This window comes from Chroicocephalus ridibundus, chromosome 5 (assembly GCF_963924245.1).
Source record: "Chroicocephalus ridibundus chromosome 5, bChrRid1.1, whole genome shotgun sequence".
NCBI classification, from domain to species: domain Eukaryota; kingdom Metazoa; phylum Chordata; class Aves; order Charadriiformes; family Laridae; genus Chroicocephalus; species Chroicocephalus ridibundus.
In genome coordinates, this window is record NC_086288.1 from 41,496,958 (window position 1) to 41,783,703 (window position 286,746).

General features: G+C 38.4%; 4 protein-coding genes and 1 long non-coding RNA gene across 14 annotated transcripts; 2 read left to right on the forward strand and 3 right to left on the reverse strand.

Annotated features, from left to right (window-relative positions):
- Window positions 1-533: 533 nt before the first annotated feature.
- SH3RF1 (SH3 domain containing ring finger 1) lies at window positions 534-92,827 on the reverse strand. Of its 3 annotated transcripts, none has more exons than XM_063336687.1 (12): window positions 92,692-92,827; window positions 90,699-91,188; window positions 37,447-37,722; window positions 35,964-36,059; window positions 28,480-28,782; window positions 27,447-27,557; window positions 19,215-19,369; window positions 16,773-16,943; window positions 16,360-16,619; window positions 12,502-12,860; window positions 10,096-10,430; window positions 534-3,469 (listed from the first exon to the last, which is right to left on the reverse strand). In XM_063336687.1, exons 2-12 carry the CDS (start codon window positions 91,083-91,085, stop codon window positions 3,301-3,303), a joined length of 2,622 nt encoding a protein of 873 aa, XP_063192757.1. In that variant the 5' UTR covers window positions 91,086-91,188; window positions 92,692-92,827; the 3' UTR covers window positions 534-3,300. The 3 variants fall into 3 exon arrangements, with proteins under 3 accessions (XP_063192757.1, XP_063192758.1, XP_063192760.1); XM_063336688.1 differs by lacking the exon at window positions 92,692-92,827 and adding an exon at window positions 92,322-92,357; XM_063336690.1 differs by lacking the exon at window positions 92,692-92,827 and adding an exon at window positions 91,788-91,992.
- Window positions 92,828-101,997: 9,170 nt separating this feature from the next.
- On the forward strand, window positions 101,998-109,451 carry LOC134516301 (uncharacterized). Its single transcript, XR_010071278.1, has 4 exons — window positions 101,998-102,085; window positions 107,762-107,872; window positions 108,453-108,605; window positions 109,315-109,451. It is a non-coding gene; the product is annotated as an uncharacterized LOC134516301 (long non-coding RNA).
- NEK1 (NIMA related kinase 1) lies at window positions 108,656-160,099 on the reverse strand. Of its 5 annotated transcripts, none has more exons than XM_063336303.1 (35): window positions 159,989-160,099; window positions 155,408-155,556; window positions 155,230-155,326; window positions 153,081-153,178; window positions 151,470-151,553; window positions 150,946-151,013; window positions 150,740-150,826; window positions 149,585-149,639; window positions 148,096-148,296; window positions 145,010-145,070; window positions 143,733-143,890; window positions 141,632-141,691; window positions 141,326-141,379; window positions 141,137-141,184; window positions 140,970-141,044; window positions 137,700-137,878; window positions 137,486-137,617; window positions 134,045-134,147; window positions 131,810-131,893; window positions 131,176-131,259; window positions 127,585-127,662; window positions 126,623-126,718; window positions 125,912-126,085; window positions 124,078-124,143; window positions 123,753-123,987; window positions 122,510-122,662; window positions 121,182-121,373; window positions 120,480-120,600; window positions 120,180-120,262; window positions 118,955-119,172; window positions 116,225-116,379; window positions 115,148-115,359; window positions 112,844-112,977; window positions 112,425-112,557; window positions 108,656-110,392 (listed from the first exon to the last, which is right to left on the reverse strand). In XM_063336303.1, exons 2-35 carry the CDS (start codon window positions 155,522-155,524, stop codon window positions 110,379-110,381), a joined length of 3,909 nt encoding a protein of 1,302 aa, XP_063192373.1. In that variant the 5' UTR covers window positions 155,525-155,556; window positions 159,989-160,099; the 3' UTR covers window positions 108,656-110,378. The 5 variants fall into 5 exon arrangements, with proteins under 5 accessions (XP_063192373.1, XP_063192375.1, XP_063192374.1 ...); XM_063336305.1 differs by lacking the exon at window positions 159,989-160,099 and adding an exon at window positions 159,334-159,436; XM_063336304.1 differs by lacking the exon at window positions 159,989-160,099 and adding an exon at window positions 157,624-157,690 and having other exon boundaries at window positions 108,657-110,392.
- CLCN3 (chloride voltage-gated channel 3) lies at window positions 159,548-232,282 on the forward strand. 4 transcript variants are annotated; one of them, XM_063336308.1, is made up of 14 exons: window positions 159,548-159,703; window positions 174,886-175,061; window positions 203,193-203,350; window positions 205,683-205,782; window positions 208,064-208,251; window positions 208,937-209,059; window positions 210,400-210,606; window positions 214,980-215,060; window positions 216,316-216,861; window positions 220,916-221,102; window positions 222,468-222,866; window positions 224,915-225,131; window positions 227,451-227,526; window positions 229,187-232,282. In XM_063336308.1, the coding sequence occupies exons 2-14, from the start codon at window positions 174,902-174,904 to the stop codon at window positions 229,343-229,345; spliced, it is 2,601 nt and encodes an 866-aa protein (XP_063192378.1). In that variant the 5' UTR covers window positions 159,548-159,703; window positions 174,886-174,901; the 3' UTR covers window positions 229,346-232,282. The 4 variants fall into 4 exon arrangements, with proteins under 4 accessions (XP_063192378.1, XP_063192380.1, XP_063192379.1 ...); XM_063336310.1 differs by lacking the exon at window positions 227,451-227,526; XM_063336309.1 differs by lacking the exons at window positions 159,548-159,703; window positions 174,886-175,061 and adding an exon at window positions 190,309-190,580.
- A 1,966-nt stretch (window positions 232,283-234,248) lies between these two features.
- LOC134516300 (histone PARylation factor 1) lies at window positions 234,249-243,111 on the reverse strand. Its single transcript, XM_063336312.1, has 8 exons — window positions 243,000-243,111; window positions 241,191-241,350; window positions 239,389-239,575; window positions 238,784-238,882; window positions 237,574-237,724; window positions 236,766-236,853; window positions 235,998-236,170; window positions 234,249-234,525 (listed from the first exon to the last, which is right to left on the reverse strand). The coding sequence occupies exons 1-8, from the start codon at window positions 243,054-243,056 to the stop codon at window positions 234,394-234,396; spliced, it is 1,047 nt and encodes a 348-aa protein (XP_063192382.1). The 5' UTR covers window positions 243,057-243,111; the 3' UTR covers window positions 234,249-234,393.
- Window positions 243,112-286,746: the final 43,635 nt, after the last annotated feature.

Sequence of the window (286,746 nt, forward strand, 5' to 3'; positions counted from 1 at the left end):
TTTCTACAAATCACGTTGCCCCCCCCCCCTTAATTAAGGAAAGTTAGACTAGATGCTCCTTCTTTACAGAGAGGACTTAACGCTGCATCACTCACTGCTAGCAGAATCTAGGTCCTGGCCACGCTTAACTAACAAGGAGTCTATTGCAGTACTTGAAACATTTACGAAGTCTAAACATTTTTGCAAGCGCTTTTAGAATTAACTTTCTACCATTTTCCCAGCAGCCACGTGTATATGGTAGACACCTGACCGCATTCAGATCAAGAAGATCTCCTAGTCTGGCAGTTACTGTCTGACTGCTGTGCACAGCAAACCTCCTCAGGACAAACGAGTCTCTTACCACCATTCTGCCCTCAGTGAAAGTTCAGGCGGATGCTTCACCCTCAGGGCTGGGGACTATCAATATACACACAGCAGACCCACTACGCTAGACACTTCATCCTCTAGGAAAAGCACTTTACAACTATTATGCGCTGATATGCTGCTGGCAAGACCAAACCAGTCAGTCATGATGAGACCGAGATGAAAGTTACCTACCTCTTCTGAAGTTACTTGCAGAAATAAGGAGATGGAAAAGATCAGCCAGATCCTCGGTTCTCACTACAAATTTTGCATTATATTCATCACTCCGAACTTCTAACGTTATGGAATTTGAAGACCTTTTCTCTAAGAGCAGAAATATCCTCCTATGAATTCTGAAATTAAGTTCTGGTAATTTTATTGTCAAATTCTTTACAAGTAATTTATGTTTAACGTTTGCATACACATTTTGATTTAGCTGTTTGCTAAGAAAATATTTATTAGGATTGAAAGTTTAACATAGTAAATCAAACACTTAACATTCACTGGACTTCAAACATAGATATAAAATACCTTACAAAATTTTTATGGAATTACACAAAGCAAATGCACAGGGTTTATCTGTTTCTACACTGAATTAATCCCAAGCCAAAACCAAAAAATAACCCCTAAAAGATCACAAAAAAAAGCATGACAAACTGTGTTTTTGTCATTGTTGCACTGCTATGTAATAAGCCCTTTGTACAAACATTTACTTAATGTTAAAAAAAAAAAATCAATTAAAAATGTATTCCATCTAACAGAACTATTGGATTAACAGCTGTTTTTTAACTGACTTTACACCATGAAATTCTATTAATAGAGGTACCTTAGTCACTTAGTTTAAAATATGGAGAGTAGAGATAGAAAAAAATTAACCTTTAGTAGTCTTTAATATAAAATGCACTAAATTTTCCAAAATAAGAATATTATGACACACTAGTGCCAATTTATGCTGACAAAAGCTGATATCAGCTTCTTTCTAACTAAAATTCATTTCACAAAACCTTTATATATTACATGAATATTCAAGTAAACTATTTAAAAATCTTTAAAAACACAAAAACTGAATTATACAGTGTTTCAGAGAGATGGTTAATTTGGGAATGCTGTCATGTCCAACTATATATATTTATAGATATATTTTTTCTTATTTTTAAGACCATCATGATACTACCTGATATTGCAAGAAATCCTTGTGATTAACATTTGATATTTTTCAATGTATAACCTCAAAAAAATTAAAATTATAAGGATTTAACACATCACTGTGTACTTTTTCATCACTGTTTCTGTGTACTGTGAGACACTGAATCACACTACTGGCTTCCCTTTTTAAAGTGCTGAGTACCAGCCAAATTACATCAGATTAAACTGGAGGTCATTGCGCTCAGTGTCTTGCAAAAAATCATCATTAAACTGCTATAACCAAACAATAAAATAATAAAAAAAAACCAAGTTCAGCTGAGTAGCGTCTGTGTTCACCAGTGTCAAATCTCTAACAAAACCCTGAAAGACTAACAACACTTTTCTTGCAGACTGCATTCTTTATATCCATCAGCTGCAAGGACATTAAAATATTTTATTAATGATTCAAACACTGGACACCTTCTCTGGCTGAAGGTGAGTTGCTCACTAGTTTTGGTCAAGTGGCTTTTGGGAAACTTTCAGAGCAAAATAACCCAGCAACAGGAAACTGGAATGGAAAATGCCAACCATGCACAGTTATATTACTGCAAGAATCGAGTAAGACATGCAAGACAAAGAAAAGGTCAGAACATACCAAAGTAGCAATGGTTAAGAAGTTAGTAAAGTTTTCACAGTGTTTCATACAGCCTTTTACTTTAACACAAGTGCATCACTCACCACCACTATTGCTCAGACATTTTAAAACATCTCTTGGCCATGCAGATCAGTTTGAGAAGAAAACATAGCAAATTACACTTCTTAGGCATGTTTAGACATTAAGTACAACTTATAATTTTATTTTTATATTCAGTCTTATCAAACAGATGTTTTCAAGAGATAATAATTCTAAGTGTTAGGCTTTAACATTCCTTCCAATTTTGTTGGATCCTGAGCGCTAAATGCCCAAAGAACTGGCCAAATATACAAAGCTAAGCTTTGTTCAAATAGCCAAGTTATTACATAAACAGAAGGTACAGGGAATTTCTTATTGGCACTCCTAAATTTCTTCCTTCCTAACCTTGAGATGATCCTAACCTTGAGATAGTTGAATTTTATTAAGTTGTTCATATGTATCTTTGCCTCCTGGAAACATTACTCTACTTGGCTGATTTATGAAGAAGTAGAACTAGACTCAAGAACACCGATGACTTTTCTTTTTTTTTCTCTGTCCAAAGAACAAAATACACATTTTTTTTCCCCCACTTGGCAAATTCTATTTGACGCCACATCACCACCACTCAACATTAACTCATAAAACAGAGACTTACTCCACTGTCAGACACAGCAGGGGAAAAATGTCCAGAGGATAAACGGGAGGCTCTTTATCAGATATAATTGCTTGCTCGTAAGGAGAGAATCCAGCTTCCCCTTAGTTATTCTTTCATAAATTAATAATTTGTTAAAATCATAGTCACAAGAATTTTAGCCATTACACAAAATTCAAGTTTAAAAAACAAGAATAAATTAGTTACAGCCTTGTAAACAATTGTTCATTTATGTAACATACTTGGGGGAAAAAAAAAAGTTCCTCTATATAATAAATCAGACAGTACAAGGCACACATCACACTTAAGAATCCAAAGTGATAAAACCAGCAGATGCCTTCATCTTCTTTGTTCGCTGGTGTAATTGTGCTATAGACACTGTAAAAATATGTAGACTCTTGTTTACATTACAGTCATTTGGAAATATTTCATGACTGTGCTTTTTCTGGTAAAATATTTGTGCTATTTTACAGTACAGTATGATTTGAAGCTCTCGGAATGAATCTTCTCAAATGTTCTCTACAAAGCTGCCAGGGAAAAGGCCGGTTTTTCCATTTCGTTGCAGAGTGCCTTTGAACCAGCCATCCTCACGTTTTTTGTGTACAAAAACAATGTCACCTTCCTTAAGTTCAAGTTCTGCTTCGCTCTGAGGAGGATAGGATACCACAACCCTGTACCTGTGTAATTAGAAAAAAACACCTTCGTTTAGTTTTTTTTTTTTTTAAACCAATGCTTTTGAAAATATTCTTGTGCATGTTAAAACTTATGAAAACAGCAAACTGCCTAGAACTGTTTGCTGAGTACGTAACAACTTAAAAGTTAAATACATCTTGAACAGAAAATTCCAATAGCAATGTAATGAATTTAAGTCAAATGTATGCATCTCCTATCAAGTTTTTTTTCACCAAGATCTGGAAAATTACATACAATGGTTAAATAATAGGAAAAAATTGTAAACATATTTTTGGATATGAATTTGCAGACTCTTCCAGTCAGCATGACTCAACAATAATCAAAGCATTCACAGTAGTAACTGGGCATAATTTTACAACTGTATGTTTAATACAATATTATCCAAGGGAAGGCTCTTAAGGAAAGGCACAGAACAAAAAGAAGCAACTAACAAAATCTGTTCATTTGCACTGTTGTTTAAGATTATTTTTGTTTATCTTAGAAACTTTTCAGGACAGAATGCATGCCATCTCATTTGGACACAGCTGCACAATTTGTGTACTACTGTACTAAAAATATACATTTTTAAAAGTGTTCAACTCAACAATTTTCTTAAGCATCTGATACCAAAAAAAAGTATATTTTTTTTCAGTTTTTCACAGCAAAATCACTTTTCATATAAGCACATTAAGAAGAGGCTACGCTCTTCTATCTCTATTTTTAAATGTGCATAACACCACTCAATCTCTTTTACCATGGTTTGAGTTCACATCAACCTAAAATTTAAGTGTTACAGCTCTGTAGACAATTGTGTCAGCTTCCTGATCAAGTTTTCTGATAGATATTATAACTCAGTTTCTAGTTACACAACCGATAATGTCTGCATATTGAAATCAAGCAGAATCCATGGCTGACTAGGATTCAAAAGCTTCTAAGGTTAAGAGCCTTAAATGCAGTGCTAGGAGATCTGCTGGACAAAATCTAACTTCCAGTTAAAATCAGAACACTTTGCACTCATGAAGATTAAATATTACTTAATCTATTAAGATAATTAGTGTTTTAATAGATTAAGATAAATTAACAATCTGATGAAAACAAAAAATAACAGGATACTTCTAGTGAAGGATGGAATACCAACTATAGCTCAATACAAGTTAATTCTAGAACACGGAAACGGAGACAGTCTATTACAGTATACATTTTGCTTAAGAACATATAAACAAAAAATAAAATCTGTCCCTATAGTTAAAAATATTCAGAAAAGAGTAGCAGCATTGTGTAAGTAATTACAGTCTCTTGGGAAATCTATGTTTAGCAAATCATATTAGGACTTAATCAGCTGTCAAATGTTATTTACTTGTGATTTATAAACTATGACTTTGTTTCAGTTATAACAATCCCCATATTTCAGAGCATTGGAATAATTCGATTCATGCTTCATAGAAATTACCAAGCCAATTACACGATTTATTAGTGTACAGCTTCAGAACGCTCCTCATCCAACCTAGGCAGCATGGCAGATGCCTGCACTAACTTCTGCTGTGGGCAACTTGGGTTTTAATGCTGACTTGGGATATAAGAAGCAAACATTTTTAATAGACTGTAAGTTTAAGTAAGACTATAAACTAGTTGAGCTAAAACAATAGCAACTACTCAGGGAGGACAAGACAGTAAAGGATAAAGAACTGCAATAAAGCTACGAAGAACTTCTACTACCATAATAAACAGGTTGCTTTCAGGCTGAAAATTAACCAGCACACTTCATAACACATACATAACACTAGTTTTACACAAAAGAAAGCCCGTTAAAATATGGGTTTCAAGAAATAATACCTATCTTACTCACCTTGCATTCTGTCAAATGCTGCCCTGTAAACACTTGCCTTGAAATATGCTTGGCTTCGGTTTCTAATGCTGCCCGTCAGTAACCTCTTGTGTTCTCCTGACGTGCTAGTCTGCTCTTTCCCTAGCTTCTGCTGCTGCCTCCAGAGTGTTAAAACCAAGACCTTTGCAAAAACACATCTTCTCTTTGCCCTCTCTAGAGGATCACTAGCTTATGCAGAAATACTGTTCTCCTGAGCTTTCCATACAGTTTTGAACTCCCCAACCCTGCAGTAATTTAGTACTTCTCATTAACTTTTAGCTTCCCAACTACTTTGATACCCATCTTGTATTCGAATCTCTAAAACAAAGCACAACAGTCCTGGTGTTAAAATGCTATTAATGAGAAGAAACCCATCAGGCTTTGCACCTTTAAATCACATCTCCTTCTTCTGTTACGACAAGCCATAAAATTTTATGCCTCATTTTCCAAATTCTATTTGCCCAAATAGAGGTGATCAGATCCAGACTCATCAGACATTCGCATAGCTGTCTATTCACATCACCTTCACTCAGCTATGGAACAAAACCTATTTTTCCATTACCTATTTCATCATCTACAACATACTGCCAAAACTACCAATTTCATGCAGAGTAAAAACCTTATGCTTCAGCTCAAAAGTTCATTGCCAGGTCCCTGGAGAAAAATAATCACATTTACTAATCGTGACCTATGGTTTGGAAAAATACATTAATTCCCACATGTTTGAATCTTCCAAAATACTTCCTTATTTATCTCCTTATTCAGTATTTGCAAATGTTTTCAAGTCTGAAGGTCAAATTCACAGATCTTTTGTGGTCACCTAATCTATAATATTTTACACACACCTAAGCTGCAGTACGTGTTTTCTTCTTTCTATTTTCTTTTACTGTCTCACGGTATTTTATGTTAATTTTCAAAACATTATCCTAATTCTTTTTCATCAGCCAGTGATAAAATATTAATGCTACAAAAATTCTATTATTAATACTGTAAAAAGAAAAGTACTTTAGCTTCCCAGAAGCAGCCACTGTATTTGCCATCAGTTCTTTCCTGATATTCCAAATGTGTTTGGCTGCATCCCACAGTGCTCTTGCTCTTTGTATTTCTGAAGTATTTATTTGGGGGGGGTGGGGTGTGGATGGGGGGGCGGGGGGGGGGGGCTGTCTTCACATTTCTCCATTCTACTTTTCATTTTTAATATTGGCATTTCTCGCACTTTTCAATAACATGAAAAAGATATCTTTCACGTGTTTCTCCCTCTCTTCATTGCTTCTGTTTCGCTAGACAGATTTTCTTCCCAGCTATTTGTAGTTGATTTTTGGACAATTATCTGTGGTTTTCCTCATCACCAAGTGGATAAAAGTATTTTCTCACACGCAGAAAATTTTATCTGAGGAGAACAAAGAAAGTTGGAATTCCTATTGTTACACAAGTTAAACTCATACTTACTATTCAACTTGCTACTTGCTGCTTTAGTTTCTTTTTCTTACACTTTGAATTTTACTTTTCAGCTCCCCTATGCCCTGCTGTTGTACAGCTCTCCTGTCTGCTGAGTAAGTGCCTTGCGTCCTACAGATAATCAACGGCCATCTAGGGCAGGCTGATTCTTAGCATTTAATTACCAGCATTAAATGCTGCCAGATGCGATAAAACCTGCTGCCCTCTAAAGCCACTGGGCTGCTCACTGGAAGCAGATGTTACACCAGTCATCTTGTGGTGGATAAAATGACTTAGGGTCACTTTAATCACAGAACAAAATTACAGCTGTCCTTCACTGTAACTGGATGAAGGATTCATATAATAGTTTAGGATATGCAGTGATGCATATTTAGGTTCAACTTCAGGTCTTTAACACCACTGTGGTATGCCGGGAAGTTTATTATTACAGTGCTGTATATCTACTGTAAAACTTAAGGCTATTTAATGAATGTTTCCCTCTGAAAGAGAAAGCTCATGAAAAGAGCTTGAAATATTATTTTACTTCTTGCCACGGAAAAAACCTAAACTTCTCAGATAACCAAATTACTGTATATTCATAGCATAACGTGGCTCCCTCTGGGAAATGCAGGGAGTTGGGTCTCTCTTTTTAACGAAAAGACAAGGACAGGGATCCGTGGCCCTGTCAGCATTGCATCAATACAAGAAATCACAACACTCCAAGACAACTTGTGTCTTGGCTGGCAAATCAGAAGATATGGCCGAACACCATTGCAAAGTCTCCGGTGACACGAATTCTCCAAACTGCTCCAAACTGAAAGGAAGGCTTGGCTGAAATTTCTAACTTCTCTGTTCCTTTTCTACAAGGAACACATGAAGGACCACGGACCACAGTGAGCAAGCAACCTAGTTCAAAGGAGAAGAGTGAATATAGGAATGGAACTAAATTACTGGTTTGCTGCAGAGAAAACCTGCAACAGTAAGATGGAATGGAGTGTCATCACCTTCCCTTCCTTTAGAGAAATGGCCACTGCTATTAAGTACACATCTGCAAATCCGTGCCACAAAGAGCTCATTTGCTATCAAACAAATCAAATGCCCACCTATTAATTCTGTATGATTCAAAACAAATTCACAATTTTTACTTCCAATTTTTTGTAGAACATACAGAAAGAGGTACTATAAGACAACTTGCAATTCTGGTGAATGGAGAAACAGCAGGATTAGAATAAGAGTTTGCTATTGCATCTTAAAGGAAGCAAGGACTTCAGGAAAAACTCCATATCCAAACCAGGAGCATTTTCAAGTGCTTTCCAGAGTTGAGACAGATACTTTTTCTCCTAATTTATGCAGGATAATCATCAAGAATAATCAGCAGAACCTGACTCCTAAATCCTCTAGTCACCTTTGAAAATTAAACTTGAATACTAATAATTATACTGCAAAGCCAGAGTCAGAACAGAAAGAATACTGTTTCTTTTTCCAAACAGATGGTAGCCTGTGATTGGAAATGTGATATGTAAGAGCAGAATAATTTCAGCAGAAAATTTCTCTGTTCTTCAGCTTTTTGTTGAGCTTATCCTCATGAGTATTTTCCTCCTCAACCCCAAATTTTTACTGAAGATACTATTGCATCATCAGTATGTTTCTTACCCACCCCTTCTTACAGACTAATGAAGATTAATTGATACTTATAAATTACTTTGAAGATATTGAGTACAATGTAAGAGGTAAGTATTATTAAGCAACACATTTTAAGCAATTCGACCCAACGAAATGGAAACATGACAAGAGCACATCAGCAGGAAAAGCATTAACTCTGCCCTGAAACGGACAAAGAGAACGCAGATGAAATTCTATTTAAATACACTGACCAAAACGTAACAATTCTGCATGACTACCAGGGAGAATGATCTTGTGGTAGCACTCCTCTGTTAGCAATTATTTAAATAACAGTAAGGATACAGAGATATATTAAAAAGAATGTTTGAGTGCATGTTATTCCTAGATCAATAAAAATATACAGCATTATTTTCTGTAAGTCATTCTGAGAAAAAACATCTCCATCCCAGAAGTGAAAAAACTACTTTTTGTGAAGATGCAAATAGCTTTACACAAATATCCACTGGTCACGTCACAATGAATTTGGTATTATTTTCACATTCAAAGTATAGAAACATACTACTGTGCCAAACAGACTTACGACAATGTGAAAATGAATTATGTTATTCTTAAAGAAAAGTCTTTTCAGTTTCTATTTTCCATCTGTAAGTGTAAATCTACTTCAGAAATTCAGTTTGAAGTAGAAATTTCCTGCAAGGAAATTGCACAGAAACAGTAATAACCTTTTAAAAAACATTAAAGGTATGACAGAAGTCAAATAAAAGACAAACTAGACCCTTAACACACTGTCTGGCTCTTAAAATATGGATGTAGCTTAAGATCAATGGGCCTCTGGAAATACAACAGTATGCCCACACACTATGAGTTAACAGTATCAGAACAAAGTCTACAATAGTCAGCATGAATCAGTTCAGTCCTAGAGCTGTTAACGTTGCAACTCCACTATTTTTTTTCTGTACACCACACAATCCTGTAGCTACTGCAAAAGAAATCCTATGACACTCCTCCTATTGCTTCTCTACTACCAGGGATAATAAAAAGAGACAGTAGTCAGAAAACTGCCACTTCCTTCACAGTCCGTGCAATCTACTGAGGACTCGGAAATTTGAAAGTAATACATGGACACAAAAGTAAAGTGACAGGACTTCAAAGCAACTGCCTATCAGTTTCAGAGTGCAGACAACTGTGTGTTTTTCAGGCTGACTTGCCAGGACACAGAGGCTGCCCTAGAGCTTGCTATGCGGAGGGCACAGTAATGGGGCATTCAGGTAGTAAAAGTGTCTTTGCAACAGCTCAAGAAAAGGACTTATGAAGTCTACTTCTAGATAAGAATCTCATTCACCAGATATTTAGGTTGGCAGTTATGCACTGCTAATAATCTTAAAGGACTAACCTGATATTCACAAATGCAATATTATAATGTGTTCATGTTTTGCAAAGTAGGAGGCCTATTTTATCTACCTCAGTTCTCATACCAGACCTGTGATCACCGTATTTGAGTGTCTATTCATTCCAAAACCTCAAAGTAACGCAGAAGGTAAACAAACATAAACATGAGTGTTGATAAGCATATAAAGCACTGTTAAAGAAGTTTAATTTTGCTGTAAAATCTCAGCATTTTGAAGCAATTCTAATATAGACTGCAAGTGTCAAGAGGGTGGATTTTTTTCTTGGTTTGCCTGAGTCTAACTGCGTAGGATAATTTACCTTTCACAGACAAGAGGCCTGGATTCATTCAGGACTGGACCCAGGGATGAGCAAGGCTGCCGAGGCGGCGGTGCTATGGGAGTAGAGGAATCCAGGGAACTTGTTTTCCGATGCAGCGTCTCCTGTGCCAGCCCAGAGACCTCGCTGTCAGTGGGGCAGGATCCAGCTTTGCTGTGACCGCCTGCTGATGGAAGCTCTGGCCCAACTGCACCTTGCAGGGCTAACTCCGCGGCTGCTTGCTCAGCCTCCAGCGTTGGTGATGCTGGAGGTGACAATCGGGGCTTGCGTTTAGTGGATGCTCCAGAAAGCAGTTTCAGCAAACCTTTTTTTTCTTTCTGCAAACCAAAAGCAGTGCCTCATTTTAGAACAGAAGTCTCCCGTGAAGAGCTGAACACTTCCTTCTAACAGATGCCATCGTGATCAGAGAGGACTCCGTAAATTATGAGGAGATATTTGAGATCGTACAAATTACAAAAGATAATTATGAAAATTATAAAAGAGAAAGATAATTATTAACATTCTAAAGAGAAAAACAGTAAGTCATTTAGACCATAAACCTGCTAAGTCCTTTCACTTAGTTAAGGCTTACCTTAAAAGCCAATGGCACTGGCCCAAAAGGTTGTCTAGAAAAAGGACTGAGGAGTTAGATTCCCACAATGGGAATCTAAGAAGTAAAACATTTCGTTAACATGGAAGTTTCTAGGAAGGCGTAAAGAGTCATTTCAACCAAGCAGGGAGAAAAGTCTGCCCTGGAGGCTGCTGTTTAGATAAGTGTCTTTTATTTATCCTCCCTCAGTAAGGGAAGACCTTCATGATTTAACAGAAATTTGCCACAAGGGGAATGTATTGTGTTTTGCTGCTCTGCTAGAGGGGGGAATTGTAAACATTCTTTTACTTGTCTGGACAGGAATCCCTGAAGACTATTACTTACCCTGAAGAGAATTATTTAAGTAGCTTTTGTGTTTCTTGTCTTTTTTTAAGGGGTGTGGCAGTGATCTTCTTACCAACCCTTTGACTAAGTGAATTTAGTGCTTATGAGAGGTGCCAGATTCTAAGCCCTGGAGACAAAAATAAGCTATTTAACCACAAAAAGAGAAAAGCATGAGCAATGTGAGATTTTTATTATAGCTTGGGATGCAGTGGAATTGGTGAACTGTGAACGAAAAATCCTCTGTCCTTCTTCCAAGTCTCCCAATGACTTAAAGCTATTTCAGCAAAGAACTGCTGTTTAACAAACGGGAAAGAAAAAGAGAAACTCAAAGAAATTAACATAGTCCAAATATGTTAGTATCTTTAACCTTAAACTACAGGTTTTCTAAAAGCCCTGCCTAAGGTCATCTCAGTCTGATTTCAGTGGCTATGGCTGAAGTAATTTTAAAACAAAGTTTTAGGTACCTCCATTCAACAATAATCAACAAAAATAATTAAAAAGTGGGTGAGATCAGTATACAGCCTATGATTTAAACCTTCATAAACTTCATTAAGTAGTGCGTGGGTGAAAAGTAGTAAGGTAAAGTCTAAAACATTTGAGAGGTAAAGAAAGTTGTCAAAAGGAGAAAAAAAAATTCTAACTACACCACAATTGTAAAACAAAAACAGTTAGAAAGCTGGAGGAATGTTTCTGCCTACGATATAACATAATCACATGGTTTGTTGGACAGTGCGAATGAATTTAGACACAGAGGAAAATACTTCAAATGGAAGGAAAGCAGAATCACTACAGACTCTACTGATCTACATTTAGAAAAGACAGAGTTACACGCTTTTTTCCCCTTTGTCCAAGAAACATTTCTGGTAGCACGGTTTTAATAATCTCTCAGTGCATCTACTTAATAAGGAAAGCAACCTAAAAGAATACTGTTTTTCACTAAATCTTACATTTCTTTTACCAGACTGTTCCCACAAGTTAATGGGTTTGGGTTTTTTTGTTTTGGGTTTGTTTTTTGGTTTGTTTGTTTTGTGTTTTTTTTACATTACAGGGTCATTAGTTTACAGATACTTACCAATAACATTTGCTAACCCTTACAACTTTCTAAAGTATTCAGGAAACTGACTGCAGGTAAAGAAAAACAAAATACTTAAAATTCCAACAGTCAATCTAATAGTTCTTCTGAACTTTACTCATTCACCTTTTGTTTTTCCTGCTTAAGGCAGGAACCTGCTACCCTATTTTAACCCTTCTCCAAGGTCTGCTCTGTATTTTATCCACCCTAAATTATTCTTGTATGGCCAAGAATAAACTTGCCCATAGCTGTAGTCACAAAATGGCTGCCCGAGTTTCAGGGTCAGTCTTAAAAACCTTACAATGCTCCTATTCAGCAAATCTAAGAAAAAAATATGGATCTCTTAAAAGCTTGCATGATGAAAAAGGGCAAATTCAAGTGATTGATTTTACTCTCTACCCACCTTGCCATCCTTATCTGCTTTACTGACAGCAGCATTTCCACCAGCTGCTAAAGCACTCTCTGGAGATGCAGGAGCTCCAGGGTGAGTGTTTACAGTTCTCCCACCAGTATCTCCCTCCAAAGACGAAGCAGCAACGTTGGGAGAATTCAAAGAAGCTGCTGCACATGCCAGTGGGATGGTTGAGCGGTTCACATTCACAGCCGTGACGTAAGCAGCAGTATTTGGAAGCTGCTGGGGCTGGAGCTGCTGGGAGGCAGAGTGGTGGGGAATGATCACAGCTGCAGGAATAAGGCATGTCGGACTCTGTGCTTGTATGGGTGTGACTGCTGCCGTAGGTCTTTCTTGACTGTGTGCAGCAACTGGAAGAAAAGAATAAAATGTGAGAGAGTTCATCTTTTCACAAGACACACAAAGTGAGGTACGATCACTGTCTTATAGCTAATCAATCATAAGAAGCTTCCCCCCAACCTTCCTAACTTCCATTTATACTACTATAATGATATCTTGCACAGTATCAAATTTATCTCACCAGAATAAAGTAGCAGCATATGCTACCCTACTTGCATCAGTATGCAACAGACGAATAACAGCACTGCAACTATTGTGGAGAAATCCAAGCTACTAAGTAAAATGCTTCACGTACAGACAGAGATGCAAAGCAAAGATTATATTTTAGTTTGTATGAGCTAGCTAAATCCTGCCTGGAACTTGTTTGTTCCTTTTAATATGCTATGTAGTTGTCAGGGCACATAAAACAAAGTAGGAAGAAACACCCCTTATAGAAGCTGCTAAAAATATAATTGGATTGTTTTCCCTAAACTATTCACAAAATCCACAACAGATTTAGTGGGTCTTTCAAACAATAAGTACAGTGGCAATTACTTCTATGAGTGGTTTCTCTGAAAACGTAAGCTATTGTCTCTTGGGATGTTTAAATATAGAAGTGGGTTTATTCATACCCCTGTGAAATAAAAGGAACATCTACACTGGAAGTTGGAGAACAGCACAGGGCTGAATATATTAACCTGAGCTGCAGCCTAGCTGCAAAGCACAGAGCTCTACATGAACTAATTTATCCTTTCCAAGAAGCAACATTGCAATTATAGTTATATGGTCAACCATATGTGCTTTTGGATCATTTCAACAGCTTGGGTATCTCTGCGCCACTGGGTGGTATGAAGTGCAGACGTCTCACCCAAATAATAAGAGGCACAATGCAGCATCCCAGCGCTGCACAGCCTCTTTCCTCAGTATCTAAGGAGGGGTCATCCCTCTAGCTTGGTCATGTACATTTCAATGTATCAATTCACTCCAATTTTTCAGATACTAATTAGAGTTTCGGGCTTGTTATAAGTGATATCCTGGAATCAAGCCTCCAGCACTTGCTCTCTTTATTCTCCTCTCTACAAATTCCCCTGGTAATTTGGTTAGATTGCATCAACAGTACATTAGAGAAGACTGACAAAGTTCACAAATTTGATATAACAATCCCACAGTATTATACCCAATTACAATCTCTATGATAAGAAATGCAAATTCTTTCTTAAAAAGAAAGCACCACTAAATGCTCTGTCTGTTTTTTGATATGTAACCTCTTCCCCTGTAGCACGCCTTCCCTAACTCCAAAAACCATGAACATTTCCAAAAAGAAGATAAGGAGAGCACATCAAGATTTTTTGTGAAAAACAATTATTAATGCTGCCATTTGTTCGTGAGACAAAGTCAGTTTCCTTACCAGTAGCTGCTATTCTTCAAGATATGTCTATATTTACATGCAATCAATGGAGTACAAGTATGGAATAGCTTTCTGGTTTTGTTTTCTTATCCCTGATGGAAACTGTAGGAAAAATGCTTCAAGTCACTCTATTTTCATACAGTTCATCCTTAAGTGAAATAGGAAGAATATACATTTTCTTCCCAGTTCCTTTTAATCAAAAAATGCATACAGCGAGGGTGAAGTCAAGCAATGTCTCGCCAAGATCATTTGAAGAAGGGTCCTTGAAGTTCTGAGCTAAAATTAAACTGAAGAACAGCACTGCAAAATGCAGCATTGATCTGTGAAGCCTCATCAAGAGAGTAACGTTGAGCAAAGGTGCTAGGGAAAGCTCAAGATGATCACGTTTCAGATGCTGCCTACAAGGTTCTCTGTAATATTTGAACGTGAAGCAGCCGTTATTGCTTCAGTTCTCAGGCTCTTATAAGGGACAGATCTGTATTTGGGACTGAATGCTACACCTTTATACCACAATCCAACGGTAAGTTCTCTGTGAAGAGAATGCAGCCCCTTTGATTTTTCTGGTTTTGACCTAAAAAGTTGGTGGGAAGTATGTTGTCATGTTTTCCAGCTGATTGAAACCGTAAGAGCTTATTCATCTTGACAGCAGTGTAGAGATGCAGGGACAGAAAGGCCTCTGGAGCCCACAGGAGCTTTCTCCTTTGTGCTGTCACTTGTAAGCTTCTTGGCAGCTCAAAAGAAGGATTTAGAGTCGAAACCTCCTATGCCTGAGAGGCAGGAAAGTACAGATGTTTGCTTAGTTTCTCTTACCAGCTGCCAATAGCACCTGGTTATTTTTATTTAAAGGCAAATAATAAAGTTGTTACAGAGGACTATCACATCTGTTCCAGCCTAAGATCAGACTGGAGGAAGATGAGGCCAATTAAGGAAACGAAATATCTGAAGACATATGTACATATCCTACATCCAAAAGCAAACCTGGTGCTGACATCTGAACATTCACAGGGTATTTTAGGAGAAGCATGACTGCAGAGGGAGTGGGCTAATTCATGGACCTTGAGACCATATGAAACAATCACCCTTAAGGAGATAACAGATAATACCATTTGCATCTTTTGCTTTCTCGTCTGCTCTGCCAATAAGAATCTCGTGATTAAAAAAACCTTTGTCATGACTCTCTCAGCCAAGAGATCTTAGGCCCCAAATTCAAAGCCGAAAGAGGGAACCACTGGGATAGTTTGAAATGGAGTATTTTTTATTTTTTTTTTTTTTTTCATTTTCTTTTGAGGCCCTAGGAGCAACTGGAACAGATCAGGCTCCAGTTGTGTGGTATTTTCCTAGCCTGGCAAATCCACAGACGAGTGCATGGATTTGGTAAACAAAAACTCTTGAAAACACCACTATCAATCTTTTTAGATCTGGGTTTAAATAACAAGGCATGTTTCGCTATGATGTGGCCTGCCTCAGACAGTAAAGTTATACCTATCAGAAACACAGATTTTTATGACAAAGATGGTATGGATCTTGAAGCCAATATAGTCTTGGTGTTTCAGAGTCAAAGCTGAAAGAAGCTGCAGTCAAGTTCACAGAACAAACTGTAATGCCTAAGGACCAACCCTGAGCCAGAAGAAGGAATGAATGCTAAAGGTCTTCAAAGATGTTAGGAGAGGATTTAAAAGTGAATCCTAAATTAGAGCAATCTGTAGCTGTTATGCAGATAACACAAAAAAATAAGCTATGACTCAGATGTTCTTATCACCTTCATTACTATATGAAATGCATATGAGTGGGGAAGCTCAAAGAATGCCCCCATCCCAGATACTGCTGGAATAAAAGAAGTTCCACCTAAAGTACTTGCATATAAATTCCCAATGGTAGGAGTCTGTATGTACACACAGTTGCTTAAAGGCGAATAGTAAAAGATTCAACAGTTCAGAGAGATATATTGTAATTTCAGAAAGCATTCAACTCTAAAAAAACTAAACTAAAAAATGCCTTAAAAAACCCCAACACATATTTACACATACCCTGACTCCAGACACTTGGACAGACAGACCCTACAGTCTGTCTACCACACATAAAAAGCTGGGGTTTTTTTTGTTTTGGGTTTGTTTTTTTTTTACCTGTTCTAACTGCGTTGCGAGCCTGGTTGACTGTCATTTGTCCTGTCACGTGCATAAGGACCTTGGTTTGTGGACTAGTTTGGATATGCGCTGCAGAAACCACAGCTGTGGGTACTGTGCTGGAGTTCACTGCCACACCATTCCCCTGGAGCTTCTGAGATGTTCCACTAGCAGTGGAAGGGCTGACCATAGTTACCACTCGTCCCGTTTGGCCAGCGGTAGACATGGGAACTTTTGTTTGTGATGCACTTGTCACTGTCCTGCCAAAATTAAAAGCAAAACATAACTGAAAAATGAGCTAGTTACTAAAACCCGCAGGTCTTCTATTATCCAATTTTAGCATTAAATATAAGAACAGAATCATTTTGGACTTGAAACTAGAAAACTATTTAGACACTTGTATAAAAATATACCTTGTAACTGGAGCCACATAATTTCCAGGAAAAACACCGATCTTGCTTGTATGCATGGAAGTTCCCTTGAACCAGCCATCTTGACAGCGTTCAAACACTAAGAACATTTCTCCCTTCCGCAGTTCCAGTTCATCTTCTTTTCGAGGAGTGTAAGGGTATATAGCAATATACCTGAAAGACAGGACAGTAGATGCAATTGATAAACCTAAAACAATTGAAAATATCACTTGTGTTTTCTGGCAGAGAGAGGTCAGTCAGAGATGGGAAGGCAATGGCAGAAAGGGTTACGTGTTAGTCAATCCATCATACTGTTAAAATATTAAAACAGATTATATTAAGGGAAACAAGGACCATTAAGAACATCCTCCTAACTGCACTTCAATGTAACGTACAATACATCTAATAAGATTGTCCATCTTCTTTATTAAGTTAGTGCACTTAATTAAACAGGTGTTTATCAGCTACAGAAGTGAAAGTAAGTATTAGAACTACTTTTCAAATTGCAAAATTGGAATCACCTTGTGCAACTGCAGTGCCAAAAAAAAGATACGTTACTAGAACTTGAAGTCTGTGGGTAATGTAGCTAGCAGTTATTCACTTGTAAAGGTTATTTCCTTTTTTTTTTTAATTCTGACCAACACTAATGCATAATAGACTGCATCTGAAACCATAGTGAGAGTTCAGAAACAGGTTTCATTTTTAATTTTTAAACAGACATTCTTCGGAAAAAAAAAAGTAGAAAAGTTGAAGGTCCCGCAGTTGCATGCTGGAATATTCCTAGAGAAGTCTTCAAATAAGATTGCACAATTTCCTATTGTCACATTAAAAAATTATACCGTTCTAACCACCACTGTTCTATTTTCTGCCACAGTTTGAACATGAGAAAAATGTTTAAATCATTGATATAAAAAACTTTTATATAATTATGGATCCAGACCTATGGGAAATAGCATTCTAATAAATAACATTTTCTCAAAAAGAATATACTTTTCACAAAAGACAGACAATTAAGGTAGGTGGGAAGAATATTCCCTTTCACGAAAAAGGATCCATGATTACTTGCAATGCTGGTCTTTCCCACTCTCCTTGTTACCCCAAGGGTAAAAAAACAGCCTTGCAAAACATTCTTGTGTCAAAATTGTCTCTTGTGCACAGTAATGACAGCACTAACTGTATGCTTCTCCTTTTTGCATCATATTGTTGATCCTTGCTGTCCACCCAGGAAACTCTGCATTAAATCTGCAAAAATGCTTTAAAGGCAATATAGGTACCTGGTAAAGCAAGTCCAAAATATGCTTTAAAGGCAACACATGACACACTGGCAACAAAAGGCTGGTACATGATTTAGGGGTGATCTACAAAGCTACATACTGAAGCTCTATGGGAAAGCAACTGATGTGCTTTAATTGGTGTTCATTAACTTCCCTTTTAGTTAAATCATTCAAAATTTCATTAGTATCCTCATATAAAGCAACCCTTTGAAGATGGAGGATGGGAATAAATGAGATGGGAACTTGATTAACTGCACTAAGCACAATAATCCATAAGAAGCAGCGTTAAAATGCTTGACACCAAAGAAACAGCCCAAATCCAGATGCACCTGCTATACAAGAAGGGCGCTCTTTAGGAGTGGGAGGAAACCTGGTGGGAAGATAAAAATAAAGACACAGAACAAAAGCCGTCCTTGCATTATTCAAATGTGTCCTATTAGATGGTTCAGCCACTCCTAAATTTTATTTTTTCTTTTATCGTTCTGATTCTCCAAGCGACACACAAAGAAGTTTCCAAGAAGAAAGATGTTGTCAGCAGCACGTTAATATACAAAATATTTTCACCCAAAAGGATGACGCACATTTGCTTGTATTACAAGTGTGAAGACATAACGCTAACTAGCAGCTTTCTGCCTTCATTCCAAATTGCCACCCTCTAATTAACTGAACTGTAGAATCTTCATTCAAATTTCAATCGCAACTTACACAAGCAGTCTGACAATGACACGCTAATAAAACAGTCTAAATGAAATACAGCGCTTTCTGTGTTTTGTCAGAAGTTATTCCATATGAGAACAGCCTTTTCATTCCATACATAACGGAAAACATTGAATAAATTCACTCCAGAGTTTGCCACTCGCGAGTTATACAGTCCGCATCGCTAACTCAAGGATTCATTAATCTTCTGCATGATAAATACTTTATATTTTCAAAGTGAGTCCTTTCTATACACAGCAGCAGCTGATTATATTTACCTAAGACATAAATAACCCTCAGTATAAAGGTTGTTTGGGGATATCACCTTTATATATGTTGTGTTGCTTTTGTTCTGAGTTGTATGCTTGGCTTTCTGGGAATTCTAGCAGAACGCAGCCAGCTGGCATGATGTACACGTGATATTATTGATCTCATTCCATTTTTCTGACTAGTGAAAATTTTCAATTTTACTTACACACTTGGACGAGTTTGCGGTCGTAAATGCGCCATTTGGTCAGTTGATCCTGATGTGGGCCTTTGGATGACACCTGCAGACTGAGGTCCAGAAGAGGCCGAGGCAATGATTGCCGCAGACAAGAGAGGTGGTGGCGGAAGTGGAGGATTCATATTCTGATTTTATGAGAACAAAAAAAAAAATAGCAACAGATGATCAATACTGTTTGATGAGTTGAATCAGCTGCAAAAAAAAAAAAAAAAAAAAAAAAAAAAAAGAAAAGAAGTATGGTGTCCTAAGGAAATGGGAAAAAAACCCAGCCAAGTTCAGTGTTCTTTTACCTACTGGTACTATAGAACTGGAGAGTTAGGTTTGTCTGTATTTCTCTTTTTCCAGTTTAAAATCTTGAAGTCTTGGCAGCTAATTAAGCAAATGACAAGCAATTTCTCAGCCCAGGAAAAACGGAAAGCATTGTTTCTAATTATAACATCTTTAGGATAGGACTCGACAAAAATTCAGAAGCCTTCCAGGAGGTAGATTTTGCATCCTACTGCTGACTGTAGTTCAAAACATGAATGTTTTTGTAACCTGAAGCTGAAACATAATATACAATTCAGCAGCAGTGCACCCAAACCCACCCCTTCTGGGGGAAATTTTCTTTTGATGTATGGGTTACAAAAGCGAGCACAATATGAGACCATAGTCACTGAGCTATTGTTACCACTTTCTCCTATTCTTCTAGTTTAAAGAGTTAGCTTTTGAAATTCAGTATTATCAAGATTGGTAATCTTTAACAAACACCCCAGTAAAAAGGCACAGTCCTTTTACAGGCAGATCGTAATGGGGGTCCTGCCTACAGCCTTCTGTGCCTTTTGAGAATCAATGGAGCAATTGTTACCTTCTGCTCTGTAAAGCCTCAGACAATTCTTTAGGACCTTGTGTACTGACACTCCTGGGAAAAGTCTCTCACAAAAGGAGAACTTTTCCTTCCCCCCTTCCAAAAATAATTGTTTGTGTTACAACGCACACAAAAAGAGTAATAAAGAACCTCCAACATTTGAAAATGTAAAACTGAATTCATTTCAAACATGATCTTCGACTTAATACAATCCTTTAATACAGGAACAAAACTCTAAACCACACCACTTCAGGTTTAAAAACCACATAACAAAAATATAAATTAAAAAAATGTGCTGGCTTTTCCACTACATCAGCATATAAATGCACAGCATTACATTATCAGTTTGGAAAATACGTAACTGAAAGTCATTTTAATTCCCCTCAAACAGTCGTCTTCTAAAGGTAGGGTTTTTTTTGTTTTTCTAAAGAAAAACGTATAAGGAAAATAAGTTTCAGTTCTATACTGTGTCATTATTACCTCGCTGCATTTGGAGGAAGTGTCTATAAAAAGACAGCTCTCTGAATTAGTCTTACGCTGTCAAAACACAGTAAAGAACTGCATGATTAAAAGCTTTCAAATCTAGAGAAAACTGATTAACTCTTACAGTTTTTCAGTCAAAATTCTTATGCTTAGTCATGATACAAATTGCACGGTATATCGTGAAATACTCCTATTTTAAGTAAAGCTTTTTTTCTGGTCGTACATTAACAATCTTTTAAGACCAAATACGCCTCCCGTATCCCACTTAAAGCAGACATGACCTGCTGGAGAAACATCGTGAGCTTTGATACTACTAGTTGAATTATTTACAAGAACTGCAATTGCATTTGCTTCACATTCTAGATCTCCATCCATCCAATCATCTTTTAAAAATATCTTGGTAATTCATACTGAAATGCCAACATTTCTCTTTCAGTTGCTTTACAGCAGAAGTAATTTCCCCCTCCCAATCAGCTTCAACAAATGTCTTAGCTGAATCCAAGCTGAACACAGTGTCTAAATTTTAGGCAACCTGTCTATAAAATATAAATTCAAATCTTCTTTTAGGCATCTAGATTCCTACACGTGGTAGAACCTGTAAATCCACATCAGGAGATTATTAGCTGGAAATCTTTAAAATTAAACCTATTCATGCACAATATCAAGGTTGTCACGATTCCACACTTCCTGCATCTCTAAAAATATAAATGCTGGGCGTTGTATTTTATTCATTTGAGCACACAACATATATTGAATTTTTAGCTGCAATAAAGGCACCTTCACGGCTCTATTTTATTCTGCTTTATTCGGGTTCTGCTCCCCTCCCCATGTCTATTACTACGGTAATGAAATCTGCAGTGAGCCACAGCCCAATTAAACTCCTAAAGTCTTGGCAAGTACTTAGAAATCTAAATAAACTACCTGGTAGGCTTTAGAGGACTAATGCTCCTCAGCGTGCACTGCTACAACTTGATAAAATAGATCTAAATGCCCTACCTAAGTTTTCAGTAAGTTTTCTGGCATGTAAGCATTTTTCTAGCTATTGAGACACATACCTACCTCCAGAGCACAAGCTAGTTTTGAGGGTTCCCATAGTCAACAATCTGTGAAAGAATATATGCAAACCCTGCATGATTTAATAAAATATGCTTATCAAAATAATTAAGAGTACTTTTATGTTAGGTAGTTGAGGGAGAAAAAATTGAAAGTTTCTGCAAGTACTTTTCAGACAAGTGCACTTTCAAGCATATAAAACAGCAAATCAGTGAGAATTTTTTTTTTAATTAGAAGATGAAACATTGCATAATTTGATACTCAATGTATGTAAAGTCTTCAAATAGTACCTATACTCATGCTCTAGAAACTCATACATATAACTAAGTTTAAATATAATTAGGCTGCATTCCCATATCAGTCAACTGAAGATCAATAATCAGCTCGCCCAAAGAATAACAAAAGGCACAGCAGTGGAAAAAACATTCATTAACTGTCTTCGTTCCCACAAGGTCTAGGAAAAAATATATGACTTGCAAAATCCCCTGAGGGCTAACAAATTAAGGCTCATGTTTAACAAAATTCCTGAACTATAAATAAATGTTATCAAGAACAGGCCTCTCATACAAAACCTCATCATTTCTTTCAGCTGCTTCCTCTTCCCAACAAAAGCTGATTTGAATTTTTGTTGGTTAAGACTCAGACAGTTCTTATTTAAGCGTCCTCCTGACTGACTTACACTATTGAATCAGCTGGAACTACAGGAAAGAGAGATGAATGTCATCAGTATACTATAACCCTCACAGCTTGTGCCTCATTAATAATAATTCAGACTACCTTATATACTTTCACATAGAGGGGTAAATTTTTTTGTGTGGGCAAGAGAATAGGACAAGAAAAAACGGGCATTTTAAAATTTTTTAAACCTTCAGCACATCAGCGAATGTAAACCATCCAAATATAGACCACCTATTTCTGCTTGTTAACTGCACATACCAAAACACCATTTCAAAGTCAATATATTCAATCTGCAGAAGTAGCAATATGGATATCTAGGTCGACTGCAGTCCAAAATACTTTTAACTTTTCAAGAGACTGTAAAGGCAGAATGAAAGGAAGGTAAGTTACCTGTTGTTGCTACATTCTGTTTTTCTTCTGATGCTTTTGCATGTAACTCTAACTTTGCTGTAGCATATTTTGTCTCTGTTTTTCCCGTATCATGGTTTAAATCACATATTTGCTTTAACAGTTTTTTCAGCAAAATCTATGGCAACTAAATCTCCTCCGTTAGATAACTACCTTATAAATTACATCCAAGAATTTCCTCCCAAGTAAATGAGCCTTACATAATTGTACGTGCATATTTTCACCCAACAACTACTGAACTTGACATCTGCTATTTATATTTTATAAAGAACTTCAAATATACTAAGCACCTACAAGGTTCAAAAATGCCAGTGGCCAAGAAAAGCAGACCAATTAATGCACCCATTAAGGGCAAAGTTGTGGTCTGAAGTCCCCGAGAACAGTGTAAATGATAATATCACAGTCAAAAGTCTCAGCTGTGAGAAGTTTATCTCAGTTCATAGCTTCTTCAATTTCAAAGAATCAAACCTCAAAACACAAAACAAGAATTAATGCTCCTGGCTAAAGAACTAGGCTAAAGAACTGCTGCTGTAAAACAAAACTTTTAAATAAATTATCACAGGTTTTCTGAATGCAAATTAAAAGTTGCTTAAGTGATGCAAGCAGCAAATAGTGTATACGGTCACTCAACAAACGCACTCTCATTCCTAAGTTTTACTTATGTCAATTTTGGCTACAAATTTGTAAATAACTTACTTCATACAACATTTGGTACCAAACAGCATCTACAAAAGACTATTATGGACAAAATAAAATTAATACAATCGGCATTTTTAGAACCACCATGACATTTCCCAAAATAACAATGTAACAAACTAAAATGTGATCCTATACGTGTACATAGATAAAAGACTCACAGGCTCCTTTGGGCTAGGAATTAATCTCAACTGCCTTAGAGAAACTTGCTACCCAACAAGACAGCTCAAAATACCTCCTCTTAACAATAAAAAAGCCGTCTTTGCTATAGAACATAAGAGAAGACCCTAGCTTTTCTTTCCTTCTAGATTCAGGACTGATAAATATAGCAATGATGCATAAATTCAGGATTCTTTGTTGATGGGGAATCATGCTTATCCTCTCTGATTTCTTCTTTTCCCCTTAATCCGAGTTTGGCATGAAGTAAAAGAAGTTGTATAAACAGCTTGCTCTCAAAGAGCAATCAACTACTTCAAATAGTATTATATACACGAAAACAACTGACAGGAAGATCCAATTAAACCATCTTCATGCTAAAGAGAAACGCCCTGTTCCAATTTAACTCCCTTGTCATTTGCTTAGTATTCAGAAATGAAAAAAAAAGCTAAAGGGAGAGCTCAGAGAAATGCAGGAGTTTATACTTACAAAAGCAAAAAATACAAAACCAAAACGACTCAAGCCAATCACTTCTGATGTATGAAATCATACAATCACAATTGTTCTGTAGCTTAAAATTAATACTCAGAATGTCAGGTATTTCCAGATGGGAAACATCTAGAGAGACAAGAACATCACCTTCTCTCTTGACCTGTCAGAACCATTTTGCACATTTCTAGAATTAAAACAAGAGTTCATGAAGCAAGAGGAAAAGTGGACGTAAGAGACACACTTCACAGTCTGTGACTATAAACTGCATCATCATTTAATCTATCACTGATAGTAAAAGAACACAGGAACGACCTGACTGTAGCCTGAGCTGCCAGCTTGTATTTTAGTCATGCTGAAAACAAGTCAAGAAGAAACAGAACATCACGTACAGAAGGTTATTGACTTTTAAAGAGGGTGGCAGAGAATAATTCAGGTTCTCAATGGGAATTATATGCCTAATTGGAAACATAACCAGGAACATGGTTATCACAAAGAGAAAGTAGCGCTCCAGGATACAGGACGATCATGTGGCAGGAGTTTCACTCCATGCTGCGTTTAGCACTGTAATTTAATTCCTGTGGGTACCATTGGTAAGATCGCTTTTGAAAAAGCTTATGCAACTAAAGCACCCAAGGTGGTTTAATGACTTTGCACCAGTACCAAAATAAAGTATTTTTCCATGTTGGCATCAAAGAAAGAACTACTGATTCTTAATAACAAACAAAAGTGTTTGTTACTGTGAGGGGGGAAAAAAAAGCAACTTCTGACAGAACTTTTGAAATTATGCTTTGAATCCTGCTTACCCCATCCTCTCCAAAACATATCTCATCCACAAATCAAATTAATTACTCAACGTTTGCAGCATATATGTTAGCTAGACTTGTATTCTGACTAACAGCACAAATGGCACCAAAATTGATTTTGTTTGCTCAGTTCTCACAGGTATTTTCTGAAGGACAGAATGAAAGAAATATAAAAGATTACGTGGATTAGTATATAAGCAGCTAATTGTTTCTAGTATTAGATGTACATCTCATACGCAAAAAAAGGACATGGGAGTCCTTCCTGGTGGACACCAAATTGAACAGGAGCCAACAATGTGCCCTTGTGGCAAAGAAGTGTAATGGTTCATTAGGAGCAGTCTTGCCAGCAGGTCAAGGGAGATGATCCTTCCTCTCTCCTCAGCACTGATGAGGCCAAACCTGGAGTACTGTGTCCAGTTCTGGGCTCTCCAGTGCAAGAGAGACACGGACATACTGGAGAGTCCAGCAAAGGGCCACTAGGTAATTAAAGGACTGGAGCATCTCTCCTACAAGGAAAGGTGAGAGAGCTGGGACTGTTCAGCCTACAGAAGGCTCAGGAGAAACTCATCAATGTTTATAAGTACCTGAAGGGAAGGTACAAAGATGACGGAGCCATGCTTTTTTCAGTGGTGCCCAGTGAAACACAAACTGAAACACAGGAGGCTCAGTCTGAGTATCAGGAAACAGTTTTTCACTGTGAGGGTGACTGAGCACTGGCACAGGTGTCCTGCAGAGGTTGTGGAATCTCCATCCTTGGAGATATTCAAAAGTCTGGACACCATCCTGGGCAAACTGGCTTTAGGTGGCCCTGCTTGAGCAGGGACATTAGACTAGATGACCTCCAGAGGTCCCTTCCAACCCCAACCACTCTGTGACTTTAAAATATGAATCTAAATATAAGGAGATTATTAATTCATTCGAGATTAATACACATTTAACAGTAGGATTGCACAGATGATCCACAGATTGAAGGAGCTCTTAAGAATAAAAGGACAACGCGTTGCTGCAGCGCAATCTGCATCACTCAGTAAGGCAGGGCAAAAGCACACTGTGCGTACAATTGTCAATAATAAGATCATCTGTCTGAAGAACAAAGAATGTGAAATACATTTCCTTGGGTGAGATAAATTATTACATCACTAGTGACAAAAATTTGTGGATATTTAGCTGAACTTAAACTTTCTGCTACACTCAGGCCAAATGAATGGATACAAATTCTCAAGATATAAACACCAGACTATCAGGGTAAAAGTATTTTCAACACTAAGAATGACTGTGCAGTACTGTACTCAGTTCTGGAATGTGCTTACCATGTGCTTGCCATGCCAGAACAAAGTATTGGAAATAATTCAGAAAGTAACAACATCATAATTTTAAGGACTGGAAAACATAACTTAAGAGCCCCGAAGAAAGCTGTCAAAATGCAACCTCTCAGCTGTGACCAAGCCACACCTAAGCATTTACGTAAACAACAACAAGTTGATAATAGAAGACAGACAATTCTGCCTTCGATTTTGCAGACAAATGTGTAAAATGATCCAAGTGCTGGAAGTTGAAAACAAAACCAGACAAATTTAGCAGCAAGGCTACTCATTATGTTTTACTGGCTTTAAAAGACTGCAAGGATAATTAGACACCTAAACAAGATCAAGCCTTGGAGTTTTTTGTTTGGCTTGTTTGTTTTGGTTTATTATTTTAAACTAAGTGGATATTTATTATTCAGCTGTCCCTCTCCCCCTAAAAGTGAGGGGTACAATTTCTGGACTTGCAACAAGAATTAAATTTAGAGAATTCCTATGATCAACATAAAGGCTTATTAAGTTCCCTTGAAGATCTCTGAAAACTGGTATCCACAATCTTTACTGCAGTTAAGGTCAGGCTCCGATAAGTGCAGTAGGACATTCCAGAGCATCTCCACCACAAGCACAGCAAAATAAAGAATTTCAGTTGGTTTTGGAATGAAATCCTGTATTTTTTGAATGCTTTGTCCAAAGGAAACAGCATTGCAATGTATTCCTTCCTTTAAAAGATGGCCATTTGCAACAGTTTTTCGTATTGATCTCCAAGAACCTAACTTAGACACGCTAGATATGTTCATCTGCCACAGGCATACGCATGACTAAAATCATTATATTTAATCAGAAAAAAGCAGAGTTTTGAAACTTATTTCAGAGAATCTTGATAATATTGAGTCAAATAAGACAGAAATATCCAGCAGCTGTGGTCTCAAGTTGATGTTTTTTTGTAAGATCTTGCTTATTTCCCCGAATATCCCCCCCCCCCAGTATAATCTCTTTCCTACTCATGCTGAAACGAAACACATTCTGGAAGGCAGCATGCTCCTTGTGTTTACTGCAGAGAAATGACAGAGGAAAGCTGGAGAAATGGATATGCATGACAGGATGCAGATATTATTGTATCAATAATGCTTTTGCTATAGTTCCAATTTATACCATTGTCTATCACATAGACAATCATCATAAACCCATCATTTCAAATCACTGTATCAGAACTGGAGGGAATTAAAAAAACAGACTGTACACACTAATGACAAATGTGAAGGCTGTTTTCTTAAATGGTACTTACACCAAGAGCAGCTTGGTAGGTAACTTCTGATGGGAAGGTAAATGAAGGCCCTGTTGTGACTGGGCTGCTAGGGGGTGGAGTCACAATTAGCCCCGTAGTACCGATATGAACCTGTCAAAGAATAAAAAAAACCGGAAGAGTCAGTTCTGAGTAGTTTAATAAGAGCTGGTTCTGACACAGCTGTAAGCTTCATGGTCAAAATCACCAGTACTCCACTATCTATAACTTTAGCCTAGAACTAATTTTGTGTTAGATACTCAAACAAACAGTATTGGATCACACTGCTTGCTTTTTTTGCCTCCAATGTTTCAGAAACTTTGGAGATCTATTGAACTAGCGACGTGAAACACACTTTGACCAATGTCAGTTTTCTTTTTTTTTCATAAAAGGCTGTCAGATCCCAAAGACATGCAAATAAAACCTATTTACCAGCTCATGTAAAATGACACCAACCCTTCTTAGCCTTCATTACTATCTCTTCTCCCAAAATGTAATCTCTGTGTGAAACAGACAACTGTTCACAAGCTACTGTAGCTTGTAACTAAAAGCTTTGACGAAACAGGAGATTAACAATTAAATAAAGCCAGATAAATATTTCTACTTATCACAATCAGATTAATATGGTACATTTCTGGAATTCATGTAATTTTCAAGTTGAATTTACCTTTTACTTGCATGCACTTTATTAACATCCAATATTACATTCAATTTAGAAAAAAACCCAAGAAATTAAATCACTCCAGTTTCTAGTTTCCACAGTTTAATAAAAATCTTCATGGCAGTTAAGAAATTAACTATTGTGAAAAAAATTAGCTTGCAAGACCAAAAATATTTACTATCATTGCATAAGAAGTGTTGTAAAATGTTTTCCTTAAATGCTCTCATGTTGGAAGATAAACTTTGTGAAAGCATACGTTAATATTAATTACATATAATTAATAACGTGAAGCAAGTAATCTGACAAGATCAGAAGCCTTTATAGTTATTTTTTTAAAAAAAATACATGGTTTATATTTGATTTGATGTAAATTACCTGAGAAGGGGCACTACAGGAAAGCCCCGTCAGCTCACTTATGCGGGCTGCTGCAGTTGGGTTGCTGGAGCTGATAAGGACAGGAGGACTGATTTCCATTGAGTGGCGATTCTGAGAAGACTGTGAAGACTTGTTGGACATAGTGAGGGAGGTAAAAGAGTGCCGTTTTTTGGTGTTTTTCTTAGTATCGGTGTGCTTTTGGGTTGAATTGTTGTGGGATGCCCCAGAGGTACCTTCTCCAGAGTCAACAGCAGAACCTGAGGGCTTATCCAATTCTATCAGCTGTTTGGCCGCCGTGTTAAACTACAAAAGATAGTCACATATTAGTATTTTTTTTATTTATAAAAAACACCATGTAACTTAAAACTATGACATACTGACCTACTCTAAAAATTAGTCATTACAGAGTGACAAGTGTTTCGCTACAAACCCAACACACTTACTGTTGGGCTGCTGTGGACTACCCACCAGAGGTAAAATTTCAATCAAGAAAGGACATTATGCTCTAGCCCAGCTATGGATTAATTCAGCAGTATCTGCTGCCTGTGCTATCTGGAAGACAGGCTAAATGACAGCAGTCCCCTTTGACTTTATAATATAAAAATCTGTATTACAAAACTTCGTGAATGTTCATTTCATTTTAAGCCTTTTTTGTTTTGTTTGTAAGCATGACATAAGCCCACACCTCTGCATGTGGGCTCTTGAAGACATTCTTCCTAGCACTCCTTGGTATTTATGCATCTATCTTTAATACTACCAGTAGTAAAAACCAGCCTTCCTAAATACAGATTTAAGAACATAGTAGGACAGACTGAAGATCCAGCTATATCCGTATACTGCCTGATAACATGTAGCTGTACAAGCATAAGACAGTATAAGCAGACAAGAAACATACATTGGCAATTCTGTGGAAATACCTTCTCAACTTCTGAATTTTCTAATGCAGAGGCAGCATCTCTGTGCTAAGAACCCTGAAATGCATTTTTCATTTTCTAGGCTTATCTAATGAATTTTGTTCACAATGAAATTTTCGATTTGTTAATTTTTTACAATAATATTATATTAAATGCAAACAAATCCTTCCTTTCCAATGAAGAAATATGGAATCCCACACATTTTCTTCTTACGATGAAATGTCAACTATGTAAGGGAAGGACGGGCAAACAAAAACCCCTACATTTTTCATAAACCCTTTATTTCCAGAAAATCTATCTATATTTTAGAGCTATTGCAAATAATAATGTCAGAACTCTCATTTATTCATGAGCTGAAGTAACATCAGCACCAGCTTTCTGAACAAGTTGACTAATGTTATTATGTACCACTAAATATGAATGCTGTTATTTGGATAAGTGTAGCCAATTATGAATAAGGGAAAAAAATATTTTCTGAAGAACATAAGGATGAAAGAATGAACTTAGTTACTGGGAAAGCACTATTTCTATTCTTCGGCATATTATTTCTTCTCTTTATTTTACCCATTTTTCCACAAGTCTTAAGATACCTACTATGCTCATAAAGAGTTTTAAAGCTTTACTAGATGAATAACACATCATTAATAATGATAGCATCAAGACTGATTTAAATGCAGCTCCCAAAAATGACAATAGCTTATACCCTGAACACCCTCCTATCTCTGAGGATAAGTAGATATGTACGAAGCAGTACAAAACAATAAAGAATATATAATTTTTTCAATACAGAAAAGGTTTTCAAAGTGCTATTTGAAAGATGAGATCTGGAAGGAAATTCCATGCATTTATAGAAGAAATAGACAAAGTTCAAAACTAGAAATACCTGGAACAATGAGGAGTTGACATAAAAACCTACTAGGATGTAACAGCAGGAAAATTAAAATTATGAAATACTTGAAGAGGAAGAACTACCTAGAACATACTGCAGTGAAAGAGGGGCAAAATGGAGTATCTGAAAAAGGATACAAAGATGAGAATGTAGAATTTTTTCCTAAATATTCTTATTGTTGGGCCTTTATAAAGCAGCTTAAGAGAACAGCAAGGACAGGAGAAGACAATGCCACAGTAGTAAACAATTCTAAGAAAAAGGTGGATGCTAGATTTTCCTTCCTGCCAATACTGGGCATGGATCACTTGGACAAAATAATTTTGTACCACTCGTGTAGTACGGATGACATAACCATACAGCTTTCTCCAATTAATTTGCAAGCCCATTATTTAGATAATTATTTTTTTTATTCATTAATTTTTAAATTTAGAGCAAACATACTTATAACAGACCATTGAATTTTATCACAGTACACTGATATGAGGCTGAAGGATATGAAACAAGTAGAAAATAAGACCGAAAAAAGCCTGCTCTGCTACACATCCTGTCAAGGTCCTATCCTTCATCATGGAAGAACATGCAGGCTATTTTACAAATTTTATTTTTTCCAACTCAGACTGAAATTCTTCCATGTCCTTTCTGAGAATCTGTGTCTTACGTATTGTCTTATACAATGGCTGCAACCTCTTCTATTCTTATCTAATCTACCCTCCTATTTAGCAAAGAGCCTGTTCACAAATTACACAGATCAGAGAAAGAAAAGCAGTACTCGTTTCTAAAACAAGATCTGCCTAACTGGAACAGTTAAGGGACCACTCAGGAGTAAAAAACAAAACCAAAAGCCACTCTGCTAAAAGCACCCCGAGGTACCTGTTACACCTAATTATGTTTGTTTACCTCCTGATGCTATTAATGCCTGCAGAATCTGGATACTTCTATATGGTGAACAACCTATTAAAGTTAAGGCTCGCCCATGGGACTGATTCAAGACTGATACAAATATAAGCAATGTAGTGAGCTTTCTTATGTAGAGAAGCAAACACAAGACAGCAGCATAAGCCTAAACATGGAAGTGAACTGATCACTGGCTTTTTCTTAGAAGCAATCTGAGGACAGCAACAGTTGCAGAATATTTTGCAGAGTGCAGTTTGCACCTTCCTTGAGAAGAGAAATGAAGACCTTGGATGCATTGTCCAAAGAAATGGCTAGCAACAATTCAAGGTCACCAGGGGAATTCATCCCACTCACGCTATGAAGTGTTTCAATACAGCGTTCCTTTCTGCAACAAATACCCCTGTATCTATTCTCACATTTTCTACATCAGTTGTTTTCCTGAACCTGTATTCGAACCAAAGCTTCTTTAACTTTTACATGCATATTTATTTGGGTTTTTTCATTCAACAAAATCTTTGCTGTAACAGGTAGCCTGAAATCCAATTCCCCTTCCTGCCAAAACCCAGGAAACAACAATTTTCCAAACAGGGCCAGACGGAGGTGGCTGAGCTGTGTCTCAGTGCTGCGGGAGGGCTGGAGGCCAGCAGAGAGGTTTTTGTCTGCTTGCAGCCATCGGGAGAAATTATCAAATAGACTCTCATGTGAGACCTATTTCCAGGTCTTTTATGGTTGTGCTTTACTGTACTTATTTTACAAATGACTTCAGGTGTTCTTCACTCACACGTAGGTAGTTAGAATTTAAATATCAACCCTTTCTGAAATTAAGTCAAAATACCATCTTCTCCCTCCAACGATCTTTCTGCTCATGTTAATTCAAAATTTTTATTTATGCAATTTTACTACATCACCATACGTCAAGGAGTTATTTTTCCACATTATCAACGCAATTATTAGTCAAATTCCAATTTCTAGACAAGATTTCACTTTCACATACATTTGTAAAGAAAGGAGGAAAGTATAAGTGGAACAAAGGTAAAACTTTGTCCTTATTTGACATTATTGTTGCTAAGCATCATCCTGGAGGAGAGGCAATAGCTTACAAACCTAAATTCAGCTTTGCAATTAAAGTTTTGGAACAAATATATTTTGTCTAAACAAGCGGAAGAATCATTTCACAGATCTTGAACAGATCACAATCATGAGCAAAGCTGCATTTATACTAATTTTTGAAACAGCTGAAATAGTTCTCTATTGCAGTTTTTGTTAGGGAAACTAATCAAAACTGTGATGCTCAGAAGTTGTCATTGGAATGCATTGGAATACATTTGAATGTCATTCAAATATAGTGGGGATTACACTATAATTTTCTACACCAAATTAACAATCTCTGTTTTCAGGCATAATACACAGCATTCACTTTTTACATACATTTTCCGGTTTAAGGTCTGGGCAGGCGAAACAGTCAAAAAGTAGAGGAAAGTTCCCATAAAAGTTTTATCTTATTATTCTCAGTATTGTTACAAAAGTTCGATTTTTTTTTTCTAAGCACTTTAAATCAGATCACATCATTTCACAGTGACAGACAAAGTTTAGCCTAGTAAGGACAATGTTAAAAAGACCATGCTAGAAATCCAGCCTAAAATCCAATCTAAAATGTATCGACCCAATAAAAAATAAAATATGTTTTGAAACACTCCTATTTGCTAGAGGAGAAGATGCTAATAAAAAACCCCAACCTGACACACTAGGTACATAAAATCTTACGTTCTCATTGATTAAAATGTCATGTTAACTGATGGATGCCATAGTATAAAATGACAATGAACTTAAAATTCTACTACAGTGAACATTTTAGATCATTTGGGGTTTTTTTCCAATACATTTATTGGATTGTCTATAAATAAAGGTAGAGGAGCTCAATTAATACAAAGGTGTTTCCCAGTTGTTCACCACTTGGGAAAACCAAAGCTGTTGCTATTTTCTACTGATATTTTGATTGTAGTGATTGAAAAGTGATTCCTTTTCCCTGATTTTTCTTTTTCTATTCTGGGCTTTTGTGTTTTCCTAGTTGTTCTATATGAGTGCTGAATAACTTGTAAAAATTTAAATACTTTTTAGATTTGGAGTGTGTTTAACTGTTAAACCACTGTACCCAGAACTGTACTCCACATAGAAAAATTCTACTACTATCCGTTTAGTTCTGATTAATCTTTCTTTTTGGAACAGAGATAAACATAAGTGTTATGACCTTAATCATACAGTTGACTCACTGCATTTTATTTCGTCACTGTGCAAGATCTGGTTGACCTGCTTTTAATGCAAGCACTTTCAAATTCCATCAGTCAAAAGCCTAGTAATTTAGATATGTTAATCAGGCCATACTCTAGTAACACTAGAATGTTTGTTTGGTTTTAGCACTTCTTAGAAAATAGAATTTCATTTCTTGCAATGCTTTGCATTATTTATTTTTCATTTGCAGATAGAAGTAATTATTTCACAATGCTATGTGTCTACAGATAAAGATGTAATGTTTTATGACTCAGTTAACAAACTATACTTTCAATGGAATCACTATTAAAATTCCTCTCAAAATGTTTTCAGTCTTAGCTTTTATTATTACCACAAATTCATTAAGTGAAAGAGATATGAAAGAATAGAGCAGACAAGAAATCATTGAGTCATAAAATTTTCCTCCTGGTAAAAAGCTGTCCTCAAATATAATCAGAATTTTTCACAGACTTCAACATATCTAAGGTTTATCCTGTGACCTCATCTTACCAGATACATCGCAAGTATCAGACCTATACTATAGAATAAACATCACAGACTGCGCTCATTTTAAAGTCAACGACTTCAGAAAATCTCCGGTAAATGCAGCTACTTATTCACGTTTTTTTAAAAAAAAGAGAAAAAAAGGGATGTGGGCTAACATACAAAAAGCAAAGATATGTCTGTCATTATGACAAAAATAGGCAGTGATTATGGGATTGGGAAATATAACTAAAAATACCATATAAAAATACCTCAAAAATATGAATTATTTGTCATCTCCAGTGTCTTTAATAACAACATATGTAAGAATGGTTTGATATACTAGTTTGTACAAACTGTCTGCATATTTTCCAGAACAATAGTTACATAATCTCAGAAAACAGGTATTTCAAAATTCAAATTGATAGTTTTCTGCATATCTCACTGCTCTTCACCACAGCAAGCGTTTCAGTTTAGTTTAAACTGAAAAACCCCACCCATCTGATCTGAAGCATCTTTTTGGATATTATTTATTGTTCTAGATTCCCCGTATCATTTTAGTGAGGATTTGTGAGTGCGTACACAAATGCTTGTGCCTGTTTTTAAAGGGTTAATTGAAGATACATTTTCTTAGTTGAATTTGCCTGAAAACACCAACAGTGAAATACATTTTGTGTGACGAGTATCATTTTTACGTAATTTTTTTCGAGAGCGTATCTCAATTTTGCAAACTTTGTAGAGGTGGAAACAGAGGAGTTAGCTAAATAGTTAGCCCAAGTGGCAGCCCTAGGAAAGGGCTTTTTCTAAGTTGGCTAAGTCAAGTGATTTAGCTTTAAAAAGCACCACAAAAACCTTTACTGGCTGAACTGATGGGGCAGTTAATTGCAAGGAGCTAGTAATTAAGAGCCAGGGGCAATAAGTTCTTAAAATGGCTTTTAAAAACTTCTTAAACTGAAGCCAGAATTGCACTAAGCAGGTTAAAACCCCTTTGGTTTTGTTGTTGTTTTTTCAGTCACACGAAAGTTTCTATCCCCAGATACACAAATTCTTACATCAATCTATAAAAATGAATACACCTATTTTCCCTTTTTTAAAAAAAAAATTCTATGTTGGTTGAACACAGTCATTTTTTAAAAAGTACTTATCTCATCAGTGCATTCAGAAATTGAATTAATAAAATCTGACTTGATTCTTAGTATGGTTACACATTTCTTCTGTGACCTGAGGTACATATTTCTCATCCCGCAGGTAATGTGAAAATGCTTTTTTCTTTCATCATTCTGCCTCATTTATTTAAATAAAATCTCTCCAGTGGGAGAAGTGTATCTTACCAAGTATCCATAGCATACCTATCAGAAAAAGACAAACACTATTCCAAACCTCTATATCTTTCTGTAATGCAAATTTTAATAATCATTGTTGCAGTTGCACGCCCCGTTCTTAATCACCTATGGTTTTTTATATAGAAGATATAGCTTTCAACTCTTAAACCTCAAAAGGTTGGGGAAACTGTCTCACTGTAAATTGTCGCATCACATATGAGAACTGCAGAAAGATACAGAAGACTTTACATAAGGGTCTTTTGGATGTAGAACTCAATGATTTACCTGCTTAACAACAGCCTACGTTCTCTGACTTTCTAGTTGTGCTCATGTGGTTTTGAGAGACAGGTATTAGGGGTAGTGCAAAGCTTACTATCTCTCTGACTTGCTGATTGCTTTCATTTTGCGGTAGAGTGGTTTGTGATTGACTGCATGACTCCAGTATTAACAAGAAAACAGTGACGGCCTCCAAGTACTTTCATTCCAATTCCATTCAATGAAAAGAGGTATCAAATAGCTAAGTAAAAATCACTGGTTCAAATGCTGAGGTAATTAACTTTCCCAAACTAAGCACACAGATCTTAGATTAGTTTAGGTCTAAGACTATTTATATCTCAGATTATTTTAGAATCATCATCAGTACCTGTTATTTTTCCTTTTAGAAAATGAAACACACAGTGGGCACAACTTGACTGAGGGCCCAACTTTACTCACCTCAACATACGAAATTGGAAATATTCCTATCTTGTCAGCCAGCATTCCTTCTGCCCAGTTTTCATCCACGCGGCGAATTACAGTTAGAACATCATCCTGTGTGAACATGCAGTGATTATGTCTCCCAGCTCTAATTAAACTTCTAATTTAATTTCCCTCCATAACGCATGGGTAATCAGAGAAGGCGGCACATGGACAAGAACCGCAGAGAAGGCACTCCGTAACAGAACATGCCGCTTTTTGGGTTGAAGTCTGTTCCAGCCATTCCTTTTCCTATTTTGTCAGAGTTCAGCTAACTGTCCACAGCTAATCTCAGCCATCTGACTTCGTCCTTAGTGCCAGACTTCCTGCCGTGTTCAGTCTGTGGTATTCTTCAGCCTCCATTTAAGTCCTTGGCATTAATCAACAGAACAGCAATCTTTTTCCTTCTCAACTGACTCATTACCTAATCTTCCCTAGATGTTGGTTTTCTACTTACGTTCTTAAGAACACTGGTAAGTGATATGATTTCTTTCACATCTACATGGAGCATTTGGGTTAGATATGGTTTTGAGTATGTTACAGAAAAAACAGATTTATGCGCACATTAAACATCGCTGTCGCTTATACGGAGATACCTAGTTGTTTCATATGGAAGTTTAAATATTTTGAAACATATATGCTTACTCAAGTGAGACTTCAGATTTAAAAAAAACAAACAAACCACAACAGTTTGCCAAAAATTAATCAAAATATGCAAGCTAATGCAAATCACTCTCAATAGTATAGCTGTTCTGTGCTGTAATAACCATTGTCTGTCCACATGCTAATATCTTTCCTTTTTAGAATTTTAGCCATCCTTCTCATTTTTAACAGGCAAGGGGAGAAAAGTGATTAGCTCACATTTGATCTTGCAACATTTTTGTGCTATTTGATAAACTAGATAATCAGAAACTGAAAAAAAGGATCAGCTCTGATTCCTGTTAAAACTCGGTATCATTATGTGCCTTGCAAGACAGAAAATTAATTACAGTAGAGCCAAATAAGAAAAAACATCATATTTTCCAAAAGGCAATTAGTAATATTACAGAATGACAAAATTTAGTAGTGCTTTGTGTCTAGTATGTAGATCCTAAAAATGTCACTTACTAAATGCAAAGCTGAAAATAGTACCACCTTCAACAATTTCAAATGAGTGTTTCTTTAGAAGATGGAACACTTTTAATTCATAGCATAGGTTATTTCTCATAAATTAAGAACATGACTACTGCAATTATGAAAAACGCATTCTCAAAAATAAAACCTCAGAGAAATTACATGTAATTTAGAAAGAGAAGGAAGGCAAAACTAATCAACATAGGAGAAATACCTGCAGAATTACTTGCCCTTTTCATATTTGTGCAGCTCCATTAAAAAAAATGCAGACAAGACTACAGACAGTCTTATTACTTCTTACCCAAGTGAATGAAATTATTAGAAGAAAATAATTTTATTCAGTTTTTACCTTTGCAAATGGTAAACAGTCTTTATCTGCTTCCTTGTCTTTAACTTCAAAGTCATAAAGTGCTTTGCACTGAGGCGGAGGCTGAGGTAAAGGTTTAATAATCTGAACAAAATTGGTAGGAAAAAAGCCATGGATGCCATTGACTTCTCCATGATACCAATTTTCATCCACCTGTCGACGCAAAATGATGATGTCTCCTTTACTGAATTTAAGATCTCCGGGTTCTTTTCCCTCGTAGTTATACAATGCTTTGGCACATGGTAACTGAGGTACACCCTAAAGAAGAAGAAGAAAAACAATAACTAGAATTAGATAAGTATTACTAAATAGAATTTATATTACATTCTTTGGGAGACTATGAATGAAACTGCATAAAATTGCAAAGTAAAATTAAACACAATAAAATTATTTTATTGCAATGATTCTATTGATTTTAGCCAAACGTGCAGGAAGAGCTTCAGTTCTATACAGTCTGAACATTCCCCTAAATTTTATGATGATTTTCAGTAATGCTACAATGTTGTTAGACACAAGAGCGGCAAAACCCCATAATATTTTAACCCTCATGTACTAATTCACTAAGCTTAAACACTAAAAAAACCCAAACAAACTGGAAAGTATCCTGACCACTTGAGAGATGTGACAGAAAAATGCCGCAAGAAAATACAGCCCTAGAACAACAAATTTGCTATAAGACCTTTAAGGCATGTTTTCTGCCCGCCTGACTTTATTATTTTCCTCACCTTATTTATTTCATGAGCACATAATGCCAAGGATGAGGACAAAAGGGAGGTGTTTTCCAGCTTGAAAAACAAATCTCACTTTATTAAAGGTGAGATATTTCATCCTGGGACAGTCCTTTTCATTTAGTTATTTATTTAAAAACACAGCTAAAAAGAATTACTGGAAAAAAGATCTGTTGAAGGTCTGTATCTTTGGGCTTTCTTCACTTGATTCCTCTGTAATATTGGAAAACTACAGGTCATTGGTGCTGCTCTGGAACACATGTCAGAAGGATTGCAATACAATACTCTGTCATCCTCCTTTATATACACCACAGGTATTATTCTTTAAATGCCCCATCTGTGTTGCCACATTTTGCAAGAGCGAGCCATAGAACTCTACAACTCTAGTATTAGGGCTACTGCCTTCTACATTCTCTTTTCTCTCGAACTAGAGGGGAGCTCACTCCTTTAATGATGCAAACAGCAATAACCTGCATTACTAAGACAGTCTTTCCATAGCAAGGACAGCACTTATAATCAACTAGAGCACAGTATTTCACATCTTTACATGCTTCACATACTATCCCTTACAGAAAAGGCAAATTTTAATACAATTCAATTTTGGCGATATTATTCCCCACATCTACTCCATGGTATGTCTCTCTTCTCAAGTCTTCTACCAGCTCAGATTGTAAACTGGAGTTGTATTTGCAATATCTCAAGAGGTACACACAATGCAAGGAAATTGTCAGAAGGAATTACCACTTCAAGTCCATCTCATTGGTCAGAAGACAGAGTGCTTAATAATTTATCTCACATTTAACACTTAAAATTTTATCTTCCAATGTAATCCAATTTGTTTGGACATCTTTAATTTTTTGTATGATCTTATAAATAAATTAATAATTTCATGAATGGATAAACAATATCTTATTATTTAATAATTTTCTTTCTATTCCAAACAGTCAAAGGAAAACCATATGGATATACATAGGTACAGATGAGTATGATTTACATATGAATACAGGAAAATCACAGTTCATTCTGTTGCATATGGGATGAGTACTAGAACTATTACATCAGCAGGATCCATGCAATTGTTCACAAAACTGGTGATCTTCAGACTGAAGAAAATATTATTTTTCTTTATGATCAAACTTAACCGCATCAATGCGGAATGTAGACACCACTGGCATACTCTGTATAAACCTGGAGAGGGAAAAAGACTAAGACATCAACTAGGGAATTTGTGGGCCCCAACTGATTGAAGGGGATATTCATGGCCACAATAAAAGAATTTAAAAATATTGTATGTATGTGGTTTTTAGTCCTATGTGCTCTCTGCAGAGTAAACAGACAGAATGAAGAAAGCAGTCAGTGCAGATGTAGTAAGGACAAGTGCAGAGAGGGAACTGGGGAGGAGACGGCAGGTTGGAAGCAAAAGGAAAGACACCTCGACACAAGAGAGGAAACACTGCTTGCTTATCCATTTTTATCCCAATAACAAACAAACCAAAAAAATTACAGCCCTTCAGTGATGGAGAGCCAAAGAATTACTTGGTAGAAAAAGCAACCCAAGCAATTACGGCTACAAGAAGACATATGCACCTCTCTTGCACCGGAGGGAATAGCTGGAGTTCTCCCAGGAATCACCCCATTGTCCCAGGAGAAAGCTTTCTATGTCCCTGTACTGAGGATGAACTTTAAGATTAGCTGTGTGTATAAAATACAGTTGGAAAAAAATCTTTTTAAAAACAAACAAAAGCAAAAGAAACCAGGAGTGCCAGTACAGCAGATCACGTCAAAGTGATCAAACTCATCAATTAGTCATCATTTAATTGCTAGAACTCAATATTGCATCTATGTAGTTTATCACAAAGCCTCCTACAAACAAACCCTCACTCAAACATAAAAAACATCTGCTTATATTTTGTAGAAAGTTCCTTTCCCAGTGTATAGGTTGAGTTCCTACAAAGCTTCTCACGTTAAATAAAAATGGTTCGAGTCCGTAATTTCAAACAGAACAAAGTTCAACAAAACACACGCTTAGTTCTGAGTCAGACTGACAGGGATTAAAGAGAAACGGTTAAACGGCTCGGAAGAGAAATAAAGCGAATGCCGCCTTCTTCTGTCCCGGGGGAGGATGAAGCGAGGAGGAGCGGGTGCGACAGGGAGCCCCATTCTCAGGGGTACGGCATCAAGGGCCCTCGAGCACCATCTTCACATTCCTCCTCTTCCGAGCAACCTGGGAGCCACGGCTCATGGCCGGTGCCTTCCCCAGCCATTGAGGGGAGCAGCCTTTGGGTAGATTTGGCCCCCCTTCTGCCCCTCCGGCTGCTCACCAGGAGAGAAGGCCGTGCGGATACGCCGAGCCGGAGTTTACATTTCACTCCGTGTCTCTCACTTGGCTAAACATGAAAGGAAGGCTTTGGAAGAAAAACTTTGCAGCCTGCCCTTAGGTTTACAGCTGCCGTTTACCCTGCCAGCTCTTTGAGAAAGCAACAAAAAAAAAAAACAAACCAAACCTCAGAGAAAAACCATTTTAGGAAATTAAAATATAAAACCCAGAAAGACTCCACACAAAATAAATTTCTTCAAATTATTTCCTCAGTCCTTATGCAAAATCCTTATGCAAAAATAGCTGAACTTCTAATGCTACTGCTGATATACAAACTGGTTAAATTCATTTTTCGGTAAGGCATGGATATATATATACATTTCACATGCCAGATTCCTTTAAAGAAAATAATAATATATGACAACATCAAAATGGCTTAACAAGAATATGAAAAAATACATATGTAGTCACACATATATGAGGCTCAGGTCCCTCAGATTTCTTCTCCCAGACATTTTGTCTTAGAAACCTAAAGAATCAGCTTACAATTTTCCTCTTTGGATTTACACTTTGTCTTCAGACACCTTATTTCAAACTTTACTCTTATTTTTTTATCGGACAATATGCAACTGTATGTGCTTTTCACAAGCTTAAGCCAAGAGAAATTTATGCCTGCACAGAAACACGAGATCTGATTTCCTTTTAAAAAGGAGTTTCCGTGGCAGAAGCCCAAATATAAATATGCTTACACTGGCATAAAACAGCGTTCATTGTATAACTTACTGCACTTGGAGAACCATCATAAGCTAAAGTAGCAAAAATAGTAAATCCCCTCCCAAGGAAACGAATGGAACAGATACTGGGTCATCCGCATCTCTGCTTCCTTCCAAGCCTCCCTGGCTGCGGTGCTGCTGGTTGTCGCTTTTCCAAGCAAGGCATTCCCTGTTCCCTGGCTGCGAGACTGGGATGTGGCCTGGGTTTCCCCATGAACCAGTCGAAACACCGATGCAGTTTTCACCCGTTTGAGGTTCCCAGACACTGAGTGTCTTCATAGGCCAGGAAGTAATCTTTTTAGAGAAGTACTGTTTATGTTAGTAGCAGGTCAGACAAAAAAGGATTTCTGAAAACTGTCTACATGCACAACCAAAGCTCGATCAACCTCCAGAAAGTCTGGCCTGCTTGGAGACCTCATCAGCAGTTTTTATGCCTAGCTTTCCTAAATAACTTCTGCCTTTCCTTGCAGAAAGTCTAAAACTGGAAGTTACTATCATTTGGATCCATGTTATAATAGGATCTTTAATAAACACCCATCATTTGCAATTTTCTTACAAGTAAAGACAAGAAAAAATATTTTTCTTCATCTACCTTTTAGTTGCTTCCCGTGCAGTTCCTGAATCAAACCAACAGTCACATTAATAACCAGGACAAGATGAGAAACCATTACAAAAAATCTCCAATTACACAGCAACCGTAAGTTCAGTAAGTCTAGTGCTACAGACGTGCTTTTATCAATCTGACTTTTTTTTTCCCCAAAGAACCAGTATTATAAGACATACTTGGTTGCCAATAAAAGTTAGCTTTACAGAAGGAAAGGAGCTCGTTAATATGTTGCAGCCAACTTGTTTGCAAGGCAGATTTGGGTCGACTGAGTTCTTTATGTGGACATTCTTCAGTAGACACAGGTATACCCAAGTTTTCCTCTTCAGGCTCCTAATCATTCAAAACTTTTGAATGATAATATTGCTTCTTTTAATCTTCTAGCCCATTCTCTTTCACATTATTGCCTTCTTGACTCAATTCTTTCAATTGCATCCTTTTTATTACTTTTTTTTAATGTGTACCTTTGCTTTCTTGCCTTCTTTGGCCTTTACCAAGCTGGCCAGTCCTTCATGTACGAACATCCCATTTTGCACTTATAGTTTTTTCATGTTTCTTTCATCTTGCTGGTTCTGATACCTGTTTTCAAGTCTAAATTTAAAGCCATCTGATCTGCCTAGTTGCATTTTCTTTGTTTCAGTCTCCTTTGTTCTTTCTGACTGACATTTAAATTTTCACATATTTTGAGACACAGAGCTTATAAGAATACTTCATTGAAGACCTTCTTAAACTGCTTATATTAAAAGATGTGTTTCCTTCAGCAGGATTTCCTTCTAAAGGAAGGAAACATGCTCCCTATATTAAGCTGTAGGTCCAATGCTGTTGCCTGAACAAATCAAATACTCAGTTTTGCAGAACGCACCAACCAAGAGGCGATAACATTTGAAAATAAGTCTCCCGTTTCTTTTCGAGTTTCAGAACGCAGTGTGTCTCCATAATCCAAGAAGAATGTTAAAAGCTGGCTCCCTGCATTTATTTCTCTCATCTAAGGAACAATACAAACGAGGTCACATTTGCTCAAAGAAAGGCTAACTCAAGCATTATTAATCTGCATCTGACACCAAATTGTTAGTGGAATCAATTTTACATACTTCCACCATCAGAACTATCTTGAAGGACTGCAGAGGTCATCAATGCAAACAGAATGATTTCTGGTTACAGCGCCTCTGAAGTTCCTGCTATCTGAATGATAAAAATGTAAGATATTTTTATGTCAGGAGGCTGTATCAGGTTGCCAGTATGCTGTAATAACCACAAAAACAAACCTTTGGTATCATCTGATATGAATTACTATTGCTCTACTGAATACAGTGAAACAGTATTTTTTAAACGACAGTTTACTAGCTTAAGGAAGTGAGCAATGTTAATGTTGGTAAGTATATTCACTTCTAGTTTCTAACGACATAGTTGTAATAAATCTCATTGTTCTCAGCACACGTGAAATAAATAACCACACACTTGACTTAAACCAGTATTCAAATATGGTTAGCTGCAGCTTGGTACAGTTTTTGATTTTAAGTAAGAAAAGCTGTGCATCGAGAGGAAACTAGCTAGCCAGGTTACTCTGATTAAAGAGACCAGGTTTGAAACCCATCTGTGTGTAACTTAACAGTAAGCTACATAACAATAATCATTTTGAAGAAAGATTATTTTAGGAAAAAACAGAATGCAGGATAAAAAACAAAATCAAGCCAGCCTATTTGTTATAATTTTGGAAAAGCCGAACAACTGTAATCAGTAAAAAATGTAGGTTCTTGATAAATGAAGAAATGGGATCATATTTTTAAAAATATTTAATTTGACCATCAAGTTAAAATTTATTTAGTAGACCTGCAAAGCTTCTCTTCTACTAGCTGTTACAGAATGTGGTTAACAATTACAGAATATGGCGTATTTTCTCTAATGCCTATACGTGATAACTAACACCAGTACTAGCTCTAGATGTAGTAGTGTATCACATAACAGAATACTCCATTTATTAATTTCCAGGTTTCAGCCAGCTGGCGCAGGTTGAAATGCCAAGCACTCCTACAGCCCTTTTGACTGACTCTTTTGAGGACTTTATCAGTTACCTTGGCTCTTGGTAACTTGCAGAAGAACTTCACACCACAGCCTCAGAGAAACGCCGTATTTTTTAAATAGAAGGGTAGCTCCTCTCCTCATGTAAAAAATTTTTATGTGTTTTTTTGAGGTGAACTATCAATGACCTACTTAAAGTTTATGAAAGTCCTTTCTGCTTCCTCTGTCTTAACAGCTTTTAGAAGAAAACATTTTGGAATTTTTTCTTGTCTGATGTTAAGAAATAAATATAAGGTTGTTTAATCTGAGTAACTCTCTCCCACAGAGTTGTTTTGAAATTAAAAGCTGGAATACAGGAGAATGAAAGGAATTTTAAAATGTTGCCTCAAGGCCTAACCAATCAGACTAATAATATGGAAGGTTAGAATGGGACATTTAAAAAGCTTTCCAAAGGCACCTAGCCCAGTCCCTTTCTGTGCAATACCTGTGCTTTTGAAAACTTTTTTTTTTTCCAAATGAAAAAAATGAGTGTCTTCAGAATGCCACCTTCTTTCCCTTGCCTACCCAAAATGCAAAGTTCTCAGCTACTTACTTTTTCAAGGTTTGTTAAGTAAAGAAAAATCTGAACACTTTCCAGGAGCTCTCAAAATAACCAAACAAGTAAGTGAAAAATAGGAAAAATATAGAGGAGAAAATAATTACATCCTGCACACTGCATGTCCCCAAATATTTTAACTGTATGCACTTGAAAGGCTAAAGATTGCTTCTTTCCATAGGCAAAAAAAGAGAAGAGTGAGGAAACTGCTCTGCACAGGAAAAACTGAGAACGTAACTTTCAAGATGCAGAAGAGAATTTGGGTCTGTATTCCCACTGATTTCTAAAAGGAAAACCAATGCATATCAAAGAATTTTATGCCAAATCTTTAAAAACCTTTTGATTAATTGTTTACTACAAACCCATTTTGCTTTGAAAAAACCAGATCCTTGTAAGAATCTAAACAAAACTTTAAAGTGTGCATTATGTAGACCTAAGATGTTTATATAAAATAGCTCTTTCCAAAGGCAAAGATTTGCTTTAAGGATTTGCCCTTACATGCTGATATACCAAGCTCACTGGTCAGCCTGAAAATGCTACTATCCCCACTGGTTTTCTCTCGGTATGTTACAACTCACTGGTGGTGGTGTCTCCATAAAACTGTTAATTTTTCTTCTCCTAGTGCCATTATACAGCAGTGTGGATCTCCTAATCTGTTTAAGCACATCAAGTTGATACGCAGCGTAAGTTCATTCCATTCCACTTAAACTCTTCTACCAGTGTATTTTCCAGTGCATTCTGTTTTCATGTAATATCACCTATGGCTTCTAAGACCAGAATACTGCATATTCCTAGAAGGAGGAAAAAGACACCCACCCCTCTTGGCAAGCACACCTCTAGAGGAGCAGTACAATTGCAAGACTGAGTAGTGAGACTTATTAGTCCTACTCCAAACTGCCACTAACTACTTGTATAGCCCTGAAGAAGTCATAGTGTGAGGTGAGATTTTAAAATTTATCTAGTGTTCCCCAACCATATCCAATTTGTCAACATTAAAATCCCTATGGACATCCAAAGTCACAGCCGGAGGACAACACTAAGTGCTTTGGAAATCGTTGCTTTTTCCACTAGCTCTACATACACGTATAAAAGTGCAAGAAACTTACCTCACGGGTATCAACCTTATCTTTTTTAAAGAGCACGTTGGAAAATAGAAAATAGATACTGATCCACTGCTGCACTTTTATTTTTCTAGCCAGCTTGACAAAAGTGACTTCTCTTCAAAATCATAAGGCAAAGACTTTTTTTTTTCAGTACTTCTGTGTTTAGCAAGAAGCCTCATTTTGCCTAGTCACCCAGTAAATGACTTTCGTAACTATTAGCACCACATCCAAAATCTGTTATGAAGTGTGACAACTTTCCTGTGCCAATACAGATTCTTAAATATCACTTGCTTTTTTTGCTTCTTTGTTATATGAACACAAAATCACAAAACAGTAACTACGGAAGAGGCAAAAAAACCTCTCCGAAAATTACCAAGATACAGACCATACCTGAGTGTTAAAATTCTTTCCCTGAATTCATTCTTTCCGGGCTGCTGTGTAGCCTTCCCTTTTCACTCTTCATTTTAGTTTCCACATAAACTGGAAACTACGCATCTTTGGCATTCTTTTGCTGCTGCCTAAATTCACGCTTATCCTTCTCATACACTTATCAGGAAGTCACTCTCCCTGTCAAAAGCGTTACACACAATTGCTTAAAGAGCCAAATAATTAATTCCCAAGCAAGACGTGCCATTCTGAGCTCAAAGTCCAGATTAAATAGAAATTTTCACGCAAACCCAGAATACTCTTCTTTCCCACTGGCTTAATGGGAGGCAGCTAGAGATGCCCCAGGCCTTTGCATGCCCTTCCATAAACAAATAAGGCATCAATACCGCAACTGTTACAGTTTGAAATCTGAAACGACTTTCATCAGTCACCAGGAAGAAAAAAAAGAATCAATCCAACAAAACTTTCACAAAAGATCTTGCTGTAATTTCTTCAGCCAGTATGGCAGATACATTGTCCATGACAGCCCATGAGAATTTCTGCAGTACATGCAGTAGCTGATGAAGACAGAGGGGCAGAGTCAACAGCAATCTCAGAACAGAGAATCTTGCAATGCTAAGAAACAACTCCCTTCTTTTGTTTAATACAGTCTCTTTTATTTTTTTTCTAAATACTTTAACACAAAACCTCACTGCATTAGAAAGGAATAAAAGGGAGTCTACCTAACCCCACAGGGTATTGTTAGCACCTAGAGAAAATCCCATTATTAATGTGGTACGCATGGTCGTGCTACGCTACGCTGGAGAAACAAAAGTAAGAAACAAACAGAAATACCTATGTCGTCTACCAGTCTTAACAAGGATAATCGGATTACATATATTCTCTTTCATTTTTGCATTAATCATAAGCCATCAATATTGGAAAAGTAGATCTATTTTACTGCCCACATTTAAAATTCTCTCACAAATCTGCACTTTATAGCACCACTTCACAAATCACTTTACAAAACACATTCTGTTTGCTCACTTCAAAAAAAGTTAATCTACTTAGTGGAGAAGATTGGCACATTTGGTTTATCAACGAAGCACTGGAACACAAGAGGCCCTGTCCTTACTTCAGGGAGCTGATATTTTAGCACAAGTATCAAAAGCTCCAGAGGGTTTATCAACAATGTAAAAATCTAAGAGTAACGCTCTGTATTGTTCTAAAGGTTTTTACGCTTTGAAAATGAATGTAAACAAGCCTCCCTCACTGTGATGTGAAAATGAACATGTTTACTTGTTGCACCAAGAAAAGGAGAGGGAATTCCAGGTGAGAAGACAGATTGAAAAAAATTGAAAAGAATAAATGAGAAATGAGATTGCCAAGAGCAAACTCTTACTGCGCTTTGAAGGTGAGGAGTTTGAACACGATACAGAAGGAGCAAAGCCAGCAAATGACTCTGAACAAGGGAGTGACTTGGTAAGATTACTCTTGGTGAGATCAGCATGAAGAAACGTTCCTTTAATCTCTGAAATACTTTGCTGCCAAAAATTGAGCAATGGGAAAACACAGAGTTGCAAATGAAGACGTTGCTGCATTTTTTTGATGAAAACCTATCAAGGTTGACAGGCGTGACTTTTTATCTGAGCATTCTTTTCTTTCCATTACGATCAAGTGCTAATGTATTCACTGCCAAAACAGTGCAAGGTCTAAAATTAAACAGCCCCGTCAATGATATTAAAAAAAAGAGAGTAACCACACACAGCTCTCCTATTTGAATTTGATTTTAAATATCTGAGATAGCATCTGACATTCCACTACCTGCTGAGAAAGTGGTTTTAGGTTTATATTTCATCACTTCCACTATTTTGTAAATGTTCAAGTGCTTCTCCAACCTTCTGGATGAACATGACATCACTGTCACACATCCTTCTCAGGTATTCCCTGCAAACTCTTGCTGACAGGATCTGGAGGGACTTCCGCGAAGCTTGATTTGGGACTGGTACCATGTCCTCCCTCTCCTGAAAGCCTCTCACTCCCTTGAAATTCTTTTGGAATCAATTTAATTCCTTCAATATCCTGGCTTCAAACAGACCCTTGCCTACTGCGGAAAAGAAAAGGTGCTAATTTTAGCTGTCACTATAGTATACACAAACACATGTCCACTGCATGCACAGAGTAAATGACAAATTCTATTTGCTATTTATTTTCACTTATCCTTTAAATTTTACACGCCTCACAACTTCCTTGAATATCTACTTTTTTTCCAAGACGTTTTTATGGTACTCTACTTGAAGCAGCTGGTCGGCCTTTTGAAAAGGCAACTAATCCTAGCTGAAATTATGCATTTTTTTGCAAGATAAATGTTCCTGTATGCCCTTCATTACAACAAAAGAGCTGAGCGAGCCAGAAGAATGCTATGTTAACATTTATCTCTTGTGCAGTGACAAGCTGGAGTTTGCACCTCCCGGTTATTTCAGCCAGACTGTAAAAGTAGACAAACAGCCTGGCGCAAATGAGCCTTCTGCTCAGTGTAGTACTGCTCAAACAGGCCTGAACACATAATGCCTACCGAGAGCACTATGCTTCACCTTTCACATTGCTCAAATGAATGCATGTTAGTATAAAAGTATTAGTGTAGAAAACAACTGATCCAGGTCTTGAGTTTATCAGGTCTGAATTGGGTGGCAGACATTTCCTAGCCATATCTGGTATCGCCTCGCTCCCCTCTGCTGTCTCTGTACCTTTACAAGCCCTTCCCGCCAGCCTCCATAAGGTCCCCAGCCTCCGTTCTGCCTGAGCTTCGCCTTTCTTAATCCCATGTCTACATGCTCAGTCTTTCTAAATTCGTCTGGCGTCATCCATCCCCACCTTCCACCTTCCCTACACTTCCTTTCTGCAAGGCAGCTCAGTGAGGAGCTCCCCACTCGGTGGGCCTGGCCCTCCTGCAAGCCCACCCCACGGCCCCCACCTCCGCCTGTCCCTGCCCCTGAAGGTGAATTGGCTCTCCTGAGGCCCAGCATTACTCTGCTCCTTAACCCACAAACGAATTTCCAGCAATTTGTGCCTACTTCTCTGTAAAGTAGTGCAGAAAACCATATTCCACCCATTTATGTTAATCAGCCCCTTATCCCATGAAGAGTTGCCACTGATTTTAGGTGGGAGCTAATACTTAAGCAAGGTGACAAACTCAGTTACTCCAGTAGATCTTGGCCAAGTTTCCTCCCAAGTTGCCCAGCTCTAGATGGTCCTTCACTGTAAGGGAGTGCTTAATTTTTACAAAAACTATCATCTCAAATACAGCAAAATCTCTCATTATTGTAATTCCACTGTAAGAGGCAGGGAAAGTTGCATAAGGAGTCCACAAAGTAGAACTTGGTATTTCAGGATAGACAGGAAAGGATTTTCCATTTTGCTTTCAAGTGCAGTGGTTTATCCAAGATGTTTGTTCTGTTTTGTTTTGTTTTTAAGCATGACGGGTGAACAAGGGTTAGAAATGTTAGGCAATAAGAGGCTTACGTTGAAAGGATAATCTGTTCGCTACTCAGTATTTTACCCCAGAAACACTACCAGAATTTAGATCCAGGGAGGTCTAGTCAGTCTGGGCTTGCATAAAACATTTCTGCTCCTCTAGTCCACTTGCACAGGTGACATTATATTATTAATTGGTTATAGCAAACCAAACAGATTTCACTATGCCACAGAAACTAGAAGTATTTAAACTACTTAAATGAATGGTCCTTCAGCAACTGCATTTGCATTCGCCATGGATAGAAGAGGAAATTTGAAAGTAACAAGTTGATCATTACTATGCTGTCGTAACACAGATTAACTCTCCCTGTTTACAGATGATTTCATCGGGAAATCTTCCCCCATCTTTTTTGTATTTGGTAGACACTGCCTCAAAATGGTAAGCTTTGAGTATTATACGCAGAAAGCTGCTTCTTGAAAGTAGTCCTCTATTTCAAAATACACGTCCTTTCTACTTCAAACAACAATTTAATAGCAATTCTGTCCTGTTGTCATATGAGTTTTCCTAAAAGCCCTTCGCCTCTTCAAATGTTATGAGAACTTCGTAGTCATTTTGTAAAACAACATCTGAAGTATCTCTTGGACTTGTACTGCAATTTACCAGTCTCTGTATCTATGAAAAACAAGTTTATGCAAGGTTGGTTGTTATTTTTTTTACTGTCAAGTATTTGGAAAAGTTAAGGAAGGTAATTTTTTCCATTTGTCTATGATATAAACACAAAAGAAACAATCCATTCTTTCATCCAGTTCAATGAAAATGACTATTTTCTTTCCCCAACAAAGAGGTGTTACTTATATCTTTTACTATTAACTGTCTCAGATGTGCTCATAGATTTCATTTATGTATTCATGCCATAAATTAAAATATATATTTCTATATGATGATTTTAATGAAGTAGCTGTATGTATGGTGAAGTTTAATAAGTAGTATATTCTTTTACATATTTTTTTTCATTTTGGAGCAGTCTTAAAGTATATGAACTGCACTACGTTTTGATGACACTAAAATGGAAGATGTGCTCCAACAGCGATTTACTGTTCCAACATTCCCTGGAATCAGAGAAGGATCCGCTCAAAGTATTACCTCTGAAAAAATACAGGCTGTGGCCATCAAGTCCTCAGCACCTCTGTTTTTCTTCTTCTATGGATCCATTCCCACTGCAGATTACTTGCTGATATAGTTATAGCCAAAGCTTTGCTTTCCCAACCTTAAGTTTTTAGTCCTCTGGTTGTAAAATGTGATACATGCCATGACCTCAATGTTTTCTTTGAAATAATTAAAATGGTTCTCACTCCAGCCAGGTTAATCTCACTAAAAGTTTATTCCATGAAAGTTAATTCCATGATATCCAGACAGATTTTTTCCAAAACCTGCATTCTAAGTATAGTAAAACCGCTCAGATAAAAATCACTAACAAGAAGAAGGGTCTAGATATTAGAAACTCTTTTCCAGGAGATAGTAAGCTCTTCCACGGTGCTGAGACCGTGCACTTCTTGAGCAATTTTATCAAAAACTTCAAGGAGCCTGTAAGCTTCTACTGCATAAGGACCTCCTGCCTTTGAGACTCCATGGTAAGCAAATTAATAACCACCTACTTACATTAACAGGGAATGCACAGAATAATTACGTTCCACAAATAAATTCTCAAGAACAACTTACAAGAAGTACAACTTTCTCATTTAGATAAAAAGTATTTTAATTACGCAGTTCAATCGTAATGCATTAGCATGGGAAAGCACTGCTTTGGAGCCAAGAGTTAAGAATCAGATAGGCTAATGAAAGGCTGACAGCTCTTTACTTCTCTCTAACTATTCACACTACTAAACTGGTGGAGATATATTTGGAAAGCAGAATTCAGTCATGCTGCTTCAGAGTTCTCTGATTCAGACTCCAGCAGGGCCTGATGGAAGACAACTCCTCAAGCAGGATATTCAAATAAAATGAAACTCCACCACTTTTTGTCCAGTAAGACAACCTGCACCTTAAGGCCCACCGCTAATGGAGCTGGTATTTCTCAGCTCTTGTATGAGACTGTACCTTATATATATAGAATCAAATTGATTAACTACTCTTAAAAAAACCACAGATGTACAGTAAAACCCCTGCGAATCGCAACTGCATTAAAACGGCCCTGTGTTCCACTCAGCACATTTGTGTGAACTGGTGCTGACACAGAAATTCTGTCCTGAATGAAAAGCCCTGAATATATATTCATGTAGGTACAAAACTTGCATGTGGTACAACGACGTTGATGTTAGTCCAATATACATGCTGTTGTCACACACATCCAGCTTTCCTGCAAGGTAAACACTCTTCACACCACTGACTTGAGCTGAAAGCTCCAACAAATTATCTCGTAAGCAATTGTTATAGTTTGAAGAACCCACAATTTATTGTCATTTAGACAACTACTCTACCGCCTGATGACCCCTCCCCACCGAGGAAGGGAATCAGGAAAAAACAAGGAAACCTGGGGGTTGAAACATAAACAGATTTAGTAGAGTAAGACTAAATAGTTAACATTAATAACATTAAAGAACCAATATTGATCCTGATACCAATATAAAATACGCAAGGATTATACTCAGACCATTCTATTGGCAGGAAGCTGTGCACTCCCGGCAGTGGACAGCAGATGTCTGACACTTTGAGCGCTACAGTGCTGGGAGGAAGGGAAGGGCTCAGGGGGCCAGCACCAGGGCAAGAAATTCAGGATGGCAGCCATCATAGAAGAGAAAAACTCCTCAGCAAACTTTCTAATTTATATTGAATGTGACATTCATGGTATGAAATCATCCTGTTGGCCAGCTTGGGTCAAGCGCATGGCTCTCGTTCTTCCTCGTCCTGCACCTGGCAAGCTCAAAAACACTGAGACCTTGAAACCCGCACACCACAGCTGGCTATAAAGTAAGTATTTTCACAAATTCAGACACTAGAGTCTTCCAAAAATGCCGTTTTACCAAGCATTAGAAGAAACCTTACTGAAAAGTAAAATTACTGAAAGAGAAATTAATCCTGCTCAAACCAGGAGAGCAACAGAACCCCCATGTTTCTCCTAACTGTCCTTCCTGTCAAGATTTGTAGACATTCCAGTACTTCTCTTTATTCACTCAACCCTCTTCTCTCTTTGAAGGATGGCTGAGGTTTAGGATTTAATGTGACCCCAGACACAGTTTCAGAAACTATAGTATAGAAATACTGATGTATACCATGACGCATTCTGTCCAAAATTTGCTGCCCTCAACAGAGCTGGCTTGTAAGCCTGTCCCTGAAAGCCTGCACTTAAGGTTGTTTCTAAAGAGCCCATTAAGTCTGCGATGCAGAAAATCACTTTTTCCAGAAAGGCACCAAGTCTTAAACTGCAAACATCGACAGAAGAACAATTTATCCCTTCCATTAGGAAGTTTCCACTGGCTTACCATGCTACAAAGATTTAGACGCTTCTTAAAGTACTTGTGTAACTCATGGTAACTTTAGCCCATTATTTACCATTGCTCTTCTGATTACGTAAAGCTGTAATTTGTATTCCTTCTTTATGCCATTTGTTATATGGGACTATTTCTGCTAAATCTGGGGGAGTGTTCAGCTTTGGAAATGTAGCCCTTTTGTTCACAAAACATGTATCTACACATCAGGGGTCGCTTATACCGAAGATAATTTACTATTTTTTTTAAGCAACCAATACTTTGTCTTGAACTTCATTATGACAGCCCAAAATGACTGAATTCCTGGACTAGGAAATTATATTGCAATCGTATTTTATATGTTTCAATACTTTCTATAAAGTAAAATAATTTCCAATATTTTTAGAAACTAAAATTATGTTAATACAAGCTGTGTAAGATCTTCAGAATACGAATACTGTACTGAAGAATTTGAGTTTGAGACACTTCCTTTACATTACACCAAGTGCTTAAGGAGCAAATAATTATTTTATTTTTTAAAAAATTATTTAAAGAGTTGATAGCTAATTACATATGATCTCTCTTTGCTCTCTTCTTCCTTCCAATACTGTTCAAGGTCTTCTCACGTTAACTTTTCTCAAGTACAAAATCACACTGATCCTATTTCATCACCATCTATACCAGTTACGAATCCTGGAGGAGACAGAATCCAGACCATAAGAATCGATACAGAGAGGCTGTGAAGGTCTATTCCCAGATGCATCAAAAATCCTTCCAGTACAATACGCTGTTGTTCACAGCTATCTGCAGGTAACTCCAGTTAAAGAAATATATTTCCAGTATCCTCTATATTGGAAGCAAACTCTAAGAAGCTATTTTGAAATCTGGTATTTGACAAATCAGAATGGTTACATTAATGTTACCCCTAATGATGCTGCGCTACACCAAAGTAAGATCTCAATATCAAACAAGGATCAAGTCATACAAGCACAAGTTCTGCAGCTCTGCAATATTTACACAGAACTGGCATATGAATAATTACACTTATGCCAATTTTCATGTGCTTCCATAATTCAGTCACATTATTCCAGTTCCTGTGACTTTCAGTCTTCTGATTTTAGTATTTATTTCAAAACTCTAGTCTTTGCAGTTACTTAAATATACACTCTGATGTATTCACAAATAAATGTAAAACTTTACTAGAAAAAAGGCCAAAAAGGTAATGCTGCAGTTTGAAAATCTGAAAGTTAAATTAAAGTTATCTCCAAACTTGACTTTTTTCTTTTCTTTAAACGCTCCTCCCCCTACCATCCTGAATGCTTTGAGCTGCTGGTAACAAAGACTAAGTAGTCTTCAACATTATTTATGTGACCTGGAGTGCAAGACAGAAAGAAGCAAATCACATTCTGCCACGTACCTTTCAAAGCACGCTTTGTCTCCTCTACCGGCAACTCAAACCTTTCCTATGAATAGACTGGACTGAAGTTTTCTCTGGATCCCTTAACAGTCTTTTATATAATTTAGGAAGGAAAGGCCAAAGGAATAACTTTCTGTGATAATGATCGTAACAGCAATCCTTATTTACTGAAATTGTAAGACTTTCCATGTGAAACTACTTTTTTGGTTCCCTGGATTCAACTCGCAATATTTGCAGACAGAGGAGGAAATCTAAATGCAAAAAAAGAAGCCACGGATCTTCTATTTAAACACAGCTTAAGATGCAAAAGCAAGGCTACTACAGCTCTTTTTCCAAAGTATCAAATAAAATACAAAGAAACAGAAAAAAAAATTAATAGTATGTTGATTATCTATCCTAAATTCTTGACAATATTAAAAAAAATTAAGAATATATAAGGTCTGTATAGAATAAAACTAAAATAATTTCTAAAGCGTGTCTTCATTTTATATTTATGGTTTTTTTGGAACTCCAAGAAAAGTCTCTCATGGTATGTATCAGGGCACTTTCCTCGTAACATGTCTCCGCTTTGGTTAGGTATTAGCGGGATCATCCTGCAGTACAAACAAAATTCTACCCTTCAGCAAAAATGGGTATGACACCACGCTCCTTCTAAGTATTCTGCTATGCTGCGTGCACACACTTCTGCAAACCTCATTTATCATCCATGCATCAGACAAAATACGTTGCAAATTTATTGCATTGCCTAAAGGAAATCAAACCTATTATCTCATTATTCAAGTGTTCAAATTTAATTTCCTCACAGTTTTTAAGTCTACATTAGCAGCTTATATTTAGTTTAAACTTCCAGATGTAAATAATTAGCTCTACATAAAAATGGCCAACCTTGGCAAGATGGTGTCTCCAATGCTCCTTGCATCGCACTATTTTTGTGCTTCCCAAACTTGCAGTTGGGAATGCTAAGTACATGTTCCTATTTGGTTTTGCAGAGCTATACTGCTCAACAGTTTAGTATCATAAGGTTTGACAGCTGACTTTTTCCAATTAAATTATTTAGATGTTATGACAGGTCAGACATTGCCTCTCCTCTCCCCTGCTTAAAAAAAAGACATTTCTAGGAATGTACTTTAATTGTTTTGTGCGGGTAAACACAGTGCTGGCTTAAACGGCCTCTGCAAATACACCACTAACAAGTAAAAGCTTATCCAGATGTGTAAAACGTAGTACAGTTTGGTTTCCTCAACTGTCTTTGCAGCTGATGAAAGCTTCTGTGTGAAACGCTATTTAAATACAAGAAACAATTAAAATATTCTTTAGCAATTCAATCTACATCTGTAACATCGCCCCTAAAATTAACTATACACAAAAGTCTTCTGTTTAAATTCAACATGAGTCTTTGAACATTGTACAGAGGAGCTTAACATAAAACATATCAGAAGGAACTGTGTTTTACAAATCAGCATTGCCATAATTACAAACCAGCATGTATTTCAAAAGCGTGTCATTGATTTTCTTTTAAAATATTAAAGACAACAATAATAAAAGCCACACGTACTTTGGAAACTTGTTCTAAACAATAATTGTTATTGTTAACATCTGCTCTAAACATGAGCTAGAATATAAACCCTAATAACATGGATGAAAATTCCAAGATCCGACCATGACTTTATGAAAAAAATTCCAATTTGTATGAAACGTTGCATGTCTGCTATGCAGCCAAAGGCAATTTTTAGCCTGGTTACATTCGAAAAGGAATCTCTGCGGTCTTGGCCAGCTCCACTCCCCTCTCTATCAAGCCGCATTAAAACAAGCAGGCACATAAAAAGGCAGAGCACCACGTTAGTGCCATCCTCCGCTTGCTTCTCTGTGGCTGCTGGCTGCTCACTGAGGACACGTGTAATTTGCCACCAGCTACAGGCGTCCCTTTTCCAGCTGGCTGGTAGGGGACACAAGAGTGATAAGAGACACCAGCAAACCCCAAATACTGTGGAACCAATTAACACAGAGGACATGAAGAGGCATCACACACAGGTCACTGCAGTGTGGGTACAGGCTTAAAGCTTAGTCTAATGAAAACAAGCAACCTTCTTAACCAGAGAAGACTTCAAGTCGAAATGCCTTTCCAGAAAGTCACACAGGCACAAATGGGAAAAATAATGTCGATGGTCGTCTACTCTCTCCTGGCCAAAGGAGCAAAGGAAAAAAACCAGTTCTTTCTTCCACTTGGGTTCAGTGGTTTGACTGCTGCAGTTTATCGTTAGCTAATATTCAACATATTGAACAAAGACGGGTCAGCCAGTAAAGGGAAAATTGCTAGAAAGCAAATGTTCAGGCAGGGTACTAAACTAACGATTACAGCATAACCACAGCTTCAGCAACACACAAACTGCGGCAATGGTCCAGGGAAAGAAGAGACCCGTACTTCCAGATTACCCCAGCACACACTGACCACTTCACTTCATTCACTGATGAACCTCCATTACCTTATACTTGCTTTGTTGAACAAAATTATCTGCCTTGATAGGGAGTTACAAATCCAGCCTCCCTAAAAAAAGCTCCTAGCTGAGAGGGGAAGAGGACAGTAACCGGCAGACCCAACCACGTAAGACAACCATCAAAATCCAGACTGCAGCAGCCCTGGTGCTACCCAAGCAATGACTGCCTCACTTGCCTACAAAGGGTTTGGTAAAATGCGTCTCACGTCTTAACGCATAACTCGCTTGCCACACAAAAATAAAGCAAGTCTCAATTTGTGACCATTGAACGTAAGGAGTTCTGACAGGCTGCGCAGATTAGGAGACCTGCCTGGATTTCAAACCACATCCTGCACAGTGCCTCAACACTCCTGCAGGTCAGAAAAACTAGGAGCAACTCATTATTTACCTAGCTCTTCGTAAGGACCAGGACTACCCACATACTGCCATGTGCTCAACTTACAGCTTCTGGTACAAACCACATTGCGTTGGCTTGAGCTTGGTATGTGTTCTCATGCTGCATCTAAAGACTTTAAATTTGTCAGTCATTTGCCTGAAATCGTTTCCTACTTCTTCTGAATTATTACTTTCTGTTACGTCACAGGCAGTGAAGCAGGCTTATGTCCTAAAAATATCAAACAGACTGTAATGGCTGCATCTAAAACATCATGTCTTATCATGCCAATGAACTTCAGGAACAAGTGCAGAAAAACCTATGCTTAAAGTCTTCTATATAAGATGTACCTAAAGTCTTCTACAAGAACTGACTGTTTTCTCCCACTCAAAATGCCTCTTTAGAGAACAATCTTGCATCAAGGGGAGGAAGGCAAAGGATGCCTGTCTAGTTTCTCTTCAAAGAGGTCATCACCTATTGGGTCATCCACAATACAAATTTTAGATTTTCAAAAAATGCAACAGATGTTTTGGAACACAGAATGTACTAAACACTTGCTTTACATAACTATAGACAGATTATATTCCCATTGCATCACCCCTAAAAGGTCATTTTAATGATACTTTTTTATGCTTCATATTGCATTAACAAAAATTCAACGAAAAAGCTGACCAAAAGTTAGCTTTTTTCTCCTTAGACGAGATTTTGACACCCAAGTTAGCCTAATAAGTAAGAACTTGAATTATTGAGCCTTGTTTTACTGGATACACAAATGAAGCTATGCTAATATACGTATGCAATAAAACACAACATAGTTCTACCTCTCTCCGGTCAGTTTACCAACATGTTAATTTTTAAAAATTTTTTATATTTACACATACACAGAGGTCAAAATCCAAAAAGATTTCCTGTAAATCAGAATGTAGCAGATGAGAAATGAAGATTTGTCTTTTAACATTAGAAATTGAAGAAATCTGTACTTTTTTAAGAGTTTTAAAACTCATACAAATTATTTCAAGCAACGAGATTCTTCTCACATGGCTCTTTAGTAGATGAAAAATTATATTTAGCTGTAACTCCATTTAAGTACCTGTACTATCACTGGGACTGCAAGTACAAGCCAAACTCTCTCCCTCTCTTGTCTTTGCTATGAGTGGTTATTCCTGGCATAGTTAATTACTTTACAGGTTAAGAGTTTTCTGCTTCTCCAGTCTTCAATTTTATCTTCTACTCTCCATAAAATGAACAGCTTTCTTTATACCCCATCCTGATGAAGCTTGCAAAAAAGGCAATATAATAAAAAAATAAACTATTAAACTTCTAAAATGGTTAGTTTAACCCTCTACATTGTACGCATGTGGATTAACCCCCCAGTTTATTTATTTATTTTTGTTTTATTTATTTTTGCTTTGTTTGAGCATTTCCCAAACAAATTCTTAAAGTGATGTTTTGGTTGGTTTTTTTTACTATATCCAGCAATTAGTTTTTTCCAGCAAAGACAACAATTCTACATAATTAACTCTCCAGACTTTAGCTGATCTCTACTGCCTTGCGTTTATTAGTACTTACAACTATTCTTTCTTTAAATCCCTTGAAACTTCATTTGTTTCCACATACGTAGGTAGATGAAACTAAGTATAGCAGGGAATAGCTTTGGAAAAGTAGTCTACCTGAGACTAGAACAAGAGATGTCTGAAGAGGCTTCCATAGCACAAGCACTCCGCACCCAGACCTACACCTCCCACAACATCAACAGAGCAACAACCCATCTACTCAGGGAGTTCTGCAATTCTGTAAGTGACAGATATTTGTCTGCTCAACTGGTCCCTTCCAGAAGCATCAAAACCTCGATTTTGTTGTGTTTTGTCCAAACATGGAGTAGCGATGCCACAGAGCCACAGAAACCTGCGCTACGAACAGAGAAAGCTTTATGCCAAACAGCATTTTAATTTATTTTATTAAAATATTTACTAAATAAGGAACTTAATCCAGCACTTGAGTAAAGAAATGAAGGATGGGAAAGGAAGTATGGAAAATGAGAGGGTGAAGACAGGAAAGGCATGCCCTGTGCAAGTTAGGAGATCCCTCCACAAAGTTAATGCACCATTTTTATATTTAAGAGGAAGGGTATTGATAATATACATTGCAACACAAATTAGGGTTTGAATCTAAAGACAACTTTTCTCATTAGCTTCAGAAACTGTTAGTATTTTGCCTTGGTTACAAATTGAAATACAAATCATGCAAAGGTTTAATAATTTTCATAAACTGGACTGGTAAGATCTCAGACTTCTGACAGCCAAGTAACTGGCTCAACAAGTGTCATCCCATGGAGGACCTCAGTAGCTCTCCTCCCCCACCCTCTTTTTACTAGAGGTATAAAAAAAAATACAACAGAAACCTGTAAGATATCATGCTTAACTTCATCCATACAGGCAACAGTGGAAAACTAATAATTAAAAAAAAAACCCTCTCTCCAGAGGCAAAGAAAAAGCAGATAATGCAGAGATTGTACTTTACCTACTGGTATCATACTGGGATCTGAAGATGAAAGGCATTTTAGTCAAACAACAAAGCAATCCCTCCAACAATACAGAAAAGCTTGTCTCGTTAGTTCATTGCTTGAACCAATTTGCATTTAGACACAAGGTAGCTCTTCTGCTGTCTCTACCTTTCAAATACAACTTATGTTAAAGCCAGTAACATTACACACGCAAGTCCTCCAAGTTAGTAAATGTTGAGCTGATATTGCCTGCAGAACTTTACATTATCCCCACATATGTACCATAATACAGTCTTTAATTACATGATCACTGTTTCAACTTTCTAGAGATGAGATGGTGTTATATTGTTTTCTTATCATTAATCAGTGATCAGAAGTCTCCATGTCTTACTCATTTGACCAACCCAGAATACTAAATTTTCAGTTTCCCTTAGTAAGGTTTTAATTATGCTAAGCACAATAAAGTTATTCATAAATATGCAAAATTGCTTCAATGAGATGAGGGAGTGGTGTAGCTTTCATTTTACAGATAGAGACAAAAAGTTAACAACGAAGAGTCCTCATCCCCTTTAACTGACTTGTTTTGTTCCCTTCTCTCTAGCTCTCCTTTCCAGAATACAGGGCATTGGAGATTCATACAATAGGTACCAATGATGGCAAACATCAACATGCAAAAACACACACAAACACACACTTTTCCATACAGGAAACTACCGCATACTTATGAATGGATACTGCGAAGTATCATGAAGTCTAGGGAAAAGAAAGACATCAGGCGACCACTACTTTAGATAGAATACCTGAAGTACTCAGCTAACCACCACAAGATCAAATGATGCTGTATCCAAAGGTGAAGAGCAGGAACGCTCTTCCTTTCCAAACATTCAAAAGCAAAAAAGGTGAGAAGAGCAGATTTCTATCTGGAATGCTTGAGACAGTATTTTGACGGGGCCCACGCTAAGTCGTGTTGCCATATCAACGTTTGTGCTGTGGTTGTCCAAGGTGAACCAGCTATTAGACTCAATCCCTTTGAAAATAGAGAGAGGCAAAAGTATTGGCCTTTGCAGGAAAAAACCATGGTCCCTTCCTGGTTTGCAGCATTTTCCTGGTCCTGACAGTGGACCAGCTAAATTACCACTTAAATACCTTGGAGAAGGAGGAAAGAAGGCTTACAAGCAATTGCATGATTAAGTAACTCAAACACAAGTTTTTAGATCAAAGCATCATTTATATTGCATAGACACCTATCAGATTATGGAATTTGTCCCTTGCTTTAAGACCTATAACATCTGTTCTCTCCTGTCGTAGACATTATTATTATTAGTTAGCTATAGATTATCTCATATAAATATATCTAGCCCAGGAGAAACCGGATGCAATATACAACTTTTACTGACTTACCGTTTGTTTTTTTCTTTTTCTCTACCCTTATCTTGCCCAGCAATCTCACTCTTTCCTCCCTCAAAATGGACTGAGCTCCTCTCCCTCATACGGGCAACTGAGATTCAAATACCATGATTGGGCTCCCATGCTATCGTTATCTGTATTTTCCTAAGTACAAACTTGGGCGTAACCTAAAGCCTTAGCACAAGAAGCTAAAAACTTTATAACTGTGGTACACTTCCTAGTTGTTAAAAATAATAATAGTAGTAATAATAATAATAGTAAAAAAAAGTGAACATACCCATTTCTCCTCTCATCCTCCACATCTTACATGAAGGCAAATATCATTCAAAAACTATGCTCTGCAAATGTATTTTCCAGTGTTGAATAATCAACAAACTCCAGAAAACTACTGCAGCTAACATTATTAAAAACAAAGTTGTTCTGTTAAATGGACCATTTAAATTCATCGTGTTAAATACTTTCCCATTCTGAAAGAGTATTTTGAAGTCTGACTCATAGTTAGGATTACAGTATTTGAGGCAGGCAACTGGAAATGGAAAAGCTAATGCCCATCAGCCTAGCTATTTTCTATATACTGTTCGTATATTAGCATTTCAAAGGATCTATGAATTAGAAATCAGCCATCTCCAGATGTACAGTGGGACTCCGGTTACTCCAAAAAAAAAAAGACAAATTATGTCAGGAAACCCAAGAAAAACTAATCAGTATTTCAAAAAATTATTTAATGCAATAGTTAACAACTATGTTATTATAGCTTGCAAAATGCTTTTTAAAATCACAAGCGATGATTTAAAAATGCTCACACATACATTTACACTTACGGCAACACATACAGACGCATCTTAGAAATTGCTTGTTATTGCATGGGTAGTCAGCATCCCTACTACAGCAGATTTTGTGCATTTTATTACACCCGCACACAAAAAAATTTAAAATTAATCTAACTCTTATTCTTCTGTTTCTCAAAACAAAACAGCAATGTAAGGTTACAGTTTAGAAGTTAGCTGGTGTTACCAGAAGCCAGACAGACATTCATTTCTAGGTGAACAAGTGCTAGTACTCATTCATGTTTTGGCACAAGTGAACTCGTTAGCAGCTTGATAGGAAAAGCAGAACAGCAGCTTTCTGCAATAAAGACCTACTATGCTATTTGAATACGAAGCATGTTTTGGACACAACAGCAAAAAGGGACTACTTTAACATGAGTTAAAAAAATACACAATTTTCCATTCTGATCCCTCACAACATGTAGCTGAATACATTAGAAAAACAAATTTACACAGTTAAAATACAACTAACTTCTTTGGGAATAGGTTTCCATTTTGCAGATGCATTACGGGCTTTGCGTCTTAGGAGGAAGCACTTGGAGAACGCTGAAGGTTAGAGTTTGTTTTGTTTTCTCTGAATATTTCTTGCAGGGAATATAGGCTTTTTAGAAGAAATATGCTTTTTGTTGGCCCTCATTTTTCCCAGCAGACAATAGCTGCTACTGTCCAGCGTTTAAATGACCTTTGCCCTGCCCTCCTACTTTGTTTCCCTTAGGAATGTCATTCACCCTTTTGTAACACATTGCAACTCATTATTGCCTTATTTTTTCCTGCCACTTTTGTTCTGGTCATTGAAAGAGAAAATATACACTCTTTCAGTTTAAGGAAAAAAAAATAATGACAAGGAAATCATTAGGCCTGGGGAGAATGCTCAGAGACAAATATTCATATTGTACTCCAACGTAATCTGAAAGAGATTTTACCCATAAACTTACCAAAAGTAGTTAGTGAAGTAACTGTAGACACAATGAAATACCGCATTAAAATACAAAATTTAAGGATATTTCTGTTTTGTCTCATTATCTCTTCTTTCTCATTGCTCCCAAATCTTCATCAACATTTCATCATACATTCGTAAGGGAAAAGAGGTTGCTCCCCCACCCATCTCAGACCAACCTATATGTGATCTTCATACACTCACACCTTTCCTTAGAAACTGCAAATTCATTTAGTAGTGACATAGCCCTTAACTACACTAATAGGGGTTTTCACAACATATTCGCACTGTTGCTATCGCTACTTCTGATACACGGGCACTGAAGAACAAAGGCCAACCTCCTGCTCCCGCAATACCCTGATGCGGTTGAGCCAGTATTAGCAGTAACTGAACTTTTTTTAATAACCACTCCTCACATATACAGAGGTACCGTATGTTTCTTTGAAAATTTCTTTGAAAATGTACCTGAAACATATAATTTTAACTTGTCTAGAAAACAAATGACCTTCAATTTCCTCAGCCACTATACAATAATGGCATTTTCACAACCAGAAATACAGACTAATATAATTTTCCTTGACCACAGTTCTTTGCCTAAGAGTAGCAAAGGCATTAGTAATTAAATACGAAAATATCCAAAAGATTACAGGAGAATGGCAGTTGCAAAAGCTCAAAATTTTACACTACCCTAGAACTCCTACATATTATAATATACCTTGATAATGAAACCTAAGTCTCAGAAATATATAGAGTGGGGATACAGAGATTTTAAAAAGGATTATTCAAAACATTTATTTTAAATAAACATTACAGGCAAACAGTTAAAACTTACTGTTACAAAAATGATACAAAACATTATCAACAACACTGTTTACATTGTCAGTTTAGTCAACCCAGTGAGAAAGGCACAATTTAAATCTCTGGGGGGGGAAAAAAAGGTTTCTAGAGGATGCGGATGAGGAGACACTGAAAGGATTCAAGATTACAACCATCTACTGTGAACTAGCAACCCTGGAGGGAAAAATGTTTCTTCTTCTCTCCTTTCAGTTCACCAGATATTCCTCTCCGTGTCTGTGCTACACGCTACCGAGAAAAATGAAGTCTTTGTTTCCCCTTTTCCTTTAACTTATAGTTCTGCAGCTAAAAAAGCTTGCAGTCTCATGCAATGAACACTGCCACTGGAAACATTACAACAGCACATCAAATCACATGAGGTACTTCCATATCACGTCAAACTACTTGCTGTGGAAAACCAGAGGCCTCTCTCTTATAAAAGGATAGCTGACATGCTGAACATGGTATTTCATTCTTGATCCTTTTTCTTTTCTGATTTTTTTCAATCCCACTTAATAACCCAGCTGCCAGTCACCGTACCAGAGTCACCAGCAAGAGGGTTTCACACAACCGTGTTAGCTGGTTCCTGCTGCCGAAGCTAACAGCGGGATTTAAAATGGGACCCCCACAATCCATCCCTCAGTTCAGATCATCTCAACTTCTGCAAACACACAGGTGCAAAGGTCAGCCCAAATCGTTTACAGCTTTTGCCAACTGGCTCCTCGCTCCTCAGGCTGAAACCCTTGGCAGTTTAGCAGAGCTGCTCCTCTTGTCTGCCTTCCAGCTGCCTGCCGGGATGAGCAATATTTACCATCTGACTCTTCAATCACAGGGCAACAAATAACAGCACGAGTTAAAAGGGGACCAATTCCCATTCCGACAGGAGCATTTGAACTACTGTCTTCAGGGGAAAAATTCAAATAGCCTCCTACATACTCACCAAAATTCGACGTAAGAACAGCTTTCATCTTTTAGAGGCAGGAGCGAAAAGCTCCAGCCACTTCAGAGGAGAAGCCATCAAGGGCCCAAGAGCGCGCGTCTTCTCCACAGCCCCACGCCAGCAGCAGAGAAACCTGCTCGGCCGCCAGCTTCCCTCCCACAAAACTGTTCGGCATTTTAATGCTGTAACACAACAACATGAGTCATTCTCTTCCAAGGGCATCGTTTCATTTTGGATTACTAGGAACCAAGGGAAAATGACATTTTACAACTACAGTCTTAAATTTTACTTTGTACATGAACACTTGGGATTAGATGTGCAGGCCTACATGCTTGCACAACAGTGTAAAGGATGTGGAGGAGGAAAGTTCAGAGGGGGATTATACTCAGTCCTGCAACTAAAGACAACTCTGCCCAGCTACTAAAAATTAAAGTTTTAGTCCTTTTTCCAGTATGGAGATGAGAGAGGAATAAATTCCTTTATATAATACTGCTTTTACAAGTTCATATGGCTTATACATCGTGATCGCCTTCAACCAAAAATTATCTATTTTTTTAAAAAAAAAAGAATTATAAATTCTTTTCTGTACAACCCCATGTGTAAGGTAACATACACACAATCCATCAGACAAACAGTAATTCTAATCATTATTATGTTGATTTGAACTGCACTCAATTTGCAGATTGCAAGAACTATAGACAATTAATACAGTTTTCTCCTCAAAGTATCACATCTCTTCCAGTGACCTCTACCAAGAGGCTTTCGGCTACCAGTGGATGACAAATAATGTAAACTAAACCCACAAGAATGTCTAATTATGAAGAAGTGGAAAATGACGCAACTCACTTCAGTTTGCTTTATTCCTTTACTAAAACAGGTACTTTTTTGAAGCAAAACACTGAGCAGAAGTAAAAATAACAGACATTCTACAGTAATTAACAAATTGAAACTTCAAAAAAGAACTGAAAAAGTCAACCTACTTTAGACTCTACTGCTGGAAGTCCCCAATACCTAGGAAACCAGTCTGCTTTTGAAGAACAGGATGATAGTATGAGGCATACAGCTGATAGACTGTACACTTTTCCCATATTTCAATGAAGAATATATTTGAAGAAAAAATCCTTAGTTTTTAAATTTCTTAATTCAAAAGTGAAATTTACCTAAAAAAAAAAGTAGTCAAATATGCGGGCCATTGAAAAGGTTTTCCAGAGTACAGAAATTTCTAATTTTGGTGATTTAGGGGCTTTACTTCAAGTAGCAAATGAGCTTGAAAAACAAACATTCTCAGTTTAAACAAAAATATTGGATGCCACAGTTCATGGTTTCTATTTTCGGTATCAAAATTTGCCTTGAGTAACCCAAAACATTTGCTCCTATTCCTATTTTAGATATTTGTAGTTACTCATAATAGCATGAGATGCTAATAGTTAAACTTCAAATAAGGAGAGGAAAACCTCTGAATTTTATCAGTCTTGATTATTAGTAGTGGCAGGGTATAATGTTGCTTCTGCTTTCCCCGATCACTTGAGCGAAATTTGATAGCATCTTTAACACCATATTCTGAAACAATGCGTATATACTGACTTCTAGGAAAGATTATATTATAGAATTTTTACAACTAACATGATAATGTACACAATTGGTTATTACAACACTTTCTGTTCCATAGGATAAAACTTTCTGTATTTAACCTCCAGATTGCATTAACTAGCCCAAAATAAAGCATCAAGCTCTGTGGGTAAATCATGCTTATTACTGATTAATTTAAGAATATCTGGCCTTCAAAAAAGCACCATGACAAGGAGAAAAACAAACACCTATTCGTACAAATGGCAGCAAACCAGTTAGAAGAAACCTGTATGTCTACCACATGTCTTAGAAAACACTCATTATAAAGTTAAATTTGTACAGCTAAATTCTCAAAAAGATCAAGAGATTAACTAGGCAGAGAAGTTTGATTCTCTTCTATTATGTATTATAACATAAAGAAAACAATGTTGAAACTTGAGTAATCTCGGTTTTCAAATTTTACTACTATTGTAAGGTACTATACTTAATCCACAGCATGCTCTGCAGTGATTTACTATGTACTTCTCATGTGACTGATTAAGGTTTCATCGATCTAAGCAGAGTAAATCAAAACACACATGTATCCAAGGTTTTAAAAACTGTATTATAAGATGACATAATGCAAGTAATTAAGGATTGCACACAAAAAAGGCTAAAGACAAGACTGTATGCGAGTTTAATTATAACTTTCTGAGGTGAATATTCAACCGCACATTAGTAAAGCCGTACACATACAGCTAGAATAAGAAAAAGACCCTTTTTCTGTTTACTGAATGTATAATAGAAATACTTAAACATTAATTAAAAAAAATTCACAAACACAGCACGCTATACAGCTAATCTAATTTATGCTAAAAAATCTGATTTATATTGCTATAATCTACAGGGGTTTTGTAACCAATTTTGCCACGACTTGCCTGTGTTCTTTTAATACTCTGCTTGAATTTCTATTCATACCGTTTCATCAGTACGAGTTCCATTTCAACAAGTGTGTAGATACAATCTTTAAAAACCCATTTATGAGTAAGCAACCTTAATTTCTTGTGTTACAGAGTTCAAGAGCAACATATATCATCTGAAAAATACCACACGATATTCTAACATAAACACCATCAATATGCAGTACTTCCATGTCTGAGATTTCTTATCTATTATACCCACAAAGGAGATCTAAATGTGTTAGAAACTAAACATTCTGTAACTATACAAATTATACATGCTCATTTCATAAAAAACAGAAGGAGTTAGGCAGGGTTTTTTGAATTACAAATATACAATAGAAAACAGATCTCCACTTACTACTTAAAAAAAAATCTTTTTTTAAAATCAAATTAGGCCTCAGCATACAATTAGAATACTCATGTCAAAAAAACAGCTCTACTTCTGTTTGCTTCTACTGGTTATCTCATTCATTGCTTTAGCAATGCATGTCCACTATTGCAATAAGTAATTTAAAATTTCAGTAATAAATACCTGCTTATGTAAAACTGTACTATTTTTCAGACTTGTTTTGGGTGTAATAATTTTTGGTTAAAAACTTTGCATAAAAGAAAGCACATTTCATATATTTAATAAATGAAAAATAATTTACTTCAACAAGCTTTCTGTAAATTACAACAATTGAGAGATTTAATTGCGTAAGCTAGAGAAATGCATTATTTCTCTTTTAGGGCACTTGGATGTTCCCTCATTCCAATATCTAAATGCAGCACAAGATGATTTCTGACACCCTTCGATCTTAGGTACAAAGTAAATAAGCAGTGGACAAAGTTTTTTTTAAAAGAAAGGAGAAGAGAGAAGAGAGAAAAAAGAAGAAAAAAGAATAAAAGAAAAAAGAAAAAAGGGAAAAAAGAAAAAAGGTATTATTCATTTCACAGATCAAGATTACTAGAGCATCTAAAATGTTATTGCCTCTATTTTCTACTCCACTCTCCGACTGAAGATTATTGTCCATTTGGCAAGGACAACGGGGAAAACGCCCCATGTGCTAACTTACCAGCAGGCACAGTTCATAACCTGCCGATTAGCCTAAACTGACTTTGTCAGTAACCTTCAGCAGAAGGCAGGAGTGATAACAGTTTAAATTGCTACAGATAAACCTGTCAAAGATCATGATTCAGCTCACAGAGAGACTAAGTGATTTGCCCGATGTCATATATTCAGCTTAAGAGCTGGGACTTAACAGTATCTCACAGTCTTAACTACATGATAGCATTCATTAATGCATTTTATTATTGAGGGCAAAAAATAAAAGTTTCTGAATTCATCCTGTAATTTACAGATTTCTATAAGTGCTTCCCATCTTTCTTTCTTTTCCATCATGTACAACTCCATCCAAGCCTACGAAAAGCTACAAAAGCTCCACAGCTTCCCTAGAATATTCTCTCTTGCAAGATACAAGTGTTATCAAATTCATGCACTGCCATATTTTTGAATGGCTGGGCAAGTGAGCAACCTTGACTAAATGAACCTGAGCTGAAAGAATACTGCTAGATTCATTCTAGAGCTGTGATACAAGCACATTCATTCAGCAAATTCAGTTGGAATTGATTATTGATCCCCAAAGTCGTATGTTTATTTTGCCTTTCTTTTCGGAAGTACAAGTCCAACAACAAACTAGAAAAATCAACCTGATAAACAGAAACTAAAAAAGAAGTAATAAACTTAGCTGTGAATAGAGAACTAATTTATACAACCACCAAGAAAGAGTTTGTTGCATATAGCACTGGACAAATATTAACTTTGCTCAATATTTGTTTTTTCATCTGCCCAGGAAATAAAAACCGCAATTTTTCTTTCAATAAACAGACCAAAGTATCTAATTTCATGACATAATATTTCATAGCTTACTCCAAAAACAAACCGCATTTATTCAATATGTGTACTTGAGCTTACCAAAGCAAAAAATATACTGGAGATGGTGATTCATCTATATTGGTTTCTCAAACAGCAAAAGAACACAAGAAAAAAGCACCATATATAGATCCTGACCACAGTGTGTAGCACTAGAAAGATCCCTACCCATATGTAAAATCAAAGCATGGGAGCCAAATGCCAATACGGTAGGAAATACAAGAGTGTAGGACAGATAATGTATTCAGAGGTACCTTGTATACGTAACATTGGCTGAACACATAAATATACCAATATTTATGAATGTATGAATACGCTGGCTACTAAATATATACTTTTTATATATATATACACACACTGAGTAAACTGATTGTGGTGCTGTGCCTCCACCTTCACACACATACTGAAGTGAAAACCACTTTCTAGTACAACCTGTTATTTGTTTGAAAGGAAATAATGGGCTTCAATCATACTTCTGAAAACAGCTCGTTATTTTCACAGCTTGCTATGCTTACTGCAATGGACAGAAAGATAAACTACTCCAATAAGCAAGTTTAGCAGAGAAGGAAAGTTACAAACCGAACGAGTGGTATGTAAAATGCATCTTAACTACGAGAGACAGAGTCTTGTGGATCAGATTCAATCTAATTCTCTTTGTACTTGTTGAGAATTACGGGCCTCATCTCCCCATCTGCTGGGAACAGGATCTAAATGGCAATCCAATTAATTAAATATATTTTATAAAGTACTTTGGTATCATAATATAATCTTTCTACTAAGGGCTCAGACTCAAATGGAGAATCCAACAGCAAGAAAAAAACCCAAAACACTAGGAAAAAATGGTGATTGTTAAAATGCAGGTATAGTCTTAGGTGAAACTAATAAAATATTATTTCTTGTCCCTCTTCCCCACAAAAACCTAGAAATACTCGCATTACCTCTTTTATAAAGAAATATAAGTTGCCATAAGTTTATCCACATGAATAAGAATTTCGCTAATAAGAAAATAAAATAGTACCTTATTGTGCGTCTTTAACAGTTGGGTACAGAATGTGTACACTGAAATGAATTTTCAGTATCTTCACTTATACGCTTAGAGAAAATAAGAAATATTTATTTTGCCACTGCAGAAATGAATACTTAATACTTTCCTACTACTACTCAAGTCATTCTTTTTTAAGAGCCATGTTTAGGTTATGTATTAAGATGTAACATATACCTGAAATCTTGATGGATCTGCTGGCTCTTTCTTTATTTATACCACTTAAGACTACAATTTAACCTATTGTTCCAGGCTCCTTCATCTATGTATTAATTTATAAATAAGACCATTCCATTCAAGATGAAGGCAGCAATATACATAGTCAATCACTGCCACACCCCAGAATTAATTTAGGGGCAGGAACTACAGAATAGCTCATAGTTCGCGTCCCAGTAATTTCCCAAATAATTCCTGAGTCAGAAATACTACTAAAAGAAGCAATTTCTACAGTGGCCTGGAATGCTAAGCTCTCTAAGCATCTGACACATCAGGTTTTCTTTTACAAGGGATTTCTCCCCCACATAATTTGTAAGGAAGCTCAACAGTAGCATAGAACGTCTTCTTTGCCAATTAATATTTAATCTCACACTATTTTATATTATCCAGTATTGATTTTTAAAAGGTTTATAGTAAAATAGGCTTTAAGCCAATTTTGAATATTGAAACTAAAAATTCAGTAAAAAACCCTAAAAAAACCCACAGTATCTGAAAACAAATATAAGTTATCTTAAAAAATTAAGGTGGTAAGGTGACTAGAGGTGACTCGTGTTCACGCAGTCAGCGAGCTGACACCTCTTTCCCTTCCACCTTCTACTTGAGTTAATCAAATAGGCATTTTCATTTGGGAAATCCAGATTAATCTAAATACCGCATTCATTTAAAATTTGTTTTCTTAAAACTGTGCTCTCTAAAGTCACTGAGACATTTTTTAAGAAGCAAAAAAGACAGTAAAAAAAAAAACCAAAACTTTAAAAACCCAACAAAAATACTCCTCTCACTGTAAGCGAAGACCTGCTTAACATACAAATGATTTGATAACGTCTGACCTACAATGCAGTACTCAGTCTACAGATGATCTTTAACTATGGCTGTTTCATGTTTTTGATTGAAACATTAAAAATTTTGCTTTTTACTACCTTATATCGATTTCAACTGTATTATATCAGAATTTTAGCATGTTGCCACCAGCAGCACTTACTAACTCACCACATTGGGCATTAATGCCAACTTCAATTTTACTTTTGAGACATTAAGGAGAGAACACCATCCCTCGTGCTGATTTGGAGACATTTGTTATTGAGCAATACTAAATATATCAGATCATCTTGGAGCAGAGATACCCATCAGCCCTGATAGCTGCCTTACTCCCTGTTCATTTTCTACTGACCTTTTGGGATTGAATGAACCAAATTGTTTTTCCTGACATGACCTGAACAAAAGGGTGGAGATGGCTTACAGCTCCTCAGCCTGTAGGTGAGTGAGTAGTGCCGCCCCTTCAGAACCAGGAGCAGAAGAGCCTACAGCTCCACAAACTGATGTACTGGGCTTGCATGGCAAGGTTTTGGTAGTGGGGGCGCTATAGGGGTGGCTCCTGGGAGAAACTACTAGAAGCTTTGCCCATGTCTGATATAGCCAATGCCAGCCGACTCCAAGACGGACTTGCCACTGGTGAAGGCTGAGACCATCAGTGACAGTGGTCATGCCTCAGTGATAACATATTTAAGAAGGGGGAAAAAAATGCGCAAGAACAACTGCAGCTGGACAGAGGAGTGAGAACATGTGAGAACAGCTCTGCAGACACCAAGATCAGTAAAGAAGGAGGGGGAGGAGGTGCGCCAGGCATTGCCCAGAGATTCCCCTGCAGCCTGTGGTGAAGCCCAGGGTGAGGCAGACTGTCCCCCTGCAGCCCATGGAGGGTGACGGCAGAGCAGCCTGTGAAGAACTCCATGCCAAAGCAGGTAGATGCCCAATGAAGGCTGCGACCCCATGGAAAGCCCATGCCGGAGCAAGATCCTGGCAGGACCAGTGGAGAGAGGAGTCCACACAGGAGCAGGTTTTCTGGCAGGACTTGTGACCCCGTGGGGGACTCAGGCTGGAGCAGTCTGTTCCTGAAGGACTACACCCCATGGAAGGGACCCCCCGCTGGAGCAGTTTGTGAAGAAATGCGGCCCGTTGGAAGGACCCCCATTGAAGAAGTTCTTGGAGGACTGTCTCCTGTGGGAGGGACCCCACACTGGAGCAGGGGAAGAGTGTGAGGAGTCCTCCCCCTGAGGAGGAAGGAGCATCAGAAAGAACGTGCGATGAACTGACTGTAACCCCCATTCCCCATCCCCCTGCACCACTTGGCGGGAGGAGGTAGAGAAAATCGTGAGTGAAGTTGAGCCTGGGAAGAAGGGAGGGGTGGGGGGAAGGTGTTTTAAGATTTGGTTTCATTTGTCATTACCCTACTCTGATTTTATCGGTAATAAATTAATTTCCCCAAGTCGAGTCTGTTTTGCCTGTGACGGTAACTAGTGAGTGATCTCCCTGTCCTCATCTCAACCCAGGGGCTTTTAGTTACATTTTCTCTCCCCCACGTAGCTGAAAATGGGGAGCGATAGAGCGGCTTTGGTGGGCACCTGGCATCCAGCCAGGGTCAACCCACCACAACTGAGAACCAAAGATCACTGTATTTTGGGAAGTACTCAAGTCACTGAAATACTGGGTGGGGTTTTTTGCCACTGTTGTTTAAGTAACTGCCCTGTTTTGGGGGCAGTTTTTTATTTTTAAAGAAAAAGTAACTTTTGAAGGAATCAACATAACCACTTAACTCTCGAAGAGGAGTTCAAACTGTGAATACCAGTAAAATAGTCATCCACAATTCAGACTAAGCTGACTCAGCTGTGGAAAGGCAGGATTTCAGATGTGTGCTTCTTCTCTGTGCTACTTATGGGCTACCTGCAGTGGGTCCCTTTTGGAATACATTGGGAAACCTAAATCAAAGCTCAGCTATGTGATCAAAGCTCAGTATCTAGCATCTTAACAGCGAAGTTTTTCTCAGTCTAGCAAGAGAACGTAAGAGTATAAACACAATTGGGTCAGAGCGCCAAATTTAATGTCCCCCACCTGACTGCAACAACAGATTTCTGCAGAACAGCATGTGGGATGAAGATAAACATCCCTCTGCTGAAAAAAAGTGCCTAAAATTAGTTTCAGAAAATAGCATTTAAGTTAAGATCTCTCACCAATAATTGTCATGGAAAGCACACTGAATTTTAACAAGAGCAAGTGTGGGGCAAGGCTTCCATTAATAAACTTTATCATTAAATCTACTACTATTAAGTCTATACTCACAAAGACTCTACCACTTATTAACAGTTCTTTCTCATCTCAGCAACATATTAGATTAAGAGATAGATGAAGAGCTTACTTCTACTGTTAAAAGTGCTAGAGGCTACATTTAGCTTTTGACAGTCACAGCAGTTTTGATATGCCTTGGTGGCATATTTCATTGCAGTGCTATCGTTACAAATGGAAAAACCCAAACACTAAAAGCACACACAGGAAAATGCCAGTGGACAGGCATTTAATGGTCTTGTCCATTTGAGGACGGTTCGCTTCAGAGAAGCTTCCAGCACAACTTCACTTACAGTAAGAATTCTCCTGATTTTGCCACGCGTGGTCTAAGCAGCATCTAAAGCAGAGTACTGGTGTAAGCTAGACTCCAGGGTTTTGGGTTCCCCCCCAGCCAAGAACAGGCTGGGTCACACACTGGTAACAACCTTGGCAGACACTCCTCTGCTTCTATCCCTGCCAATACTAATGGAACAAAACTAGACGCAAGAGGTTTCTTAGAAACTCAGTGTTAATGCTGCCTGGCTGGAACTATCTGTAATGCTTGTACTAATTATTCCTGAGCAGATTAGCCCACAGAGTGCCAAGCCAGCCGGGCAGCCCTTTCTGTGCACACTCTGCTGAGTGACCACATTTTTAAGTTCAGAATTATATTAAACGGTTGACACCAACACAAATTGCAACAAAGCTATGAATTTAAGAATCGTTATAGCTATGATAAGACAACCATCACTGAAGCACTCTCAATACAAAGGAGATTAAAAAAATAAACTCAAGCAATACCTAAAAGTAATTTACATAAATAAAAAAATAATCAAGCAATACATAAAGAAGTAGTTTCATTTAAAAAAGGCAAATGGTAAAACACACCAGTAAAAAACTCAGTTTTGCTTTTTATTTGAAATATTGCACAGAGTAAATGAAGGACGTGGAAAGAGAACAGGGGGATGATTTCTACACACGGGCAGTTCAGCTTTCTAGTGATAACATTTTATATAGCGCATTACAGTCACTTTTATGCCCTCTTTATGCCCTCATCTGCATGCGTCAAGTAGAACAGTTAGTCTTCATCTAGAGCCATAATATGAATACGTACTTGTACTTCTCAATAATACTACATTTGTACAGCCTCAGTTGTTCTCTCTTAGAGGTAGAAGACCGTGGTTCTATTTTGCTTTTTTAAAAAGGAAACAAAGGAATATTACATTGCTCAGTGATTCTTTCTAAATACAGATTCACTACTCAGGATTTCAAGCACTTTGTGCTATAACATAAAGCATATAATTTAATCATTTTTTCTACCACCTGGAAAGAACATACCTGACACTCATTTCTTATTAAGAAAAGAACACTGAAGTAGAAAAAGTGAAAGGCTAGATACAATGCGCAAGGTCATATGAAAAACTGAAGTCCACATACACCTGAAATCCATTTGCTGATCATTATTAAGGGAATAACATTAGATTGAAGTTACTATTTTTGTTATTTTTCCCTCAAATTCAACAGTAGACATACAATCCCCACAAGATCATAGAGATATAGCTAACCTGAAATGTAATATTCAAAGTTATGTATGCTTTCAAGGCTGTCTTTTTAAAAGCTATTTAACTTGTAAAAAACCCTTGATTTATGCTTTGATAAATATTAGTTTCTTTCAAAACAATAATGCTCCAACATCTGAAAGTTTATCCCAAGAGATGCTGTTTTCTCATTAAAAACAGAAGTCAGAAACGAACTATTTTCTCCTAAATTAATCTCCTCTTTACATTACAGAGGAAAATGAGAAGAGAAATATCACAGCTAAGCCAACACAAACAACCAATTTTATGTTCCCCACCTGATAGTCAAAAAGTAGGGGAAAACCACACTTCAAGCCATACTTAATTTTGTGCTTTCTAGACAAAATGTACAATCAGAATTATTTTATCTCACCAAATAATTCATTGGGGACACAAACAAGGAGATTAAGGAGAGAAAAAAAAAAAAGAAAAAGGTGCTATTTCCATAAAAAGTGTCATTAGTACCTGCAATACATGATCCAACATGACATGAGATCCAACCAGCAAACCACAGATGTCTTGGCATGGATTTCCCTTAACCTCTATTACAGCACTGAAAGGGACTGCAAAACAATTCTCTGGCCCAATGACCAAAGCACTCACTTGGGATGTAGGCAGTTGGGTTTTAATCCTTTTTCCAGTGGATGTTTTACTTTCACAGAGCAGAACAACTTCAGGTTTAGAAAGGGGGGCCAAAAGTCTACATGATTAAGCCACTACGATCACCAGTACCAATCTTCACAGTACGTTAAATACTGAAGCAAAGGCTGAATTGCGTTAATTAAGGTAATTCACTTAAAGGAGATTTAGCGCATATTGACAAAATGACAAAACAGAAAAAACACTGGACTTCTGTATCCAATGCTATTTTTTCCAGTGTCTTTTGAAAACATCGTGTGCAAAGACAAACAAAAAGAATAAACCACAAAGTATTTCCTAGCCCTTGATCTGAACAGCTAGCCAACATTCATAGGTCCTTGCTGACTTACCTCCATTAGAAAGACAAAATGAGAATTCAAAATAGTATTTACCAAGAACATTCATAAAATCATGAACCTCTGAAAATAACATGACCAAGAAATAGCACCCACATACTGTGGAACTGTTAGTACTACCAGCAAGGCCCAGGTTCTCTAGAGTGTTGTCTGTTGCCTTGCTGGTTCATGCACACCTCTGCTTCTTTTCTTCTTTCCCTTTAACCCTCTCTCAGAAAATCCATTTTTCTTCAGGCACTAACCAGTGACCAGCTGCGGTATTTATCGTCAGTTTTATCAGTCCTCATAGGGCAGTCTCTGCTGTTCCAGCTTTATTATGCTGATCAGCGTGTTTAGCAGCAGCTTCTACTGCTTCAGCTGCCACAGAAACACTAAGCCCAGTGTCCCTCTAATGAAGGATAACTAACTAGACCTGTTGATTTTTTACCAGATCTGTTTTCATGAAAGCCATTAACACTCCTCTGTATTCCAACGGAGTATTTTCCAATGTATATTTTAATACCAAAGTTCAAAACTGCAATTTTATTTCTATAGCTACGGGACCTTGAAAAATATAAACACAGTGAGTGTTTACATAAAACCACTTTGGACAGATTTCTTCTATTAAACTTAATATGCTGAACAGAGGAATGAAATCTGCAAAAAGTATTCTTTTCTCAAAACACAGCACAAATCACATGCTATTTCATCCACTGAGTACCACTACTAAGACATTCAGATTCATTGATCGTAACAAAAATCAACAACCTTCTCCAAAAACAAAGCACAGCTTGGCATCTAGCAGTATATGCAGTGTAGACTTCAGTAATTGGAGTCTGCACCCAAAACCAGAGCTCTGGGACACTGAGAAAGCCCTGCCATTTGAATTCTGTTCCAAGTTTGGTCTGCCTTTGTACAAAGCAAAGGTTTCCCCTAGGTCAGAAGGCCACACTCTACCAAAAGTTTCGTTGACTTTATCTCTTTCCCCAAGAGGAAACATGGCAAGAACGTGAATCTGAGTTTTTAAACACATTAATGCATTCAAACCTCGAAAATTGGCACATAACTTGATTTCATCTCATCTGAAATCTTACAAATCTACTAACGTTCTAGCCTTGAGAACCAGAGGTATTTGACTTCTCAAGAATTAAATGCTGTTTCTAGGAAGATGTGGGGTCCTACCCTTACATTGTAAATAGCAGTTAGAGGAGAGCGAGCCATGATTTCCTAAACGAGACTGCAGCCAACATCCAGATCTGAGGATGAGGTTATCTGTTTAAGCATGAAGAGGATTTCTCCAACATCATAAGGTATTTATGCAAACAAAACTTATGAATTCCTGGAGGCAACTATTCAATATTTACTTGAAACACATGATTTGGAATACTTTACTTTCCATTTTCCATTAGGCAAGACTAACCAAGCCCAACCATCAAATATGCTGTGATTACTGCATACTAGGCTACAAGATTTTTCAAGCCCTAAGACATATCTAATTACAACAACCAAGTTAATGCTTCTGTTTGATTCCGATAAACTAACTTAAACTTCAGTCTGGCTATATGTGACTGGGCTTCAATCTGACTACATCTAAGTGAAGCTGCAGTGAAATCTCCTTGTAAGCAGATGAAAAATTTCATCACAGACATGGATTTCTTCTGAGGACCGTGCCTCTGAATATTATAAATCCATATCCTTCCATTACTGCAAGTACAAAATTGGCTCTAAAATAATTTTATTTCTTCTTTATTTTACCATTTCTAATCTAATTTCATTATTTGTGAACTGAACAGTACACTCCAGATAAAAATATACATCCACTTGGACAACTACAGCCTACAAAATCCAACAAACAAGGGCATAAACTTCACCAACCAATCTATCTCATTAACTGTCATAATTCTCATCAACATTAAAAAGTAAGGAATTGTGTGGTATAGCCTAACTGCATGTGCATTGCACACATTTCAAAAGCTCTAAAACGATTAAAGATGCCATGTTACATAAAATTTTACTCAGAGAATATTTTTAAAATGGCATCTGAGTTTGCATGTAAAATTGTGTGATTGCTGCAGGAAAAAAAGGGCACAAATGCTTCCTGACAGTTGTGCTGTTGTAACTCACACCTCCTTTTTTCTTGGATTCCTTCAGTGCAAACTCAGATAATTTGAAGTAAGAGTATTGATAGAGACTCCTTTTTTTGTGTGTGTGTAATACTCTTGTAGAATAAGCAGTTCCTCTTCTATGCTGTTTAAAATCGATTTTGACCTCTTTTATACTATTCCTTTTAAAGATAGAGAGCTGGTAAAATAACAAACAGGGAAGCTAAACGACATCAGCTCCCTGTTGCAAGCAACGCAATTCTGACTTGAATATAGGAAAAACTATGATTTCCTGAGTAAAGAACATATACCCACAACAGGAGCTGAAGTTAGAAATAAGCTTTCATGGACCTTATGTTTCCTTCTGGGTTTGGAGGTTTCAGTATGAGAAGATAAACATTTCTTGAAATTGTAAACTGCTTTGGGAATCTGTTCCCAGAAAAAGACCACTACCTATTCTATTTCTCCACTGAAAAACCAATTCCACTGATTAGTGAAAGTAAAGATAAAGAAAGATCTCCCTTACTGAACAAAAATCATGTATTTTGAAAACGTAATTCTAGGAAGATAGTTCTCCTTTTAAGCACATAAAGGTGAGCTGTTCCAAGGGACTGAAAACATACTGAAAATATTGTGTTATTTTGCTTGAAGAATTTGCCCCACAAAATTCATTCTTATCTGTCATAACTAAATTCAAAAGAATAGCATGTGAGATTGTAGCCATGCTCTATAATGCCAGTAGGATGTTTACATTCTTATTTTCTTATTTCTAACTGAAGAACAACACAAAAGACTGAGGAAACATAGAAGTAAAGTGAAAGAAAATGCTACCAAATCAGAATAGTCACAAATGCTCCTTTTTTTTTTTCTTCCTTCTTTGAGGATCTTTTCTGATTTCCACGCAATTCATAGGACACTACCTGACCTGTTCCTATTGAACAGAAGATTTAAATTTGTAGCTTTATTGGTTCTAGAAGAACTGTGAAAATAGTTTATTGGTAATAAAACTGACATTTTTTAGAATCCTGTGAAGAATCTCAAAATGCTTGAGAGATATGCCAGAAATAATCCTCACAGTCCAGAACAGGAAGTTCTTCAACCGTTTTAGAACTGAAATATTCTACATGTCACGTAGTACATGACACACTATTTCAAAATAAACAATTAAACAATTAAAAATAAAATACACAGTATTTTGAAATTAAAATACACACATACTGGAGGAATGTAGATGACACATGAGCGAACATAGTTAATTCTTGTTGTTCTCACTTCTTGTCTAGCCAGCTCCTCCATATCGACTTTTCTATTTTGATGCTCTCCAAAACCTTCCTCAACTACTCTTCAACTTATTCCTTCAGCACATCCTCCTCAGCAGGTCTCCAGTTCAATTCCAGTGAGCAGAGACTTGCTTGCCTCATCTGATTTCCTTCCCTGTCATTTTTTATCCAATATGTCTATTGCTGTGTTACAAATCAGCTACCACAGTTTGTCTTCTTTCAACCTAATTCACTGTCCTCTTATCCTCTGTTCCCTTATTACTTGACCTTTCAGCCCTTTGTCACCCATCAGTATTGAAGTTTCTCTGCTGTCCAGCCATCTCCTCCCAGAGGCCTTCTCCCATTCTTTCAACGAGATGAGAGACTGCTTTCATGCCTCATACTCACTCCCTGCTCAGCTCTTCCACCTCCCTCACCAAATACAAGGCCACCCTTGGCATCTTCCAGACCGGGCTTGCACCCTACATCCACCTCCTCTGCTCTTGTACTGTGTTGAACACGTCTGGCTTCGTCTTCTCCCGCTATAAACTGTTTTTTCCTTCGGCTCCACTACATCAAGAGCTCTGCTCAGGAGACGGACACGGCTTAAGTTCAACAGGGCTAGAAGAGCCAAAACTTAACAGAAGTAATATGCAGCTTGCAAACATGGCTAATACCCCATTATCCCCATTGATGTTTTTTAAATTCTGGTCCACAGACTACTGACTGCCTGAAATATTTTCAATGCTAGCTTGTGAAACAACCACAAAGAAGCTCTTAATGGGCATATGCATAATGCCAAGGAAATAAACGGTTATTTTCATTTACCCTACTCTATATTTAAAATTTAACCCAAATTTTTGGGCGGTAAAGCACGAACCGATGCATTAAAAAAAAAAAAATCCTTTATTCCCCCCTAACAAAATGAAGTGATAGTCCTTTCAACTTTTTCCTCTCGTTGTAGGCACTGTGGTAGCATGTCTTATATTCAATGTAAGTTCAGATCAGCACTTCTCAACCCTTCAAAACTCAGTGTAGCTATCAACATGTATTTCTGGAAGACCTATATGTCTTCTGAAAGATTATCTATTCATCTACTTATTGACTATCCCTGCCCTGCTTAGACCGAAGATCTAAGAAGATTACAGAACCTGGTGGCAAGGCTGAAGGCTTGTTAACTTAATAAGGCTGTGGATTAAAAACTGTGTTAAATTAAACAGGTTTTGAAAATGGCTTAACTCTGCTTGTGTGGATAAGATTTAAGAGTCTCCTCTCAGATCTTTATCTAGCTCATGAAAAAGACGACCATGTGAAATAGTAAGGCACTGGCATACACCAAAAAGTGAAGGTCCATGAGACATCGATTTTCTTTTAGCAAGCTCGCAGCTTCAGAATAAAAGCTTCATCTTTACTCAGAGGCACACTACCACAGCGCACTGAATTCAGTTTTACTGGATTTGTTTAAAATAAGCTTCTGGAACAGCTATGCCCTATATATGCCAACTCAGATTGTCATCTGATTATCTTTGAACACTTTTCATCTTAACACTTTTTAAGCAGAAGTGCCTCATTCTTCCCCAATTTTTTTTAGATAAATAAAATGCAGACTATAACCTAAAGAATTAAGACAGCATGCTAATAAAGAGTAATTGAAGAGACTTGTTTCAAATTATTCGGTATTGATCCTCTCGCTCCTCTGTGCAAGTAAGACTACATTCCTTTTCAAGTTCAGCAGCTTGAAAGTCTGGTAGGAGTGACTACTTTTGTCTTTAACCAGAGCTTTTCAAAAGCTTGTCTTGTAAAATTGTGGTTCACGCAAGATAAAACAATGTTTCACTTCTTTAAAAGGCTTTTAATGTACATGTATATTTTGAAAGTTTAGGTGCTGAGAAGAGGAAGTTAAGAGAGGTAATGTGCACATATTTCCTTTATAAAAAGGAGAGCAGAGTTACCTCACCTTATTGCAGCACTAATGCCATGAAACAAAATCAGTTTTATTTACAAAGGAATACTAAAGACTGAGGAATGTTTCAGGTGTTAGGAAGTCCAATAGGACACCCTCTGATGCCCGGCTTATCTTCTGTGCAACACTGGCAACGCTCCTTCACTTCAGAGAGGAGGAGAATGATATTTGTATTCATTTTTAAGCAACATTGAAATGCCTACCTTTGATCAAAATGCATTTATGATGAATAGCATACTTCTGAGCTAGAAATTAAAATTATACTTTGCACACGTACAGAAAATAAAAACGGACAATCTATGTTTGACTCTGAAGAATCATGACAACTTGGACGACAGAAAATAAGCACTTGACCAGATCTTTTAGTTCAATTAAAAAACAAAACAAAACAAACAAAACAAACAAAACAAAGCAAACAACCAAACACAAATTTACACCATATTTTAAAAATTATATGTGGAAGGCTGAGCATATCAGCACCATTTCAAACAAAGTTACTGAGAAAGAGAGAAAGCATGCACGAGAGAATCTTGTTCTCATTTTTAGGAGATCAGACACATTCTTGCAGGTTCTGGTTTTTTATACTTGAAAGTTTAAGTGCTTATACTATAGGTGGTGGTGAACTGATCAAGGGCCAAACAAGGTAGGAACAAAGACGTAGACAAGAAATTAAATTACTTAGAATTCTGAAGTACTCATAATCTCATGCTGCAAAAACCTAGCTTTGGATAACAAATCACATGCTTGAGTGCCACAACAAGCATCAAATATTTGAGTGTCACAGTCCTAAGCTTCTGAGGGTACAGGGATAAATGACTGCTGCGGTGGATTGCTCACATGCGCCACAGTTGATTTTCACGTACCTAGCAGGCTCAGACTCTGAGACACTTTGGCAACAGTGTCTTTAAATGAAGAGTTGAGTTTGAGTTCTGTGTTTCAATTTCCCCTCAACTGCAGAATCCAATCCTGTATGTTTCCAGGGAACACTGAATGACATTTTAGAGATATGCATGTAAGCATTACATGTCAAAGAATTCCAAATACTGGACTCAGTTTCTGTCTTTGGAGTGACTGTCCTTATCTCCAGAGCATCCTCCTGTCTCTATGACTTCCTGATGTGTAAGAGCATGCAAAAGAGAAAACAGACTTAATTGTTTGCCTCTATACTGACCAAGACCAGCTAGGGGCTTCGTGCCCAAACTGCGTGGCAGCCTCAGCAACATCTATGGGATGAGAATAAACAAAAACAGTTATTCAGGCACTCTCAGTGCAGCAAGGCTCGCACTAGGACTAGCCCTACTGTTTAGTTTGACGATAAAGTAGAGGACGGTGCTGCCATCTCCCCCTCTATACCCAGGATTCTGGTTGCACAGACAGTGCTACATCTAAAAGATGTCTGCCAAGATGATAACTTCAACTGTCAGCACTGCTGGGCCAGAATTTGACACACCTGGACACCAAAGGAGAACAAAGCAGTGGAGCTATTGCTTCCTTGTCCTAATGCTTCAGGCTTGGACTGCGGACATTGAAGTATAACTTAAGTACACCAGTTACACAAAATTGCAAAACAGCACTCGTCCAGGGGCACACATCATCTCTTAGAAGCTGCCTTTGAAGAAGTTTTTTTCCCCTCTCCGTCTTAGGTCTATAGAAAAGTGGAAATCTGTAACACACACACACACACACAATATCTACATTCTTCAGCATTCTGAACATGTGCCAGAGTCAAGGTATCCATTCACTTGTCAAGACAGATCAGAAAGGCTGAAGCGATCTTCATGAGTTTGGAAGATGAAGAAAGGTAAAAAGTGCAGAAAAGAATACTCCCCTGGAGGGTGTGATTCTCCCACCTCAGGGCCATTTCTGTCCTAAAATTAGTCCATCTCAAAGCAGCCATTCTTGGTACACACACACCAGATGCACGCTTTTCCTTTGTGCACCCAGTAACAAGGTGTATGTATGAACAGGGCTGACCACATATTTCAGCCTTAATTACTGAGACAGATTCTTGCCCACACCCGGATTGCATATAGCCAGTGATTTAAAGAAGAAGAAAAAAAAAAAAAAAGGAAAATTTTAAACCAAGAAGCCACAGCAATACAGTAATATTAACCTACACTTCTTGCTCCTCATTCATTTAGAAGACTTAGTCATACATTCCACACGAGTGTCTGTAGTCCTGATACTTCAACAGAACATTTTCTTTCTTATTGCTTATTTTATTTTCCCTACTTTTGACACGATCAAGGACAAATTGGACACAAGAGGAAAGAAAGATCTATGTTTTCTTTTTCTTGGAAGTAGTACACTCAGATCAGAGGCGAGAGAACGTCTGAATAAAGGACAATGATGGAGCCAAAGAAAAGACCAAGGAAGGTGTTAAGCACATCATAAGGAGAAGGCCAAACGCACTGCAAGAGGAAGTCCACCAAAAGACAGACAAACAATTCAACATAACAAGTTTCCAGTTTTATTATCACAGCTGCAGTTTCAGGCTTGCTGTTTTCCGCAGTTCCTATCCATACACTAAACACAGGGGTAAGCAGAGGAAGTACCACGTGAAAACCACTTCACACAGGTAAAGGAGAGGGGAGGAGAAGGATTTCTAGCTGACCCCATCCCAGTCAGCCCCTTCAGCTCTTCCTACAGTCCAGGATGTCTATTAAGCCACCGAACAAGAGGTAGCCACTGCAGGAAGCTAGACGCTATGCACCCAGAAACACAGCAATAGCACTGCTGACTGACTGCTAACCAGACCCGGGACCACCTCTGTAAAGCAACTTTATTGGTATTTGATTTGTGTGATCATAAGAGAAAAATTAAAACATTTTTATTCTCTTTAAAAAAAACTGCTCCCCTTCATGAGCCCATTAAAAGTAAGGGTTTTAGACTTCCTTTTTTCACAGAAGTTTAAGCTTTCTGAATGATCAAAGCTTTTCGAGTAGAGCAATAACCTGTAACTCACCGGCCAAATTACAGTGGAGGGAAAAAGACACCATTTTATTTCAGGCAGGCTGTTTTAAACGAATCTGAAGAAATGGTGGGATATTAAATTGGAAGACGAAGGGAAATAAAGACAGCCCCCTCTTCCACCTGAAAACAAAGCAATCCTACAACAGTATCTTCTACTAATTAAAAATAAAGGCTATCAGAAAAAATAAATAATAAAAAGACATTTAAGTATCACACTTAAATACTGTGGATTTGTTTTTTAGTTTATAGATCACCTTACTTCAAAACTTAATTATTTTCAAAATAAAGGGATTACATTGGTTTCACAACTATTTTATCAAGCAGATTAATGTTAGCTGGCAGGTTAAAGATTGCTATCGAGATTCAAAGTATGGAATTAAATATTTCCGTACTGCCAACACCATTCACATTATATATTCTCTTTTTATCCTTTTCAAAACACAATCAGTTCTACACACCAGTGTGCCAGCTGGATGCAGATTTCTCTAGCTGAAGAACAGAACACCAGCTTATACAGATTATTTTTTTTTTTTTAAGTGTCTGGTTTTTCCTCACTGAGGTATTTATGCGATTCCCTATTAAACATCCAAACACAAAATTAAATTCTTTTAACAATGACACTAGGCACTGGACCATCTTTGGTACAGGAAATGGATTATGAACAGTTCTCCAGTACTGAGGAAGTCAACGCTTTAAAGAGTGAACAGCAGTATCTACCGACCTCAACTGAGACTGTGGACCCATTGTAAAGCACCCTATAGATACATCCAAAATAAGAAAGTCAATCTCTGCCTTAAAGAATATACAGTTTAAATAGCAAGTCAAACAAAGGAAGTACTATCAGTCATATCTGCAGATGGGAAACAGAGGCACAAAGAGCTTTGAATGACTCTGTGCAAGGTTATAAAGGATGTCTGTGGCAGAGCCAGGAACTGAGCCCGGAAGCTCTCAACCCCAGCCCAATGCCTTTGGATACTGAGACAATTCCTCCTTTTGCTTATCCTCCCCTCTCTTTACTTACTTACTTATCTCAGAGAGGAAACACATTAACACCATGAGAGACAGTCTATTTTCCTTTTATATTTATAATCTCCATTAAATTTTATCTAGCTTAACAAGGGATTCAAAAGTGTTACAAAGAAGTAATTAAAACTGTACAAGCAACTGGAAATACAAAAGCAGAATCTGGTATTTCAGAAAGTGTGAAAAGAAACAAAAGCATGCATACACGATTTAGAGAGGCCTCCCCAAATTTTTTCTAATGATCACTCCGGAATATGAATAGGCACCTATGTCCACATTCTCAAATTAAGATATTCCACATGTTAAAGTTGCACCTTGACACTCCTTACTTTTATAGCATGGAATATATGCAGGAATGCATAATTAAAACTACACAGACAACAATAAGATACTTTTAAAAAAAGAACAAAATTGTAAGGGGGAAAGCAGATTTTGTACAAATTTTTACACATACCTGATTTTGAGGATTGTACCATCAACTAATGATTCTCCAGCCTACCATCACAAATGCCAATCATGAAACTAACTGCATTAGCCACTGTTTCTTGCATATTTCTACAACCACTTTTCCCCGCAAAGTGGCATACTTTACCAACTAATCTATTATCAAAATGTGAGCCTCTTCTAAGAGCACCTGACCAGCAGATGTTTACTGATATGATGTTTCTATTTTATTCTGATGACTCTTGTTCAGAGACGATTTAAACATCTGTTCCAATCTAAACCTGCTGCTATGCTTGGCAATCCCTATATTTATTTTCAATCCTTTATTAAAAGTTTTGATCTATGAATGCATATTTTCCGTCCCATCGCTGTTTTCTAATCATTAAGAAGTCTCCTTTGATAACGAAGTTCTGCCAGGATCTCACTAGGCCAGTGAGTGTCACAGGTACAATAGCAGCACTTGTTTTATTCAGCTCCTATCAGGTTTTTGAATCCTGCTAAATTGTCAAAGTGTGCAAGCTGCCACCCTGAGCTCTTTTCTCCAGGGGGGTTAGGATAAAAGAAAACTGATTGCTAACACCATGAAGAGTCCAACAGAGAAGCCTGACCTGCTGAAGTCGTCACAGACCAGAAGGTGGCCCATTGTCCCTACTGCCCCAAGTTGTGTGCCAAGTTCAGCTGTGGAAGAGAACCTGGCTACATTTATTTTACTTTTTGGCATTAAACCTGCTTCGGCAGTTCCCAGGCAGGCCTACTGGATCCCAAATGACTGCTGCTGTGGCAGTATGGATGTAGGAATTTAAAATTTTACTGTTGCTTTCCTGTCCTACACAAGTAGGAGAATGGACATGTGGGTTTACATTGCTAACGCAACCCAGGTGAGCATTAGCAGAAACTCATGGAACGACCTACTTGTGGGTTTTTCATTCCTCTTCAGTTTATAAGAGTTTATCGCAAATACCTCAGATGTTAGTAGTTCATAATAGAAAAATGATGTTTTAGGTATGCACAGAGCAGGAAATTACTGATCAAGTTAGAAAGCCCTCTTTAACACCTAAATGAGCATCTGCTAGTATGGCCTGTAATGTTCCTTTACCCTCTTATTTCAAGAAGACTTCACCACAAGTGGTATTACCAGAGATAATAGCTTTCCAGAATAAAAACAAGAAAAAAGGGAAGAGCTTTAGGACTTTACCATTGTCTGCACTGTAACATTTCTTGATAAGGTTTCCCATTGACATATATATACCCAAATTACACTATCGATACTTCAATACATCGATTCAGCATAAGCATCAACTCGATTAGGCAGGGCCAATTTTTGAGCTATTCATGCTTTTCTTTCAAAAAGGGAAATCATTTGAATCCTTTGCTTATCTCTTCCTGCCTACACTTGGTCCAGAGAACAGCTGAAAACATTATTAAAAAAATTATTTTCAGCAGTGATGAGATTTCAGACTGTCTAGACAACTCCGCTCTAGGTTCTGCTGAGATGATAGCCCTAACTTCAGAAACTGGGACTATAAAGAAACTATCAGGAGAACTGGTATGTGTTAGGAACATATAAATTCAAGGGAAAAGAGAAGTTGGATGTGTATCAACTTAAATCTATCCTCTAGTAGAGAAATTAGAGCAGCTCTCCAATATCTATCAACTTACGCACACAGCTACGTTTAAGGCTCCTGCAATAAGCACACCCTCATATAACTACCATAAGGAACTTAAGATAATACCTGTTTAACATACTTTGTGAAAATGACAAGATGAATAACATGAGCATAAATTTGAAAGTAAGTACCTTAAAATTTGCAAATGCTCTTTTGAAGGAAATGAGGCTCATGTGATCACACATTCCCTCAACAGCCCTCAATAACTTGCTCCTGATAACTAGTCCCAAGCAGATTTGACAGAAGGCTGTGGTTCTTACAGCTCGTCCAAGCTGTCAACCCAGCTGAAGTTTTTCATTTAAAAAAAAAAAAAAAGAGCCAAAAAAAGCATTAAATTAGCATCTCTACCAGAGAGGAAGCTGCAGCATGGGCATAAGTATTATTTGTTCTCCCAGGCAAGCTGGCTGCTCAGAACTGAAGAGATGGGCAGTCAGCAAACCCAGTTTTCCATCAGGTGCAGTAGTATGCTGCCTTTGTCCAGCCAGTACCCGGGGAAAGGCACAGAAGGCTTTATGTATCAAAATAGCGGGGAATAGAAAGAGGTTTAAAACTTGAAGTGAGAAATTGCAGTTGTTACAGCAGTGAAAGATTATAGAGGTTACAGAAAGAAACAGGGTTATTGCAGTGGGGGAGATACAAGGCACAGGATTTGTTAATCCCCACCACCCACTCAGCTTCATTAGTTTTAAGACTCAAGGAACCATTTGTTTGTTTATTGCCATGTGTCACCACATACATACAGAGAATGCAATATACATAGTACTGTGCAATAACAGGGCTGGCAGCTCCGTAGTCATTGATACAGTTCAGGAAATCACGCTGCAGTACATGCTGTATTAACTTTTTCTGAAAATTATGGCATCCTCTGAAAGGGCATTTATGAGCTTAGTATTACTTCAGGGTATAAGCAGAATGTTTATGACTTGACAGCCTTCATCCACGTTCACTTCATTTAACATAACAGCAACTTTCATTTACTAGTTCCCCTTCAGCAAAATTAGTTCAGGAAATCTGACTCTGCCACTCATCTAGAAACAGATTTTCCTCTCCAATTCCCAGAGAGGAACTCTGTTTGCAACCATCTTTAAGTTACAGTTAGCAAAACAAGTAGGGCATTCACTTCAACGTTCTCCATTAAATTGGCATTTTGCTTTCTAGACTTTTTTTTAAAAAACATTTTTCATATAGAACAAGGAAAAGTTCTTCGTATCTCCCCTTTCTTATCCCTCAGAGTCGGTTTCTGTTCTCAAAAGTACTGCCTTCCTAGTAAGAAAGGGTCTGGAAAAAGTGGACAAGAGATGAGAAGATCATCTTCCTCTGTCTCCCAAAGGAAAGAAGACACAAGAATGCCTGTGAAACCCCAGAAACACCGATGTACTCAGACTTACTGTTAAATGCTGAAATCTATTACTAATATACACTGAGTATCAGTTAATTGCATGAGGAATACACATGGTCACAATCTTAATGGCATACGGTACAGCATAACTAATAAATTGAAGCAACATTCCATATGTTATCACTTTCTACTCTGTACAACATCTGGAAATGCAAATGTTGCACAACAGGATATTATAGAACATTAAAAAAAAAAGAGAGAGAATATTACATATTCAGTTTTATTTTTTCTAATAAAGCTTTGAGAAACTGAAGTGCAGTCATTCACATATGCAGTACATTGCTGCACCAGAAGCCTTTTGGGAGAAGCCGCCATCTCTGAAAATACGCAGTTATTTACAAGGGTCGACAGAAAAATATATTTAAAAAGCTACATGGGTATTTTGATTTGCTTTAAATTGAAGAGCTTTTGCAAATGCAAGGTATCATGGTAAACACTTTAAGGTTCTGGAGAAGACCAGACTGGTTTTGATACTGCTGAAGCTTCTTTGCAGCATTTATTAAGGTTTACCTTTTGAAAGAAAAAGAAACACCACATCATCTTCTCTCCTCCCTTACCAATTAATCTCTATGCAGAATAAAACTCATTAACAGGAAGTGGCATGATAATTATTATTTTTATATTCTAAAGTAAAGAACCTAATGAGAGTCTCTACCAAGCAGACAAAACAATACAATCTAATGGAAGAACACCTGTGTTTTAAATCCCTATGCAAACTTAAGAAGCGTTATCTAAGATGTTTTAGAGAGATTCCAATCATCTAAGTACAGCTGAGGACAAACCGGTGTAAGGCTTCCTTCATTAGGTAAGTAAACTAAATAATTCAGCTATATTTTAAAATAAATACTAGTCCTGCCAAATGCACGTTTAAGCCCTCTCCTTGGAACTCCTCAAGACATTTCTTAAAAATAAAATAAACTTCAGAAGAAGGAAACCACCTCAACCTTCCAAGAAATTTCACTTCAAACACAGGAAGTCTGAATACACGAGCATCACAAAATGGGCAGCAAAACCTTTCAGGGAAGCTGATCTGCCTTGTCATTAGATAAAACACAGCAAGGTCAGACATCTCGTAAAATTATATTTCCCGATACAGGCTCTAGAATGGATAATCATAAATGAGGCTATTGAATCTTGATTATAAGGTATGACGGAATCTACAGGTTGCACAGATCCTAGGAAGGAACAGGAGTACAGGCAGAAGGTAATGTCTTCCCATTACAGTACATGATTTTCCAAATCACTTCGAAAAAATACTTTGAGGAAAAACTAATTAAAGAAGGGGCGAGGACTGAGAGTACAAATAACTCACCAGACCACAGTAATTCAAAGATTTCTTTTTAAAGGAAGAAAAGTAAAAATCTAGCTCCTTAGAAGCCAATGGCAAAACCTTCACAACTTCAAGAACAATGTAACTTTCCTGCTAATGTTTAACATTCGTTAGATGTAATCCAGAGGAAATTTACTGACAGTCATTACAGAAAGCACAAGAGCCAAAATAAAAACTCTTGCAGTTGACAAACCAAGAAATATTTCGAGTGTTCTTCACAAGATGTTTATCCTTGACAATTACTTAAGCTTTCCACATAAATTATCTTGTTCTATTTGACTTCCTTTTAATAAGACAGTTAACATATTGAGATGCTTTTCTTCTCCTTACCTGAACAACTGAGATTTAATAAGGACCCATTATTACCGGTATTTACATAACATTAAACCAATACTGATAAGAACACTGATGTGTTTTGCTAGAAGTCTACAACAGTTCTCAAAAATACTGTTTTGCCATATTTACTATCTGACTGCCCTTATCCTGAAGCAGAGGCCATTGAATGTTTTGAAACAGTGCAGGAAAAGATGCGATTGCAACAAAATACCACCATCACGTAGTACTTACCCTAACAGGAGGGCTCCGTGCTTGCACCCTTTGCTGCTGTCCAACTTGAGGGGTCTGCAGGTCCTTTGATCCGCAATTAGCTACAGTGTTGATGGGGACTCTTAAAGCATTTGTGCTACCAGTCCCGCCACCAGCGCTGGGTTTTCGAGGCCTCTGTTTGATGCCATCCAGTAGTCTAACAAGCAGAATATTACTGGGAAGTTCGTCAACGCTGCAGTCCACTAAAGTCCTGCACTCTGGGCATCGAAGTTCATTTCGAGAACTCACAATGCCCAGCAGACAGCGTTTACAAAATGTGTGTTGGCAAGGCAAGACTTTTGCAGAAGCATCAAGGCGTTCTAAGCAAACAGGACACTCCAACAGATCCAGCAAAGCTGATTCATCCATTTTCTTTGTATTACTTAACCAAAAACCAAAATTTTTGCAGAATTTGTGTGTTTTGAGCACTCCAAGGATATCATGTTACATCCATTCCTCTTCTGACCATGCTCTGAAATTTTTTGAGGGAAAAAGGCATTAATAAGCTGGAAAAAAAGAGTCAGCAAGACTATTCTATATGAAGATGTTCATACAAGGAGCAAAATAAAAGAACTCTAGACTAGTTCAGTAGGTATTTCCAGTAAATGAAAGAAACATCAAAATACCAATACATACTAATAGCAATCTACATTAATATATCTAGTTATTTAAAACATTGTAACAAAACCTAACAGCTAAGGGTTTTAAATTCAAGTCCCCATAAATTTTAATCGCAAGTAATTCTATTCTCTCACATCAGTCCAGAATGAAGAGCTATCCCCAGTACAGCATTATAATAAAGCTTACTTTTCGTAGCCCTTGCTTAATACACCTGTGTCTCTGAACATTTAATTGAAATCAGCCTTTTCCACAATGAGAAGACGGCGACGGTAACTACAACTGTGTCCAAAACAACAGAGCGTACACCAATAAGGCGTAGCAAGGGGAACTACATTTATGCCAAGAGTAAGCCGATAACAGGCTACATTTCTACCACTTCTGTGAAAAGAGCCGCACGTTAAGCACATCAGTCTTGCAAACAGCCTCTGGCTCACCAGATTTTAAGCTTACCGGAGGCACTGACAGGCGGGTTCGTTAACAGTGCCGCCTTTAAGAAGCCCTTCAAAAACTATCGCGAAGTGATTTACAGCAGGAAGTGCCACTGCCACAGCGTTAGGACAACAGCAGCGCTGCGTACGCAGCCACAGAGGGGACGAGTCTTCGGCCAGCTTAAGGGTACGCAGTGAGGGGCTGGGTAAAGGCAGAGGAAAAAAAAAAAAAAATCCCACCACCAAGACGACCCCTAAAAAAAAAAATATAATCTCATTCTGCGGGAAGTCACACCAGGGAAGAAAACCGCTTGTTGAGCTCGGCGGTCCCGGTCGCTACGCGCCCGCGTACTTGGCGGGGCGACGCGGCCCCAGCCCCGGCCCCTGCTCCGGCGTTCCCCGCGGCGGTGGCCCGGCCAGCCCCGCAGCCCCGTCCAGCCCCTCCGGGGCTGTCAAGCCCGGGCTCTGGGCAAAGTTGAGCACCTCCACCCACGGCCCGCCGCCGGCCTGCGGAAGCGGCTGGCTAGGCTCCCCGGGCGCGTGTCCCCGCACCTACCTGCCATCGGGCTCCGCGTCCATACCGGCTCCTTTATTTATTTACATTCCCCCCCACCCCCCCTCTTTTCAAAGCGATTCGCAGGCAGTCAGACCCCGCGCCAGGCGGTACGCACCCCTCCGCGGGCCCCCGGGGTGAGGGGCGAGCGGGGCCGGCTCCCCCGGGAGGTGCATCCCGCGGCGGGGCGGGGGGAAGGAGGCAGGCCCGGGGCAGAGGGCTGTCACCCCGCCCCGCGGCGGTGAGGGGAAGGGGAAGGGGGGGGTCGGGCCTGCGGCCCCGCCGCCGCGCCGAGCCGCCCCTGAGGGGGCGCGGGAGGGTCCCTGGGGAGGCCGCCCACCACCCCCCTCCCCGTCCCTCAGCCGGCTCTCACCGTCGTGTGGCGCCGCAGCGGGCCGGGGGGGGGGCTGCGCCGGCCCCGCTTTGTTCCCGTGAGGAGGAGCCGCCGCCGCTGGCCCCACCGGTGCTGCCTCTCCCGCCGCGGCAGCCGAGGCTCCCGTCCCCTTCCCCGCCCCGCCGCGCAGGGCTGACGCGAGGGGCGGCACCGCCCCGCCCGGCACCGCCCCGCCGAGGGGGCCGCGGGGAGGGCGGCCACCGGCCCGACCCGGGCCGCCTCCCCTCAGAGGCAGCACCTCCCCTCACGGGAGAAGGCAGGACGGGGCGCTGGGCCGTGGCGGCCGTCCCTTCCTCCCTACCGCCCCCTCGCCAGGTGCCGCGGGGTGAGGGTTGGCGGGGGATCCGCCGCCGCGCCGGCGGGGGGAGGCGCTTCCCGCCCAGTTCGTGAGGGGGGAGGCCCGGCCGGGCACCGGGGGCTGCCGCCAAGAGCCTGGGGGTGGAAAACGGGCGGGTGGTCGGGGGCCTCCCCCCGATCTCTGTGGTAAATCAGGCCCGGGGTGCTGCCAGGCCCTACGGAAGGAAGAAACCGGTTTGTGTGGGGCGAGGTGGGGGCCTCTTCCAGCCAGGGGCACCCGGGCCCGGCCCCCGGCTGTGCGCCCCCTGCTCCCGGCGCGAAGGGCGCAGGGTGTCGGTGGGGCAGCGGTGAGGCCTGGGTCCGGGGGGGTGGGGGGGAGTCGCGGCGTTTCCCGCCTCTGTGCGGCGGTGAGGGGCGGGCAGGGGAGGGAGGCAGGTGGGTGCCTTGTCCCGTGGAGTGCTGCCCTCCAGAGCAGCGGTGCTCTCTCGGGGCCTCGCAGACCGCTCTGCCATAAGGTCGAATGCGGCTTAACGCATTAAGCTCGGGTGTGCGTGCCTCTCGCGGGGTGACAGAAAGTTATTTGTTAGTGTTGCTCAAGTAAATAGTCAAGCGAGGTCAGAAACTGCCCGAAATAGGTGTCTTTCTTGACACACGCACGCACCCCGCCTTATGTTAGGGAGATGAAGTGCTTGCTTTGGAGGCTGTTTTTGTGAAATACTTCTCTGCAAGACTGTTGGAATGAAGGAGGAAGTAAACCCTAAAGTACATATAAATTATCATAAAAGAAAACAGCTAAAAGGAATTTAAAAAAAAAAATACACTTTTGGAATTGGATGAAGCACCTTGTCTATGGATGGTTAGAAAAATCTAGAGAAATGTGTAAGTTTTGATACAAGTTCCAGTTAAAGACCTCAAAAAGGGAGCAATCTGAAAGCTTTCTTCTTGTGTCTAGTTTTGAGCTATTCAAGTTTGTTGTCATTCTTACTGAATTGTGCGTGCATATAAAAAGGGTTTTTTTTTTATTGTGTAGGGTTGTGTAACTTGATAGCGTGATCAGCTGTTCTGTCTTGCTTTCTGGATTTGTTAGCTTGGTTGTTTCCTACAGTAATGATATTCTGTGATCATTAGGATTTCCAAATATGTGCTCACACTGAATACGTCTCTGATTTTTTTTTTTTTAAATTTATTTATTGGCAGTAGTAGAAATATTGAAAGTGCTAAATATCCACAGTTCATTAAGAAATAAGGTTTCCTCCCCCATGAATTCTGGAGTTTAGGAAAACTGATACAGATGGGGTTCTGGTCTGTGTCTGTGCTTTCCAGGGAGTATCGTAACATAAATAGAAGAGAAGGGTATAAACATCTGATACGTAAGAATATTCCCATGTCTCATGGTATTTCTCTATCTTGCAGTGTGAGCGCTGCCACTGCAGAAAGAAGGATAATCAGTACGTTTAAAATAGGGACGTGCTGAACATAAACGTCTTGAACATCATACAGTTGGATTTCATTTTTGGCCATAGCTTTTCCAAAAGATCTCATCAAGGTTGCATGTAATAATTTGCCAGCCTTTCCAGCATAGTTTTGTAAGCAACACAGTTATTGTTGTCTAAACTTAGTTTGCTGCCTAAGGAATGTAAAATCTTTTAAAATGGTAGAGGAATTTAACAATACAGGTGGTGTACTAGGGAAGTGAGATGAAAGTTCAGGGAAGCAGGATAAAAAGATTAGCCCTTTATCAGGGCTGGTCTTTGATAATGTTTTATGTAAAGTCTGTAAAATACTAAAAATATTTTGGGATACTAGCCAAAGCAGTAAACATTCTGAAGAGTAGAGATAAATATGTTACTTCCCGAGCAGCAGCAGTAGTTAATTTTCAAACAAATATAATCTATGTAAAAAGCTGTGGGTGTGCGTGCTGATGTACGCCGCTGCCCTCTTATGGATGAAGTGTTTGAGTTGGAGTGGCTGGAATAGGCTGACGCCAGGACTGAAAGGAACAGAATTGCTGTTACGTTGAAACATTTATTCATTGTCACTTCCAGCCGCGAGCAGGGAACTGTGCGTTGCACACTATTACACGAGGAGACCTCGCTTTATGAAACCATTCCGTTCTTCTGTACAGTTCGTTAGTTCCTTGCACGACTTACTAAGTAATTGATGCAAAGGAGAGATTGCACACAGCAGAGAACCACTGAAAACAGAGATTTGAGCAAAGAGGCCCTTCAGTTACTTAAATCCCTGGATCTCTACAGTTATAAAGTCTATAAAGTTCATATTTGTGAAAACATTTTACACATTTCTGGTGTAAGAAATTGTACTTCTGAAGGTGGTTTTCAGGCACAAACTTTTTTTTTTTTCCTGCAACGTATGCTGTTTGTCTTCATCTGGAAGCCGTTGGGTAAAGGAAGAAGCAAAGGGTGATACGTGGAACACCAAAAGACAAAATAACAGTAGCAGCACTGATAACGCCTGGTTGCTTTCATGTGTCCAGCATCCTTAGTGCAATAAACCCAATATGTCCTCTGGGGTCCTCCTTCCCTTTTGCCGATACCTTCTTTTTCTCCTGTGGGCCAACCAACCTACAGGCCTCCTCCCCATGTCTTCAGCCCTCTCTGCCAAAGCAATCATAATCACTGGAATATTTCCTGTTTCTGTCACGCTTCCTAGTATCCTTAGTTTTTCCTCTGTCTTTAAAATGCGAGGCAGCGTATACTGTGCCTGGCTTTGAGCAACACTGGCTAACTGGTAAGTTGGCAGCCTGACAAGAAGAGATAACTTGACCTTTGCTGCACCCGTTTCTGTAGGGGGGCCATTAAATTTTAGCTCTTTTCTAGATACGACCACTGTTTTTTGTAAAATCTATAGAATCTTAATATCTTTACAAATATTCTGTCAGGTTTTGCCAATGAATTATAAATAATTGGGAAGGCGGCTGACAGATGCACCCTGTAATCGTTTACATCTAGTTCCTTAGGAAATTTAACTGAGAATTAGTATCAGACACCAGATTTAGTATCATAAACCAAAACTGAATAACTGAGTGCCGAGTAGAGAAACCCTGGCCCATAAGAATAAACATATGAATGCGTATTTATCCTTAAAATCTTGAGATGACTACAAACAACTTAAAGGTAATAAGGATTGTGGAACAAGAGGTCTTATGTCCTATCAGAAAGAAAATGTAACAGAAGATAGCATCTTGTGGCAGTTGTAGTGTGATTTTTATTTTTTTAATAAGCTCAGGGATGAACTTTAACATTAAGATTATTTCTACTGAGGATAATAAGCATGTTTTTGTTTCAAGATACATTCTTTGTACTAAACTATTTTTATAGCTATTTTTTTTTTGTCGGAAAAGATGATGTTTCCCCATTTGTAATGTCCACATTAGCCTGTCTTTCCCATGCAATATAGATCTTGAGCGCAGACCAAAAAGGTTAATCTTATTTCCTTGTAAAATGACCCCTGGAGATGCAGTGGCAATTTCCTTTTAAAGGCCACGCAAAACTCCCACTGACGTCAATTTAGTAAGAGTTTACCACTGATGGCCATGCTGATATTCCTGGCTTTGTATTGGCAAGTACAGCATGGAGTGAAGTGGGGCCAGCTTTCTTCAGTCTCCGGTGGAAATGAGCAAGGATGTTCTTCGATGACTTTGTTCCCTTTTCATTAAAGAGTTGGGGATTTTTTTTTGTGGTTTTGGTTTCTGGGGGCTTGTGGGGCCTTGTGGTTTGGTTTGGGGTTGGTTTTTGGTTTTTTTGTTGGCTGTGTTTTTTTTTTTTTACAACAAGATATCTATGCTGCAATTAGTGCTAGCTTTAAATTGCCCAGCTCGGTTACTGTTCACGGAATGCTAGCCACATGGAGCTCAGCATGGTTGGTATTGATCCAGTCAGTTTGCTGGCAAACCGAGTTTTGTGCTGCCCCTGCTGCACTTTCTGTGTTGTAAACTAGTCGTAACTATATCGACGACTGTAATACAAATATATTTCTAAGGCTTCTGCATCCTGCCAGAAGAATCTCTGCTGTTGCTCGTATTTGTGAGGAGGCAGGAGAAATGGGTTATTGTGCTTTCCATACACTTTGGCTTCTATTTTCACCTCTTTATTCTGTATTCTAGGCATCTAGCTTGGAGTATAGACAAAAGTTGCCTGGCTGTGTCTCAAACCTCACCAGACAGAGATGACATTTGACTTTTGATTACTTTTTAGTTTCCCGTTTTCTTGAGAAGAGTATCATTTGTTTGTTAATGTTGTAAACTACCTGTCTGTGACGTGAAGCTGTGATGTGAAGCTGGGATTGTACTTTTGCACAGATTGATGCTTTTGTAATAACTTAATTTGCGTCGCACTGAGGGAATAAGCAACAGAAAAGGTGTCTGTGGCATTAAAGAATAAACATGTTACAAACTCTCAGTGTTTAGATGAGCTCTTTGTTACCTTAAGACATTTCCACCAGGCTAGTCACAGGAGGACACTTACTGGGTTTATGGGTGCATATGATCCCAATAGCCTAGCTGCACTGTCCACTGCTCTACCTTGTAGAAATGCAGTAAGGAGTTGGTGTGTGTAGGTGGTCAAGAACTTGATTTAAATGATCATTACACTGATGGGAACGTAGTGCCTGCAATCTCATTAACCAGCAAGCTTAAAATTGCCCTTAGTACAAACAAGGTTAAAGAAAAAGCAAAGGAGAACGTTTATTTAAAGAAATCAAACTGGATGGTGCATCTGTGAAGACTTTAGAAGAGGTACAGAAATGTAAGAAGCTGTTCTTAATAAGTTTATTCTGAAATCAAATGATCTTTTTCCTTCCTTGCATGCAGCTGATAAACCACAGACCTCATCTGTGAGGCTGCAGAGTAGGTGCTAACGCTCCGTCACCCCTCTAGAATTAGTGTTGTGTCCACAGCGGAGATTCCTTTGAGGGCAGAGCGTGACAGATTCTCTGTTCAATCCTTTTCTAGATATCTCCCAATCCTACTTAGATCTGCTCTCCTAAAGATTCATAAGTGATTCAGGATGTAGTTTTAGAATTATTGACTGCCCTAGACTTTTTGCAATACTTACGTGCCATTTTAATAGTTTGCTGTATTGTTAGCAAATGTTAAACTATTAAAAAGCTATTAGTATTTTCCCCACTTGCAAAGGCTATGTACAATTCACAGGTTAAAGCTATTTCATATGAACAGTAAACCAGAAATCATATAAATGTTTAAGTAGAATTATTGTGTTACTGACTCTAGCCTGAGATCAGGCAGAACCGTAATCAACCACTTTGGGTGATAGTGGGTTGGAGTGACTAAACACCAATTTTATCTTTGAGGAACATTGTGACAAATGTTTGGAGCTTTCAGAACCCAAACAGATGAGATGAATTGCAGGGCCCAAACAATTTTTTTTTCTTTTTAAATAAGCACAAAACTGTAATATGATAAAGGATATTCAACGTTCATAAAAGTTTACTTAGTCTTCATTACCACACCTCATTACCAAAGTATCTGAAAGAAGCTGAACGTCTGGAGACTGTGTAGTTGGCAGGTATACTACTTGAACAAAAAAATACAATATTAGATAGGAGGAGGTGGAACTGCTGAGGAGAGTCAGAAGCACCTTTGCACGTGGACTGTGCAGAGGGAGGGAGGTTGTGGGCATTGGGAGAAGTCTGTATCCATCATGTCAGGTCTACAGTTCCTAGATTCTGCCTATTGTTGTATTTTGTATTTCTAGAAATGCCCTACAGCTTCACTCTCTAAAATCCTGTGAGATAGACATAGCTAGTCAATAAGTTTCATGAATAGGGAAGAATTCATAGCACTGTGCTATTTTACCTGGAGGGGTCCTGCATTCAAATTAACCCTCCTAGAGCAAACATCCTTGGCCAAAGCCTCAGTGCCCTAGCCTCAGAAAAACGTCCTCCAAAAAGTAGCAGGCTGGAGCTTCAGACCTCTTCATGTTTTTCACACCAAACATATTAAGCACCCCCTTCCGTCTTTCTAGATGAGAAATTTTCAAGTCCGCTCAGAGCACAGGCTCTACAGTGGGTGATTTAAGGCATGTTATTTCTTTTTTGGGCAACTGCATGACATAATGAAAACTCAGAAATCTCTGCAGGTTTTAACAAACACCTTATTCTAGGTGTTTTATTCTGAGAGCAGTTACTGGAAGTGCATTTACAGAGGAGTGACTCTTAAAGACCACTTGGGCTTTTGTGGTCATTAAAGCATGAGAAATGTATAGTACAACAAGGATGTACTGTGGGTTGTGTGTGTTTTATGGCGAGTCCTGCAGTTCCTCCTATTGTCCAAAGCAGGGAATCTGTTGAAAAGCACCGTACTGCCTTCGCCTGTATCTCCTCTGCAGTGAGAGTCGCTTTGGACTTTGTCCCAGAACAGAGCCTGAATGTAGCCATGCCACACTCCCAGGCTTAGGAGCAGCGCCTGGTACACTGCTCCAGGATAAATATGCGACATCTTTCCATATGAAAGTAATGTGTTTTTAGAGCAAAATCTACGAGAAGAATTTGCTAGCTTGTTTAAATTCTAAACTAAGCCATTTTAGAATTTTGAGTGCTGCAACAGTTTGATAGTTTGCCAAAAAAAAACCAAAAACCAACCCCCCCCCCAAAGAGTTGCCATGTTAGTTCTTAAAAGCATGCTCAGCTAGTTTTTTCAAAGATATTTATTTCCTTAAAATAGCATTTTCCTACTAAAACTGCCTGCTGGGCAGAACTATCTGACAGGCAAGTAGAATTATCAGCATGTTTACTTTTCAAACATCTCTGCCACACTTGCACAGTTCTGCTGTGGTATCAGACGTACATGAGTGACGAGAGAGGTTTTGTAAGAGTTTGTGTACTAGGATATAAAAAAAATTAAAATGTGTTAGAGCATTTAAAGTGCACTAACATATCTATCCCAAACTAGTCAAAGCAGTGTCCTTACACCAAGGCAAAGCATTTTCTTTGACTGAAGCATCCCTTTTTGGAATTTATCCTCAGCTATAAGGAAAGTTGCATTCCCATTAGCACAAATTATACTTCTTGTGTTGTCTGAAAGGTACAGAAGCTCCTTTATAGCTTCAGTTACCTGCAATTTCTGGTAAACTTAGGAAAGGATGTAGGCAGAGGTTTAGATGTCGTCACGGTACCATCCATGTACCGTTGGTTTTGTCTATACCTTAGAAGCAAAAAGCAAGGATTTCAAATGGAGCCTGACTCTGAAGAAAAGTTTTGAATTGCATTGGGATGAAAGTAAGGGAATAAAGGGATGAGTTCCCTGGTGACTTTTTTGCAGAATCACTACCATTCTGCTACCACAGCTCTTTACAAAGAGAGGAATGTAGGAAAAAACCCCAACGTTTCCCTGTTCAAAATAAGATTAAGGAAGTGAGATAAATTTATGGAGTACTCATGGCACTACTTTGGATTTCTTTTGTAAAGCTTGGGACTTGGCTTTTAAGTTGATGAAGACATTGAGACACAAAATGAATTCTCTGAGGCTGCTAGCACTGCAAGGCTATATAATCACTCTGGGATTGCCAAAGATGTTGGGTTTTTTTTGGTAGATTTGTGTCACTTTCACTCCCACACATCTGGCAAGAGACCTCTCTGCACTGGCTTAGTTGAAAATCTTATCTCATAGATCATTACTAGCAATAAATTCCAGCCTTTGTGCTTACTTATATTGTCCCACAGCCTAGAGTCACTGATTTTGTGGAACTAGGAATTTGGGCTGTAAAATATTTACTCACTAACACACACCAAAAAAAAAAAAAAAATGCCTCAAAACCAACCCTCTAGCTCTTTCTTTGTGAAGCCAGCTCTAAAAATGTAAATCATATCAAACTGACTCTCAGGGCCAAAGAAAACAGGCAGCTGGATTCCATCTCTTTAGCTAAGAATCAGCCCTTAAATACTGCTTAAATATACACTTTATATGAGCTATAGTCAAACTCATTTTCAAGTAATGTTTTCCCACATGTCCTAGAAAATGTGAACAGCCACTTTCTGCATGTGGATGTGACTAAGGCACTGACAACGGGTAAGCGTGCCAAAAACCTGTTCGCAAGCATCACTGCAAACTGCTAATGCAGTTCTACCACCATTCTTCTCCAAGGTCACACCTCCACTAAAAAAGGGATGTATTTTTAATCCACATCACAGTCCTTAAATACAGCTAAGGCAGCTGCGGTCAAAACAGTTGTCAGCAAATGGTCTGCGCTGGATGTTTTCCTATGTGCTAGTTCACGTTAGTCAGTGAGCATTTTTCTGGTATTGCAGTCTGGGAACATTCTTATTTATGGTGTTTATTGTGCTCTTCCTTTTCTAGATGACAGAGGTGGGAAGCACAAAAGTGGAGTTACCTCATATGTTGAAGACTTGGAAACTGATAACGAAAAGGACTGGAAAGAGAAGGCAAGACAAACGAGGGGAGATAATGACTGGCATAGATGCAGTTATCTCTGCAGGATAAATTAAATAATTTGCTGGGGAGGAAGCAAAGGGGCAATTCCCAGAACTAAACCACAGATCTCCAGTTTAGTGACCTGTCTCCTGGAATACCGTTAACAAGCAGGATCAGGGTTAGTAATGACCAGCAAGTGTTGCTGGGTAGCAGATGCATTCTCTAGGTGTGGGGAGAAATGGTACGGAGACACTTGAGATGCAGTGTGCTCGAATATCCCTCCATTCCTGATCATCAGATTTCAGAAAAAAAAAATTGGCAACTGGCAGATAATAAAGCCAGAATGTTTTCCACGAGTCCCAACAATCATTCTTGAATAACTTACCCCAGCAAAAACACAGCAGAATAAACAATCAGGGTATAACGAACTTGAAATGCCTTCCCCTTTTGTTTTCATAGGACAAATTAACAATGTTTTGACTTGAGGTAGTGTTGCATAACATGAAACATTGTAGTTTGAATCAAAATACCAGGATAATCCAGGAACAAGCTGTAACTTAATTTTTGGCATTTTTATTTTCAGTTTCCCAAGTGAATACTGCTAAGTGCGTGGAAGTGTTTTTTAATCAGTCCTGATACATATCCACGTGCACCGCCGTCGAGAATGAGGTTAGTGCGTTATAGCTGCTGCGGGAACCTTAACTCACTTTCATTGACTTTAGGAGGATTAAGTCAGAAACAATACTATTTTAATGCCATTTTTCGTATTTACTTGGCAAATACGCTTGTCAATTTAAAGTTTCCCATGGGAGGTGTCAAGAGGTCACTGAAATTTTCCTGGGCAGGGGAGGGAGAGTGGTTGAAACCTTGGCCTCCCTGCTGCTTCCTTCAGTGTTTTTCTTCATGTCATTAGTGCTGTACTCGGCACTTTTTCCCCAGCTTCCATTAGAAGAGAGAGTGAGTGAATGTAAAAATGTTAGTGAGAAATGGAGGCAAGAAACACAGAGAAGGCTTCCCTGCTGTTTTATTTGGCTAATTCTAGGCCTTGGTAACAGTAAACTTAGTCACAGAAAGTGAGTATAGAATATATTGTCTACTATACACAAAAAACTCCCAGATGCTTTCATCACATTTTTTTTTTGCCCCAGTTCATTCTATTATTGTACACAGTCTTCTGCCCAAGGATCACAAAGCCTCCTGACCTCTCTGTTATCCTATGGCAAGGAAATACAGTTCCCTAAGGCTGAAAAAGCATGAGGGTTCAATTTCCAGAAATGAGGTACCTGCAATTTTCATGAACATCAGTGTAACTGTAAGTGAGCAGCACATCTTTCAGACACCACTAAGGCAGACAGAAATGCAGAATGGAGGGGGGCAGGAGAGACACCCCGCATCTTACAGGCTTTGTATGCAAAGCTGCTGAATTGTAGCTGAAAATACCTGAGTTGAAATATCAAAGACAGCTTTGTTAAAGCTAGTGACTGTAGGAAGGGATGTGACCTGTTTCATGCTATGGATTAGTGTGATCCCTCTAACAAGCCCCCAGGGTTTATCATATGATAAAACAGGCAATTTCACAATTACTAGATTTTTTTTACCTATGTCAGTTACACATTTTGCACTTTTTTAACTGCTGTAAGGCAAAATAAAACGACTGTGGGAGTTTTGCCAGGAAGCGAAAACAAAAATAGCGTTAAGTAAGTACATTATGACTTGATGAATGCAAGATAAACATTATACACTACACAGCTTTTGCTCCTCAGCAGGCCTATTTCACATTGTATGTTCATACCTAAATTTCTCTTACTAACACTGCACAAGCCGTCTTGCACCATCCTTGATAGATGAGCTTTAGGAGCTGTTACGGAGTGGTTTGAGTTATAGCTCCGTCTGTTATGCCCCATCCTTCTGATGGCGCTTGCTTTCAGTGTGGCAGAATAAGCAGAATGGAAGATGTGCTCATATCCTCACCAGCCGCAGCTCGGAGTCTGGTGGCTTGGCTCAAACTTGTCTTCCCAGCAGTTTAATCAACGCTGCGCCGAAGCATGAGGGCGGGCGCACGTTTCATTCTGCTGGTCCTGGTAATCCTCAGCAGAGGGAAAGAGGAGCATCTTAACAGATCACAGTGGGATTTGACTCAAGCTTTCTTTAAGTTTTACTGGGAGGAGGGAGGCCTTATGACTGTGGTCATCCATGCTCCACTATTGTATGTATGTCTAGATAGTGGTATTTATGGTGGAAAATCTGTCCGTTACTGATCTGAGCAGAACAGTTACTGTAGTATTGCTGCATGGTTAACAAAGGTCACAGGCCAGGGTTGAACTGTGCTCCTTTTCCCAGCTGGCAACGCTTAACCCCACTGTCTGTTAAGAGTCAGAATTTGCTGGAGTCTCTTCCTGGACAAACATGATTGCCCAAGGTAGAAAAAGCAATAGTGGTCATCTGAGGAAAGGGAGCCCTGCAGTGAATTAAGTGAATACAGTGAGTTAAGTTATTCAGGGCACTGTGATCATTAACTGATGTACTAAAGTTCACGGTGGAACAGGATATACAATTCAGTGCAGCCAGGCTTTTCAACAGCTGAAAAGAAATTCTATGTTATTAATAGCTAAAAATAGCTAGAGATGTTTTCCTGCTGTGGAGGTAATTCTCCGTATATGTTTACTAACAGTAAAATCCAGATCTACTAAATAAGGCTTTGAAACTGTTAAGCATGAAAAACAAAAAAATACTAATATTTCTTAGAATTAAAGAGGCATAAAAGTATGTCCAGCGTTAAGTCCAAATTTGCTCTGTTGAGAAGTTCAACTGCCATGATAATCTTCTCCTCCTTTTGATTTTCTCTTACAAAGTTTGAAGAACAAGTCTAAAATACCCCAAACTGCCACATAAGTTACAACAACTAACATCAGTGGGAAAGGATCAACTAAGTGTGCTACAAGAATGGTAAATTAGATGCATTTTATTACTTTTAGATCTTTATTGAGAGTTATTAGAGCTTAATACAGAGGAAGAAACAAGAGTTTAGAGAAGTACAACAGCTACAGCAGTTTATAGGAAGGAGACTGACTGACCCTTTAAGTAGTCGTCATGTTGGTGTAGCTCCACAATACATAGCGCTCTAGCTGTTTATTTAAAGACGTCTCAGGTTTTCTGTCTTTTCTATATCCCCATCAAAACAATCACTTCTTCAGAAAAAGGCTACATACCTTACTTTTGCAAAACTACTCTGATAACATTTAAAATAGTTCTAGCAGCCATAAAACAAACAGCAATGAGAACTCTTGACTGTTGATGGGGAAGCAGATAGAAGGAAAAAATAGCATCCCTGAAGTACTGCTTGAGATTTAAAATTTTATTAAGAGAGCTAGAACTGCAGAGTTTTTGCCTAAAGTTTGAATCTGGGGAAGTTTTAGCCTATATTGGGGATCCAGCAAAAATGCATACTTCATCCCTTCCCCTAGAGAAGAGATTACTGTCAGGACTGTTGGCAGGATACAGCAAAACTGAGGGTATGTCAAGGACCTGATTATGGTTCCATTATCCTCTGAGCGTGTCTGCATCAGCTTCAGCCCCGGCGCTATTTAAAACTGAGCTGTGTTTTCTCCTGGCTGACTGCCGTCCCCAAGGGAACATCCATCAGCCAGGCAGAAGTGACTCAGGCAGCGCCGCAGCCTCACGCCCGATACAGACAACCTCAGGGACGACTCGCGGAAGAACTGTCACAGCCATCCTGAAACTAAGCAAAACGCTGCCTCGCTGGAGTTTTCCCACTGTGCAACCCGCCTGGTTTTGGCTTTTGTTGCGCAGCTAATGTGAAAAAAACTCGCCAAGCCTTTGGCTCTGCAAGTTTTTAAACCGTATCGTTAAAAAGAGAGTTAATAGAATTAGCTAAATCACATCTTGGTTAAAAAACATCTTGGAAATAAAATCTGGAAGAGCACACCAGATCAGAGGCGCTCTAGGCAAGCAATTTAGCTGGAGCAGCCGAACTCCTATATATGTGTCTCACAAGTAACTACAAATTAATATATCTTTATGGAAGCGGTTCAATTAAGGCTTTAGCTGCTGAAGAAGTGTTTTTAAGACTCTGGCACAAGCCAACCGTTAAAAGTGCTACTATTTGAATTGATGAACTCATCAGCTCAGCTGGAAAACATCAACTTGGAAATGCATTTGAAGTGTGTACTGCATTAACACACAAATTTAATTTAAAGGAAGAAGCTGTTTATGGATTTTAAAACTAGTACTTAAACTCTGCAAATTGCTCCGTCTAAACTGCTATGATGAAAATGGCAGAAAGAAATGTTGTAGGAATGGTAAGGATCGGTTTCTATTGTATGCTAAATTTTAGTCTACGTGGCTCATGAATGAAAAATTGTTAAAATAAGATTTGAGAAAGCGCATAATTCTTTGGGAAGAAAAATGTTATAAAGGCTCAAAAAACCAAAATTCTGTATTTGTCTGTGGTTTATCACAGTTGATAAAGTTGAGTCTTGCTTCATTTGAGTCTTGATGAGGTGCTTTTAGTGGAGAGATGAAAGTCAAATCAGGAATTGAGTCAGGAGTGCGCTTCTACCCCACCCTCTGGCTGAGGGGAAGATTGATACAGAGTCCAGCCATACACAACATCATAACCGTGCTAAAAGCGCCGTATTTTGTTTTATTTAAATTTGCATCTAGTCATTTGGGGAAACTGGAGATATTGGGGACTGGGGAAACATGCCGTCCCCCAGGAAAAGGAACGTAAGGGTGGCATGACTGATACAAGCTGAGAAGCTGTGCTTCAGCTAAAGGCTTCTCACCCAGTTCAGCAACTTCTATATAGTTCTCTATATTTTTGATTTCATGGAATCATAGAATGGTTCGGGTTGGAAGGGACCTTAAAGTTCCATCTAGTTCCAACCCCCCTGCCATGGGCCCAGACACCTCCCACTAGACCAGGCTGCTCAAAGCCCCATCCAGCCTGGCCTTGAACACTTCCAGGGATGGGGCACCCACAGCTTCTCTGGGCAACCTGTTCCAGTGCCTCACCACCCCCAGAGTGAAGAATTTCTCCCTAATATCTAATCTAAATCTCCCCTCTTTCAGTTTAAAACCGTTACCCCTCCTTCTGTTGCTGCATTCCCTCATAAGGAGTCCTTCCCCATCTCTCCCGTAAGCCCCCTTTAGGTACTGGAAGGCCGCTATAAGGTCTCCCTGGAGCCTTCTCTTCTCCAGGCTGAACAACCCCAACTCTCTCAGCCTGTCTTCATAGGAGAGGTGCTCCAGCCCCCTGAGCATCCTTGTGGCCCTCTTATGGACCGGTTCCAACAGGTCCATCACCTTCTTGTGCTGAGGACTCCAAAGCTGGCTGCAGTACTCCAGGTGATTTGTAAATTATTTGCGAACGATAACGTTTTGTAAACACGTGAAGATTTGCGTTTATGTGTAGCATTTTCAGGCCGTGGCCTTGTACAAGGAAACGCTTGTAAATCACAGCGACTTCAGCATTTCCACGCTGCCCCAGGCTCACCGCCTGCCAGCTCGCCCCGCAGCTTCCCAAGCAAAGTGCGGTTTTCATGGAGGATTCCACCCGTTTGGCACCCCCCGAGGCGGCGGGTCCTGCACCCCGCCGGGGGGGCTCTGCTTCCCACGGCCCCCGCCGTCGCCCGCCCGGCAGCCGCGGACGCTGTTATGGCGCCACCTGGCGGCTGCAGGGCGGCACGGCCCCCCCCGAGAAACCCCGTCGGGCTTGGTTTGTGTATTTTGAACAGTCTTATTTAAGAACTCGGGGTTCAACTCTTGAGTTGAGGACAGTCAGAGTTTTGAGAGGGTGTAGTTTCCCCTACAAACAAATGTGGAAAAAAACCCAAACCCAAACAAGCCCTTACAAAAAGTTTTTGTAACTTTTCGACAGATTCAAGCAAGTTTTACTGTGAGCGAAGTTTCCTGTGAGGGTGGTGAGGCACTGGAACAGGTTGCCCAGAGAAGGTGTGGATGCCCCATCCCTGGAAGTGTTCAAGGCCAGGCTGGATGAGGCTTTGAGCAGCCTGGTCTAGTGGGAGGTGTCCCTGCCCATGGCAGGGGGTTGGAACTAGGTGATCTTTAAGGTCCCTTCTAACCTGAACCATTCTGTGACTCTATAAGGTTGCAAAGCTTTAGAACAAAAGGGTTAACAGAGAATCATAGAATCACCTAGGTTGGAAGGGACCCTTAAGATCATCAAGTCCAACAATCAATCTAACACTGCCAAAACCACCCCTAAATCACATCCCTAAGCACCCCTTCTCCCAGCCTGTTAAATACCTCCGGGGGTGGTGATTCCACCACTTCCCTGGGCAGTTTTACTCCTTGCTGTTGCAGGTCAGAAAACTCAAGGTGTACATACAGCTATAAACGGCACCATGAGCCAGGAGAGGCCAGTGTCATGGACTGCAACCCTGTCTGCAGGGCAGCACAACAGAGGCATTACAGGTTTGGTTTTTCAGCATTTGTTTTTTGGGAGGGGAGTACGTGCATTTTTTTGTTTATGTTCTGTTTTTCTTTTTAAAGATTCCTCACCTGAGCTACGGTTGGCTTTAGGGGTCAAGAAAAAGGACTGAGGACAGGGATATAATATGAAATAGTTTATGGTTTGTGTCAAAAATACCATCCTGTATGTATCTCAATTTGCTACTAGAATTACAACAGAAAATTCTTTATAGCGAGTGTAATATGAATACAAGCCAAATGCTCAACTAATTTCAATGTTTTACATACAGACCAATAAATCATCCTGAATTCACACTGTCCTTCATGCCCTTATAATGTACATTAACTAGAGATTTAAAATTGTGTATAAAAGTATTTCTTTAGCAGAGAAACTTATTTACTGTGTCAATTCTAAATTAGCTCTTGAGGGATTTCAAGGATATCCAGTACCAGTTGGCAGGTTTGAAGATTATTCTTGAGCAGCTGTGCATAATCTATGCATATTTTTCAAATCATTAATTGATAAAAAGCTCTATGTCTGTAAAGCTTGAAGTCTGCAGCTTATGTCCATTTTTCTTACCAGCAGCAAACCGGCACACTGCCTAAGAAATGAAGACACTCAAGAATGATATGATTTCAATTTCAAAAGAATTAGACACCCTCCACCCTTTAACTTCAGTAAGACTGTATCACCTTGAGAAAATCCAAAACCACAGAGCGCAGAATAAACCAGCTGGTATATTTTCTTCTTTCCATATAGTTAATCTGTATTCTTTTAAATCTATAGCCCCAAAAGGTGTACAAGGTATTGATTTGAAAAGCAAACCTGAAAATAGAAAATAACGCAGACTCATTCTTTATTAAAGTCTTTAGAGTGTGGCTGCTGAATGTCATTGATGATGCAGTTTATGAGGATCATCTCTCTGAACAGATTAATCAGCAGTAAAAAATGGAATGAAAGAGAAGCCCAGTGAAAAGCCCCAAAACTTACTGTGGGAAGTTTAAAAAAAGGAAGGGAAGGAAAAGAGAAACAGCGTAGAACAGAACCAGCACTGTGTCCAACAATGACGTTACTTTCTCATCAGATGAAGCAAGAGGTGTTTATCAAGTAAATAAGGACTTAAAAAAAAATTAAAATGTTAAAGGCGTTTATGATTTTTAATTTTATTCTCATCGCAGATGCCCAGGATACAGCTGAAACAGTAAGTTTGGCCTACCTTTAAGAAGTGGATGTGTTTAAAAAAAAATTAACACTTTTGAGTGGGCAAAACTTTAATAACAACACCATAAAGCAATTATACAAAAATCATGTACATGTTTTGACAGTTCCAAATAATACATATGTATATACTTGATTTTACTTTGTGGAAAAGTAACTTTTGACAGTTTTAGATTGTGACTGGCTGTAGCTGAAAAATAAAAACCAAACTATTTTTCTCCAATAGGGCAGTTGGGATCAGATTTGTAACAGAGACTTCCTGTATGGGGGAGCCAATCAAGTTGTCCCAGAGATAATTGGAAAAAACCAGCAGCGTACCTGATGTCTGCCCTGCATAGTACCACTTTGACAGAAGGAACAAGGAAATGTGGGTCAGAAGACGTGCCTTCCCCCCCCCGCTTTCTTTTGGGGTGGTGGAAATCAAGCTACAAAACCTTATTACAGAGCACTATAATCATTGACCAGATTACAAAATTCAAAAGAACTAAATACTTGGGATTTTGGGAAAGGGTTGGGGAAGAAAAATATTGAGGAAAAAAAAAAGTATTTGAGCTCCACATGAATTTTACAATCTCAAAACCCCCAGCTGTTTCAATGATGACTGAAGTATCAGTTTGCCTTGATTTAGAAACACCATTAAGATATTTCAGATGACACTGGTTAAAAACTGACGGAAGCCTTCAGCTTCAAAATACAATAGTTCTTTTATGAAGAAAAGAGTGAAATACTCAAACCGGACCACTAGATTAAGATGCCATTAAAATACAACCACAAGGGTCAATAAAAATGAAGTAATTTCTTTATGTGGGTGTAAAGAGAGGCTACTTTCAGTAAGTAAGTGAAGAACTAGGTGCGGGTACTTCCACAACATAGTAATGCTTCCAGTTGCTTAACCATACCTGCCAACTGTTGATACAGCAGAAATTCTGTTTTAAATTATAGGTCTCAGTTTTGTATAAGAATATCTACAGGTATTCCTTTCTATATTTATTTTGGAATTTGAGAGATTACAGGTTTGGGGGTTTTTTTCCTGTTGTTTTTTGGGGTTTTGGTTTTTACGTTTTGGGCATCTAATATTTAATGAATACATATGCAAGTAGACACGAGATGTGTATAGGTATCTCAGTTTTAAAAGGCAGAGTCGTCTTCTTTTTAATACAATCAACATTATTTTTTGAAGTCTTGCTTCTCCTGCCCCATGTTACATTCTCCACTACAATTTGTTATTCAGCTGTGCAGACTTCGAACACCGGTATGTAGTACAGCATTAAGGGCTTTCCTGAGTCAGGTTTATTCATCGTTATCTGTAAAAAGCAGGAGAGGGGGAGAGACAGGGTGAGAGAGAGAGAGACACACACACACACACACACACACACACACACACACACAAAATCGAAACCACAATTTAGTAAGCAATAATACAAGAATTCAGTCGGTCACTGATGGGGTGACTGTTACCAAAACTGTCTTGGAAGCACTATGCGTACAAATACTGAACAACGTGTCATCTTTCTTGGATTAGTGAATTTAAGATAGTTTCATCTCAAGTGGCCTGCTTCAGTTAGAACAATCCTCTTAGTAGAGAGCAAAATAGATCTTTTCAAACTTTTCTTATTTGAAGAGTATAAAATTTGAGACAGGTCAGGAACGTGCTTCTGACTGTCACTCGTCCTCTACTCACCTTTATTATCTTAGGATTTTTTCTTTAAACGTCTGAAATTTAAAGTAGCTCTTAAAATGCAGTTCTTTATGTACTTTAGTACTAAAGTAGTACCTGTACTTTAAATGTCTGAAGTGTAACGAACTACTTTTTCCTTTACATTTTTGTATACTACCACCTAAATTTGTAAAATACAGAATTAGAACTGAAGCTATTCAAAATAGCTGCTTGTTAATTAGCATTTTGCAAGATGAAAGCTAGCTCATTTTAACAGGACTCACTCAGACAGCAGCTTACAACTTGCAGAAATGTTGGCATACAAATTGTCATTTAAGCCTTTTGGAACTAGTTTTAAGTATCCTTAAGGCAAAGTGGCAAGAAACCAGTAACACTATAGTTATCGTTTTCTTCTGTATTGCCAATCCTTTGGACACTTGAGAAAAAAAAAAATCAACTACTACAATATATCTTTCCAACTCTGTCATTAAATCAAGAATTTGTGGTTGAAAAAATATTTTTCAGACACTTTTCTGTCATACTTCCACAACACAGCATGAAAACAGCACTGGTTATTCTTACTGAGTGGTTCTATATCAGTAGCAAGAAAAGTTCAGAAAGTGAAATTTGTATTAGAGCTTTTGTTTTTCAATTACTATGTTTTTAAAACTAGTTTTTAAGACTTTTTTCCCCAAGCTTTTACATGTAAAATACATAGAAAGCCATAATCTTATTTGACCCTTTATCCACTGCTATTGCAACAGATTTGTAAAAGAATTTAAAAGATGCAGAAAGTAGATGTTGACCAACATGTATTAGAATATTTTTTCAAAATTGAAAATTTCAAAATTGCACACATTTCTAGAGACAATATATAACACTTCTGATTTCTATAAAAATAATTGAGATTCTAGATTTCTTTTTTTTTTTTCCTCTCTAGTAAAGACTTTCATCATTAGAAACCTAAAACTACATAACTGCAGATAAATTTTTGACATGAGGGGAAAAAAACCCAACAAAATGATTTCTCATTGACAGTGGTCTGTGTGGGATTTCATAGGGCGACTCCAAGATCTAGGAAACTATCCATCTGCCTAGTAATCTGTGCTAAGCAAGGCAGGGCTCCCCCAAGCAAGGTAAGTTTTCTTAACGTATTACTGAGCCACCTGAAAACTAGGATGGATGGTACCTCCACATCAAGTTCTTCTAAATAACAGCAGTTATAGGATAAAGAGCCATGTGAAATTTTCTTTTCAGGAAAGTAGTGATACTGCAATCCATTAAGAGTTTTGGAAAGAACAATATTATTTTAGCTAAAAATCCATTAATTCTTAAGATAAAATTGTTTTTAATTCTGAAAGTTATATTCTAGACTTTCATCTTCCCAAGCTGTGTAACTGTTTTACAGAAGTTAAATAATTATACTGCACCTTTCATAAGGCAACTATTGTTACCATTGACTGCATATGTACAAACTGTTGAAAGAGGGCAGTCAGCATGCTTCAAAGCTTGCCACGTTTTGCTGCAGGAATAATAATACCCTTTGTGAAAAAAATTACCAGTTTAGCCATCAATATAACAGAGCACAGATATGTTTTAGAAGTATATTGGAACCTATTGTATACTGACCAAGAAAGAACGTAAGACCAGCCATAATTGCCAGGATACAGTGAGATTACCTTCCTGGTAGGCTCCATCTGCCATTACTAGGTGAAGTATTTTGGCATACAGGTGTTTGTGTTCATTTCCAAGAACAGTCTGAACTATGGTTGAACAAATATCAATATTTTCGTCTTCATCTTCATGTATAGCCTGGGAGAAAGGACAATTCATGTTGCCAAAATTAATATGGGCATAGAATCAAGTAGTTCAAATTTATTAAATGCAATTCATGGTTAAACCTGAAGTTTTCCTCTTTAATCCACTCACGTGGTATTTTCTGTGATAATATTGTAGCGTGTTGAAACAGAGTAAGAGACTAAAGAAATAAGCATTGATTCTAGTCACATAATGCAATTAGTTACTGGCACAGTAAACAGCCCTAGGTACATTTATCTTGTTTCTGAAAATATTTTCCACTTGAGGTTATTCCACAAACCTTTATTTTCTCATAAACTTCAATTAATTTATCAAAGCCTATTTCCTGCTCCAGGTTATATCTCAATTCTTCCAAATGGCTGAAGATACTATCACATTCTTCACATTCACTGGCAATCTCTCCATCGCTATTATCTATAAAGAAAAAAAACAACAGTAAAACCCCCTCAGTTTTCCTACAGTCTTAATGTTGTTTTCACATCCCTAAACTTGATATCCACACAGACCTCTAAGTATAATGAGATCAGGTAAGCTCAGGAACAGTAGATGATGTTGGCAGATGTTCTGAACAACCTGCAAGGAAATAGGAGCAGCCTCTTTGCCTCTTTCTTGGCAGCAAAGAAATTCTGAATCCCAAATGGGAAGCATCTAGGTATCTCCGCTAAAACCCCCCTTTGACCATTAGCAACAAGGGCATTCGTACTGAAGGAAAACAGGGCATGGTCTGAAAGCAGACTTTTATTTACCAAAGCAATGTCAGTAGGTCAAGTTCCACATAACTAGTCCACGTATTTCTGAGGTGGAACTGATGCAGGGTTCAGTGGCTGTCCCAAGCTAGGGAAAAGCGCTCCTTAAGGAAGCGGCTGTCTTCTAGCAGAAAATAAGGAGATGTACATTAAGAACCAGTTATTTAATTTCTGGAGCAAGATGCATCTTGTTCCACTGAGCAAGTCTAGAAAACCCAGTACTAATTTAGCTACAAAGTTCTTCGTTCTTTTATGAGTGCATCTCCTCCATGTAGCAAATTCAGCATGCCAATTGATGCAATAAGGCATGCAACAGAATTGAAGGTGATGCTGTTTATAGGCTACAGAAACCTTACAAATTGGTTTGTAACAGTCAAACATTAGGTAAGTTTAACAAAACAAAAACAAGGATCTATTTAAAAATACAAGATAGAATTCCTATGTAAATCCTATTATAAAATACAAACTGCTTTTGCCTAAGAAAAGTACTTCCTTAAATAAACATTTGAATTACAAAAGGATTTACCTACCCAGAGAAGAAAAATATACAGCTTTTTAGATTTCACAGTTTATATTACCAAATCTTTAAAAAAGCCCACATATTATTGCCTGGTAGGTCACAGACTTCGTGAGTTAATATTAAAAGTATACTACCTCCTATATGTGACTAAGTGTAAGGTATAATCCTGACCAAATCATATCCCTGATTCAAGTATCAACAGTCACATCAATAAGAAATTATTACTGAAATAAAAAGAAAACTTGTATGTGGGTTAAAACCCCCCCCCATTAGATGCCTTCAAATCCTATGCTGTACTTTTGGATCTTAGATAGATTTGGTTTCAGGCTCTGTCTGTTGCCCTGAGTTTTGAAGGCCTTCCTCCCACCCCCAACACTGAAACCTGCAAGTTTTCTGAAATATCATGTTTCTAGAAGGTGGGACACTGACACCAAGTGCTGCAACACTTGCAACAACAACAGAATCACAGAAAGCATTGTATGTTATTAATGTATAACATCAGCACTGTCAAAAAATTAAAGAAGATGGTATTATGTACGCTTATTTTACCTTAAATACTTACTGAAGTGTATTATATAGATTATATCTTACAGGAATACTCACAGATTTTCAATTTGTTTAAAGTTGTCTTCAATAAACCAAAACTACACAAAAGCTATGTTTCAGATTACTTATTGATGTTTATACATCTTTTTATATACCTGTATTTCTAAATGCACTTTATTTTACAGCAGTAGTAAAATACTTATTTCAACCAGAATTTCAATAACAGAACTGAGGACACCACTGTGTATAGCTCATGCAAAATGCTAGAAGCAGTAATAAATTCTTCTGTCTCATTTTTAGTTCAACTGCATTAATAGTTATTTTGGGCTAAGAACAAGGTTAATAATTTCACGTTCCTTTTGACTGCCTGTTAAATTACTTAATTGTAATGTAAGCTGGATGCCAGATACTCCAGTCATGCCAATTGCCATTTCTTTTTCACTCTTACATTGTAGTCATGAATTATTCAAAACACATGATGTGCACAGTCCTTGATCTTCCTTGAAGACAAGTTTTAGACAACTAGAGAAAAAGCAACTTATAATCGCTGCCTGACAAACAGCCGACATTTAATTTACAACACCAAATGTTGCGTAGATGTTGACCTTAACATTCAGAGTCTAAATATTATCTGATTTTTTAAAACTTCAGTGTAAAAACTATTAACTAGAGCTTTACTTCATTATAAGTATACAATGAAGAAACATTCTTCTGTGTTTGAGTTGTTAGCATCAATAACTAACTTACGAAACAGGTACAATAGAAATTATACCTGACTGCCATTCTTCATTAAGTGCACTTTCACTGCTGGGGTTGTTTTCCTCTCCTTCCTCCATCTCTGTACCATTTGTTATGCATCCGACAACATTAGCCTTTAAAGTAGACTCCTCCTCTTCACTGAATTCCTCACTGGGCTGCTCCCTAAGCAATTGTTCCATTGAGGCCCGGAGTTCCTGCAAATCTGTATCTGCCTCCCCAAACATACTGAAAGTGATATAAAGGTTATAAATTAATACTTTAACAAGACAAACCCTGTAGGAAGAGCTCATTTCTTTTGTTATGCCAACAAACTGGAAAACCAATGTAGCTGGAGGAAAAAAAAAAAAAGAGACAAATCTTTGCGTCCTTAGTCCAACATCACAGCATTGATACCACAAGATACCACAAGACACAGGGAATAAAGACTAGCTAAACAGATATCACAGCGTTTCATAGAAAGATGACGACATGTCCTCTATTCAACTTAATTAGTAAGATAATTTCAGAATCTTTGTACTCATGCACTACTATAGAACCCTGGCAAGTATAATATTTCCAAGCCAGATTAAAAATGTATCTGGAGCAAAAAGATCTAGATCTTATCAGATTAGATCACCAGATGATTCTGTCCCTGCAGACTACCCAAGCTGCAGGGAATAGTCAAGAGCCAGATTTTGAAGCCCCTTAAGAGGCTTAGGGAACTTGAAGGACATCCCAATACAACAGTAGAGAAGACAGATGAGCGAGATTCCCAGAACATATGAAGGAAATAAATATTCCTTAAATCTTTATTTCTAGAAGAGTGGCAGCCATTGACTTTTATCTGCTTCAGCATAATGCAAGGCACAGAAGCCAGAGAGAATAGCATCTTTGATGGAATTTGGAAAGGAAGTTTAGACAGCTATTGTAAGCAGTACATCCCATTAGCTTCTCAATTCTCTGGAACAAGACTCAAAGTAAATGGTGATTCAATAAAGGATTTTTAAAATTTGGGTAAAAACCCCATGCTGGTATACTGTGTATAGTTGTTAAGTGTCTAACCAAAAATATTCTTGATCTAAGATGACCGTTGATAAATTGATACACTCACATATCCTCAGAATCAGAAGGTCCTTCTTTGGCTTGCTCATCTTCTGTGTCATCTATTTCAAGATTACGCTGATGCTGCACATCTGCTACACTGGGAACATCAACTAAAGTTCTGTACAGTTTGTAAAGATCCGGGAGTGAACATGTTCTCAACATCTGCAAAGGTAACAGAAAGCCTGTTTGATAACACTGAAGACAGTCTGAGGTTACAAAATACTTCAAAATCAGATTATTTTTTTTTCCTTTTTCATTTGAGGGTCAGTTTCAAAATAACAAAGTATCTAGCACAGATACTCAAATTGTTGAAAATATGACATCTTGAATTTTGCCTCTCAGCTACAAGGAAAGCATTCCTTCTGCCTTTACGAGTTACAGTGATTGAAAAGCTTTAAGAACATCAACTGACATAAAGATTCTAGTTTTGCACAGATTTGTTTGTTACCTTGACATCTATCTAAAGAAGAGGAACACTGCAATAGATAAATAATATATATATATACACACACACACACAATTGTTTACAATGCATGTATGACAATCACTTACAGCTTAGAACCATTTTCAGTAGCTGACAACAGAATAATTTTTGAGATGACATTTTATTATGTCTCTAGGTTGGTCACTGAAAACAGTAACTTTTGTTTATAGTATATTTCAAGGCAGTTCCATAGTATTAGAAAAGTTAATTACAAGAAGTATTAGAAGTTCAAGTTACAACAGTAACTTTTGCAATGGAAATAGAGCAACATGGAAACAAAGTAACCATTTACACAGTAATCTACCAGCTCTCTCTTGAAATCTAAGAATCCCCCAAAATTACTAAATATTCACCATATTATTAATAAAACAAGAAATAAGACCTAATCTTCACTAAGAAATTTTACCAATAAGCCTCACCTTCCTTCAGCATAGCTCTGAATACCTGCATGTTCAGTGTTTGCTCCTAAATTGTTTCTAAGTTGTCCTAAACTGTTTCCCCCCTAAATTTTAATGAAACAAACCTAGTTCCTCAGCTACAATTTATACCAGCACAGTGTATTCATATACATGCTCAAATATCAAATCTCTGTCAGCATATGGCCAGAATATTATTGCCAAAGGAATAACCACTCTTTTTCACCACTACTACTAAAGTGAAGGAACAATTAGAAGACTGACTACCCCATCATTTGAAAGTTTCCGGGTATTTTGAAAAATGCTTATTTTCCAATTAGCCGACTTCTGTTGGCATACAGCCCTGCCTACACATAGGACACTAACTCTGTCTGCCCCGCTCCCTGCTGAAGGTTTCCATGGTTTCCGGGTAGGAGCTGCAGCAGAGGTATATTTGGGAGATTCTAGAAAGTCACATTTGCAGATACTGCAAAGTACTGAACTTCCTCTTCTTGCAAGCACATAAGGAAAGGGAATTTGTTGCATTCTCTCATCAAGTCTACTGCAGCAGTAACAACACATCTGTTGCTTTTACATACAACTCAACTGCATTAACAATTCTGTGCAAACGCTTAGGTGCCAAATATGCAGTCTGTGACATAGTGTAGCACTTTGTATTGATACACTGAATAACTTCATTATAAAGCACACCCATTACTCTAAACCTGATAAGGATACAAAGAATGTTCATTTTCCCTCTCCTCACAAGTTAGCCTTTCTGTAATTATCATCCAATTGCCAGATAAGCAGCTTTATAAACTAGGGAGGTTAACAATAGACTAACTCTTGAGGAAAATTAGTCATGAAACCATTTATCTGAATATATGGATCTGTGAAAAGAGATACAAGCTTGTCAAGGAGTCTTATTCTTCCCAAGGATGCAAACAGCACTATCCCTGATATTATGCTTCCTAACAATGCGTCAACCAATAGATATTATACAATATTCAGTTATTCACCAAGTACTGCAACTTCTTTCATGAACTCACAAAAAAGGCTGGGAGTCAAAAGAAGAAACATTATTACTTGTCTGGCATTCCTCCACCCAGGAAATCATTTACTACATATTGGCTGAATATAATGCAGGTGTGCAAGTTTTCAGAGAACCCTTGCCACCATTGTTTCTCCAAAAAGCAGCTCTTATACACAATTTGTACTTTGGAACCTATGCAAGTATCGCGCATAAAGTCTGTTTCATCTACTAGTTACATAACTATTCTTAAAGTATTTAAAATTTGTATGATGAAAACCACATTCCACCATTCTATGCTGATTTCAGAGCCCTACGTAGCTGGTCAAGGAAGCAGTTAGCTCCATTCACTCTCTTCAGTCTTCCTGCTTCACAGCCAGAACCTGTGCTAGCTGGTTAAATCCTACAGGAGAAAAACCCCAATCATCTTGTTGACAGAAATTACAAGATACATTTGCTGATCTGTTCGGTGTTTATGACGATAGCAAGAAGTCTGAAAAACTGCATAAAAGGGAAGAAAGCAGGTAGTGGAAGTTAAGAATCCCCTTGTGAACTCCGTTATGTCTCAGAGAAGTGGTGGCATTCCTCCACAAACACCTAGACACTGAATGATGAAACTGGAGACACTCAACGCTGCACAATTTCTGCTGATACAATGAACACAGCACAGTCACACTGCAGGGCAGACACCGCTAGACAAATACAAACACCTGCTGAGACACTTATGCCATCTGTTCTGGCCTCACTCAGCCTCAATAAGAAAGTAAGTATATTACTATAGAAATAAAAGTTTTTGTGGTTTTGTTTTTTTTTTTTTTTTAAACTTGCCTTTGGGTCATTTGCATCAAACAGCCCTGTAGAAAGTCCAATCAACAAGGAACTTTTGCCTCTATTTTTTGCTGGTGATATGGAACGTGAACGAGGTATGAAAGGCTCTTCCTGTGAAGACTGAGCTGACAGAACCGGTGAGGCTGTTGGTACAGCCGGGGGCTGTATTACCCTCTGGAATAAGGGTTCAGGTTGCTGACAGTCACTGGAACAAGTTTCTGATGTGGTAGAAGAAAGTCTGTTAAAAATCTAAACAGATTAAAACCGCCAAGATCTTAAGCAAAAGGTAACTGAAGTGAATACAACTAACTAATTTCTGTTGTACAACTGAAGCACTCTAAGAGTATTAAAATCTCTTTGGATTATTTCAGTATCATAGAATCTTCATGGTTGGAAAGGACCTTTGAGATCATCAAGTCCAACCATACACACACCAAAAAAAACCCCCAAACACCTACAATCTCTGCCACTAGAGCATGCCCTGAAGTGCCACATCTAGACATTTCTTAAACACCTCCAGGGATGGTGACTCAACCACCTCCCTGGGCAGGCTGTTCCAGTGCCTGACCACTCTTTCAGTAAAGTAATTCTTCCTAATATCTAACGTAAACCTCCCCTGCCGCAGCTTCAGACCATTTCCTCTGGTCCTGTCATTATTCACTTGGGAGAAGAGGCCAACACCCACCTCTCTACAGCCTCCTTTCAGGTAGTTGTAGAGGGCAATGAGGTCTCCCCTCAGCCTCCTCTTCTCCAAGCTAAACATTATAATGTAAAATTCTCCCATTTTAACTTTTTGAGAATAGCTATAGCCTATTCTGTTCTCATGCCTGTAGTTTCTTGTTATCCAGTCCATGCCTTAAATTATGGTGTAATCCATTTTCTTCTGTTGCTTTTTGCTTTACATTGAGGTAGCTTTGAAGAAACCTAATATAATTTGCCCAAACACTGGGAAAAAACCCCTAGTTTGCTTAATCCAGCCATAGATGCCATAGTATCACCAATGATGCCCGACAGTATTGCTGATGTATTTTCTATTCTACTGCAAAATATGCAGACCTTCTGACATTACTTCAAAGGCCTCTGAGAGCAAGCAATTCTTCTATGCAATAAAGATAAAAGATAATCATTAGCTTGCTCTTTGGGGGTTAGAGAAAAAGTGAGAAGGGATGCCTCAAGTTCTCCATACCGCCAGCTACAATAAACAAAACAAGATACTTCAACTGACCTTCTGGAGCTTCCTTTTGTGGTTTCACCTTGTCAAGCGCTACTTTCTCAGAAGCTGCCTCATTTCTTCTGTCATGTTGTGCCCTATTGTGAAATACCACATCCAGGGGAAACACCGTGTAAAAACAGTGAAAAACTGAAAAAAAGTCTTCAGCCACCAAGTGCAGTAAAACTAACACGGCAGGCAAGTAATGAAGCTTTACCTAAGCTTAACATTTTAACTGATGTATCTAAATCCTAGCTCAGTTAAAGCTAGTTGTTTGAACTGGAGAGAGAGGAATCAGAAGAAGAGAATACTTACTCGTCCTCTTTCTCTTTTACCCACACTTCATTAACAGTGATGGGAAATTTCTTACTCTCCTTACTCTGGTGCTCTTTAACTTCTGTTTCTTCCAACATCTCTGCTTCCAAATCATCAGGCTCTAAAATTAATAAAGTCATATACATCATTAAAAATGAATCCCAACCAAACAAAGAGACAGGAGAGACTATACATCTTAAGATTATACTTAAATCCTTCAGCTTTAATAATTTTCTCCATTTAGCAGAAACAACTGAAATTTTGTAACCCCAGAGCTAAAAGTTTGTTTACAAGAAAAGTATCTTAAAGCTCCAATAAACTATGTCTTCTAAAAACATCAGTAACATGCCCCCAGATGTCAGCAGGGTGCTGGTATTGTATAGAAGAAATGATTCCAGCACAATTGATGGGGAGAAAGAAACAAGAAATCCAACATCAACAACACAATTGAAACACTTTCAAATTCCACTTGTATTCTACAGAGTTTTCTAAAAGCACACAAAAAAGGTTTCTGGAAGTTTAGAAAATACATTAGTGAATCAAATTACAACACAGGCATAGGAAGCACTTGGTCCTACCTAAAAGATGTTAATAAAAAGCTGCACATTACTTGTGGGAAGGTATAAAAGTATACAAGATCATTACTTCCCTTATTGAATTGGCAAATAGATTGTAATTAGAATTACTAATGAAAAGACTTACCATTCAGCATAATAGGTTTACTCTGCACCTGGGTAGGTCCAGCTCTTTGAGATTCTTCTTGGATACTCATGTCAGACTCTGTGATACCAACTGATACCGAAGACTGAGCTCCGACAGTAGGAAAAGCTTTCTTTTCCTTCTCCTCTTTTATAACTATGGACTGATGATCTCCTTCAAGAGGTTCTGCAGTACCTAACACAAAGTTATTCTATTATTTAAACACTGCTTTGACACAGTTTGATAGTAAACTACAATGTGACTATAAGATGAGTTGAGAATTTTTGTTTCTTTAAAGGAAAACAGAATATAAGAGTTTGTATGCTTTTATTATAGCTATTATGAAGAGGAAAGCTAGAATGTTAAAATTTGAATTTTACTTGCTATGTTACTTGACCCACTTAGTGGACAAGGGAAAGGGTGTGGATGTTCTGTGCTTAGACTTTGGTAAAGCCTTTGACACTGTTTCTCACAGCATTCTCCTGGAGAAACTGGCTGCTCATGGCTCGGACGGGGGTACTCTTTGCTGGATAAAAGCTGTCTGGATGGCTGGGCCCAAAGAGTTGCGGTCAACGGAGTTAACTCTAGCTGGCTGCTGGTCAAAAATGATGTTCCCCAGGGCTCAGTACTGGGGTCGGTTCTCTTTAATATCTTTATCAATGATCTGGATGAGGGGATTGAGTGCACCCTCAGTAAGTTTGCAGATGACACCAAGTTGTGTGGGAGTGTTGATCTGCTTGAGGGTACGAAGGGTCTACAGAGGGACCTGGACAGGCTGGATCAGTGGGCTGAGGTATGAGGTTGTCATGGTTTGGGTCACATTGGCGAATGACAAGATGACAGAAGCTCCCCCCATCTCCCTCGCTCCAAGAAGGGGAAGAAGAGAGATAAAGAGATTTATGAGTTTAGAAATACTAAACTACTTTAATGAAATATTAATAATAAAATAAAAAGGAAATAATGAAATAGATGCTATACACATATATAAAACTGTATCAAGTTCCTGGGAAGATGACAGTGGCAGGCACTGGGGACGTCCCAGATTGGATTCAGCAATGGATGGGAACTGGATTTCAGATAATAGACAGGGTCCTCCTCAGACATCAATCATTGAAGAGACAGAGCCACGGAAGAACCAGCCGTTGAAGAAGAGACTGACCCTTTGGATCCCTCAGCTTGCATTGACATTTAGAATGAGGCAATGCCCAGAAGTAGAAAGCAAGAGTAAGGATAGAATATGCTTTTATGACTTCAAAATTCGTTTTAGTAGACAAACTAGCAATCTGGCACATCCTGCGCTTGCAGTGCAGATAACTGCCAGCTGTGCTTACCATTTATTACATCTAGATCCTCAAGTAGGTCAGTTTGCAGCTGCAATTCTGCTTCTCCTAGGATCTTCAGGACTGAATCAGTAGGGCTTTTGCCCCAGACTTTCCTGTGGGGTTCCCCAATATCTTTTTTAATTACTTCCCCAAGAGTTTGTCCTGTCGGAACACAAACACAAATACAGAAACTTTTAGAAATAAGAAACTTTTATTCACTTTCTACATAATGAACAACCTCCACAAAACTAAATACCACAAAGCCAGACTCATGCCACCTCATCCCAAGTCAGATAGACTAAAGACTGTCCTCGAAAGTCTAGAGTTTTGCTTCTGCCAATTCCATTTAATAACAGGAGTTATTCAATGCCAGTTAACATCTGCAACTTAATAGCAGCAGGTCTTTTCAGCAATTCAGGCATTCCAGAAGAAAACAGTATGACAAAAGTTTAAAACTGGCATGAGATGGTCTTAACTTTACCTGAAATGGGAAACTAGACAGTCTCTTGTCCTGACATCCTTTGAGATTTCTCTGTTATTTCTCCTTCCAAGGAAAACAGAGGATATAAAAAGCAACAAAGAAAAATAGAGCAAAAGAAGAAGTTTCTTGATCTTTAACATCCTAGCCGTGTAAAACCACTGTGCTATGAAGTAAGTCTGTCACATTTTCAAATTATTTCTACAGTGTGAAACAGACCCTTAATAAGACACACTAAAACCAGGAAAAGGTCTTCCACCCAAAAGACCAGAGAAGACAAACAGAAAATCTGAAGAGACAAGCTTGATTTACAAAAAGAAAAAAGCTAAGACTGATGAAGGGCATAATAGAAGCAACAGATATAAACTGAGAAAACCTTCAGTTTTTATTGTTCTACTGATAACATAAAAGGATTCTGAAGTTAAAATATATGAGTTTCTTATTTAAGTGCTTTGTGTTCCTTCTGTTAAATTAGTGCCTATTTAAAAGACACTTACAAAGAAAGCTTAAAGAAAGCAACCATGCATTTAACCAGGTAACTGTTTATTGAAATTAGAAAGTTATTTGTTGAATCTCCTGTAGGCCAATTAATTACTCAGCATGTGTCTTATTCCTTATCCAAGGAAATACATAACCACCGGCTTTTTTTTGGAAGCAGAGGACATGCACTGACTAGTAAGACAATAATAATAAAGAGTACTTGCTTTATAAAAACAGACACTACACAACAGTAAACTGATTTACTAATATCATGGTGACAAAAAAAGTACTTACGGTCTGTTCCAGAGAGAGAATCTTCCATCGATAACTGAGCTAGAGGAACTACCAACTCAGATGCCCCAGATCCCCATTTTTTGCGATCTCCTTGAAGAGGATGGTCACCTTCCTGTTGTTCCCCACCATCTTCAGATTCAGCCAATTCAGGGATATTTTTGCACTCCTTTTTTCCTTTCTCATCTTCTTGAGCTTTAAGATTTTGATTTAATCTTCTCAGTATTTCTCGTTTACTCTGAAATAAGGGCCAACATATATAACTTAAAATAGCACCTTCCTTAAACGGAAAAGAAAACTAAATCAAACTGAATACAATTTTACATACTTGCATTGCAAAATCTGGCTTTTTTATTTCCTCCTCAGTTTCCTGGATAGCGGTTACATTTTCATCCTTTAAGTCCAAGAAGCATGAAATACAATGTAGAAGAACACGTCAGAGAAAAATAATCTTGAGAATATTAATAGACATAATAGTGAAAAAATCACCTCTAAAACATTTTCATTGACAACTGCAGATAAACTGAGACAGAATATATGACACTTCTGTATTTATGGGGCTTCCCAAAGACAGAATTTCAAGGGCAGCTTCAGTCTTTGAACCATTCACTATCTGAAAGTGGTGAGTGAATGAAACAGCCTCAGTTTAAGCAGACAGGTGAAAATTCAGAGCATGAACATGTAGAGATAAAGCTAGACAGGACCTCTACAGCAAAATGCCACCAAATTCCAATGCTAGAAATGAGTAATTCTATGAGGGAACAAAAAAAGTGGCAAGGACGGAGTCAAGGAGCACCTGTAAAGAAAAGCAGAAGGGAGAAGAGACAACTTCAGTGATTACAACATACATAATGTCAAGTCACTAAAGAAAACAGTAGTTCCATGATATCTGAAAATGTACGGGAAAGCCTGCCCAGATTAAGTTGACTGAGACTAGGCAGATATTCGTTTGTGTGGTGCGTTCTTTGGGAAAACATCCTGCATTGTTCTAATCTGCCTCAATTACAGGAGCAATGAGATTTCAACCACTACATAAAACCTACCAGGCTTCCAAAAGCAAATTAATTTAGAAAGTACATTTACTCTTCAAAATTATAAAGTAGTAAATACGTAAAATAATAAAACTAAAAATTGAAGGAAAAATGTAGAAATTATAATCTTTGTGTACAAGGCTTGTCTTCTCCAATTGCTCTATGTGCTAATTTTCAGTCAGTTATAGTCACCATCTTGCATTACTGTAAGACAAACTACTCGCGTGGAAAAAAATTTGCTAATAATTTAAGTATTTGTCAAAACATGATTTACTGATTTTTCCAGCTACCAGCTGACATCTTTTAGTGTATTACATTTTCTATACACCATTTAGCACTAAGTTTCACTATATTCCCATAGTCATAGCCTTCAGGGTTGTATACAGTATATAACCTCACACTACACTGAAATCTAGAAATAGGTTAGGTAAAAACCCCAAAAGTTAACATTCAAATTAACAAAGACTGTGTTAAAAAGCTCAAATTCTACCAATGCCCACTTGTATGCTCAGTTTCACAATTGTTACTTAAATCAAATGGTGGTAGTTGAGATAAATGTGTAAGCATTTACAATATCAGAACCTCAGATCACAGAAAACAGAAATTAGAAAGTCTCTAATACTGTTTTAGACAACAAGAAACAACACTACCAGTTTCAGGTCTCAAACTTTATATTTTGTGTTATAATCAGCATATACTTTCAAACTCACTGAAAACAAGGATTAATATAAAGTAGTCCTATCATTCAAAATTTATTTTCTCACTTCCACCAGGTTACTAACTTGATGACTCCCCTCTTTAAGAGGCTGATGAAAATGCTGGTTAGTTGATGTCATCTTCCACTAGTCATTACTACCTTGATTACAACTGAAATTGCACCCTAGGGTTCATCATAAGTAAGCCATTTTGTTCAAAACCAACTGAATTTGAGTTTCAGCGCACAGATGTATTTCAACAGTTTCCAAGTTTTGTGGGTTTTTTTACTTTTTTTTTTTCTTTCACTGATTAGAAGCAACAAGTATCCTTAGCGATTCTTTTTCTACCTAATCTATAACATTCTTCTAAAAATTCTTTTTCAAATCGGTTTGGTTTTTTCACCATTAATTTTACGCTCTTCACAAAAGTACCTACCACACCCACTTCCTTCAAAGCAGAAGTCATGGAGATGACTGGTGTACCAGGCTTCACTGGAAGTTGTGGCTTAGGAAGAGCCGCTCCAAGCTCTTGTAGTCCATGCACAGGACTGTGTTCTGTAGCTCCCACATGAAAAGGCACATTAGGATTCTTTACCCCTTTCGCTATCAGCTGCATAGATTCAATTAAAAATTTTAAATCAATAAATTAGCTTCAAGACTTCTCACATTAAACAGAGTATTATAAAATAGGCTCATGTAAACCTTAAAAAAGGACAATAATGCCCTACTTTTCATACAAAAACAACTGACAACTGCACACGTAAATGATTTCCAGTTTATCAGTTGCACAACATCCTGGGTTTTGTAGTGGTATTTTACCAGTTGGACTTGTCACTGCACAGCACACAGTAGCAAAAGAAGATTAAGTATACATTTCTAAGTTACAGATTGTTAATAAAATGCTTAAGGTAATCCTAATGATTCTTAGGGTTGATGTTCTTAAATTCTTGAACCAAATTCTTCATTCAAGTATACCCAAGATTAGGCTTCTAATGAGGGAATTCTGACTGACAGATGCTCTCCTCCATTTCAGAAGAGATACTGTGATTTTTTTTTTTTTTTCAAGCTTAGATAATTAGTTTAAGATTTTAGTTACACAGAGATATGGCACTATATACTTTGACTGCATGTAACAAGATTTTCTTACGTGTTCTTCCCAGGCTCTCTTCTCTCTTTCATATGCTTCCTTTCTCTTTCGCTCTAACTGTTCTTTCAGAACTGCAGCTCGAGCATTTGCTTGGGCCTGTAGTAAACAAACAAGCAAAAAAAGACCAACTTAAAACCATAAAAAGCATTAGTACCCCATTCCATGGAATGTTTTTAAAATAGAAATAGATCATCTTGCTTTCTCTCACTTATTACTGTATAGACTGTGAATGAAGGACTCCACTGACAGATCAAAATCACCACACAAGTATAACAACTGATCCTCTATGTTGAAATAATGGCAACTCCTAAAAATTTAATTACAGTTCTTGACTTGCATGGTTATACTTTTAGTGTACGTAGTCACATTAAACATAAAATTATAATCTCTACTTAAAATTAGTTTTAAAGCCAAATGCATTAATCAAAATATTAAATATTCAGTTTAAACTTTACATACTCAACATAAACACAAAAAGCTTCTGGTTAGCTAGAATAGATAAGATAGCAAGTATTACCCTACTTATTCTATGTATTGTACGGTAGAGATAGTTATTGATAGAAGACCACCACAGGGAATAAAGTGCCAATCAAACACTGGATTTCTGTGAAACACATTTGTTTTAAATGTACTTCGTCACACAGGTATATAGCTCACCTTCCAATCCCTATGGAGCCCATGTAAGCACACTCACAGAAGAGGTTTTGCCCTCCTTTATTCTTTGAATTAAAGTTGTTGTTATTTAAGGTATGTCTTCCTTTCCCTTTCAGTATCAAAATACTATTTTAGTTATACCAAATTGCCTTTAGGACTAAAGCTAACCTAGAGAAAAATCTCAACGGCAGGGACGGAAAAAATCCTTGACTTACTATGCTAAGTCATAACATATTTAAATCTACTGAGATGAAACAGTGAACAAATGTGAAAACAGTAAGTTCCATCCCCTCCATCCCCACAATTACCTTCTGCGCTTCTATCTTTTTCCGTTTCAGTTCCGCTTCCTCACTTGATTCTTGTCCATCAGAACTGGCAGCTTCATTCTGCAAAGTAAATGATAATTCTTTGAGGACTTTAATTCATGTATTTAAAGCTGCGTGATATTAAATGACTACACAGATCATTTAGACTGACTGTATGACTAACACAGGTTACAATTTCACTAGGTAACTCCTGACTCAAATGCAATGGCCACTTGGAATGAACTTAATCTTTGAGATTTGTGGGGTTTTTTTGATTATTTGGTCGGTTTTGTGGGCATGTTTTCATTTTAAAAGACATGAAGCTTTTACAGGCGAGGAAGAAAGTAATGTGCCTACTGTTGCCAAGGAAGTGACCTAACGATGCTGGGCTCTCACCTGCCATCCCTCATCACCGTTGCACGCTCTGCAGGTAAGTTATACAAGAAAGGTTTGAAGCTCTGGAATTCCAGTTTCTTCCACTGCATGTGTTCCAGGGAAGCCAGAATTAATTCATTCTCACTTAATTCAATAATTCTCAATTGATTCATTAATTAATTCTACTTCACTCACAGGTGAGGTAGAAAATGGTGACAAGTAAGAATATATGAGGTCTGTCTCAGAAATCCCTCTTACTTCCTTCCGTGGCCTCTGCATATTCTAATTTACAGAACACAGTGACAGAGTTACACAAAAAAAGTTGTGAAAGGAACCTTTTATTGTTCATTACCAACTTGTGCAGACCTTTTATTTTAAAAAAATACCAAACTATTCAGAAGGCCTATTTAATAGGCTTCTTGCAGTATAAGAAAAAGAGTATTATTAGAAATAATTTGGGAAAACACAAGCAAGAATTTTAGGTAAATTTTTAAGTGAAAATAAAAAAAAAATAAGGTCATGCCCACCTTGGCTTCAGTCAGCTAACAGGAAAAAAGATGACTGGAAAGAATGCTGGAGGTAGAAAAACTTCAGAAAAATAATGTGGCACTTTTCACAGGCAAAGGAATGAATACATATGTTAATCTATTGTATATAAAATAGGATACTATGCGGTATAGTATACTATGCAGTAGCAATAGATATAAAATTGTTAATCAACATAAGGAAGTAAACATAGATATGACAAGATTTCATCTGAGATGGTGTTGCTCTAGAAGTGAGCCTCCTTGCATCCAGGTTTGCATCTGCAGGTCATCAAGAAAAAGCTTCTTAACCTTGGTCTCTGAATTCTGAAAATTAGTTTAGGCCTGCTTCCTGGAAAGATAATCTATTCTCAGTTCCTGAGGGCGGCATACCTTTTGGGACATACAACACTACCACAGGTAAGGTTCAGCTATTGGGAAAGGAAGTAAGGTTCCTGATAATCCTAATAACCCCTACAGATAATCAATGCCATGGTCACACTTACAGTACTTTTGTTTGATTTTACTAGCAAAATCAGCCTTGGCCTCCAGAGAACAGGTTTCTGGAGAGTACCTTTACTTCTGCAGTTAACCACACTGCAGGTAGAGTGTGGCTGCTCCTGATTTTGACAAAAAGCGTTGCAGCTGCTCAGTGAAAAAAAATGAAAGAAATTGTGCAGTACAGCAATGGCTCTATGCTGGTAACATTTTCGCACTGTCGTCAGTATTCTAAGTGTATTCATGAGCCACAGTAAGATTTCATAGGCCTGTGTATAGAGATGACTAGCCCCACTGCAACAGTTTTGAAGCAGAGGACACAGAGTTACAAGTGAAACTAGCACCCAATGCAATTAAGACAGCATGGGCTTATGGTGCATTAACTAAGCATTTTATGCAAGTCAGCTCTAGTGATAACTTCACTGACCAGCCTCTACAGTAACTTTATAGACTCACAAGATCTTGATTTTCCTCTTGCTCCTTAAGACAAACTTAGGAGAACAGCCCATGTTGATTGATCCCTTAGCCACTCACACATCTTACAAAGTTTGCATAGTCTCCTCAGGTAGAAACATAAATAACTTTTGCTCTGTCCAGAACAAGGGGCAAGTGAGTCCAGAGGAGGGTCATGAAGATGCTCAGAGGGCTGGAGCATCTCTCCTATGAAGACAGACTGAGAGAGTTGGGGTTGTTCAGCCTGGAGAAGAGAAGGCTCCAGGAAGACCTTATAGCGGCCTTCCAGAACCTAAAAGGGGCCTACAGGAAAGACAGGGAGGGACTCTTTATCAGGGAGTGTAGTATTGGGCAAGGGGTAACAGTTTTAAACCGAAAGAGGGGAAATTTAGATTAGTTATTAGGAAGAAGGTCTTTACTATGAGGGTGGTGAGGCACTGGAACAGGTTGCCCAGGGAAGCTATGAATGCCCCATCCCTGGAAGTGTTCAAGGCCAGGCTGGATGGGACTTTGAGCAGCCTGGTCTAGTGGGAGGTGTCCCTGCCCATGGCAGGGGGGTTGGAACTAGATGATCGTTAAGGTCCCTTCCAACTCTAACCATTCTATGATCATTCATTTCAGATTTAAAAAGGCACAGGTTCCTCTTCAGTGCACTGAAGTTTTGCATCTCAATCAAGGGATTGAATTTGGCTCTCTTGCATCTCACCAGTGAGATGCACTCAAGGTCAAAGAAAATAGACAAAACAATTCAGAAGAAGTCACTAATACAGGGGGGGAAAAAAAATAGAGTATTTTAGTATTAAAGAAAACCAACCCCCAAAACCTAGAGCAATGCAGAACTCTCTCTAGTTGGGACAGTGGTCCAAAGAAACTGATTGGTACTAGGCATGCTCTTGCCTCGTATGTCCACTAAATATAGATAAGATGCATGAAAGCACTTAATATGGGTGCTTGACGGTACGGGTAAGGCAGGAACATTTCTCTAGTTTTAAATCACAAAGTACAATGTGAATCTATAAGGAGATGATCACTTGATGAAACCCAAACCACTCTATTAAGACAAATGGACAGGAAGGGGAAGAGCAGACAGGAGTACAAGATCACACAGTAAATTAATGAGAAGATGGAAACAACTCAAACCACATTTACTACATAGATTACCTCAAAAATGAAACTTTTTTTAAACAAGTAAATGGATAGCTTCCAAGGGTGCCTTGGATTATTCATTTGACATCTTAAGTGTTCATTCTGAATTAACTTTATGAACATTTTTTTGTTGTTGTATTACGAACATATTTTGGAAAAGCGATGTTTTTAAAAAAGTGTAATGATTAAATTCAGCTCATGCCAAGAATTTCTAACTTTATTACACACCTACAGAACATATGAAAAGAATTGCTTCATATGTACTCTGTGTAAGCATTGTCAAAGAGTGGCTTCTGGAGAAGTTTCTATAACTAAAAACAAATAAATATAAACAGGTAACCTTATGTTGTCCTGTTTTTAAAACATTGTTAGTTCACAGGCACTGAAGGTGCGTCCCCACACTGAAATAACAAACAGATTTTGCATATTCTAGAAGAAGAGATGGAAGTACACTAACTGTGGAACAGAATTAAATGTCAAAAAAATATGTCTATATATAAATCTGCCTATGAGAAAAGTCTTCCCGCAGGGATAGGGATAAAAGAATACATCTCACAGCAAACTTCCAGAAGTATTTAAAATTATTTTTCAAACCAACCTTCCCTCCACGAAGTTTTGCTCTAATCTGTTGACGTTCATTAAAGTTTTGTAGCCGGATCTGTCTTAATCTTGCCAAATACTCCTAAGGCAAAGAAAGGAAGTAAGTGTCAGTTATACTGAAACTGTCTCCAGCACAATTAAAGTACATAAGATTCCATAAAAAAAATTAAGATGGGAAAAAAAAAGAAAAAACCACCGCACTATTACTACCACCCTATTAGCATTTACTAATCTCCAGAAAAACTCTCATCTAATGAAAATAAAGAAAACTGGAACATATGTTCCCCAGTATTAAGCTATCATTACATTTTTATATCACTGAAGGCTAGGAATGGTTATATTTGTCACAACAGGATTAAAATACCTAGAGTCATATCTGTTTGTATGCGCATTCAGGAACCTCTCTGAGACAGACTGAAGTAGACAACTATTATTTTGATTTAAAAAAAAAAAAACACAACCACAAACACAACCAAACTCTAGACCTTTATACAGTAAATTATTTCCTAGTAATTTATAAAGTCCTTTTATTTTGTTACACAGATGAACCATGCAGGGAAGCTAGGCACAGTCAAGGTCAAAATAGCGCTGTTTGTGTGATGAGCGAAGTGGCAAACATGCGTCAAGCATACCTCTTCCTCCTTGTTTCTGGATTTCCTTCCTCTTGCAGAAATGGGCCTGCCTCCATAGATATCTGCCACGTTTTGCAGTGTGCCCTGTTTGCCATTTAATGGTATCAAATTTAAGGTGGCTGGGGTGGTAAAATTATCTGCTTTATCCAATAACTGTTCACTTACAAGAAACCAAATCCATCAATGATCTGCAGTTGTTCTGGAGTTAACCAATAACCCCTTTTCACTTCCATAAAACATGACAGTAGTAACTAAAAATCCTGAGTAGCCAAAGAGAGCGACTAGAGCTTTAAGAACATAGTTGACTTCTCCTTGCAATTCTGATCTTCTCCTGCTATGCCAGAAAGCCTAAATTCAGGTGGTCATAAGTCCTCCATCTGGATTATATACAAGTTGTGGCACAGAGCTGGCATTTCTGCCATTGTTGAACTAAGTCTAAAATAGAAGCGGAATCTTTGTATGTTCTTAGATTAAGCTTTTTCCACATGATTACTTTTTTTTTTCTTGAATATACTACAAGTAGCAAAAACTCAAAAACCTAATAAAATACTTCATTCACAATGTATAGCCTTGGTTAGTGTGATCCACTCTGTGTCCTAACTGTCACCAAAAGGATTCAACCTTTAAGGAAGTCCAATACAAAACAGTACAATAATCATTTAACTCCAGGTTTCCTGCTGGGATTCAAATCCAGAACATTTAAATTACTTTGTTCATGACAAGCCTCTGCTGAACAGGCTAAAAATATCTTGATTTGTTAACTCAACATACAATAAAGACAGTAAGTATACATGTAATAGTTACATCGACCTTCTGCCTTATAAATCGCAAGCTTGAGTGTGGAAAACAATCAGTAGGTAAATATACCTGTTAAGTTCTTGACAGGGAAGACCAAATCCAAATATTCTGGCTAAATACTCTCTCAGATTGAGCAAGAAATCAGTAACTCAAGGAAATAGCACATTTCTGGACTTCTGTGGTTTAGTGACTGGGGATCAGAGAATAAATTACAGGCACCATCCTGTGGTTAAGAAGTAGCATACCATTCATGAGGACTCCATGAATTCTGGTTTCCGCTTGAGCATTAAGTCATGCAAAATGAAAAGGAATATTTTCCATATTCACCTTTTTAGAAAGTATTTGTCTTTATTTTTAACTTTTTTATGCGCGTCTCTGAGCTTTGCAAAAGCTAACAGGCACTATTCAAGTCATCTCATTCTTCATTCTAGCTTTCAAGTCAGTCTAGGTGTTTTCATCAAACTGATGGACATTTATATCCCTGTTCTTAAACAAGAAACTGGAAGCAAGATTTTTGAGAACTGATTTTCTTTCTTTAGATTGTTAACTTTTACCTTCCAAAGACCAGGACTCAATGCTTTGCAATGCCACAGAGCTACAGCAAAGTAGCAAATTAGGTCAGCAGCTGTCTTAAAGAAGAGATGATTGAAAGTATCTCATCAACTCACCTACTGAGTCAAACTTTATATTATCACTTGAAAATTAAAATTGGCAGCAACTATATTTAACAGAAGCTGGGTAAATTAATGCAAGTCATTTGACTTACAGGTCTTTATACAACAAAGACTGCATATTAGTTCATGATTCCTACCAATTTCTCCTTTCAGATTATCATGGTCTGCTGGAAAATAGTCCCACCCCTATGTAAGAACTGCTGCCTGCCAGTCAAATCACTTTCCTGCACAAATAGAAGGAAGCTACTGAGAACACTGTCCACTAGTTAACCTCTAAAGAGTAAAGGTTTTAGAAACATCAACCTTGACAAAGATAGATGTCTTTATAATACCTTCTAAATAAGCAGAACATGTTTTTGTTAAACACGCTACTGTATCTGATCATTAGCTGTTATGTTTGATTAAACTTCATTCTATGTTCAAGCTATTGACTAATACAAAAAGTTTAATTTCAACAAAAACTAAAGCTATGAACAGAAAACCATGTAAATGAATGTTCTAAAATTCACAATATCACGTTAGACACATGCAAGAAAAGATATTTTCCTTTGTTGATAATTTACAGTCATGAGCGATGTATTGCACAATTCTGTTACATTTTAATAAAATCAATAGCAATATGCAAAAAACCTACCTCCCATTCATTTTTTTTTTTAGTATTTAAAGAAAATATTTAGCCAGCATTTCATGGTTACGATGCTACTTCCAAGATTCATAATGCATGCTGAAACAGTAATAAACATAGGAAGACCAGACTCCATACCATGTGTCCCTCAGCTCGAGCTTTGTTTTCCATAGCCTCTCTCTTCCGTTGCCAGAATTCTTCAACTTGCTTTGCTCTATCTGCAGCTATCCATCCTTTTTGCCTGAGTAATTGCAACACATAGCAAGATAAAAGTCTCTGAAAAACGACACTCAAGCCCCTCCCCCCCCTTTATTCTAACTAGGACAGACACAAAAAAAAGTAACTTTCTATGAGTAAGGCATCTTCAAAAAATGCCTTTCATCAGCCAAAATACAAGTCAGACTTCCACAAAATGGAGGAAGATAGGCTTAACTAAGTTAAAGGAACAATTTTAAAAAAAAAAAAAAAACAAACAAAAAAACCACAAACCAAACCACCATGCGGTCCTTCCAGATCCTGGTCACCAAAACAAAAATGAATGTCAAAACACAATCTTAGTGCAATCATTTCTGAAAATGTCTCAGCTTGTTTTGTTATTGTTATCGTTTGTGAAAAAGACGACCCCTTCAAGGTTACCCTTTAGAGACAAGCAAGACCTCATCACATGAGCCAGTCAGTAAGGTCAATACTGCAGCAGTCTTTCAAGACCGACCTACATTTGGAGTAAGAGCTTCTACCACTTTGATTATCAGTGCAGCACTAGTAGTCTCAGATTGTTCTGGCAGCTCCTTTTGGAGTATCTTCAAGGATTTTTGCTTGCTTTTAAAGGGACTGTGAAGGAATTTCCTACCTTAAAAGTAGGAAAGGTATGTATTTTTTCCACATGTTCCACCCCAGGTCAGGGACCTGCTTGGGTAGACAGAAGACCACGTTCAAATTACCATGCTCAACTGAGCACCTGGGAAGTCTCCTAGCACATACATACGATTATTTTGTAGAAGAACCAATTTCTGACAAATTGGTTAGAAGTGGACTCACAGGAAGCTTTCTATTAAAAAAAAAAAACACACAACCAAAACCTGAGAAATGGTGTAAGATATTATAACAAATGGTAGAATGATGAGGCAATCCCCTTTACAAGGTTTAATTAGCTTCATTTTACTACAGAGTATTGGCAGTCCAATGACAGACAGGAAGAAACTGGCAGAAGCCGATACCAATAACCCATCAGGCTGAGACAGTCAAAGAATCATTCTGCAATACAGGAGCTATTGCTAGTAATTTATAAATGAATTAGCACACTAATTAAACATCCTTGCATCTTATTTTTTCTCTTCTCTCACTGTCCCCCCCAGGCAACAAAGAAATGAAATATTTCCATATGCTACAATTCATTAAGAGGAAGACAGAGATAAAACTACTTTGATACAATAAAACACACACTGTAGCTGCTCTGAAGAGGTGAGATGATCCATGTAGGTGTTACTGGTAGAGAAACAAACACTTAATAATCTTGGTATACACATATTTGACTCACTACAAGATTTTTACTGTAACTGTTCGTTACATGTGAACTCAATTGGTGGATAGTGAGATCTGTCCAAACCTGCGTCATACAGCTGAAGTTTAGCTTACAGTGCTGGAGGAGAGGAGTCTCCCAAGCAAAAAAAAAAAACAAACCAAACCCAAACCTATTTGTCTTAAATCAAATGCACAGGAAAAACTCATTTCAACTAAATTTTACAAAAATGGTTTTCCCTACTCTAAAGCTGAGTGACTCGTTTTGCTAAAATATTTCAACTAGATTTCTTCTGGGATGCATTTCTGTCCAAGAGACAATTTTTAAAGACTGTTGATGCTGAAAATACTTAGATTTACATTAGTTGTGCTAGTGTAATCCGAAACATTGCAACTGGAAGATTTTTCAACTTCTTTAACATATGCTCTGAATTACCTATCTTTAAGAAAGTTGCAATTATTTAAATTCTTTGGTCGAGCTAAACATCCTGAATACTTATCTTTATATTTCACCTCCAGCTGAAAAAAAATAAAGTGCAGGAGAGAAACACTGCTAGGCTAGCTACAATAATAAAACTGCTTCCAGATAATAAAGTACAAATAATTATCACTTTTTAAATGCTAAGAAACCACACTTTAATTTAAGGTTAAAGGCAATCCAGTTTATAAATAGAAAAAAAAAGTCTACCTATTTTGAAACTTCTGCACAATATTTTGAGTGCTTCCAAGTTCATGTATTTGAGAAATATTGAATCAATTTCTCTTCATGATCTCAGTGCTATTCATAATTTGCAGCCCTCTACTATAGTTCCTTGCAATTTGAACACATTTAAAACAGTTTATCCAGGTGTAGCTAAGTAGCATTTAATATTGTCAAATGTGCAAGGCAAACAGTGTTTCCTAATCCAGGCAAGATTTGAGGATTGTGGCACTTTGTGCCAAGCACTGAGAATAAATATAGGAGGATGGAAACGTGCACCTACATCATCTGGGAAAAATACACCTTCCAGTACTGGGTTGTACTAGGAGGAATTTTAATTAGCTCACTTCAGGCCAAATTACTACAAAGAAAATAAAATATTCCTTATAGCTTGCAAAATTGTAAACATCAGCATTAAACATGTTATGTTATTGCTGCAAATTTTAAAATAGAAAAAATCTACAAAGACAAAATATATTGTCTTAAAACATAACTGCATAAAATTAGTTTAGAAGAACAAATACTTTTCTCACAGTAACTTCATTTATTTCTACCTCGATGGGATAAGTCATTTGATCTGCAGAAGTTTAAATGATGCATGAGAAAATTTGTCCCTCTTGGAAACTTAGTAATGCTCACATACTAAACTTCTAGAAAAAAGGTATTTTCCCCATTTACTGCTCAAGAGTGCAGACACAGTTCTTTGGGCAGTATTAACAGATCTGAAGGACAGTGAAGTTTTGAAGAAGTTACTTGAAAGAGTGAAATCATTAAGTAAAAGAACAATACTTGTTTACAATCCTTCTATATATAAAATACTCAGTTTATAGTCATTGCAAAGAATAAGCATCACCAAATTAAAAGCTCCACACCATTATAACACCTGGCATTCGCATCTCGACAAAGAAGGCTCCTGAAGTTTTCCACTGATTGATAAACAGGAGCTAACAGTTCTGGGAGCATTCTACATCCTTCTACGCTACAGTCCAACACTTAGATGTAGAGAGAGCAGTGAGAATGAGATGACAGGAGAATCTCAGCAGGTAACACAAAAAGTGGAACTATGAAAAAAGCAAAGGAGGAGGCTTATCGTGTTATCTGCAACTGCATTAAGCCAAGAAGTTTGGCTGAAATCGAGTTTAGTTACAGTTGTTAGTAATCCATTTTTTCCATTATTGGTGAAGCCAAAGTTTCCATTGGTGCTAAAAGAATTGTGGTCTGCGAGGGGTTAACACACAAACAGACAGCACAATACCAATGGATAAAAGTGATTTTGAGACATATCCAACTACTAAATGAAACAAGACACAGAACAAGAATCTAACATGTAGGGACAGATTTATGGATTATCATAGTCCAACCTGTTTGCATTGGCTTGTTTAGACACCTCCTTCAATCTTTTCATTTTTTTCCTAACTGCACCAGCATCAGGTGAATGATGATGACCTGCAGGCCCCTTAGGAACTCCTGGACGTATTCCAGGTGGAATTCCTCTGTAGATAAATATGTACAGTAACTTTCATTACTTTCATCTAAAGCAGACCACACACAATTTCTAATGGAAGGTAGCCATACCTTTCAACAACTTCTCGGCCTTGTACTTTCACCCTCAATTTGGCTTCCCTCTCTTCAGCTACTCTAATGTTTTCCTTTTGCTGTTGCATCTGGTCAAAAATAGCATGATAGTGTTCATATTGTCCTCTGGAAGACACAGGAAAAGCACCAACACCACCTCCACCGCCATAATATGGTGCCTGGAAATCAGAAGAGGTAGGGTAGAAATCTCAAACAGTGGTTTTAACAAGACCTTCCAATTTTCACCTCTTCAGTAGAATAAAAGTGTTAATATGTCCTGCAACAATTTTGAATTGGTCCTAGTTTTGCTCCTGGCATGCCCCGATTTTAACAAGCTACAAGACAGAAAAATTAAAAACTTATTTTTCTGTTAGCACTCCAGAATAACACAGTGTTTTACCTCCCTCTGATAATAGTCTGGTTATACATGAGACATCTGTGTCACATTTTGGAAGTCATTGGTAACAAATCCATTGGAGTGTAATTGGAGACAGATGTTCTACACAGCAGAAGTCAACGTTTTAGCACAATAGCTAGAAGTTATATAGTACTAACTGAAGTACTAATGAGTGATTTGTAGCCAAACACCCATTTTTTTCCATGAAGCTGAAAACAGTTAAGCACACTTCTGAGGCTGATGAATGGTATTAGGTGCAGATTTATCTGAGAATCCCCATAGTTACCAACCTGTAATTTGGTTTCATCACCAGAATTGATATGCTTCCCTACTAAAGCTCAGGTCAGCAGAGCATCTACAACATGCTACTGCTTTATGCGAAGTTATCTTTGTCATTCTCAAAGAATTAGAATTCCCACACCAGAGTTCATGTGAAAATAATAATAAAAAAATAAAATGTTGCAAGCAGCTGTGTACAGTAGTAGCCAAGGATGGATGCAGAAAATGTGAAACTGGCAAAACAAGGTTAAGGTTGTCAGCACATGCATAAAAACATTCCCTTTCTCCCTGGCAGAAGCAGTCAAATAGCCCATGGTAGTGAAGCTATGGAACCTGTTTTAACAATAGTGTCAATGTTCCTTCCAGAGTGGTCTAAGTATTTCAAGTAAATTCAAAGAGGTCAGTGCAGATGTGACAGGTTTAAGATTGCCTACTTAGAATTTCTTGAACAGATTATATTTGACAATAGAATTTAGCTCACGTTGAGTTTCAGTTGCTTATCACCCATCAATAGCTCCTCATAATCCATATAATGCAGTACTAACTGAAAGATTATCCAGGCATTCAAATAAATATGTAAGTATACTGTTCATCTGAATAAAGATAATTTACAAGACTATAGTTTCTACAAATAGAATGCTAAGTCTGGCTTTAGGCACTATTCAAGGTTTCACCTATCAGAGCTCACTTTTGAAAAAGGATTATCTAAAGAAATAGTATGATCAATCTCTAGGCAAATGCTATGAAGCAGGTGCTCATCAATAGTCTGCAGAACAGTTACAGCCCCTGCTACAAACCCAAAACCAAAGCCAAATCCTTGCCACCTCTTTTCCCTACCTTTCCTCAGAAACAGGTGCCAGCAACCAACCCCAAAAGACAACAGGAGGAGAAAATCATGCAGTGCATGACCCTGCTGTGCCTTCTTAAGATACTATATGGCTTGCATTATTGGAAAGCTTGAACAACGCTATTCAACAGCATCGTCAGGGAGTTGCTGGATACACTGCTTTCATTTTGGAGAAAGGAAAAGGATAATGAAGTCAAGAACACTGTAATAGTAAATGGAAACCTGGAGTGATGATAATCTAGCAACCTGCAGTAAGATTTTTACTAAACTATCCAGTGTGGAGAAGCCATTTCAATGAATTTTAAAGCATGCTTACCACGACATTTTACACCAGTGACACTTACTGAAAATATACACAGACACTGAACCTCTTTTCCTAGATGACTGAGAATATTGATAACAATGCGGCTGTAGCTACAACAGAACACTTTATATGTTTGCAGTGTCTAAGGACCTTGCAATAAAATTCTCAAAGTTAACCAGAAACATGACTGTTTTCAGGAATATATATAGCTCTGGTCCAAACGTGACGATGCTGATATATCATGTTGTATGGAAGCTTGCATTGGTGCCTGCCAGTTTCATCTTGAGACAGAGAGAGAGAGAGAGAACAGCAGCATAGGAACGAAATTATGTTTTTTGATTTTTCCATTAAATCAGTACCTGGTAGTTTTTAAAGTCTGCTATGCTTAAGTTTTTTTTATTTACGCTCTACTTACATGATGTGTGGCGCACATGAAAGATGATGTCTATTTTGAAATAACATACTTGATAAGCAGCTGCTGAAACCTGGTCAAGTGCTTGTGTATTCCTCATACTCTTGTACAAGGAACAGAAGATAAAACCTCCATTCATTTTGGCTCTACGACTCTGTCAGTACCCTAGTAAACCCTAACTAAAACCCTACTAAATGTGTTTAGGCCAATTATTTTTGTAAGACTTACTACCACCAGAACAAACAGCTGTGCTTTAATCCATTTTCCATGGTCAAATAGATTTACACCACAGCAATACTTAAAACTCCTCCAGTGGCTCAGTCTGATTAAAGTACTCACAGCTTTATATTCAAATAACTTCACGAGACTACTTTCCAGAACAGTTGTTTCCATGGAACTATGACACACACAAACAGGCAAAAAGAAACTCTCATAGGAATCAGACTAAATTATGTAATTAAATTATGCAAGAACTGAATGGCTAAAGAAATTACTGCTTTCAGAAAAAAATAATTAGATTTACTCAGGATTTTTCACCCCCCTCCTGATATTATATATCAGTATATATAAACATGACCATTTACGTTGCTATATAACAAAGAATGCTTAGAAGTAAGTGTTCAATACTGGGGAAGAGGGCCATTATCATAATATGAGAGCCTGGAAAAAGATTTCAACAAAAGAATTGAAGAACAAACTTGAATGTGGAAAAAGCTGTTCATGCATAGATTCAGCACAGGAAAAGTAGCAAAAGCAGGAGTGGCAAAAAAAAGAAAGTGGTGCATGAAAACCATCACTGGCAGAAAGAGATTAAGAAATTTAGTAAGTACTAAAAACGAAAATTGCACGTGACCTCCAAAAAGCCAGGGAAGAGTGTGTTACAAAGTTTTTCTTAAATTAACCATAGATTAATAATGGGCAGCCCCAAGAGTTGACATCCAAGAGCAGATCTTTCTGAAAAGAGAGGACCACACCAGATAACCAAAGGTGGGGGGAACAGACTACACCACATTTCTGCATCTGCTGCCAACCTTAACATCACCACTTCCACCTGAACCAAGCACATTCCTCCATCCTTGTTCCCTGGCTCTGTTTATTCGTTCCATCTGAAGGAGAAAACAATACAGGAAAACATAATTCAAGGAATCACTATGTAAAAACTGAACTTCACTATTAACACATTTTAAACATATTTTACCCTTTCTTTTTCCAATCTTCTCATTTCATCTGCCTTCAGCAAACTGATCTGCAATGTGCAAGGATTAAACATGTTTAGTAACTGGAAAATTAAACCGTTCTATATTCTTATGCAACATGTAACACACCACAAGCTATTTCATTAAAATTACTATGGGTGGAAAAAAAAAGTCTCGAGAATCTTGTCTACCTGGTCTCTCTGGCGTTTTTCAGGCAATTCTAACCTTTTCTTTTTTGAAGGTTCCTGAAAAATAAGCATATAATTTAGTATTTATTACTAAGCCGTTATTCTGTCAAGTCTCTGTCAAGACAGCTTAGTGCTCCAATTGCTGGTGTGTGTCCACAAAGATTAAAAAAAATTTTTTTTTAAAAATCACTGTTACATAACGTTTGGGAAAAGAGATAAGGAGGAAAGGTTTGAAGGTTTTATTTTGTCATTCTTGCTCTGGACTTAGCTTTTGCTTAGTTTGAAAATTAACAGATGATTTCATGATACCTCAAACATTTTCCTCCTTTCTTCTCCTGGATTCATTTTCTTCACTGGAGTGGGAAAGGCCTGGATAAAAGGTGAAACTTCAAATTAGATAGCACGATGCCAGAATGAGAGAAAAATTCTAATCAGAAAAAAAAAATTCCTAAATCCACAGCTTAGTAGATGCAAAATGGGGTTTAAAATAATTAATTTTTCAGGAGATTTTAAATGAAAAGGATGAGAATCTAAGGGGTAAATGCTGCAGTACTCGCTCATCCTCTACTAAACGCTCTGTCTTAAAAGCTGAAGGCAGTAATTTTAAAATCTGTTTTGTCTTAATTTTTCTTCTCTGGCAATATCATTCTGCATTACAATCTGTTCCTATTATAAGTCTTTGAGGGTCCCTAGATATTAACATTCGCTTTTATTTGTAGAACAGATTTATTAGGTTATCCTTAGGCTCTTTCACTTGGGTAACTCTAACTAAGCTTCCTGCTACCTATGGAAGAAGAGAACGCAGCCATTATTGAACACCTGGTGAAGACAACCTGTATGTAATAAACCATCCTGCTTACTCTAGTCTTCTCAAAAAAGTATTGGTTGCTTTTAAAGCATTTTTTTTCTGACCGTACTAGAACACAGAGAGCTTCATAGTATTTTCTTTTGATGACCTAAAATCTTATCACATGAGTACTTTAAAATCAACTATTTCAGAAGATGGAAGCATTTAGAGACTTAAGCCAATGTAGTTCAAGTACAGTGAGTTAACATAATATCACTAAACAAAGGAGATGATGGTTACAACCTCCTCTGAAAAGCCAGTTGAGAGCTGCAAGCTCAGACTACCCTGAAACAACAGCAAAGAGAAGTAAGTTTCTATTACCCTGTGCCCATTGTTTTTATCCTACACCTTATCCCTTGTCACTAGGTATAATTCAAACAAAGAGTACCTCTTAAAATTGCAGCATTACTGACTCCTTACATGCAGCAAAGAGGATATTTCCTTCAGTCTCTACCCTGTCACTTTGTCTCCATGCAAGTTGGATTAGAGTTGGCTGGTGAAACTGATTATAGAGAACAGCAGACTGGCAGATGGTTGTGCAACCAAGCTTTAAAACATATAAACCTCATGGTCTCATAAGGACACACAAAGAAGTCTGTGTCTTCCCTTCTTGCTCTTTTTCACAAGGCTTGTTGTGTGCTTAATGAGTTTTTCCCGAAACCTCCAATAACTTTTGAACTTCAAGGATAAGTTATATCTTAGGGATAATTTTCTATCCACCTATCAAATTCAACAGATAAAGAACTCAGTATTATGTTCCCCAAAGTGCCATGGGAAGAAGGAAAAAAATAAAAAACCCAACTCCAAACCCACAAAAAAACATCCCGCCACAACAACAATATTACTCATTCAGAAGAAAATTTGAATTAATTCTCCTGCTGAAGAAGGAGCTTCTTGGTTGGTAGTTGTTTGGCACGTGCATATAGCTCAAAATTAGCTGTATCTTAAACATCTCCTGACCATGCAGTAATTAAAGGAATACAGAGAGAGAAAAAAAAAAGTTTTATGTAATAAGGAGTACAGAGAAGATGACTGAAAAAGATCAGAAGTACTGTATGAAGGTATACAGAAGATTATTTCTCATTAGCGCATGGAATTAAGTCTAGGAAACTCCTCTTCCAATTATACAATTTCTCTGGCTGACACACTTCAGAAAATGACTAAAAAGTTTCTTATGTTTTGAAAATTTGCCATTGTTTTAGAACAAGAAAGATGCAAAGAATCTTATCCAGTGTCGATGATCTTGATATACCTGACAGACTTCCAATATTTCTAAGAGTGGTCAACACCAACAAAGGAACTGAAAACATGCAAAGCACATCTAATTCAGCAGTGGAATTAAAAACAAACCTAAGGTAGCAGTCTCCAAAACTCATATTAAAAACAACTAAACAAACAAAAAAAATCAATAATGAAGCAAGCCAAGCATTTAAACTACTACTACTCCCTTTGCAGAAGCATGTGTCCATTTAAAAGACATTTTGAAAGAAATGCATAGTATTTTCATAGCGTTTAAATAAGGTATAAGCAAACCAGTTCAATTTAAGTAACTTAGCTTCTTACCTGTCTAGATTTAGCCAATGGCTTCCTCTCACTAGGTTTTTTAGGTGCATCACAAGACTTCCTGATCACTAAAGGCACTCCATATTTTGCAGCAGGTTTAGTAATTTTCTGAGCTGGTGCAACTGAAGTCAGTATTTGTTCTTGAGCTGGTCTTTTAGCTAAAAAGAAAAAGCTTGGTTTACAGCTATCCAGGCTGGCCTGTGTACCATATTTCCCTTTCCCAAGGTCTTGGAACAGCAAAGCTGGAAGAAAATGGGTGAACTGCTAATAGTTCACTCACACGGCCTGATGCATAAGTGCAATATGCCCAGGTGTCCAAACCAACTTGATAAGAAACAGCAGAAAACAAACCCTGAGCTTTTCACTCTCAGCACTTCGCTTTAAACTGTAGAATTGAAGCTTATTTCATCTGCCATCGTTTATTATACAATCGACACAGACAAAGGGAAAAGTTTTCCTAATGAAATGGAGGGACAGGCTTCCCTCCACTAGTGACACTGGAGTGCAACCCGCAACACTAATGTCAGCAGAGGATGAGTTCTGGAAGAGCTTCAGTGGCCTTCAGAGATACTGTTTTCCCTGTAGAGTTCCTGATAATATGCCAATATTGCAGTTTTAATTCTGCGCTAGCAGGGCTTTCTTACCACAGAATAGCAGGACAGCAGTGAAACACATAACACTATCAAAAGACACCAAAGCACTTGCCATGGCTTCAAGGAATTACAAGGAAATAAAATAAAGAGGAATAAAATCTAGGAAAAAAAAAGGTAAAATAATGCAGGAAAATGAAGTAAGGTAAGACTATTTGACAAAGTTAAACAAGTTTGGGCTGAAGTCAGGGCTTAATCCCAGAATCTCTAACAAAACCTCCCACATGATATATATATATTTTTTATTATTATTTTTATTTTTTTTACAAGAAATGGTATTTCTCATTATCTGTTTGTCATTACTAAGGGGGACAAAAAAATCGTACAATAACAACATAAATTGTTTCCAGTATTTGCAGTCTTCATTGTCTCTAAGTTTTGGAAGCGTAGCACACTGCAAGAAGAAAAAGTACACCTAAAATATGACAGGACCATAGTTTATACTTGCATCATTTGTAGCATACATACATCCAGCTCCGTGGGGGAGAAGGGAAAATTGCTTCCCTCTTGTTTGTCCTGAAACTTCTAGGATCAGGTATAAGAACATACCAAAACTAACAAAAGAACAAAGCTACATACACTATCTTGCCAGAGCTGAAAGCAAAAGCACTTTACACACTTGCTTACCTGGTGCAGCCTGTGGTCCAAACTTCTGGAAGATTTTGTGATTGAATTCTTCTGCAATAAGCTAAACAAAAAATTGAACAGTTAGCCAACAGTATTTGTATCTGAAGCTAGAGAGAACTCCTTTTCAAAGTGTGCCACTCCCACTAATAGTATTTACTGTAACTTCATTTTATATGAATACTCAACTTTATGTATTCAATTTAGTATCACTAACATTAATATGAAGCTGGATTTAGGATTTTGAAATATTTTTGCTGTAACTACTCAAATAATTTTTAAAAAAGCAATTTAGTTTGACTTCAGGTAGCATGTGTTACCTCATTTATGAGCTAGCTAAGAATCTAGAAGAAAGTTAATAAGAGCATCAACATAGTTTTATGCATAGTTCATTTTAGATTCTTGTACAGTTGCCAAATTGCACTTCAAATTGTCAGACAGCTTGTGTCAAAAAAATAGCCCTTTAGAAACACTTGCAGTTTTTAGTTTCTCTATCCTTTTCAAGATGGGAAGATGACTACACATGTGGATATCTAGGAACAATATGTATGGTGTGCTGTCAGGCATATCAAATTAGCATAATAAAATCTGGAAGACAGCCTTACTGGAGTAAAAAAAAAAAAAAGGAGTCTAGACAAAGAACATTCAAACACGAACAGGCCATCATCTCACATCATATTGAATACCATATGTAGCTTTGAACCCAACACCTCAAAAACCATGTAGTAGAAATGAAAAAGGTTTAAAGAAGAGCAGCAAGGATCTAAGTGCTGAAAGGCTTCAGTACAAAGAATAAGCTTGTTCTTCAGCCTATAAAAAGATGACTGAGATGTAATGTGACAGGTCTAGAATACATGCGATTTTGCAGAGAAACACACAAGGGCAGCAAATGATGATACCAATACGGAAGTGGGGTACAACTGAATACAAGGAAGAAGGTTTAGACTAAACAAAAGTGATGCTTTCTGCAATAAGTAGCAGACCTATGAAGTTTCTCACTGATGATAAAAACTTACACATGTTCAAGGAGAAATCAGATAAGCTCACAGATGAGAAATCTATTGAGGATGAGTAAATACCAAAGCTGATGCAATTGAGACAAAAGATGAAGGCTGGGAGAGCATTATAGGGTAATGTCACATAGGCTTGCCTTGTTCTTATAGGGCTCACCAGGCACTGGTTATGGTCAATGTTCACCGCTCACATGATATAGAGTGAGACTAACTTTTAGCTGAGCCAGCACCACATTGGCGTTTTCTAACTTCCTGCTCTCAAACTTCTTGCTGAACCTGAGTACGGCAACTGGTGCTACCAATACAGAATATTTGAAGGATGTGAACTGCAAAGATATTTTTCACAACAGTAGAGCTACTTGAAGACAGATAATGGTCATATGACAGACCACCTTTCTAGAGACGGAGCATGCCAGGAATGTGTTACTTAACATTCTGACAACAACTGACAGCAATGTTAGCTGAATAGTCCCTAAACCACAAGGTTTTAAGGAACAGTCTTTATAGAATCTTGAACCATCCAGATTATTTTCATTTGCTTAGAGACTACCAGTCAGTTACAATAGATGCTGGAGAGTTAAAACTGAGAAAAACAAGAACCAAAGCGCAGAACCTAGGGCTCTGCACACGAAGGCAGAAAAACTGTTTAACTCATACAGTCTGACATCAAAAGATGCTCTAAGCAAGAAGACACACATAAGAACAGTCTCATAACAGTATTTCAACGCTAATTTAGATCCACTCTTTACTGTAACTTATTAACTATGAAAATTAAGAAAGAATTTATCTAAAACTGGAAGACTGATTTCCTGTCATTTAAGAGCAGGATTTCAGCAATAGTTGCAACATGTTGAAGATGTCAACCATGGAAGATCTCTTAAGCTTAAACTAAGGAAAGCAGCAGACAACAGCATTAGCCATGGATGAAACTGAAAGAAAAAAGGCATGACGGTTGTGTCACAGAATGACCACCTCCAGCTGAATACAAATGTACCAATGATTGATACATTTAGTAAAAGGTGCTTTATGGGTGTGGGGTTTTTTGTTGGTTTTAAGATTAGGTAGCATCACATGTTAGTGATTCAGTTGGAAAAATTGTGTGCAAGTATTTCTACTTAAGTTATGAGAAAAGAGTATCTTCAGCTGGTAGTAGGGTATTACTAATTATACTTTGCCTGACTAACTCCAAATAAAAATTTTACATCCATTCTAGCTACTGGAAATAAAATCAGATCAAACTATCACTGTTGTAAAAGTTAGAACAAACTTCTGAATCTTAACTCTTATTTAGACTTTAATATGAACTATTATTAGTTGAAAGTCTATTCATATACAACTGAAATTCCAATTACATGTGGCCTTCTCGTGCAGTTTCTTTAGTTATGAGTTAGAATCCATTAGAATTCTTTATACTTAGCGACATATTCTTTCGCATTCATTTCCCCCACATCCTTTCCATGTCTGTATTTACCTCGTACCAATACTATTATTCACTTGATCATCTTGATCTCTTTTTATTAGATTTATATTAAAAGGACATCAATATATGTCAAATGATATCAACAGATTCTGAACAGAATAGTGAGCAACTTCGAGGTTATATACATATGAAACATTTAAACAAAGAAATTTAAAGATTAATTTACTTAGCAACAGAGTTCTACTTCATAGAACACGCTTTTGGGCGATTCCAAATTCCAAACAAAAAATGGATTGAAGAAATTTTGATAAAGCAGTGATGCTGAAGTCATTCACAGCACTGTTTTATGACAAAGTGCTTATCTAAACACATCAACATCTCACTCATAATTCCTCACTACGTAGAAAACTACACAACGTAATGAACACTAGAAAACCCCAATTTAAATTTGTTTATGGAAACTACAGAATACTTAAGTAATTTGAGATTTTTCTTCAGAGTTCACAGTAAAACTCTCTTTTCCTCAACTGAAAGCGTCTCTATAAAAGTTCTAGGGAATACCATTACTTTATTTTCTCATGCAGTATATCAACATTATAATAAAGATGAGTCCTGTGATGTTTTTAACAAAATTAGAATTAAAACTAACTTCATACCTGTGGTGTGAGAAATTTTTCAACCCGTTTGGCTATGAAGTTTTTCTCCAATATGGAGTTTATTGACGGTCTATTCCTGGGATTCCTTTTAAATAGCTGTGACAGCAGATTACGTAGGTCATAGGAGTAATGCACAGAAACAGGAGGAAACGGTCCAGAGATTATCTTCAGTACCAAGTTCTTCATGTTACCAGCTTCAAACTGTATCACACAAGAAAGAAAACAGTTACTACGTACTACTTACTGCCCGTGTACATGTAAGGCTGCATATAAAGATGAAGAGGAAAACAAAAAACTGACACACCTTCCCTTGCCTCTACACATCAAAACAAATTTTCAAGGCCCTCAAGAGTTTACATCAGCTGTTCAAAATAATTTGCTGCCAAGTATACTGATTATAAATACATCATAATACAGATATTTCATACAATAGAGATATAAATTTTCTTTAAAAATAATTATTTCCCTCCAGATGTAGACTGACAATGATATATAATTAAGAATAAATTATATAGTTATCTGCTTGATCTCCTCTCCCCAACACTTTCAACCATCACGTGCCTTCTGCCCTTTTCAGCAAAGCCGTATTTCAAATAAAAGAATGTAAAGCATTCACACTCATTCAGTGTAAAATCCAAAGGAATGCTTAGACTTCAGCTTAAGCTCAGGAAACTGAGCCCATCATTTCAATTCCTTTGTACAATAAAAAGAAAACGGTACATATCACCCAGCTCACAGAAAACAACCTATTGTCATCAACTGTCAGAAAGGCAACATTGTCAGCGTTGCTGCTACAGAAATGACCCAAGCAATAAGAAGTTACAAGAGTTTGAAATTAAATGAAATCCTTACCCCTTGAAATTTTTCTTCTGATTTTCATGTTTTCATCTTTTTTCTTTTAATGAAAATTGGTATTAAACAAAAAAAAAACCCAAACAAACAAAAAACCCACAACCACAACAAGACAGAAAAAGTGGTTTTTTTTCCTTTCCTTCCTAACGGGAAAATGGATGACAAAGATGTACTCTTTAAAACAACAAACACACCAAAAAAGGCAACTCTTTCACCTTGGGAGTTTCTTCTAGGAACTATTTCTGTTCTAAACAGAAATGCACTAATCCATCTGCACAAGAGCTTACAGTCCAAATTCAGACTTTCAGTGAAAGCATCAAGTTTTTTGAAAGAAAGGAACACTATTCACAGTATCATTTGTTACAGCACCTAACAATTTTTTCAGCTAACACATTTCATTAAAAACCTACATTGAAAACAAAATATACAGTGCTGCAATTTCTGGAGAGATTGGCATGAACCAAAACACAGATGGAAAACGTTGGTCAGTATAGGAAGAGGAGATTAAGATGTTGAAGGTAATTTTAAACAGTCACCTTCAGAGCCCTTCATCAACTGAAATACATTTGTGTAACATCAGGAAAAATCCCTGTTTGAAATCACTATTCTTTTAAAGAAACAAGGAGTTTCAACTCACCGCATGTTTAAGTGTGCACATTTCATAGAGAACACAACCAAGGGCCCAGATATCACTAAATCAAAGAGAACATACTTAGGAATTAGTTCTAGGTGTAACATTGCCAAGTAACTTATATCTGTGAACTCTATTTTTGAAAAGGGAAAAAAAAAAAAAGGGGGGGGTTGCATTTTGAGCATGTACAGGCTCCTTTTATCTTCTACTCCCCAAACCACAAAACCCCAAAGAATTCAACAACCAAAAATAAGGCCAGCCTGAAAACTAGATGGGGTTATTTTGGCTCCAGATTTTATTTAGAACTTTTCATCTGAACCACCCTAGTTGGAGAAATTAGACAAAATATGGAAAAAGGCTTTTTTCCCTTTAAATGTATGCATTTGCTTGAGGTCTTTGAATTAAACAAACCCCACAACCCAGTTAAGCAAGTACAAGTCTTAAAGTCAATTTACGCTGTTTAACATTGACTTACCTTACCCTCACTCATTAAAGGATAACAGAATTTGGTTAGAATACCATTGGATTATAAATCCCATGTGGGAGAAATTAAGGGACAAGGAACTGCAATCATTTTTATCTTTTAAGAAACCAATTGAAATTAGTATAAGGCACTCACAGCAATGGATGCAGCAGCTTAGTGACGTATAAGACTAACTTGATAATGACCATGTTAATTACATTAGGGACACCGTTACCAGATACGGCCTGCTGACAGAACAGCAAACATGTAAGTAAAGAATCTGTATGACTTTGTTATCTGCAGCAAGCTGAGCCACCTATCTACGCATGCTGGGCCACCTACCTATGCATGTGTTTGTGATTTCACAAATTATGTGTTCACTTAACACAGTTTCACATTCATACCGCGTAAAACTAAGGCAGTATAACTAGTGTTTAGATAGGCAAAAATGGAGCCATAATTAAGAACACAGCTAGATCTAGAACTCAGAGAATTAAGCTAAGTCATCTCTGTATCACTTTGCTTTGTACTGCATAGACCTACAAAAGGTCTGATTTGTACAGTGAGAGTCAGTACCTTCTTGATTAACAGATGAACTAACGGCTGTTCACCATCACATAAACAGAACAGCTTTGGATTTCTAAAGAACTCACTTTCTCCTCCTTACCAAAAATGCTTGATAAAATGCTTATTAGTACCTTTTATTGTTGTAAGGTTTGTTCTGACATATTTCAGGTGACAAATAGTATGGCGTTCCTATGCAAGTGCGAGCCAACTCAGCAGTACTAAGGAAAAAATAAAATGAACGTTAGCTAGTTAACTCACATGAACTGTACAGATTGTGTTTTCCTAGATCAAAGCGATTTAGATTAAGTCAGAGAAAACAGCATCAAAAAGGAGTTACCTGTTAAGAACTCTGGCGATCCCAAAATCTCCCAGCTGTATTGTTCCATCTTTGGTTAAAAATATATTCTTGATATAGAAATTTTAAGAAGTCTGTTAATTAAAACATTCATACAATTGCACACTTTTTGTTCTCAACATGTTTTGCGAAAAATGAAATTTTCTACCATTCAATCACTCTGAAGTCACTAGCAGTAGTGCTATTGACTACTATGAAACACCAGACTTACTCTAGGCCTACTTCATCAAAATTAAAGAAAACACCATTACACTTTCTAAAATATAACCTTTTCTGTCCCCACAGATTAATTTGAGTATTACTCAAAGAACTTTATCAAATAGCCTCCTCTGTTTGTACAAATATCATATAAACCTCTTCCAGACAATTCTGAAGAAAAAAAGTTTCCAGTATTAGAAGTGTTTATGTAAACAGACTATTTTCCATAATTTGCCAACTTACGGTAGCAAGATATGTATGTAATCACTTTGGAAGTAAATTCAGTTAAAAAATAATTACCTACATACCTGTGACTTTATGTCCCGATGCAAGATTTTTCTATCATGTATGTGTTTTAGTGCTAAACAGATTTGTACAAACCAATCCAGAATCTATACGTAAAAGAAAATGCAACATCAGCATCATTATTTATCTGAAAGCTTCCCCAGTTATGTAACTGAAGATATTATCAAATCAGTTTTATTATTATAACTCAAGATTTTACACTCTTGCCACAAACTTGTCTTCATTCATACCATAAAATAATTAAAAACATAACAGTACTGTCACTATAACACAAACCTTTTAATGAAAGATGCCTATTACCCAAATTAGGTATTAAGCCTGAGACTACTAGTTCCATTACATATTATAAAGCTAACAAAAGCATGCAATATGAATTTGACTGGCTAAAGTAATTAAGACATGGAACTTGTATCTTGAAGATTGTACTTTTACTGTAACCAATACAAGTCTTCTTGCAGTCAGTTAATCAACCAAGAGCCTAAAAAGCTATACTGATGTTTACAGAAACATCCGGTAATTTTATGTATTTTACCTTAACAAGAAAAATAGTACAAAGCATATTTCAATGAGAAAAGCAACAAACAACTGGAAGATTACAAACAAGCCAACAAAATCCACTTTTTTGGGTACATTTGTAAAAAACACAATATGAAAAGGGACTAACAGCAAGAACTTTTCCATGTGAAAACTTTTTCCATGTGATTTCACATTCCCAACTTAGAGATATGTACATGTCAAAATTACAGTATATTGCAAGGTGTAATTTTCACTTTTCCATTGTAAGTTCTTCTTGCAAAGATGAGTCCAAATTAGAAAAATGAGAAGGTTTACAAATTATGTCCAAGAAGTTTCATGATTACCCTATTCTAATTACCATTAATAGACTTAATACACTATTAAGCCTTTCCAACCACAGGTAAATTGAGATCCTACTGAATGCACACACAAAAGCATAGAAATAATTTATAAACACGGAAACATATATCATTTTTAACCAAAAAATCGAATGCTACATCATCTATTTTAACTTAATCAAATCTGTATATAAAATCCTCTCATTTATTCCAGATTTTCCCACAGTACAAATGACTTTATAACCACTATCATAGAAAATCTGCTAGTATACTTCCAATACAATATTAAATTTTTCTAATGGAAAAATAAACTTTTGAATGATGTAAACTTCATATTGCAGTATTTCATATTATTTTATTTACAAGTATGTTACTCTTCCTTCTGATAAATGAAAATCAGTATTACAAACCAAAAATCCTAAAATCCTGTGCCATTATATCTTAAAAAAAAATAATTTCAAAGGTTTAAAAATACTCATGTTATTCTTCAGTATTTTCCATTTCTCCAATTGGGTTTACTTTGCCAGAGATTCAACTTTTTTGACAGCATCTTACACATGCAGACAAACCCCAGGATCTACAGCTACATTTTTTTTTTTTTTCCTTCAAGATACTACTGTGACTGACAGCAACAAGAATCACAATTTGAGAACCTCCTTTTAGATTAAGCAACCACACTTACCAAACAGAAACAAAATAATTTAAAACTCACGAAGAAGGATTACACAACAAAACACTACAGCAGAAGTTTGCTGATACCTGATCTTCAGAAAATAAGATTCCTTTCTGGGCATTTATTTTTTTAAATAGGTCTCCTCCTTCGCAGTAATCCATCACTATGTAGAGACAGCCATTTTCTGTAAATTAAAACACAAAGTATTTAAAAAAAAAACACAAACAAAACAGACCCAATCTTTAATATTACTTTCCAAATATCTTCATTGCAGTCACAGAAAAAGCAACAAAATATTAACCTTTTCACATGCAGCTTCAGATATCCTTTATTAGTCCTTTTTTCAAACTTCAAGCAAAAATGCTTTTATTATTTTGAGTTTTACAACTTAAGTTTCCCATTTCTATTTTGATACAGGGAAAAAAAGTGACATCTACTGGACCACGTCCCAATATGGGGTTCCAAACCACTATGAAATTAAAGGTGTAATTTTAGGAATGCAATATAAATCTATTCTTCAACCTGCTTTCGAACATCCTACAGATCCCCCACCCTAAAAATAGAGGTCTTAAGTTCTAATTCAGGCAGTTGTCTCTATTTGCCTAATTCTTTCTTGGAGTTTTACCTGGACAAGGTATTACTCGCATTAAGTGCAAGAAAGTGACAATCATCAGCTCTCATTCTAGAAATACAGTTCATTTCAGAGACTGAAGAACAGTAATAAAACTTCCAGACGACAATGACAGATGGAAACAACTATTTTCCTATTTTTGCATGAAATTTGGGGAGACTTCCAGGAATCCTATGCAGGTTTCCACTAGGAGGTATAAACATATATAATATATTTCATACAAAGTTCCCCAATGCAATCTTTTCCAGTTACTGATGAGAAAGGAGATTAGGCAGAAGTCAACTGCAAGTTACCAAAACCACAAGAACTACACTACTCACATACTAGGCATGATTTTGAGAAGAGCTGAATAAATACATAAAATCAATCACATGCTGCTCAAAAGAAAAACTCTTATTTTATGAAAGAGTTAGTCATAGCACTTAAAAACTCTAGAGTCAAAATTAATTAAATCATCACTTAATCACTTAAGTTTCACTCCCACAGAATGCTTCCTGAGATCTGTCTTTCAAAACATCAAACCCAGGATTTTTCTTTTGTGCTTGTGGCTGTTTGTATCTTGGTTAAGCTTTATAATCGGTATTATTTTTAAAAATTATTGTAGGAGCCTGGATTTCTTACAGACCTGTTGCTGAAATAATTCTCTTTTATAAACCAAATCAGTATGTTCAAAGTCAATGTGCTTTAGCAACAAAGATGAAACATGAAGTCTTGTGAACTACAGATTACAGGATCTACCTTGTAAGAAGAAAAAAGAAGAAAAACAGACTTAAAGAACAGGCCTCTGTTACAGAGAAGACAGGAGCGTGGATTTATACATCAGAAGACTATGGCTGTGCAATATGATACGGCACAAAATGATACTTTAATTAATAGAAAAAATAAAAGCCCCTAATCAAAAGACATATGAAAGTCGGTAGAAAGGAAGGAAAGGAGAAAAGAGCAGTGCTCCTAAACAGTATCTCAAATAGTATTTAGGTTTTTCAACAGTATTTTAACCTATATAATAGGCTCTCAGAATCTTTTATCTCTCCTGTTCATCTCTCAAGACATTCACTGTGAAAACACTGTGGAATTATATTTCCCCTTCCTTCATAGCTTGCTGAAGCAGTCAGTCATCTATTTTTCCAGCTCTGAAAGCAATTATATGATTGTAATTAATGAAGGCTGCATTTTAAGACAAGAGATCTTGAGATAAAATTGCTCTTGCTATGTTATCAATCCCCAAATTTAGACCATACTCATATTTAACATGCACAAGCATTCAAGTTGTTAGCTTATACACAAGTACTCAAGGAGACTTACACTGTAGAGAAACAAGAGAACAAAACCCTTTTGTTTAAGCATCAAAATTGATGCATGTAAGGAAGAGACATGAATATTTCTGTTTAATTGTTGTGCTTTTTTTAAACAGCTATTATTTTTAAATGTGCAGGGAACTTGTTAAAAAAACAACCAAAAAGAACTGAAGCAAGTAATAGAAGTATGAAAAAGACTGATTAAAGAGAAAAAACACACTGACTTTTAAACTGCCTGCAATAAGTAGTGCACCAACAGTCACCTACTGTCATTACTTCAGCTTCTACTGTATTAGTTAGTCTTACCTTCAAATGACTCCCTATACAGGACAATATTTGGATGTTTCATGTTAGCCAACACAGCAACTTCTCTCCTTGATTCTTCTCTCTCCTTATTTGACATCTTCAGAAGGAAAACAATGCTTTTTTGAGAGCAGGAATACAAAAAAGAATGGACCAGTAGCAATTAATAATAATCACTTACCTTAGAAATGTTTATTTCTTTAATAACATACTGTTGCCCATTTTCTTTAGCTTTGACAAGAATTGCTTTCCCAAAGGATCCTTCTCCAATCTTTCTCACTTTAATATATTTATCCATAGTTATCTTCTTAAGGCATCTTTAGTCAAGTACTAAGCAAAAAAAAAAAAAAGACAAAACAGATATAGTTAGCCATACGTAGTCATCTAGCCTGCCAGGTCACATTATGTTTGGGTTTGTTTTTTTTTTTTGTTCAAAATGTCAACCCGTTTGTCTCCTCAGTTGCATCACATGCTCTGGAGCTTTTCTGTAAAGCATTTAGTCCCTTAGTCTCACTTCTATTTTGGTACAGTTAGCTCACTTGGTGTAGAAAAAGGGTTGCATTGCTAAAACTGCCTTAAATAAAGCAAGTAGTCAGTGCCATAACTTCTGATTTAGCTAGCACACAGACATCATACAGAGCTATAGCACCTGGTTAACAATCTTTCATTCAACTTTACTTAGAAGAACTACAATAGCTAGTCACTATAATGAAGCCAAAAGTGGACTGAATTAAATACATCCCCATCAAGTTTAGAATCATCATTCAATACAGAAAGGTGTGACCTTAATTATGACTGAAAACTTAGATAATTTATTTTTCCATCTTGCATAGAAATAAATTCATTACAAAATGGTTCAAATCAGTATTTTTAGTATACTATCTGACCACTGAGACTACCTTTTGAGATTAAACAGATTACTCAGCTGAACGTTGATGGTGTTTAAGGTTCTATATTAAAAAACACCTACCTTGATAAAAATCAGACATTAACGAGCTGCACGTGGAAGGTATGACAATGTAGAGAAGTGTCAGAACAGCAAAGTGAATTAGCAAAACAAGGACCAAAGTGATAAACATCAAAACAAATTCATGCTGGACTAAAAGATCATCTTTTCTACAGTGGAAAGAACTTCTATACCACGATAAAGTTTCTGTAAGCCAAAGAAGCCAAAAGGTTCCTAAGCTTTTTTTGCACCCAAGCCTCATTTGAGAGCACCAACAGCATTTGTGCTTTGCTCTACCCAGCTTCCTTCCAACAGGAGACCCTATTAGATCCATATTTCACACGCATCTCAGGTGAGGCTTTTCCTCCTGATTTGGGATAATTTTTTTTTGGTCACAGAATTACCACGCACCAAACACAGATGCTGCTACTCTCAGGAAGATGAAAGGCCCATACCACAGAAGGAGACTAAAATTAATAAACTTGACTAGTATAGCAAGATAAAACACAAGAGAACTGAAGTAATCTTTTCTGCAAAACAGGAGACAGGAAAACAACCAGGACTAAAGATAGCTACCAGGAAAGAAAAAAGTGAAAACAACAGGCCTGCAATGTCTTGGAGGGGTTTTTTGCTTTGAAGCACAGAAAGGTAGTTTAGTGTGAAGTTGCACTGCTAAAAAAGTAAAGACTCAGTATTAACATCAATATTCTCTTTGGGGCAATGACAAAGTGTAGCAGGTCCGAAGCAATTTTAACTGTACATGGCTTTACTAACTTCTCTTCCTCACCCTGCTTCTTTATGAAACAAGCTACACCGTACTGCAGTTAAACCATCTTCATTAGGTCTCCTACTGCACGCTGCTCTGTGTGCATATAAACGATCAACAAGCAGCCTGTGGGCAAGAAGGTACCGTTCAGTTACAAAGGGTATATTATTTTACACAAATTAGATGGCTTATTTTTCCCCTTGGCACGGGAAACACAAGTCTTGAGACCGGCTCTCAGCGCTGACAGGGCGTTGGCTCTCCAAGCCCTGGGCAAGAAGTCATTTTACCCATCACGGACACGCACAAAAACGCGGGGGTGGGGGGGAGGCACAAGTCCCAGCCCGACCGACGGCTAAGGCACCGAGAAGGCGAGGCAACAAACCCGGACCGCACGGCCAGGCCACGACCGGGCGGACAGAAAGCGGCACGGCTCACCGGCCCCAGCCCGGCAGGAGGAGATGCCCCCAAGGCCCAGCGCCGGGCCGCGCTCCTCAGCCGGGCCCCATCAGGCCGCCGCCCCCGCACAGCCAAGGCAGGACCGGCGCCAGGCCGAGAGACGCGGCTGGGGACCATCCCCTCCCGTCCCAGGGTGACTGAGAGAGGCAACCCGCCACCGGCCTGACCCCACCAGCGGCCGACGCTACCGCCCCAGCAGAAGGGCAGCCTCACCCCCGCCCCAGCATACCTCCCCGCTGCGCCCGCCACTGCCACAGCCGCTCAACCGAGCCTCACACCCGCCGCGGGCCCGCCCCCTCAGCCCTTATTGGCGGGCCCGCCCCGCGGCTCAGCTCCTATTGGGCGAAGCAGCGGGTTGGCTTTGACCGCCCTTCCCGCGTTAGCGGCACTTCACCGTGGTAACGCGCGGCCTAGGGGTGGGGGGCGGTCACGTGACGGGCAGGGGGCGGTGCCCCGGGGCGCGCGGTGGTTCTGCGGGTTTTTTGGGGAAAAAAGTAATAAATGAAGCGGCTCTAAACGTCTGACGCAGCCACCGCGACCGGCGGGACGTGCCTTCCCCGGGGAAGGGTTTGCCGGCGGTAGGGAGCGCGTCCGGTGCGGCGGAGCCGTGCCCACGCTGGGCGTTGGTGGGAGCTGTCGTGGTTCGGGCAATTACTGAGCAGAAAGTTGGTTGTTTTACCTCAAACCAGGACAGGAGCGCGGGCTGGTGATCCCCAGCGCTCCTTTTCTGTCTGGTCTTAGTTGTCTGGGTCCATTGTCCTCTATATGCCCTGCAAAACACTGATCACTTTTCGGCCTTTTGCAGAAATGAACCTGCAGGTATTTTATCATTTTTGAGAAAAAAAACCCAAACACAAAACCACCACCAAAACTGCCACAGTATTCTTCTGGAACCTCCGTTCCATCAATGTATGTTAAGAAAACACCTCACCAGCCCCAGTACCTTGGCAGGCACCAAAACGCTCCGTGCTGACCTCGGGGTGCTGGCACACAGGAGTCAAGCCCGAGAGTTGCCTTTCACCTGCTGTCCTGGCCGGAGCGACATGGGATGAATGTCTCTTCCAGTAATTTTACTCTTTGATAAGGTCTCTTTTAACGCTAGGCAAAAATGCCTTTGTAGAAGACGCTAGTGTCTGAATTTTTTAGAATATCTACAGCTATAGTACGCAGGTTTCAAGGTCTCAAGTGTTTCCGAGCTCACCAAGTGCGGGGACGAGGAGGAGCGAGACTCGTGCACTTGACCCAAGCTGGCCAACAGGATTATTTCATACCAGGAACACCACATTCAATGTAAGTTAGGAAGTTTGCCAAGGAGTTCTCTCTCTCCCTTGATAGATGCGATCCTGAGAAGTTCTTGCCCCAGTGCTGGACCCCTGAGCCCTTCCCTTCCTCCCAAAGCCGTAGCACTGGCAGTGTCCCACATTTGCTGTCCACTGCCAGGGGTGCACAGCTTACTGCTGGTATCATTGGGTGAGTATAATCCTCGTATATTTTATATTGGTATCGGAATCAATACTGGTTCTTTAGTATTGTTAATTATTTAGTCTTATTCTACTAAATCTGTTCATATCTCAATGCTCAGGTTTCCTTGCTTTTTTCCTGATTCCCCTTCCCGGATGGGGAGGGGTCATCAGGTGAGAGAATAATTGCCTAAACGACAATAAATTCTGGGTTCCTCAAATCGTACCACCTGTAAAATGCTTTTTAGGCTCTCAGGACCCGACAGTCAGAGCACGCAGGGCCCGGGACATTCAGACGCCTCTGGCTTAAGCCAGCAGCCAAAGGCCGCCGCGACGCGCAGAGACACCTCTTTTACCTGGGACACCGTTCCCAAGCACGGGGAGCTCCCACTCCCCCGCTACCGCCCGCTCTGCGCAGCGGCGAGCCGCAGCTCGGCCCCGCCGCCCGCCCTTACGGAAAGGGCCTCCTCGCGCCTTACCAAGCGCCTCTTCCGCGGCCAGGGCCGGGGGCGCCGCCAGCGCAGGCCCCGCCCGCCCTCACCGGGCCGGCGCGTAACAGCCTCTCCCCTCAGGGGCCACTGGGAGGGCGGGAAAGGGGGACCCGTGGCGGCGCCGGACCGCGGCAACCGGAAGTGGCGGGGTCGGCGCTGACCCCGGTGGGCGCCTGCGCGGCAGGAAGGCCCGTCTCATCCCATCCCCCCCGCTCCCGGCCGAGGGGGCGGGGCTGGCTGGCGGAGCGGCCGTTGGGGCCCGGGGGCCGAGCCGGTGTCCGCGGCGTCTCCGCCCCGCCGCCGCAGGAGGATGAGCCAGCGCCTCCCCGGGGAGCAGCAGGCGGCGCCACCCGGACAGGTAGGGGCGGGGCGGGACTGGGCCGGGCCGGGCTGGCCTCCCCTCCCCTCGGCGGAGGGCCGCGGCACGGAGGGACGGGGGCCCCGGCCCCGCCAGGTGACAGGAGGGGCGGCGGAGCGAGCGAGGCCGAGGTGTCTGCTCCGGCCGCACCTCGGCGGGGCGGGAGGAGGAGAGGAGAAGGCAGCCCCCGCCGCACGGCCCTCCTCAGCGAGAGAGCGCCTCGTCCTGCCGCCGGCAGGCGCAAAAGGGCAGAAATGGTGGTTCCTCACGGGCCCCTCAGCTTACCTGGCCTCCTCCCCCGAAACGGGCTGAGTGGGAGTAACCCGCGTGTTTACACAGCCTGTAACCTCGTCGCCGGGTTTCGGCGTGGCAGCTCTCGTTCGCATACGGGAAAGTGAGGGGGCTCCGCGGCTGGGAAGATCCAGAGCCTTCTCCCCACGTAAACAGCGTTATAAGCATTATTCTGCTTGAATTGCTCACTTTATGTTGGCTCACGGCTTTGGTTAGTAAGGCTGCGGTTACACAAGAGAAGGGAGGTCATGGGCTCTTCTTGCAGCCTCTTAATTAAATGAGGAGGGCGCAGGTCAGCGAGGTTAAAACCAAAGATTGACTGCATTCTTTCGCATTATCTTCCCTACTTGTCCCAAATCCTTCCCTTCCCTATCTAGAAAGGCGGAGCTGACTGTAAAACGAGTATGTATCAGTTCTCACCTAAAGCGAATGGCAGCAAGTGTGACAGTGGAAAATCGTGTGCTGGTTGTGAAATACATTCAGTGTTAAATAGTAAATTTGCTATGTCACACTTTAAAGTACTGAATTAGGTAAGACAAGGCCTTAAAAGCAAATTAAAAATGTTTCTGGTGCTAAATTGTGTTAAATAGACACCTAAAATATTTTTTGAAAGATGTTTTGGGGTTTAGGACTCACCCCTCCTTTTTGAGGTTGTTGGACCTCTGAAGCTTATGGTGCAGAGTTTGTGGAAGAAATTAAGTTCATGATTATTTAAGTGCCATGTGTATTGCTACTTTTTGCTTTCACATGCCTTTCTTCTTTGTGGACCTGTGCAGGATTTTATGTTCTGTATCCATTGGCAACATAGAAGCTTCTTTGCAAAAACAGCGATTTGAATGAAGGATGTGTTTGTGTGACAGATTTGAAAGCAGATAGTTATCAATACTGTTTCTCTATTTAAGGAAACTTCAATATGTAAATTAAAAAAAAATCATTCATGCATTATAGGAAACGCCCATAGAGAATTCACCAACTGTCACTATCATTTTTTCTAAGATAAGAGTCTCATACTGGCTAACTGCTTTATGTTTGATGTCTTGTGTCTTTGGTTGGCTGCAGGTGTAAACTTGCTGCTCAGTACTCTTGAGTTGTCAAAATGGGAAGCAGTTCTGCTGTGGGAAAACTGCAGCTAGCTTGAAACTCATATCTTGAAACAAAATGACTTTGCATCTGTCTGCAACACCTGTGAAAATAAAAGGCATATAGTGCCCAGGAAAATGGAGCTTGTTTCTTGTTTGCGTCTGTTTAGTATTGGTTGGTATGTCAGTCCTAAAAAATCTTTGCCTGACAATAGTAGATGTCATGCACAGTGTGTATTATAATATTTCTAGAAATGTTTCTTTCTTGTTCTATGATTCCCAAGGCTGTCTTTGCCCAAATCTTTACAGCATCCTATCTGTGAGTGGTTTACGATACCACTGTTCTCCTGTGGTGCATACTTGCAAGTTAAAGTAATCCTGGGGTATATTGCTTCTCTCTCTTGTGCTTAATATTGGCTTGTAATAAGAACAGGCCTATCCAAATCCTCAAATGGTAAAGACACTTGAAGCTGTTTGTCTTTGCTGTTCGTGACTGCATTGCTCTGAGCCACTTTATTTCATGAGTTTGACGGCATTTTCCTCTTGCAACTATGTCTGTACTTCCTCTTGTGGTCTGTTCCATACCTAATGCTTGTCACAAACTGATGTTTTGGTAACCGGCAAGTGAGAACCCCCTGTGCGCTGGTTGTTCTTATGAACAGCTGGGTCTAGCTGTGTAGTACATGTTCTCTCATTCACTGAATATACACTTTGACTTTCCCCCCCACACTTTGCTTTGGGAGCTCTGTGCAGGTGTGTTGTACCTTGGTATTTGAATAGCAGAGCTGCATTCTTTGAATGTAAGCACTAAAGCTGGGACAACTGTTCCAAGTTCACAGCCATTGCCAAAAGTCGTTCTAAGAACATTCAAATTTTTTTTCCCTCCCCTCATTTAAGTGACTTCACATGCGTGTGGATAGATGTTACTGTGCAGATCAAGTTTTCAGGGTAAATTCTTAAAATAATTTGGCAGTAGGGATATTTTTAACTTGGTCGTAATACAAAAGTGGAATAGAAGCTCTGCTATTGAAAAGATTTGTGCCATTTTGAGTTGTCTGAGAGTTTACTTCCTAATTCTCAGACTCTAGGTTGCGTGTTCCTAAACTTCTTGCTTTGGCATCTCCTTGGCAGCAGCAGTAACCCAGTAATCTCTGAAGGCGGTCAGCAGCAGCAGTGATCATGAGCATGAAACTGCTTATACACCCTCCCTGCTTGTTCTCCCCAAACTAAGAGTTCAACTTTATACCTGCAAATTCCCAGTTCTGTGTTCCCTGTGTCAGTCTTTCCCTTATACCATAACCCGTGCCACAGAAACACGGGTTCTGTGCTCACGAACGTGGTATGTGTCTCCAGGCTCTGCTACATAACACTTTGTGCTTGTTTATACGCCAGGCTTCGGAAACTGAAGATGCTCAGAATATTAAAATGTTGACAATTACAAATCTTTGTAGCTGTTTAACTTGAAGCTTGGTTTTGAAATTTGGAAGCCTTTCCAAAATCATCTGAGAGAATAGTTTTTAGACAAAACCACACTCATTTAAATTGATACCAATAAAAGGGTTGTAAAAATCTAAAATAATGTTTGCTGGGAGGTGTGCTCTGCTTTAAAAAGATACAAACTGAATAATCAACATAAAAAGTCGAGATGGTGGTTACGTTTAATGAGCTGATAATGCCTGTCACTATCGTAGAGAAGTGAGTTGAGTTGACAAAGTAGTTCCTGGGCTTCCTGCATAATAGAAAGGATTCTAGACGAAGGTGTTAAAATAGCTGTAAATCTGTTTACATCTGGACTGTCCTTATTTGTTTGTATTATGTAGTAAGTAATCTTGAATATGTACTCCTGAAAATGAATGGGAAGAAGAGAATTTATAACTTCATAGTGGTTATTTTTAATGACTTACAGAGAGTCTAGTCAGTTAATTCCTCTTGAACTTTCTAGACATTCAGCTTTTTTGTTTGTTAAGCATTTTGCTTAGGCTTTCTAGTTATGGGAGTAGACTCTGCTCATTTTGTGAGGGTAAGGAGGAACAGCAAATGAAAAAATTAAGTTTAGTCCTAAAGTACAGACCCTTTGATAAAAATAACCTTTGCTGTTACGTTTTTTTCCCCCTTATTTTTGGTATATTTTGATTAAGACGTTCATGAAAGAGAAGTACTCAAATGTGCATTTTGTGTGTTCATACTGCAGTACAGTATAATGAAGAAACATTTTCTAATTGAAATAGTAAAAATGTAATTTTACGTCAGTAATGTGCTTAAATTACAGATCGAGCTACTGAGGTGACTTAATATTTTGACATCCTGCCAGTTAAAATTCAGGTACTCGTTTTCCTGAAAGATAAGGTTGTGTTTGAATTCCTTCCACTCTTATCTCCAAATTAGTGTTCTCTGCCAGATTTGTTGGGTTTTGATGTGTTATCTGCAGTTCTTGATCTAATGCAGCTTTTCCCCTGAGGTTTCTGTTATTAATTTGTCTCTTGTATATGTGTTGGGAAAAAAAAAAAGTAGTTCTCCATGCGCTTGCAAACATGCTCATTTTCTGATTCTGCAAAGTGAATCTACAAATTTCCAAAGGGTGTATCTCTAGGAAAGAAAACTGAAAGTTTTTTTAATTATTATTTGTCTTTTTGCTGCTTGTCTTGCAGAAAACTTGCAGAAAAAAAGTGTGGAACACTAAAAGAATGAATAAACACTTAAAATGATTATCAGTGTTACAGACTTACCAGCTTTCTTCTGTTTTGTGCTGAGTCACAAAAATCTGAATGTTTATTCCTCTCTAAAAAAAATTTAAAAAAGCCTTTTGGTTTTTTAGGTAGGTAGAGGGTGGATTATTTTTAATAAATTTGATCTATGAACCCAGTGAACTGATCTCATCTCTGTGGTTACGTAACACATCTAAGATAACTGACCTTGTGTTATCTCTGTTAACTGGAAGCCTTTTAGTAAAGTATTAGTGAATCTTTTTTTCTGTAATTCTAAAAATTAAAAATCTCCCATGAAGCCCCTTTCTTTTTTTCCTCATAAAATATCCACCTTGATTCTTGCTTTCAACTTGATACCACTATTTAAAAGTAATAATTTGCCTCCAGACTCTCCTGCTAGAAACTTGTCCTATCATTTGTAGACCCTGACAAAGTACACCTAAGTTTAGAAGTTGTACTTGCCAACCACCCAACTAAGTTTTACAGCTGGAGAAAGGAATATTCAAGTGAGGAGAACTTGTTGTGCATTCAGAACTCCTAACACACTTTGATTTACTTTTCCCACCAAAACTTCACTTTTGGTGATTATTGTGCATCGAGGTCTTCACTGCCTTCTGTGGGTTTTTTGGTTGGTTTTTTTTGTTGTTTTGTTTTGTTTTTAAATCTCCTTTGGTCGGCATGTATGTTTTTATTAAAAACTAGAAACAAGCCATTAACAATCTTATTTATTAACATCAGAGGTTTACAGGTCTCTCTTAACAGATTTATTTATTTATTTCATGCTTTGAAGAAGACCAGAATGGCAATCAGTAATGGTTGGATATGCTGTACTTACAAAAATGAGGTGGCTTCTGTCTAGTACAGCCAAGAAGGTCAGCTATGAGCCAGATCCAGATCACTTCACTCCTTTCTTACCTTACTTCCAGAGGAAGAAAAAGAGCAAGCCTATTGACAGGGCTCCTAGCCTTGAAGTTTGAATAGCTCTACATAGTGCATCTGTCAACTTATCTGTTTGTTATGCATACCAAGAAGAGCCACAGCCTTTTTCATTTTTTGGTGACCAAAGAGTTGTCATTTCTAACCAGAGGACAGCAAATGGGTTCCTCATGAGCTGGTATTTTCTTCACTACTTTGAAGTCTGAAAATCAGTAGTAAGGAGAGTAAGTAAACAGGAACCACGTGGGGTCCCCCTGTGACTTTATAAGCAGTGGTCATATGCCTGTGCTGTATCTTGGAGAGCTCTGTAGGATTTTTTTTGTTGATCTTAGGGGCTTTGGTGTGTTTATAAAGAAACTGGAATTCTGTACAAGGACTGTAAAAATCTGTGGTAGCTGCTGTTATCAAGAAGATGCTTACAGTTAAACTGCGGATAGTGGTGCTTTTTCAGATTCTAATTTGGCGATCCTCAGTGCTAATTTTGCGTGTTGAGAATGAGTACTTCTCATGTGCTTCTCTTTCTGCTGGAGTCTGTGCTCTCGTACGCTCTTTGTCTCGGCTTGCAGAGCCTCTTTTCTGTGATGCTTTCTTATTTCCTTTATGTTAAAGTTTCTTTTTCATTCCTTGAGTATTTTTAGATCTTTCAGATACAAATGTATTGAACTTGAATTAAATTATCTGAAAGATACCCAACTCGGGTGTGACCCTGAGCTTATGAATCTGTTCACGTGGCTAAGGACTGTTCAGTGCATTTCTCTGAAAAGATAAAGAAAAGCAGTATGAATAACAAGACTTCTCGTCATTCTGGTGGTGTGTAAAAGCTCTACTCCGTTATTTGTGTAACCCTAAGATGACTGCAAACCAAGTCCACATTAAAAAGGAGCAAAATCCTTTAAAAACTATAAAGAGAAGTTTGCATGCTATTGCTGTGTCTTTTCATCAAGCAGAAAATGAGCATTGTGGCCAAAGACTCAACAGACAAAAATAACAAACCTACAAAACCTGAAGTCATAGTTCCAGCCCTTCAAATGAGGGGTATGGGTTTTACCTTTCATGGTAAATGACCATTCATGTCTTAATGAATTTCAGTGTTCCTCTCATCTGAATACGGTCACAGAAGAAACACCAGAGATTGTTTTGCTAAGGGGGCTCTCCGTCTTTTCTTTTCTGGACAGAATGTTTGCAGCTATAAGTACTGACCCATTAGTTTAGAAACTAATACTTTATCTTACATGTATTTTAGGCTTGCTCCAGAGTGGCAGCCACAGACACAGTTGTTTACCATGAATTGGCTAAGGATCAGTACTTGCTTGTGAAGCTTAAGCTTTTGATTTGTGTTTGCTTTTATATTTAGTTCAGATTCGTGCTAAGGGATTATGTTCTTAGCTTTCTTTTTAAATTGTTAATGAAATACCCCTTAAGGACCTAACCACTCATGTAGCTGCTTATTACTGTGCCTGTGTGGGAGACCACCCTTCAGTTCTGATAGCAGAGGTTTTTTTCTAATGTATCAATAAATGTAAGTAAGTTTAAAGTTTAGTAAGTTTAAATCTGAATTTTCAGCTAATCCAGACAGTTTTGGTTGAAAGCAATTAAAAAGTATTCACATTAGTAATTTGGTGAATGGCTAGCATCTTGCCAGGTGGTATAAGTCTTCAGCTGTCACAACTATGGGTAGCTGTAGCCTTACTGGTTAAGACATTTTAGGGAGTGGAGATGAAGTCGTTTTGAATACTTTATACAAACTAAAGTCAATGCCCTTAATGTTTGGAATCATATGACTGGAAGCATGAGTTCAATATTCATCCTGTAATTAGGCTGGCAGTTTTTAGGTTGGGCTTTTGTTTTAAAGCTAAGAAGATTTAGAAGTGCTATAAAAAATGAGTATTTATTATTGATTCAGTTTTTATGAAGATCGGATATAGTGGTGATATGCTGTATTGGTATGTATCGTAAAAATGAAAAAAAAAACTTTTTAGGCTGTTGTTATGTTATATTAAGCTTTTATAACTAAGAGTGGTAAGGTTCAGTATAATCTAGAAAATAGATACGAATACTGTTTTCTTGTTACATTTCTAAATCTAAGATTGTCTTTGTGCTTTACAAGTATTATCTTTTCCTGTAGTTTTGTCTGTGTGTTTCTGTTCTTGTCCTTGCTTACTTTCTCGTTTAAAGAATATTTGAGTACGTGTCTCTTTCCTCCATGAACATTGATTTTATTTTGTAAGTAGCTGTGAATGGAACTAGACTTAGCTTTACCTATGTGTATTTTTTGGAAACTGACTTTTTATTTTCTATTCCAAGAGAATAAAATACATAAATAGATTATTTTAAAAAACCCACCTCAAATAGCTTCAGTTAACTGTCAGTGCTCATTTGTGACTTTATTTTTCTAAATATGACCTAAAAATTGACCAAGATCTTTTCTCACTAAATGACTGCAATAGGAGCAGCCCTGTACCTGAGATCAGTTAAGTTGGTTTCAGATGGGTTTTTTTGGATGCTACAGAGAGTGATCTTTTGTGTATTTATTTTTGTAAGGTTAGCGTATGCATTCCCTAATTTTTAACAGTTTGGGTTCTCGAGTAGCCTTAAGAATTTTTGTGGTCCAACCTTACTTGAGAAAGTTCAGGAAAGCCGCTATTTTGCTCATCTTCCCTTCTGTATTTTATTTGAAGTGTAAGTTTTTTTGAGCCTTTTTATGAATAAATAGTCTGCTAGTGATCTAAAAATCACATTGAGAAATTCCTCAGAATTCATTCACCCCTCTTCCAAAGCTGAAGTTTGGAAGATGAGTGATGTTCTCATCTTGCTTAACTATCTTCACATGACAGGCAAAATAAATAAATGGAGGCTAGATATGCTGGGTCTGTGATGAAAATCACAGAAATTCAAAAGAAGTGTAGCCAGCAGGTAGGGGGAAATGATTCCTCTCCTCTGGACCACTCTGGTGAGATCCCACCTGGAGTACTGCATCCAGCTCTGGGGTCTCCAAGGTAAGAAGAAGATGGATCTGTTGGAGTGAGTCCAGAGAAGGGTCATGAAGATGATCAGAGGGCTGGAGCACCACTGCCATGAGGACAGGCTGAGAGAGTTGGGGTTGTTCAGCCTGGAGAAGAGAAGGCTCCAGGGAGACCTTATAGCAGCCTTCCAGTACCTAAAGGGGCCTACAGGAAAGATGGGGAGGGACGCTTTATCAGGGAGTGTAGCGATAGGACAAGGAGTTACGGTTTTAAACTGAAAGGGGGTAGATTTAGATTAGATATTAGGAAGAAATTCTTTCCTGTGAGGGTGGTGAGGCACTGGACCAGGTTGCCCAGAGAAGCTGTGGATGCCCCATCCCTGGAAGCGTTCAAGGTCAGTCTGGATGGGGCTTTGAGCAGCCTGGTCTAGTGGGAGGTGTCCCTGCCCATGGCAGGGGGGTTGGAACTAGGTGATGTTTAAGGTCCCTTCCAACTCTTAATCATTGTATGATTCTATGAAAATGGGAATGTAATTTTGAGATTGAGGATGAAAGAGTGGCCCCAACATGGCTTTTGTTTTAGAACGGTTGTAAAAGTCTTATCATTTCTGAGCCCAAAATTTCTTTCTGAAGGGTGGGCTTACTTAGAAAATTAAAAAGATGAACTGCACTATTTTAAATTAACGTAATATGGGAGGTTTGGAATTAAGCATTCAAAGCTGTTCTTGACTGCGTCCATCTTTTGCGCAGTTGTTCTGAAATATATTGCCATATATGGGATGTGTGTTAAAATTTTATTTTAAGTGCGGGTGTGGGGAATGTGTCTGTCATATTATTTACCAGTTCTTAAAGTGTATAGCAGTTGTATACTTTTTTTTTAATAAGATGATGCATATAGGATTCCTGACTATTTTATAACAAATAACTGGTAAGAACGTTGAAAGTGATAAAAACCTTTAAAATCCTAAAATCTTTTCAAAAATTTTCAGCTAATGACTCTTCTATTGCTATTACTGCATTTCCTCTACTGTAGAACACACTCTTATGTGTAAAGATTGCATTATTAATTTCTTCTGGTTTTGTTTTATGTCTCCATAGCATTTCTCACTGGGTGCAGTCCTTGTGTAGGGTTTGCAGGAAGGTTTCTGTGAGTTAGGGGACAAATGACTGCCTTTTAGCCATTAGTTGTTAGTACTGAACAGAAAATTTGAATTTTACACTGATTTTTGCGTTAATTAAGATTCTTAGTTTGGGAAAGAACTCTTCTGTTAACAAGTTTGTGGGGTTTTGTTGGTTAGTTTTCTGGTTTGGGTTTTTTTTATTTCCTTTCAACTACTTAAAGCAGGTATGTAACCTGCAAACTGGAAGAGTACTCTTAAGTTTTCACTCCACCCCCCTCCCAGGGAAATAACAAACTTAAGATGCCTTTGTTTCCTGCCACTCCTTTGAGATACAGAAAAGTGGTTTTATATGTTTTTATGGGACAACAGAGCACATAGAGATTTACAGATTACTCAGATCGCCTGACAACAAATGTCCTGTGTATCTGACTTCTTACTATCCTACTTTGTCTTCTCCAGAGACACTTCTTTGCACTGGAAGTGGTTCCCTCAGCTGACTCGTTTCTCTGCTTGACCTTTTATTTGTAGAGCTTGAAGGATAAGCAGGATGCCTAGTGTTTGAGAGCAGAAAAGTGCCTGAGGTAGTAAATGTGCAGAAAACTGCAACAGCCTTATATGCTTTTTCTAGTATCAATGTAATTGGTTTTGTGCTATTCTCCTTTACCGATGTAGTTCCTGCCTGCACTGTATTTAATTAATCTCTCACACTTTGATCTACTTCTATGTTTATTACTTTTTTCCCTCTCCCTAGTCATAACAGGTAAGACATCCTGCTTTAGCTGCCTGTTCTTTGGTTTTATTTGGGTTTTTTGCTGGTGTGGGTTTTTTTGGTTGTTGTTGTTTAATTTTTTTAGTGCCAGAGGCTTCTCTGTTAACCTGCTTTTTAAAAGAATTTTGATGGGTCAGAACATCCTGGAAATACCTTAGTAATGGAAGCATGACGGGTTAGTTGCACCTTTTTTGCTTTATAGAAGACTTGGGTATGTGAGTTGAGTCAAATTCCTTCCTTGTTTCAACAGCTCCCTGAATATCGCTTAGATTTTCTTTTTTTGTTCTTACAGCGCATTACTTCACTATTTCTGGGTTTTTTGTTGGTTGTTTTGTGTTTGGTTTTTTTTTTTCCAAAGATAATCTGAAGCATTTTTGAGCCTGCTTTCTGAGGTATCTGGACTGGGCTCTGGATCAAAATGATGATGCCTCTCATTAATCCTTTGTAATGTCTCTTGGATTTTTCCAGTAGTCTAGGTTGGAAAATAAAAGGTTTATTACTTAAATATTTACTGTGACTAGTGGTTGTTGGGAATCTCGTGTAGGATTTTTGTTTGCTTTTTCAGGATAATGGGTTTGGCTAACATTCAGCCAGCAGTGTTTTTCCCCATTAGCAATTCGTCTCAAGTAACTTCCATCTTTCCCCACTTGTGTTTTAGTGCCTATTTGGGTAGGGCAGGGAATCTCTGGAAGGTTATCTGACATTATAAAATGGCAAGTTGGCTGGTTAGTTCTCTCTTCACAATTCCATGAGCATTTGTGCAGGCTCTCTTGTATGAATGCACTCTTCCAGTATCCACAAAGATAATCTGCACCACACTGGGTTAGGCACAACACTGGTTCTCTTCTGGCTGTTGTAACCATAGGAAAACATTTTCTGGCTCTTCCTTTTCTTTATTACTGCTGTTCCCAAGAATCTGTTTCAGAGGAGGAGTCTGCTCTCTGGGTCCACATCACTGTATTTCCTTCAATGAAACGAGGCAGATCTCTTACCTGCTAGCGGTATTTTAAGGTCATATGAGCATACACTTTTAAGTTGTCTTAAATGTTTAACATGGCTCAAGATAGTGCATCCCGAACTTTGTATCCTAATTTGTTAAGCAAACCCTTTTCTTACAGGCACACAAGGAAATTTGCTATATGTTGACCTAAGCTGTTGTGTCGTGTGTCGTGTCGTCCATCCGTTGTCTCCCCCCCCCCCCCCCATTAATTGCAGGTAGTGGTGGACAAATTAGTGACTGATATGCTCTCAAGAAGTGTGAAGCTTATTGTAGTTTCCTGCATTGCTGCTACACAGCCGTATCTAGCACAGTGTCAGATATGAAAGCAGCCAGGGTAGCTGACTCTCTGGGGACATGGAGAATTAACATACAGTTCTTAAGAATCTTGGTTAGGGTCCTCAGAATGAATCATTTTAGTGTTATGGCTTTTGCTTGATTGTTGGAGAGTTCTGCCAAAAGCAGTACTTCTGCAGTAGGGGACATGCAGTTTTCAAAACAAGAAGAGAAGGCCTGTAGCATCATGCTTATCGTGTAACTGTAGGCATGTGTGTGCCAGAGGAGTTGGCATGTGGAATCACGTTTGTGCAGAGATGATGCAGGGAGTCTTCGCAGTACACTTGGTCTGGCTCTGGAGAGTCTGTTGGTTTTGTTTGTTGGTTACTGACTGATTGATGAAACTTTCCTTTCCATTGTAGACCAGACTGAAAGCATTTTCTTAATTATTGAAAGACTTAATATCTGTAATCCACTACTCTGACATTTCTCTGAAGTGATTAAAAAGACATCCAAAGGGAGAGTTATTTCTCTTATTCTGAGTGGCAGGTTTGTTATAAGATTAACTGAAGCTGTGGAATTTAATCTAAAGAAAATTATCTTTTTCTTTTTTTTTTTTTTAAAAAGACACATTTACAACGTTCCACCTTTATGCTGTAATAAATATTTCTGCTGAGGCTCTTACAGGAAAATGTCTTTATTAGATGAAAAATCTCTATGTGGCTTCCAAACTTAGTACAATAACTAAAATACTGAGCAGGCTTTAGCTGTGCCTTCAGTATGCATCAAACATGACAACAAAGTGTTAATAACAGAATTCACTACTCATGCCTCCTTAGTCTGCTTCTGGTAGTGCTATAGAACCAATTCCTTCTGAGTTCAAGTAATTGCTTTTGCTAGTTGTGTTTCTGCCTGTGGTTTACAAGAGAGATGCTCTCACTTGCACACTAACAGAAAGATATTTAGGGCTTCTTGGAGCAGTTTGAATTTTGAGTTTGGAGACCTGGGTTTTACACAGAATTGGTAGTGCTTTTGGGGTCTAGATTTGCTACCTCTCTGTTGTTTTGATACATTTACAAACAAGTCTTTGTGATTGCTAACTGAACGGAGGTCTTTCTCTTGCTTGCTAATTGTTTTCTCCTTTGTAATAAAGATTACTACTTTAAGTGAAAAAAAATTAACTATTAAAAAAGGTCAGATATGCAACAGGAAGAGAACACAATAGACTAAAACTCAGAGTGTGCTACAGGGAGGGGTTTGTGTCTTGTGCTTTTCATCTTTTAATGTTACTTTTATGGACAAGGCAGGAGAGTTTTCTGTCTCCTTGCAGACCTCATCAGAATGTAGGAAAAATCAGGTAAATGTAAAAGTAACAAAGATTTCATTCAAGTAGGAGGCCAGTTGGTAGACAAGAGTTTAGAATATAGTTTTTGGTGCATGGAGCAGGTGGAGGAAGGTGACAAATGATGCAGTGAGTGGAAACACTTCTAGGAAGTCCCAATGTCTCATTTCAGCTGTGCGGCGTGGCATCCATTTATGATTGTACTGGCAGAGTGATACTAACAGGAGTTTCTGTGAGCATAATAATTAAATAGTTAAGTCTATTTGTGATCTGACTTCTTTTTGGGCATGCTTTTTGTATGGGTACTGTATTATTGGGAATGCCAAAAATTACTGTGTGGGAAAAGTTAATATCTGTTGAACAGTTTCAAATATAGCTTCTGAATAAATTATAAATTGTGATCTGAGCTATTTAGGGGAAAATGGAGATGCTTCCATTGTTTCCAGATATAAGCAACTGTATTTTCAAATAGGATATGCTTCATAATATAGCAGTATGAAATTTTTTTGGCTGTCCGTTAAGAAGCTTTTCTTAGTGGCTGTAAAATGGTAGAGATCAAGAATAATTTTCACTAAAAGATGAGTGGAAGAAATTTATTAGAAGAGAGAGTACATTTTAAATTGTAAATATTATAAATAATTTCTTAAGGAAAAGGGAATAAGTAAAGCCAAAGGGATCTGTCTTGCCCAATAGCAGATCTCTAGGGAAGAGTATAAGAACAGAATAGCATATGCACGTCTCCAGAAGGCTCTCCTAGCCTTCAGCATTTCCATCAGAGGTGTCGTCTTTAGTAGCTTTTGATGTTTTGTTATTTTTTTTCTTCTGTGAATTTGCCAGGCTGCTTTATGAACCATTGCATATTTCTGCAAAGTGGCAAAGAATTCCACCACTTCCCTACATCCTATGTGAAGAATCAGCCCTTTTTTCTCTGCTTGTCATGTCACTTCTTTCATTATGACATGTAGGGGCTACTGGAAAACAGCGGATGCTCTTCACTTTCTTGATGCCGCTTGTGATTTTGCTGACATCTGTTGTGTCATCTTCTACATTACATCTTTTCCAGACTGAAGAGTCCTGATCGATTTTGTTGCCCTGTAGAAGGAAAGCTGTTTTGTACTCCATCGTTATAGTGCCCTTTTGTAACCTATTTCAGCTCTTCTATAATAATTTTGAACTTTAGGCACTATGTAAAGCATTTAAGGTGTGGACAAGCTGTGGATTTATACAGGGGTTTAATGAAGTTCTCTCAACTGATAATTCTTCTATCAGATTAATTTGGGAACTGCTAGTGCATGCTGAGCTCTTTCTTGTAACTTTATTATTACATTTGGGAATGGTAGTAGTTGAGTCAGAGCCCATTGCTTTATAAGGTAAGTTGGGATGGGTTCTGCAACACCCCCCCACGTGATGTGATTCATATCTATCTGCACAGAATTTTATCTTGTGTTATCACCCAGCTGCACAGTGCTGAGAGTTCCACCTGCAGCTACCCAGCAAACCTTGTTTTGGTTTTCACTCCTTCTAGGTAACTTACTTAGAAGGCTAAGCCATTTGCCAACATGAGAAAGCTGTCTGTCTGACTTCCACTAGTAATTCTTGATATTGGCCAACCAGTCTGGCTGTGCTTCTCAAGGCTCAACAGCTGGGTAGAGGAGAAGGATCGGAATTGGAAGTCCAGTTATCGGTTTTTATTGCTGCCAGCTGGCTGGATGTTTACAGCACATACAGCTTTGTAGCAATTACAGTGGATGGTTACAGAATTTGCACATAAGCAGAGGAAAAAGGGTGTAAGGAAGAGATTTGGAGGCGGATTGACGGGGGCATCTTCTTTGCTTGGAGGGAATGAGACGTTTCTTATTACTGAAAAAACGTATGTTGGGCTGTTGTACGTTAATAAGGAGTGATGATCTTTGAGAAATGACAAACACAAGACTTTTTTTGGATAAAGAAGAGCATGGAATCAAGATGTGATCACATCTTGCCCTCCCTCCCACCCCAATGATGAAGTTATTTCTGTGGATTTAACTCTACAAGGCAAAGGAGGACTCAACCTGAGTCTGTGAAACCTAATGTGTTAGTGTTATACCGAACGTGCAAAAACATGTGTTGCTGACACCTCCTTGTGTTTAAAAACAGAGCAACAACCAAACAAAAGGCATATAGGTAAGAGTTTTGAAAGCTATATGTGGACACGAAGATTTTGACCTGTTTTCCACTTTTATGTTTTTGCTCTTCAGTGCAAAAGAATGTGGATGGTTGTACTTCAGGGGACTACAACTTCAGCCTACCATCCGTTTCATTCCAAGCAGACATAGTATAGTACAAGATAGTACAACTAAAGGAACTGATTTTTTTAACCTTAACATTGGCTGGATTTTGCACCAGCTCCATGGTGCAGTGCACATTTGTACGCATGGGGCATGCACATTCCAACCACCTGTACTGGAAGTGAAATACTTTCATGATAACATTGAACTAATGAGAGACCAAGGAAGGGGATGAGGAAGCATCATCCAGTTAAAAATCATGAAAGATTTGTATAAACTTTTCTCTATATAAAATGTTCTGTATTACTGCTATGTTTTGTAGTATTGTGACCTTAATATTTCTTCCCCAAAGCATGAAATGCACTTGTTTTATTTGTATAAACTTCTCAGTCTTTTCTGCGTATTCAAATAGAAAATAACTAATTTTCTTTATATAGGTTATAAAGCAGCTAAATGGAGTCTGAGCAGCTGTTTCATAGAGGCTACTATCGAAACAGTTACAACAGCATAACTAGTGCAAGCAGCGATGAGGAGCTTTTAGATGGAGCAGGTGTAATTATGGACTTTCAGACCTCTGAAGATGACAATCTCTTGGATGGCGATGCTTCAATTGGTAAGTTAATGTTAATTTCAGCTGAAAAATTTCTCTGGGTTGTATTTTTGAGGGGTTTTGTTTTGCTTTGTTTTTTTAATAAACAAAAGCAACCCTTTTTCATAAATAATTAATGTTTCTCTTTAGTTAACCTGTCCTTCAGAGGGATGCTTTAAACCTGAAAGTGGCTGAATGTTTTTCTCTGTGCTTCCCTAATAGTTACATTGTATGGGATGACTTCTGATACCAGGCAGATAATTAATTTACTTCTGGCAAATGACAAACCTACTGTCAAGTAGGGGAAGGATGTCCATGCTGCAGCTACCTGCAGCAGGATTTTGGAAGTCTCACTGTCTTCAGTATTTCTTTAGGACAGAAATTAAGAGTCTCATTTAATTGTTACTTCTAGAGATAAATCTATTCTGCTTGATTCAGCTTCAGATCTGTATAGTGATTGCTGTGTCAGTAATACCTATTGGTTTTAGTTGTTGCTAAGTGATGTTTACACTATTCAAGGACTATTTTCAGGTTCCCATAGAAGCATAGACAGAATGATGGAATGGATGATGAAATATTCCATACCATAGATATCATGCTCGGTATATAAACGGAGGTTAGCCGGGGGGTGGAAATCCACGAGCGCTGCTTGGGACAGGGCTGATTCACTGGGTGGTGAGGGTGACCCATGTCATTATTATCAGTATTTTTCCTTTTCTGTTATTGTTTTTATTAAGCTGTTTTTATCTCAACCCACAAGGTTTTTTCTCCCTTTCCCCTCCTTTTTTTCCCTCTTCTTCCTACCCTTCTTGTGGGGGAAAAGGGGTGTGTGGTGTAAGCAAACAGCTATGTGGTTCCAGTTGCCAGCTGGGGTTAAACCACAACAAGAAGAGGCAAAAAGCTTATAAGTAGAGTTGTTGGAAGCAAAAACACTGTATGAGTTGAACTTTTGACTAGGTGAAAAGTTGCAAAGAAAACTTCACGTGAGCAGTGAAGTGATACAAAGAAGAAAGAACTGGGAAGCTCTTCCTCTCTCTTTTTTTTTTTTTTTTAAATATTTTTTTATTAACAAAGCAGTTAATGGGGTGAAAGCGTTAACATTCTCTCAGCATGGTCAAAGAGGGGAACAGAAGGAGTGAAAGAAAGTAATTTCTGTTTAAGATAGTAAACTTGGTTAAATATATGCTCTTGTCACTTCCTCTTAGTTTGTTTAAAATCAAACTCGGCCTCTTGAGTTTTCTTTTTTTGTAATCCTTTTCTCCCCCATTAACATTCAGTTGTCTTCTGTCCCTGCAGTCTCTTCCTTCATGCATTTACCCTTTGCCAGACCTAGCAATTGGATGTTGGCATTGTACTAGATAGTTGTGATGTATTATTTTAAGCATCCTTCTCATCTGTATTCCCTCTGTGTAATTAGATATGTCTTGAATGCGCAGTAATTTACTTGTATACCAATATAGGTATTAAGAGCCAGGACACCTTCAATCTACATAAAAACTCCTGCCAAATTACTTAGAGAACACCAGAATGATGAAGTCAAGCACTTGATAGTTAGGAAATTATTAAGTGAGGAACTGGCTTCCATGTGTAATATTTTCTTCTGAATATCTGTCACTTTGAATAAAGTGAGTGTCTTGCTTGTCTAACGTAATATTTGCAACCTTTACTGAAAGTCTGAAGCTACTCTGATTATTGTTTATATAAATCCTCTCCATCACTTCAACCTTTAAGGAGAAATAAGTTTGCAGTAAAATAGTCTCTGAGCCAGTGTTCTGTCCCTTACTTCTTGTAAAATTAGATCTGTAAATTGAGTCCAAACAGTGAAGTGGTTGTTTTGTGTGCCCTGTCAAAAGCAATGCTAATTACTGCACGTGCCAGCAGCCCCTATGTCATTGCAATGCTGAAGTATTAGAATGTGCATTAGAACATAAATATTAATGTATTTTCTTTCCTGGAGTAAAATTTTTTTCCTAATGGTCTATCTGCTTGCCACAATTCTGGTTAGTCGGTAAGAGGCAGCAATAGTAATAAGCACTATTATATTATTTAAGTGAACGGTGATTTATGTGTCTCTACACATGGAAAATATTTTCTTGTACAGTAAATCATAGTAAATATCTTAACAGTAGATCAGAATGTGGTGTAAATTTTCTTTTCAAGGTGGTAAGAACATTCTTCCAAAAAAGTTTTAAGTAAACTTAGACGCAAGAGGTGAACATCATTATTTCCCATTCCTTAGCTCTCCAAACTTCTACGGTGGTTTTTCTTGTGTGTTTTTAATTCAGCAAATCTCATTGAGAAGACCAAGCGAGCACTTTCTTGCTGGACTGCACTTGCCCTTTTTGTAGTCCTCTAGCATCAACTGTTCGTTTTCTTGATTTGTTTTAGTTATTATTATTTAAATACTCTTATCCTTTAACTGTCTCTTAATGTATTTTTGTTCTGTTGAGTCTAAGTACAGACCAATTCACCGTACAGAATCTGTCCCACCTTTTGAGGAAGGGCAAGACCATCCCGGTAACTGGCAGATCCCATGCTTCTCAACACTGCAGGCCCTCCAGAGCATGATATGAATGCAGAGGCATTAGGTCTAGCCCTGTGCTTTAGCTGGTGAACCTGCCAAAATCAGGAGCCCTGTTTAAACATATAGTTTGCGTTTTAAGTCTGTAGGACTGGAAGGATTTATGAGCCTGGTTTCTTAGCAACACGAACAAAATGGCAATAACGTATCTGTATCTAAAATGATTGCGGAAATAATGTAGTTAAATTGAAAGCTGTGTAGCTGCAGACTGTAAGTTTGGAGTACAAATGAGCACAGACATGAACTTATCCAGTCTGGATACGCTGACATAGACAATAGTGTGTTCATCATAATTTTACAGTTTATGTAATAAAATACAGAATTACAGATTTAAAAAAATCAAGACCATGCAATGAATAGAAAATGAAGGATTCAGAAAATTATCTTTTTTTTTTTTTTTTTTTTGGCTAATGAAAATTGAACCATAAACTGCACATACATTATGCAGATAAAAAGCTAACAATATGGAATTTCTAAAGCAATTGTAGTCTTTCCCCCTCGTTTAGAGGGCACTAAGTCAATGGAAGAAGTGTGCTCATTTCAGTAGGCTTGATAAGTCCCTTGGCTGTCAGGACAGCAATTCTATAAAGCCTGCACAGTACTGCCATTCACGTTACCGCTCATACTTAAGCACTTAACGGAGGCTTACAAAGCCATTGAGGCTGTTATTCAATGGTGAATATGCCTTCTGTTGAAAGCGTATGGAAATTAGATGGTGTTGGGAAAGAATACTAATGATATATGCTACTTGTCTTATGTGGGAAAATTTTTTATATTTTATGAGACTACACAAGTGAATGCTAACTAGAACCCATCTTCAGAAAGTCTTATCACCTAAACTTTTAGGTATCTTTAATATTTAGTTGAAAGAGATTTGCCTTTTTAGTGTCACCTCTGATTTGCAATTTGAATGTTTTTGTGTAGTTCCATATGGGGGATTCACCATTATGTTAAAAACAATGCTGTACAATAATCTTGTTTCTCTTAACGACATCTGAAAGCATTTATGTTACCTGTCCTTCACTGTGTCATCTGAGAAGAATACAGAAACTGTGAATATGTAGTATTATATATGAAATACATATATAAATATATATGTGTAGTATTTATATGATAATTATTATTAGAGTATATCATGCGTCTTTTATGTTCTCCAGTCGCTGTTTCCATTGCATAAATTTCAGACTTTTAGTTGCAGCATTATGGAGAACAAGTACGTATCATGAAACTGTAAATTCTTGGAGTGTGGTGTGTTTTAACATGGTAAATAATTAAATTGCTGTGCATGTGGAGGCTTGGGTGGCTTGCACCAAAAGCCCTGCCTAGAAGGAATACTGCCTGTCAGCTTTGGTCAAAACTTGCTTTTGTACCTTATCAAAATTAATCTCTTTGTAGTACTGAAATTAGTGTTTTTCCTTGTTGAACTGCCATCTAATAAGAAGTATGATGACATTATACTGATAACAGAAGTATCTGCCCCTTTGTAGGGAGGATGTCTTACCAGTGCTTGTATGTGCAATGTACTTTCGTGTATGCAATCTGTGGAGATCATTTTCATCATGACTTATCTATGTTTTATTTTTAGACTGTTTGCCCTGCTTCTTGTTACGTCAATTTAATCACGTTATACTTACCATCCAGAAGCTATCCGTTCTTTAATAGTTAAGTCGTATGAGCTAATACTTACTGGTTTAAATTGTATAGGAGGAGATCTATACTATTTAGTTTTTTAAAAATTGTTGCGCTGGGATAGTTCCTTGTTTCCTATCACTTTAAGAGGGGAAAAAAAGAATTCTTTCTAAACAGAAGTCAAATCTCCAGAATTGAAATATATTATCAGATTAATATTTTAACTGGCGGAATGTGAATGAGAAGATGAAATGTCTAATCCATTCTTTTTCTCTCGGCATTGGCTTGCCTTGCCTGTCTCTAAAGTTTGAGAAACACAATTCTTGGCTACTGGCTGGGCTTAAAGAGTGTAACAAGTCTCTTCAAAAGTTCAGACTTTTTCCTTTTATGACTCAGGGTTGGCCAAGTAGCAAGGTAAAACTGAGAGGTCTCATAATTTTACTGTATTTACATGAAGTATGTAATATTATGTAATTTTACAGAATTGAGGGACATTTATATAAGCTAACTGCATAATTTTTCACTTTTTTTTTTATTTAAGTGTAGGGCAAGCTCAGCAGGAGTTGGATTTTTGTAACGTTGTCAGACTACAGATTTTTCAAGGCACTGACTGAAATCAGATGATTAAATCTTATTTGCAGTAAAAATGGTTTGCAAACAAATGATCTCACTGATGTTTACATCTCAAGGTACTTTGATCTGTCTGTGGGAGTCTGAGTCCTGAATGAGCTTGGTGTTCTTTTCAGATTCCTGCTTCAGTTGTGAAGGAGCTTAGTTGCTTATATTGTGACTTCAGTGTGGAGACAGTTTACAGTCTGGCATATGGTGTTAGCATAAAATTGGCAATAGTTAACCTTAATATGACAACCTGTAAACTGGCAATTCAAAAGCTGATGCTACAGCCGCTACTATCTCCTTGCAGTGATAGCAGCGCCACTGAAAAAAAAAGAATATGCCAACAGGTCATGGTGCAAACACTGCAGCTCTCTGCCCTTACCCATGAATTGGAGTCCTTTGCCTAAAGTGAGAGACCAAAACACTCCATTTTCAACACCCTAAATACCGACATTAAAAAATGATGTAGAGAACTAATAATATGGCATTATTTGAGGAACAGAATGTAATTTTCAGCAAGTGCAGGTGGTTCTATACAATCAAGAAATTCATACCACATCAGAGGCTAATTGTTCAAGCAAGATCTAGACAGTTACCTTTCCCAACAACACATGAATGCCCTTTCACATGTATGCTTGTTTCAATTTTAGTTACCACAGTTTATAAAGAAAAGAAAGAATACAAAGAAAAGAACTTATTTCCTGCATAAAGAGCTTAAGTTCCTGTTATATTCTTTATGTGTGGAAATTTCATTAACAGATTTGTCCTGTCCACAGCTGATATGAAGAAGGATCTTCAAAGTAATTTTGCATCGTTGGCATTGTTTGTGTTTTCTATCTATGTGCTATAAAACTGACTTGACTGAACAGTCATTATGACAGTTTGACATATCTCTTTCCTAAGTTACATACAGCCTATCTTCCAAGTTAGCAATATTTGCATTAAAGGGCTCATTGTTCTTCTTAAGGAGTATATTTGCTCTCAAATGATGCCGTACAAATTGAAGCATGCAATAACGTGACTTGCTTTGATCACGAGGGCAAGCATGAGACACAGCTAGTTTCTTTTAAACAGCTAAATTGCCAGTAACTGGTTATCATTTACCTTTTTTCTCTTGGATTGTGGCTAGAGCTGCAGACATCTTGCCTGTGCTCCATACTACTAACGCAGCTGAACACAGGATATCTGACAATACAGAACCATGTTTTCTTTTACTTTTTTTATTATCAATGCGTGAAGCTAATTTTTTGTCCATCTATCTGGGACACAGATTGTTACACACTATGTTTACATGGACATCTGGGCTAATTAACAAAGTTCTTCCTTCAAGGATTTCAAAATTCCTGTCAGAAAACAAAAAAAATTGACTGGAAGATTCTTAGATTAAAGGAAAAAATGTTTTATCTTAATTATTGGATATCACTATTGAATGCGTAAGTTGCATGTCTTTGAAATGTCTTTTGCATCTTACCTGTATATTGTGATAGTGATTTTCCTGAACTCTGATCTATTTTTTTAACATAATTATTGTGCAAAGTGAAAATTTTGCCTGTAGTGGTGGTACAGTGTTAGTCTGGATTGGTGTGCCATTAGACTTTCTGAGAGACAGTAATTATGGCAGTGTGTATGTAGAGTTCCAGTAACCAATTAGTGTCTTGTTCTCTTAAATGTTTAAAAACAAATACTGACCGTTTCAATTTCTTACAAATGCCATGGTCAGTTCTTTGAAGACTTGTTTATAGGATATGAGAATTGTGTTGGTTTTAGAACTTAACCTTACCAACAGTCCTCGAATGGTCTCACCAATCTTTCCTGCCAAAGTTGTATTTAGAAAATTGGGTTTCATCTTCCAAAACACACAAGCATATGCATTTCCAGACTGATACTCTGGAAGATGATGAATCATAATACTAGTAATTCGTTCTTTCCATCTTTCTGATATTATATAATCTTGTTGGTTTCCTTCTGCAGCTCTGCTGACGTGCTTAAAGCACCCTGGCTTTGTTACCAGCTGCTGCTGAGGCTGTTATTACTGACTTGACAGCCTGGTGTAGCGTTACCATAAGTATGTCCTTCTCCAGGCACGCTGTATCACTAGTGTAAGATGAAGGAATGAAAGCAGAGGAAATGTGATGGCATATACGTAGGTATGTAGAAAGAAGAGTCTGAAGCATACAATAAAATAATTAAGTCTAATATGACTGTGAAGTCTTTAGTACTAAATAAACAACTTTCACTACAGCTTTAATAATATTTCATTTATTAATTTTACCTTTGATTTGTTCTCTCAATTCAGCCAAAGGAGGCAGATATGATTTTAACCAAATTGATGTCAGGCTGCACTCCTGCTTTCTACCTTTGAGAATATTCTTGCATACCAGCTAATAAATACATTTTAAAGTGAAAGCTTTTAATCTGCTTGGATTAGACAGAAGTTTTATTCTAGAAGACGTTAATCGTGACGTCCCTGAAACACAGGAACAGCTGTACTGCGTCAAACCACAAATCCACCTTGCTCAGCATCCTGACAGGGGTCAAAAGTCAGTGTTTAAGGAAGAGTAAGAACGGGGTGGGTAAGTGATAGTTCATCTGAGTACTTGTACGGCAGTTTTAGTCCTTATCACTGGATTTTTCTTCCACTGACTTTTTCCTGAAGCAATTCTTTAGCACCCATACCATCCTTTGGCAAGCTCTAACAGTTTAGCTACATTTTATGTCAAGAACCACCTTCTTTTCTTTATTTGAACCTAAACGCAGGTATAAGTACTGCTGAGAACAGCTATAACTGCCAGAGTCTTGCCTAGGCTAACTCTGGCCTATGTGTTAGCACGAACTGACACATGGACTTCCTTGTCATTCATCCTTGTACAGCATAAATGCTTACGCTCTGTTGTTGTTGTTGTTACTATTTGCAGCTGTGAAAAATCCTTCTGCTGATAAATAGGGATTTTAAGGGGTTCTTTCTGCTGATACATAGAGATTAAAGGGGGTTCTTATTGAAATGAAACTGCTGTTGCTACAGAAAGGTTTGATATGAAACTAGGACAGGGTGACCTGAAACTAGGATGACTTGACTGTCTTGCTAAATGCACAAGTACACATACTCTGATAAGGCCGTATGCATGTAGAAACGAACACAGATTAGCACATATATAGCATGGTACTGTCACTGTGAGAGGTGGTAGTCCCTCTCCCATTTCTAAGAGGAGAGAGGAAAGACTCAACGGATTAAAATCCCAGATTTCCCACCATAAAAGAACTGCATCAGATCAGTGATTTTAATTACAGCAAATCAGTGAGGAGGTATATTTATAAATCACCAGTGTGAGATACCAAACTGTTGATAGCTTATGTTTTGCTATACCTGTATACAATGTATACTCACTAACAAAAATTTCTTGTTGTCCTTGCCCTTGTTGTTTGTGGCGATCTTGATCCCCTAAAACAATAACTATCTTAAGAGCTCTTTTATTGGAACAGATGGTGAAAATTTTATTTCCATTGCTACTTACTTCTCTTCCACCTCAGTTATCTCTTTTCCAGGTTAAAGACTTCTGGTTTTCTTAGTTGGACCTTGCAACTATCCCATGCTTTGGATCCTTTTTAGTGCCCCTTCCTGAGCCTTTTCTAATATCTGTAACTTCAGAGGAGGGATCAGAACTTTATACAGCATTTGAAAGATGAACACGTCATGGAAATAGAGTAGCAAGTCTCATTCTGACCACTACTAAGTATTGAGCTAATAGTTTCGTGGAATTCAAATATGTCTGGCATAATACAGTATTATCTATTAGCAACATACAAAATTACTGTTGGCCCTATGGTCACACAGCTTATGTATGTATGGAGAAGATGTAATATTCGTGAAGATAGAAAGTAAGCTTAATATATACAGCATATCTAGGGAGGAATATATGTTAATGCTGTAATTTTATCCCGTGCACATACTTTGAACAGTAAGTTGGAAATAGCAGCCAAAACTAAACAGAATAAGGGCAATCTAGCAAATAAAACCTATTTCCTTATATGCATTTAGGTAAGAGGAAAAACAGAATGATCTCAGTAGCAGAATTTTGGCTAGTCCTGGAAAAGGGAGAAGTGAACTTTAGAAAAGCTGCTAAGTAAGTCAGGATCACTTCCTACTACGGATGCCAAATCTTCTTGTTGATGAGTTATAACTACAGTGTTAGCAGATTGGAGTATGAGGAAAGAACACGTATGCAAAGGTAAAAATGCAGCAGGACTTTCTTTCTTAGTAAAAGCCTACCCTGTTAAGATAAAGAACAGAAAAAAAGATAGAAAGTAGTTAAGAGTCTCTTAGAGAATCAGAGAAAGCAACTTGTTTGCAGAAGATAGCCTGCTTTTCTTTCCAAGTTCTCCTTGCATGATAGTATAGTAAAAGTAGATATTTTAAATGTCAGTGTAAAGCTGACCAATTAAAAAAAAAGGGAGAGAAAGAAAACAAAGGAAAAACTCCACCTCTCACAGCTGATAGCTATACGTAGTCAGTTGATGTCAAGGATTTTCTTCCAGCATCGTTGGTTCCTAGATCAAGAAGAGTGTCATGGACAACCCCAGAAAGAAGTGAAAGGAAAACTGAAGAGTCTTGCCTTCAGCGTTTTGGGCCAAGATGTCAAAGCAGTCTTTGGGACCAAATACTTGGGTTTTTCCTGTTTGTTTTTGGTCTTAGATGTTAATGTTGCATCATGATTTCATTATTTCCCCTTTTTTCTGTTTATTTCTTTCTTCTCCTGCTCAAAAGTTTGGCATGGCAGTAGGGTGTGTTTAGTCGTGTTTCACTGATTCAAAGTGAAGGTTGAGCTACCCGGGGGGGAAGTCAGTCTCAGAATTGATTACACAACATGCTTGCGGCTATATGACCTGTTCTGCTGCATTCTGTTTGCTGGTTGGGTCTGACTTCAATTACCATCTTCCGTGTCTGGACAGTGAGTAAAAGCACCACTGGAAGTTATACAATACCGTAGGAGAATAATTCAAGAACCTGTGGTTGGCCAGTGAAAAAGTAAGCTTATTAGGCTAGATCCTGGAATATAAAGTGTTCTCTTCTGGGTGAAATGATTGTGAGCAAATTTAAATAACTAATTTGTGGGAAACAAACGATCAGCAAAAAAAACCTGTGATTAGGAAGCTGGGGTATTTTTTCTGTACTGCAAATAGAAAAAAAAAATCTTATTGTGTATTATCGCGAAGCACGTTCTTTTGTATTTTTTTGACTCCTGTTTTGTTTAAACCCCATCTGCCTTGAACTACTCAACAGCATATGTTATAGATTTTTCTTCTGCTTTTACATTATTTGATCTAAAATTTTTCCTGTCATTGTGTGTCTGCCTCATTGTGGCTTTTGATGAGGTGGCAATGGAAACAGCTTAATAGAGTCTTCTGTAGATAGCTTGATGCACAGCTAGGAGCTTTTTGCTAATGCCACTCTGATCAAGCACAGAGTCTTATATACTGCTGATGAATGAATGAAGTTTGGGATTCTGTAATTTAAGATTTTAATTTTTTTTCCTTTTTTCCTGTGTATTAATTTGAAGCTATGTATAAGTGAACTTTTTTCCTCTCTTTTTTTCTTGGTCTGTGATTACATCTTTGAGTTGTTTCATCTGGGACTATGTCTGGGTACCAGAACTGGGAGAAGGGTCTTTGTCCTTTTATTGTCTTTAGAGTCCCCACTGCTGGCTCTGTGTGACCCAGATGAGAAAGTTGAATGATTTTATGCAGAATGAACAAAGTCAGACTGAAGGGGCTACAAGATTAGTAAATGGAGATGAGTTAACTACGAGAAGTCAAGCTGGTAGATGGATTAGATTTGGGCTTAGTTTGGCCACATGGATTGAGAAAAGAGTAAATGAAGGAAGAAATTGGAAAAAGGGCAGGGGAATAAAGCTGGAAAGAAAAGGTATGGAAGGACAGTAGGAATGGGACACAGTAGGTTTTGAGACATTTTGTATATTCTTTGGGCACCCTGTTGTAAATGGATGCTTTTGTGCCCAGCCTTCAACCGAGGGTGCATACGAGTTAAATTATTTTCAGAATAGTTGGAGATGGTAGCTGTTTTGAGGAGTGCTCTATTATGTAGCTTTTTTCAAGAGAACGTTATCTTCTAGCTCTGCTGAAGGAGAAGATTTAGTTTTGAATAATAATAGGAAAGAAAATGACAGTTAAGAGTCACCAGAATCTTTTGCCATCAGTCACACTAGCATTTGTAATTATCAGACGCATTTTTGGCATCTCGTGTTACTTTAATGAAATCATTCAGCATCCCCCGTCTTACATTTGGAATTTCATAAAAGATATGACTTTAATTTTCTTTAGGTGGTGCGATGAAATTGCATAGTCTATCACCAAAATAAATCAAGTAATTGAAGAAATTGAGAGAATGTGTTTGGTTTATGTGTAACAAGGTGTGTGGCTGTCTTCCTTAAATCTAGCTTGCTTTTTAATATGAAATGGTGGAATGGTGCTTCAGAATTAAGGTCCTCCCTCCAGCCTTCAGTAAGCAGGCCGTCATACCTCTGTGATACTCTCCTTCTTTTCATTGGCCTTGTTCTGTCACCTCAAAACGCCTTGCCCTGGGTGTATCCGATTTATCTAACCTCTGACTTGTTTTTATATTTTTAGATACTTTATCTTGGAATATGTTTCTTCTCTCTCCCTAAAAGGGAAAAGATAAGATGTGGAGGGAGGGTTAAGGTACCTTTCTTCATTTTCAGTATGCTTTAAAGGTGTGTCACCCATGTACCTTGTGGTATTTCTAGAACAATGGACTTACAGCCCTTTTCTGCAAAGACAGATGCATCTAAGTGATGGTTAACAACATGCCTGTTGAGAACAATGGGAGCGCTCAGATGTGTGAAGTTATTTGGGCATGGAGGGTTTCTGGGATTGCGGCCTTAGTCTGTAATTACTGTGATGAAATCTTGAAAGCAAGCTGCTGTACAGACCTCCTATTTACATAGGAGCTGTTCTATGGACTAAACGGGCCATTTTAAGGGGTCATTGAAAATAAGGCTATTGTAAAACTAAGTTTTGGCCTTACAAGAAGTTGTTCATAATGTTATGTATTTCATAATACCCAAAATACCTAGTTACCTGAGTCACCATTTCACTAGCTACAGTTTTGGAATTTTCTGAGCTTCACAACAGAAATAACTGTCATACTCCTTTGAATATAAAATTATCAGGCCGTTAAAGTCGACACTATTTCAAACCAGGTAGAAAAAGAGTAATTTGGAAAGATGAAATTGTATAGACTTTTAGATATTAAAAAAAAAAAGACTGGCTTAACTAGGTCAGGTTAGCATGCATAGTATGGTGTTCTCTCTCTCTCTTGCTTAAAGAAAACAAACCACCAAGCACTTTTCATTGTATTATAGGAAGGGGAATGTACACGGTGGTAGAGTTATGAACAATGAGAACACAAGCTGCTAGTAATTGAGAAGGGAAAATGACTGTTCTGCTTTTTAAGACTAGACAAAGAAAGGACTGTATTTGGCAGCCAGTCTATAAGCAGTGACCTTGGAAGAGCTGTTACAGTTTAATATTAGGTAGACTCTTGAAATTTTATGTAGCAGATAAGAAGTTGTATCTGTTTTACACTGCAGAGTTCTTGTCATTATTTTCCCTCATATGTAAAGTTTATCAGATATGCTCTTCAGCTAGTTAGGCCCTTCATCTTTTCCAACTTGAACTGAATTTTAGGCTTCTGTAGAAATTTTGCATGTGCCTTAGTCCAGTGAAGAAGTTTAGGCCAACAAGTTAGGCATTTCTTTGCTGTGATTGATTTTTATTATCTGTTCTAAGACATTCCAGGCCTTCAATAACCACATGAAACTCTTAAACTAGCAGTAATCTTCCACACTGTGTTAATACGAGTCCCTTATATCCTGTATTTCATATTCTTTCAGATGTGGAGTTGAATTTATAGTCTTGTCTTCTATAATCAACATAATAAACTCACTAACAGCTCATTCTGTAATAATCCTTTATTCAGGTTACAAAAATTGTTGTCATATTTCTTTCTGCTGTGAATGACTTTTTATTTAGGGCCTTACAGTAAGGTTACAGGCTTCTTTGCAGGTGCTGTTGAGATGAGTTCAGAACGCTTGGGGATTTCTGTTGTACTTCTCCGTAAATAGAAGTAATGTGGATAATTTAAAGTTCAGAGTTGCTTAGGTTTGGATTTTTTTACAGGCAAAAATAAATGGTGAGAATGCATAACGGCTCTGAAAGTCACACACTTTTGGATATTCAGGATGCTAAAGATTCGGTTGCTCTTGTTGAAAAGGTGATTGTGGGAGGCTACTCTTCAGAAAGCATTTCCTTGCATAGATGACAGCAAATAGAAATGTTTCTTTAACTCAGTAGAAGACACTGGTATTTTAGAACTGAGTATTTGTGGCTCTAGGGTTCCCTTGTTATGGAGATAAGGTAGTCTTTAAGGTTTTAAAATATATTTTGCTATATGCTGTTATGTTTGGTTTTAGTTTTTTTTCCTTCATTCTTACTTGTTTTACCATCTGTAGAGATACCAGCGTTTTCTCAGTGTTTGTATTGGAGCCGTATTTTTAAGATTTAGTATATTGACAGGTCTGTGGAGTAAATCCAGTATTTCTTTATGTCCTACTCTGTGCTCAAAAAGATCATTTACAGTAGACAGCTTGTAACATTGGCACTGGCCTATAAAAGACGTAACTTCCTTAAGAACATACTTGGAAACTCATTTAAGAAACTATTGCATTTGAAAACTAAAATAGTTTTCTGTCTGTCACACTCAGAGAGGTGGAAAGGCATACCTAATAAAATTAAGTCCTTTCCTTGTGTCCTGTGAGAATGGAACTGAAGCTGGGCCTTTGTGCTGCGGGCGAGCATCAATAGTCCCAGTAATTTCACTGGGACCCCTCAGTTACCTAAATCATGTGTTTGTGTGTATACACACACATATGTACAACATATATTAAAGTCTTATACTGAGGCAGTATGTCTACTGCCTTGCATATCCATTTTCAGGTCTTGAGAGCATATTTTTTCCTTTTATGTAGTTGGACAAAAATTAATCTCTGCAATTTAAGTAATAGTGTAGTAAATGGATGACACATTTTACTGAAGCAGAACACTTAAAATGACTGAGAATAATAGATCAGGGAACAATAATTTTATATTACCTGCCAGAGGGGGGGGAAAAAGGAAAAATAAAATGCACATCTTACATAAGCATTTCATTATAACTGAACTAGCTATGAAAACTTCATGTAAAATAGTTTTCTTATCTGGAATTGTGAGATAGGACCAGTACAAGATTGTACAGTAAACAAATTAATACATGGATACAATATGCTTTCAAATGCAAGCAATAATGTAGTCAGTTTATGATTCCCTGTCTTTAGATACCGATTATTTGAAGCGCTTGGGTTTCACCAAAGCTGTAGCAGTGACTGGTGGATGATGTATCCCGTGGATGCCTCGGTTAGCATTTGTGGGGCTTGTTGCCTGGTTTGAGTCCGTGACTTTTACGGGACTCAGAGCGTTTTGTCAACATGTAGAGTAATGCAAACTTAAGTTTGCATTTATTACGTTTACTTTTTTCCCCCGCAGAGCTTTTTATTATGAATATGGGCATTATGAGGTTGTAATAGCAGAATAATCATCATGAAAAAAATAAAAATTGGAGACACCAGACCACTTTAGTGAGATATGTAATTAAATTCTTGCTTTAATGTTTTTTGATTACATATGTTCAAATCTGACATTTGCTTCTGTAGAATTGAAAGTTCTCCAACGTGAGTGGGGGTGGAGGTGACAGTGGGGTAAGCAGAGTGCGTGGCTTTTAGCAGGTTACCTTGTTCTTCCTCGGTGATAATCATTTTAATGTTCGAAAAGGATGAAGAAAATTAGTGGGAGATAGACTTCCCCACCATCACTGGGTACTACACGAATTTTGATCTTCTATGTCCCTTCCGAGTACAAGGTGATGGCAGCAGCTTAAAAATCTCCGGAAGGGCGGCCGAAATAAGTTCGAATCTCTTTCTTCTCTTCAGCTTCACGCACCGAAAGGCAGGTTTGCCGGTTTAACCCACCCACCCCCGCCCCGCTCACTTGTTGAAGGGGCCGGCGGTTGTGGCGGCTCGGCGTGTGCGAGTGAGCTTCTTCCGCCGTCGCTCATACGTCTGTCCCCACGGCGGTCCCCTCTGACGCGTAAGCGGCGGGGCGGGGGCTCACACCCCGGGCGCCCTCTCGGGGGTTACCTCCCCCGTAACTTACAAACGGGCTCTTTCCCCCTCCTTCCCGTCAGCGATTAAATAGGCGGCTTCGTTGTTCCAGTGCTGACGACACACAACCCGCAGCGCCGCCCCCCCCCCCCCCCCCCCCCCCCGCCAGGTAGCGGGGCCGCGCCCGGGGCCGCCCCGCGGGGCCGCGCCCGCCCAGCCCCCGGCAGCGGCTGCGGCCGCCCCGCGCTGACATCAGCGGCGGGCAGAGCCCGGCTCCTGCGACAAGGCGGCGGCGGCGACGCGCAGGCCGGATCCCGGTCAAACATGGCAGCGTCCCCCGCGGCCGCCCTTGTGTAGGAAATGCCGCGGCCCTTCTGAGGCGGGCTCCGGGAGGGTTGGTGGCGTCCATGGATGTCTCTTCGGATCCGTATCTGCCCTACGATGGCGGGGGAGGAGACGGCATTCCCCTCAGGGAGTTGCATAAACGAGGTAACGCCGAGCGGACGTTCGAGTGACTTGTTTGCATATGTGGATGTGCCAGACTGCTGTGCAGGTTTTGAAGCAGAGGTGTAAAGGCTCGTTAATTACCGCATCGCTTTGTTTCGCCGGCCTGGTGCCTTTTTCCAGGAGGAGGAGGGTTCGGTTCTGGCTCGCTCCTGTGCTGTCAGGGATTGTTGTCTCTGTGGGCAGATTAGTCCTGCTTCACATCTCATCGGCGTGTGACTCCATCTTCGATATGTGGCTGGCTTCCCTTTCTCTCTCTCTCTCTCTCTCTTTTTATTTTTTAAATCAATAAAACCACGTCGTGCACAAAAAATCCCCCCAAATTGTGGTTGTGACTGACCACGACCAAATTGGCAAGAGTTTATTAAATAGGCTGTTTTCATGCCTTTCCCTAACTTGAACAGGCACAGTGTTTGTCTGGCTTTGAAGTTTCCATACGTGCCTTGAGACTTGACTCTTTGTTGACGTCTTTGATACGTGAAGGGAAAGCTCTACAATTGTAATATGTCAGTTAAACCAATATTGATGAGCTCTTAAGAAACCAGAGCTTTGTGGTAGGTTCTTTATACTGTTGCTTGCAAGGAAGCAGATTTAAAAAGAAAACAGTGTTATCAATGTTCAGAGGAAGAAATCCTCTTTTGAGCTTGCCTTTTGTTTCTTACTGCAAATTTAAAGCAGAATACATTCTATAAAGATTTGGTTTTGTACGGAGGGAAGTTGTAGTAGGAATAAATTAATGTTACGCCTTCAAATTCTGAGGATGTAAGTCTTTTTTTTCTTGTTTGGATTTGATGGTTACACTTTGATGTTTAAAAACAGTAAACATGGTAAATCTCCCTTTAGTTTTGTTTAAATTGGCTAGTCTAAAATTAGAAAGTTATCAACGTTTATGGCCGCTGGTGATGGCATTAGAGAGGAGGTAGGCTGAGAATAAAGATATGATTAACATAAGATGATTTTTTCCCCTCTCCATGTTATTTTATTGTTTTACTTCTTGTAAACTTATTTCTATAAATGAATAAATTAGGTCACACTTTTCTGTCTTCTACTTTCTTTATCTGTGTTTTAGTAGGGTTATTTGTTGTCTTTTTATGATTTTTAGAATGTTTTTCAGCATACGTTAAGAGTATCAACAAGTTCTGATAAGGCTTAGAGTATTTCAGGCAAGCAAATTTTTCTCTGCCCAGATTATTATGATGTAGCAGGTGCTGGTTAGTTCTCTAAGAAAGATTTTAGAATAATTTCTGAGAAATCGAGGATGACGTTTTCTTAGAACATTTGCAAAGTGTGAATTGGAGATCTTATCAATGTATATAAATACCTGAAGGAAAGGTGCAAAGACAACTGAGCCAGGCTCTTTTCAGTGGTGCCCAGTGACAGGACCAGAGGTAATGGGCACAAACTAAAATACAGGAGGTTCAGGAGGTTCCCTCTGAACATCAGGAAACAGTTTTTTATTGTGAGGGTGACTGAGCACTGTAACAAGTTGCTTAGAGAGATTATGAAATCTCCTTCGTTGGAGATATTCAAAAGCTGTCTGGACGTGGTCCTGAGAAACCAGCTGTAGTTGGCCCTGCTTGAGCGGGGGGGTTGGACCAAGTGATATCCAGAGGTTTATTCCAACCTCTACCATTCTGTGAGTGTAGATTTGTAGATAGTTTTGAAGATGAAAACCGCCCTGTTATTACACTTTCAAGCTCTGCGAATTATAGGTAGACACTGAAATGAGATCAGCTCTATATTCCTGGAAAATAACAAATTTTAGTTGATTTTTACAATACAAAAAGTAGAGGTATGTGCAGTACAAACTGGTGTCTGGCACATTGGAGTATTGCTATTAAATATATAGTTTACAAGTACTGTAATGAAAACAGTCTAGGGTTCACCTAGGTGTTCCCATTGTGGTGACACCACTAGGAGCCAGCAAGAAAATTCCCAGTTGTGACTTGTCACTTTTTGCAGTTTCATTTAATTCCGTTAGGGCTTGTATTTCCTGTATTCTAATACCGTATTTTAAAACCAGTGTTACTGGTGCCTCTTTGGTTTGCTATAGTGAGTTTTTGTTTGAAACAAACAAACAAAACCCCAACAGTGTTACCATAATCTCTTGCAAATCTTAATTTGTCAAGTGCATATGACTCATAAGAAAATTGAGTCTCCAGACCAGTTTGTTCCATAGATTTAATCAAAATTTGTGTGTATTTCCTGCTGATTTACAATACCTCAGTAATGTGTTATTGTCATCTAGCTATCAAAATGAGGCTTAAGATGCTAACAGACAAAATAAAATTTAAAGTAAATTCTTGACATTTCTGTATTATCTGAGAGTCTAGAAAAGGATGCTACCAAGATTTTTTTCCTCTCATGTAGATTTCAGAGCACTGTAATAAAAACCTACAGAAAATGGATAAAGCTATTTTGAGATAACACACTTAATTGTTAAAGCCTGTGGAATTTTTTCCCTTATTCACATACTGACAGCTCTTCTGTCCTGCAGAGTAATGTTCACGTCATGCAAAACTGCTTTGTAACATCAAAGCATTTGTTGCACTAATTGGCTGCAGCATCTCGCCCAAAGTGGCTGTACCTCAGCAATGGTGAAATGACTGTTTAAATCATTAGGGGTCTTTGAGGTTTAATTAACGGCCTTTACAATGAGATGAAATACAAAGTATTATAATACATTATTATTAAAAGCCTGACCCATTGGTTTGCATTAAGATGTTTTATTTTTTTAAATGCAAATACGCTGTGAAAATGTATTTATTAATTATGTTTATCTTTTAATGTTGATTACTCATCGTAATCTATTTGAAAAAAATACAGGTGTTATTGAATACTTCATATCATGACTTCCTTAAACTTGCTCTGTTTATGAGCTTCTCTTTATGTGGTACTAAATGCATCGTTCCCGACCTCCTTATCCTGCCCTGATATACTGAAATAAAACTGCAGGAATACAGTTCAAAGAGTTAAAAGTACTACTACTCCCCTCAGAAAGGGGTTTTAAGTCCTGATTTAGGATTGCATTGACATGTACACTTTTTCATAAGAATTTTTTATATAATAAACTATATGCTGGAATATATGTTGTGTAAGTAAATTATTTGTGTTGCTCCGTTCTTTGCCCTTGGATTTATTTTTCTATCATTTTTGCTAGCTGGACCCTTTTTGAAAGTTCCAAATTACCAATATCTTGCTTGTCTTCCAGCCGTTCACAGACATGCTCGCACTGTTTGATCCCTCTCTTCCTTTTTTTCCCTAAATAAGCATTCATTTTACCATTCTTTAAAAATTTGAGATCTGAGTGATAGCAGTACATGTGTAGTGGCCAGGCTGCCAGAAGCAAAACCTGAGCTTCAACAAGCATGAGAGTTGTTAACTCCTTTTTATTTGTTACATATATTAGCACATCATAGATTTTAGATTTTGGAGGTCCTCTAGCAAAATAAATTAAATGCTGTACCACTAATAATCTGTGATTGAGTCAATAGCCATGAGATGTGAAAATTACATATATAAAGAGCACACCAAATTTAGTGATGACTTGGTTTTAGTAAACCTAATTTTTTTTGAGACAAAATAGCACACAATTTCATTTATTGTGCGTAAATCACCACTGCAGGTAGGTGCAACTCCTAGTGCTTAGACTATACTATAGTATATAACAGTAATATAACAGTATAATTTGGGAAAACTCTTCACTCCGCTTCCCCCCCTTCCCCCAGCTACACCTGTTATCATACACTGTGGGGCAAAGGACACTTAATAATATCCTAGGAAGAGTCTGAGTCAGATGCATACTGAGCCAGTTCAGATCCTCTAGGTGGTAAAAGTTAATACTTTTGTATTTTAGGCTGCGTTTCTGCTTATGGGCCTCTAGTGTTTAGGAATTAGTAGATAAATCAAAAGCGATTAGAGACTGAAATTCTCAGCGTGACCTTTGAAGTAAATGGGTGTGAAAGTTGCGTACACATGCTCAGAGCTAGAGTTTGACCCTGAAATTTTATTCGTAGCAGGAGGAGAGTAATAAAATTAATTTTTAGACTACTGACAAGCTCATGACAGAAAATGGAATCAAGATGATTGTAGTTGTTTAACATCGATTGCTTTGAGAAAAAGCATTACTTGGAGAAACTCAACGTGGTTATGGCACTGAATTTCTGCTGCACTTTGTTTTAAGGTTCCTAGTATAAAAAGGGGATAAGGATTTTCAGTTATGAGTTTAGTGTATTTGACTTTGGTGGTTAACAGAAAGTACCATGAGATATAACTACAGGTAGTTACAGGTTACCTGTCTGCGTGTGCTCTGTGACTGGTCAGGTTCTCTATTAAGCATGTATTTCTCAATTTTGGAAATCATTCTGAGATGTACTGTTATCTGAGGTATTAGAAAGCCTGTGGACAAACCAAGATTATGCCCTCCCTTGGGCCTGAACGTGGCCTGACTGGGATAATCATATTAGCAGAATTATTATTTTTGTTGCATCCTGTCTCTTCCCTCCAAAACAATGTATAAGTAGCTCCTGCATACATGCAGCAGCAGCACTTGGAAATCTAATTACCTACATTTCTGTTGGTCTTGACTCTTATTGCCTTGGTCATTGCTAGGTGATAGATTACTTCCCTTTTGTAATGTTTGCTTTATCTAACTTTGTATGTTCTTATACCTTTTATTTTTCTCATCTCCTTCCTGCACTGTTCATGATCTGTGTAAGTTACAAATTTAGCACTGTGGGGATCCCCATAACTTCAGTTGCATATCTGAAGTCCCTGTGCGTTATAGACATAATTAAATAAATGTAGTCCATTCTGCCTTTAAGGCTACAAGGAAAGAAATCTGTAGTAATAAAGTGATTTTTTTCTGCTGATTCATAGAAACAGAAGTGTTTCTTCCACCTAAAGTAAAAAGCCAAAGCTATTTGTGTTCTTTTTTAATTATGCTATATACATTGAACAATACCTGACCTCCTCTTTGCCTTCTCAGATTCCTGGGCATTTGCAGTGGATGCAAGTCTTCAATAGTCTCGGTTTAACTCTGGGGTGCTATTATGCGGCTTTCATTTAACTCCTACTTTTTTGAAGGTTATTTTTACACCCAGATTTTTTTTTTTTTTTTTTTTTTTTTTTGGCAGAGGAGATGGAGAGGAGCATGTTATCACTCAGTACTTTGGTAAAGCATTTTATTTCTTTTCCCTGTTCTTCAAATCTTGTTCTGAGTCTTCCTGTTTCCCAGCTATCAGATCTTTTCAAGATGATTTTTGTCAGTTAGTGTATATACGGTTTTGTCATTTTTGTATAGATTTGGGCTGTAATGTGGAGACCAATTTGTGCTTTTAAGCCTTTGATGCAGTTTAGAAGAGCCAACTGAAGAGACAGGCTGAAAATTCATAGTTAAACACAAAGGGGGACACATTGCTTGATTATAAGGACTTTAAAATCATTGATCATCAACAGTAGCGAATTATAGCACTCTGGCATGGCATGCTGTGCTTCTGATTCTGGAATTTAAAAGTTTCTTCTAGCCAGGAAAAGACAATAATGCTTAATGACTCTTCTTGAGTGGGTACAGATAAATTTAAATAAACTGACAATTGTTTCTTGTCTTGCTTTTTAATTGAAAGCCTCATATTTTGAGGTTTGAATATGGAGACAGAAACAAGCTCCGGCATTAACACGTGTCTTGTGTATACAAATCTTCTTTATTACAAGTGTAAGTGATCCCTATGGTGTGCGTTGCATCCAGGGTGCACCCCCGCCTTCATTTCCCTTGCCACCTAATACCCAAGGACACACGGGTGAAGCAAAGCCTTGGATTAGTATCTGGCCTCCAGAAAGCTACAGCCCTTGCTGATTTTAGCACTCAGCAGGTTTGGATGGTCATGTCAGGGAGAGCTTATTCCAGCCTTAGGTGTAAACTGATTAGCTTCGTTTTCACTCAGAGGTGCATTTTTCTTTTTTCTCCCCTCCTTTCACGCTGCTTGGAGCAGCACCAGTGAAAGCCCTTGCACTGCTGTCAGACAGAAGGAGAGCTGCTAAGGGCAGTACTGTGTCGTTGTGCACTGTTGAGAAAAAGGGATGTGTAGGCAGCAGCAAACTAGTGTGTTCTTGCTGTAAGACTTAGCAATTATGTAGCTTGTAGAGAAATACCTTTGAGAAATTGGTTCCTATTATTGCTCTGCCATTGACTCCAATATTGACGTTGTTTATCTGTTGTTGTGTTCACAACTCTGAAATGTTTTTAAACATAGCCACCTTTGGGAGTTTTGAGCTCTGTGAAAAGAATGTTACTTTATAGTGTCTGGATATTAACATTTATATAGAAGTTTTGAATTGTTTCCAGCAGAAAGGCGTAATTAAAATCTAACAAGACCCCAAGGGTGCATTTATATATTTCAGTATAAGTAGTCTGACAGCTTGTTGCTGTGGAAGGGGTTGAACTTGCTCATCATTCCCCATCTCTTCTCTCGGTTCTTGCTCTTGCACTGGCTCTGTTTCTTGTCTGACAGCACAGAAGCTTGATTCCAGTTCTGTGTAATGGCAGAATTATTTTTTTATCGTTAGTTTTGTCTGCTTAGTTGCATTACCATAGTTAGTTGGTTTACCGTGCAGTCAGTTCCAAGGGTGACAGTGGGAGTGTGTGACCAAGAACGGGAGGGACAAGTAGGGGGAGCAAGATCTCTTATCTGGGTGGCAGCAGTCCATTAGATCAGCTCAGCTTTATTGTGTAATCATGTCCTGAGAGATACGTCTCATTTCTTAAAATGGAGTAAGCCGATATATGCTCAGTTGGAGACCAAGCAGTGTATTTTGTGATGTGCATTCAGATAATGTCTGTAATATGCTGTGCAGGGGTCTTAAACTTTATCATAGAATTGGTCCCATGTTAACTCTGTTAGCCACCCTCTTGAGCCTCTTCGTATCTCAGTTCTGCACCTTATTCTTTATGGAGGTTGTAGCTGTGTGCATTTGTTCTCTAGGTGATACTGGGTCATTGTTCAGATGGTCTCACATGGTGGACAACCACATAAAAAAATCTATTATGCAGTGTTTGATTACCCAGAATGCAGCATTTGTCTTAAATCTTGATGTTTCTCTTCTCTTTATTTTTATGAGAAAAGAATGAACACTACTCACAAGGAAAGAGTCGGGAGGGATTGTTGAACAGTTATGCAGGAATCAGGAATATCCAGTATGTTGCAAAACCTCTTTCTTGGGTGAAACTGTGTTTAGATAACTGTGAAGCACTAGCTCCCTCATTTCTTTAACTCAAGGTGTTTTTAAGTGTATTTTCAGTGGGGTTTTTAAATCACAGTGTGTGGAAACTGGAACCCACTGCCTCCCAAGAAGAGTGAACATCAAGAAGTGAGAACCCAGGTCCACTGGCTCTTCATTTCTTCATACTAGGGTCAGGATAGCAGGACCCTGAAGGTCTTTATGATCTACTTGATTCCTTCACTTGGGGACTTGTTCTGAGAGATCTGTGAAGTGAAAAATGCAACAGCGTATGAGTGTTGGCAACTCACATTTTGATTTGTTAGTGTTGTAAAATGTTTTATCTTGAAAATTTTTGAACTGTACCATAGTGAATAATCAGTAATGGTCTGCTCATGTTTTAAAGGTATTAGTCCTTGCTGACATGACCTGTTTGGTTTTAAATCGATTAGTTAAAAACTTAAAAACCCATGACTTTTATCAGCTGCATGTTGCTTAGAGTTCCTTTCAAATCTGAAAGAAATCTACCAAAAGAACAAGGGAGTATGGGATCACTACTAGAGGAGGTGAGGCAGCCTTTGAAAATGCTGTGCATGGCACCTGAAAAATGCTGGGTGTAATCTACATAAATCAGGTTTTTGTCATGTTTATCATAGTTCCAGGATCAATCCAGATTGAAGACTGCTTCTATGAGGCACATATATAGAGTGTGAAAGAACAGATATTCCTTGCCTCAGCAGGATCACAAGGCAAGGAGGACTCTGTTATGTATAAAACAACTTGTGTGAGTATAGCAAAGTATTAGTTCTGTAATTTCTTTGTTCCTGCTTTACGTCAGGAGGGACTAGCTAAGCAAAGCAGGAGGCTGGATCAGTAGTGTTGGGAGCTAACAGCCATTCAGTATAGCTTCATGTTCAGAGGGAAAGGAAGGAGAGCAGTGTGGTAAGAGACTGCTTTTTTGTCAGGTATAGTATCCTCTCAAGCAATTTTGGATTGTAGTTCTTTCATTCTCATTTAAAAAAAAAACACAACAAAACCCCTACTTCTTCAGAGATAAGAGCTTCTTTTATGGTGTTGAAATCTACTTCCCTTACTCCAGTTTTATCCATGTATCATTTTCATTTGTTTTTGCTGTACCTCATTTTGGTCAGGTGTCCCAAAGTACAGTGTTTATTGTTAACCTTAATGCTTATTACATGGTTTTTCTTTCAACATGATGCAATATTCCTTATTAGTTTTTTGTTATTTCAGGTTTTTTTTAACAACTTCACTTGAAGCAGTTCTTCAGCACTAACAGTGCTTATTGCTGAGAAAGGATTGTGCTGAAGGCTTGGAATTCCATGCATGGAAGGATAACAAAAGTCAGCTGCCTTCCTAGAAGGTAGTTCAGGCAAGGCCTACAGTGACTGAATCACCTAAAAGAGACAGTCTCCTTTCTCTGAAGAAGCACGTTGCTTTTTATTGTCTGGAAGCTTTCTGTCTGCAAGCATGCAGTCTGTGATTGCAGCAGCTCACCAGTTATGTGTTGAGAATACAGGATTGTTAAAGGTGCTGTTGGAGAAGAGTGTGCTCATAAAGGGATGCCAGACACCTTAGTTTTGCAAAGTATGGAAGGATTGTGTTGAATTTGCTTTGTAAGGTTTCCTGTGAGGTGTATTGAGCCTCTGAGAGGATCAGTATATTACTCTTTGCCTCCCTGTAGTAACACAGGTTAGTTTGAAATAACAGTAATAATAAAAGTTCTGCCTGCCACTTCTACCATCTGCTTCCCTGTCTAATAAAGCCTTAAGCAAACTCATACCTAACAAAAAGAGGCTTTGCTTTCTTTACAGCTGCAGAATGGCTCAGGTGTGTACATGCGGAAGATTGAGGTGTTCTATTATCATAGGTAGAAGCTGTGCCTATGTACCTTGTGTCCTGAGTACTTGTTGTGGTTTCTAAGGCTAAGGCTGCATATTTTGATGAAAAGCACTTGCGTTGAGGGGTAGCCTGAGAGAGTCTTGAAACTTAAGGGTTGGGGAAAAGGGGGAGGAAGGAGGGGGAAATACGTCCTGAACATTGGGAATGTCCAGAAGGCTACGTTTGCTAAATGCTACTATTTTATCAGGGTAATGATGATTTCCTGCTTGGAGGTTAGAATGTTGTGATGATAAATCTGTGTTATGGTAAGGATTTTAACAAAACCTATTAAGTTTAAAATACATTCAGTAACACTTCTATGAACTGGCAACAAATGGTGACAATTTGCATGTGTTTATGCTGATCATTATCATCACAGCTGGAAGGAGCATCTTACCATGTGTGAAATGCTAGAGAAGAAAGGGAAGAAAGGGCAGTGGAAGCTTGTAAAAAGTGTCGAGTATTGGTAAAGGTATATTTCTTTAAATTCACCTTGAGAGTAGTTATGCACTACATAGATGATAATACTTGCTGAAGAATGTCCTCTCCCACTGCTGTCAGACTTAGCCTAGATACAGAGCACCAGATTTTTTACGGTTGTCCTCTTTGTGGTCCTCTGTAGGTTCTACCACACGCTAATGCAGGGGTCACTGCTGCCTGTTTCTCCCTTGGTACAAGAGTACAGCTATTCAGCTGCGTCGGGCATTCACAGCAGCTCTGTATTCAACAGAACCATGTCTTCAGCTTCACTTCATCTTGTTCTGTGTCTCTTTCCCCATCATACAATAATCACTTATATTCCAATATTTGGTGTGCCAGCAAATGCTGGCAAGGACAGAGCCTGACACAGTTTCAGTGGGATTTTTATTGTATTCAGGCAATGGCCATTCTTTGTGGTCTGCTCCAAGTTCTGCTTGGGGTCGGGTGCAGCAAGTGTGGTGCCATCCCTGATGGTTTCCCTGGAGAGAATTCCAATTCAGCACCTTCTGATATGCAGAAAATCATCTGTTACTGTTTGTGATACACTTATAACTCTCAGCTCTCCTTTGCTTTGTGTGGCATAGGATTGCATGCTCCTTATATAGCTATACCAAGCTATAGCTTTATATTGCTTCATATGTAGCAGGGCATACAGCCAACTCCCCTGGGGCAAAGGCAAGCTTTTGTCCTACCTGGATCACTCAGAGTCAGGAAACTGCTTGATCACATTGTAACTTTGTAGGAGATTAATAATTAAACTGTGGCTGAATTTAATTTATGTTGCCTTGCTTTCCGAAGGAGCTTAATTTTATGCAAAAATAACATTTTCATAGTGTATTCTTTTAATTTTGAGAGCTGAACTAATGATTACAGTGTGAATTTTGTTACTGCCTCTTCCACAAGATCGGCTTGTCCTTTCATCTAGCCAGACATGGATCTTGGACTTCCTTTCTAGTTATGAGAGTTGGAAATGGCAAGAGAATTGAATCTCTTATCCTAAAGCAAGGTTTTCACAATCACCACTATTAGCAAATCTGATTTTAATTTGTTGTTGTTAGCCTTTTATTAATGGAAGCATAGGTAATGCTTCTTTACATCTGCCTTAAGAGAGACTAGCAGCAGCTTTGGGAATAGATTTGCAGGGTTTAGCTATGGTGAATAGATGAGGGAGAGTTTAATATGGCATAGACTGGGGAAAAAACAGTATTAAGAAAGATTGCAGCCAGGCTGCCATGAGAGAATGGTATTGGCATTGTTGAGGAGTTGTGTCCTGCATTTGCATTCTCTTCTCTTACTTTAAGATTTTTTTAATAAAAAAAAAGTAGTCTTTTTATAGAATTTTAAGCTTTTCTAGATGTAATGTGTATATGTAATGAATAGTAGTTTGTGTGTCTTGAAAATTTTAGATTGCATTTTGTCTTAATAGGATTTTTGTATTATTTTCTGGTGTGTTGTCTTTAACCGCTAACAAATTGTCCAAATAAGCGCTGCAGGCATAAACGAGACCTCTCAAGCAATAGATGACTGAGACTCACCTTTGGGTCTGAGTATGGTGCCAGGTGTCACCCTGCTGTTGCTAGATCTCAGACTTCACAAATCTAAAGGGAAAACAGATAACTCACATTTACTAATTGTCAGTTGTTGATGAGAGCTGAGGCTGGTGAACTCGGCATTTGTAGCATTTGGAAGTTTACATGTAGGCCCTTTGAAGACTTTTTATTATTATTTTTTTTTTTAAGTTGGAAAGTTCTGCTGACCCACCAAGAAGCTGAGTCTGCAATTAAAAAAACCTCAAAACCCCAAACAAGCAAACAAGAAAACCCAACTCAACCCCCCCACACCCCAGTTAACCATCCCAGTGTCAGTCTAGTGAAATGAGTTCTTGTCCCTGATAGAAGTCATGGCCAACTTGGGCCTACATCTTTAAGAACAGAGATTACTGTGGTATGCCATATGCTATTGGCCAAATTATTTGTTCTCAGTCAAACAAGTGAGAATAATCACTCTTTAAATTGTTGTCTAAATTAACCTCATTATAAATGTTCCCTTTTAGCAATTACTGTTGCAGAAGCAGTTTGTGTTGGGTGGGCAAATGGTGGCCATACTATATTTAGGCAGCCATCCAGCAGAAAGTTATATTTGGGGTCTGTAAACTCAGGAACTCAAAAAAGCCAAGATATTACAGAACTGATGATATTTGAAATCTTAAAAAAATAAAACTTTCTTGATCGCTTGTGAAGGGGGAAAAATTCTCAGTACTCCTCTTGCTCGTCTTATTCTGATCACTGCAAGAAATACTGTTGGAGATGTTGCTATGTAAGCTGCTTGTAAAGGAACTAGCTAGTGATTACAAATTAGTAGATGACATTTTTTTTGTACAGTATTTCCAGCTTCTCATGACTGAGGGCCGTTCTGTGAGTTACCTGAAATAAATAAAAAAAAAAATTAAGTATTTGCTTGACTTGCTGTTATTTTTTAGCTGCACTGATAATCTGTTGATAATGTATTTTAGGTTTGGTTTAGACATGGAGGAGACATTGGTAATCAACAGTATGTACATTTAAAAATAACTGGCAACTTATGAAAGTGCTGTTAACTTTATATCTAATCATCTGGTTTTGTTTTCTTACAGTCACATTTTCCTCTGGTAGCTCATAAACTGAAATAAACTTCAAGTTAACTGTGTGCCAAAGGTGCTAATTTTTCCCACTTTGTTCTATTGAAGTTTCTCTGGACTCTGCACACAGAACAACAGTGTGTCCCGTACATTCATATTTAACCGATGGAAATACAAAGTGACTAGTATGCAAATTTAACCTACAGATGAGTGACAGAAAAAAATAGTGACATGCAACATTGACAGACCTAAATGAAGTAAAATATGCATATTATAGGAAGGGTCTTAATTACTTGTTCAGAAATTTTATATGCCATAGTGTTATGAACATTAGAATACTTTGTTTATTGCAGAATTAATTAATTCTTGTCTTTCCTCTGCCACAGGAACTCATTATACAATGACAAATGGAGGAACTATCAACAGTTCAACACATTTACTGGATCTTCTGGATGAACCAATTCCTGGAGTAGGAACATATGATGACTTCCATACCATTGACTGGGTTCGAGAGAAGTGCAAAGACAGAGAAAGGCATAGACGGGTACTACATAAATAACAATACTTGGAACATATATTTTGTTGGATGTTGGAACTAAGGTCTGATCTAGTAACACATATAAATATGTGGCTACTTTAAATTTGTAAGTCTACTTGAACACTATTAAAAAAGCACCATTTCATTGATACCTGCAGTCCTGCAACAGTATTATAACCTGGAAAGGAAACAGTAATTTAATAGAGTGGGAATAGTTCCCTGTCACCCAAATGACATTTTTACAATACTGCCTTTTTTGCATGCTAGTTTATTTAAGGCTGTTTTCCAGTGTACATATGTTTGTAATAGTACAGTAGTGCTTATGGTGGTACTTGTACAGAAAAGCGAGCCCTGGTGTGTATTGCTTTTATACTGACACAAGTGTATCTGTGCTACTCCTATGTAGTGCTGCTGTTGTTTGGATTATGGAAAGTGAAAATTCTCCTATCTAAACCACTTACATCACTGTATATACGCTTAACGAAAAAGTAGTCTCGATATGTGCGGTAAATGTCCTTTCCACGGAACTTGCTTTTCTCCTCTTCTCTATTGATTTCTTCAGAAGATCTTCAAAGCTCAGGCCATTCATCTTTATCAGTGCGCTCTGAAACGAGTTCTTTCAGGAAATGGACTCGCCCTGTATTAGTCAGTAACGTGCTGGATACTGTCATTCACATAATAAGACTGGTTTAATAGCATTTCAGGAAGAATTATGCTATTTAGAGCCTTACTGACAAACTTTTGGGATGCTTAAATTAATTAACCTTAAAAATGGAACAGATCTGGAGATGTGATTTCTCCTAAAATATTTTTAACTGATCAAAATGAATAGTAAAAAATGAATTGTATTTGTATGGAGGGGTCAGGGGAGAGGTTTCTTTGCGTAGGAGATCGTAGTGTTATTCTGCTTTCTTTGGAAACACCATTTTTAACTTTCTGGAAGCAAATGTGGGATGTATGTGCTGATTTACCTTGACAGGGTTAAAAGAAAAAATAATCTTACACTAGTTTAAAAAACAAAGCATCCACAATTGCACTATCTAGTGCTTTTTTAAGGAAAAGAGATCCTTGGACAATGGATCTAAGAACACGTACCTTGTTTAAATGCTTCTAATGAAAAGTAAGAAGGGGTTTCCCATGTAATAGTTTATTTCATAATTTGATGTCAAAGCAGTAATTAAAACAATGCCATCTTTATGCTGCAGACGTGTAGGTTAGTGTCTAGTGGATATGCCATTGCATAGAATTCTGTGCCTGACCAAACCCTGGCAAGGCAGTTCACACCTGGAAATAGGTTATCGTGGGTGAAGTCTCACAGCTGTTTCTGTTTAATTACTGTCAATATAATGTCTGAGACCAGAAAAGTCAGACAAGACCGTTCACAATTTATAAATATGCCCTGAATGATAGGAGACTGGCCATGTAGTCAAAGATGTAGGAAGAAGGAGTGAGTGCTAGGTCGTGGTGGTTTTGAAACACATGCTACTGTAGAAACATCTTTTTTTATAAACAAAAAAAAGTTTGAGACTCTCACAAACTTAGAGGAAACTATTAAAATATATTTATTTGCTTTAGGGGTGATATTTTTTTCTAGATTTCTTTGCCTAGTATTGTACTTTCTTGGTTTGAGGGGTTTTTTGTGGGTTTTTTTTTTTTGATGTTTGTTGCACATACTTTCTCCTTTTGCACTACGAAAAAACATAAGAATAGGATCCAATTACATAGTCGTTAAACAAGTTTTGCACAAATTTCAGCCAAGTGCAGAAAGTAAATTAGGCTGAAATAAGAATTGCTATTTTTTCAGTGCAGTAGCTTTAGATGCTATTAGTAATAATTGTCTAGAAGCATTATGGGGTAGTTACCCAGTTTTTGGTTTTCTTCTATTTTTGTGTGGTTTTTAGTCTAAAGATAAAAGAAAGGTGTTTATATTTAAAATAGAAGTTTAGGAATTTGAATTGTGTGGAATAGCTTCTTAGTAGTACACTAAAAGCTTATTCAAGGTTCAAGAAAAAATAATTAAGATTTAGGAGAGAAATAATTTTACAATTACATTTTTAGATGTGTATCATAGAAAGTATTCATTTATGCTAATAATGCGTTTCCTGGGTTTTAGTTCTTTAAATTAAGCAGATTTACTTTCCTCCGTCGGTTGTTTGATGTCTGAATAACCAAGCTGATCTATGTAAAACACCAAATACAAAGAGAATGCTTGTAGTTTAAAGAGAGTGGATATTTGCCTGCAGCTTGCATCATGCAGTTTGTATGTCATACTTACTTTTTTTCTCCTATTGGTCTTACAGAAACATATACAAGTATACATAATGATTTCTCTCTGCAGATTAACAGCAAGAAGAAAGAATCAGCATGGGAGATGACAAAAAGTTTGTACGATGCATGGTCAGGATGGCTGGTAGTCACACTAACTGGTTTGGCATCAGGTAAATTAAAAACCACAAGATTTCTTTCTTGCATTTGTCAGCAAGTATAGTTACTGTGCTTTTCGCTTGTGTGTTATCCACCAGCATGCATAAGAGCTGGTTCAGACCACGACCGTCATTCCATGAGGGAAGGGAAAGGTTGATTATCTTGATTTAGTGTTTTGAGAGAAGGTTTACTAATCAAATGGAAAACAAAATCCTCACTGAATTCAGTGAGAATTTCTTGGAGTTATTGAACTTCCACCCACTAAATTATCAATGTTCTTTAATCCTGTAATTGAGATTGGTGTTTTTCCTTTCAAGGAAATTTTGCTTTTTTTCCTCTGTAGGATTTCTTGAGAAAGTATATTAATTGATTGTGCTAGATGGGTTTTCTGCCATGAATATGGAGTTTGGTTTGTTTCTTTTTTTGATAGGAACTTTACTGAACCCATTAGCTTATTCCATATGAACTAAAAAAGTAGCTCCTGGTGTATTTATAGTTTCAGTAAACGCATTTCCTTGTAAAGCATGTTTATATACGAGCAAAGTTTAGCTATACGTTTATATCATACCTTTCTAGAGGTTGTCACACAGAACTATTAGCTCTAACAGGTAGAGTTTGTTGGCCTCTATTTCAGCTCTGTCTTTTCTTCTTAATGTATTTTAGGATGAGTTTTACAGCTAAAATTGTCTGATAGTTTGTCACCCTGCTGTCATGCAGTGGTACTTTCTATCACATCGTTTGGAGTGACCAAAATGTGCAGGAGTGCAAAGTCACAAACTCTGTGCTCAGTTTTTCCAAAAAAAAAGTATTAAATTCAAGATATTAAATTAAATGTTAGGAAAATTAGATTAGTTGCAGAGTATGGCTGTGCCTGTTAAGAAGGCATGGTAAGTGTATAATTACTGCTTAGCTATATACATAATCACTATCACAAATCACATATAAATGAATATATATGCAAAGTTTGTAGTATGTTTATATACCTGTGAATGTACAAACTGGGAGTATATAATTACTGGAAAATGCTTGTGATAATTTGGGTGGGAACGTGCAGTGTTGTGTTTCCACCCCCCAAGCTGCTATATGTATTAAAATTGCTTTACTGTCTTCCTGAGCAGCAAAGTAAGCAAATTATGGCTGTGAACGTTTTTAGGTTTTTCCGTTTCAATTGCTTTCTGTTGTATGCGTCTAGTGAATCCTAAGTGGTACAGCCTTGATTTCAGTCATAGGGAGATCTTATGTTTATGTATTGGAATTTGGTTTAAATTTTGTTCTACTGAAATACTGCCTTTGACTTTGACTTTGCTTGGCCCAGGATCTCAAACTGAGGGTCTGTCAAGATTAGCAAATATAAATTAGTAAATCTGAGGTAATTCTCTACTACTGACTTACACAAGTAAATTATGTCTGCCTCTGGACACTATTTCTAGTAGTGATTAATACCTTAAAAATAGTAAATGATAGCTAATTAACAATTGTACACATTCACAAAAATGCTGACTTTAGAAATAGATTTTCAGTATACTGCTACCATGAAAAAATGTTCTGTTTTTGTAAAATAAAGAGGTTTTTAAAATTATTTTTTTAAATCCTTTGAAGCAATTTCATAAGTAATGCCTTTTTTCAAGGACTCTTCAGCAAGTTTTCTGCAAGTAGTTAAAATACAGAATCCCTCTTAAGCTTTGAGTTTGTGAACTGCTTAATATCTATACCGTTTATTTCCTGCCGTAGGAATTTTAAGTGCTCACCGTGTTACAGAATTAAGTCATTTTGTATAGGTATAGATTACGTGACTGTCATCAGGGCTTATTTGGTGTTATATTTATGTTGTTCTAAAACTGTTGGCAAGACAAGAACTATTTTCTCCAAATATGCTGTTCTGTGCAAAACGTAGTAGAAGAGTTCATGACCTCTCTGAGGCATGGCAGGGTAATTTTGTCAGAAGCTCTATTGTCTTTTTCGTCACAAACGTGTATGGGTCCGCTTTTGACTCTGAACTCCTTAGTTTCAGTGGACTGTTGGAGAACTGTGGCATAGGAAAGAAAAAAAAGAAAAAAATAAATGCATTTGACTTGGGAAATATATAAGTTACTAGATTCTTCAGTGAATACTAATCTTACCATAATGCAAAGAGGATATATTCCTGGAAACCAGTATTATTTTAAATGTCTGTTTCTTTCGGTTTTCTGTAATTTCAATTTACATCAATTACTACCAGCACATTTCTGCTTCATTTTAGATGTGTGTGTTATTCCTGTTTACCAGAATATTAATACAAAACTGTTCCTACAACAGGGGCACTGGCAGGATTAATTGACATTGCTGCTGACTGGATGACTGATTTAAAAGAAGGCATTTGCCTTAGTGCTTTGTGGTTTAACCATGAACAGTGTTGTTGGGGTTCAAATGAGACCACATTTGAAGAGAGAGATAAATGTCCACAGTGGAAAACATGGGCAGAACTAATAATTGGGCAAGCAGAAGTAAGTATATACCCATTCTTTGATGGTCTTGCTCAACAGCTGGACTGAACATGTTAAAAAAAATAATGGTCTTAAGTTTAGGGTACTGAACACAGATTTGGCTTGTACTGTCTGCTCCGTTTTTCAACATTTGAATTTATTAATAGGTTCTACTATAATAAATATGCATTTCACGCACTGCAAGGGTGCTTGGAGTGTTGCAGGTGTAAGGAAGTTATGCATGAGTATAGAACTGTTAATAACAAGAATTTCTATTCTTGATCATAGCTATACGTAAAAAAGTAAAAATGAAATTTGTGGTGTTCTCCAATAAGAATAGATTCGTTTTATTTTTTTTTACTACAAACTTTTTTAAATAAAAAAGATTTACTTAGCATTCATTAGATTTTAGCAGCTAATAGCTATTAAAAAAAATACCTGTATTATGTTTTATTTTTTCATTTTAAGATGAAGTGTTAGAACATTTTCTACCTCGTATTACCCAGTCTTTGCTGATGTGCAGGTGTTGTGACTTCATGCTTTTTGAGCAAAACTCTGTCTTGGCTTGGTAATAGTTACTGTCCCTCAAAATGTGTGCATAAGTGTACTTGCAACAAGAGTACTCTTAGGTTATTTTAAGTAGTGATTTTGCTCCTACATCAAATTTATATTCTGACATTTTTGGGGGGTTTGTTTTTGCTTTTAGGGCCCGGGTTCATACATAATGAACTACATAATGTACATTTTCTGGGCTTTGAGCTTTGCCTTCTTAGCAGTTTCTCTGGTGAAGGTATTTGCTCCCTATGCCTGCGGGTCGGGGATACCTGAGGTGAGTTCTAACTAATATATACGTGTTAGATGTTTCATATGAATGTGAAAATTCTTGCTGCCTTACAGAGTCAGGGGGAAGGCAAGAGGGAGCACCCTTTGACTTTAACGAAATACATTAATACAAGTATTCAAATTGAAATAATGTAATTGTTCAAATTTGTTGCTGAGAAAAATACCCCAAATTTCAGAGAATCTCCTGAGTCTGTAGATTTTGCTGCGCGCTTTTTAAGGAAGCATTTAGCTTAAGAGTATAGACTTCCAAAGAGTGATTTCCAAACCTGTTGCCAGTCTCCCCCCTTCCCTATGCTAATTAGAGAGCGGTGATTCATTGACAGAATATGGGTCCATTGATACAGCAATTGATCTTTTGTTGCACTGGCTTTGATCACCTTAACTAGCACAAATCATCAGACAGCCACAAAGTAAAATGTGTAATATCTTCAAAAACTCTTTGTTTTTACAATTGCTGTCTGCTACTATACATATAATGGGAGGGAAAAACCCAAAGGCAAAGTCTGGTCAGTCTCACTTCTCTGGTCATTTTGTAAATATTTTTTTATGTATGTGTATTATAGAAGTTGAAGGGACAGATCCTACCTCTGAGTAAGCCTGGAGTGGTTCTGTGCCATTATTCCAGAAGAGATTTAATCCTAAATTGGTTTCCAAATTTAGCTAACTTTTACTTTCTAGACAGGGCTGCCCAGTCTTTTGTGTACATCCTATTTATAGACACGTTGTCCTTTCCTGTGATAACTGTATTATTTCCTATATATGGGCATATTTTCCAGGCTAATAATATGACGCTGTTAGGCAAAGTAATACCTTAGTCAAGTGGCACATCTTTTCTAGTGGAAAAAGGCTGATCTTTTCCGTCTTTATACCAAGGAATCTACTGTTAAATTTTTATGTAGAGACAGTAAAACGTAAGGAGAAAACAGAGAGGTAAAATTGGTGCAAATGTGATACTGCTACAATAGATGACCTTGAGTGTAGTTTTCATAGGTTTATTTTTCCCTTGGGAGTTTTCTGACTTTCACTTTATAATTTACATCATAAACCAATGAATGCAGTCTCAGAAGCTATTGGAGATTAATTTTCTACTAAATGTCATTGATAATGTTGTTGTATGTTATTGTCCAGTGTTTTAGAGTAAGTTGCAAATGGGAAGTCTTTGGCAATCAAATGGACTCAGTGTAGCAATCTGAACAATACGTGTTTTGAAGTGTGATAGTCATTTGAAAAGGATATTTTTGAACTTATGCAGCTAAAGTGATAAAATTATTTATTTTCTGAGAAAAGCAGAATACCATAACAGATATTATTTTTTCTTTCTTCCAGATAAAAACTATTTTGAGTGGCTTCATCATCAGAGGTTACTTGGGGAAGTGGACTTTGATGATAAAAACAATTACTTTGGTCTTGGCTGTCGCATCAGGTTTGAGTTTAGGAAAAGAGGGTCCCCTGGTACATGTTGCCTGCTGCTGTGGGAATATTTTTTCCTACCTCTTTCCAAAGTACAGCACAAATGAAGCTAAAAAAAGAGAGGTAGGTTCTTGTAAAAGTATTTCTAGAATGTATTGGATATCCATGCATTTACACTGATTTGTTTAAAAGACAGTATTTGTTCTCTTGGACGGTGTTTAGGCTTGGATTATCAATAGTTATTTATTGTGTTAAGGACAGTGTATTATCCCTAGCATTCTCCAAGGTAAATTGTTTCCATGACAAAGTTTGCGTTTCTCCCACCTCAGAGACCCTTTGACTTTACTTACATTCTTTCTGTTCTTGGCGCTCTACATTTTGGTAATTGATGAGTGTCCTCAGTTGTGAAGGCAGCAGAGGACTTTAGAACCCTTGAACAAAGTATTCATGTTCATAAACAGCACTGTTGCTGTTCTGCTTGGATTTGTTGTTGTAGTGAGAGTGTGGTGGGTTAGCCCTTGGTGCTCACCAAGCTGCTTTCTCACCCCTCCTCCTCAGCAAGACAGCAGAGAAAAGTAAGATGAAAAGCTCGGAGGTCAAGATAAGGACAGGGAAATCACTCACCAATTACCATCACAGGCAAAACAGACTAGACTTGAGGAAGATTACGTTATCGCCAGTTAATAATGGAGTAGGATAGTGAGAGATAAAAACAAAAGTAACGACACCTTGCCCCCACTCTCCCTTCTTCCCAGGCTCAAATTCACTCCTGATACTTCTATCCCAAAGCGGCACAAGGGGGACAGGGAATGGGGGCTACAGTCAGTTTGTAATGCTTTGTCTCTGCTGCTCCTTCTTCCCCTGTTCCAGCGTGAAGTCCCACCCATGGGAGACAGTCCTTCTCAAGCTCCTTAAGACTGGGTCCTTTCCACAGGGTGCAGTCCTTCAGGAGCAGACTGCCGCAGCCTGGATCCCCCACAGGTTGCAGTTCCTGCCAGAAAACCTGCTCCTACATGATCTCCTCTCCACGGGCCATGTCTGTGCCTGGAGCCGGCTCTGGCGTGGGCTTTCCATGGGCTGCAGCTTCCTTCAGGGCATGTCAAACTGCTTTGGTGTGGAGTCCTCCACAGGCTGCAGGGTAGAGATCTACTCTGCCATGGCCTTCCATGGGCTGCAGGGGAACAACCTGCCTCACCATGGTCTTCTGCATGGTCTACAGGGGAATCTCTGCTCCTGCGCCTAGTGCACCTCCTCCCCCTCCTTCTTCACTGACCTTGGTGTCTGCAGGGCTGTTTCTCTCACATTTTTCTCACTCCTCTTTCTCACAGCTGCTGTGAAGTGTTGTTTACCCTTTCTTAAGTATCTTACCACAGAGGTGTCACCAGCATCACTGAAAGGCTCAGCTTTGGGTGGCTGCGGGTCCATTTTGGAGCCGGCTGGAACCAGCTCTCTTGGACATGGGGGCAGCCTCTGGTGTCTTCTCACAGAAGCCACCCCTGCGGCTCCCATGCTACCAAAACTTTGTCACATAAAACCAACAGAGAGCGCCAAGCTAATGAAAGCAATTATAGTCATAGAGAGTAGCAAGTTTTGACATTCTTATTAATTCGATACAATTTTCGTGTTGTAAAATAAAAAAAGGGTGTCATCCCAGCTGTGCTTCAGTTCTCAGGCTTAACTTCTATATGTCTAGGAGGAGACTGCAGAACATGGGAAATTTGAAATTTCACTTTCTATTTGAAAGCTTTGTATTCTTAAATCATTTAACTTTCCTGTAGTTTAGCTGCTCATTTCAGAATGATGCAATAATTCTTCCACAGGTGTGTAAGGGCTACTACCTGGGGATCAGGTAGGAAGAAAGGAAGGAATTCCTGCAGGGAGTTTGCCCATATTGTTATAATTAACACACACTTTAGCCATCCTTATATATTGAACATAATTCATCCATGATGCTGTAGGGCCAGTTGCTGCTTCAGTTTCTCTTAATCTCTCCCATAATCTCAGTTCACCTCAGATCTTTTTGCAAGTTTTTGCTTGAAGACTACTGGGTGCAAATCTCCAGGACTGATACAAAACTGTGTAGTCTCTCATCGATTTATGTCCCTTGAATAATATTTGTGATTGATGGACTTCACCACACACATCTAGAAGAGAAGAGAATGGGATATGTCAGTTGGAAGGGACCTACAATGATCGTCTAGGCCAACTGCCTGACCAATTCGGGGCTGACCAAAAGTTAAAGCATGTTTTTAAGGGCATTGTCCAAATACCTCTTAAAACACTGACTGGCTTGGGGCATTGACCACCTCTCTAGGAAGCCTGTTCCAGTGTTTAACCACCCTCTCAGTAAAGAAATGCTTCCTAATGTCCAGTCTAAACCTCCCCTGGTGCAGCTTTGAACCATTCCCATGCAGCCTATCACTGGATACGAGGGAGTAGAGATCAGTACCTCCTTCTCAAGTTCACCTCCTCAGCTGTAGAGAGCAATGAGGTCACCCCTCAGCCTCCTTTTCTCCCAACTAGATAAGCCCAAAGTCCTTAGCAACTCCTCAGCTAAAGCAGGACGTGCCTTCCAGCCCTGTCACCAGCTTTGTTGCCCTCCTCTGGACGCATTCAAGTACCTTCGCATTCTCCTTAAATTGTGGGGCCCAGAACTGCACACAGTACTTGAGATGAGGCTGCACCAATGCTGAGTGCAGCAGCATAATCACCTATTTTGACCGGCTGGTGATGCTGTGTGTGATGCGCCCCAGGGTGTGGTTTGCTGTCTTGGCTGCCAGGGCACACTGCTGACTTGTATTGAGCCTGCTGCCGGCCAGCACCCCCAGATCCCCATTTGCAGGGCTGCTCTCCAGCCACTCCTCTGCCAGTTTATACTTGTGTCTGGCATTACTCCGTCTTAGGTGCAGAATCCAGCATTTTGACTTGTTAAATTTCACCCCATTAATCATTGCCCAATGCTCCAATCTATCTAGATCCTTCTGCAAGGCCTCTTGTCCCTCAAGAGCGTCAACAGCACCTCCCACTTGGTATCATCAGCAAACTTGCTAATGGTGCATTCAACTCCTGCATCCAGATCGTTGATAAATATATTGAACAGAACTGGCCCTAGAATTTGAACCCTTAGGGGCACCTCTGGTGACCAGCTGCCAGCCAGAGGTTGTCCCATTCACTACAATCATTTGAGCCATTCAGCCAGTTCTTCACCCAGTGTACCATGAACATGATGCTCCCACAGCTGAACAACTTGTCCAGAACGATGCTTTGAGGGACAGTATCAAAAGCCTTACTAAAATCCAGAAAAACTGCATCCACCACCTTCCCTTCAACCACTAGGCAGGCAACCTTATCGTAGAAGGATATCAAATTAGTTGAACAGGACTTTCCTTTTGTGAACCTGTGTTGACTGTGCCTGATGAATGCATTATTTTTTAAATGCCCTTCAGCAGCACTCAGTATAATCTTCTCCCTAATTTTTCCAGGAACTGAGGCTAGGCTAACAGGTCCATAGCTCCTGGGTCTTCCCTCACACCCTTCTTGTAAATTGGAATAACACTGGCTAGCATCCAGGCAGCAGGGACCTCCCCAGACTCCCAAGACTTTTAGTAGATGATCGAGAGGGGTCCTGCCATATCATCCGCTCAGTCCTTCAGTACTCTGGGATGAATCCCATCAGGCCCCATTGACTTGTGAGCATTCAGCTGATACAGCGGGTCCCGTACACTTTCAGTGTCTATAAATGGAAAGTCACTGTTCCAGTCCTCTGACTCAGAGGACCGGGCAGCCCAATGTCTGTCGGTATTATTAAAGACTGAGGCAAAAAACACACTGAATGCCTCCACTTTTTCCTCATCCCTGTTAGTCATATGACCATCTTCAGTAAGTATTGGTCCAGTGTTTGCTTTAGATCTCCTCTTACTATTAACATACTTCAAAAAGCCCCTCTTGTTACCTGACACAACACTGGCCAGTTTCAGCTCTAATTGAGCTTTGGTCTTTTGTGTCTTCTCCCTGCATATGTTCCTGGAGCTCTGTAGTCTTCCTACGAAGCCTGAATTTGCTTCCAGAGATCGTAGTTTCTTTTTGCTCTTGAACTCCACGAGGAGTTCCCTGTTCAGCCAAGCTGGTCTCCTGCCCTGCTTGCTTGACTTAACGACACAGTGGGATTTCCTGCTTTAGCACAGAGAAAGCTTATTACAATTTATTGAAAATGGAGATATCAGCCATTTGATACTGAAGCGTAGACTCCGGGTGCTTCGCCGGGGAGGCTTTGAGCAGCGTCCTTGGCTTCATCATGGCTAGTACCTGGTCGGTGGCTGCTGTGGCCACATCTCACGAGCATTCTGATACACTTACTTGATGCTTTTCTGTTAGCCAGTCTGTGTGTCCTTGATAGAAACATAGAATAAACTGATAACTGTGATGAGATTCTGTTTTTTATGTTTAAAGCATATCACAGACTGCAAAAAAAACCCCTCACCATTGTTCTTTTCCAGGTGTTGTCAGCTGCCTCAGCAGCAGGAGTGTCTGTAGCTTTTGGTGCCCCAATTGGTGGAGTCCTTTTTAGTCTGGAGGAGGTATGTCAAGAGATAGCCCTGAAGGATAGATACTAAAAAAATATGTCTTTTAGCGTGAATAATCTCAGATTCCTTTAAGCTGCAGAGTTTTTCCTAAGAAGGAAAGTATTTTTGGACCCACATTTCAAGTCAAGAGTCCTGTTACCACCAAACTCCTAAAGATATTTTTTCTTTTCTTTGGATGAATGTCAGCTTTGCTTTATTCTCAATTCTATTTTTCTGGAGAAGGGCTGAGTCAGTTAATAATTACAGTTTACATACAGATAGAGATACAGCAGTGTTTCACTCTAGGAGCATATTCTAAAAAAAATAAATAAATCGGGCTTTCTTTTTTCATTTTGAAAGAGGCTTTAGAAACCTATTTGATAGTTTTGTGAAGCAAGTTTTTAAACATTACTTTTCTTAAAGCTTCAGATACTAAACACAATTGAGTACGTTAATTATTAAAAAGGAAATTATGCTATAAAACTGACCTCTAAGGCAACCAAACTCTCTTCTCCAAGAAATGTTTTGTATTAAATTAGTTTTCATTAGTTGTTTTCAAACTATGTAAGAATGTGATTTAGATCATTAGCATTTTTAAAGAAAACTAAAAATTAAAAATTTTCTGAATTGAAAGAAGGAAGCAAAATATTATTTAATGTATAATTTTGCTATATCATTAGGGTATTTTGAGGAATTTTTTTGTGGCAAAAAAAAATATCCAGAAAAGCTCAGAAGAAAACTGTTTTGAAATTCAAATGAAGTTACATAGAGCTGAAGTATGAGATTGCATGTTTTGCTTTGAGTGGTTTGGTTTTTTTTTAATGTTTTAGTCATACTACATAAAAGTAACACATCTGCCAGAAACCTTTCAGTGTCGGCTGAATGGAGAAGAAACAGTGTTAGCAGGCAATTTGAGAGAGCAGCTAGTACACAGGCTGGTTTTAAGGAACACTAGAAAGAGAGATTTGGAAACAGAGAAGCTTTTAAACATAAATTACTATGCATTATTTCCTAACAATCTTAAAATGGTCAATACTGCTTTAGTATTGACTTTAAAATTGATGTAAGTATGAATTGTTTTACAGCTTTGTAAAAACGTAGTATGTGCTGGTGCATCAGTACTCCAAGCGATAGAAATAATACTGATAGCTTAAGAGTACTTTTTTTAGCATATACCGTGTGAGGAGCAGCACTGTAACAGGTGCATAAACCAGTCTTTCTAGTATTTTTAATTGAATCACTAATGATTCTCTTGTATTGCCTTTTGCAGGTCAGTTACTATTTCCCACTGAAGACTTTATGGAGATCATTTTTTGCTGCGTTAGTAGCTGCATTTGTTTTAAGGTCCATCAATCCTTTTGGTAATAGCCGCCTAGTTCTTTTTTATGTGGAGTATCACACTCCTTGGTACCTTTTTGAACTGCTTCCTTTTATTCTTCTGGGAGTATTTGGTGGGCTCTGGGGAGCGTTTTTCATCCGAGCAAACATCGCATGGTGTCGTCGACGCAAATCTACGAAATTTGGGAAGTATCCTGTCCTGGAGGTTATTATTGTTGCAGCAATAACAGCTGTCATTGCATTTCCTAACCCATATACAAGGCTAAACACCAGTGAGCTTATTAAAGAGCTCTTCACGGACTGTGGGCCGTTAGAATCCTCCTCCCTCTGTGACTACAGAAATGATATGAACGCGAGCAAAATAGTAGATGATATTCCTGACCGTCCAGCAGGCACTGGAGTCTATTCAGCTATATGGCAGCTGTGTTTAGCGCTCATATTTAAAATAATCATGACAGTCTTCACCTTTGGTATCAAGGTAAGTGTGAATGCAGTGGCTGCGTCATCTGCTGTGATTATTTAATTATTGCCTTTCTCATTTTTCATCTCTCAAAGCTAGCAGCTTTGTTTATAGAATTTTTTTTTCCATGTGTAGTTATTTTAAAATAGGTCTTTTTACTCTTGATTATTAAGCAAGTCTTGTAGAAAACAATATTAAGTTTAATTAAATTCAGAGTAGCCCTTTCTTCAGCTGAATAGAAAAGTGCTAAATTTAATAGGGAACAGTAACTCTGTGGATGGATGGTTGGTTGTATGGGCCTGATTCAGCAATAAGGATGACTCTCTAAAATTTCCAAGAGTTTATTTCAGCTGAGTTTGAACATAACCACTTGGGTTCCCTAGTCCTGTTACAAGGAAGAAGAAAAGACTGTACCTCTTGAACAACTTGTAGTGGGATTTTTAATCCCCTCTCCAAATTTAGCACATAAATGTAATTACTGCAGACTGTCAAAGGGAGCTGATGATGATTTCTTTCCTGAAATTTCCAGGCTTGCATGTCATGACTAGAAAGCGAGCTTTGTTCATGCGACTGGAATGGGAATTTCTTCTCTGTTACAGAGCAGCATATTTTTTGTCTTTCCTGGTCATTTTTAAAATCTGTTTTGGAGCTCTCTTCAGCTTCTCTCCAACCTGTGGGTGTTTTCTGAATGACACGTGACTGTCATGCCTTCGTCATTTTCTGGTTTATTAGCCTCCTTTCATAGTTTTTTGCAAATACATCGTTATCAAACATGTAACACAAAAGTACTGTAGAATGTTCACTAAACAGGATTTCACTAAACAGGATTTCACTAAACTGGCTTTAACTTCTCAGTCTACAGTGCTGTTCCATGTAACTGCATGCATAAGAAAACACTTAACTTACTGTGAGGGTAGTTGAACACTGGAAGTTTGTCCAGAGAACTTGTGGAGTCTCCATGCTTGGAGATACTCAAAACCTGACTGGATGCAGTCCTGGGCAACCCGCTGTTGTTGACCCTGCTTGAGCAGTGATGTTGCACTAAACAATCTGGAGTGGTCAAGTCCAACCTCAGCCATTCTGTCATTCTGTAATTGATAGAACAGTATCATTTCATGTTTCTCATGTGTTGATATTTTAGAAGATGTTGCCATCTGTTGTTTGAAGGTATTTTCCATAGATTGGTTGATGGGTAAGAGAAATCTGTTGTGTGTATTTTAAATGCTAGTCTTCCATAGGTCAAAATTTCAAGGCATTATTGTATAACATGACCACTCCAATGTGCTGTATTTACTTATTGTAGTTCACTTATAACTATGGCCCTGCCCTTCTAAGCATTATAACATTCCCTACCATTCATGCGTTCTGTGCATCTGCCTCTTTCTCATGGGATTGTCACCACAGGATCACACTTCATGTCAGAATTCACTAGATTACAGAAGTGTAGAGTTTACATTTCATTTGGGTTTGGTTCATTTTCTCATAACTTCAGCACCTGCAATTTGGTGGAAATATTTTTGTGAAGTTGTAAGAATACACTTATCACTTTGTCAGTAGGCAGAGCCATGCTGCTGTCATTAACGGGGCTGTGCTACATCCATTTCTCAAGCTTGAAAGCATGCAGCTGGTTAGAATGTCAGCCAGTATCTGGAGAAGGGGATGTTTATTCGCATTTTAAGCTGCTTTTTTTTTCCATGAAAGGAGGAGAAAATTCAAAATTAAACAAACAAAAAAAGACTACTTTGTCATTTAAGTCATTATTAAGGATGCTGTGGGCGCTCCAGGTCTGTTCCTGGAGCTGTAGCCATGTGCAGACACACGTCTGTCCCTCAGGAACTATTGCTGCCTGTTGGGCATGCTGATTTCTGCTGCTCTTACTGCCAGGAACAAAGATCACCAAGAAGCTGATACGGCACTGATTTGGGGTTTTGGGGTTTTTTTGGTGTTTTTTTTCTTTCCTTTTTTTTTTTTTTCTTTCAGGCTTTTGTACATACACTGTACTGCTTATTATCAGTAGACTCGTTTCTGTGTCTAAATGCTGATGATCATCAGTTGGGGTGGGATTACAGCTTTGCCTCGGAACCTGGCTGGTATGGAACTGCACTACCAAAGCAGCAGAAAGTTGCACCCATATCCTGATTCCTTGCTTGTTTCAAAGATGATACATGTGCCACAAAACTAATCATTTCCTCTGTAGTGTACCTTGAGTTAGGCTGGCATGCACTGGAGAAGAAAGCTGAGACAAGGTAGAACCTAACTTTTTTTCCTTGTTCCTTCTCAGTGAAGGTTCCTCTCCACTTTGTGTGTCATGATTCAGAGGCTTATGCTAACAAATGCAGCTGTAAAATCATAATTACAGTTAGACTTGTAACCATTATCCACATGTGATGGAAAGAGAAGGAGCTAGATGCATAAAAATGTTACATTAACAAAGAACCAGAAACCATTTGGATGTAATTTCCATGTGGAGACCGAATTTCTGTGGCATACTGCTGTAGCAGACTAGACTGAGGCAGTTTCAAAGATGTATACAATTACTTTTATATCCAAAATGTTATTTTTTTCAGGGTGCTATTGAACAGTTCACCGAGAAAGAATTTCATTCAGGAAAAAACCTGGATTTTAATAGTTAGAAAGGGGTTTAGATGCATGATTAATTGTGCGAAATAACAATAGTGGTATAAACGCACAATTTGGATATCACACTAAAATGATAGCACTGAATCTGTCAACACTGAAATATTAGGTAATTCAGGATGGGAGTAAAGGATTATTGAACTTTTTCCCAAAAACCTATGCTGCCGGCTTTCAAACACAAAGTTTGCTATGTTTTTTTTGTCCTTGATTTGTCTCTTAGAAATCATCTTTGCAACCATATATATTGGCAGTATAATAATAATAATAGATTCTAAAATACAGTTCTGCACCAGACATTGGATTCCATGGCAAAATCAATAGTTTGTTATTGCACGGTACTTACATTTCACAGCTGTACAGTGGAAAAAAATGAAATCATGTGTCCTGTTACACGAGGAGTGCAAGTTTTTAATGAAGTTATTTTGACAAGATGGGTTTAGGTGCATTTAGACAAAAAGTAAAAATTCTACTACTTATTTGTAGTCAGATCTCTACCTCAGTCACAGCTGAAAATATTTTTGATATGAACAACTGCTGTGAGGAGAAGCAGCGGGCATTTGCAGCTTAATGAGACGTTTAGATGCCAGTATGTTTTTTGGAAAGAAGATTAGCTTCCTAAGGAGGAGAGAAGATACACAACAGCAGCTCCTCAGATGAACCCTCACTCCTTATGAAGCCGCTCATAAAAGCAAGACTTGCAATAATATTTTACTAAGCCATGTGGGTATGACAAGGCTGTGTGGCCTTTTCAGGTTTTAGTTAATAACAGAAAAACAGTTTAAATAACTAAGATTGCAGTAGGAACTTTTTTCTTTTTTTATAGTAACGTGTTACCTACTTTTTGCAATGGGAGTTGTCCTGTCTTCTTCTCTCTTAGTGTATTTGGCATTTTATATACACTCCTTTGGATTGGAAACTGCAATATAATAAGCAAAGCCTCATTTAAAAATCACCAGTTTAGCTGGCCATCTAATTTATAGCAGTATTAGGAAACAGTTTGGGAAGGCAGTCCTCTATGCAAAGCTTGTTTAGTGAGCGTTGACTCAGGGGAACATGAAGTAGTAGGGGAGATGAGAAATAGTACGGAAGACTTCTCAGTACTAGTAGCACAGCTTAGACTGGACACACAGATGGTAGGAATCGTGCTGTTGGAACTGAGAATCTAGGTTGTGGTCCTGTATTGGTGATAGATTTGCTCTTAAATACACTAAAATATAAATAAGCGCGCTCATAAAATGGATTCAGCCAACCAGGTTGATCAGAGATATCAATGGCATAGTGCTAAGTTTCACTAACCTTGCAATGTCAACTTACATGTTTTTAACGTGACAATTTGAGCATTTGCATCACTTTTGGCAAAAAAAAGAAAAAGAAAAGATTACTTACAAAACTATGCATCAGGTATGTTCCCATCGGCATTTTGTTTTTGTTGCAGGTTCCATCTGGGTTGTTCATACCCAGTATGGCAATTGGAGCAATAGCAGGAAGGATCGTAGGAATCGCAGTGGAGCAGCTGGCCTACTACCATCATGACTGGTTCATTTTCAAGGAGTGGTGTGAAGTTGGAGCTGACTGTATTACACCTGGTCTTTATGCCATGGTTGGTGCTGCTGCATGCTTAGGTAACTAAAGTATACCAAAGTAAATAAGTACCTGATTTATTATATGTTTCCAAACTAATGATTAAAGATAAAGGGAGATAGAAATGTGTGCAGTTTTGGAACACGTTTTTTACATGGACTTCTCTCTCTTCAGAATAATACATTCACATCTCTACAATCCTTGTGACTGAGGAATAACATGAAATTTAAATTGACTATATGATGAGAAAAAGAAGAATTTAAATAAGAGTGTTTGCTTTCTTTTTTTGGTATCAAGAGGTGTCATTAGTACATCAGTCAGAAAAATCAGATTCTTGAAGTGTATGAAGTAGAGGATTTGCAGAGTCAAGTACCGTTGAAATTACTACAAGGAGGTGATGTGATCAGCTGTCACGTCTACATGAATTGCAAAAAGCATTCTTGAAATTCATAATCCAAACAAAAATTTCATAAGTGTCTGATGATTTGGGGAGTCCGGCTTGAGGTACTTTCGACAAGTCTGATTTACAAACTGTTGAAAATCAGCTTCATGGAGAGAGGCTTAAGTTGGGCACCTAAACTAGGAAAGGTTTTTTGAAGGCCTTGTCTTGCCCTAGCTTATACCTTCATCGCCGTAGAAATCAAACTTAAAAGCTATTACTACAGATCCTGCAAAAAGTAGACCTTTTCCTTAAGGAAAAGTGCATTTGATCGATCAAATAACTTAGTGGTACAAATTTAGGTTTTGGAGAGAATGTTTTGTTTTTTAATAGTTCAACTTGAATCACTTTTGAATGCATTGGAAGAGATATCATATTCTTTTATTGAATGAAGATGCAGCATCAGAAACCTCGGTAGAAAAAACATCTTGAGTACTAACAAAAGAGAAATGTAATCCCTGTCTTCTCCTGTTGTCCAAGAAAGAGATTTCTTTTCATCAGCTCAGGATTCTCTTTAGCTTTTATGATTCAGCAACGGCAATAAGTTCCTAATCCTTTGGACAACAAAGCTGTTGAATTGCTACCTGTGACTTCCCTGCATTGCTTCCATTCTTTTTCCACATTCTTATCTTACTGTATTTCCTTGCATTTCACAGTATTTTTAACCTAGGTGTGGTGTGGAGAAAAACATAGTTTATTTTTAGTTTACATGAAATAACGGCACATATTTTTCAAATCCCTTTATTATCTCACTTTCTAGAAATTTTCCCTAAAGCTCTGTTTTTTTACTTCTGGAAGTTTCATGTTCATTTTTCCTGTCTGCTTCTGTTTGTATTATACAGAATGATGTTTGTCAGAGGACCTTTAATGACAAAGTTATATTTGTAGCTCTCAACAGGAAGGCAGGATATTCTAAACTCATTATTATCTGATACTAGAGTGTTACTGGCTACCATTTTTCTTGCAGGTGGTGTGACAAGGATGACTGTGTCCCTGGTAGTTATTGTCTTTGAGCTAACAGGAGGGCTGGAATATATTGTGCCCCTAATGGCTGCAGTGATGACCAGTAAGTGGGTAGGAGATGCCTTTGGTAGGGAAGGCATCTACGAGGCGCACATCCGACTGAACGGATATCCTTTCTTGGATGCAAAGGAAGAATTTACTCACACAACACTGGCTGCTGATGTTATGAGACCTCGAAGAAGCGATCCACCTTTAGCAGTTCTGACACAGGATAACATGACAGTTGAAGACATAGAAAACTTGATCAACGAAACCAGCTATAATGGTTTTCCTGTTATTATGTCAAAAGAATCGCAGAGACTCGTGGGCTTTGCTCTAAGAAGAGATTTAACTATTGCAATAGGTAATTATCTTCCAGTATTGCATGATTATATATGCCAAATTAAATGATTCTATAGCTTAAAACAGAATTTACTTTGTGTGTTTCTACACTTACTTCAGGTTTAGATACCTCGCACGGGCTGTCTGTTCCTTATTGAAGTATGTGATTATCTTCAGTAGCTGGCTCTGAAATGGAGGAAATGTTAATCTCTTTGTCTCTGTCATAAAAACAAAAGTTGTAACACTGAAATAGGCCAAAACATCATCTCGTCGGTATTTCTGTTTGTTTTGAGGCTTTTGCTAGTATCTCTTTTTCTCAAGTGACACTACACTAACATTCTTCTTTAAAATTGAGTAATTCTTATTATAGAACAGCAGGATTCTGAGAGAAATACTGTCCAAGTAATTTTTAAATTTAAATGTGTATCGTACTTCTCTCTGACAGTGTTATTTACTGTTTTATAACAACTAAGATTGTATTATGGAGAGATAAGCGAAATATTAATTATTTTAGGTTTCTGTTTTTCAGTTTATTTGTGTAATGGGAAATTTGGCCCTGGGCACATGAGCACACGAGCTCTCTTTGGGCCCTCTTTCTCTGGGTGAGCATTAGGACTTGTGTGATACTAGTACTTTGTGCACTGGCAAGAAAAATTATCTGGATTTTGAGGATACTATCATAACCAAAGGGGAAAAAATCATTGTTATGTAAGAAAATGTTACAAAATCGTAATAGTTGGTGCATGAAATCAGTGATGGAGGTTGCATCTTAAAGTACTTCCCCCCCCCCCATAATTCATAAGATTGTATATTGACAAGCATCTCTTTAACAAAGACACTGGAGAAAGAGCCACAAAAGTCTCCTGCAACTTTTTTAAAAAAAATGTTTTGTGAACACAACACTGTTTACTTCAGTAAAACTTTTGCCTGTGGTCTTGATACTGTGCACACTCTCTGGTATTACGCTACGTAGGATGTGTAGGAATGTCCAAAACTAGGAAATTATTATAGACACCTTACTGGTTTAAGTTTGCATTTACTTAAAAGTGAACAAGGGAATACTGGAACATTCTTCTAATAATACACTTTCACAGGTAAGACTCATTTCAGCTGCTGAGACCTTATAGCAGCCTTCCAGTACCTAACGGGAGCCTACAGGAAAGCTGGGAAGGGACTCAGAAGCGTAGTGATAGGACAAGGGGTAACGGTTTTAAACTGAAAGAGAGGAGATTTAGATGAGATATTAGGAGGAAACTCTTCACTCTGAGGGTGGTGAGGCACTGGAACAGGTTGCCCAGGGAAGCTGTGGATGCCCCATCCCTGGAAGTGTTCAAGGCCAGGCTGGATGGGGCTTTGAGCAGCCTGGTCTAGTGGGAGGTGTCCCATGGCAGGGGGGTTGGAATCAGATGATCTTTAAGGTCCCTTCCAACCCAGACCATTCTGTGAAATTGCACAGTGCAAGTTGCTCTGTCTTGGATTTTGGCTGCCTCGAGAGTCCTTGTGTGAAGTAGTTCAGGCTACAGGGGGGATGCTGTTGTCACCAAGGTGATGAGGAAATGAAAAGGAAGAGAATCCACTTCACAAAAAGCTAAATAAATTCATTACAAACAAGAAGACAAGATTTTCAGAGTGATCAGAAAATGAGGTCTTTCGTTTCAAACCAACGGTAATTACAGCCATTGGAATCATGACAGGGCAGCTGTCAATTGAGACTGGCTTTTCCCTTGATAGTTTCTTCAGCAGCCATCTGTCTGCTTCCTGTGTGTTATTTTTTTAAGTCTTTCCACCTCTTTATTGCAAATAAAACTTATTTACTGGAGTGAGAAAGGTAGTATCTGAAGAACGGCTAAAGCTGTATGGTAGATGGGTTTTGTGATTTCTGCACAAATGGGATAAAGCAGTGGCTGTGGAAACACATCAAAATAGCATGGATCAGAATATCAGCATCTGGAGAGTAACATCAGAGTCTGGTGGTGTTGATCGATCTGTCTGTGCACTAAATTGTCTTACTCCAAGAATGTAAATTCTTCCTCCTCTGCTGTTTCCCCCCCTCCCCTCTTTTTCTTAAAGAAAGTGCTAGAAAGAAGCAGGAGGGGATTGTTGGCAGTTCCAGGGTCTGTTTTGCCCAGCACACCCCGTCGCTTCCAGCCGAAAGCCCTCGACCTCTGAAGCTTAGAAGCATACTTGATATGAGCCCTTTCACCGTGACAGACCACACACCAATGGAAATAGTGGTGGATATTTTCCGGAAGCTGGGTCTGAGGCAGTGCCTTGTAACACACAACGGGTGAGTAAAGTGGCAGCAATGCTGTCTGTTTTGTTAGACACAGTAATTTTTACTTCCAGGATCAGAGTATTTGAACCAGGATGTGTTCCAGGATCATGGTATTTGAACCCATAAGTTTGGCGCTGCAAATGAGGACCCTAACTGTTAAGAAAGTGCTGTGCTGTGGCACCTCTTAAATTCTTACTCCTCCCTTGTATTCTAAGTAAGCGATCAGGTGATTTCAGGCATTTTAAGATGTTCTGTTAAAAAGTAGCTCTCATTCAGCAAGTTTTGTGTGTGCAACTTGCATGTGGAGGAGACACAACTTGTCTCATAGAAATTTAGTCTTGTGTGGTGCACAGTCCAAGGCCTGTATTTCCTCATTCTTATATATGTATGTTCTGGCAATGTGCAATGTATCAGCTCTTGAACATCTACAAATACCTGGGTTCATAAAAAGTAAGGGAGAAAATGATGCAGTCAGTATCTCCTCTTCTGGAGTTTAGTGATGAGAATTGTCGCCAAGCTCTTGTTTCTGCAATACTAACAACTAAATAACTGCTACTAGTTCTGAAACTTCAATCTGCAACTTTTGTTTCTACATTTCAAAATATTTTGAGAAAGTAATTCTAAGATTTAGAATGAGACTATAGGTAAATAAATCAGCCCTAGGCATGGAAACATAACTGTTCATTATAATTGCCTCTTATCTAAACTATTCATTTTTTTTTTTACATGATCTTTTTTCTGCGTAGCTGCTCCTTTAACATTCTGCTTTCCTGTATCTCTTGTGTTTAGCACTTGACACACAACATTGCAGCTCCTACCATAGTATCTTGCTTTCTCTTTAGCATGTCTTTTAAGGCACCTGGGGAGTGAAACATTGTCTGCTAATCCACTTTATTTAGGATCGATGTCCACGGGTCAAAACCCAAGAAACTTGAAATATGGGTGGGACTTTCTTTGTTTTGCTGTGGGCAAAAGGACTGCTGCTATAAGTAGCAAATATTTAAATATTGCATTGGTTTCCAAGTTTATTTTTTCAAATATATTTTAAAACAAATTTATTTTAAATGATCCGCTTCCCCCCCCCCCCCCGTATTGAATGGCAAATACATGTTTTCAGAAGCATAAATGACTTCAAAAACCTTTCTCTGATCGGGAAAGGATGTCACTTAGAAGTCAGTGCAGGCATGCAATTATTCTTGTTTTGTGGGGGGAAATTTGAATTGATAAAACTTCAAGGGAGAATATTTATTATGATGGGGGGGTTTCTTAGTTTCTGTTGGGGCTGAGTGCTCAAACATTGACATTGATGTTAAAACTGCCTCTAAAGAAAGCTTTAATCACGCAAAGCTATGTAAAACTGTCCTATAATTTTTTAACTATTTTATGATAAAGTAGCAGCACGTATGGATGGCTTTAATAATTTGCTGCTTTCAGACATTCATATTTGTTGTCCTGCTTCAATTTACAGACTTGTGATATTCCATGAGCACGCTGTCCATTACAACCAGATCAGATGGTAAATACTAGGACTAGCAGTATTTAGCCGTGGCGTACAGCCACGTGGACAGCAAGGACTACTCTCTACTTTGGCAAATTTCCTGCAAATTGAATATACCCACATAGAGACACACATCAACTTACTGGTTCCAGTCCAGATTGGAATAGGAACTGTGCAGAAATTGGTGCTGATGACAAACATAGAGATATATAAAGACTGAGCCTCACTTTTCCTGATTTGAACCACAATATCCATTCCAAGGAGTTGCTCTTGGTTTATACTGTCATGAATGAGAAATTTGCCTGAATTTGTCTGTTTCTAGGGACAGCAGATAACCCTGTGTCATAGTGCAGCTTCACACCTCAATTGCTATGACTTCACACAGTTACTACTTTGTTCATCTACTGTGGCTTGTTAAAATGTGACTAATTATCTGTATGTGTGAGGAGAAATAACTATTAAACAAAGGAAATGAAATAGATTTTAGCTTCAGTGCCTCTAAAACCTGAAGAGATGTGAATTTGGGGAGAAGGGATGAAGAACGCTTCCCTGACCTGTACTTGATATGAGAAGCATGCTGCTCTGGGGTGGTTGAAGATCCAATTGTGTTCAGAATTTTCGGAGAAAAAGAAAAAAGGCAATGTCTGGGAAAGGGTACTGACTTTCAAATCATTTTTCATTTAATTATCTCATTAGCTTTCCTGCAACCATTCTTTTTTTTTCTTTTTTTTTTTTTTTTTAAGTTTTGCTCTACTCTAATCCTTTTTCGTTATGATTAGAACTTTTTTATTTGATTTCACACACAGTTATTAGCATAACATGATCTGTTTCAGGATTGTCTTGGGGATCATCACAAAGAAGAACATATTAGAGCATCTCGAGCAACTAAAGCAGCACGTCGAACCCTTGGTGATTAGATATATCAGATCTCATAATTAGACACATTAGAAGTCAGGAAGCATGAAACTTGTGAACTGTTCAGGGCTTTTGTGACAACAATGAAACCATCTTGTGCTAAAAAATTGTATTAAACCATAAAACAATATGTGCAAAATCCTTTTGTAGAAATTAAGCTGTTGATACGGACATGCTGTTAGTCACAACATTAAAGGAAAGTAAACAATAGACTTTCTGATATTTTTGTTCTTGGGATCACATAGATCCGTCTAGTTGATCTGCTGCTTTCCCCGGGTGGGAAAGCACACAGCTAGGAATATGTTTTCCTTGCCTAATGCAAATTCAAATTTTCTTATATGCCAGTTTCTTTTTCTGACCTTGACAGCTTTAAATAGCTGTTAAATAGCAAAGTATCACGTCTGCTGAGAAGCAAAGTCAAGCGTGTTTTTAATGTATTGCAGCATTAGATCTTCCCTGTAATCCCCCTTTATCGACGTGATTTTTAAAAAGTACTCTTACTTTTAGTAAAGTCCTGTGATTCTGTTGTTGTTACCCACAGCAATTAATGTACGCCTTTATAAAACGTTCGGTGATATCCTAAGCCACTAAGTGGCAGGCTGCTGTGTTGACTATTGCCTTCAGAATCTAGATACTGTTTTAACCATGATGTTGTGAACTAACCTTAGATTAGATGGTAGACTTTGCCTTAATTTGGACATGGGTTGCTAGTTACATCTCTACTAAATATACCCACCAGGTTTAGCTGCTTATGTGCAAAACATGCTAATTATGTTCTCATTTTATGCTAATATTTCACAAGTATTTCATGCGTCCTTTAATAAGACAAAACAAAATGTACTAACCAGAATAACAAGGGCAGCAGCTCATTCATTCTGCTCTTTGCTTCTCCTGTGATATTATCCTTTCGGACAGTCTCATCCTTTTTGATATTTCGCAGAGTTACAATTTTAAAAGCCATGAAGATGCTGTCGTAAGAGCACAGTATCTAAATTGGAAAATGACAATTTTCTTCTGTTATTCACCATTTATTTTCTAAAGCTGTGAACTCCCAAACCTAGTTAACTATTGTTTATTTTACAAAAGTTTCATGGCCAATACAGTGTGCTCCTATGAATACATTCAGCCTGAGCCAGTGCGTCAGACTGGAAGGATCCTTACGATTTAAAAACGGAGGGGAGTTTGATTTTGCTATTGGGATTTTGGGCCATCAGGCAGTACGTCACTTCTGATGGCTAGGTGCGATCATGCTTCCCTTATGAAATGGGATCAATATCACTTCTTTTTCATACCTCTTTTTTCTTTGTCCCTCTTTGTTACTTTTTTGTTGGCATACGCTAATCAAAATTTCATTTTTGTAGAAACAAAAAGTTAAATAAAAATTGTCATGGGCTCTACTTGTATTACTTGTATTTCATTAAAATGGATCACAGCTGTCGGAGACCATCTGATACGGTGTCTCAGCATTGCTGTCTTTTAACAAACGGGTGGTTCCTCAATATTTTGATGAATAAAATGTTTTTGTTTAAATAAGAAAATCGGGCTGTTTACTTTTGCTCTATTCCTGTCAACAAAAAGGACTTGGCTACAGATTTGTTCCGCTTTATTGTTTTCCCGCTTGGATTAATATCGATCTTCCATTTATCCTTTCCAGGCGCCTCCTTGGCATTATAACAAAAAAAGATATCCTCCGTCATATGGCCCAGACGGCAAACCAAGACCCCGCCTCAATAATGTTCAACTGAAACCCATAGCTGAGGAGAGAGAGGAAGCGGAAGAGGAGGTTCATTTGTTGAATAGCACAACACTTTAGTCTGGGGAACACTTCTAAAATCAGAGCCGAGAGCTGGGTTTTTGCGTGACAGTGCTGCTGGAAATCGGGAGTTGGTCTGGGGGAGTATGTGGCGAGGAGGAAGCTGATGGGAGCGTGGGAAGGGAGAGGAGCCGCTGTCCTGCACTGGATGCGTCCCGAGACGTCAGGTCTGCCATGATAGTGCAGTGGGTGAGCCCTGCCGGGTGGCACAATTCTCCAGCCCCAGCCTGGTACTTCAGCATTGAAGAGATGCGGTATTAGTCCCTGTTTCTGGAGGGATCACTCTGAATTGAGCCATCTTACGGAGACTGAAAGGTCTTGCCCTTTTTACCATGGAAAACTGTTGTGTTAACTCATGAAACGTATTAATTATTACGCGTCACCTTTCTACATTCCAGAAGAGCTTTATTTCTCTCTCTCCTGAGCCGTAACAAAGCCTCTTTAAAATTGGTGTGCCCTTTTGAAGCAGTTGTTTCTCATATTGAGATGTACTGTGAGTTACTGAGGTTCGATCACAAGAAGGGAGGTTTTTCTTGTGCCATTAAACGTGTAAGTTTGTACATCACAAAATGCTTGGGGCCGTACAGATCCACTGCGACAAAAACAGATTGAACAGGTAATACCTTGCAAGACTTCTCTCACCGCACGTGCTGTCGTGATACGAGAAAAAAGAAAACCGGCTGAAACTAGCGTTTCAAAGGAAAATACTGTTTTTGCTGCAGAAATTATCAATAATGTGACCTGGTCTTATGCAATTTTTGTATTATTGAAAACACTATGATATATACCAATGTTGTGCAGTATAAGGAAAAATACTGCTATTCTACTAGTTAAGAGCTGGAACAATTCTGTATACGTGTATCTGGTAAAAATTGCATGCTACAACACTGGAGATCTTTTTCCCCCCTTGTAAAATTTGACAGCGGTCATTTTTATTTTTTTTCTTCTCCACAAGAGATGTTCCACTGCTGACATGGTAGGAAGAAATGTAACTCATAACTTGCACTAAATGTATATTATTTTTCTTGAAGTTTTACCATTCTTTATTTATATTTGTATGGATTTAAAAAAAAAAAATCTATTAAATATGAATCAGTTACTATCTCACATAACTAATTACCTTTTTAATGTGATTTTATAGAATAATTCATAATCCTCTGCAAGTAATGGAGGATTAGCAAATGTTTACAACTAGATGAAGGGTATAAACAAAATGGTTTCTTTATGATCCAACATGCATATAAGATCATTTTCAAATCTAACTTTCACTGCCGTTACCTTGAGATTCCCTTTTTCCTTTCCTAGCAGATAACTGGAACAGTAATAGCAAAATTTCATTTTAGAAAACTGCAGGGTTTAAAAAATAATAGTAAGAAAGCAACTATAATTACTAGATTGCTTTTGACTTTTCTTTTTTTTCTTTTCAAGTATATATATGTAGCCACAGAAGATGTGCAGCAGGGCAGAATTGAATCCAGTACTTGAAACTTTGGCAGGACTTGAAAATTCAGCAGCAACACCCAGACTAGCAGGTGAACTGACAGATCCCCAACTTCTTTACTTTTTTTCTTGCCTGTCACTGGATTATTTTGTTTCCTAGCCATTTTATCAAGCCACCACAAACACGTGCAGAGGAAAAAAGGCAATATGCTATACACACGAAGGTGGGAGGAAAAAAATTAAGGAATCGGGCTGACAAAAATCATACTTTATAACAGGGAGGTAGATAAAATTTCCTTCTTTTAACAATTACGCCTTAAAGACTTGATAAGGCTGTGACCAATCTGGTCTAGTTAAAGATGTCCCTCCTTACTACAGGGGCTTGGACTAGATGACCTTTAAAGGTCCCTTCCAACCCAACACATTCTATGATTTTAATAATATAAATGGTGAAAGTCGAAATTACTAATCCTAGGTATCTCTAAGGCATTCATCACAGTTACCTCAAACGTCTTTATTCGCAAAGTACTCTGTATGGTTTTATTTTAAGTACATTAACATACTGAAACAAAATTCTGGTACTTTTGGCAAGCTCCAAAATAATGCCTGTGCTTAAGTGCTCCGCTGAATTTTCACCAGTTTTTCCGAGTATAAAACTGCCATCTACATCTCATCATCTCATCTCTGGCAGCAACTGGAACCAGTAGAAAGCAAAATGTGCCAGTGGGTTCATGGTGAGCAGCCCCTGTATTAAAACGGGTTTGGAAGTGAAACAGGGAATGGGGCTGTGTTAAAACGGGAGCATTGCAGCAACTACCTGTATTCTTCCCCAAGAAGTCGGTGCTAGTGGTTCAAAGCTTGTTCTGCTGCACTGCATGGGCCTGGAAAAAACTTTACAGAAGCAGCTTCACAAAGAGCAGAATTTGGCCCATTTATAGAAGGCAGCTCTGGAAGTTGTCTGTGATGCCAATTTCCATTGTCTAATTTATTTATTTTTTTTACAGTGGAAGAATAGAAACACACTACACATATAAAAATTGCTTTAACCCAGTATGGATCCTGAGCATTGCATATAAATTGTGCATCTCTGTTGCTCCTCTTACCTGCTAAGCTTTCCCTGTTGACATTTAAAATGTCTTCTGACAAACATACGTTAGAGGTTCTGATAACGAAGTACGTGTGCCTCTGCTGTGCAACAAAAATTTTCTAATGTAAAACTTCCAGCGCCTTACTCGAGTTACTAATTTGAAAAAAATAAAATAAAAAAATGTGGTGGATGGGAGGGGGAAGTGTCAGCATTTTTTTTTTCAGGCCATTCAGTTACTGGTTCATGAAGAATGCCTTCTTTGTTAATCTGTGATGTTGCCTAGAGCTGTATTTAATATTGATCTTAATGTTTTTATTTATAATAGTGTGGTAGAGCTGCATATCATTACAGTAAAAATTCTGATTACTGTGATGATTTAATCAAACATTAAAAACTTCTGTATGACCATTTATTGTTCTGTCATGTTTTCTCATTGTTTTCACAAACAATATTTGTGTTCGGTTTTGTATTTATTTTCCCTGAGAGAAAATCAACAGCTAAGAACTTTACATACGGGACAAGTAAGCAAGTACCAAAGAAAAGAATGAAGTTGATAAGGAGACGCAGTCTTTGTATGGCCTAGTATTTGGCTACAAAGCAGTAGCCAAATCAACCCAGTGGTTTGGTTATTTTTTTTCCAAAACAGAGCTTTTAAAAATTTAGTTATATGATTATAGAATAGTTGGCTCCCTGATTTAAGAGGGTTAAAAGTGGATGATGCTTTTGCTGTTTGAAAGCCAGGATTATGTAGTTTCTACACAGTAGATTTTTAGTCCCTCTGGTTTGGGAAAAAAAAAAACAACTGGTTAGACACCTGTTGGTGATGTATATTAATGCTGTACCACACTTCAGTATTTTTTCAATAGGTGTAAGAGTTTTCCTTCTCAATTAGAGGTTAATAGGCAAGACTGGGAAATCCATACTTAAGGTCCCTATTTTCACACATTTAAGTTCATATTTAAGTAACAGTGTGAAAGGTAAATGCTTTGTTACTTATATGATTTACAGGGCCTTACTATGAAGGTCTCTTCTTGGAACCTGAGAAGTAAGAGGGACATAAATGAGACTGAATTTTCAAGAAAGTATCTCTTTATGTATAACATACAAAATTCTGGTCCCATTAAAAAGTCCCTGAATGCTTGTGCTTATGCTTGACTCAATGGAACATTTATATGCCGAGTGAAAGGGGTGGTGTCAAATTTACAAAAGTAGATGGGGCATGTGATTCTCACCACTGAAAACACCTTTTTGGTTTAAAGACTCAAGATACATTTTTGAAGCACTCTGACTTACCTTGCAAGTTATTAGTTTATGCTGGAAGGGACCTTTGGAAGTAAAATTGTTTGCTGTAAGAGTGGGCGCAACTTTTGAGATGTGAGCGTGTTGCTAGTGGTCTGTAATCTTCCTCAGCAGTGCTCTCATCATCAGTAGTGACGTGAACTGCTCCGATAGAAGTCATGTCACTGTATGATGGCAGGCCTGTTGAGTAAGTTATTTTCCAGTGGTTTCTGGACTGTTACTTCAAGCAGTTGCCTGAGAAAAAAACCCTCTAAGTGTAATAACAACAAAATAGAGCCCAGTGAATTGAAAACAATTTGCATCCTGTACACAATCACTTCAATTCTATTTTTAGAAGTCCAGATTAGTGAAAACGGGGTGATTCACCTGATTAATAAAGTAGTGAATGCAGTGGAATTCCCAGTTTACCTCATAATGTCAGGTAGCTGTTCTTGAATCCCATTTGCATCCTATTAATTCAACCAGATCCAGAAGACTGAGATTGAGACCAGATGTAGTGCTTTGTTCTAATGCAAAAAGAAGGGAAAACACCCTTGTGTTTTTTACACGTGTGGTGGGACAGAACTGAGGAAACGCGCAGTGCCAGTTAAGAGTCACCAGGAGCAGGGACATGGAGGTTGCTAGCTGTAAACAAGCTGGTTGGGACTGAGCTACCCCCAACAAATCCAGGGTTGAATCACTTCCCCAGCGCCTACGGGTTTTCTGAGAAATGTAAAATAGTAAAGCAATGTAAAATAGTAATCCGCCCTTTTTGTGCTTCGTTTCAGCCCGCAGCACAGCAACAGGGTGCTGGGTTTAGCTCCAGGCCGCGAAACAGAGCAGAGTAACCCAAAGGCGGCACCTCAGCCTTTGCTGCTGTGAAGCCGGAGCTACCGGCAGCAGGCACCGTCGGCGGGGGCAGCGCGGTGCCCCGGCACTGACGGACGGGCCCAGCGCTGACCGGAGGCCGCCGGCCGCGTTTCAGCTGTCTCCGGCGGCAGCCCCGGCTCCCGCCCGGCGGCTACGGCAGCCCCACGCCCCCCCCCAACCCCCCCTCGGCGCACGCGCAGCCGCCCTCCCGCCCCCAGCACGGGGACGCACCGCCCTCCTTAGAAAAGCTTTACTGAGGCAGGGGTACAAAAACAGGCAGAAACACACAAAAACAAGAAGGAAAGCCACGGGCGCGAGAGCTGCAGCCAGCCCGCCCGCCCGCCCGCGCGTGGGGGGTGGCCCCGGTGGCGGCTCATGGCGCCAGCTGGTCCATGGGCTCCTGGCGGCGGTTGGCCAGGTGGGACTGGATGATGTCGGCGAAGAGGCCCCTCCGCAGCAGGGTGTAGGCCAGGGGCAGCAGCTGGCCCACGGTCTTGTGGAAGTACTAAGGGGGAGAGAGAGAGAGAGAGAGATGGCATAGGTGATGGGCACCGTACACGAGAGGGAGTTTAGTCCTTCTCCCCATTTTGGGCTACAGCAAAAGTGCCCATGTTTCCTCTGGCTCTGTACACCAGGGGACAGCCGGGCTCCCGGCAGAACCCAAGAGCTGCTCCGAGCATCTACAGACAGACAAAAACACCACGACCCAACCCCCGTGGTATTTATGGGCAAAGCCCCTGTTTGTCCCTCCTGTTTACTACACAGTAAGGTTTCTATTTTTAGAGAACAGCTGCAAAGTTACCACTGTTTCAGACTGCTGCATGAGATAGGTATCAGGACACATCACAGTATTGTAAACAGTGTGTCAGTGGTTAATCTCGTGTGCTGCAAAGCACAAGCGGCAAAAGGTGGGGGTTTGCCTACTGGAACTAACTGCTTCCTTCACTGCCCTTCCAGAACTGAGCAGCTGAAGCAAGTGTCACTGCAAGAAGGGTCCTAAAAAAGCGGGATATCACAGGAAAATACAACACATTGTCAGATGCTGTAGGGAACTTAGGAGAGCAGGCCAGGAAATCTAAGAAACACATTAGTAATTTAACAGTGTGTGGACAGAACAATGAGTGTTCCTTCATTTCAGTGGCTATATATTTTAACTAGCATTTAGCACAACTTTTCTGGGCCTACATTGAATATTGCAAGATTTTTACTTTTACAATATTGTTTTTACTAAAAGAAGCTATTCTGCATGGCTGCTTCTGTGACCATCCATTCATATTACAGTAATGTTGAAGCTTCTTTATATGTTATTTCCCAGCCATAGATTTATAACAGACATGACCCCTTTTATCAACAGGGCAGTGGCTAATCCAGAACAAAAAGTGTTAGGTAGAATCTTTATGAGTGATTAAGTGCTAGTAAGTCAATCAGCTTATTTATGATACTCCTTGTTAATGCAGAACCAGAAAGAGACATTGGGTGGGAGATCTTCTACACAGCCACACAGGCAGCGTAGGCAGGCAACTGACCTAGGTTCCGAGTTTTTCAGCTGGGGTTACCGCAAACACCAGTCTCTTTCTTGATCCAGTCCAGTCGAACACAAGTGCTCGTGCCCAGGCAAGTAGTTGGGGGAAGGAGGCTACAGCTATTCAGTATATCTGGATCAGACATTCTGCATTTTTAGGAGTCTAGTGACTTTGTCTTGTGCACATCAAATCACAAGAGTTAGATGCTGCTTAAATGCTTCTGTATTGCACGATTGTGCTTTCAAACAAGCAATTTTAAATTCAACATGGAATGGTGTCCTAAGTGTGACTTTTTAACGGTCTTCACAATTAAGAATATCCTTATAGGCTTTCAGAATTCCTAGGGATAATTACGCAATTGAGTTGGGAATAAAGATCTATGACACAGAACAACTCCCAGTCCGTGCATAAAATAATGCATAATTTTGTGAAGTATGGTTGTTGCAGTACTCACATGTGATCCATAGCAAAACAGGTCCATACCCAGTTCATATCCCATTCCATAGTCACATTCATCATTAGCAAACTGAACAAAGGTCAGCATTTCTTGAAGGGGTGCAAAGGCCTTCAGTCTCTCATCATCAGTAGGAGCATCAACAATGGCCTTGCAAATTTTTTTAAGATTAGCTGCAAAAACCAAAAGTATTTAGATGTTTAAATAAAGAAATTTAATATTGCACAGAAGTAGTTCGTGGCAAAAACATACCTGTGCGTCACGCTTACATGAATGGGCATACCCTGAGCTGCTGGTGAGAAAGCTTCCCCCTTTCCTTTGCTGCTCATTCTTGCCCTGTGCCCACCCATCTCAGTTTCCCCAGAGACAGGCATTTGTGTGGTGAACATGCATCAAGGAACTGATTCTGATTAGAACAACACTGGGAAAAGAAGAGGGATAAAAAAAATAAACCCACAAATCCCTGAGCGTAGATCAGGTTTTTTGGATGTACTTCCTGCGTGTTGTACCAATACAGAAGAGAAGGTCATTCTAAACAACTACTTCAGGAATTATCTCAGATTTAGCGTGTTTCATTGATTCTCATCTGGTTCATTCAAAGAAAATACTTTGAGCTCAAGTGCGATGGTTAAGACTTACGCCTTTTACTCCCACCGCTTATATTCTTCAAGTAGTAAATAGGAATTGTTTGGTTTTTGCAGAGTAGCTGCATGACTAAAGATTGTTTACTTAAATAAAGCAGAAGAATATAGTAAACAAGATATTTACCATTTGTTTCAGGAAGTTCTCTGTATCCAACATCATTTTTGTCCACAGGAACAACTAGGCCTGCTCCATGAAATGCTTTGGTCACCACCTAAATAAAGAGACAGGAAACTGAATATAGCACGGTTAAGTCAATACTGTGACATAAAACCACTCATCTCACTAAGCAAAATTAACACCTGACTGTTGGTGGTCAAACCTAAAACAGTGTCCAGGCTCTAGCACATCAACTTAGTTTCAAATTATATAGCAGTTACTTTTAAGTATTGACATTTAAAATATCTGGAAGCTCTATTTCAGTTAAGTTCTGAAATCTAAGAATCCTTGTAGTCACTTGTGTAGCACAGTACTACATTTGTTTAGTCATCTCCTACCATAATTATTTCTGATAGGTATGCAAAAAACCTCTGTCACTAATGCATATCATCCTTAATGTCCTGTTTCCAAGAGATGCAACCCAACTGTTTACATCAATCTTCATTTTGAAGCATTTCTCTCTATACTCACCACTTGTTTACTTTTTAGATTATTTCCCTTGTGGTTTTTTTTTTTCCCCTTTAATTGAATGTCAAGCTATGGTTTACAAGAGTAAAGTGTTTTGATTTAATCCTATTATTTGGAACACACTTGTATTAATCTGCCCTCTCCCGAAGTTTTACAGAGAGAGCTGATTAGCTCTGGAAATTCTTATGTGAAGCATCCTTACTGACTATAAGGAGGAAAAATAAAAAAAAAAAAAAAAAGAAACAGGCAAGCACATGAAAAAAGTTTAACAGAACTTAGTTCTCTCCAGTGATCAGAAAAGTCATACTTTCTTATCTCTCTGTTTCATCTTCGTGGTTTTTTGTTCAAGAGAATAACCCAGTTCTTTTGCTGTTCTTGTTAGTTTTTCATCTATGTCTTTCAAAATTGCATTTTTCTTTTTATCGGTCACTTCCTTAAGTTTTTTTGAGAAAAATAATCTGCAAACAGAAGAGACATGTCTTAAAAGAGCTTAACAGAAAACAAACAAATGAATAGCCTTCTAATCACTAAACCTCCAAATCTTATAATGAAGATTAGCAGTCATGGGTCTATTTATACACATAGACTTGGGAATGCAAGCCTCTTAACAACAAGAAAGAAAAAAAGTTTGGCACAGACAGTACTTTGGCATTTCCTATCTGTTATTAGCATTACGGTATAATTTATGCATCCTGCAGGTGCTGAAGATTCTCCTGGACCCAATAGCTGTTCATCTTTCTATCTTAAGAATTTGGTTTGCTGCTTCAGTGCCATATACGCTATTTGTCATCCAAATCATGCACATAAAATACACATTTATGAGTTTCATCATGGTGCTTTCAAAACAAGTGTCCTCGTTTAACTCTGCATTACACGAGGGTTCTTTTGCAGAAGCTTTTCTTCAGCATGCTTTCACTTACTGACACACGTCTGTCCTTAGAGAGCTTTCCATTTTTAAGAGAGGTCACGAAATCTGTTGTTTACATTCATGATGCAGGACTGTGTAAAGCTTCATGAATCATACTGAATTACAGATCCAAATAAACGTTATCCTGCCCCAGGTCAGAAATGGTACTTCTTGTAGTTATTCATTGTATACAAAATAATGTATATTTATGTATGCAAGAACAAGAGCTAAACACTACTCATTTAGTACGATATTCAGATTTCCTTTACCACTGTTTAAGATGCCCTTTCTTTACTGAAAATACTTAGGTAAAGAATAACACACCCAGTGAGCATTTTTTTCCCTTATAGATCCTATCCCTGCCAATATATTTAAAGAATGAGATAATTATCACACATTTATTTTATTTATAAATAAGGAAAACACTGTCAAGAAGCCTACTAAGGCTTTTGAGAGTACCTTAAAATTCACTAGCAGGAGCAAAAAATAAGTGAGGGTTTCTTAAGAAAGAAAGATAACAAGTTAGCTGCATTTTTCCACATCCCATCTCCCAGTTAATAGCTTCTCTTCTACTCTACTTTTTATGAATAAAAGTAAACATGAACCTTACTTGACTGCAGCAAAGACATTATCACCAACTTGTGAAATCACGCAGCCCTTCTTGGCTTCATTTGCACCAACCCACACTGGAAGTTCGTCTGGCACATCCCTATTTATGAAAAAGTACACACAAATAGTCAAGCTGTGTCCATTTCTCCTATTTCAAAGTAAGATTAATTTGCCTCCTCACCATGCTGCCACCTCCTTCAGAAACCTAACAAGAAGTGCCCTTAGATCTAAAGCTCTAAGATCTTACTGCATGGCTTTCAAAGGAGCTTGTGTCAATACATGCAGAAAGAATACATGTTCCCTTTATTTCATAAGGCTTGACTTTTTCTTCTAAATATCGTGGCAAAAGTTAAAGATTAATAAGTGAAGGTGCACTGGAGGGTTGGGGGAGGTAGTTTAATAAATATTTAGATCTAGTCTTCAACTCCAATATCTTTGATCTTTTTTAATAAAAAATATCAACCCATGTGTTAATATCTTATTACAGAAGAGAAAGATTCTTGTTTGGTGATAGCGCACAGTCCTCAAATCCTGTCTTGTGGAAAACAGAGGAGAAAAAGCCCCATGTAACTACAGTCCAGCAAGAGCATATATTAAACAGAATACCTGAAATATCCCATGTGATACTGTGTTTTGCTATCCCCGACAAGTATAGTCTGGAATTCTGGGGGATCATAGAAGAATCTCCAATGAAGATTGAAGTCCAGATCTGTTGATTTTGCTTTTTTGTGTTTTCCAGCAAGAATATCATATGGTCCAACCAGCTTAAGTCCAACACTTGACACAAGTGCATCTGTAAAGCAAAGCATGAACTGGTTTACTTTCTGGTGGATGCATACATAAACCAAGAAGCTCCTGTTATCACTCACGTATCAAAAGCTTCCATAAATCCAAACAGCCAAACACTGTTTACCAGACAAGGAAAGCTGAGACATTCTTTTATTCAGAGAGCTTTCATTCAAGAGTTAGGTTATTTCACCTCTCATAAGAAGTAGTCGTCAACGACTGAGTGTCCAGATGGAGACCAGTGACGAGTGGTGTCTCTCAGTGGTCCGTACTGGGACTAGTACTTTTCAATACCTTCATGAACGACACAGACAGCGGGATCGAGTATATCCTCAGAAAATTTGCAGATGACACCAAGCTGAATGGTGCAGTTGACACACCTGAGGGGAGGGGATGCCACCTAGAGGGACTTGGACAAGCTCGAGAAGTGGGCCCATGGGAACCTTATGGGGTTCAACAAGGACAAGTGTAAGGTCCTGTATCTGGGTCAGGGCAACCGCCAATATCAATACAGGCTGGGGGATGAAGGGATTGAGAGCAGCCCTGCAGAGAAGGACTTGGGGGTACTGGTGGGTGAAGAGCTGGGCAGGAGCCAACAATGTGCACTCACAGCCCAAAAAGCCAACCATATCCTGGGCTGCATTAAAAAAAGCATGGACAGCAGGTCAAGGGAGGTGATTCTCCCCCTCTACTCCACCTTGTTGAGACCCCACCTGGAGTACTGCATCCAGCTCTGGAACCCTCAGCACAGGAAGGACATGGACCTGTTGGAGCAGGTCCAGAGGAGGGCCACAAAGATGATCAGAGGGCTGGAGCATCTCTCCTGTGAGGAAAAGCTGAGAGAGTTGGGGTTGTTCAGCCTGGAGGAAATAAAGCTCCAGGGAGACTTTATTGTGGCCTTTCAGTACTTAAGGGGGGCTTATAAGAAAGATGGGGACAGACTTTTTAGTAGGACCTGTAGTGATAGGACAAGGGGTAATGGTTTTAAACTAAAAGAGGGTAGATTTAGACTAGATATAAAGAAGAAGTTTTTTGGGTTTTTTACGACAAGGGTGGTGAGGCACTGGAACAGGTTGCCCAGAGAAGTTGTGACTGCCCCATTCCCTGGAAACATTCAAGGTCAGGTTGGACGGGGCTTTGAGCAACATGATCTCGTGGAAGATGTCCCTGTCCCTGGCAGGCGGCTGGACTAGTTGATCTTTGAAGGTCCCTTCCAACCCAAATCATTCTATGATTCTAAAAGAAACTGTCATTTCTAGAGCATCTAGGGATGCCACATCCTGTTACATAATAAATTTGGGGAAGGTAAAACCTGGATTGATATGAGGAAACGTCAGTTCCATACTAAACATTTTGCATGTACTTGCAAGAAAGGCAGATTTAGACAACATTGAGTCCATTTGTATTACATGATTTCAGTAATTATATTTTAGAAAGCTTGAAGTGTACCAACATCTTTGTTATTATCTCCAGCATTCTTGTTGACACTCACGTAAATATCCTGCATCTTAACTGAAAACTGAAGCAACATTAGAATGCATCTGACCACCTCCAGTTTGCCTGCCTTCAGGCTGTTTTTGCAACTGAAAGTTAGAAAAGGCAAAAAATATTTAAAAACCCACCACTTGGTTTCTCAGGATCTAGTTCCTCACAAAACTTCCAAAACTGAAAGAAGTCTTCAGGCAGTCTAAGCCGATAGCATGTTTCTGCTTCTTCACGAAGATTATCAGGGATATCTGCCTGATTTGACCTTCTCTTCTTGACATCTCCATTTTTTTCACACTGCAGATTAAAAAAAACAGAACAAAGTTTATTTAGTTGCTTCCTGTAGTTCTAGAAGGAGATGGACCTGTTGGAGCGAGTCCATAGGAGGGCTACAAAGATGATCAGAGAAGACAAGCTGAAAGAATTGGGGTTGTTCAGCCTGGAGGAGGCTCCAGGGAGACCTTACAGCAGTCTTTCAGTATTTAAAGGGGGCCTACAGTAAAGCTGGGAAGGGACTTGGGAAGCATAGTGATAGGACAAGGGTAAGAGTTTTAAACTGAAAAAGGGTAGATTTAGATGAGATATTAGGAAGAAATTCTTTATTCTGAGGGTTGTGAGACACTGGAACAGGCTGCCCAGGGAAGCTGTGGATGCCCCATCCCTGGAAGTGTTCAAGGCCAGGCTGGATGGGGCTTTGAGTGACCTGGTCTAGTGGGAGGTGTCCCTGCTCATGGCAGGGGGGATAGAACTAGATGATCTTTAAGGTCCCTTTCAGTTCTATCCAGTATACGATTCAATGGTTTTACAAAGCTTCTATATTAACAGAGGATCAATGAGACCATTAAGTTATGCTTGTTACCTAGATCAACATATGTATCAATTAGAACATCTATTTTGGACAGAATCCCTTAAAAGTGCATTACGTAAGACATGTGCTAAACATGTATGAAATAGCAAAGTGCTACTTTGATATTGATGAGTCAATATAGCCAACAGAAACACTTTTATTAGTTAATCAAGCAAAGGACTAAGCAATCCCAAGGTTTAATCTAAGTTCTACATTACTTTAAAAAGACCATTTCCAATCACACAGCAGCTTGTATCCAATAAACTTGTGTGTTTTACAGACTTTTGGAGGTAGGGATACTATTTTGTCATGTCTGATTAAATCACGCAACAAAAGTCCTCTGAGTCTCTACTATCTGAACTACTTGGCTATTCAACATCTAAACTGATACAGTTTACAGCATAGAATTTTAGAAGTAGCCTAAACTTTAAGTTGTTTTAAAAAAGGATGTAACACAACCCGAAACAGGCTAGGAAATGATCCGTTCAAGCATGCACACCACTAAAGCAGTAACCTCAACTACCTCAAACCCACATAAGGCTCCAAGAACGGGCAGGAATCATGACCCCCGTGTTTTAAAGAATAATAATTAAAAAAAACAAACAAGGTTTATTGTCTCTTGTTAGGACAGTACAACGAGACAGACATTTCACTTCTCAAGTGGGCTGCCACAAAGTACTTCAGTACACCATGAGTATATGTTCCCAGCCACAGGCAGCCCGGGCGCATGAGGAGGCCAAGGCAGCTGCTGTTCACAGCACCCCTGAAAGGCTGCGGTCCCCCGGGAGAAGCCCCGGCTACCGGGGAGAAGCCCCGTGTCGGAGAACGAGGGGCCCAGGGCCTTTCCTCACAGCCCCGGAGCAAACCAGAGCGAGTGGCACGGAGGCAGAGGCCCGGCACCACCACAAGGCATCCGCGCCCATTCAGGCCTACGGCCCTCGGAGCTCGTCCCCCGCTCCGGGGATGCCCGGTTGCCTCCGGCCACGGCTGCCGCTCCCCGCCACCCCCCGCAGGCCCGGCGCCCGCCTCGGCTCCCTCAGGCGCGGTGACACGCACCATCCCCCCATCCCCCGCCCCGCGCGCGCCCGCTAACGGTCACCTGCTCGCCGGCCGGGCCCGCCGCCCCGCGCGGCCTCCGCTTCCCGCCACCTGTCATGCCGCCGCCGCCAGCCGCATCGCGCCCGCCCGCCCCGCCGCTTCCGAGCCGCGGCACTGCGCCTGCGCAGGTGGCGGCGGCGCGCGCCGGAACGGCCCCGCCTACCTCCTCGCGCACCGGCCGGCCCGCTGAGGGGACGGAGGCGCCGCCCGAGGGGAGCCGGGGCCGGTGGGGGGCGGGCGCGGCGGCTTTTCTGCCCAGGGAGGGGCCTGGCTGCGAGGTCAATCGGGGTTTTGCAAGGGCGATGCGCAGCTGTACATCGACGATTCAGCTCCGGAGCCGTCTGGCAAGAGGAGGAGGATTAGGGTGGGGGCTACCGTTAGCCCCGGGCTAGAGGAAGCCTCACGGCCTCCGAGGAAGGGAACGAGGCGGGAAGAGAACGAACGGCCTTGTGTTGACTGCGAACACGGCTGTGGCTGGAGCTGGGTGCTGGAGATCAGTCGGGAAGCTTCCAGCCATGTTTCCTCAGTGGTAGGTTAGCTCGCCTCAGGACTGCCTAGATACGCTTTCAAGATTATTATTGGGTTTTTTTTAAACCCTAATTACACGTACATGCAAATTCCTGTAATACAAGTTAGAGTAGTATTATTGGGATGAGACAGATGGGGGGGGGAAGTTACCTGAAGCAAGTGTAATCTTTCCCTTCAGAGCTAAAAACAGTAGAGAAAGGAAGTGATGTCAGTTTTCAGTGCACAGAAAAAGGGAAAAAACCTGAATCCCTGAAGCCTCTGCTTTAGCATTTGACAGCTGCCAGGAATTTAAAAGTGTCAGCACGTAATTTCTCTTCCAATGAAAGAATCAAGGCAGCAGTGTGTGACATGCAGCAAGTAGGACACATCCCTCAGTTTAGAAAAAGAACATAATCATATTATGCAACATCCACTCATTTATGTATATTGCCGAAGTGCTTTGCATAGAAAAAAGGCCTAGAAAACCAAGAGCACAGAAGGAGGTGGTGGGAAGCAGGTTATATATAAAGCTTCACTATTGTGTTTCAGTAAGTCAGATTGCAGTGGTTTTATTTAAAGAAGCATAATGTAGTTTAGCTACATACATTCTTTCTGGTGTGCAATACGTGTTCAGCAAAGATGCATATATGGCATAAATCCAGTGGGGGTTTTTATCTTGCAATCCATTAAAGTTGTAAATACTTGTGATACAGATTATTAGCTTAGGTCTAAGAGTGAGCTGCAGTACCTTCCAACCATGTATGACTTGACAGTTATGCAACCAACACAAAAGCATGGTAATTTTGAGTCTGTCTACAGCATTCACTGTTACCTGCAGCATCACAGGAAACTTGATCCTAACTGATGTTATTTCCTGTATGTAAAACCAGCTAGACACTTCATAGAAACCATGGGTTGATCTCATACAGATACAGGACAGTCAGTGACAAAGTCTCATCCTTCAGCTGGAAAAGCATTGTTTAAATCAACATACATGTGAAATTACATGTTTATAAAATCCTGCACACATAAGGAAAGAATATCAAATTTCAAATATGAGCCTTGTTTAAGGGATAAAGGTTTCATAACCTGAGGTGAAGCAGAAACAATGTACAGAAGCTCACTAACAAGCCACAAACCTAATTTTCTTCCCAAAAAAGCATGAAGAGTAGTGCCGTGGGGTTTCTTTGGGAAATGCTTTCTAATATTAGTCTCACTCCATAATTTGTAATATACCAAACCTTAACTGTAGTGGAGGCTAGACAAAATGGCACCTGAAGGAACAACATGTTCCTCAGTAGCTTGGTGGAAAGTGTTCTAGGTGACTTTAGAATAAAGGCATACCTCCCTCATCACCATCACGAGTATCTATTTTATACCGTAGCTTAGCTTATCCAAATTCCAACCTCATGCAGCAAATTGGTTCAGTGACACCAAAGGCACCAATATTTCCCATTTCAGTACTAAAGCTAACAAATGTAAGTTCTGTCACCCATTACTATTTCAGGATAAGCTTTTTCCCTACTGCAAGGTGAGGTTAAGGAACTAACCTCACCTCCACTCCTACAGCTTTGCAGATGCTTATCATGCCCTCCTGTTCTCCTCTCAGTTTTTACTGAAAGAAACCCTTCACATAACCATTTTCAGTTCCACAATTACAGTTTTACTAAGGTGAATGCAAAAGTGACATAAGAAGGATAGCCCATGCGTGCTTCATGACTTAGTCTAGAGTCTCGAGTGTATATTCCTGATTTCTGCTACAAAACAACTTAATGAAGTCATCAGGAAAGCTTCTACCTTTTATCTTGGGTCAAGAAGAAAATAGAAACTTTTTACAAGTGGAAAACTTTGAAAACTTAAGAGATTGACATTTGCCTCTTAAAATATTTTGCATTATAGCATTGAGAGAGAAGTAATGGAGGCGTGAAATAAACTTGTGGTGGCCCCATTTTAGGTAGGCCAATATCTCACCAGGCAAAGCTATGCTGGAAAAAATGCAAGTTAACTAGAAATGTACTCCTGCGTTGGCTTATTGTTAATATTAGTGCTAGGTCTCAAAAGCCTAACTTGGAAGGCCTTTACCACTTCACTGAAGATACAGCTCTTGTGAGCTCTGTTGAAAAGTTGACTTTTTTTTTTTTTACTCTTTTCTCCACACAAGCCATTAAGTCTCCAAGAGCACCTATTTTCTGGAATAGCCTGCAGTTTGGTGATACTCCAAGAGAGAAAGACAGAGAATTCAGGAAGGAAGATACCAAATCTTCATTTGAGGAACTCGTGTCTCTCTCACTTTCCAGGCAAGTACCCCAGCCACCAGATTATTGGTTAAGAGTAGCAGTGTTTCACCATATCCAAGATAAAATAGGCTTTAAAAAATATTTTTTTATATATATATGTATGTGTGTATGTATATACAGTGCAACTCAATCCTTTTATAGAAAATTTCCAAACAATTTTGGAATGAGAACCTCATGAGAAAGAGGTAATGAAATGCCCAGTTGCCTCAAGCCATCCCATCAGGCTTGAAATATAAGGCAGCTATCTTGGTTCCATTAAGATCACGATGGTGGTTATGTTCAGGAAACTGACTTTGCATGGCTGGATAGATCAAAGGGGTATTTTTGAGGTTAGATTTATCTAGTCTCAGGTGGCAGCTGATAAGATGTTTTCAGAACAGCAGTTTTGAGCTTAAGTACACATTTTGGGTTTGATAAGCCCTTTCAGTTAAGTGAATCTTCATCAGTTCTTCTCTGAAGCATGGGAATAGATTGTGGAGTGCCACCATGCAAGCCCTTAAAAGGGAAACTGTAAGACACTGAATGATTATTTAGTACCTTATAGTAATTTTTGCCTTTCTGTGAACAAGCAGTAACTCCATCTGTGTTTATCTACCTCCAAATAATTTGTTCTCACTTATCAAGTCCTAGATTTGAAAAACATACATAATTTGATATTGGCAGTCATATTGTCATTCATTCTGTTAACAGCCTGTAAGGCTGTAACATGGAAGAAGTTTTACAAAGAAGGATGAGTAACTAAAGCAGAGTTTACAATATAGTATTTTAAAGCCCCTCCTTCAAACTAGTAAAGATAGCCTCCTGTTTCTATACCATCAGACTTCTGAATCAGCATCATCAGAGATTATCTCAAGAGATTAATTTGCACAGTAGCTTTATCAAGGTCTAAAGCCATCTGTGTGATTAGTCCTGCTCTGCAGTGAGCCTAGCTGCCAGTTTATAACTGTGCAGTAACAGATTTTGTGAGAAACCACAGAACTGGAGTCTGTTGTCTTGAAACAAAACTTTTCAGGCCTGCTTTCTCAAAAGCTATGGTAGATACTTCTGTGTATACATTTAATTTTCCTCTTGAGGTCACCAAGTCCTTTATGCGAATTTTCCCTCTCCTATGTCCGTTTCCAAGATTATTGCTTAATATTCAAAGTTACCAAAGTATGCCCCATGCTATGACAAAAATCTCGGGTTTTCATTTCAGAGTTTTATAGCTATTAATTATTGTGAAAAAGCCTTCATGAGTTTAAAGCCTGAGTGAAAGCTTTATCAACCAGTAGATACTGGAAAGAAGACAACTTGCAGAGTTGGTGAAATCCAGTTTATACTGCCTCACTGCCATTCACTGACTCATTTATGCTCATAGGTTCCCTCCAGAGTTGATTGCTTTCCTCCCACCCCTTACAAAGTTCAGATTTGCTCACCTGTGAAAAACATCAGAAATACATTAAGCTATCTTACCCAGATATTCTGTGCTGAGATGTTCCAGAGATATATGTTTAAGGACAGAGTTCCGTGTGAGACACGATATAGTCTAGTCTGCATTAGCAAGTTAAGCAAGGGCAATACATACGGTTCATGATCTATTTTTCCTTTACCCTTCGGCATATACAACTGAAAAGTAACAGTGTAAATCATGCTTAGGTACTTTTTAGGTAGCTTCAAGAGTACCTAAGCAGTCTGTGCTTAGGTCTATGCAGTCTCCTCATCAGTCACCACAACATACCGATGACTAGACTATTCAATATAAATACATATAAATTCAAATTTCTGGTCAAGGACCAATTTTCGCCAGAGAACATGGCACTACATTTTTCTTGCCACAAGAGGGAGCCATTTAAATTCTTGTCATTAAAAAAGCAGTTTTAAGAAAGAAGACAAAAAAAAGGTATTTTAATACGTGATTGGCCACGTTGATGTCCTTTTGTACCATTCAATATAACTCCTTTAAAAGTAGACATCTTGTTTCTGAACAGATAATTTAATTTTATTCTAAATAATCCCAGTGTATGTAGCAAGTATGTTAGATTTTTGTGCATGTCAGCTGTAATGTTAGGGTTGTACAGAATGCAGTGTGGCACAAATGCAGGTAAATTATACGATTTTAAAATAGTTTTAACACTGCAGTTTAAGTGAAGGTCTGTTTCTTGATGAGTTACTTTACTAGATTGCCAGCCTTTTCAGGTTAAGCCTCAACTAATCCTCAGATCACACAGAGCCTCTGTTCCCTGGGTTATTAGCTTCTGTAAGGCAGCTCCATGTTTTCAGGTTCAGAAGAGGACACGTCCTCCCTTCCATCAAAATAAGGATGAGCAGGAGCTGTGGATACATTCAATGTCAAAGGCAAGATTTGCCTGCAGGAAGGTTGCGAGTGAGCAATGCTGTAGCAGACTGCAAAGACACAGAGTGCCTCTGCTGAGTCACCACCTCACTGCTGCCTGTGCTGACAGGTTGTCCTGGATCCCTGCCAGCTCCCTTTGCAATTCTGTGAGGCAGGCTATATACATCAGGATGAATGAAAGAAGAAAATGCAGTTGGGGGTGGGGTGGGGGAGAAGGAAAAGTCATATCACTGGAAGAAAACTCATCAGGATACTGCAGGACATACATTTCCTGAGAAATCCTGGAGGCTTCAGGTTGTTTTGTATTGTGAATGTTTGAAACAGAATATGGGTGAAGATTCACAGTAGTCTTGCTGTGAAGGACTTGAAGTTAGATAGACATTTTAGTACAGTGATTAATATTATTTTGGCATCAATTCAGTGAGCCTTGCAATAACTGCTTTTGACAGAAATGTAAACTCACAGCATGGTACTGCTGTAATCCAGCATTTTGAACCACTGTTTATTTAGATCTGGCAGCTAACAGTAAACTATGATTTTTTAAGGTGGCAGTAGTAATTTACTGCAAGCCAAAGTCTGTCTTTCTGCTCTATTTTGAATGTAGGGAAACCATCCCAATTGCATAAATTAGCACTTAGAATGCTGACCCCTACATCTACACTATTCTGCGTTTAATTTACTTGTTAGTCCTGTGATTGTACATAACTGCAATTTACATAGGACCATTTGTCATACCTACCAGTTAAGTTTCACAGATAGCCATAGACATAATAAATTGCTTAGTTTACTTGGAGGCATAACTATTTATGTTCAAAGCAGCAGTGAGGCACAGTTCAGCTGAATGTATTACCCCAGGAAGTTAAGAGTCTTCCTATAAGAATCTCCTCCTGTAAGGGGCTCCTAATGTGAAAACCTATCCAAAAAAGTGTTTCCCCAAACAAAAGTAGAACTATTGAATCGTAAATTCTAATCCAATTATATTTCTAGTAGGATAGTTTTCTGAGCCAGGCAGTCTAGGTACAAGATTCATTTTTCCAGACACGTTCTTTTGTCATTTGTGGGTATTGCGTTTCTCTTAATCTGTAACTTTTCACCTTAACCCCTCCCCTGCATATGTACAAAATAAAGATAAAAATGTGTTAAGTCAAATAGGTGCCACTGGAGGTAATAAATGAGAAAAGAAATATATCTTTGGTCTGATACATAAAAATAAAAGTAGTTCAACAGCAAGTTATTTTAATCAGTGGCTGCTTAGTAGAAACCCCCTCATGAGCCTTCACATTTTTAATATGAAAGAAGAATCACTTGATAAACATGATGCCTACAAGCAAATTACTTTACTGTTAGTAACTTCTAAGACTGTCATGTCTTATTTACTTAAATCTATACACGCTACCTCCCAATCCTCAGTTTCAGAACCCTGTTTTCATGGGACAGTTTCCTAACATACAGAGCAATTCACATTCTGCTGTCACCAGATGTTAGAGTGATAATCAATACAAATAATGAAAATACGTATTCACTAAGTGTTGACTGATGACATTAACATTTCATCTAGTATGTATGCCTTGGTTTCTTCCCCCAACAGATAATAGGGTGAGGGGGTGGAAAATAGTGGCTCTGAGTCATTTCAGCTGAATCTACAGTGAGTCAGGAGGCAAGCAACTCAGTATAATTCCTTCTTTTTTTCAGGGTCTAAAGTTGGGCGAATTGATCATATTCCTATTATCTGGTCTTTAGAGACAGAGAATTGCTGGCTATAACCAACTGACTAGAAGGGCTCCTTTAGGAACAGGGTAAATCCATTTTTTTATTTTAACATCCTGAGAGGCAGTCGTCTACGTTTTCAGAGAAACCACTCAAATAATAACTTTTGTAGTCATTACTGCTGTTACAGTCCCTAAATCTGAGGGTTTAGTGTACAGTTTAGGGTTAACAATTATATTTAGCAGCTTCTGTAAGAATCATTTCTTCTTGTGTTTTTCTGGGCACCCTGGCAACCACAGAACATTAAAAGGAATAAAAGCTGGGTTTAGCATAAATCTTAGAGGCAGCGCTAACATATAATATTGACTTTGGACTTGTGTTCATATTTAAGGCTCTTCCCTCAGATCCGCTGAGATGTTTCCACTCCATATGGCTTCTAGTGCAACAGTACAGTAGAATTCTGCTGTAGACCTCTCCTAGCTAGCAACACAGAACCTGGCATATTCTCACTGTGCCATTCCCAGCTAACAGCTTCAGTGCCTAGAGCTGTGTAACATTAGCACAGTCTGTTCCCAAATAAGTTAGCATTCTATCTATAAGCATGGCTAATTAATTCAGGTGCAGCACTATGCTGACACAGCTCTACTGTTCCCAGTTCTGGAACCAGTCAAGTATGATGCTCACCTGTGTTTGCTACACTGTACCATTGCACAACATAAGTAGCACTGACAATATATCCAACTCTGGTTTATGTGATCGCATTTCCCATTCATCTGTCTCAATACTATAAACTACCATAAACAAGTGCCACAGCTGGGAAATAAGTTTAAAGCCCTCCCCCATGGTTATAGCATATTCAAAGACAATGACGCTGTCTAAGACAGGCTTACGCCCAGTATCAGGAAACAACCCTGGTGGTGGGAGAAGGTGGAGCCTGTCATCCCCCTTTGATGCAGGCCTGCCGGAGTCTTGCTCTTGCCACACCTTTCACATCAGGGCCAAATCTGCAAGTTTTTCTTAGGAAACCAGCCTAGTGCAGTAACTCAACTACTACAGACTCGAGGGAGCTCCAAATACAGTATGTCTAAAAGGCCAGGCCTTCACACCACAAGAAGAGACTGGCATGCTTCCTCAAGGGACCAACACATTTCTTATGTAACTTCAGTTCTCTAGGGCCCTCCACAGCTGTAGTATCAACACTGAAATATAAAAGTAGGTTGATAGCCCCAAAAGACAGTGAATGCTTCTTTCACAATAGGATTTTGTCTTTAACGTCATCACTGTTTTCTCTTGAGATTTTGTGAAGTTAAGCTTTGTCATTGTTGTACTACTTTTCACAAGCCACAAATGCCCACAGCTCATAGGGATATTCACAAATATACTGAAACTGCATTTCATCACCTACCCATAGTAGTACGCCAGCTTTGTAAGACACCAACTTAATTACCAGCATGATACATGATTTAAGCATTTTTCTCATAACATATTGGCAAAAAATACATAGACTTTTCTTCTGTCTTGAAAGCTGATACAGGACCCTTGCTAGGGACTCCTGAGTTACCAGTACGAGCTAGCCATCATGGCTTTAATGAAAGTAGACATACATCCCCACAAAGAAAACCCCACAGCATCCCAAAACAAGAAAAAGCATAAAAAAGTTCACAACCAAAAAAACCCACCAACAACCAATCCCAAATACTATCACACAAAAAGCCAAGATCATAAAGAGCCTCATCCAGGTATTGCATAGATACAAGTCTCCACATCCAGAGAGATTAATTTTCTAGTTCAGAGGCCAAAACTGTCTTAAGTTTATCATCAACTCCATCCTTTGCAATGAACAACAAAACAAGAACCTCCAGGTTGCATTGGTGAAGAATTACAGGGCAGTATCTCTCTTTACTTATTATGTATTTACACCACAAAAACTATTGGATAATTAGATTTATCTATTTTTAAAATATTTTCTAAGCCTAAGAGCATTATGCACAAAACAACTTCAGTGCACAAGACATTTTTATGCTCTATTTACAACCAAATTGGTACAGTTTAGCCAGGTAACCCAGTTCTTACCACTCAGCTCCCTCACAGTTTAAGTTTTGGGTTTTGGTTTGTTTTGGGTTTTTTTCCATGCTTCTTAGAGAAGTTAGACCAGCACTTCATCCCAACACAAGCTAGCTAGTCCCTCTCTTTACCAATCAGCAGTTGTTACTTTCACAGCAGAAGGAGAAATACACCAGCTATCGTTAGACAAGCTCTCCAATCTTCTATTGCTCTCAGAGCAAAAGGGAATAAAGTATTTTATTAAATTACATATCCCAGCAGATTAAAACAACAAACAAATCTAAATGAAAATTCTTACCATTGCAGGGCAAAAAAAAAAATCCCAAGTACTGCCAAAATCTGTGGCTTTATAAGAAAAGCTACACAACTTCTTATAAACAGGCAAGAGCAAAGCTACTATGGCTTGTGCTCTTATATAGATGTGCTCTTACTAAGGTATCGGCATTGGCTGATGGGTTGCAGGGTCTCAGCTGTACCCACTCCCTGGCTGTTTAACCCTTGCATTTCTTGTTCCAGTTTTCAACAGATGTAACTGGAAAATGGAGCTTTAAGATTTTGTATTGTTTAGGATGTAGCTTAAGGAATTTTTAGTGCCCCCAAAACCACAGTATAATTCACCATAGCTGCTTTTTTTTCTTCCTGCATAATTTCCATATTTTTCCCTTACATGTTACGGTTTTTTTACATACCCCCTCTGCTTTATGTTGCTATCAGAAGAGATAACAGGTGTAAATTTCCTCTGAAACAGAAAAAGAGGAAACTAGGCAAGGACTTCAGTGTAGAAAATGTACGCGTTAATATGGCGGTTGCAAGTCTGTTTTTGTTAGAGTGGCTGGCTTAAAAAAATAGCAATTCTTCTCATATTGAATAATTCTGTGTAACTTGAGGGGACTAATTAAGGAAAATGAAAGTACTGAAAAGCAGCAAATGGGGTGGATGTTGCAAGTAGGGCTCGTCAAAGCTCTTGTTGAAATACTGCTAGTTGTGCTTTCACTATAATTGGACCGTGGTGCATTCATAGTAAAGAAATAAATCTTGGATGTTAGAAATACATTCTAAAAGATACTTCTTTTTAATGCAAACTGTTTAAAGTCTCAGTATCTTTAGACTGTCTGTCTACCCATTTAAGCACCTAAATATACCATTTAAGCATTACTGATTTTTTCAAATTGGTATCTATTGGGTGCTCAGTTTCTATCATTGGTCATTCATAAAGCCCTCATAGTGCTGCTGCAGCCTACAGCATGGAATTTAAGATAAAACATCAAACATCCTAAAATCAAATTCCTTTGTGCTAGAAAAGTTTCTATCTCTGATACCCTCTGCAAGTTTCTGGGAACTCTGAATGGTAGGTTCAATACACCTTTCAGGATCGGACCTTTATGAGCAAACTGATCACATTAAGAGTTTTGCAGCACAGTTCGTAGTTCCAGCAATATAATGCACATTAATTTTAAAATAAAACCAAACTGCAGTATATAGCAAAATGAATTAAAAAATCCTTGCAAAGTCATTGACTCCATCTCTTGGCTTTATTTCATTATCAAATGTAACTCTCACAGAGGTCAGCATTTTACAAGGACAGTTTTTACAGTTTTTTAAAGATTGAAACATGGTTATTTTCCATTACTTTTTGATCCCTGTGATATCTGAACAGAATAACTTAGTTCTGAAGCATGCTGCCTCGTAACAGAATTCAAAATGCTAAGATTGTTTTTCTGCTGGCTTCCTGTAGTATTTTACTGAAAGACTTCCATGAACTTACTTCCCTGACCATCATCAAAATACTGCTGTGATCAGACAAGGAAGGTGTGTCCTCTGGAATGGCAAACTGTATAGTGTAATTCATCCCTTAAATAGGTTCAAACCAGTGACTTCAAAAGCTTATGGCAAAATGTGAACTGCAAAAGTATGCATAAATATGTTGCGCACATAGGATAGAAAGTTACGAAAGGCTTTGAGCAATTGAAGAAGTCAAGTAGAGGGACTTAAATACACATAAACAAGAAATTATTCCAAAGGTGTTACTGCCATGTCCAGAAATACTCAGCCATGTGGATATTCCAGGGCCAATGCAATGTCATAAAACATCCCAGAAAGATGCATTGAGTAGTGATAGTTAATTCTAGCATATTTTAAAATGTTGTATTATATACTTTACTATCTCTGAGTGACATGTTATGATCAGTAATTATTTTAATTGTCTAAGAAAGAATGTAGGCACCTGTACTTTTAGGGGGCTCTAGCAAGACCTGTTGTTCTGTTGTGTAGAGCCTCCTGTGACTTTCAGCTGACCAGCTAGTATTAAGCCGTTGAATGAAATAGGCTATCAAGCGCTATGGCTATATATAATTGTGGAATAACATCTCAGGAACCCTGTAGAAAAGCATTTGCTCACTATGTCTTGTTAAAGAAAAGGTCAAGAGTATTTTTTTCTTTCAAAGACAAGGACTAGCCCAATGAGGCTGTTTTCCTAAGAAAAAATTGCAGATGTGTCCTCTTAATACTATACAGACTTTTTACTATGACAACAATATTTACTGTCATGGGCCAAATTCTGATGAAAATGTCAATTTGGCTGATAACCAAGAATCCAAAGGAGAGTGATGGCTCTGAGAAGACTGCAGTGTATTATTTCCTAAGTAAAATCCAAGGAGAACATAGAGATTTAGACTTGCAGTTCAGGTTGGAGGCAGAGCAAAGCACCTGCTTGAAACTCATCATCCTCATTAAAGCTTTGAGAAGATTCCCATTCTCTAGTGCTCACCCTTGACCTAAGGGTGTCCTGACAGCTAAGAGCTTTGTGGTAGCAGATGCGTCCCAGCACTGCCATCTGCATAGTGATTCTTGAACAGCAAGAAAATTCAAAATCTGCGGAATGGGTGCTCCATGGAAAGCTTGCCATTCACATGAAGTTTCTTCTCGGTCTTTCTTTGAGCCCCATAGAGCAGGCAGAGACTCCTGTGCAAAGCACACCCCATGATCAGTCAGTTATGTGAGAGCTGACCGTCTCCTAGAGGCATAAGAAAATGATATAAAATTTGGTCTGTACTTTGTAATAAGCTATTGTCTAACTTTGCTGTGTCTTCTCTTGTATTCACCAGTAACATATTAGCTTTGCTTTGTGATATCATTAATATATTTTTCATCTAAAATGTTTATCTTCACGTTTAAGTTGACTTTCTATGTAAAATAGTTTTGGAATTTACTTCATTAGGGGGTGAGGGGAGAAGGGGGAGAATGTTAAAAATCCAGAATGAGCTAACTAAGCCAGCAGAAACATAATTTGAAGTAGGCAGGATTTTTACACAGTTATTATGGTGTGTACATATACTTGAAAACAGCTAGAAAGCACAACGGACAGTTGTTGTCTTCAACCTACAGTGCACTGCACACTCATCATATTAGCAATTATACGTATAGTATGATATTGATAATCAAGTACTTTTTGTATCAAATGTCAACAAAATGGAGAGTTTTGTTGTGAGAGAAATTAAGAATTGAAATAATTAAAGAAATCACTATTTTTTTTCTTTAAAACAATGCACGGTGATTTAACCACATGGCTGCTAACTGTAGTAGGAGGCAAGCAGTTAAATTTCTATAAATCAGAAAGAGCATTAACCTCCTATAGTTTCATCTTTTCTAAAGGAAACAAAATACTTTGTAATGTGGCAGCATTTCTGACTATCAGCGATTCTTAAATCAGCCTATTATCACAAGATTAATTAGTGTCATCACCTCTTCATTAATTAAGCAATTTGTAGCTAATTGCTAACTCCTTGCATTTCTCAGAAATCCTTCCCCAGGACGTTTTTTTTTCTTGCCTGTATGATATTGCCTCTAATGGGATGCAGCACCACTGTTAAATGAGTCCACGTGCTTTTTCGAAAAAGTAGGTAGATGACACAATATCTGGCACTTCTTACATGCATGTTGTCAGCGCATGTCATCTGATTTCCATGTCATTTATTTCCTCTCTCCTATTCAGTCCAGACAGTAGCTTTGTATTTCACTGACCTGTTCCACAAGTGAAAAGTGGATTACACTTTGTGGAAGCCTTAATCCAGTGGAGAATGCAACATATGGCTAAAGAAGCTGGGAATTCCTTGTGAGTACCCTGTCAGAGTAGCTAGAATAAGATGGAAAGTGAAAGTTCGTTGCTTCTAGCTTTGAACCGAAATGTGTCCTATCACTTTAAATGAACGGCTTTACGTGGGGTCCATCATGAGCAAAGAAAGTTGTCATGGAAACCTTGATGGGATAATTATCCCAGCAAAGCAATAAGGCCCCGGAGACTGTGTAATCAGGTGGCCATTTATTCTGGAAGACTTGAGTTGCTGTCTAGTAAAGTAGGATACAATAGTGAGATATAAGCATTTTTTCTTGTCTATCACAGACAATTACTGCATGGCACTTTGATTTATTCACTGGTAAAAATATTCTAAAGCTGTTTAGAGGAGCCCAAGTGTGGAAGCTAAAGAAGGTTTTATTCTGGAAGACAGTTTTGCTCCAAGTTCTCCTCCCTTTCGCATTGTCTACAGTCTTGCTGTAATTATCACGATCGTGTTCTTTGCTGTTAGCTTGGGTGTCTCTGCGTTACACTGCAGTAAACAGTGTACACATAACCAAAGTGCCAATTACACCACTTGAGATAAATATCATCCTGTACAAAAAGAATATGCATAATTAGTCTTGTTTAATTTAAGTAGTTCACAGTGTAAGTACAAAGGGCTAAAATAATCACACAATTGTAGTTGGAAATGTTCAAAAGGTACTTTGAGTACTTTTGTGAAATAGATGATTGGAAGGCTCATTGAGTCCTCTGAGTCATAGTATTCCGGTTATCCAGGAATCCAGAATTCAAGCTGCACGTGTCTCCTTGATGTAGTTTTGTGAGCAGTTTCCTAAATTCCTCACTTTTTTGTGTAGTTACTGCATCAGAAAGAAGATGGGAACTAAAAAGAAATGGCAAGATGGTTTGCTAACTCAGTACTAGGACTCAGAATCTCTCCAGCGTCATGGCTTGCCATTTAAAGGTATATAAGTAACCATTCAGAACCATCCACTTACTTACACTAGCACCATGTTGGAGACAGTTGTGTCTTAGATTGTAGACATCGCTTGTAGGATGGTTAAAAATAAAATTGCAATTCAGACTGGCTCCTTCTGAGTTTCAAAACTGTCATGAAAGCAATCTGTTCACACAGTACCGCTATACATCAGGGCTGGATGCAGTCAGGATGTGAATAAGGGTGCTATTGAACAGCACAACGCATCCTCTGTCATATCACATGGAGAGCACATCAATCTGTGCAGAGCAAATGGGGTTGAGCAGGAACTGTAGCTCCGTTATGTGCCCCCTGGTAAATCTGTCTTTCCTTCTGGAAGCAAAAATACTAAAAATATAGGTATATATAGGCTTTCAAAAGGATGGACTCCCCTTTTTGGTCTGCAAAGCTAATGCTTATTCTATTTTGGTCAAATATCTGCATGCATGAGGCACATCAGTGGATCCAGTCAAGTGGTTGGTACTCTGTGAGACTCCCTAAATATTATTCCTTTAAGCAGATATTAACTTAGTGGAAAAATGGTGTGCAAACAGAAAATACTGGAGTGGAGGATCAGTTTTGCACAGGTGCTGGGGAAGAGTGAGGAGAGGTTCTGTGTTTGCTTCCCTAAATAATTTTTCTGCAGAAGGAAACCAATCCATGAAACCACAGTGTGAAGGTTGAGTGTAAGGTAACTCTACAACCACAAACTCATCTTGTTGTCTGCCTTTTGAGAATGGAGGTCTTTGTACGGATATGTTTGTTTCTCTGAAGAGCACAGGTAGTCTAACTGGGTGTCTAAAGTATCTGTAAGACCCCCATGTATTTACAGAATCAAATGGAAATTTAAGACTTGACTCCACCTACAGGTGGGTTGGATTCCTGCTATTTGGCCCTTAACTCAGGATCAATTTGGAGTCTGTTTTGTACTACCCTTATTCAAATACACGCCCCTTGGAGGACAAAACAGTTTGTGAGGTGATATCTTATTGTTTTCATCCCAGGCTTAAAAAGTGCAGTTCAATACAGTATTTAGTCCTGAATATAAAGGGGTTGGGTGTTAGAATGGATGACTGTATCAGGTTGAAAACCTGTTTAAAGATTGCTTTGTTATCTGTATGACCTAAAAGCAGGTATGTATGCTATATAAATTATGGTAACAGCCCAGCCATGAGGTAAATGTCTCCCAAGACAGATACAGATAGTGAATGATTTTAGCTGCAGCGTAATTCACTAATGTGAGCAGGGTAGCAATTCACAATAATAAGATTGAAACATTACCATGGAATCCCATACTGCTGTTTCTACTACAAATTCTGAACTGCTTTACATATGTAATGGAGCCTCTGTCTTTTTGGAATGTTGTTCTTCTATCTGTATTCACTTTTGTATTTTTCACCTTCAAAAATTGTTAAAAAACATATGAGGGATATCCTTACTCTTTGTTTTCCAAAAAAGCACTGTGTACTAAGGTGACCCGAGACAATTTCATATCTATTTGCAAACCGAGCAAGAATTATTTTTTTCTAAGTGTTGGGACAGAATGAAGAAAACATGTAATATGAGTGTACATCTTAACCATTTCAGTTGTGACACTTCTGGATAAACCACAATGACATTTTCAGTGATGAGAAAGAACTGCTTAAATTGTTTTTCACGCTGCTAAGCCCTAGACTGTAGTCTGTCAGTTTATTGCAAGAAGTCAATAGCTGTCTTTTAGAGAGCAGGATTTTGTATTACTTATGTTATCTTTACAGTGTTTTCAACAAAAAATTATGATGGGCAGGGAATGCAAAAAAAAGTTCTCATAGGTGATTGCTCGTTTGTCCAAAAGGCTTAGGTACCTGTGTTTTCTATCAGTATTTGTGTAGAGGGAATCCTTTTTGCTTACTTGTGTCTGGCAAAACTTGATCAGATTTGTAAAAATTCACATGGGTCACTGCTGGCATATCATAACTAAATAGCATTTGGATGAATCCAAATTTTATTAGAGGTGAGCCAACACTTTTTAACTGCCTGTCTTAGTTTCTGGTGAACATTACTCTAGAAAGAGGTGTGCTGTTGGCTCATGGAGTTAGATGCAGGAATGACAAAGCTCTGCAGGAGTATTCTGTAGGAGTTCATGTCTCAAGGAATGAAACAGTTTACTTCATATTCGTTAAGCTCCTTATAGGGAAGGTAACTCTGGAAAGTTGTGACTTTGTTCAGTTTTGAAATATGATATACTGTCATATTTGAAATATGATATTCATCTCACAGAGGCTAGCTTTTACTAAACTACATTCATACTGTTAGACCAGCTCTGAATTATGATGTACAGATTAAATTATCAATATCCAGAAAAAGCCTTGCTAAAATTTTATTTTTTGTGCAGCAGTAACTTAAGGGTGGACGCTGAATTAGATATTGACAATGGAATTTGCCAGCAATGTAGCTGTAGGCTTTGACATTTTGATATCTGTGGCATGAATATTCTGAGATTTAGTCAAGGTCTATGGCATTGATGAATATTCATAAATTATTAACCTAAATACTTCCCCAAAAGTAGAATAGTGGAATTAAATAGATGCTTTTATACAGCTTGTACTATTCTGTGCTAATTCTTATTGCTTCCAAATTATAGAAATAAATGTTGACTCCAGTCCCAGTAAAAATCATTTTGCTTGGCTGTCTTATATGCTAGCAGTCAAGTCCTCTTTTTGATGAACTGTTGCAACACACCTGGTACATACCAGTTGAGAAATAAATCTTATGCAAGTTTGAAAGTATGATGAAAATATGTGTTGTTGCAATAACAGTACGTAAAATTGCACCTTTTTGTATTAACTTCATATGATCTAGATCTTCCTATCTTCCTGTTTTCCTTTCAGTCCCTTTTGTACTTGATTACCTTTACAATGTCAAGTTCTTTATGACAGTCAACATCACTTTCTGTCTGCAAACCAGATTGTGTGGCTACCAGCGTATGAAATAAATTATTTGATTAGTCCAAATGCCTTTGGATCCACGATCTGAATGACCTTTACCCATTTTTATTTGGTCATCTAAAAGCAGGCTATGAAATTGTGTCTTTCTCAATCTGTTGTCAACATACTGTTGCTACTCTATCACCGTTCCCTTCTACTACGATGGCTCACAGTATAACTGGCATTTCATAGATCTTTGGGATTCTCAACCTCAATCCCAGGTCTCAGCAATTCTGTCTATACTGATCAATTGCTCTTTTTAGACTCTCATAGTATTAGTAGCTGTTACAAACCCACCAGTTCTAGATATTTGGCATATTGGTATATTTTGGGAAGTGATACTTTTCAATCTTCTGTGTTTATTATCTTTTTACTGTGACAAAAATGTTCACGTTCCTTTTATATAGCAATACTAAGGCAGTCATGAGAAAGCGTTCTGGATTCAGTTCTGCAACACATCAATAAAATTTTTTTTATCATTACCTATCACTGTGCATTTGCTCCAGCCAGAGAACGAATATGTATTTCATATATATATGCAATAATATATATGAAAGAAATACTATATTTCTGAGTGAGAAGTGCCAGTATAGCAATCCAAAACATTGCAATAGCACCTATTGTAGACACTGATTCTCCTTGCTTTCCCACGATTAGGAAATGCTGCCTCAGTCAGAAGGCCAGGTTAAACACGTTTAGGTTTCTGGTGCTGAGAGTGGAATATCCTGTGACTTCCCTCCGGACCACGTGCTTAAATGTCTTCCTCTTTTAAAACAATACATACATAAGGAGTAATGCATATGCTGATGTGGAACCAGGCACGTGCACCTGTACCCAGGAAATAACAGATGCTCTCAGATCCCATGGTAGAGACAGAACCACAAAGGCCAGATCAGATCTAGACTAATAAAAATATGTATTCTGCGTCTGTAATAGATTATGTGTAAGAAAGCATTTTCCTCAAATAACTGCTTTTTTTTTAAATTTTCATAAATAAAGGTTAAACTGAAATAATTTTATTCATAAAAAATACTCTGGCAATACATGGAAATTAGACTAATTCCATTCGCCTTGTCATTCCTTCTTTCCTGATGTTGAAAATGATGGATTATTTTCATCAGTAAAGATGGTAAAAGGTGCTGATGAAGCCTTACAAATGACCTTTGAATTTACAAAGACAGTGTCTTAATTCTGTTGTCATGCTGGACTGTTACTGTCAGGATAGCATTTTTGAAGTCATCTAACTTTCTGTGCAGTGAACCAAGTGTGTGCTGTTTTTCTCTAACTTTTCCCACTTTCATGGTACTAAGTGGCAAAAAGGAAAGCTAATACAATGGACATTTAAAAATGCCTATTTTGGAGTGTTCGCTTAATGAATTCTGTCTTGTAATTCAGTCCAAATTGCAGGGCTAGAAAGATTCTGCCTGCACACCAACATACTCATTTCGAAGTAAGAGTTACTATTCTTTGTGTCTTCAGGGACCAACAATGGCGGAGGGAAGGAGAAAGGAAACTTTGTTAAGAAATCTGAGTTCTTGCCGTAAAAACAGAAATGCCAACCCTGATCTTTTTATAATTGCAACACCACTTCTCCACTCTGTAGAAGGATATTAATCAAGCAGTTTCAGTACATGACTCTCTCGCATGTCTTCAAATTCATCTGCTCATATGAATCTGTAGGCCTTGATAACCAGTTTCCTTGAATAGTTCTTTCACCTGCATGAAATACTCTTGGGCTTACATATGCACTACATCCTGTCCAGCAAGAACAAGGGGCAAATTATTATTTTCCATCAAAGAAGAACTGAAGTTGTCTTTCAAATTTTCTTGAATGGAGAATCTGAAATATTCAATTCGCATTTCAAAGTTATTTAAGTAAAGAGCTTTTTTAATAATAACAATGCTATGAAAAGCACTTTAAACCACTGTGTACATCTGCTTAAGCAGCTGTAGAAGTCTTCCTTCAATACTGCAACGTTAGGTGACCTAGTTTGTATGAAGGTTTTTCATTTATTTTTCTTAAAATTTCTTTTCTTCCAAACTCTGACACCAATTTTCCAACCCTTATTTTGTGAGGGTCTCTTAGGAAGCCACGCTTTCTGACTTCCCCTGCTATCGTAGAGTGATATTTTTCTCTCTGTTAATACTGCTTTAGTGTCTCTTTCTTATCCATTATTTCTGATTTAATTTCACTGTAAATGAGACTAATGCTGAGATGAGCAATGCTAACAAAGACTCACAAGGAATCATAAATAATATTCTGAAGAATTTGAACACACATATGTTTGATCTAAAATAACTACTTTCCCTCCTCCAATAATGTGCTGAGTTTGAGGTAGATTAACGCAATTTCTTTATAATACATACCACACAAGGTAATGTGCTAATAGAACAACATTTTGCTTTGTGATTGACATTTACAGTTAATTTGTCTATTTTTTACTTCTCGTAACTATTCATTTGCAGCATTATTGGACTTTTTTGGGCCTTTGGAATGGCATTTTCTTTTCGGCGATGATTGACTTTGTAGCTTTCTAGATGAGCAAATGGCTTACATTTAAAGAATTTAAACACTGTCAAGGGTATTTTGTTTGTTTTTCCTGACTTTCAATATGAAATGTTTTAATTTTTCTGTGTTGGTTTGTTGGGTTTATAAACATTTAACTTCTTCACAAAGTCACTTTGCATTATATAAAAGTAGAAGACCCTTGCTTATCACAGAATTATGAAGGCTTTCCAGTTAACATTGAAAAAGGTGAATATTGGGACAGGAACAATAAAATAACAAGCTTTTTTTTACAGAAAATAGTTTCAAAAATCCTTTATTAAATTTCTTCCAATTTATTCAAACTTTTACAAGCTATATAACAAATAATTCTGATGTAAATTAATTATCATTTTATACACACATGTATGTCTCACAGAGCAGCTTTCCTATATGGTAGGGTATATATGTGTTACTTGTGGACATGGATGTTTGTTATATTCTTCATGGTTATCTTTCTGTGTTTATGCTTTGTGACATTTATATTACATATGCATATGTTTTCTAAATTACTTAAATGTTGCAAAACTTTTCAGTTTGCAACTTCAGTTGCAAAACTTCAAAGATCTGGTCTTTTCTTCCATGGAATCTTTGTTTCTCCCAGTTACTATTAGGGTAAATCAGTTATTTGTATGAAGATGAGAAGGAGACTGGTAGAGTCTGAAAGCAGTGCTGCAGGATTGCCGTTCTGTTATTTTGTTTTATATCAGCTATTTTGAAGCCTTTGATATAGTTAGTCACAGTCTGTGTTACAAAGGAGAGAAAATACAAAGTGATTTCGATGATAGCAGATGCTATTTGCTTCTTCCAAACAAGTACAGATACCTAAGCAATGCCTGTATCTTCCGCTCCTGACACAAATGGTTCCTGTATTTTTGTTTTTGCGACCTAGCTATAGAAAACAGTAATTGATTAAATGTAAGTGTGTTTATTCAATAAGGTTCCACAGGCTGCAGATGGATATCTGCTCCACTGTTACCCTCCATGGGCTGCAGGGGGACGGCCTACCTCACCATGATCTTCACCGCAGGCTTCAGGAGAATCTCTGCTCCAAAGCCTGGAGCACCTCCTCACCCTCCTTCTTCACTGATCTTGCTGTCTGCAGAATCGTTTCTCTCACATATTCTCACTACTCTCTCCAGCTGCTCTTCTGCCACAGTTTTATTTTTTTCCCCTTCTTAACTATGTTATCCCAGAGGTGCTACCACTGTTGCTGGTTAGCTCAGTCTTGGCCAGCAGTGGGTCTATCTTGGAGCCGGCTGGCATTGGCTCTGTCAGACGTAGGGGGAGCTTCTAGCAGCTTGTCCCAGAAAGCTACCCTTGTAGCCCTCCCCACTACCATAACCTTGCCATGCAAACCCAATACAGATGTGCTGTCATAATTGACTTAATTTTATTTTTCCCAGGTAAATGGGTCAGTCTCTTTAAGTCTTCTCTGAGAAGACAGAGGATCTCTCTGTTCCTTGATTATCCTGGAAGACTTCTCTGCACCAGACCCAGTTTGTGTGTATGTTTTTTTAATATAGGATTGGAAGTGTAGACTGCATTTGTGCTGCATCATCAGAAGTGCTTTATACAGTGGCATTCCTTTTCTTTGCTGGAAATATTTTTCCTGATGTATCATAGGATTTCAGTTACTTTTTTCACAGCTCTATCAAATGGGTGTCTTGGGTACCCTGTGATGGCCCTCCTTTTCCTATATTGCTTCCAGTTGTCTGTATTTCATAGCAGACCTCAAGTGCATAACCCTGTCATTTGTAGTATTAAAATTTAATCCAGTTTCTATTACTTCAGTCCTCAAGGTCATACAGCTCTTTGTGTGTGATATTCTGGTCCTCAGCCAGACTGGTGCTGCTTCCCAGTTTTTAACATAAGCAAACATTAATTAGTCCATGTATTTTTTGTGTCCAGGTCATCAATGAAAATATTAAGGGAAGACTCATCCTAAAATGGATCCTTGAAGACCTCCTTTAGGAGCTGCCCATCATTCGAGTAGTTCCACTTTCAGTACAAATGACACTGTTCCATTTAGCCTGTTTCTTACCTACCTTGCATTTCTTGTGCTCATTTCCTCCGTCATGTCTAACTAATATTCCATGCAGAACAAGTTAGCACCTGAAAGTAATTGTGTTCCTTTGGAGGTGTATGCTTATCTTTTCAATACCTTTCTGAAGTCCAGATGTAATCTTTTCCATTTCCTTTGGTTTTATACAAAATAATGTAAGACTTTATGGGAAAAAAACTGTCAAAATCATCTTTCAGTAGAGACTAGGGAGGCAGCTAATACATCCTTTTCTCTCTATGTGTATTTATCAAGTGAATGTATGGGTATGGAGAACCATGAGGGCAAACTTCACTGTTGGTATGTTACCTGGGCTGTTAGATTTTAGCAGCCCCAGTCATGTGTCTGTGCAGCTGCCTTTATCACCATCATATTCACATAGCATCTATGCCTTGTTTTCTCAACACCATTATTTAGGAAAATCATTCTGCTTGCATGGCTTTGAATTATTGAAAATACGGTATTTTCTCTCTTGGAATCTGTTCTCCTTCCAAACATTTTTGTGGGATTGCCTAGAGCTTTAAAATATTTTCTTTTAATAGGGCTGTAGTGTAAGAATTGCTTTAATGTTACTCTATTTGTCCTATCTGTGATATGCTGCCATAACTCCATGATACTCAAGCTCAATCTGTCCATGCACAAAGGTTTATTATTTTCCTTCCACATAATATGGGACTGTCTACAAGCGAAGGTGCCAGCTGTGGTTGGCCTGATCTCAGGAGAATGTTCATAATTAGATAATAACATTGTTTTGTGGTTTTGTCCTCATTTGACTGGACATCTCTTCTAGAATATGGTAGTACTCTGACATCATGGTAGGCAGCAATTCAGTGGTGTCTCTGTTCTTACTGTATGCATCAGTCCTTCACTTGACTTACTTTCATATGACTTACATGAATTACTCTGTTCCCATTCCATGTGGGTCAATTTCTTCTTTAATCCGGCGGTGCTTCCTCAGTCTGATCACCATGTCTCTCCTTCATAAGATAAATCATTTACATTTAACACAGTACTGTACTGGAAAGATCTTTTTTGTCTCGTGTCTATTCAATAGCAGATCTCTGCTTTACAAACTGAGATCGAGAATGGATCCTATGAACAACTACAAACCTACAAATGCTCCTGGTAGCAGTAGGAGCTGGCACCATTCAGTAAGTCACTTGGATTTTAAAAGCGAAAATTAATGGGAAGCTTGTGCTTGTGAGAAATTTTATTGACCAGCTCTCGGAGACAGCCAGACCACCAGCATGGATCCTATAAGAACCTTTTTCCCCGTTGGAGAAAACCCCCTATTCTAAAATGGAGGCACTGTGATGTCCATTCACTTTCAACATTTTTCTCTTTCTGTCTTGCGTAATCAATCTTACTCAAGAGCTTTCTTTTACATTCTAATTATGCAATGCCAAGGGGACCCTCATCTCAGGTGAAGTCTTTAAGGGCTACTGATAATGCATATAACCTTTTCCAGCACCAAGATTTGAACTCAAAATTAGTGAAAAAAGGCAGGAGCTGAAATTAGGCTAGAAACAAAGTTAATGTTTTTACCAAGGAGTGTAATTAGCCAATAGAGCAGCTTCTGGTAGGAGTAGCTGATCCACAGTCATTAAAATGTCAAAGGCTTACTGTGTTTTTGTTTGTTTCCTTGTATTTAATATGAGCCATATGGCAATGAACAATACTTCATTTTGAGTATCCAAGAAAGGGAACTCTTATTAACAAAGGCTTTATAGTAGCATGTGTGAAAGAGGCCTTTCATTACATTTGTAGGGTTAATTTATATGGGGTAATGTTTGGTCTCAGTTAATCCATCTATCTAATATTTTAACAATATTTTAATGAAACCTTGAGACAGATGTCAATGTGGTAAGAGTTGCCTATTTTATCCATTGATTTTCAGTAAAATATTGAGGAATGAAAAACTGAAAACCTAACTCTAACAAAGGGGAATTACAGTGATCATCATTCATTGATTTCAACAGGGCCAAAATTTTATGGGGCATTTATATGTTCATCACAGAAGTAGAGAAATATAAATATACAGATTTAAGATAACCTTTACGCATGTAACAGAGGCAGTTATTGTAAAACCTGCAATTCTGTCATATGTAGTGTGTCATAATGTTTTATAATACATAGGCAAAAAAAACCTCAAAAAACAACCTTCGTAGAACATGAATGGCATGTCAGCTTCCTTCCTAGTTAATGATAGTCACAAAGCTGGTCCCAAATCTGTCATTGCTAAATGAATACTAAATTGATACTCGTCATTCTGTTTATTGTTCCCTAGTGTGGTCATCACTATTCTTAGCCCTTTGACTAGAAGTGTCCAGCAGACGTTAATCTATGCTCATTACATGCAAATTTTAACTGTGTCTTGAATCTTTGATTGGTTGCTGCTGATGAAGGAACACAGACTTAACTTGACTAGGCACTACTAGACCTTAATGGTCCTGATGAGCCTTACCTCGGGTCTTTGCCTACACACCTGCCCATGGGCCCGGGAGCCTGATTTCAGTCCAGCCCAGGGCCTTCAGTCCCCATCTGAGCTGTCGGAGGACTGCTGGTCTCCAGCTCAGCCACAGCCTTGTCCTGCCTGGCCACGGGACGTGTTGGTGGAGACCCTAACCTGAAACTGATTTCCTGGCTTGGCCTCAGCCCTGCCTCATCACCATGAATTTGCCTGATGATCTGTACTCTTGGCTAGTATCACAGGACCTAACTACCCCAGATGGCTGAATGTGCAATTCCTGCGTTCCTGATTCACTGCGTCTTTAAAATTTCATTGCTGTCAGACCCTTGAATGTACTTGTGGCTGGATAATATTTTGGTTTCTGTGGCTTTTGGAGAAATCTAACTTTTAATTATTCTGCACAACATTCATATCCCTCCTCCCCATCCTTATTATGCGTATAACATTTTTTGTCTTCAGACTATTACATCTAGTAGTACATGATTCATGGCCCATTGCAACCCAGTAAAATGTCACTGTTATGAATATATTGCACAGTGAGCCTGCCTTGCACATCTTTGGTGCAATATTTATTGTTCAGCTCTTGCTGGATTCAATGGAAAGATTCCCATTAGGCTGCAAAGACATTTGGAGCAGGTCTGAGTTTGCTTTTAGAGTGCCTGACTACTGAGCGAAAAAAAAGGTATATTTGTAGATTGGGTAGACATCTCTTATATAACTTTAATGTAGTTACTACTGGTGACTAAAATGGAAGTTTCAGCATACTCTGGTTGCAAGACTACATACCCAGGGCCTCTGAAGAGCTCGTAGATTTTCACATGAGCTAAAAACCAGTTACATTAAGGACACCGCATCTACTTCTTCTTGAACAGGAAGTCTGTGGCAGACACCCACTGAGATGTCACCCATGATAGTCTCCCCACTAATCTTAACCTGTAAATTGTTGGTTGGCTCATGTCCATCCCTAGGCAGAACTCTGTCCATTGCCACTACTCCCTCCCATAAAGGGCAAATCCCTCTCCTTGCCTTCCCAGTCTCTCCTTCCTAAAGAGCCTCCTTTCTTTCTGAATTTTCCTTTAACCTTCATTAATTGCATTTCATTTCTGTTGTCTGTAATTTTGCGTGCCTTGAGCTCTTTTGCCTGTTTACGCATTCCTCCCTAGGCCCACTTTTACTTTTCCCCTATTCCCTTGTCCCCATTCTTACATGTCTTCCTGTCTGTCTTCCTCTGTCCTCTCTTCCTCTGTCACCACTTTGACTTTGGTATCTTCACATCAGTAGCTATCTGGGGCAGTAGAAGACCCACACCTCAAGAGATGTGCTTTGATGCCATTCCCTCAGTCCCTCAGAAGTTGTACTTTTTCCTCTGTTGTCTCCCATGGCCCTCAAGGCTTAACTTTTTATAAGGTAATCCTCTTGAAACAAAACCTGTCTGTTTTCTTATAGTCTCAGAGCATTGTTATTACTTAAGTTGCTAAGTAAAATTGTGAAGACACTGATGTTTTCTCAAGAAAAATCAGGATGTATTATACCAGCCAGGATAATCTGTGATGTGCTAGCATGAATACGATCTAAAATAAAGGTATGCTCTGGGTTTTCATGGAGTTCTGTTTTTTCTTGATGAATTTATGCACCCAGCCTGACCACCATATATACAATCAAAGAAACCATATGTGCAATTTGTCTTGTGCAATGTGATAAAAATGTACTTTTTTTTAAATCCATCAAGATCATTTCATATGATGGCACTGACCCGTGCCATTCTGTGTGGGCTTACTCATTTGGCACAGCTCCACAATAGCTGTGATATCCCAGCAGGTTTTTTGCTGGATATCACAGCAAACCAGGAAATCGCTGGCTCAGATTCAAAGCAGGGGAAAGAAAACAACATGGAAAACTAGATTAAAATGATTTACAAGACAAATACACAAATAGTTGGAGTGGTCACCATACACATTTTACCCATTCTCAAAAGTTTGCTTCTACTTTTAAAATAGTAAAACCGAGTAATATTGGTTTTTATGTTATCTCTTTGGTCTGAGATTTACTAATTTCTACTGCCAGACGTGCGAACTCCCTTAAAATAGCATTTGCTGACAATACATCATTACTACAGCACAAATAAGTAGTTTGAATCCATTGCTCCTAGCTAACTGGTGTTCTTTGCTAAGCCTTGAAATTATGGAATTGATTCTTCATTGAGGTTGATGTGAATTGCAACTACCTCTGCAGAAGTAAATGGAATAATAAGAAGATAAGAGCATGGAGAATAGGGCTCAACATCTCTGAAGGGAGATGGTGTTTTTGGCTTAAAAGATTGTCAGTTTTTATAATAATTTATGACCAATTCCCAGAAGACAAACATTGTCTAAAATTAAATGCTTCAAATTTGCAAGCAACAATGAGTCATGGTAGATACAGAGAAAAGTAGCAAAACCAGCAATGACAGAAAGTGGGTGTTAAGAATAATACAAAATAAATCTGAGATCTGATAGCTGAATATTCATAAATAATCTCATTCTATTTTAGTTTTCTAGAAAGATGTTATTTCATTAGCTAGTTTTTCAACATCAGCATTCCCAAGTAAGATGAATAATTTGTTACTCAAAATAGCAAAATATTCAAATTCATATATGGGAATCTATAGTACACGTGAAAATCAATAATTTTAAAAGAAATTCACTCTTTTTTGAAGGAGTTCTTGTGTGTTTTCAATTGTAATGGAGTCTGATTTTAGGTGACTTTATAGCTGTTTTTGTAAAAGTATCAAAAATAGTTCCATGGAGTGCATCTGTTCTTTGTTCTTCCTCCCAAAGCTTTTAGTTTGATCTTCACAGTACTCTGAATAAGATCAACTCATTCAGATAGCTGGTTGCTTAGCCTGGTACTGGCACATCAGGTAACGATCAAACTTATGTGGAACTGTGGGATCATATCCCAACGCATATTTTCTCTCCTGGAAAGGCCATGAGTAGCTGGCAGTCATGTCTCTAGGGGATCAAAGCAGGATGCAGATGGGAGGTATGATGGCAGCCTTTTTTGCAAAGATTTTTTTCCCTGAGGTGGGAAGATGAAACACATGAACAAAGCAGTTTCTGTATGAACGCATCTTACTGCCCTGCAGTCAGGTTCCCTTTTCCTTTCACTCCTGAAGGATGTGCTTAATAAAATAACAGATAATAACATGAATGCATTTAGTATCTGATGTACTGAGAATGTATTTCACGAAATCAGAATACATTTAAAAAGAAATGAAGTTTTAAAACTGGACTTCATACCAAAATGGGAAAAACACACCTCAGAAAGACAGGAGAAAATAGACTTTGTTGTTAAACTTTAGTTTTCAATTACAGACAAAACATCTTTGTCAGTGTGGTTTTATGGATGCTTTGTTAATTATGCATCACTGAATATTCTGACCCTGTTTGTATACTGGAGTATACAATTCCTAATCTTCATGTGTTTAACACTCTTCAGGAAAAAATATACCTGTCCCAGGTAACAATAAAAAAACTTGATATTCTAGATGTAATATGGAAAGGAAGCATAAGACACTACCTCTGAAGAGGGGAACTTAGTGCGTCCGGTAAATCTATGCCTGGCTTTGTGTTGTGGCTACTCTATGCTGCACTGAGAAGTCCTAAAACTAATGCAGAGACCAACCTGGGTCAGGAGGATTTCTCTTGAACAGAGCCAACACCAAGCACTTTGCCCTCTACTTTTCCCTTTGCTTCTGATCTTTTCCCTTACTGATTGGTGATTGCAGCTCACCTTTGTTGGGGAAAGTAAGGGTAGCTTTCAACCTCTCATCCATGTGCCTCCGTTAACTTGAATTGCGATCATTTGAGTGGAGAATATGAGAAGCTGCCAGATAGCATCTTCCTTTAATCAGCAGAGAAGCTGCCTATCTCTCCCACTTAAATTAGGATAGGAACTAGGGCCACGACTTCAATGTGGGTCTTCCCTCTTTTGTTAGTTTAATATATTTACACTGGAGCTAGATATGGCTTTTACATACTTGATATTTAAAACACAACAATGAAATAATAGTTGGTAAAAGGTTGCTCTAGTTATTATTATATCTAAATGAAGTGACCCTTAGCAGTTCTCCAGAGGACTGAAAATCAAAAGTAAATAGTAATGCCACTGGCTTGGTGATAAGACAGGTAATTATATTTTATCCAGAAGCAAATATCAGAAGCACAATGGAAAAGACACGTGAGGCACCTTACAGTGAAGGCTTCTTTTATGAAAACTCGAGACTTTTGGCATTTATGACACCTTTGGGGCCTCACACTGTGCAATAAGCAGCTGGACTGCACATAACCTAATAACCTGTACACACCTAGAATAATGACTCTAGCAGGATATGTGGTGACATTCAAGAACCTTAGCCCTTAGAAAAGGTGATTAAAAGGAAACAGTAAAATGTGGTGCATGAAATAAAGAATGAAATACCGTCAGCTGATTAAGTGGAGAAGTGGAGTTAATTTTCCAAGTCCAGTGTAACTGCGATACTTGAGGACTTACTCATGGTGGGTCTCCCTCTTGCTTGCATCACTGAAATTCAAGACTGACTCCAATAGAGACTAATAGTACCACCATAAAAACGCTGCAGGACTTGGTAACTCAGTGACTTACTCTAATTATCCTTGTTTAACAATGGTATTAGAGCTTGCTATCTGTAGGTGGGTCAGCTCCTTTTCTCCCTGCCTGCTTTTTCTGCTGACGCTTCTTTGATGGGTCTCCTCCGAGTTTTTTTTCTTTGTTGTTTTTTTTTTTCCCTTCTGAGGCTGCTGTACAAACTATGTTTCATGTTCTTTTCAGGCTGCACTGGGTAAAGGCGCTGTTGTTTCGAAAGATAGTATCAAGAAGTTAGTTCTTAATATTTAAAATAAGGTTGTACTTTGGAGCAATCCTTGGAGAGTTTGAAGCTGAATAGGTTTCCTCAGGAATACAGAATGCCCTTCTATTGTGTGAGCATAGGCTCATGTATGCGTGCTGACTTACTGTTCCAGCTTACAGCTGCCAGTTCTGGCCTGCCGGCAGGAAGATAATATTTTATTCTTTTGGGGTTTTTCATTTGAGCACTGAAGGTCTTCGGTTTACTATCTCTAGCTCATTTTGAAAGGGAGGTGGCTCTGGCTGATGGAAGACCTGGGAAGAAACCAAATTAATTCACAGGCCATAGAACTTCACAGTGTTCTGTTAATTAACACTAAAACCACTGGGGAAGCAAGTAGCCAGCTGGAAGGAGGTGCACAAGCATATCACAATAGATGTGATTGTAAACAGATGGCTACATTCATATTCATCAGGGAATGAAAATAGTGTGCTAAATTTCAGTGCTTCTGAAGTCTTTCCCGTGGCGCTTCTTTCTAATCCTTTAGGTAATCCCAAACCAAAACACAAATCATCTGAAGAACAGAGGGTGATGATTCTTCAAACAATGTTGCTGGAGGAATGGACTAGTCCAGGAAGAAAGGACACGTCTTTTCAGTTTGACCCAGCTTCTCCTTTATAATTCTTCAATAGCCATGTGCCAGCTGCAATGTGAAAACATGCCCTACACTTCACAGCCCCTTCTGTTCATGTAGGTCCTCTCCCAGTCATATTTATACTTAATTACTGAGGATGTGATCCTTCAGTCTTTGCAGGAATTGACAGCCTTGTCACCAGACAACTGTCTTTGTTTGTAGTAAAACTGTCAAACAAAGACAACTGTCTTTGTTTGTACTGGCGGCTCATGGCCTGGATGAGCATACGATCTGCTGGATCAAGCACTGGCTGGATGGGTGGTCCCAAAGAGTGGTGGTCAATGGAGTTAAATCCAGCTGGCGACCGGTCACAAGTGGTGTTCCTCAGGGCTCAGTGTTGGGACCAGTTCTGTTTAACGTCTTTATTGATTATCTTGATAAAGACATAGAGCGTATCATCAGTAAGTTCGCAGATGACACCAAGTTAAGCGGGAGTGTTGATCTGCATGAGGATAGGGAGGCTCTACAGAGAAACTTGGATAGATTGGATCGATGGGCCAATGCTAATGGAATGAGCTTCAACGAGGCCAAGTGCCAGGTCCTGCACTTGGGCCACAACAACCCCATGCATCGCTACAGGCTTGGGGAAGTGTGGCTGGAGAGCTGCCTGGCAGAAAAGGACCTGGGGGTTCGAATTGACAAGCAGCTGAATATGCCCCAGCAGTGTGCCCAGGTGGCCAAGAAAGCCAATGGCATCCTGGCTTGTATTAGAAATAGCGTGACCAGCAGAAGTAGGGAGGTGATTGTCCCCCTGTACTCAGCACTGGTGAGGCCACACCTTGAATATTGTGTCCAGTTCTGGGCACCTCAATATGAGAGATATCGAGGTGCTGGAGCGAGTGCAGAGGAGGGCAACAAAGCTGGTGAAGGGCCTGCAGAATAAATCTTATGCAGAGCGACTGAAGGAGCTGGGACTGTTTAGTTTGAGGAAGAGGAGGCTGAGGGGAGACCTCATCACTCTTTACAACTACTTGAAAGGACATTGTAGAGAGGTTGGTGCTGGTCTCTTCTCACAGGTAATTAGCGACAGAACAAGAGGGAATGGCTTCAAGCTGCAACAGGGTAGGTTTAGACTGGACATTAGGAAAATATTCTTCACAGAAAGAGTGGTCAGACACTGGAACAGGCTGCCCAGGGAGGTGGTGGAGTCACCATCCCTGAATGTGTTTAAGAGTCATTTAGATGTGGTGTTAGGGGATATGGTGTAGGGGAGAACTTTGTAGAGTGGGGCAGATGGTTGGACTCGATGATCTCAAGGGTCTTTTCCAATCTAAATGTTTCTGATTCTATGATTCTATGAAATAATATCTAATGCTGATTAAATTTACCCTGTAGCCTTTAGGTTTGGTGGCACACTTAAACCAGACCTTTTTCATACCAAAACTTCTAGACTCCAATGTACTTTGCTTGGGGACTATTACATGCTCTGCCACTTTTTTTATCCTCCTGTGCTTGGGTCAAACTGCAAATCCATGGGTGTACCCTATGGATGGAATTAGGAATTTCAGAGAGTTACTCAAGTTGACTTTTCTACTAACGAGTACAAGAGTTGTCATTTAGATTTAGGCACAATGTCAGTTAGCTCTTTATCAAACAAGTGGACAGTGCCTGATCCTTCAAGGAAAGATGTAAGAGCTTGGCAGACTCTTCCTCTCTTGAGGCTTCTGATCTCTATTTAGAGATTGGCCAAGTCTGTAAAGTAGCCAGTTTAATGTCCTTTCCAAGGTCTTTATCAGTCTTACACTACCACTTGATACCTTCAGTGGAATGCAAATTTCCAGTTTAACTTTTGCAAATTGCTAGATACCTGACAGCCTCTGGCAATGAGTTACTAAGTGTTATATCTGTGTGAAAACACAGTTCATCTGTTGGGAATTTACTTTCTTTTTGTTTGGTTGTATATGTCCTTATTCCCCTGTCACAAGTCAGAGACAATAGTTGCTCAGTGCCACCCATTGTATACGTTATATACTTGATGTCACTTATTATTCCTCTTCCTGATATAAAGCACAAATCCTTACAGCATCCCTTCATCTTTCTTTGTCGATAATCAAACATTTCTCATTCTGATACATATTTTTACAGGGTGGGTGTCCAGTGCTGCACAGAATACACCAGGCAAGACTGTACTGCTTATTCATATAAAGGTATTGTCTGTAGTACTGGTAGGATTTTGGGATTTTTTTTTCTAGTTTTTTAATGCAGTTTATCTGGTTTTCTGTAATAACACGCAGATCTCTGAATACAGTTAAACTGTAGAGGTAGTTTATATATTTCTCTCGAAAGTATGCTCTTCAGGGTGCATATTAAATACTCAATTATGCTCTTTTTTAGGTCTTTCTGCACTTTCTACAGCCTTCTCTGGACATTAAAAGCTTCAGTAACTTGGTGCGATATGACATTTTGTCACCTTGCAATTTTATTTTTTTAATGCATCATTGGATATTCCCTTTAGTAACTGAGTCATTTTATATATAAACAGCATTTGCACTCTCAGATACACTATTTAGGCTTGATGGCTTACTGGTTTTGAACTACCAATTTCTTTTTCTTCCCCTTTTTCAGGTCTGCCTCTCTTTTTTCATTCTGTCTCAGTTCAATGATTTTCTAGTGCCTGACACCTGGATATTTCTTATCATTTGGATGCATTTGAATAATTTGATGAATGCCAGACTCATGCTTGAGTGTGAAGAGACAAAATCCAAACTGTTAGCTTCTAGCAATGTCCTAGTCTGTGTTTACAGAGGTGTATTTCCTTGGTTTTGAATTTGTAAAATGAAACTCCTAGAAGCTGTCAGACAGGTTTCTCAATGTAGATTTTATATGAGAAAGCCTCTTAAAACTTGACTTAGCTGATCTGGATAGAAATTAATCCTCTGAAAAAAATAATGAACTGGTAACATAATTTAAAAATGCCAATAAATATTCTCTGTTAGTGTGCCCAAGTACAGCCAGTCATCACAAAACCCAAAGATGATTATTATTACATTGCCTTAAAATGCGTCAGTGCCTAAGACTCTCATCTAATAGTCTAAAGGAATATTAAAACTAACTCCAGGATTACCTTGAAGTATGGACAGGACGCACTGAAGGGAAACTATGATTTGACTTTGGGAATAATTCAGTTTGGTCAGTGAAACTGGAAGTAAAAATTATGATAATCACAAGTCTTTTTAGTAGGGCTAGGGACACTCTCTTCCTTAACATTTACTATTTTCCAGTCGACCCGTGGGCCTAAAGGGAAAAAAAAATACCCACAATTTATAGCTTGGAAGTGTATAAAAACCAAAAAAGTAATGAGCAACAGTGTTGATTTTATGCAAGCGCATGGGACAAGTCATAGCATAGTTGTATTTTGTATTGGATTTGGGTTTATCTTTGGCTGTTGAGAGAAAAAAGGGAATGTGACTGTAAAACTTGCTTTTTTGAGTAGCAGGATATGGAGTACATTACCATAAACTGTCACTTTCTGATTCTCTTAACTCTTAAGAGTCATGAGTTAATATAACATAAGCAACGGATTCTTTCACACTTCCTAAAATAGAAAAAAACAATTGTCTATACCCTTATAAACAAGAATAATGCTTAAAATGGCACATAGACAGTATTTGCCATAAATACTCTTATTATTAATGGATTGTTCTAAGTGCAGTTCCTGAACAACAGCTTTTGAACACGTAATCTAAGAAGTATCTAAACTGAACAACAGAGCAGAGAAATGGCTTGCTGCTTCAGCTGTCCTACTAGAATATTTTATTATGTATTTATTTTAGCTATAGATAGAATATTTGTTTACTGAATACAGATTAAAGATGAGAAATATTCTTTTTTTTGAAGCAATTTGCTGCATTTCCAATATTGTATATTCTTTTTTCTTCCAAAGACAACCAGAGCCTTTACTTGTTAAAAACCCCAAACAACTGAGTAGCTTTTTATATTATATGAATAAGTCTAGCACATAATTAATTTTCTTTTTCAAACTCTACCATTAAACATTATAATACATATCCGTACTGTGTATATCCCGTAAAGATGTATATAATTTGTTTTGAGTGATTTGGTTTTGTGCATTTAAGTTCCACTTTTGTTAGGGTCATAACTTACAAAGCTCTTGGCAAGAAAATGTCATGATTGCTGTAAGGCAAAATGTATTTTTGTAGAACAATTTTATTCTGTACCCAGGCTCTTCCCAGAAATAACTGTTCCTTCTATTTACACCATGTTGCCCTTGCTGTGCATGCATTCAACCATTTCATGATCACTGTGGCCAAGAGAGCCACCTACCATCACATCCCTCACGAGTCCTTCTCTATTCACCAAGCCCAAGTCTAGGAGGGCATCTTTCCTAGTTGGCTCACTGGGTACCAGTGACAAGAAGTCATCTCCTACCAACTTCAAGAATTTCCAAGACCTGCTTGTCATAGCAGTATGATATTCCCAGTTCATGTCCCATAAGGACCAGGGCTACTGATCCAGAAATTTCTCCTAATTTCCTATAGAATTACCCAGCAGTGCTTACATCCTGGTGGGGCCATCAGTAGTAGACACCCACTACAACATCTCCTTTGTTTTCCATCCCCCTAATCGTCACACAGAGGCATCATTAGCCACATCATCACTAACTGTACGAGCTGTACAATCAAACCTCTCCCTTACATGTAGTGCGACACCTCCAGCTCGCCTGCCCACATTCATTTTTGTTTGAAATAGCAAATACTGGTTAACAATGAAAAGAAGAAGTGCATAAGGAAAAGGTGATGAGAAGATGATGATGGGATATCATGAAAACAGAACAGATGTTGCTTAGTAAATCAGTTAATCTTTAACATTTGATCTACTCCTGCTGAAATTCTGGCTATTCTGTAAATGCCTTCCATTGTCTCTTATTACCTAAAAAGCTCAAAGGCTGTATGGAGAGGGTTGTTATTTTAAATGCTTTGCAATTTAAAATAGGTAATAATCTGCTTGCAACTCTTTGCTAGACAATGCTATATGCAGATATTCTTCAGAAAAAGGATGAATATGAATTAAAACCCCACAATGTTCAACCTTGCTGAACTGTGAGGAAGTTTTAATCTTGATTTAAATAAGAATTAAAACCCTTTCCTGTTGGCAGCCGTCTCTGCACTGCCTTGGTGACAGAACACCTGAAAGGCATTCTTTAAGACAAAATTGATATATTTCTTTAGGCTTTGTAAAGATGTCAGATTCTGAGCCTGCTTTTTGTTTCTTATGTGTCAGCGCTGAAATCAGGTATTCAAAAGAGTTGAACTAAGCAAATTTTGAACACAATATAAGACCCATAAGTGAAGCAATTCTTCATGTTTCGCATGTCTGACAGAATGCGAAGTGACGTCTGAATGCAGAGATATTTATCCAGTTTAGATTACTTATATTTGCTATCAAGCAGCCCATTTCTATCTGTCATTTCAAAAACACGCAAAGATCTAATTGCTGAAATGTCTGGAAAGAGTGTGCCATAGCTACCAAAGTTTATGTGGATTCCATCAGAAATTGTAACTTGGACTCATTGACGAAAAGCAGTGAAAGAGGAAAGGGAAGTGCAATAACCAAGGTTTAATAAAGCAGTTATAGCTAAAAGAAATGTTCTGTCACATTTATTTAATGGGAAGGAAAAAAAATCCATTTACTAGGAAGTGGGAGGCTTCTTGGGCCCAGTTGAGGCCTTGAAGCTGTGAAATGACACCATGGACTTAGCTGAATAAAAAAATGCAGGAAAGGTCAACAGGATATGAAAGGTGAGAAAATCATCCAAGTTACCTGGAAATTTCAAATTACCTGGAAATTTCAAATTACATATTGGTTTAGAGGAGAACATAGGAGAATGGGGATAGAAGGGAAATTACAGATGTTAAATGAAAACTTTCATAGGTTATGAGCAGTCCAAATAACAGGAAAAAGAAAAGGAGAAAAAAAAAAGAGGGTTTGGAGGCTTTTGCTTATGTGGGTGGAGTTTTATTTCTCCCTGGGGTTAGCTGAATTGTAAAACAGAAAGCAGGATGTAAATAATTCACTATAGTCCCAGCTAACTGAAGTTTTCTGCAGGAGGATAGTGCTCAGTGCCTGTGTCTGTATGCAGTAATATCAGCACTCCTCATCAGCTACTCCCTGATGGACTTCAGAGCCTTTTGGGACTTCTTTCCAGCGCAAGCACAAATATTGTATTGTGTATTATTGGACGCAGAAATAGAATAACCTGGGGAAAAAAAATATCCCTAAACCAACCAACCAACCAACCAAATAAATAAATAAATAAATAAATTTATCTGAAATATTTACATCAAGAAATCAGATTAAGTGATGAGTATAACTACTAGTTTCCGGGCCAGAGATATAAGGCAACCTGTTTTAATTGTATCCAGCAATGGGCAGCAGTACAGCCACACATTAGTCACATCCTCCCAGTGGGTCATGAGCCGTTTGTGCTACCTGCTTTCAGTCATCACATTTTATTTGGAAGAGCTAGGATTCTCGATTGACCCTATAAATTGTTTCAATTGTGCTAGTGCTGCAATTCTAATAGCAGAGTAAAAGAGGCTGGTAAATAAATAGTGCTACTGCCATGCTTGTGAATTCAGCCTTCAGGCAGATTTTCAATAAATGATGAGAATATGAGAGGCAACAGCATGGAGTCCTGAAGAACTGCCAGTTTTGCAGAAAAGAAAAGTAGAAAATAAAAAAGCACTAAAGATAACCTGCTTAGAGTAGATATTTTTTTGGTCACCAAAGCAATTTTGTAGAAGCACTGTGCTGAAGTAAAGATGTTTAAGCAAGTATTTACATATCAGTCCTAACTACCACGTGGTTGACAAAATATGATGAAAGCAGTGTCAGCTATTCGATGTGTATGGATACAGTTTAATGTTATCTGAAATTATTCCATACAAGATTTTTAATTTTCATATACTATTTTATTCTCTTCAAGTGAGGATCAAAGTCAGAAAGAGGGCTGTGCCTTAAAAGTGGCTTTACCGCAGTTGTGCCCTGTTTCATAACTTAGTTATGAGAATTTTCCTGTTGATTTCAGAGAGAGTTGGGCTGGGCTCTTAGTGCTTGGTACATGGAACAATTCATTCACATTGTTGTCTTCCTAAATATCAGGAGTTTCTTTTTTTGGGTTTGGGGCTGTGGTTTTTTTTCTGTGCTAATGTTCAGGCTTTGTAGAATTTGTTCCGTAGCACAGCTGATGTGTTACTGGCACACCACCATAAAAGTGAAGCATATTTTTCCTACTTCAGTAGGCATCTGTTGCTGTTTTATTAGCAGGAGAGTTAAAATATTATTCCATTATGTGTCTTTTTGCCTTTGGCGGGGTAGGGAAAGGATTAATACAATTTGGATCTGAGCAACTGTAGTAAATAGAGGTACTGCGATTCATAGCATAGCACTGTATACAGATGCATGTTCATGTATTTACATATAAAGTGGAACTTAATTCTGATCTTATTTACATTAATGGGAGCTATGAATAACTTACTTTAAATAAGTGGATTTACAGAAATGCAGGACTAGGAATAGAGGCAAAGGTGTTAGACTAACAAACTGCATACTGTCTAGGATACTCAGTAAAAAAAAATAGTAGGAATATATTTTTTGTACAACAGTTTTTGTGATCCTTCAACAAACTAGAAGCTTGTCCCCATCTGCAAATGAGTATTTCCAGTGGGTGGTTAAGACTTTATCTTAATCTGGCATCAATTATTCACACCTTTATCATTTCTCAGTTGTGTTACAACAGTGCCGTCTATCTGTGAATTAAATCTGCCATACTCAGGCACCATCCAGTACAAAATATTACTGAGGAATGTCTTCTGCCTCACAGATCATCAGCACCACACTCATGCTTCCCTTACTCTGTTAAAATTCCCACTGAATTTGGAATTATATCATTGCTTTGACCCTGATAGTCAACATCTTCCATGGTGTATCTAAGCAGCCAACTAAACCCCTTAAATAAAAGCCATCATCAGTAACTTTCACAAAGTGCAACTCTCTATAGGTAAAACTCATATGTTCAGATGTTAGATGTTGTTCAGGCCAGTGAGACATGGCACTTAATGACCACAGAAATTAGACTGAGAGAAACCTCCCTGCCCTGCTCTTAAAACATAGCATGCCATTCATATACTTACCTTCTCTAACTTTAATACTGGGTAGCATATATAGTTAAAAACATCTGTAAAAAATATTCAGTTAATACATTTTTCTTCTTTAGAGAAGATGAGAGCAGAAATCGAAGTTCAAAGGTACAGGTAGGTAGACAAGTTGCCTTTACTCAGTGTAAGAAAAGCAAATACTGTGGTGTTGAGCCACAGTCATATGATACGTGGTGCTGTTGCTGATCCAAACTAGACCAGGGCTGCAACACATGCTGCAGTGATGTACTTTCACATAATGGAAGTGTAGGAGATCAGCAGTAATTTTAGGAAGAATGCTTAGAATAAAATGAAGAAAAAATTATTTTCTTCCTTTAATTTCTTTTTCTTGTGTTTCTTTTTTATTTATCTTGTATTTTTATCATTGCAGTTGTGTTGAATTCAGATAAGGATTATTTGATGCAGCTCTTTTTGGACTTCTGGAAATTATTCTGATCAGTAACAGTGAATTGTGACAGCCCTTTGCTAAATTTTAGTGATACCAGGTACCTCATTCATACCCTCAGGACAAGAAGCTGGAGCTTTATAATATCTCAAGAGCAGCAGTAATGAATATGCAGATTTCCTTTTTGTCAAAATAGTTTCCATATTTTTATTAGATTTTGATTTCTCTCTGAAAGCAAAAAGAAATATCAGCACTGAATATCAGCTTGTATTAGGAACTGGGATTTTACAGTGTTGGTCAATCAGGAGGCTGGTTAGTATTTGCAAATATAACTGTCAAGCCTATTTCAAAGATGAAGTGAGCATAACCTGTAACATTTTAATTTGCCATTTTATTGAGGTGTTGCAGGAACTGGACACATGCAAGCAATGCTTCAGTTGCCAATAGCTGAACTTTTCACTGAATAAAATTTCCATGTCTTTCAAATAACTCTTGTTCTCTACCAAAACAGAAAGCTGTACAATACCGTCTTCATAAACAGCTTTCTTAATGATGCACGAAACTTAACAATAACAGATATGGGTTACCAAATGAAGAGTAAAAGCATATAACTGCACCCTAAGGAAAAAGAGTGAAAGGTGCTTTTTTTTTTTTTTCTTTAACAGCTTGTTTTTCACTGCAATACTACAATAACTGACAGAAAGATAATTTTAGTAGAAGTTTTGACATAAAAGAACTGTGAGTTCTTCAGACAACTTCAGTGTATCTCGTAACATGTACAACATCGTCCAGCTCTTGGATTCTTCACTGGTGTTGACTGGAGTTTTGCCTAAGTATAGAACAGAATGCGGGACCAATGATCTATTAGTTCTTTTTCTGTTCACCTTTACTTTGCAATTTTGTTAGTGGTGTTGAGTCAACTGGTCAAATTCTATTGTTTACAATAGGTGGTAGATTTGGAATTATTTGCCCAAATTTCGTGGAAGGCTGTAACTTTCCCAGACAGTGGCTCCATATACAGATATATAGGACAGTCAATACTTCGTGAATATGTACAAAAATAGTACTTTTGAGTGTTGCCAGTTTGCATCTTAAATCATAGTCTTATCTCATTTGATGTGTTTTCCTTAAATTATCAGCTTTGAGACTGAGATTAGAACTCATTTGTTATCATCAGACACAATGGTTCTGATATTAAAAACTATTGAGAGGAGCACTTCCTAATTCTGGGACCTGGTGCAGGAGCCCTGAGCCTGCCCTACATCTATGCTGGGATGAGACCTTATTGCACACTCTTTCTCCTCTCTGCTTCAGTTTTCAGTGGAAGTGAACCCAGCTGTATGGATTAGGCAGGCACCCCCAGGGTCACTGCTGAGGTTCCAGTCTCTAAAATCCGCTTGGTTTATATACAGCCTGGGAGTGTTAGTTTTTAATTAAAGAAAGCTCCTGGCCATAGCAGCTGTGATGAAAAGTTTGAAAACGTGAACATAAATTCTCTGACATCAGAAGACAATTAAAACTATGAAAAATCTGCAAGGTTTGAAATTTCGTGATCTTTTTTTGAGGGACTGGTAATATTTTCCTTATGACAGTTCTGTTTGGAAATAGATTTTTACTTTTGAGGGTGTCTTTCTGTTTGCTATGTTAAACCTTGCAGAAATGATGCTTGTCAAACAGATGAATCCCTTGTGTAACTTCATTGGCTTCCCTGGAGCTTTTCCCAGTGCTATTTCAGGAGAATCTCAAATGGTGCATAAATGCTTTCTCTGGTTGGAGCTCTCTCATGTTCTGCGTACATGGAAACGATGACTGTAACTTGGCCTTTAAGCCTTTGGCTGTTTGAAGAGCTGCGTTCCCCAGTAAGCTTCATGGTGTGCGTTACTGGTGTTAAGTCTTATAGTGATGAAGACTGGTGTCACATTATGTGTCTCAAAGCACCCAGCTTGAAACAACAGGTCAAGGATCCATCTTTCGTCCTCTTCTGAGGCTAGTTAAGATGCTTAGCTCACAACTAGAAACAGTCCCCTTTTTTAAAGTAGAATACACTTGAATGTTAAAAAACACTTGACTTTTAAATAAAATAGTTTTATAATTAAAAGGGCTAAGTTTATTCTATGAACGTCTTTTTCATGAAGGGAACAAAGCAGTTTTCCCTTTCCTCCTTTCCCCATAGGAATTATTAGGAATTTGTTACATGTTTTCTTTTAAAACTGAACAACTCCCAACTTCAACATACTGTGCTATCCTGGACTTCTCACCTCCACCCCTTGACTCTGAACTGGTATATCCATCATACCCATCAGAGATAAACCATTTCCCCTCCTGGTTCCACACACACACACACTTTAGTAGCACCAGTTTAAACACCGGTTGACAAGCAGATCAACTACATAGACATGAGGGGGTGTTAACTTCTGGTGGGTATGTATGGCAATGGGCCAGTCTGGACAGGGTGTGGAAAACTTGATTTTTGTCTGCCAGAAAAGGAATAGTGAGCCTGGGGGGGGAGGAAAGGAGACAGAGAGATTGACCAAATCTATGCCACAAGAAGAAATGCATGAACCCCTCCTTTCTGCTTCTGAGTCATCTTCTGGGTTGGACTTAACAAGTACAAGCGAGCTTGTTCCAGGAGAAAGAATGAGGGTGTGTAAACAAGGACAGTTGGCATTGGGGTAAACAGCATGTTTTCTGAAAGAAAAGTGATGGGCCAGCTGGTTTTTAGCATGTACAGCTTAAATAGTTGGCTGATGGTAAAATATTTCAGTTTAATTTTTATTCACTTGAAAATAATACTGATTTAGATTAAGCAAAACTATGTATGAATTCAACACTTTGGTCAATAAATCCTATCAGAAATTCAAATGTTTCAATCAAAGTATTTTGAGTTGATTTTTTTTTAATTAAGTTTCAGATTTCCATTTCAGAACATATTGTATCTAAGCATATTTACATGTAGCAGTAAGGAAGGATAGCCTTTCCAAAGTAGCAGCACTGTTTATAGGTTTCCTTATTTGTTTCTGTAGAGAAAAAAAATAATAAACACTTCAGGCTGAGGAGTTTTATTTTACTTCTCAGCTTCCAAGTCAGTAGCTGATTTGGTACAGTTAGTTTCACAGATTTAGGTAAGAGCATCCCCTATGTCCATTATTTCGCATGTAGAGAGATGGGGACATGGCAGGTCAAGAATCTCCTGGATTTCAAGAGGTACAATCGATATTCATATACTGCATGGTTTTTGGCTTTTCTGTCATTCATTTGCGTGGGATCATCGTGATGTACTCATTTGTTTGCTCATTCACAGTTCAGTTAAGTATTATTTGAATGCTAATCTACTGCTACTTGGATTCCTGTAAATACGTCTTTTACTTGAATTTGTGTTTTTACTTTGGTTTTAGTTATTCTGCATCTCATTTTAACTGAAGTTAAAATTTGACCTTTGAAGGTGTTCAGAAAGATTTTGTGATTCAAAACAGATTTCATCCTTCTGTGATGAGTTCCAGTTTCTGCTTGTTCAAAGAATGACAAATACAGAGTTTCTGGAAGAGCAGGACTGAAAATTAAGTGCTAATTTTCTGTCATTATGTTACATTATCAGAATGATAGAGTGTCTGCAGAGAAGATTGGCTTCAGAAAACAATGTACTTCTGTAGTGGTGAGAGGAAAAAAAGGCTGATAGCATGCAACTACTTTACAGTACTTCTAATATTAGTTGCAAATGATTGATCTCTAATTCACATTTTCCACTATTTAAGGAAAAATGCTACTATCAAAATGAAATTCATAAATATGGGTATGTAGGCATCTTACAAGAAATTTTCAAAATTTCAGTACTTTTTCAGTTATTTCCTTTGGAATAATCTCATTGATAAAAGTTGTTGGTATCAATCAGTCAAAAATCCACAGTATCTTACTAAATGAAATTAAATCAAATCAAATCAAATCAAATCAAATCACTTAGTTAAAGGAAGACTGTTTATTTTTTTCTCTTACACGGATGCAAAATATAAGGAGTTTCATTGCTGTAAATAGAGCAAATCAGTGCAAATGAGAACATAATCAGTCTTGAAACATTTGAATGATTTGTATGGATACCAAATAAAAACAAGATAATTTATGTGCTGCAGAGCAGCTTAGGAAAAAAAATTATTATGCTGAAATTGTCCAGTTTTTCTAAATTCACTTTTCTATGTAATAATGACATCATCTTGTTATTAACAGCTAGTAGAATAGCAACAGTTTTCCACAGTAATAGAATTGAAACATAATCTTTAACCATTATCACTCTACCCATATTCTCCATGCCTTTTTCTTTCCTGCAATGTAAGGTAAAAAAGTTGTACAACAATTGGACTCGATGATCTGAAGGGTATTTTCCAACCTAAATGATTCTATGATTCTATGATAATAAATCAAATATTTAATAACCAACCACCTATAAAAATGGAGGAGCCATATGGATTCATGTACTTTTAAATTAATGCCCTTCATAATTCTTTTTTAATATTGGCAGCTAGAAGGGAAAAAGTTCACCAGAGATGTGCAATAAGTTAAACATTTCATATAAGTTATTAGGGAAACACCTTGGAGGGCAATAAAAACATGAAACTTGTTATGATTTCTTGTACGGCAGCAATGCAGAATGGCTGTGGTTTACCCGTTAGTTTCAGAAGACTGAGAAAATAAGAAGATCATGAAGAAGATGATTCCAGTTCAAAGACAGGTCCTACTCTGTGTACCTGCCCAATACCAAATCAATTTAAGTTGCACTACTTTTCCAAGTGCATCTGGTTTTCTGACAGCTGTATTTCTTATGTTTAAAGCGTATTGCTCAAGTGAATTTGTTTGTCCACCAGGTTTGATTTTGGCTCAGGTTAAGGCTCGTTCATTGTTGTTTCGGTTGTTGATTCTTCGAGGATTTCTTATGCAATTTTTGCACAGTTCTTCATGCAAAGAGGGATTCCCATTCCATAGGAGATGGGCTGATCCTTTTTTAGGGTTCCTACTTATTATGGTGATACAAATAAGAAATAAATATTAATCACAACAGTGTCCACTAGAAATTTCTGTCTCATTGTTGAAAACTTCCTAGACATAGCACCAAAGTAATAACATTTCAAACCATCTCCTGAAAAATGTTGCTTTCTGCCAAATCTCATTGGTAGTTATACGTAAAACAATTGTTAGGAGCTTGCACTGAGTGAGAATGAGTTGATGTAATATGTAGCTTAATCCAGATGTGATATCTGCATTCTTTGATAAATTTACCCACATTTTAATGGTGATACATACATGTGGATTGTAAAGCCACATGTATTTATGGGAATAAATAAATAAGTAAAATTACTGGATTTGTAGTTTTGTAGTTGGCTCACAGTTTCTACTCAAATGTTTGCTGAGATATAACATAGTTTTTAATTGTGACTTAAAAAAGCATCACAAGTGACCCCTGAACAAAGTGATCTCTGAACAAGGGAAGAAATGCTGGAGTAACTAGTTTAAAAGCTGGGAAATATTTTTCATTTCAGACCTCTGCTCTCCTCAGGTTCTGTCTGTGTGAACCTCTTTAGAGAAGTATTGAGATTCAGCAGATCTCTGTCATTAATTTCACACAGGGCAGGCAGTCTCGTGCAGAGGCACTCAGTGTTCTC

Excerpts from the sequence above, each read along its gene's own strand:
- SH3RF1 (XM_063336687.1), bottom strand. The coding sequence starts at position 91,085 with ATGGATGAATCAGCTTTGCTGGATCTGTTGGAGTGTCCTGTTTGCTTA. Across the intron at positions 37,723-90,698 it reads CACGGAGCCCTCCTGTTAGG|GGTGTACCTCAGTTACCATG; the intron begins GTAAGTACTACG and ends CTTCTTCTTTAG. Across the intron at positions 28,783-35,963 it reads TTCCAATTTCGTATGTTGAG|TTTAACACGGCGGCCAAACA; the intron begins GTGAGTAAAGTT and ends TATCTTTTGTAG.
- NEK1 (XM_063336303.1), bottom strand. The coding sequence starts at position 155,524 with ATGGATAAATATATTAAAGTGAGAAAGATTGGAGAAGGATCCTTTGGG. Across the intron at positions 155,327-155,407 it reads AAGAAATAAACATTTCTAAG|ATGTCAAATAAGGAGAGAGA; the intron begins GTAAGTGATTAT and ends TTCCTTCTGAAG. Across the intron at positions 137,879-140,969 it reads GTGGAAGTGGTGATGTTAAG|GCACCATATTATGGCGGTGG; the intron begins GTTGGCAGCAGA and ends TCTGATTTCCAG.
- CLCN3 (XM_063336308.1), top strand. The coding sequence starts at position 174,902 with ATGGAGTCTGAGCAGCTGTTTCATAGAGGCTACTATCGAAACAGTTAC. Across the intron at positions 203,351-205,682 it reads ACAGAGAAAGGCATAGACGG|ATTAACAGCAAGAAGAAAGA; the intron begins GTACTACATAAA and ends TTCTCTCTGCAG. Across the intron at positions 205,783-208,063 it reads ACTAACTGGTTTGGCATCAG|GGGCACTGGCAGGATTAATT; the intron begins GTAAATTAAAAA and ends TTCCTACAACAG.
- LOC134516300 (XM_063336312.1), bottom strand. The coding sequence starts at position 243,056 with ATGACAGGTGGCGGGAAGCGGAGGCCGCGCGGGGCGGCGGGCCCGGCC. Across the intron at positions 238,883-239,388 it reads TATCACATGGGATATTTCAG|GGATGTGCCAGACGAACTTC; the intron begins GTATTCTGTTTA and ends TTTCATAAATAG. Across the intron at positions 237,725-238,783 it reads AATGTCTTTGCTGCAGTCAA|ATTATTTTTCTCAAAAAAAC; the intron begins GTAAGGTTCATG and ends TTCTGTTTGCAG.